Genomic DNA, 288,358 nt, shown 5'->3' on the forward strand with positions numbered 1-288,358 from the left:
GGCATGTTTATAATCCCGACACAGAAGACTGTAAAAATAAGGAGAGGATAGACTTTAGTTCTACTATGGCAGAAGGCAAGGGAGAGGGACTTTGGCATCAACCACTGAAATAGCCCCTTTTCTGCCTTGAAGGTTTCAAGCAATAAGTTCCAAGGCACTGCACAATGTCCACACACAGACTTGGCTGCGTGACCAGTTGTGGAAAGGAATTGCACACCGCAATGGCATGCAGTTAAGAAGAAATAGAGCAGTGTTGGGGCCAGCGGTGGGATACAGTCAGATTCTAAATCCCATCAGCCTTAGCCAGCAGGGCCAATGGCCAGGGCGCTGTGGTCATCAGCATCGTTTAGGACCTTAGGTTACCCACTCTCATCCTAGAGCACCTGCGTTGTGAAAACAGTCATAAGAGCACTTAAACAAATTACCTCCAACAATAAAAATCCGGTCTCCAATCACAACTGCTGGTGCACAGACGTTCTTCACCATTCTGGTCTCCATCCGGAACCACATGTTCCTGGACACATGATATACCTGAGGAACACCCAACACACAAATGAGATTTCTGGGATTAGATGTAAAAAGAGCATCTTTGATTGCACACCCCGATTGCATTTCTGGAAGGGAGGGTGACTGCTCACACCCTTACAGCAACCACAACCATTGAACATTGAACAGTCTTTGGAAGAACCATTCCATTGGGGATGTGGAGCAAATCACACTGTGTGGGGATCCCATTGCCTTCATCTCCCTCTGCTATCCCTCCTGCTATGGTGGCAATGGTGGCATTCCCTCTTGCTCCTCCTCCTCCCGGCTTACATTTTGTTGTTGGTAGAAGCATCCTTCTCCATACATGGAAAAACAGGAAGCTGCCTTTTACTGAGTCAGATGATTGGTTCATCTAACTCAGATTTGTTTATACACGCTCTCCAGGATTTCATACAGGGGGCGTTCCCAGACTTCCCTGGAGATGCCAGGAAGTGAACCTGAGACCTTCTACATGGTAAAGATGCATTAGAGCTTCCTCTAATGTCTGAGATTCAGGTTTGCCTTGCTAAAAGTGGCCAGAGGACTTCTGAGACACATGTGCAATTTGCATGGCCTGCCATGTCTAGCAATGTTTTGCGGACCGCACTGAAGTCTTTGGACTCGAGCCTTTGATTGGCAGTTGGCCTGGCCTGCCTGGGACATTCAAAATGTCAGGCTTATATTCACATCAACTAATATACACCCTAAACTACATGCTGCTAAATGATGCAAGCCTTCTTGGTGGGCCTCTTTAAGAACAAAGACTTTGCAAAGTGTCGTTGTGGAAGTTCATTAAACTCTTATTAATGAATTAATTGCATGTGTAAACATGCATGTGTAAACATGTAGTTTTCTAGAGAAGACGGTTTCTGCTTAGCAAGTGCATTTGAGTGTTTACAGCAGCAGTACCCTCCAAATTCTGTTGGACAACAGCTCCTAAAGCAAGCATGACCCAAAGTGGTCGGGGGATGATGGGAGTTGTATTCCTACAGTATCTGGAGGACACTGTGTTGGCCGCTCCTGAACTACAGCATGGAATTCATGATAAATCATCAAGGTAACAGATAGAATTTTATATTGACAGCTGAGTCTGGGCACAAGTCATTCATTACTTTGGACAACATAAGAGCAGCCACGTGTGGTCAGATCCAATGGACTCAAAAGCCTGAAATCATGTCTCTGTGTATGCTCAACATTGTCTCTAAAGAGGACAACTGGCATCTTGAAGGTGAGATGGTTGAAGATTGGGAGTTACCTGTATTAGCCGGACAGGGTTTTGCATCGTGTCTTCCCCTCCAAAGAGATAGATTCTTTGGTCTTTGGAAGACACAGCAGGATGAAGAACGGCAACAGGCATGTTTGCCATGTGCTCCCAAACATTGTAGATACTGTCATATCTTTCCATGGAATTTAGGATCTCCTGGTTTTCTCCAATGCCCCCAATGGCAAAGATATAGTTTTTATAGGCAATGCTTCTGTGGGAATAGCGCCGAACTAACATGGGCTCCACTAGCCTCCACTGGTTAAGTTTGAGTGAGAAGATATAAACATTGTCGCTGACTTGGTTCTTCCCATTGCCAATGGGAATGCCTCCAAGGAGATAAACATTACTGTGGACGCTCACTACGGAGGCCTTGTAGAGCCGTGTTGGGTATTTGGCAAGGCTCAACCATTGGTTTGTCTTCTCATCGTACAGCAAGACATCCCTCGTCGTCTGTTGGTTGTCTTTCCGGCCACCAACCAGGAGGAGGAATTCCCGGCATGAATATCGCCGAGGAACGTGCCACATAGGTTTGATATCTGGAGCACTGGTGCTATACAGAGAAAACATCTGCTTTTGGGCCAGTTCCAGGATATTTCTACATGCTGGGGACGACTGAATGAGAGAATCATTGGCAATGAAGTGGAAGAAAAATGTTGGATGGACGTACTGAAGCCTTACTTTCTTGAACAAGTCTTGGATATAGCTTTGCCGTGCCTGGGGATCATGCCTCACCCAAACCATGAGAGCCTCAAAAACTTGTTCCTCCTCTCCACAAAGCTCATCATCTCCAAGATAGTCTATCAGCTCCAAAACACAGAGTTCTTTCAGGTCTTCGGAGATGGCTACTTCAGGGAAACACTTCAGAGCCATTGCTTTGGCTTTCTTCTTGAGTTTATCGCAGTGCAAGATCTCTGAGAGCCGAATCAGACTGAGGCAGTTATCCGGAGCAAGTTGGTCCTGGAGGTAGGCTGAACAGGCCTCAAATAGCTTCATGTACTGGAGCATGGAAGCAGTTTCCATTAGATACAAAATATTCTCCACTGTCATTAGGATCTCTCCTGTGTAAACGTAGACAATGATGCAATGAAGAATGTTTGAGTCAATGTCTCTGAGGCTGACTTTTTCCTGGCCACTCTCTTTGAAGTTGTTGCAGAACATTGCCTTGAAGTAGGGGCTACTTGAGGCAAGTACATTCCTGTGGCAAGGGATTTCTGTGTCACCTGTACACAGGACAACGTCAGTTAGGATTCTGTTCTTCCGTAAAACGTTGAGCTGCTTTAGCAGCTCAGAGGAGAAATCCTGATCTTTGAAGAGCCGGTCTTGTGTGCAATTCTCTTCCATAGTGGAATCAGAGAGATATCAGTACTGGCCAAACAAGAATTCTCATTGGTGGTTCATCAGCCTCCTTGACTTGATAGATCACAATCAAATGGTCCGTTTAAACATTGTCCATCTAGAGTAGAAATGGAAAAGCTAGCTTCATTCACCAATATAAGGCCAAGTAGGTGAAGGAAACATCACAGAACATCTTGTTTTATAAAACCAAGCAGGCAGGTTGGAAGTCTGGGGTTACCTGGGGGTATTTCTGACAGAGTAGAATAATAATAATACAAAAAATAAACATGCATTACAAGACAATGGGGACAATTAGTGGCTCAAGCACAAAGCCTGAATCAAACAATTTCTTCATGATAAGTATCTCTTAACAAATGCATGTTTGCCTATCATTCCCATGAAGCAGTTACAGTTTAGTATCTTCCATCTCAAACCCCTCAGCCCCATGTCAATATTAGTCATTCCCAAAGAATGCAATTCTGGCAGCACGACATAACAAACTAAACTCCTCGAGTCTAGAAATCTGTGGGGGGAATGATATATTTATTTATTCCCCAGTTGCTTTTGCTTTCATATCCACCAAGAATAAGAGCAGTAGATTCTCCCTGCTTTACTTGGTGTATGCAAAAGTCTGCTGGAGCATTTCCCCCTGCTCCCACAGCATCACATACTGTATTTGTTCACAAGCAAGACATCACTGGAAAAAAATAGATGCAACGTTTTATCTCTTTTTAAGAAAGAGCCACCGTTTTAGCTTATACTGCTTGGGGAGGGGGAAAGCGGGGTAAATAATATAAGTTATCTGCTGTCCTAGGGAGAGAAGGATAACTGGCAGATAACTCTGCAAACCACCACTGCAGCCTCCTTCTAATAGCAACAGAGGAAGCTGTTTTATACGCAGTCAGACCATAGGTCAGTTCTATGATCCTAGTATTGCCTGGGCCAGTATTGCCTACATTGACTGCTGGTGGCTTTCCAGAGTTTCAGGTATATCTCTGTCCAAGTCGTACCTGGAGGTGCTTGAGGCTGAACTTAGAATCATAGAGTTGGAAGAGACCACAAGGGCCATCGAGTCCAACCCCCTGCCAAGCAGGAAACACCATCAGAGCACTCCTGACATATGGTTGTCAAGCCTCTGCTTAAAGACCTCCAAAGAAGGAGACTCCACCACACTCCTTGGCAGCAAATTCCACTGTCGAACAGCTCTACTGTCAGGAAGTTCTTCCTAATGTTTAGGTGGAATCTTCTTTCTTGTAGTTTGGATCCATTGCTCCGTGTCCGCTTCTCTGGAGCAGCAGAAAACAACCTTTCTCCCTCCTCTATGTGACATCCTTTTATATATTTGAACACGGCTATCATATCACCCCTTAACCTCCTCTTCTCCAGGCTAAACATGCCCAGAGTGCTTCTACAATGCAGAGCAGATGCTCTATGATTAAACTACGGCCGTTCCCCACAAATGCAACATTAATCCAACAGACATGCAACATACGAGCATCACAAACAAAGCAATTGGGGTCCTTCCCCACAAATGCAATATATATAAGCCATATACTTTGCATGGCTGGTCAAGGCCTAAATGCAGCAGTAAAAACACACAGCAGGCAAAACTATCTCCCAGATCTCTCACGTCTGTAGTGAAAATCATGGCAGAGCTGTTTACCTTGTCCTTCCCTGCTTTGGCTTGTTTATTCTCTGCTGAAACTTTCCATGGCTAGGCTCATGAATATGAAGACTTTTTAAAATTTGTTTTTGTTTTTTTTTAAAAAGGAGCTTGAGATTGTTCTTTTGCTGGTGAAAGATTCATAGGGGGAGGTTTCTGGGTTTGTTTAGTATCAAGGCACTGTCACGGCTCTCTGAAGGTTGGCTCATGTGGTACCGCAATGAGGCACTGTATACATTCCTCGACTAAGAATAGTTGCCCGTGTACTTTTTACTGTGTTGTGACATGTGACTTTCCAGTTGCCTGCTGCAACGGCGAGGTGAACGGAACACAGCGCTACTGAGCATGCCCAGAGGGTGTTTTTCTGGCAAGTGTTTACATACGAAAATAGACATGGATGAAGGATGGGGCATTTGCAGAAGCCCTGCTGGAAGCAGCAACAGGGACCTGAAGTAAACTAGTAACTCTAAAAACTTGTAAACAATCTGTAACTTCTACAAGCTTTCTCGCTTCTTTGTTCACCCCTGTTTAGCTATTAGATTATGTGGAGATGTAAAGTCAAGTCCTATGCTTCTGAATTTTTTTGATGCATCCACTGGAGGGAAGTTCTAATAGTATGGAAATGATATTGTAAAGAAATGGGAGGGATAAAGGGTAAAGGGTAAAGGGGACCCCTGACCATTAGGTCCAGTCATGGCCGACTCTGGGGTTGCGGCGCTCATCTCGCTTTATTGGCCGAGGGAGCCGGCGTACAGCTTCCGGGCCATGTGGCCAGCATGACTAAGCCGCTTCTGGCAAACCAGAGCAGCGCACAGAAACGCCATTTACCTTCCCGCCAGAGCGGTACCTATTTATCTATTTGCACTTTGACATACTTTCGAACTGCTAGGTTGGCAGGAGCAGGGACCAAGCAACAGGAGCTCACCCCGTCACGGGGATTCAAACCACCGACCTTCTGATCGGCAAGTCTTAGACTCTGTGGTTTAACCCACAGCGCCACCCGCATCCCAAATGGGAGGGGTGGATTGGGCTAAATGACTTGCGGGGTCTCTCCCCCAACTCTGAGATTCCAGTTGTGAAGAGAGACTGCTGAAGACGTTGAACCAGTTGGAGAAGCATAGCTTGGCAGATTTCCTTTTGCTGGTGGAGAGGAGCCTTGGCATAATTAAAGAGATGGCCAAGCACTGGCAATCAGTTGCCCTTAGAGCTAACAGTCGGAAATCCTTCTGGAAGAAGGCACAAGCAGTGACTACATTATTACATGAGTACTGTTCCACAGCATTTGATATTTTCATTTACATACATTCATTCAAAATAGATGGGTTTATGAAGCAATTCTACATCCTCCCACCATGCTGACGAAGAATTCTACGAAACAGTAGTCAATATCCGGAATCACTGTTCAGTGTTGGACATCATATTTGCTGAATACACAAAGCTTCACAGCTTATCTCTCATCATACAAAGTCTGGTACCTCGCTTCATTTAAAGATTTTAAGAGACTTTGAGACTAAAGATTTCATTTTGTACTTGTTATGGTTTGAAGGAATTCTATAAAGATTGTCTATTGCGTATGTCCATGGTCACCGTGTTGCCTAGACATTGCTGACTTTTATTCCTCCATTGGCTGGAGATGATGTCCTCAATGCGTCAACAGATTGGTCCTTGAAAAGCCAGAGGACTCTTCTCTTTTGTGAGAATCCAGTGTTATGACATTGGGGGTTCCTTAGAAATTTAACGGGGGAGCAGCATCAGCTAGACTGTTATTGCTGTGGATGGTCCACCTGATGCTAAGCTTGTACATTTGTGTGTATATAAGAAATACCTTAAACCTTCAGTGGCTTTCATTCCAGGAAAGGGATGTAATGTGTCAAATGAGTCCATTGAAAAAAATACTGTGTTTGAGTTGATGGGGTTGCTCTGTAGCCCATTGCAGTCACAATCAAATGATGAAAACACACCTTTTCTCTCTTCTTTTCTATCTGCTTTCACATGGACTAGGCGTGACACCAAAGACTTCTGTAAGACAGGTAATCTGGGCTCTGAGGTGACCCAGCTTAGCTATCTATCTGGGGCTTCATCCCACTGGCATGCTCACCTAAAGGACTTCACCCAGCAGAGACTTTGGTGAGCTAGGCTAGATGCAGTAGACAGGCTAGATGAACCCAGGGTCTGCCAGACATCCCTATAGGACCTTTATATTGCCAGTGTGGCTTCAGGAGAAACCATAAAGTGCATAGGTGCCTAACTGTTGGAAAAACCTCTCAATTCAGAACAGGCAGTTTGTAAGTTGTGTTCTTATGGTTCAAGTGATAGGCATCTCCTCCAGCCAATCCAACTTCAAGGTACAATCTATCCCTGTGTCACTTCCTTGCATTGTTAAACAAAGGTTTGTAACTTTATGAAGTCTTGTGGCATCTTTGCTTCTCTCTCCATAAGGTAAACAGACAAGAGTGTTTGTTTGTTTGTTTGTTTGTTTGTTTGTTTAGGGAATGAGAATGAAGTTTTCTTTTCTAAGGCTGTAGATATGCTAAGGTAAAGGTAAAGGGACCCCTGACCATTAGGTCCAGTCGTGGCCGACTCTGGGGTTGCAGCGCTCATCTTGCTTTACTGGCCGAGGGAGCCAGCGTACAGCTTCCGGGTCATGTGGCCAGCATGACTAAGCTGCTTCTGGCGAACCAGAGCAGCGCACAGAAACGCCGTTTACCTTCCCGCCAGAGCGGTACCTATTTATCTACTTGCACTTTGACGTGCTTTCGAACTGCTAGGTTGGCAGGAGCAGGGACCAAGCAACGAGAGCTCACCCTGTCATGGGGATTCGAACCGCTGACCTTCTGATCGGCTAGTCCTAGGCTCTGTGGTTTAACCCACAGTGCCACCTGCGTCGCTACAAGTGACTTATATGTGTTTGGGAAAGCTACCCAAAACGGGTTGAGAGGTGATAGCAAATATTGTGGTCTTACAAGGCTATATTAGACAGATACACTGTATGCCGGGGGGGGGGGGAATCACATAGAATATTTAACCTAAAACACCTTTGCAGTTAATTGTATCAGACCCATTTGTGGGATGCAACACACCTTGACAACATTTGCATCCTGGACTTTTGCATTTGTTTTGCACTGCAAGAACGCTTGAGGCTGAAATTTTGATTCAGATCCTGCTCTAGCAAACCCCACCTGAACTCTGACCCACATGTTCAAATTGCTTGTTATTGCTATTTGCGTTCGCTTGACACTTTAGGCCTCTCTGCTTCCCTGACAACCTCCAGTTTCCACAGAAGGTACTTTCTAATTACGGCTGTCTGCCTGTAACGGAATGAAGACCCTGCTGGTTTCTGAGGATCCTTGGCCTGTCCTAAGGGAGGTTATACTTGCACCTACTGATATTACATATTGCATGCAGATGGCGTGCTACAGGGCTCGTTTGAATTAAGAGTAACATGTGCATATGCTGATACATGATGCAAACATGGAAATAATTGCTACAGAAAAAACCCCAGTACCATAGTGAGGAAGTCTCTGACCATATGACACCAATCATATTTGCTGGATTGATTTTTGTCCTGGACCAAATAAGCCAACATCAGCAATTTTTGTTCCTGTTTCCATTTCTGTCTGAATTCTCTGACATCCCTACTTACGTCGCATGCAATTTGGACCCTTAGCAAAGCAAAATTCTGAAATGGAGCTCCTGGATTCATCAGACACCTATTGATTGGAGAGGGAAATGCGTTAAGTTAATCGTTGGTATCCACGACTACTCCAAAATGATTAATATGCTCTAAAAGAAAGGATGTCTGCTCATATTTTCTTTGCTCAGTTGCAAAGCTCCCTGGGTGGCCAAAGGGAATCTCAGCCCTCTCAGCTGAGGCCTCCTCACACACACACAAAAATGTTGATAAAAGGAGACAAAGCTGTGCTGCAGACCTTGGAGTTGGGATAGGACAGGAAATCTAAATAATGGACTGCAGTAAATAAATACACCTGGATGCATTCATTTCCCAATTGCACATTAGAATATTACCAGATGGCTTTAAAAAACTCATACCCTCCAACATAGCTGTCAACTTTCCCCTTTCATGTGCGGAATCCTATTCGGAAAAAGGGAATTTCTCTTAAAAAAAGGGAAACGTTGACATCTATGCCCTCCAATATCCCACAGAAGAAAATCAGGGTGTGTGTCTTTTGGGGACGTGCTCTTATGGGAGCCAGGTGACTGCAAAACAGCATGCGCCCCCCCCAAATGTGCATCTTTCAGGGTCAAACTATTGCAGGAGCCAGAACAGGACATCTCAGGATCTGGTTAGAAGCCAGGACGGCTTCTTCCAGGATATCCCAGTTGAGGGGCATGAAAACCATCAAACTTGGGGCAAAATTCAGGCAATGTTAGGAATGAAAACCCATTGATTTTGGTGGGCCTTTGAAGACTCATCAATGAATACTAGCCACAAGGACCATGTTTTAGTGTTAGTGATGGTATGCCTCTGGAACTCAGTGGGCAGGGTGATGTTGCTCTCAGGTCCTGCTTCTAGGCTTCCCATAGTCATCTAGAGAACAGGATGATGGTCCAGATGAGCCGTTGGCCTGGTCCAACAGAAGTCTTCTTATTTGTTGGATCCCCAGCTTCCAGCCAGCATCACTGTCTGTAGGCAAAACCATCCACAGTAATTGGATGACCAGCTTCTACCAATACCTTCTCTCTTGGGATACTGCATCCCCGCTTGGGGCATACGAATGTGCATCTGGTACAGATTTTGGGAATTGTGCCGTCTGCTGAACTTTCACAGTTCAGAGTTTCAGGCGCCACATAGCTACTGGTAATTTAACCTGGTTATTAATAGGGTCTATACAGTGCCTTCGTAGAGCTCTTAACTCAGGCCTGCGCAGGGTTCTTCCAAGGCCATGGGAAGGGAAGTAGGGTGCAATGCATAGTTAATTCACTGTGCCTGAAGAGCACAATGTAGGAATCTCTGTCTCATTGAATGGTAGCAGAGGCAGATTTAGGGGACCTAAAATTTGGGACCTGATGGTAGGCACTGTACATGGTGCTCTTGCAGTTTGGACAGATGGCCAGAAGGATTATCCAGGGCTGGCTCCAAGTTTAAGCCCCCCCCCTTGCTACACCTGTGCAGCCCTATCCACAGGCTTATATGGCAGCAGTGGGGGGGGGACATTTAAACCCATGATGGTGATTTTATTTACAAATTGCTTCCTTTGAAGCATAGCAAAGTTATTCCACAACACAGTAAAAACTTATGTAGAACATTCACCAGTATTAAAACAGTTGCACCTATGAAAACAATTACATATAAAACAGTTAAAACAATAACACATGGAAAAACAATTTCAAATGCAACACAGGTACCGACGGGGTAAAATAAAAATAAAAATCCACTTGGAAGGTTTGTTGAAAGAGGAAATTAGTATACAGTGGTACCTCGGGTTATATACGCTTCAGGTTACAGACGCCTCAGGTTACAGACTCCGCTAACCCAGAAATAGTACCTCAGGTTAAGAAGTTTGCTTCAGGATGAGAACAGAAATTGTGCTCTGGCGGCACGGCGGCAGCGGCAGTGGGAGGCCCCATTAGCTAAAGTGGTACCTCGGGTAAAGAACAGTTTCAGGTTAAGAACGAATTAAGTTCTTAACCCGAGGTACCACTGTATAACATCTCCACCCCAGGTATTGTGGGAAATCAAAATGGCCACCTGCTCACTGCCAGCCTGCGGTCAAGGAGTCATGGCAGGGGTCAATACTTGTGGGCTGTGGGTTCTTGCAGCTGACCAAGGCTGTCAGGTATTGGTGCCAGCCCTGGTATTGCCAATGGATTTATCAAAACCTGATTCTGAGCTCTTTCAAGCTTGCCAGTAGGCCGGTTCGAGTTATACCCTGCTCAGAGTTGCTGCAGAATTAGAAAAGGGTATGGAGTTTATCAGTGTCCCAAATGAGCTCGCAACCAGGGACTGGGGTTGTGTTCCTTTTTACAGTAAGCTTATGGAACACGTCTGAGAATTTGTGTAGCTACAAAACACCAGTCACAGCAGCAGTCTGATTCTTTCTCAAACACATGCCTGGATTCCACGTGCAGGCCGCAGATTTTATTTTATTTCTGTCCCAGACACCCTGCTATAAATACAATGCGAACTGGTGTCCTTTTACTCGAAAGTACAGGTGAGGTTGAACAGAAGGGGACGCTGAGGCAGATCTCAACTGCCTCAGCCAGCACAATCCCATTGCAAAATGAATATTTTGGGCACACATTATTCTACACTGGCATTGAGTGGGGTGAACTTTAGTTGACTTGCCATTATGCTATTCTACCATTTTCGGCAATACCTTGGGAGGGAAGACAATAGTGGCGTTCATATGATTATATGGAAAAGTTTCAGAAAAGGACCACCAGAATAATCAAAGGGGTGATATGAGGATAAGGTTACAGCACTTGGCGGGGTTTAGTTTGGAGAAAAAATGAGTAAGAGGCATGCTGTAGAGAAAGTGGAAAGGGACAAGTTTTGCTCCATGTCTCAGAGTTGTACAACTCAGGGATATACAGTGGTATCTCTGGTTAAGAACTTAATTTGTTCTGGAGGTCCATTCTTAACCTGAAACTGTTCTTAACCTGAGGTACCACTTTAGCTAATGGGGCCTCCTGCTGCCGCCGTGCTGCCGCCATGCGATTTCTGTTCTCATCCTGAAGCAAAGTTCATAACCCAAGGTACTATTTCTGGGTTAGTGGAGCCTGTAACCTGAAGCGTCTGTAACATGAAGCATCTGTAACCTGAGGTACCACTGTACAGTGGACAGTGGTCTGAACATGTGCGGGTCACGATTTGACACTTCTGCGCATGTGCAAAGTGTGATTTAGTGCTTCTGTGCATGCGCAACACCAAAACCCGGAAGCAACCCATTCCAGTACTTCCGGGTTTGGCGCGGTGCGCAACCTGAACCATCTATAATATAGCTGTCAACTTTTCCCTTTTCTTGCGAGGAATCCTATTCGGAATAAGGGAATTTCCCTTTTAAAAAAGGAAACATTGACAGCTATGGTCTGTAACCCGAGGTATGACTGTACAATGAAACTGAGTGTTGGGAGGATCAAGACAGACCAAAGAAAGAACAGTACTGCTTCACAAATTGCTTAGTTAAACTCTGGGAATCTGCTCCCACGAGAGGCAGTGATGGTACCAACTTGGATGGCATTAAAAGAGGATTGAACAGGCCCATCTGGTTTAGCATCTACAAAATGGCGGCGGCGACGAGGGGAATGTACAAGAGGGAGCCTCTTGAACTGGTCAAACCAGTCTCTTTGTAAGATGATGGCCCTAACTGAAGGAACCCCCATTTGCATGACCAAAGAGGTGGCCATGTTACCATGGAAACTACCAGGCCCTTTTTTTCCAAGGAGAACTCACAGGAACTCAGTTCTGGCACCTCTCAGATGAGTGCCATTGCCGTTCTAGGAGAACGGGGGAGGTGTTCGTGGTGAGTACTAGAAAAATAGCACTGGAAACAACTAAGGGATAATGTCGATGGGGGTGAGCATTTTCCCCACCACATCACCTGGATGAAGGCAACATGATCATGTAAGTAGGAGAACAATAGCCAGGGCTGGTCTGCATGTTGACTGGAAGCTGGAAAGGCAGAAAGACTTCTTACTCTTTCTACTGGTATCCAGTTCTATGGTTTGGGGGACTCTCCCTAGAAACCTAATGGGGAAGCATGGTCTGCTGGAGTGCTAATGCTGCGAGCCCTTCCACCCTATGCTCAGGCTGCATATATGTGTAAATAAAACCATATAGCCTAAAGACACTACAGTCTCCATTGACCTTCATTCCAAGGAAACCAAGCCCTGAGTAAGTGTTGGAATGGCTGGAGTCTCTCACCACTCTGAGATTGGGGTACGCCCACCAGTGTGTTTTTATTTAAATTACAGACACTGCTTCTAAATTTGGATATATATAAACGAACGAATTTTTAATTTGCATATGCAAATTCCATGCAAATCTGTACAATCCGTTGTTCTCTTTTTTTTGGCTTTTGCATTACTTTTATTTCTTTCCTTTCCTCTTTTTGATGCATGTAATTGGCCAACTGGAATAGCAGTCCATGGCCCAAGTACATTGCAACAATTGGTCCCTTAATAACCATAAATAACTGCAATTGTGTCAAGATTTGTGCTTGGGCTTAGCTCCAAGAACTTTGAGTAGAACTAAATTAATAACATTTAATATATTTCTGTTTGAATTGTGGCTCCCTCGCTAATACAACACAGAGAAATGGACCCTTAGCTTTCTTGCTTCTCATATTAATTCCCTGAGGCCCTGCTCCATTATTTTTAGATTTTCAGCTGTTGCGCCTAATTTTTGAACTTAGTTTCACTTCTGCTTATGTTGCAATCTGGTTGTACTTCCGTCACATGAGATCTTGACTTTGCTAGTATCTGTGATAGATGCCCCGCTCCCCATGAAAAACATGGCTGGGCTCAGAGCAACAGTCGATCCTGGTATGAACGTCTGGACACTTGAGTGGTTATTTATAGATCCGCTTCATTATGCTCCTATTACAGGACGATTTGTGCAACTGGAGGTTTAAGGGCTATGCATGTCTCATGCATTGGACTCCTCTTTTCCTGGAATCTAAGGAGACAACTACATCTTTTCCACCTAAAGCCAAGCCCAGTAATATATCTGCATTCTCAGGCTTCTCTTCAGGTCAGGAGACCAGCTTCTCTTATGTACACTCCTCAAATGTAAACATCAAACTAGATGTAAGCAATCCACGGTGTCAGACACTCCTGGGTTTAAGATGATGATGAAAAAAATAATAGCAGTTTTACGGGAGTCCAGTTTGGACCAGAACCAAACACGAGTTGGGTGGTAGGTTAATCTTCCCATAAGTCTGTGGCAGAACATGTGTGATGTAAATTTTAATGCACACATATACATTAAAGTCTAGGGACGCGGGTGGTGCTGTGGGTTAAACCACAGAGCCTAGGGCTTGCCAATCAGAAGGTCGGCGGTTCAAATCCCCGCGATGGGGTGAGCTCCCGTTGCTCAGTCCCTGCTCCTGCCAACCTAGCAGTTCGAAAGCACATCAAAGTGCAAGAAGATAAATAGGTACCGCTCCGGCGGGAAGGTAAACGGCATATCTGTGCACTGCTCTGGTTCGCCAGAAGCAGCTTAGTCCTGCTGGCCACGTGACCCGGAAGCTGTACACTGGCTCCCTCGGCCAATAAAGCGAGATGAGCACCGCAACCCCAGAGTCGGCCAGAGACTGGACCTAATGGTCAGGGGTCCCTTTACCTTTAAAGGTAAAGGTAAAGGTACCCCTGCCCGTACGGGCCAGTCTTGACAGACTCTAGGGTTGTGCGCCCATCTCACTTAAGAGGTCGGGGGCCAGCGCTGTCCGGAGACACTTCCGGGTCACGTGGCCAGCGTGACGAAGCTGCTCCGGCGAACCAGCACCAGAGCAGCACACGGAACGCCGTTTACCTTCCTGCTAGAAAGCGGTACCTATTTATCTACTTGCACTTATTTGTGCTTTCGAACTGCTAGGTGGGCAGGAGCTGGGACCGAACGACGGGAGCTCACCCCGCCGCGGGGATTCGAACCGCCGACCATGCGATTGGCAAGTCCTAGGCGCTGAGGTTTTACCCACAGCGCCACCCGCGTCCCTATACCTTTACCTTTACCTTTACATTAAAGCAGGCATGTCCAAAGTCCGTTTCGGGGGCCTGATCCGGCCCACCGATAGATTTAATCTGGGCCCCGTGTGAGTATATGTCCTGGGGTAAAATTGGCCCTCACGCATGTTCACTTCACCAAATCTAGCCCTCTTTGAAAAAAAGTTTGGACACCTCTGCATTAAAGTTTCAAGTATACCTCTGAAATACCGTATTTTTCGCTCTATAAGACGCACCAGACCACGAGATGCACCTAGTTTTTGGAGGAGGAAAACAAGAACAAAAATATTCTGAATCTCAGAGCCAGAACAGCAAGAGGGATCGCTGCGCAGTGAAAGCAGCAATCCCTCTTTCTGTTCTGGTTTCTGGGATAGCTGCGCAGCCTGCATTCGCTCCATTAGACGCACACACATTTCCCCTTACCTTTTAGGAGGGAAAAAGTGAGTCTTATAGAGCAAAAAATACGGTAAACAAACACACAATTTTGAAAATCATAAGGGATCCTTACCTGGCTTGACCCTTAACAGAGGTCGTGACTAAAACAACGTGAGGCAATTAATGTCAGGGTGTTGGGTTCAAGCTCCATGTTGGGCAAAATAATATCTTGCCAGGGACCTTGTGCCCTTAACTAAGTCATTATGCTATGTGCTTCAGCCACCACCGCCAGTGGATGTCAAAGATGTAGGGCAGGGAAATATGACATAGCGTCAGGAAGCCAAGAGGGCACACGGGTTAAGTTATCCAAGCTGGTTTGGAGGAGAAGTAAGAAACTTAAGACGCTGGTGGTTTTCTTTGTTTTGTTTTTCGTTTGGCAGCAACACTTGTTTTTCGTTTTGCTTCTTGCGATGTTCAGTTCTGCCCTGAAAGATGGTTCATCTTGCAACATTTTCTTGTGTCCAACATCACAGCTGCCCACGACACACTTTACAGTGCGAGAATAGAACGGAAAAATAGATGCTTCACCCCACTGTCCCCCTACGGCAACTTATTGCTTATGCAATTCCGTTACATGAATGTTTACTTGAAAGCAAGTTCCACTGGGGTCAGTATGGCTCCTTACCAGGTGAATGTGGGAAGGAGCTGCCGTGCTGATTTGCAAAGTGCCTTCTAATCTGCCTTTATCTCAGTGAAGACCTTACTTGGACAATCTGAATGAAAAGATAACAACAGGGCAACTGATTTTCGGGTTTGGTGGGTGTGCGTCAGTAAACGAGGGGAATTAAGACTAAGAGAGCTGAGTGGGGGTGCTTGTGTAATCTCACTGTATACAAGTTGTACAAGTGACAATAAAGTAAAGTATTTCAAAGTATTTTTGGTTTTGCATTAATGGGGGTCACTGTGCCTCGTATTTTACAAGGCCGAGGGTGAGAGGCGGTGAGTTGCAATAGGTTCTGGGCAGCCATAAGGGAATACAGTGGTACCTCGGGTTACATACGCTTCAGGTTACAGACTCCGCTAACCCAGAAATAGTACCTCGGGTTAAGACCTTTGCTTCAGGATGAGAACAGAAATCGTGCTCCGGCGGTGCGGCGGCAGCAGGAGGCCCCATTAGCTAAAGTGGTGCTTCAGGTTAAGAACAGTTTCAGGTTAAGAACGGACCTCCAGAATGAATTAAGTACTTAACCCGAGGTAACACTGCGAGGTATATTCTGCTCAATTAACTTGTGGGATTCACTAATACAAAGGGTACGTTCAGACATGGGGATCATTGAGTTAGCCTTCCTGTGCAAAAGGACTGATCGCTAAACCACTCTGGGAAAAGTAGCTACGGGGAGGGAATAAAGGTAAAGGTAAAGGGACCCCTGACCGTTAGGTCCAATTGTGGACAACTCTGGGGTTGCGGTGCTCATCTCGCTTTACTGGCCGAGGGAGCCGGCATACAGCTTCTGGGTCATGTGGCCAGCATGACTAAACCGCTTCTGGCTAACTAGAACAGCACACGGAAACGCCGTTTACCTTCCCGCCGGAGCGGTACCTATTAATCTACTTGCACTTTGACGTGCTTTCGAACTGCTAGGTAGGCAGGAGCAGGGACCGAGCAACGGGAGCTCACCCCGTCGCGGGGATTCGAACCGCCGACCTTCTGATTCTAGGCTCTGTAGTTTAACCCACAGCGCCACCCACTGTGGAATGAGGGAATAGGGGTCTCCTAACAACTCTCAGCATCCTTAATGAAAAATAGCTCCCATAATTCTTTGGGGGAAGCCATGATGGTTTAAAGTGGTATCATTGTGCTTTAAATGCATGGAGTGCTTGACATGTGGTAAAACAGTGAGCTACAACACAAGTAGGACTTGAACCTAAACGCTCCATCCCATGGGCTCCCAGAAGTGAGAGTCAACCCAAGAATAGGCCCTCTGGTTCCTGGCCAGATCTAGTCACCTCATGGGATAGGTTCAGAGGGAAAGTTGAGTCTATGCTGGCTACTGTCCCTCCAGCTCTGTGGGGAGGCCTAGCTCCTATTTCAAGAACTGCTAAGTGAGGTAAGCAGGGTCAATCCACAACATTGTGCTTCTTGAGAGAGAGGAGCAATTGCCGCTTTGCCTCCCCTCCAAGGAAAAGAGCAGATTTTTCTGGCAAAGCTGAGGCGGAAAATCCCACGTGCCTGTTCTTGGAAATAAAAAAACACAACAACAATATATTCAATTACTAACATTATGTTGCTGTTTAATGACACTCTGTATCAGCCGCCCGAGGCTGCCTCTTGACTTTACCCAATGGTAGGGCCAACATTGCAAAAAATTCTGCTCATTGTCTTCATTAAAAAACACACACACCTACAATTGAAGTAGTAATCTGCCAGAGCTATTTAAAAACTCCTTCTTCATATATCTATATCTATATCTGCGCCATTCATTTTGGCACCCCTCTTTTCAACAAGGTCTCAGTGCAGTAGGGAGAGCAGCAGTTTCCTGAAATCTCCCGAAGTCTCAGATCGGATGGCTTCGGCCAGAGACCTGCTGTACATCTGCTGAAACCTCTCCTTGATTGTCTGAAGGTCAATCTTGAAAGCAAATGAGAAGAGATTAGGAGCCGTGGGGTCAAAAGCTTGACATGCCAGAGCATACTCTTTGGGGCCATAGGTGAGAAATAGCAGGAGAAGATAAGTAAGCTCTCCCAGGACGCACTCAAGTTAGACTTTTCCGGCTGTTGCTTGTGGACCCCAAGCCCTGTCCATATATAGGCAAGGATTGGAACAAACTATAAAAAAACCCAACTGCCAATGATGCAGGAGCACGCCTCGCCCTGACAAAGGAAATGGGGTCCTTCCATAGAGTAAGGTATTCTGGGAGAGGCGGCTTGAGAGGACGCCCGCAAAACTGCCGTTTTTCCAAGTTGGTAGACCTTACCTTTGTAAATGACAGAAATTACTGTGCCAAAAGGAACGGGGAAAGAGGAGCAGTGGCCTATTCAAATCTGATAGGTGGCTTTAATCATATTTCTGCGTGGACTATCAGGAGACCTGCAAGGACGCCCACTTCCCAATATATTCAGTGAACATGTGAGAGGGTGAGCAGAATTGTGCCCATTAGCCATGCCCCCTGATGCCAATGTGCTCGCTTACTACATTCTGATTACTGCTTATGCCAGGTGCCCTATGGGCATGAATCTGTACTGATATAACCTCCTTATTATTCATTTATAAATTAATTTATATACTGCTTATGTGTCCAGTTTTTTTTAAAAAAGTGTGTTTAGAAAGTTGTAACCATTGTAGAATGTTTTTGCTTTTAAATTCTGGCTATGATTGAAGAAGAAGAAGGAGTTTGGATTTGATATCCCACTTTATAACTACCCGAAGGAGTCTCAAAGCGGCTAACAATCTCCTTTCCCTTCCTCCCCCACAACAAACACTCTGTGAGCTGAGTGGGGCTGAGAGACTTCAGAGAAGTGTGACTGGCCCAAGGTCACCCAGCAGCTGCATGTGGAGGAGTGGAGATGCGAACCCGGTTCCCCAGATTACGAGACTACCGCTCTAAACCACTACACCACACTGGCTCTCACCACACTGCTGCCTTGGGCACTTTTGGGAGGAAAGGCAGGATATTAAATAAATAAATAAATAAATAAATAAATAAATAAATAAAGGCTTCTAGGCGCTTTAAAATCACCATCAAAATCAATGAAAATACACAGCGAAACAAGCCTGCCTCCTTAGTGTATGTGTTAGGGGCTCCCCAATTCCAGCATCAACATAAAGTCAAAACAATGTTTTCATAGGTCTACTTACATAGGAGACTGTTGGCACAATTAAATCAGGAAGTTTAAGTTCAGCGGAATGGTTGCCTAAAGAGGTGTGCCTTTGTGAGCCGGCAGAATGCCAATGCTGTTGGGGGACTTTCATATTTCACTTGTGTCCATGAGTGAAAAAGCCCACCTTCAAGTGACCACAAGCTGAAAATCATCAGGCCACTGGTGCTAGCAGAGCTACTGCATATTATTAGGGTGACAAGCATGCTGCACAAGTGATGTCCGTGCTCCCCTCTTTCTATCCGGTCACTTTTAAAGGCGGTACTTACTGCAGTGATAACACATTCACACAAGAATTTAAGAATCCTCAAACGGCTCACCTCAGCCCTCGTCACCAGGATGCGAATCAAGGTCTCCTCGTCGGTTCCTGCGCCCTTCATGGACTCATACAGGCGAGTGGCGAAGTAGGCTTGGCAGTCCCTGGCACATCTTACTAAAGAAAAACATTCCATGAAGACCCGCAATGGTGCCATCGAGAATGAAAATATGCAGCCAATGAATCAGATGCAGAGGGGAAATGATGGTCTGAGTTTCCTCAGGCAGTAGTTGCTGGGCAGGGGCTACTGTTGGTGCAGCTGGCAGGTGAGTGTCAGCCTGAGTTTTGGGCCCAGGGTCACCTGGAATAGGTGTGGGTCCTCCTTGACCCTCCTGTCCCTGTGGAACACCCATTCTGGGGGAGTTAAGGTGGTTACAGAGTTACATTCCACTGGTTGAGCCCCGGCTCAGTCAAATTGAGCTACACGGGGACATAAGAAGCTACTTTATACTGAATCAGACCGTTGACCCAGTGTAGATCAATATTGTCTACACAGACAGGCAGCAGCTGTCTGGGGTTTTAGACTGGGCTCGGCATGCAGAGCAAATGCTTAGCTTAACTGCTGAGCCAGGACCCTTCCCCAAGATCTGCTGGGCTCATGTGAGACAAGCCGACCCACCTATTCCAAACTCCGCTCATCCCGGGAGATCTGAAGTTTGAATTGTGCTATAAAGGCAAATTATAATTTTAGAAGGGGCTGCGTCAGAAGGGCTTCGGGTTCCAGAATATGATCCCCTCCCCACTCATGATTTCCTCCAGTGTAGCAAATAGAGTCACTTCAAGTACGTTTCCGAGCACAATTCAAAGTGTTGGTGCTGACCTTTAAAGCCCTAAACGGCCTCGGTCCAGTATACCTGAAGGAGCGTCTCCACCCCCATCATTCTGCCCGGACGCTGAGGTCCAGCGCCGAGGGCCTTCTGGCGGTTCCCTCCTTGCGAGAAGCAAAGCTACAGGGAACCAGGCAGAGGGCCTTCTCGGTAGTGGCGCCCGCCCTGTGGAACGCCCTCCCATCAGATGTCAAGGCGATAAGCAACTACCTGACATTCAGAAGACATCTTAAGGCAGCCCTGTTCAGGGAAGTTTTTAACGTGTGATATTTTACTGTATTTTTGGTTTTTATGGAAGCCGCCCAGAGTGGCTGGGGAGGCCCAGCCAGATGGGCGGGGTATAAATAATAAATTATTATTATTATTATTATTATTATTATTATTATTATTATTATTATCAAGAGATGATGATCTTTTAAAAAAAATATTTAAAAGCCTTTGTTCTTACCAAGAGTTAGATAGGCCTTCTCAAGGTCTCCAGAAGTTTCGCTCTTAATGGAATCTTCAATATCTTTGCCAGTCAGCTACGGTGCAATAAACAAAGAAATCTCATAACTGCTCTTTGTAGCGCAGAGTTTAGTACAGAGATACCATGCGGCACTGCTTTTTTGTGGGGGGCGAGCAGGGGTTCCTGCTCTTTCCCCTTTAGCTTGGTACAAAAAAATGTATGCTGTCAGTAGGAAGGTGGGGAAAGGAAGAACTTGTCTGCTTAGTTTATGTGTAGGGACTCTGGAATTCAAGCACACACCTTGGTCCTGTATACCTGAAGGAGTGTCTCCATCCCCATCGTTCAGCCCGGACACTGAGATCCAGTGCCGAGGGCCTTCTGGCGGTTCCCTCATCGCGAGAAGTGAGGTTACAGGGAACAAGACAGAGGGCCTTCTCGGTAGTGGCGCCTGCCCTGTGGAACGCCCTCCCTTCAGATGTGAAGGAAATAAGCAGCTATCTTATCTTTAAAAGACATCTAAAGGCAGCCCTGTTTAGAGAAGTTTTTAATATTTAACGTTGTATTGTTTTTAACACAGCTGCCCAGAGTGGCTGGGGAAACTCAGCCAGATGGGGGGGGATAAAGAATAAATTATTATAATATTATTATTATAAAATCATAGAATCACAGAGTTGGAAGGGATCCTGAGAGTCATCTAGACCGACCCCTTGCAAAATGCAGGAATCACAGCTAATCTCTGCTTTAAAACTTCCAGTGGAGTCCACCACCTCCTGAGGCTGTCCATTCCACTGTTGAACAGTTCTTACCTTCAGAAAGCTCTTCCTAATGTTTAGTCAGAATCTCCTCCCTTTGCTACTGGCCTAAACCCTGTCACCGGTTTTGAAGCTCTGCTTAAATATAACCGAAATTCCACCTTAACTATTAAAAACAAAAACCTGGCAGCCGGCTCCGAATCCTAGCTTTTGCACAAAAGATATTTTGTGTAAAAGCCAGACCACCTTCGGCCAGTCAGTTGGCAACTTTAGCGAGTAGTCAGGGGTGAAGAACTTGTAAACTCCAGGCGAGCCTTATTTTTAGAGTCTAATGTATTTGCTTAAGCAAAACGAGGTGTTTAAATAACTTTAAACTTAATCTAAATAGGCTTAGGATTTAGTTAAAACAACACTTTTTGAAATTGCATTTTATCCCAGCCTTCCTCGAAGGAGGTGGGTAACTGAACTAACTGCCACAGAAATGACCCATATTATTCTCCTGTTTCCCTGCCTCCCTCTCTCTCCTCTTCCTCCCTTGCCTGTCCTGGGTTAAATTAAGGATTGATTCACCGCTGGATGGGTGGGACCTTATTGTCCACTGTTGGTGGTGGTGGTATATTAGTAGCATTCAACAAAGTGGAAATGGCCCTTCTTTGCACAGTGAAGGATTTAACTGTGGAATTCGCCACTACTGAGAAAGCAGCCTTGTATTGAGTCAGACCATTGCTCCATCTAGCTCAGACTCGTGGACACTGACTGACAGGGGCTCTCCAGGATTCCAGACAGGTCCAAAAAATATCTACATGGTGCCTAGGGAACAACTTGCACCTTAATATCAGCAAAACAAAGGAGATGGTGTTGGACTTTCGGAGGAAGAGAGGTGAACTAGCCCCGCTGTATGTCGGGGAGGGCTGTGTGGAGAGAGTCTCTTCCTTTAAATCCCTAGGAGTTTATCTCAGTGAAGACCTTACTTGGAAAATAAATACAACCCAGGTGGTTAAGAAAGCCCAACAGAGACTCCATCTCCTCAGAGTATTGCGAAAAAAACAATGTCAATCAACATTTGATTATCTCCTTCTACCGGTCAACAATAGAAAGTGTCCTTTCATACTGCATCACGGTGTGGTATGCTGGTTTGACATCAACGGATAGGAAGTGCCTACAGAGGGTGGTGAATACAGCGCAAGATATTATGGGCTGTCCCGTGAATCCGCTGGATGAAATAGGGGAAGAACATTGCCTCAGGAGAGTGAGGAAAATTCTCAGGGATGATTCACACCCTGACCGGCACTTTCTTGATCTCCTGCCCTCAGGCAGAAGATATAGAAGCATGATTAGTCGCACCAACAGGGTAAAGAACAGCTTCTATCCATGGGCTGTTAGGCTGCTGAATGAAAAGATAACAACAGGGCAACTGACTTTTGGGTTTGGTGGGTGTGCGTCAGTAAACGAGGGGAATTAAGACTAAGAGAGCTGAGTGGGGGGTGCTCGTGTAATCTCACTGTATACAAGTTGTGCAAGTAACAATAAAGTATTTCAATTCAATTTCAATATTTCAATTTTCCCAGCCCTACCTGGAGATGCGAGGGACCGAACCGAACCTGGGACTTTTCTTGCTGTAAAGCATTTGCTCTGCCACTGAGCTACGTATGGCACTTTTCAACAAGAGGTAGTGATGTCCACCAACTTGGGCAGCTGTAAAAGGTGTCATGGCGGATGCAGCAGTCCAAGGCTGCTAGTCATAATATGCCTCTCAAGACCAGTTGCTAGGAATCACAACTGGGGAAAGTGTTGCTGTACTGAGGTCCCGCTTGTGGGCTTACGGCAGATACCTAGTTGGCCACTGTGAGAACAAAACGCTGGGCTCTTCTTCTCTTCACACTGGTAGTGCTGTGTCTTCATCATGGAATTTGTGGCCCTCAAGACATCGTTGGGTTCCAACTTTCACGAGCCTGCATTGGTGTCCCAAACTTGGGTCTCCAGCGGTTGTTGGACCACAACTCTCATCACCCTTAGCTAGCAGGACCAGTGGTCAGGGATGAAGGGAGTTGGAGTCCAACAACCGATGGAGACCCAAGTTTGGGGAAACCCTGGCTTACATGGTCAATGCTCAAAGGAGATGAAGGTTGGAGTTCAGACCCAGGTTCTCATTGGTCATGGCCACCAGCCAACACAATAGTTTAACAGGCATGCCGAAAAGCAGCTCAGTGTGCTGATTCTTCATTGCAATTGCACTTTAAAGCTAGACGTTCGACCAATATTTTACCCACTGGTAGCGGGTGGCGCTGTGGGTTAAACCACTGAGCCTAGGACTTGCCGATCAAGAAGTCAGCAGTTAGAATCCCCATGATGGGGTGAGCTCCCGTTGTTCGGTCCCTGCTCCTGCCAACCTAGCAGTTCAAAAGCACGTCAAAGTGCAAGTAGATAAATAGGCTCTGGCGGGAAGGTAAACGGCATTTCCGTGTGCTGCTCTGGTTCGCCAGAAGCGGCTTAGTCATGCTGGCCACATGACCCGGAAGCTGTACACCGGCTCCCTCGGCCAATAAAGTGAGATGAGCACCGCAACCCCAGAGTCGGCCATGACTGGAACTAATGGTCAGTGGTCCCTTTACCTTTACCTAGCACTAGCATGGAGCTTCAGATGAAGTATCAGTTGGCACAACAGAACAGCAGTACTCACATGTTTGTAGGCTTCAAAGGTAGCTCTCAGCTGCATGTAGTTTCTCTTCGCCAAGACATCATTGAAAGCCAGCTCGTCAGTTCCCCAGCGGCCTTCTCCTGCCTCAGAGATGGAAGACCACTATAACTATAGGAGTTGTGACCTATCCACTGAGAATAGGCTAAGAATTTAAACTACACGAATGTAAATATGGGTCAAGCTTGGTTTGTGTTTCTTTGTGTAGAGAGATTAAGCAATGTTGAATCTGTCAATTTCGCTTTCCCCAAGTTTCCCAATAAGAAGTTTTCCACATTTTCATACGAGTTCGCAGATATTTTTTTAGGATCAAGCAAAAATTCCTCAGACTATTTTTCCAAATACACAAGTTTGCCTAATATACAGATTTTTGCAAAGCCGTTTTATCTAAGATTATGCATTTTTGGCGTATTTTCCCCCACTAATGTGCATTTTTAAAGCAGAGTCTATCCTCGTATATGTGTTTTTGGTACACATTACTCAGCTGGAGAGCTGCGCTGCAAAATTTCGAGGGGCGTGAATTTCAAAGGACGGCTGTTTTTCAGTCCGCATATTGTTTCAGGATGCGTGTATCACATAGGTTCACAGTTAAACCCGAACTGAATCGATTTCTGCCCCATGTCTGGTAGAGATAGAATGGCCACAGGCCCTCTTTCAACAGGAGAACAGCTAGCCCTCTGTTTAAAGCAGGCTTCCTCAACCTTGGCCTTCCAGATGTTTTTGGCCTACAACTCCCATGATCCCTAGCTAGCAGGACCAGTGGTCAGGGGTGATGGGAATTGTAGTCTCAAAACATCTGGAGGGCTGAGGTTGAGGAAGCCTGGTTTAAAGGATCAAAGTCCAGTTTAAAGATAAAGAACCATGAGAAGGAAAGACAGGAGCTTCAAAGTTGCGCATCGGCCATTAGCACCTGGGCAACAGACTGATGAAGCATGCAGACCACCTCCTTATAGGCTTCCCCGCTATGATGAGATAAATGTATTCTATTCCTCTGCTTAAATTTTAATTATTTCTAAATTTGCACCTGTACCAGTTAGCACAGCAGTTCTCAACCTGTGGGTCCCCAGATGTTGTTGGACTACAACTCCCATCATCCCTGAACTCTGGCCTTGCTAGTTAGGGATGATGGGAGTTGTAGAGAAAGGCTGAATTAGCACATATCAGGTGTTTCTGTTTGTTTGTCTGTTTTGCAGATCTCTGCTGACTCTTGGCCTCTTCTTTGAGTGATGCATATCTATTTTTTAGACAGTGGCCACCCCAAGGGAGGGAACTCCTTCCCTGTAAGGACAGTTTAGCAATGGGATAAATGCTCAAGGAAGCTTTTAGCTGATGGTGGATATTAAGAGTTTGCTTAATTGGAACTGGTGGGCGGTTGGCTGTACCAAAGCACCTGGAATGCAAATCACACCTAACCGCAGGTCAGAAGGAGAAACACTCTTGAGACCCTCCAAGTGTCCCTACTTTTCAGGGACAGTCCCAGATTTTCAGAAGCCATCCCGGTTTCTGATTTGATCCCAAAACGTCCCACTTTTCCTTAGGACCTCCCTATTTTCGTTGGAGGGCATGGATAGGATGCCCTTATTTTCATCGGAGAAATGTTGGAGGAGACGTTTTCATTGGAGAAATGTTGGAGGGCATGGATAGGATGTCCTTATTTTAATCGGAGAAATGTTGGGGGGTATGTACTCTCTGTTGCTTGTTCTATAGAGAATGCACCTGGACAGCTGGGAAAGCACCAGTTTGGGGATCCAGCTGGGAATATAGCATGGAATTTCAATGTGTTGAGGCTGATAGCAGGGTACCATGCTGTCTGCCTGTGTGGTTGCTTCAGAACCCTAATAATAATAAAAGCTGCTCCACCTGTTTATGTTATAGCATTATTGTGCTTACATCATGGAGATCCTTGGCATCTTTCTGGGCCAGGTTTTCGTTAGTCTCCATCCCTTGATCTCTGCTAGCCTGGGGGTAGAAATGGCACCCAGTTAAGAAAAAGCACAAACAAAGAACCGGTTGTTTTCCTTCTAGTATAGAAGCTTCCCACTGCCCAGGGCTACTGAAAATGGTTTTTAGCATTCCTCAGCTCTACCCTCTGATTTCAAAACCCTTCTTAATTTCAGGTTTGCAGCTACTACTTGCTGGTGAGGGAATTAACCCCATAACTAATTTGTTTGCTCCAGAATTGAGTCCTGTCATTGAAACCGAAGCAGGTGAACTCTTCCCAGAGTGGCTTAACAATCCCTCTTTCCTGGGGAACTCTGGGAATTGTAGCTCTATCAAGGGAACAGGGTCTCCTAACAAGTCTCAGCACCCTTAATGAACTACAGTTCCCAGGATTCCTTGGGGGAAGCCATGACTGTTTAAAGTGATGTGATACTGCTTTGAATGTATAGTGCAGATGGGTTGGGAATACACAACCAAACAGAACAATTTCCACACAATTTAGTGTTGCAGGCAGTGGTGTGCATTTGTGAAGATTCTCCAGAACGGAGGTGAACAAACAGAGATGGCTCTGGGAAAATGGTTGGTGTAGATTAAGCACCCTTTAATCTGAAAACTTTAAAAAACCATCTGACAAAGAGACCCATCAGTTTTTATGCTGCCCTCTAGTGAGTGTTGACAAGCAAAACTGGAAACAAGACGCACAAATCTCATTCTTTCCCTGTTGTTTCCTCACTTTTGTTTTGTCCCGTAAGATAAGCCTTCTGCACCCCTTGAGCTTTCCCCACTCAGCAGTAGCTTGAAGGAGCAAAGGAGATAAGAAAATCCATGTGCATTAAGTAGAATGAGATGGTAGCTGGGCACAGCAATTTGAACCCCCAATCTGCTGTGCAGTGCAGTTTGGGGGTGACCCTACTGCAAAAGAGGGACGCAGGTGGCGCTGTGGGTTAAACCACAGAGCCTAGGACTCGCCGATCAGAAGGTCGGCGGTTTGAATCCCTGCGACGGGGTGAGCTCCCGTTGCTCGGTCCCTGCTCCTGCCAACCTAGCAGTTCGAAAGCACGTCAAAGTGCAAGTAGATAAATAGGCACCGCTCCAGTGGGAAGGTAAATGGCATTTCCGTGTGCTGCTCTGGTTTGCCAGAAGCGGCTTAGTCATGCTGGCCACATGACCCGGAAGCTGTATGCCGGCTCCCTCAGCCAGTAAAGCGAGATGAGCGCCGCAAATCCCAGAGTCAGCCACGAATGGACCTAATGGTCAGAGGTCCCTTTACCTTTACCTTACTGCTGCAAAAGAGTACCCCAATGGCAGACAGGTGTCTCCAGGACTCAGGTTCTCCCCCTCTGTGATAAAGAAACAGTCCGACCCCTCCTCACCTTCAACACAGAGAGGAGTATCTTCCTCACTGACCCACTGGTATCGCTTTTGACGTCAGATTCCAGATCCCTGTCAAAGACTTTGAAGAAAAGGAAGAGAGTGACTGCTCGGGCCTTTTCACTCAAGCAGGAGTTCTTGAAATAAGACATGACTTACTCCTTTGGTAGGCAGCTTTTATGGCTAAAATTTGCTGGGAGAGAGAAAAGAAAAACAGGTGGTTTTACTGGAGGAGCTGTTTTTTCTATGTTGTTATCTGGTTAAAAGACATCTAAAAGTGATGCAGAAGGCCGGATGGTCCTACCTGGTTGACCCGTGTGCACAGGATCTCAATCAGGACCGACTCATCTGTCCCCACACCTTTCATTGCCTTCCGAAGCTGCCTGGCCTCGTAGTCGCACGGCTGGTCCAGTAGGGCCAGGGCAGTCTTTTCGAAATCCCCACTCAGCTCTCCTTTCAGCACTTCCCCCAGATCCTAAAAAAAAACAAGGGGAAAAAATAATCACAAGCCATCCTTTAAGTCACAGTGAAGAACACCTTGTGCAGGTCAAGAGGACAGGAGGAGAATCGGTGTGACTTGCTAAAATGTATAAGTCTGAATCAAATAAGTGCTGGAGATGTAATGAGGTAGAGGGTACATTTTATCATACGTGGGAGCCAGTGTGGTGTAGTGGTTAAGAGCGGTGGACTCGTAATCTGGTGAACCAGGTTCGATTCCCCGCTCCTCCACATGCAGCTGCTGGGTGACCCTGGGCTAGTCACACTTCTCTGAAGTCTCTCAGCCCAATCACCTCACAGAGTGTTTGTTGGGGGGGAGGAAGGGAAAGGAGAATGTTAGCCACTTTGAGACTCCTTCGGGTAGTGATAAAGCGGGATATTAAATCCAAACTCTTCTACTTCTTCTTCTTGTAAAAGGTGAAAAGAGTATTGGGAAATGATATATAATGAATTGAAAAAAATGTTTAAAAGTTCCTTTCCAAAAAAGCCAGTCCTTTTTGTTGGGGATAATTCAGAGGGAAATTCCCAGGTGTCAAAAAATATTGTTTACGTATGCTATTAATGCAGCCCATGTTTTGCTAGCCCCCAAATGGAAAATGTGTGAGGTCCCAACCAAAGAAGAATGGCAACCTAAACTGATGCAATACACACAGCTTGCAAATTTAACATATAGAATATGAGAACAAGAAGAACATATATTTAGAGAAGACTGGAAAATGTTTACTGATTATATGGGTGAAAATTGTGTACATTTAAAAACGCTGGTACCATTAAGATAAATTCAACAGTGTAAATAAGTTTTGATGGTGTAACTATGGACTACTGAATGGTTTAGTTCATGTAAAATATGCAGGGATGTATGGTATGCAAAATGAACTGTGGAAAGAGAAGAAGGGAAGTCATTCATTTAAGGTTGTTGGCCACCTCATGAGAAGAGAAGACTATCTGGAAAAGACCCTGGTTTTGGGAAAGATGGAGGGCACAAGGAGAAGGGGACGACAGAGGACGAGATGGTTGGACAGTGTTCTCGAAGCTACCAGCATGAGTTTGATCAAACTGCTGGAGGCAGTGGAAGACAGAAGTGCCTGGTGTGCTCTGGTCCAGGGGGTCACGAAGAGTCGGACATGACTAAATGACTAAACAACAACAAATGGATACTTTGAAATGTAAATTAGAAAAAATTAATAAAAACTATTACTGGTGGGAACAGTGGGTGGGTGCTGCGATGCACAGCTGACAGCAGGGGTGGAGAACCTTTTGCGCTCTCGAGGGCCACATTGTCTTCATTTCGAGGGCCATACACCCACAACAATACCTTGCCATATATGGCTTGGTACTTCTGCTTCATTTGCTGTCTCTGGTCTGATGAACGGTTGGACAAGATCTCAATAATGACCTTTTCATCCGTCCCTGGAAAATATGAAAAGGAGGACGTCAGCATGAAACCAATCTTTCTTGTAAAATGGACAGTTATCCCTTTCTTCCCAATCTAAGAGTTTAGGGCTAGCACTGAATGGATGTTGCACACATAGCCATAAATCAGATATAAGGTAGAGGTAAAGGACCCCTGAATGGTTAAGTCCAGTCAAAGGCAACTATGGGGTGCAGCGCTCATCTTCACTTTCAGGCTGAAGGAATTGGCGTTTGTCCACAGACAGCTTTCCGGGTCATGTGGGTAGTATGACCAAACTGCTTCCGGTGCAACCGGACACCGTGACGGAAACCAGAGCGCACGAAAACACTGTTTACCTTCCCGCCGCAGCAGTACCTATGTATCTACTTGCACTGGTGTGCTTTCGAACTGCTAGGTTGGCAGGAGCTGGGACAGGACAACGGGTATTCACCCCATCACACGGATTCGAACTGCCAAACTTATGATTGGCAAGCCCAAGAGGCTCAGGGGTTTAGACCACAGCGTCACCTGTGTCCCCTAAATCAGATATGGGGACTCTGTAGACCTCTAGATGTTGTTGAACTCCAACTGCCATCAACCCATGCCAGCATGGCCAGCGGTCAGGCATGATGGGAATTATGATCCAATAACATCTTGGGTTGCCTCCAACTATGTGCTACTCAGAGGAGGCCCACTGAAATTAATGGCCCTAAGTAAGTTGAGTTGATTAATTTCAATGGAACTACTCTGAGGGGATCTAACACTGGCAACAACCGTGTAGAGGGCCACACGTTTGTCACCTTTACCATAAACAGTTGTGATGAATTCAGTTGATGTCTCATCATCTACGCCACAAATTACTCAAAGCATCTTGGAATGCAAAGTTTTCCTGTGAATAACATGCCTGCTTCTCTTATTGATCAAATCTTACCAATATTTGCAGTTATTCAGGCAAGTGAGCCTGTGTAACTGCTGTGTATTTGTACATGAACACCATCTTAACAGAGTTCCAGACTGATATTAATAGTTTCATTGGGAAGTGCCAACTAGGTAGACTTCCACTAAAATGTGAGCTGAACTAACTGATTTTCCCTCCTTCCCCTAATGGCATTTTTTATATAGAAAAGGTGCATAAAATGTTGACTACCAATCTGGTGTCCTCCACAACCTCACAATGGTCGTATTCATGCCATGCATTTAAAATGCTGTGACACCACTTTAAACAGTCATGGCTTCACTCAAAGTATTATGGGAGCTGTAGTTTGTTAAGGGTGCTGAGAGTTGTTAAGGTAAAAAAGGTAATGGACCTCTGGACGGTCAAGTCCAGCCAAAGGCGACTATGGGGTTGTGGCACTCATCTCGCTTTTCAGGTTGAGGGAGCCGGCCTTTGTTTGCAGACAGCTTTCTGGGTTATGTGGCCAGCATGACTAAACTGCTTCTGGCACAACGGAAACCAGAGTGCATGGAAACACTGTTTACCTTCCCTCTGCAGCGGTACCTATTTATCTACTTGCACTGGTATGCTTTCGAACTGCTAGGTTGGCAGGAGCCCGTTGAGCAGATTTGAACCACCAACCTTCTGATTAGCAAGCCCAAGAGGCTCAGTGATTTAGATCACAGTGCCACTCACGTCCACTGTCCCCCCATCTAAACAAGAGTGCCTTGTTTTGTGGCAGGGTTTGGTCCTCTGCATGGGATTATTGGCATGCAAGGGAAGTAGCAGGATTCTTACCCATCCCTTTGCAAGCTTTATGGACCTTCTTGGCATCTCGCTCGGCATCAAAATTGTGGTGGCGCCGAATAGTTGGCTAAGAAACAGAGGACATCATTAAATGATGGGGGTGACCATATTGCTCTCCCCCTACAGTTGCCTTTCTCTCTCTATTTATATACCATTAAAAATATGAAGGTGCCTTTACAACAAGAATATTTATACAGAAAAATTTACAAAGACCACCAACTATTACGGAAAGCTGTTAATTCAGGGGTCAGCAACCTTTTTCAGCCGTGGGCCGGTCCACTGTCCCTCAGAGCATGTGGTGGGCCAGACTATATTTTTTTTGGGGGGGGAGGGTGAATGAATTCTTATGCCCCACAAATAACCCAGAGGTGCATTTTAAAGAAAAGCACACATTCTAGTCATGTAAAAACATGCTGATTCCTGGACTGTCCACAGGCCGGATTGAGAAGGTGATTGGGCTGCATCTGGCCCATGGGCCTTAGGTTGCCTACCCCTGTGTTAGTTGCCTATAGAAGCTTGGCAGCATAGAAAAATTTTCAGCAGGCATTTGAGGGTTAAACCAGAAGGCACCTGCAGTTGCCCTTTGCCCTGTCTTTACAGCTGCAAGCGACACATTCTGAGCCTGACCAGCCACACCTGACACCCAAACACTCACCTGTAGGGTTGTCTGTAAGTTAGCATCATCCCAGACCCTGAGATTTCATTTTGTGTGAATTTCTCCTAATACTGTATACACATTTTTTGCATGCGATTTTGCTTCATGTACACATTTTTGCAAATCTATTTTCTCTAATACGATATTTTATTTTCACTAATATATACAGGGCTTTTTCCCCCCCAGCCAGAGCTTAGCTCCGGAACCTACCAGGTAGGCACCATTGCCATTCTAAGAGAACAAAGGAGAAGTTCATTGTGAGCTCCAACACCACTTTTACTAGAAAATAGCATTCAATATATTTATGAAATTTTGTAAGCGCTACTTGGCTGCAAACTCATATGGCAAAACGGGGGAGAATCTTAAAGGATGGCTTTGCTGTGGTTCTTATGTGGTTTTGGAAAATGTGGAATTAGGTCGGCTCACCTTTAAATATGAACTGAATTTCTCCTCTGTACTGTGGAGTCCTTGTAACAGATGACTCACACATCCCATGCCTCCATACACACACATCATAATGAAAGGCATTGGGCTAGATAAATTATATTGACTGAAACTACATCAATAAGTCAACCAGGAAATCCTGAAGACATGAACAGCAAATGTCTCATTTACGTTTCAGCAAATAGAGTTTGATGGCAGAAGGTTAGCTTGGGCAAATCAAGGCTGACCAGATTAATTGTCCATTGACTTGGGTTTAATTATTAATTGTATTAGGAGCTTCTAGACTTCAGGGAGGTTTTTTTTGGCTATGCTGATGGGAATTGTAGTTCAAACATCTGAAGATGGCTAGCTTATTGAAGGCTGTCCTGGAGAGCAGAATTTATATGGGGCTACATGGGCCCTATGGGACGTGGGTGGCACTGTGGGTTAAATTACAGAGCCTAGGATTTGCTGATCAGAAGGTCGGCGGTTTGAATCCCCGCGATGGGGTGAGCTCCCGTTGCTCAGATCCTGCTCCTGCCAACCTAGCAGTTCAAAAGCATGTCAAAGTGCAAGTAGATAAATAGGTACCACTGCAGCGGGAAGGTAAATGGTGTTTCCGTGCACTGCTCTGGTTCGCCAGAAGTGGCTTAGTCATGCTGGCCACATGACCTGGAAGCTGTACACCAGCTCCCTTGGCCAATAGAGCGAGATGAGCGCCGCAACCCCAGAGTTGGCCACGACTGGACCTAACGGTCAGGGGTCCCTTTACCTTTAGCTTACATGGGCCCTATAGCAAAACTTTATCACAGTATAAAATGTGGGTGCTGGGTGACTGTTCTGGAGGAAAAAAGGGTTGTGTGGGTGAGAACACAACCTTACATCAGGACAGATTATTTGTCCATCCAGCTCAGTGCTTTCTGGCAGAAGCTGTCCAGGATTTTAGCTCTGCTTCGTTTTTCTATTAACTGGAGATACCAGGGATCAACCCTGGGACTTTATGAATGCAAAACGTGAGCTCCACAACTCAGCTATGAGCCCTCCCTGCCCATGGCTTACTTCCAGGTGGTTTTTCTTACCAGGATTTTCCTCCTCTTCTCAGTTAAAACTATATCAGAAGTGAGCTCCTCTGGGACAAAGGTCTTGGGCAGTGAGGGAATAAATGCAGGAGCATTTGGCTCTCCTCACATGCATGCCCCTTTTGCTATAATAATCAGACCCCCATCTCCTGTGTTATACATGATTGGGGCAGATTCAGGTTTAAATAAATAGATCTGCTGGCTTTAGGTAAAGGTAAAGGACCCCTGGAAGGATAAGTCCAATCAAAGGCGACTGTGGGGTTGTGTCACTCATCTCACTTTCAGGCCAAGGAAGCCGGCGTTTTTCCACAGACAGCCTTCTGGGTCATGTGGCCAGCATGACTCGACTGCTTCTGGTGCAATGGAACACCATGATAGAAGCCAGAGCGCACGGAAACACCGTTTACCTACCCGCCACAGCGGTACCTATTTATCTACTTGCACTGGTGTCCTTTCGAACTGCTAGGTTGGCTGGAGCTGGGACAGAGCAGTGGGAGTTCACTCCGTTGCGGAGATTCGAACCGCCGATCTTCTGATGGCAAGCCCAAGAGGCTCAGTGGTTTAGACCGCATGACCCATATCACCTGGCATTACTCCTAGTTTTGCTGTATGGTATGGTTTTATTCAATCAATCAATCAATTTCCTTTATTCGACCGATAGTCAGAAATAAAACATTACACAAAAATTATAAACTATAACATCATAGGGGTACATAAATAAGGTAGGGCCACAGTACTAGACCTCTCACAGATAACCCACATCAAAGCATTCTGTTATACGTTTCCGACACTTGAGTGCCAGGAAAAGGAATTTAGCCACTGACAAAGTTGTTTTCCCAGAAGACTTATTTAGCAGATATGCTGTCTGCTTTCCTCTTTGTCGGGAACTGAGCTGGGGTAAGTATGGCGTTATAAGGTACTGTCTTAAATCGTTGTAGAAGGGACAGCTCAGTAAAATGTGCTCTGTGGATTCTACCTCACCCAGTGCACAGTGGCATAATCTCTGGTCATATGGGACTCCTCCATATCTTCCCTTCAGAACCGCCGAGTCAAGAACATTCAGCCTAGCCGCAGTAAATAGTCTGCGGTATTCCACGTAGTGGATATCCGCCAGGTAGCGAGCTGGAGCAGCCTGATACAACTGCTCCCCCAGAAACATCCCAGGTTTCACACGGGCTATGTCCTCCTGTCTGGCAATATCCCTTAATCTTTGAGCGATCACCACCTTTGCGTGGCTATACGTCATGGACTCTATATAAAGGGAGGACAACCCGCACTTCTGCACTTCCTCCACTATCTCCCCTTCCCATGGAGATTTAAAGTTATCCCTCAGAATCAAGGGGGCCAAACCCACCGGTCTGAAACAGAGCTTAAGCCATAGCCATAACTTCGCTTTCAGGGCCACATACCTAAAGGCTTGACAACCGGTTTCCAATCTCATGATCGCGCCTGCCACAGAGGGGGGGATCCTGAGTATGGCCCTGAGGAATTGGGTTTGGATAGATTCCAATTTTTCAAAGTCCCTACGTGAGCCCAAGGCAATGCCCACCAGCAGAAGAGGGAGGACTTTCATTTTAAAGAGTCGCAAGGCAACTTTGACAGTTTGTGCCTGTTTCTTAGAGTATAGGGTTCTAATTGCCAAGGCTGCTTTGGATGCGTTCGAGGCTATGTATTCTCTGTGCGCCAAGAAGGACCTATTTGATCTTACAACCTGACCCAGGTATTTGAAGCAACTGACCTGCTCTAAAGGGATACCATTAATTGACCATAAATTAGGTTTCAGTCGAGCAGCAAAGACCATTATTTTGGTCTTGGCATAATTTAGTTGGAGCTCATGTTGGGTCTCATATTCATGAAGAGCTCGAAGCATCCTCCTTAATCCGATGGGGGAGGTAGCTAATAGGGCGGCATCGTCCGCATACAGTAGGACATTCAAGGCTCGTCCTGCCAGTTTTGGTGGATGGAAATCAGCATTTGCCATATGCACCACTAGCGAATTAATATAGAAATTAAACAAAGCAGGGGCAAGCAAACAGCCCTGTCTTACCCCCCTAGTGGTGGCAACCGGATTGGAGACTAGTTTTGCTGTAGTCCCATTCATCCATTCATTCCCTCTCTATGTGCACAGGAACTGTGTGTATTGGAGGCATAGGAAATGTGTGTATTGGGGGGGCCACTAGGGGGCGCATCGGAAGATGGCTGACAATAACATCTCTCCGACCCACATGAGGTAATTTGGAGGCTATGATGGGAGTAATTAGCCTCCCTACCCCCCCAGGATGGTGAGGGGGACTGCCTTGCCTGCTGTGCCCTATACCACCCCCGAATTTGTGGGGATGGGGGCACTAGGCACAAAGCCTTCCTGTGGGATTCCGGTGCTCCTGGACGCCGTCCCTGATCCGCGCCACTAGCTGCAAGAACTTCAAAAGAAACAATTTGGATGAAGGAATGCACATATTTCAAGGAAGGAGGGGGAGTAAAAGACTGCTAACAGAAGAGATCTCTGATAAAACAAGACAAGATTAAATCATGAGAAGATACGCCAAGACACGGTATGGCAAATGACTGATGGGGGAGGGGGAAAAAACTTTCCTTTCTTTCCTCTATGTGATTAAACAAGAATCCCCTCCCCTCATGAGTCAGAAATGTCGTTTTAAGGACTTAAGCTGTGGATTTAAGGCTGTGTGGAGATAAACTTTTGAACCAAAGCATGTTTTAAGAAGAGCGTGGAATGTATAAGAGCTTTGGAATGACGCAGTTAAAAATGCTGTCGCCATATTGGGAAGTTCTGTCGGAGGACTTGAGTCTGCGAGGAGAAATAGAGAAATAGAGCTGTTTTTATATTGTGGGTGAAACTCCTCAGAGGGACTTAAGAGCGACAGTTTTGCGAGATTAATGATGGAAAGAGCGATGTTATCTATGAAGGCGATGATATATGGAAACCATCTCGATTTGAGGACTGGAAGAACGGAAAAATTCACACAGGATTATTATTGGTGTTTATCGGCTTAAGGAGACTATCAGAAGAGATCATAAAGAAAAAAGATAAAATATATGAACAAGATGTGATGTGGAAACAGCAAGATAAGACTGGATAGAATTATGAACTCTGTTTGGAATGATTTGGATTGATTTGGACATTAACGCAGTAGCAAGAAGATGATCAGAATCCCCCTTCGGATCTTGAAATATGGGTCCCCCCAACAAAAATTTAAAATTTGGCTTTGTAATTCGGAATTTATGTGATGTGATTTAATTTGATTTGATTGGCCGGTTAATAAAAATTTATTTTTAAAAAAAAGAAAATGTGTGTATTGGAGGCCAAACTGTGTCCATTAATCCCACCCTTGATGCAACTTTGCCCACCAGCTGAGGTTCTGTTTGCAAGCTTCCCATTGCCATCTGGTTGGCCACTGTGAGAACAGGTTGCTGTTCTAGATAAAGCTTTTGCTCTGAATCCATAAGGCTTTTCTTCAGCTTTCAGCTAATCCCCATGAGTCACCTATATCCCCAGAAATGGTCCGGATAATCTGTGTGCCCATACCCCACCCTTAGTAAACTATTTACCAAACTCTGATAGACTTGACTTCTGCATAGTTTTAACGTGCAGAATTCATAAGTGCCTAGATTGTTTACAATGTAATGTTAAGAAGCAACCCTCTGGATTAATATAATTTTCTGGTTCCCCTTTTTTTATCCCCTCATGCGGTAACTCTAAGGAGCCAAGAGAGCTTCAAAAGAAGAACCAAAATTGCCTTTCGGGAAGCATGAGAAGGTGGCATAAGCAAACCGGTTTAAGTTAAGCCGGTGTAAAGTTACACCAGATCCAAACCCTGTTCAGCGACAGGGTTGCTGCTGCTCTGGCTAAGACTGGCAGAGGGAAAACAAGACTTTAAAATACAGTGGCACCTCAGGTTACAAACACCTTGGGTTGCAAACACTTCGGGTTACAGACTCTGCTAACCCGGAAGTAGTACCTCAGGTTAAGAACTTTGTCCCAGCATGAGAACAGAAATCGCGTTGCAGCAGCGGGATGCCCCATTAGCTAAAGTGGTACCTCAGGTTAAGAACGGTTTCAGGTTAAGATGTTGGATTTTTTGGAGCTGGCTGACCTGACTGGAAGAATCCGCGACCAGAAAGAAGAGGAGATACAAGAGGATTGGAAGAAATTTAAAGAATATTTACCTAAATATTGTAATATAAGGTAAATAGAAAATTATTGGAAGTAATAAATAGGCTTAGGGGTAGAATAAGAATATGTGGTAGTAAATATTAAGGATTAGAATATTAGTAAAACAGGATAGTAAATGAAAGGAGTTGATTTTATCAGAAATATGATTTTGGAGAACTGATACACAGGTGATACAATGAAATTCAGTTAGGCAGACGAAGGTGATAGACTATATGGGACTGGCTGAGATGACTGGCAGAATCCGTGACCAAGGGAAAGAGACGGTGGAAGAAGATTGGAAGAAATTTAAAGTTTATCTTAAGAACTGTTGTAAAATTAATGAGTGCTAAAATGTCATGGGTAATGTAAAACAGAATTGCAGTGATAAATAATTGGGTAAGAGGAAAAAGATTAGAAACTGAATTATAAGTATTGAAATTAGGGGTTGCTGGAAAAGTTTAAAACAGGGATGCAGAAAAGGGAGGTATGGGGAAGTCGTTGAAACAAGGTTCAAGAAAAAGAGGTTAAGAAATTATACGTGTTTATATGTTTGTTTGTTTATGTGTTGTTAGTTGTTAGTTGTATTGTGTTTTAATATATGTTGGAAAATCAATAAAAATTTATTAAAAAAAATACAATGAAATTCAGTTAGAGGGGATTTGAGGAAGTCGGTTATCAATGTAACAAGAATTAGATATTTGAAAAAACAAATTTTCTTTGTGTTTAGTTAATTGTTTAGTTTATTGTATTGTAGTGGTTTTTAAATTTTTGTCATAAATCTGGAAAATCAATAAAAAAAATTGAAAAAAGTAAAGAAAAAAGAATGGTTTCAGGTTAAGAACAGACCTCTGGAAGTTCATAACCAGAGGTACTACTGTAGTTTTCAGTGCCAGATGGGCAGGTCAAGTGACCAAGCAAAATAGGCTTAGGACCTAGGCTAAGCCCCCGCCACCCCTGAAGATTCCCCTTGGGAGGCTTATACTGGCCTGGCCCAGCCAGTTTGGGATGATGGCATATCTTTGGCTGAATCCAATGCTTTCCCCCCTCAGCCGGAACTCACAGGAACTCAGTTCTGTCACCTCTCAGGTGGGCACCATTGCCATTAGAAAAGAGCAGGGAGGCGTTCAGGCCAGATCTGACACCCCTTTTTCTAGAAAAATAGCACTGGCTGATTAAAACGGGTCCCTTTAGCATGTGTCTGTGGGCTGCAGACATGAAAAAACGGATCTTTGGACCCCCATAGTGAACAAGGCTAAATGGGCGAAAGGGAAGGGGAAGATTACTTACATGAAAGTTGCCCATCTCTCCTTAGAACTTAGGGACGTTGTTGTCTAATAGGGCAGGTGTCTCTTAATATCCAGGTTTTATGCTTTTACAGTTCCGGGATTAATAAATAACCCATGGCATCATTTTAGTCATTTAATCCATAAGTGATTGTTTGTACCATCTCTTTCTTAATACTTAGGGGCCATAAAACACACACACACACACACACACACACAGAGAAAAACTTGTGTTTTGAGTAGTTATCTAAAGGTGCAACATTTATTCGAACAGATTAGGGAGGAGATTTTCCCAGCTCCACACAGAGAAACACCTCCCTGGAAAAGCATATTTGGAAGACTAATAATAATAATAATTTATTTATACCCCACCCATCTGCCTGGGTTTCCCCAGCCACTCTGGGCAGCTTCCAACCGAATATTAAAAACAATACAGCATCAGACATTAAAAACTTCCCTAAACAGGGCCGCCTTCAATTGTCTTTCATGGATCAGGGAAGGAGCAGCTCTTGAGAGCTTTGCCATTGTGTGGCTTAGATAAAATTGGGCAGACTCTCTCATCATACTTCTAAAAGCTGGGACTATCGCAGTGAAGCTGAATGGACAGACAAAAGGAAGACACTCAGCACACAGTTAAACTGTGGAATTGGGTCTCACAAGATGCAGCAATGGCCACAAACCTGGATGGCTTTAGAAGGGAATTATGCAGAAATTCACAGACAAGGTTGTCAATGGCTACAAGCCATGATGCCTTTAAGTTTTACCTTCACTGTTGGAGGCAATATGCCTCTCAACAGGGGTGACCTGCCTGAGGTAAAACAGTAAGGTTTTGTCTGCCACCCCCCCCCCAAATGTTAATATTGGAATTTGTCACACAATCCTCAAGCAAATGTTTTCCAGCTTGTATTCATAGGTGAGGCTAATTAGTGTTATCGAAAAAGCAAACAGAGCGTACCTGTGGAAGCCTGTACTAGACCACAGGGAGCATTGCTGTCGGTTATTAATTGACCAAGTATATGGGGAGAGTTTGTGCTACGCTGAATTTTCAAGGCTAACGTGAAACACGAGTGAAGAAGCACTCACAGGGTAAGGGCTCTGGGATGGGGTATTTTGGAGTGCAAAGAAATCTTTAATTATCATTTTAAAAAATAAATTACACGCATATGCCCTTGGCTTTGCTAAGTTCTTACCAGAACGTTTCTTTGTCTTTATACTCTACACTGATGCACAAACACAATTACAGTACATATTGTTCAATTGTGTTTAGAATTGCCCTCCACTGTCTGTGTACAGCAAGGTTTAGGGAAATTATTTGCCCACAGCTAGGCAGCTCAGTTTGCATATTACCTGCATAATCTTGTCTTGACATGGCAGATAATGGTTTTTCAAAGAGAGGTGAATGGAAGGATAGGTGGCCTAAAATAAGGGCAACTTCTAGTAACAGGCCAATCTTGGCCCACCTGTCTTCCTCATTTGGCCGGTGAGGTCATTTTGAGCAAGCCATACTCACCTGCTCTGCACCTGATGTCATACAGGCAAGGGCGGGGCTTGGCTAAGTCCACTTTGTGGCGCTCCCAAAGCACCGCACAACCCACTGGTTGCCAGGAGCCTTTGAAGCACTGCAAAAAAGCGAGGACTCAGCACTAAGCAGGATTGCTGCTCCTTCACACTGACTGGCGCAAAGGGAGAATGATCCCTCTGAGCTTGGGCACAGGGAGCCTTCTGGTGTGCCTGAACTCAGCGGTCAGCAGAATTGCTTGCTCCCCCCATGGGAGAGGAACTGACTGACCCAGTTTCCTGCTGGGCTCAGGAGAGTGATCGGGGGGTGCCAGTTTCCTGCAGTTTCTCCCACCCTTTTAAAAGATTGCTGAAGCAAGCTGTAAGCAAGCATAAATCTGACCAATAGGTAAAGTAAAAATATCTAACAACTTCAGTCCAAGTAGCCTGAAGGCTGATGGCAATAAGACCTAGAATCACCTGCCCCCCCACCATCTCTCCATCTTTTATGACTCAGAACAAAAAGGTGAAAAGGTCTCCAGAATTCTTCTGGAAGCAGCAGTTTTAGGGTGGCGCTGTGGGTTAAATCACAGAGCCTAGAGCTTGCCAATCAGAAGGTCGGCGGTTCGAATCCCCGCGACGGGGTGAGCTCCCGTTGCTCGGTCCCTGCTCCTGCCAACCTAGCAGTTCGAAAGCACGTCAAAGTGCAAGTAGATAAATAGGTACCGCTCCGGCGGGAAGGTAAGCGGCGTTTCTGTGCGCTGCTCTGGTTTGCCAGAAGCGGCTTAGTCATGCTGGCCACATGACCCAGAAGCTGTACGCCGGCTCCCTCGGCCTATAGAGTGAGATGAGCGCCGCAACCCCAGAGTTGGCCACGACTGGACCTAATGGTCAGGGGTCCCTTTACCTGCCTCTACTTACCAGAAGTGAAGGTGGGATAAGTGTGTACACCGCAGGCAATGATACATCCCTCATGCCATCTTCAGTTCTTCAAAACCATTATGCGACTCATCATCATATTGTCCTATTCATCTTAACACCCATGCTGAACACCCTTGAAGGGTGCACTTCCTGGCTGCCATTGGTGAATATCCCAATGTACACAATTTTGTATGCATTTAATTCTGCCTAATATACGTATTTTAGCCAAGATGCTTTGTGCACATTTGACCCAGTATATGCATACAGCGCAGGTGGCACCGTGGTCTAAACCACTGAGCCTCCTGGGCTTGCCGATCAGGTCGGCAGTTCGAATCCCTGCAGCGGGGTGAGCTCCCGTTGCTCTGTCCCAGCTCCTGCCAACCTAGCAGTTCGAAAGCACGCCAAAAAAAGGTGCAAGTAGATAAATAGGTACCGCTCCAGCAGGAAGGTAAACAGCGTTTCTGTGTGCTGCTCTGGTTTGTGTTCCATTGTGCCAGAAGCGGCTTAGTCATGCTGGCCACATGACTCGGAAAAACTGCGGACAAATGCCAGCTCCCTTGGCCTATAAAGTGAGATGAGTGCCAGAACCCCAGAGTTGTTCACGACTGGACTTAAATGTCAGAGGTCCCTTTACCTTTACTGCATTTTTGAACACGCTACTTGGCTGTTGAACTGCACTGCAAAACTCAGGTACATGCGAATTTTGAAGGACGCTTGTGTTTTGGTTCCTTCATTGTTTAGAAAAGTTAAGGGTTTAAATGCAAATGGAATTGAAATCCTCCTAGATATTGCACACTTCAGCTGCTTACTCCCATTGGATGATGTCTTGGGTTGTTACATATCAGAGTGAGTAGCTGAGTGACAGGAGATCAAACAGGGCGTCCTTTGCTGTTCATACTGGTGGGATGGAGTCCAAGGGCCCTCTGCTCTCAGCTCAGAAGAAAGCAACGAACATGCACAAGAAACCAAGCACATGTGGACTCTGGCCAGCTAGTTGCCTGCCCCTAGGATAGCGGAAACACACCTGTGCCATTTATTTCAAATAGTCTACTCTAAGCACGACTAAGGATGCCTCCAGCCTGTCAGCATTTTGTGTGACGGGTTCGAGGTCTGTTAAATTCTGAGGTGGCAAAAGCCATTCTCCTTCCCTCACCTCAAGAGTCAAAGGAATTCATTCCCTTTTCCTGGATTTATTGTTTTGTACAGAAACAGAGACTTCCAATTCTGATGAAAAAAGCTACGTGTCAGAAGCTCCGATGCTGTGAAAAAGGATTAACTGACGTGGTGAGAACTTGCCAAAAATGGGGGGGGGGGGGACCCATGTGTTTTCCAGAAATGGCTGAAGCTCCAGCCAAGAAAATACTACAGCAGTAAACGTCTCTGATGTAAAGGCCAAGAGGCAGATTTACTGTGCTCTCAGGCCTAAATCACTAATCACCACTAATTCTGATGAGAGACTAACACATTTGTTTTGGAAATCCAGTTGGGGTTGCAGGCTTAGAAAGAAAGATGTGTTTCCCATGAAAAACACGACTAAAACACTTGCACATTAGAGCTAGTAAAATGAAAGGAGTATCTAATTTGTTTAGCCAAGAAATGGGAGACTCCGGCTATCTCTGTCATCAGATGCTCAGGCACACACACAAAAACAGGCAGCTAAAATTTCTTTCTGGATTTACTTGTGTGTTGGTAAATGGCTGTGAGCTCAGAACTGCAACACCTCAAGGGCCAACTCTCCTCGTATGAACCAACCCAGTTCCTGTGATCATAATCTGAGACCTTCATGTGCCTCCTCCATGAGAAGTCTGGAGGGTGGCAAGCTGAGAGCGGGCCTTTCCTGCAGTGGCTCCCCACTTGTGGAATGCTCTCCCCAAGGAGGCTCGCCTGGTGCCTTCATTAGAAAAATTTAGGCACCAGCCAAAAACATTCCTCTTCATCCAGGCTTTGGGCTGATTTGACACCCAATACCCTTTTAAATGGGACATGGGTGGTGCTGCGGGTTAAACCACAGAGCCTAGGACTTGCCAATCAGAAGGTCAGCGGTTCGAATCACCGCGGCGGGGTGAGCTCTGGTTGCTCAGTCCCTGCTCCTGCCAACCAAGCAGTTCGAAAGCATGTCAAAGTGCAAGTAGATAAATAGGTACCACTCCGGCGGGAAGGTAAACGGTGTTTCCATGCGCTGCTCTGGTTCGCCAGAAGCGGCTTAGTCATGCTGGCCACATGACCCGGAAGCTGTATGCCGGCTCCCTTGGCCAATAAAGCGAGATGAGCATCGCAACCCCAGAGTCAGCCACGACTGGACCTAATGGTCAGGGGTCCCTTTACCTTTACCTTTTACATGTGTTGTGGTAGCAGGGGTTTTTGGTTTGTTGTTGTTCTTAATTTTATGATGAATACTGTCGTTTTATGTTGTGAACTGGCCCAAGGTCTGCAGATGAAGGGGAGTATACAAATTTAATAAATATAATACCACAAACCAGCCTGTGGACCTGAAACCAGCCCAGAGGCAACTGCTGGCTTGCCCTCTGTATCATTCCAATAGTTAAGAGGACTCATTTATGATCAGCTGAATGCTTCAGAGCAGCCTTCTGTAAGACAAAAGGGTTACAGCAAACGCAAGAGATCCATGATCGGAATTCTTGAAGTTTTAATGTAATAGGTGTGTGGAAAGAGAGTTGAACTGCGGCAGTGCCAGTGAGAAACTGGAATGTTTCCATTGGGGCTCCTTTTCTGTTTACAACCCCTGCCCCAACCCTATTTGAACAGCTAGAGAAAGAGTGACAAATGCCTTTATAGTATTTTTGCCCCGCTTTGGAGATTGGCGAGAGAAGCCATTTAATTAAGAGTGGCTTAGGGCAAAGGGTTAACCCTCCTCTTGAGATTGAGAAGTTGAAACCGACAGATTCATCTTTCTTCCAGCCTTAAGATGGTCACATTCTTGCATCATTTTTGCAAATGTTTTGAGAAAAGGTTCTCACAAAAATGAACACTGACATTTTAGTGTTCATTTCTCCTAATGCACCATTTTTATATGTGCCCATTTCCCTCCTAACATGCACGTTCCCGAAAACAAGTTTTCCTAATATAACGCAGTTCTGTTTGCTATTTTCAGCAATATTTGCTACCTGGCGTCTTAACTGTGCCAAAAGTTATTCTACCCCCCTTTTATAGTGTGGTGTTTTAACGTTTTCCCTTTTCTTGTAATTTTACATTCTTGTAAGTCACTCTGGGGACCTTTGGAAGGGCACCGTATAGAATCAACTGCATACAGAACTGGCAAATCACACTGCTGAACTCCAAGGAATGGAGTCAGCTCACACATTCAAGTTTCTGCTACCAAGTTAACATAATCACACACATGAACTCACTCCCTCGATTTGTAGGATCAAGTAAGCCGTTCTGGAAAGGTCCTGACCAGCAACATAGTTTTATTTGTAAACATTTATGTTACATATTCCAATAATTTAATCAAATACCAGGTTTTTGTACAGTTCACTGTATACTATTGACTACGTCGGACTGGGAACAAAGCAACCGGGTTGCTTTTAGGGCTGCCGGACTCCCACGCTTTTAAAACCTTCAAAATAGTATCAGAAACACTGGAGGAAAAGAAGTACAATGAATTATAAGTGCACTGTGGAAATAAAGAATTCAAACTGCTGGGAAGTTGGGAGGGGACGGAATGGAAAAGATTAACATATATACATAGGGGAAAAAAGGGATAATCCCAGTGAAACTGCCTTGAAAAAGCCTCCCAAGGCAAGTCCAGTTAAAAATACTATTTATGGATGTCTCATTTATTCCCAGATTCAAGCAGCAAAATACATCTTAGTCATGAAGCACACATAGATGAATAATGAAATGTTAAGGCCTAAAACGTCGCAAACTTGATTTTTGACAAGGAAAAAGCTGGTGGGGGGAAAAAAATAAAGGATTAGGCTCGACAGATTAAAAAATATTTTTTTTGGTTGCATAAAGTTGTCGTCTTTGTTCACAGTACTTATAAGTAATTCAGATATGTCCTTACTGCCCCACCCCGCTCAAACCACCCATGGCACATAGCCATTACGGACACTTTTTAACAACTACCCGCATACCCAATTTAAGATTCACCTTTTGGGACTCTTATGCAGGCTGTGATGGCATCAGTAGCAAAGGCATTGCCACCGAGTTTTCCATCTTGGGCTTAAAGCCGTCTAGCCAGGCCAGCATCCAAGATGGCGGCACTCACGACACTAGCTTTAAGTGAGGTTTGAAGATTATGGTTGCATGGAAAAGAGGAGAGGGGTCAAATGATGCCTTGGTGCTGGGGAACAAAATAGGGAAGTTTATTCAAGTTGACCCTTAGGGGAATTTCAGCTCCTCTCTTATAACAGTAGAGATAAAGCTCCAGAATGCTTGGGATTTCCAGATGAGCCTTGACCCAGCATGCCATTCCACATTACAGTTTACACAAAGCAGAACACTATCAGCATTACAAAGCTATGCTAAGCATCGTTTTCATTAAGGCTTCCCTGCTCCACTAATTAGAACGTTCATTCCAAGTTTAAACACTATGTGATGTGGGGGATCCCTGGATCTCCTAGTGCTTTGCTCTTTTTAAAACTAGCAGCGGGGTTGGAAGTGTCCAAATTTTCATCACAACAGTGGCAGTGAGGGTAGGGGGTGTGTAATCTTCACACGCTCCAAACTACTGATCTAAAAATGGCCCTGAAGCTACTTTTTTTTTTTTTTTTTTTGCTTGCTGGGGGGCAACTGAGACTTGGAAAATGGCATAGGTGAGTTCACCACCCAACTACTGCTCTCTCACCATATTTGGAGGCCCCAGTGGCTGCCTTAAAGTAAAAACAAAAATAAAATAAAATAAAAAGGTGTTAGTAGATCCAACCAATGGATCTCTTGCATCATGTGCAGATTTAACAGCTGGGCAGGTGGTGTGCAAAACAGTTCCTCTTAGTATAGTTCCCAGGGGTGGGAAAGCAACTTATTTCTGTCCTCCTTGCATTCCCATGGGGGGCGGGGCGGGTTGGAATGTTGTAGTTGCAATACACATGTCGTTTCTTTAAAACAGATCAGCTTTGAAGATTGCCAACTGATTTACTGATTTCTGCTCTTGTGGCTTCCAACGGTAGCTTGATATGCTAGCATTAGCAGGCAAAGAGATGCTTCTGCTGAGAAAGTCTTCAGCCTGCTGATTCTGCATATCAAGCGGCTATCAGATGCAAGGCAGGAGAAAGTCAGGATCGTGTCGTTCTGTTTTGATTGGTCATTTGACAGCCCTAGAGATCACCCATCCCAAACCCACCTTTCCTTTTGTTAGAAGGCGAGAAAAACAGCCACTGCTCTATTTCCAGTATGATGGCTGAGCTGAAACTTTTTTTTTAAAAAAAATAAGTCAACGAGGTACTCATGTTCACGCTAAACTACATCATCAAGCGATGCTCTGCGTTGCATTGCATGCAGCCTCAGAGTCCCATTCCACCCCCCCCCCATTGTTGCAGGTGCAGGAAAGGCAGGAAAAAAGTGAGAGATGGCTAAAAACCTTACCGTCTGTGCAAATTCTTATTCATTCCCGCTTTTTAAATCAAAGGGAAACCTTCACTTCCAGAAATATTGTGTAAAAATAATAATAAGGCGAAATGACTGGGGGTGGGGGAGAGATTCAATTTCCAACCGTAAGAATGCAAGGTAATTTTTCTACATCCCCCCCCCATTTCAAAATAAGCCCAATAAATCCTTTGCCATTGCTCCGTTTTTTTTTTGAAGAAAAGGAAAAGAAGAAGAGAGGAGCCTGCTAAATACTGCAATCTGTTTATGAATGTGACTTAGCTGCTTTCTGGGTTCTTGGTCCCCAAAACTTCCCTGCTGATGTGCATTAAAAAAACAACAGTCCCAGAACTGCTATTCCAATAAAGCAAATAACTAACCACCTTTCCCCTGCAAAGCCCTGATATCAAACATTTTGGACCACAATGATTTTTATATCAAAGGTTCTTATTCTTAAGTTTTCACAGCTGTCCCCCCCCCTTCAACATTTTGCAGCTGTTGAGAAGACCCTGAACCTAGAAGAACCACAGGACAGTTTTTGTATAAACTACGCAAATCTAACTGTTACACAACACTGCATACATTTCTCTTGCCTTCCGAGGAAGGGAACCTTGATAAAATCTAGAAAGGATTGAAATGAAATCTCCAATTAACATTATTTTCATGATGAAACACCTGCCATCCCCCAGGTATGGCCACAATCCACTGAAAAGTTTTCCTGCAGAAGCCCAACTAAGCAAGTGAGAGTTGCAAAAGAGCGTTTCCTGTGCTGGGCCTGTTATGGGGCGTAGGAAACTTCCCAGTAGATCGTGCCCAATTTCTTCCAGTGAGAGACCAGGCTTGCTTACAGTTACAGCTCTGTTAGTTTTTGTCTATTCCTATGTGGAAAAGGAGAGGCTCAATGTGAGCCTGGCCTGATTCTGGGCGTTTAATTCCTTTCTCCAGTAACCACGTCAGTCATCAGAGGGAAGAGCCCACTGGTTATAAGAAACGCAGCTTCCGCAGCATGGATCAGATGCTACGCAGAGCAAATATTTCATGGATTTCAGCCAGTGTTCTCTATAGCAGACCAACCATTCTGTGTCGCTGCCTGCTTAGAACCTATTCACATAAACACATTCCCCTGTAAGGCGTGCTCGAAACTTTATGGGAAGTCACCGCCACGTGCAGATTCGGTCTTGGGGCAGAAGTGGCAAGTCAAGACACCAAATTCCAGACATGGCAGTGGATTCACACATCTGGCTTGTTATGGGATGAAAGCCACCACAGGTCGAGATTCTCTCAATTAGCTTTGGACGAAAGGAGACAAGAGCAAAAGGCTCTCAATTCCTGCCTTCACCCTTCCGGTTTACTGTGCCAACAAAGGAAGCTGGAGAAAATAAAGTGTATTATCAACAAGAACTTCTACGTACAGACAGCACCACATTTAACATTGGTGTAATCCCATCAAACTGCAAGGTTCCACCAAGGACGGAAAAATATATTAGTCCCATCTCTCTAAGTTTTCCTATGACGCTTCTGTAGGTGCCTTTAAGCTTCAGATTAAAATCATTTACAAAGCAGCAGCAGCAGACTGATGTGACTACCTCCTAACTATCCTTTTTAATCAGGTAGTTAATAGCTAATTATTAAGTACGTCAGCGGTAGAACCCTGCCGTCCCCCTCTCTCCCATCAGTCACTGATACTTTTGTTAAACTATTTTAATACAACTTGTGCCTTTCTAATGCCAAAAGCTATTAACTGTTGTGTGTTAATACGATTAAAAAAAAAAAAGAAGAAGCAAGTTTAAGGTCTGCACCACAAACGTATAAAATTACTATTATCTACTGTGACAGTATAGAAATTCAAACATCAGAAAGCCTACGAAGGGCGCTTTCAGTTATAAAAGAAAGATCGATTGTCTTGAGATAAAAAGAGAGGCAGGCTGACAACTAAGAAGCTTTTTGTTGCAGCATGACATGCAGTAATGAACAGGTAGGCGAGAGAGGATGCATCTCCCCCAGGTTAAAAGTGCAGCACTACACACTTTAATAACACTATTGTTGCAGAGGTCATGCTGTGGGTAGCAGTACACTTCTGGGGAGGTTGGCACTGTAAGTCGAATGCAGTTGGTTACCCGGAAGGAAAAGGCAAAATGTGAACCACGCCAGGGCGAACCCCTCGAGCTATTTCAGGTGTTCGGGTGGCACAGTCGCAATAAGGACAGAGGAAGGAGACCGCCCGTTCCACTCTGACAATGTACCGTCCTTGAACATCAGGTTCTTGGCTGGAAGGGGAACGCCTGCGTCGGCAGAGGATGGGTGGGAAAGTAAACTTGCAGCAGAAGAGGAGGAAGAGGAGAAGCTGGCTTCTGAAAGTAATTCCATAGTTGAAATGCTTTCCTGAGGAGGGAAAGAAGGAAATGTGCTTCAGTAGGATTACTGGTTGGTATTCGTTTTTGCCAAACAAGTGACTCACAGTCCCAAATTCTCGACTGGCTACTGCATATTATTATTCCTATTATTCCCCGCCCATGTGACTGGGTTGCCCTAGCCCAGGGATCAGCAAACGTTTTCAGCAGGGGGCCGGTCCACTGTCCCTCAGACCTTGTGGGGGGCCAGACTATCTATCTATCTATCTATCTATCTATCTATCTATCTATCTATCTATCTATCTATCTATATTGGGGAGAAATGAACGAATTCCTATGCCCCACAAATAACCCAGAGATGCAGTTTAATTAAAAGGACACATTCTACTCATGTAAAAATACCAGGCAGGCCCCACAAATAAGCCAGAGATGCATTTTAAATAAAAGGACACATTCTACTCATGTAAAAACACGCTGATTCCCGGACCGCCCGTGGGCCGGACTGAGAAGGCGATTGGGCCGAATCTGGCCCCCAGGCCTTAGTTTGCCTACCCATGCCCTAGCCACTCTGGGCAGCTTACAACATATATAAAAACATAATAAATCATTAAACATTTCCCTATACAGGGCTGCCTTCAGATGTCCTTGACAAAGGGAGGTGCCAGTGCCAGGGGTCCTTTAGCAATTTTGACTCTTGATGAGCAGAGACAGGGGTCTTGCTAGTGTTCACAAACGGAGTAAGCCTTGGTTGGCTTCTCTTTTATTAGCCCAACAGCTTCCTCTTTAATGGCCAAATGACCCAGGACAATTCCCATCCTTTCCTTTTTCCTTTCTCCATTCTCTTGCCAAATTTATAGGAGGTAGTGGAGCTGTGACACTTGGCACATGCCCAGAGGCTTTTGGTGTCAGAAAGGGCTTCTTAAAGTTTAGGATCCTGCAACTACTATGTCACCACTGCTATGCCAAGTAGAAATTAAGGCCCTTTAGAGAAACCAGGCTAGCAGGCAGGACAGACAGAGGTAGCAGAGGAGGCACTATGTGGATGCAAGTCTGTTGATAACACCAGTGGTCCTGGTGGCCTTCAGGTTGAGAAAACGTGCAACTACGTACAAAGTCATGAAACAAACCCACAACATTCTCCAGGGAGGTATGGAGAATAAAGCTACAGAACCAGACAGATGCTTTTCCCTGTCTCATTCAGCAAGCACTCTTTAGAAATGCAAGTTTGCAATGCGTTTACGTCAAAAAGGAACTTCTATGTAAATATTAATGCATATGCAATTTTTACACAATATATATTTACCTGGAATGAATGAACAAAGCTAAGGACCTGTAGAGAAAGTTTTCTACTGGAATGTAACAGTTTTTGAAGGCTGTTGAAAGATTAGAAAACATATATAACGTCAAACAAGTAGTCCATGGGATCCGTGTGCATGCTAAACACTAACTGCTTCATTTCTACCTCTGCTGAACGATCTGCAGGCAAACAGTTTCGGTCCCAGCAAGTCCTCACCTCTCTCTGCTACACAGTCCGTGGCTTGCAATTTTCCGGCAGACCTTCCGGTTTAACTCGGAGCTGAAGAGTGGAATTCCAAAGCACAATTCCAGGGGGACCCACTCCTGCTCTGTTGTGGGAACTGAACAGATACAGAGATGAGGCAATGTGGAATTTGGACTGCAGCTCATTCGCCCCACCCAGCACTATCTTCCCAGTAACAAATTAAACCCTTTATTTTATTTTTTAAAAAGGATTACCTTCGGGACTTTGCTTAGCTGCCGAATCCATGGGTGGCTCTTCAATGACCATTTCAAATGATTCCGTGCTCCCATTGACATCCGAGCCAAGTGCCAGCTCTGGCTCGCCTTAGAGCAAACGAAACAAGCCATTTAAGCTATATTCTTGAGCAACAGCTGTTATGATCCAGCAGCTCTGGATGGAACACAGCGCTGCACAAGCTCACACACCAGGAATTCACCTTCCTCTCCTCCTACTGTGTGCGCTCAAAATCTGCTCTTGAGGGTCCCTCAAGTCTGTTTTGCTTGCGCACAGACAGTATTGCTCTGGGTATGCCCTGTGCATTCACATCCCCAACGGCTTCTCTATTATGAACATTCTTGGCATCTGGTATCTGGCCATGCGCAGGATAGAATAGAATAGAATAGAATAGAATAGAATAGAATAGAATTCATTATTTATACCCCGCCCATCTGGCTGGGTTTCCCCAGCCACTCTGGGCGGCTTCCAACAATGTATTAAAATACAGTAGTCTGTTAAACATTAAAACCTTCCCTAAAGAGGGCTGTGGGACGCGGGTGGCACTGTGGGTTAACCACAAAGCCTAGGACTTGCTGATCAGAAGGTTGGTGGTTCGAATCCCCACAACGGGGTGAGCTCCCGTTGCTCAGTCCCTACTCCTGCCAACCTAGCAGTTCAAAAGCACGTCAAAGTGCAAGTAGATAAATAGCTACCGCTCCAGTGGGAAGGTAAACGGTGTTTCCGTATGCTGCTCTGGTTTGCCAGAAGCGGCTTAATCATGCTGGCCACATGACCCGGAAGCTTTACGCCGGCTCCCTCGGCCAATAAAGCGAGATGAGCGCCGCAACCCCAGAGTCAGCCACGACTGGACCTAATGGTCAGGGGTACCTTTACCTAAAGAGGGCTGCCTTCAGATGTCTTCTAAAAGTCTGGTAGTTGTTTTTCTCTTTGACATCTGGTGGGAGGGCATTCCACAGGGTGGGTGCCACTACCGAGAAGGCCCTCTGCCTGGTTCCCTGTAACCTCACTTCTCACAGGGAGGGAAATGCCAGAAGGCCCTCAGTGCTGGACCTCAGTGTCTGGGCAGAACGATGTGGGTGGAGATGCTCTTTCAGGTATACTGGACCGAGGCCGTTTAGGGCTTTAAAGGTCAGCACCAACACTTTGAATTGTGCTCGGATGCTTCCTTTTAGCAGAACCCTTGAAGGTGTGGGATTCAGGAATACACCCCCTTAGCTACATGTTTACTTGTGGATGCTCAGTATGGCTTGCTTCCCTTCCACCACCTTCCATTCGCTGCACACAAGGAATTCGGCACAGATCCAAATGCTAGAAGCCTCCACGTCTGACAACCAAGGTTTACTGCTGACCAACCTTTTCCATCAGAAGCATCACTCAGCTTTCTGTGCACGTGGTGGCTGAAAGGGTTCAACATGGTTACGTAGCCGCAGAAGTGCTGCAAATCCATCTTTTCCCTTAATATCCTCAACGCTTTGTGAACGCCCATGTTGAGACGAGAAAAATCTAAACACAAACGGGGGGGGGGGGACACGTCAAATGGCAATTTTACTAAGCAAAAAGAAAAGAAAAGAAGAAAAAAGGTTGCATCACCGCAGCCACATTTTTAAAAAGATTAGAGATTGCAGCGGCAAAGAAATCTAGCAAAATAGGAAGTCCCCCCTCCCTTTGTTGTTGTTTAGTCGTTTAGTCGTGTCCGACTCTTCGTGACCCCATGGACCAGAGCACCCCTCCCTTTACTTCCTCAAAAAGAAAGACAATGCAGAACAGTGCAAGGGAGTGGGAGCGGGGAAGCAAGCTTTTGGAATCATTGTTAATTGACAGCAATGATCAGTGGCTTTTATGTCTACATCATGTTTTATTTGGGGGGGGTGTGTGCTGGGAAAGTGTATTATCAGTTACATTATTCCTAACCAAAGTATCATTCAAAAGGTAGTGATTAAATTCTCACAGCAACATACAAGTCTGATACCCACTAAGCCAAAAGCAAAGAGGGGTACTATAGCTTAGTGGCAGAGAAACATGCTTTGCATGCATGTGTTTCGCAGGTTCAATCCCCAGCGTCTCCAGCCAGCAGGCGATGGGAAATGCCTGAAATCCTGGAGAGAAACTTGCTAATTTCCCCCTTTCCTTGTTATCCTTTAGTTTCACCTTGTTACTGTGAGCAGTAACTGTGAGCAGGATTCAATCACGCACAAATTGTCTCTGAGCGGAGAATGCCAGTACAAGAAAACATGAATTACCTCCTTGCAGTTCTGTTTCATCAAATGGAAATGGCATATGGACAGTTTCCCCCATACCACGCATACCATGTCCCTAAACACCAAAGTGAGAGTTAAGGCACAAAATCCATGTCAACGTGACAATCTCCAGCTTTTCAAAGGCGCCTAGCCCTCATTGATCATGGGGAATTACTGCCAGAGAATCAAGAACCTAAGGTGCCATGATTCTCTATTAATACTAAATTCTGCAGAATTAAAAGAATGGAAATTCTTTTGTTGCTTGATAAAGAGTTCAGTTAGTAAGATCAAGGTTCCTTTAATAGTAAGGACAAAATCCCAGTACGGTTTCAAGCTAGGATGCTTTTTCTTGAGAGATACGATCAAGAACTGGGAGTCAGGGGAAGGGGAGAAGACAGGTGATGGAATCCAACAACATCTGGTAGGTTACCAGGCTGGCTAAGTCTGGTCTAAAAAAACCATCTGAGCCACACGCCATCACAATATAGTCTGTTCTCATATTCCAAGAGTTAATTAAAGGCACCTCAAATAAGAAACTGCATTAAATGAACCATCTTCCAGCCACCATTGGACATCTGTATATTATGCAAACTAGCTTTAATTCCGCCACATCCTCTGCAAATTTCTGGTCCAGCAGAAATATCATCAGTTTCATATTTATACAAGTTGTTCCTTACCTGAATCAGAACAGCAGAATGGGTTAAAGCATCGTTCAGCATGGTGAGCACATTGGAAGTTGGGACGACTCCTGGGTCATGCCCCCAAGATGTTATTAGTAAGCGGTCATAGCCCTAGGGAGCAGAAGTGAAGACACAGTGGTCAGATTAAGACGGAAAGGTCTATAGAGTTGCAGCAAGAGCAAAGTCCTCCACTGTCTGCATCCATCTGGCTTTGCTTTTCAAGCTCTCTTTTCAGCCTCAATTAAAGGGGTTTAGTTTTTCTGCTGGTAGGAAAAAAAGAAATATCCCAAATCTTATTTGTGCAAGTTGAATTGTTTCAAAAATCTGAAAAGTAGCGCAATCATCCTATTTGTACTGAATTATTGGCACACATGCTTTTCAATTAATTTAGAGACAATTCGTTATCTACATGTCAACACCAGAACCTGTGGCCCCCTAGATTCTGTTAGGAGTCTCATGCTCTCCTGACTGAGCCAGCTCCCTAGAGCAGGCATAGGCAAACTCGGCCCTCCAGATGTTTTGGGACTACAACTCCCATCATCTCTGACTACTGGTCCTGTTAGCTAGGGATGATGGGAGTTGTAGTCCCAAAACATCTGGAGGGCCGAGTTTGCCTATGCCTGCTCTAGAGCTAATTATACAAAACACTGATTTGAACCCAAAGTTGAACATGACCAAAGGCCTGTACCCCAGAATTAAGATCGCCCACATTTCCAGTGCAACAGCTTACCTTGCTGAAACCAGAAATATCAAGAGCAACACTCTGGCCAGAAACAATTACAACGTGAAAAACTTTATAGGAATAATTCAAAACATCAAAACTAACAAACTGAAGTCTCTGAAAGTCCTTGAATGAATGACGGTGCCAGACTTTACCCGGCAGAGAACAAGCTGTGAAGCTTTGTATAATCAGCAAATGTCCAATTCTGATGTCCAACTCTGAACTCTGCTGAAGAGTGTTTCCGGATAACAACTACTGTTTTGTTGAATTCTTCATCAGCTAATTAGTTCAACACCCGTAAGTAGAAAGATACGTAATTTCTTCATTAACCAATCTTTTTTCGAATAGATATAATATACATGAGAATGAAAAATACTCTGGAACACTGCTCATGCGATTATTCACATTGTAATTGTTTCTGGCCATCGTGTTACTTTTGCTATTACTGACTCATATTTTGCAACACAGGGGTTTGTTTGTTTACCTTGCTGAAACCAGCAGCTTCAGGTGATACATGCAAAGGCCAAAGGAGCAACAACTCCAGAATCAATACTATTACAGAAGACTCTCATTCCCTCCAAATATGTAATGCCTACCTGAAATATATCTGGAAGTTTTCGGAGTCTCGTTCCTTTAGATAACAACAGAGATGGAGGCCCTTGTCCAGTGATATGATAAATGTAGAGCTTGAACCATACGGAGCTGACTTCTGGAATAGCCGGTCCAATATGCTAGGGAAAGATGAAAAAGGCACTCACTGAAGCAAGAATAAGACGAACGTTGCTGTTATAACCTTGATATGCAGTAACAGGGCTTCTTCTAACAGCAACTGCAGCTTCACACCTGACTAATATTAAGAAACAAAAAAGCATTTGGGAAGACATGTTGGTAACTCCTCACTGGTGGGGCTTCCCTGCCAGGAGAAACCAGCAGCGCTGGGCAGAACTGGACTGAGACCTCTGCTGCATCCAAATCACTTGCAGCATGGCAGAGCCACGGTTTGGGTGTAAAGCTCGCAGCATCTTTTCTTTTTCAGAAAAGCCTTTTAAGCACTTCCTACAGACTCATTGTCCAGGTGGCGCTGTGGGTTAAACCACAGAGCCTAGGACTTGCCAATCAGAAGGTCGGCAGTTCGAATCCCTGCGACGGGGTGAGCTCCCATTGTTCAGTCCCTGCTCCTGCCAACCTAGCAGTTCGAAAGCACAAAGTGCAAGTAGATAAATAGGTACCGCTCCAGCGGGAAGATAAACAGCATTTCCGTGTGCTGCTCTGGTTCGCCAGAAGCGCCTTAGTCATGCTGGCCACAGGACCTGGAAGCTGTACGCCGGCTCCCTCGGTCAATAAAGCGAGATGAGTGCCACAACCCCAGAGTCGGTCATGACTGGACCTAATGCTCAGGAGTCCCTTTACCTTTACCGACTCATTATGACTTTATGGTTTTTCATACCAGCTTGAACTATGTCACCTTCCTGTCGGTGGCTTTTTGGCTTGAAACTAATCCGTGAAGGAAAGCAGTGTAAAATGCTTTTTAAGAATAAAGATTTCTGCGTTTTCAGAAAAATTCTTGTGGGCAGGCTTGGGGACCTTGTTGAAAGACGGGGACAGAAAAAAGCATAGGCTTCGATCCTGCCTAAGATTCCACTGGTGGGAGTGTTCCAGGAGTGGGAGAGTTCCATCAGCAAGACACCCCCATCAGCGGAAAGGGAGGGGGGCATTTTTCTCTGACTGGGCCATAGAACACATGCTTTACATGTAAAATATTCCATCCCTGGTGCCTCTAGGTAGGGCTGGGGGCGGGTCTGAAACTCTGGAGAGCTGCTGTGAGTCAGTGTAGACCAGGCATAGGCAAACTCGGCCCACCAGACGTTTTAGGACTACAATTCCCATCATCCCTGACCACTGGTCCTGTTATCTAGGAATCATGGGAGTTGTAGTCCCTGAACATCTGGAGGGCCGAGTTTGCCTATGTCTGGTGTAGACTTTACTGAGCTAGATGGTAAAGGTAAAGGGACCCCTGACCATTAGGTCCTGTCGTGGCCGACTCTGGGGTTGCGGTGCTCATTTCGCTTTATTGGCTGAGGGAGCTGGTGTACAGTGGTACCTCGGGTTAAGTACTTAATTCGTTCCGGAGGTTCGTTCTTAACCTGAAACTGTTCTTAACCTGAAGCACTACTTTAGCTAATGGGGCCTCCTGCTGCCGCCGGAGCACAATTTCTGTTCTCATCCTGAAGCAAAGTTCTTAACCCGGGGTACTATTTCCGGGTTAGCGGAGTCTGTAACCTGAAGCGTATGTAACCTGAGGTACCACTGTACAGCTTCCGGGTCATGTGGCCAGCATGACTAAGCTGCTTCTGGCAAACCAGAGCAGCTCACGTAAACGCCGTTTACCTTCCCGCCTGGAGTGGTACCTATTTATCTACTTGCACTTTGACGCGCTTTTGAACTGCTAGGTTGGCAGGAGCCGGGACCGAGCAACGGGAGCTCACCCCGTCACGGGGATTCGAACCACCAACCTTCTGATCGGCAAGCCCTAGGCTCTGTGGTTTAACCCACAGCGCCACCCACGTCCCGAGATAGATGGACCAGTGGTCTGAATGGGTAGAAGGAAACTTCTGACGTTCTCTTCCCCTTGCACCACCTTTGCCCCTCCAAGATCTGGCTTGGGGACTCTCTGAAGCAGTAAGGAATGTTAGTGCATGGTGGTGCAATGGGAAGGGGAGTCAGGCAAAACTAAAATAAAATGCCCTGTGCTCTGGGGAGGGGGGGGGGGAGAGAGAGAGAGATTCTGCCAGACACCTCTGTAAACAGAAGGGGCAGTCTTCCAGCTGTGGAGGGCTAGTTGGATAAAGCCATGCAAAAGCAATAAAGTCAACTTCTGGGAAGAAAAGCAGAAACACAGATAAAGAGTGCATGTACAGTGCTGACCAAAAGCCTTCCGTAAATACTAAAAGCAAAGCGTCAACAGGAAGGAACCCTCCCATTTCTTTTCTGGGGAGATTTCCTCTCTTACCTGGGGTGTGCAGCTGCTGATGGGTCGGATTTCATTGGTGAGAGGCGCCATGGAGACCAGCAGGGTGTAGTTTTTATTCAAAACTCTGCTGCAGGTAGCAGGGTCCAAGCCAAGCAAGCTTTCGCAGCGCAGCAAATCCAGAGGGAAACCTACATCAACGATGTCAAAGACACTTGGAATACAGATAGAGAACGAACATGTACAACTGAAAGGGGTACAGGAAGGGGGGAGGAAAAATACAAATTTAGACGGGTCTCTTCTCTCTTCCTGGATAAAATCTCAACACAACGACTTAAAGATGTTATCAGCTAGGGAGGGGTAGGCAAGATGGTGCCCTCCAGATGTTGTCAGACTACAACTCCTATCACTCCTAGCCAGCATGGTCAGGAATGATGGAAACCGGAGTCCATAACCATACGGAAGGCACTGTGTATGCCACCTACCCCATGATAAATCAGCTTTGATGCATACCACTAGCCACAAGGAAAGTTACATGTCAAAAGGAAATAACCGTTGAACCAAAGACTTATTTCATGCAAGTTTTATTTATTTACTTTGCCTTCCTTTGAATAGCAGGATCTCCTTCCACAACTGCTTTTGAACTGCCCCTCTGCTCTGAAGGGGTTCTGACTACGGGGGACCAAGGAGACAGCTGTTCAATAAACATAAATACAGACTCTCCATGGGTATGTGTTCTCTGTATCTGAATTTCTTGAAACGCTGTTCACTCACTGGGCAGTTCTTTGGATTCCAACCATGGATACTTTTTCAGGAAAGGGCAACCAAGAATGATCAAGGGGCTGGAGCGGCTCCTCTATGCGTAAAGGTTATAATGCTTGGGGATTTTTATTTTTTAAAAAGAAAAAGAAAAGAAAAAGGTGGAAATGATAGAGGCACATAAAATTATTCACTGTGTGGAGAAACTGGGAGAAAATTCTCTCTCTCTCTCTCTCTCTCTCTCTCTCTCTCTCTCTCTCTCACACACACACACACACACACAGTTAGAACCTGGGGTCATAGAATCACAGAGCAATAGAGTTCGAAGGGATCCTGAGGATCGTGTAGCTAGTCCAACCCCCTGCAATGTAGAAAAATGAAGCTGTCCTATACAGGGATTGAACCTGCAACCTTGGTGTTATCAGCACCACACTGAGTGAAGCTGAACATAGAAGATGAAGAAGACTTTGGATTTGATACCCCACTTTATCACTACCCAAAGGACTCTCAAAGCAGCTAACATTCTCCTTTCCCTTCCTCCCCCACAACAAACACTCTGTGAGGTGAGTGAGGCTGAGACTTCAGAGAAGTGTGACTAGCCCAAGGTCACCCAGCAGCTGCATGTGGAGGAGCGGGGAAGCGAACCCAGTTCACCAGATTACGAGACTACCGCTCTTAACCACTACACCACACTGGCTCTATAGGGAGATTAAAGGCAGGCAAATGCATCTATACTTCTTCACCCAGTGCGCTGTTAAACCAAGGGATTTTCTGGCACAAGATGCAGGGATAGCCACCAGCTTGGGCAGATTTAAAACAGAATTAGCCAAATTAGGAACCAGGACATCAGGCTATTGGACCAGCATTGTCTACAATGCTGTGCACCTTCTGCATGCAAAGCAGATGGTCTACTGCTTAGCAATGGTTGTTCTCCAAACTCAAGAGGTTTTAGGCTTTCAGTGGCTACTAGCCACAATTGCTATTCAGGGTGCCTCTGAATACCAGCAGCTGAGAAAGGGCACTGTTTCACTCATGGCCTGGTTTTGGGCTTCCCACAGGCATCTGGCTGGCTGCGGAGAGAACAGGATGCTGGACTAAATTGGCCTTTGGTCTGTTCCAGCTCCTATATATTCGGTGAAGGAAATTTTATTCTATATTATTATTTTCTCAGGCCCAAACAAGCATACATGTGCTGGTCACCAGAAATCCCATTATGAATAGGACATATGGATCTACAGCACTACATTCCTTAGCCTTTGCCAATTTTAAACCATAGTACCCAGTTCAAGAACACTATCCAACATGATTTAGGAAATTTAAAGCATACTCAAGTCTAAAAAGATAAAGGTCTTTTAAGCTTCTCCAGGGGGCATAAACCAACTGTGCAAGGTCAACTTCAAAAGTAAACCAACCGCATAAGCAGCTGGAAGCTACATAAATAGTATCCACCCCCCACCCCGAGTTGCAGATATTATGACAAGTGAAGGCTTATTTAAGCAATTCATTATCTTAAGAGTATTAGTTCATGTCCTGTTCCCCCAACCCTCTCAAATGATCAAAAGACACTTTATCCACTGATAAGAGTGAATTGGTAGTGAAAAAGTCCTCCATAATAACTGGGGTTCATGCTCTGTATCTTTTTGGGAGGAAAGCAATGACAAACCTGGACAGCATCTTAAAAAGCAGAGACATCACATTGCCAACAAAGGTCCGTATAGTTAAAGCTATGGTTTTCCCAGTAGTGATGTATGGAAGTGAGAGATGGACCATAAAGAAGGCTGATCGCCGAAGAATTGATGCTTTTGAATTATTGTGTTGGATGAAGGAGACTCTTGAGAGTCCCATGGACTGCAAGAAGATCAAACCTATCCATTCTTAAGGAAATCAGCCTTGAGTGCTCACTGGAAGGACAGATCCTGAAGCTGAGGCTCCAATACTTTGGCCACCTCATGAGAAGAGAAGACTCCCTGGAAAAGACCCTGATGTTGGGAAAGATGGAGGGCACAAGGAGAAGGGGACGACAGAGGACAAGATGGTTGGACAGTGTTCTCGAAGCTACCAGCATGAGTTTGACCAAACTGCAGGAGGCAGTGGAAGACAGGAGTGCCTGGCGTGCTCTGGTCCATGGGGTCACGAAGAGTCGGATACAACTAAACAACAACAACAACACTTTTAAATGCTGTTGCCCGGGAATCTTGACAGTTTTTGATAGGACTCAACTGGATCTAGGTGACTGAACATGCTGCTGAATGTTTTAAAGGGGTAAAAAATCTGACAGAGCAAGATAAATTCTTTCCCCATTAAAACAAAATTACGGTAACTCAAGAGATTTAACAGACACGCACACTATGCTTGTTCAGCCTTGCAGGAAAATGATGGTCACCGGGATTTATTAAGTCCGGCGGGGGCTGAGTGCTTATAGCTAAAGGGAATTAGAAGCTGTTGCATTCTCCCAAAGTAACATGGCTCTGGCGAAAAAGATGGTGCAGGGCTGGTTCAAGCTATTGTATTGCCCATGCAGTTAAACGTGCATGAATTTTGCAATGTATACCCCCGAGAAGTGCACAATGACCTACAGTTTACATGGGATACATACGGTCTCAAGTGACTTTCTGAGTTACTGGTGCATCTGGACCAAGAAAGAGAGGGAAATAGGGAGAAGGGAGAAAGTTGGCAGTTGCAAGGTGGAAAGCAAAGGGTTCAAAAGATGCTAGTTGCGCTCGCTGAATGTAACAGGGTAGAGGAAGGTTGCTATCATCTGATGGTGGGAATGAAAAAGAAATAAAGCACTTTTTCTTTCTTCCTCATGTGACTGCTATAACCAACACTTGGGATCTACTCTTAAAAGTTTAATGCAAACACTATGTGCTTAGAACATTGATGCATAAATTAATGCACTCATTGGACAATGCTTTCCAATATGTTTACCTGCAAACACTAGAACTTGCGTAGGTTTATAAATAAGTCAGGTCGACTTAGTTTAATGAGATGACTTCTCAGTCGCCTAGATTCTTAACTGGCCTTATACAGAATACATTTCTGACTACAGGGGCTATTGCAACGATAACAGCATGCCAAGATTGATGTTTAACAGCCTAAAGCAGCTAATAATGGACAATGGGACCTCTGTTCCCAAAGGGGTTATACTTATAAGTACATGTTTGGAGCACGTTTTCAAAGCTGGTGAAAGTGTGTCATTAGAGTAAAAAGTACAGAACATGTAAAATAAAAGCATGTCTTCACTGTACCATTATTGGGTTGTTCAGGCTGTGTAACTTGAGCCACTAGGTCCTTATTGTGCCTCAGAAACAGTATAGTGTTTCGCAGGGTAAGTGCGTGATCAAAGTATCTTTGTGCTTCGCCCTCTCCTGTGCTCTGAACCTAAATAAGGGAACAAAAAAAAAAAAAAGTACTTTGCATGAGCTGTTTGTGCAAATACTATTGACATAGAAAATTGAATTAAGATATGACAAAACATTCCTAACTCAACATTTATGACCATGCAGCTGCTCTAATCCTCAAAAGAAAAGAAAAAAATATTAACATGTCAGATGAGTAAATGTGATTATATTTTCTAGTACTTGTGTGTTATCTTCACTATTAAAAAAAAGGAAACTATGAATATAGTATTTTCAATAGCTTTGGTAAACTATCTGCAGGTCAGTTTTCTGTACATAATTATGTGCATACATTTGATACCCTATACAGAGTTTAAACAAATGTTATGTGCAGGCCATAGCAGAAGGAAAACACCATTTCACAATGTAATCATACAAAGAGTAATGACTGAAGCTTCTTATCTATTTTTCTTCAATTTGAATGATGAGATGAGCCACAATGACTAAAAGCAAGAAGGTGGGAGGGAAGCAATGTCTTATGGGAGACTGCTTAGCAATAGGCTATGGGCTGCATCCAGCCCCTTAAGTGACTTATATGGCTCCAGGTGAATTGACAAAGTTCAAATTTACGCTCGTAAGAAAAATGCGCTTCCAACATATAAGTTATTTTGAAGGTTAACGTTAAATTTCTCTTTCAAATCTGAACGCTTTTGTGCTGTAACTGTGAAGCCTTTAATAAATAGAACGCCAGAAGCAGTTTAGTCATGCTGTCCACATGACCCGGAAAGCTGTCTGTGGACAAACGCTGGCTCCCTCGGCCTGAAAGCGAGAGGAGCGCCACACCCCATAGTCGCTTTGGACTGGACCCAACTGTCCAGGTGTCCTTTACCTTTTTACCAAAGCCTTTAATGCAAGATGGTACCAACTTAACTATATATAGCCTGACTGCTCATGCAAAGGTTGTGTTGACTACCACCCTCCTTTAACAATAACAAACCAACTATTATTTACCTTTTCAAGTTCTACAAGGAAACTGTCCAGAGACTCATCTGACAACTTCCCAACTTCAAACATGGTGACGGCATGACTTTTCAAATTCTGCAAAGGAAGGTAAAATTGCAAAACCTTGAGTTTCGAATTATTATGAATCTACCCAGTATTCAATAAGCGTTCACAACGAAGACGTAGGAATACAGACTACACACCCCTTGCGTTCCCTTCCTACAAGTCAGGACTCTTTGGTTTTTTTATAAAAAAATATGACTGTACCGTGGTACCTTGGGTTAAGTACTTAATTCGTTCCGGAGATCCGTTCTTAACCTGAAAATGTTCTTAACCTGAAGCACCACTTTAGCTAATGGGGCCTCCCACTGCCGATGCGCTGCCAGAGCACGATTTCTGTTCTCATCCTGAAGCCAAGTTCTTAACCCGAGGTACTATTTCTGGGTTAGCGGAGTCTGTAACCTGAAGCGTATGTAACCCGAGGTACCACTGTAGTTATCTTTTTGATAAAGAATTTATCTAAAAACTTGCTTTTAAAAAAGTTTTTATCAAAAAAAACTAAAAGAATATTTTAAAGAATTTTAACACTTAGATATTGAGAAGCTAAGAAACTTACCGGTGAGAGATTCCCCATCATTAAAAAGGCAGTGAGGGTTGAATCAAACAGGAAGGCTATGCGCTTCGTGTGCCCACCGGACAGACTCAAGCTGCTCACACTGGCAGTATCAGCTAAGGAAGCAAACACACACAGAGATTTGCCATCTTAAATAGTTTTGACAACAGTGCAACATGCTGGCCTGCTTTGTACATCATGCTAAGACTGTGGTTGCACCTCTCCTCTCCACTCCTTTAGCTGATGTGATGAGCTGAGGTAAGCCATGGTTTTGCTTAGCGTGTCCTCCAAACTCAGGCCTGTAAATCAGCTCTCCTGGGCAAACCATGAGTTGTAAACTGATAACCAAACTTGGTTAAAACCCACGGTTAGCCTGAAGAGTGCTGACCCACAAACCCAGGTTTGGATGAAACACTAAGCTTTGCTCAGCAGCAAAATGACCAAGGAAGAACAAAGCCGGCCCTGATCTTATCCTCACACTAAGCCAGGGGTCAGCAACCTAAGGCCCATGGGCCACAAGCGGCCCATGGGGGTCATTTAACCGGCCCAAGGACTTCCGCCTTCTCGGGGACACCTGCTGCCCACTCGGAAGGCTCCTGTGCACTGCGCTAAACCGGTGCGGAGCAGAGCGGGGACCACCTTCCGTGACTCTGGCCGGCTTCCCATTGGCTACGGGAAGATTCTGCAGCCAATGGGAAGCTGAACACGCCTCCTCCGTGCCCGCACTCCAGCCCACCGTGGCATCTGCGGGACCGTGAACCAGCCCAAGCCACAAAAACTTTGCCGACCCCAGCAATAAGCCATGGTTTGGCTTAGCAGGATGTGCAAATCAGGCCATTGTGTCTGTCATTGAGTCTGCCCTCCTCTTGAACCTTTGACACCTTGGCTTGCCCAGGGTCACTTGACGTCATCAGCTGACCTTCTCTTATTTAGCAGCGGGTTTGTGCTACATCTGCCAGTGTGCCACCTCCAGAGACATCAGAAGTATCTGAGAAAGGCCTGAAGTGATGTAATCCCCATGGGTGCTATTGGCTAAACTACTGTGATGTTACAGAGAGGCTTGCTAACCTAATGTCAGGCAACCGACTACTTATGAGTGGAAAAAACCTCACCATCTCAAAGATCCATGAACAACTCTGGCCACATTCAAACGGGACAGGGGTTTTATTTATGCCGTGGGCTTTGGATGACATCATGCTGGGGCAGGTCACCTTTGATACCCTAGAACGGTTCACCAAAAACATCTGAACAATGTTTGCAGCTTATGCACGTAGCTAGGATATTTCCCTTCTGCAAAGCTTCAATCTACCAATGCACATCTTTTAACAGTGGAATAAAGCCGTACACCTCAAAACGATAAAAATGAATGCTGAAAGGTATCTCTATAAAAATCATCTACACCCTTGTTGGTTCTTTTCCAACTCAGCTTAGTGGCTCTTCCTTTCTTGCATGTGGGACAGGGGGAATTCTTCCCACTTATACCCCTTCTAGATTTCCTTGCTTGCAGGGACAAGCCATTTGGAATAGGGGCCTTAAAGATTTTCCACATGCGGAGCAAGCTGCTTTTTCAAGCAAATGTTTTAATGTGTAGCCTAGCTCTAGTCCACATTATTCAGACCACAGAATGCCACAGTAGTGAATGACAGGCACTGACCTATACAGAACATAAAAAGGAATGCGCTGCAATGCACACAAAATTATTAGATCGGCAACCACTTGCTCAACGGCTCACCTGGATCATCTTGGCTGTTTGTGTCGGTATCTGTAGCAGATGATCCCGCCTCTTGTACAGGACTCCTGCTTTCTGAGCTCTCCCAGGACAGCAGCATCTTCTGTGGATCCAAAGTAGTTCTAAGAATGGGAACAAGGGTAATAAGAAGAGACCTGGTGGCTCAGACCAACAGCCTATCTAGTCCAGCTTCTTGTTTCCCTCAGCAGCCCGACCAGAAGCACCAGCAGAACTTGAGTCCGTAAGTAAGAACATCCCTCTCTCAAGCCCTGGCAACTCTGATGCTGTGACCCTGGGAAGAAGCACTATTTGAAAGCAGGTTATAGCCAGGGAAGTCCCCAGAATCTGGGCAAATACAAACTGGTTCGAGTCATGGATCTTAGGCTTTATATTCCAGCTTTAATCAGTGAGGCTGTAAATTAATGTCACATTATTATTTTATTAAGCTATTTTGACAAGGACCGGTGGCTTTTAGCTAATAATAAGCAAGGCTATTGAAAAGCTAGTAAAGGTAAAGGGACCCCTGACCGTTAGGTCCAGTCGCGGATGACTCTGGGGTTGTGGCACTCATCTCGCTTTATTGGCCAAGGGAACCGGCTTACAGCTTCCGGGTCATGTGGCCAGCATGACTAAGCCGCTTCTGGCGAACCAAAGCAGCGCACGGAAACGCCGTTTACCTTCCCGCCGGAGTGGTACCTATTTATCTACTTGCACTTTGACGTGCTTTCGAACTGCTAGGTTGGCAGGAGCTGGGACCGAGCAATGGGAATTCACCCTGTCACGGGGATTCGAACCACTGACCTTCTAATCAGCAAGCCCTAGGCTCTGTGGTTCAACCCACAGCGCCACGCGTGTCCCTACTGAAATGTTAAGAGCCACTAAATTCAATTGTATTTATTCCCAGTTGTTTATATGCACACGACTATCCTGACTTCCTTAAATAGTACAACTCACAAGACACACTGATATTGAGGTCCTAACAATATGCACATCTATTGGGCATCACAAAGTAGGGCACAGTCTCAAGCAACAATGTGCTCTCCTAAGCCCTCATTCCCAGCATGTTCACAACTCCCAGCAACATCTATGCTGGCTTGGTCACGTCTACAGAATGGAAGATGGCAGGATCCCCAAGGATGTGCTCTTTGGGAAGCTGGCTTCAGGCACCAGGTCTGTTGTTGGCAGAACACATACTTACTTCAGCCTGTTTATAGATGGGACATTCCGCCATGATGCATGAAGATTGTCCAGATTTATTACTTGGCCCTTTTTGTGGGCGAACCCTAACCGGCAATACATGGAGACAGCATTCTAAAGTGAAGACAACATTTGCAAATCAGCACTTTGCATTCTTGTTTCACAATTTCAAAAGAGATAAAAAAAATGTGTGCAACGAAGGGTTGCCCCCCCCCCGCCCACTCTTTAAGCAGCAATACAGGAGGCCTACCTTCACTAGTGACAGATCTATCTCCAGGACATTTGCAAGCTGAAACGATAGAAAGGAAAAGGTTACTGGTAATTCTCAAAAATCAAATACAATGCGTTCATCTGCACAAACTTCTGCCACCTGCGCAAGTCAGGCATAGTAGCGCTAAGCTTTAGGCACACGTCCCTAGGCATTAGCCAAGGGAGGATAGACAAACAGAATCCCAATCCCCCCCTTATGTGGAGAGTTCGCATGAAGTTAATTTAGCATGTCTTTTCCTGACAGATGCCTGGAAGCAGGGCACAGAGAAATGTTGAAACAATGACTTACCTCGGCCACGTTTGTGTGTTCATCTATTGAAACAAATATCTTGTACAACAAGGTTTCAAAATAGTCACCCTGCACTCTGTTCATAACGAAACCTTCAAGTGGGGGAACTGAAAAGAGAAGCCATGTTTAAGGTTGCGATTCAAGGATATAATTTTGATGTATAAATATATATATATGTATTGTATGTAAAATGTGTATATATATATATATATATATATATATATATATATACACACACACACACACACACATCAATGTATATTTAAGTATATATAATTTTTGCTTATTAATTATCAGCATTAAAATGTTTATTCCTGCATCTCTCTCTCTTGAAGGAATCTAACCTAGAGAACAGAGACTCACACCAAGCTAATGAGATACTTTGATCTTTTTCTGTGCGCTGCTCTGGTTCGCCAGAAGCGGCTTAGTCATGCTGGCCACATGACCCGGAAGCTGTCTGCAGACAAACACCGGCTCCCTCGGCCAATAAAGCGAGATGAGCACCGCAACCCTAGAGTCGCTCATGACTGGACTTAACGGCCGTCTCTTTACCGTTACATCTACCAGACATATCACACTTTAAATCCCTTTTAACACCAAGGTCTACATCTGAGGTACCTACAAAAGTGCTGCCATTCAATCTTATTTTGCATTTTTGTTGTGGCAAAACAAATGGAAATTTGTACTTTTAACCATCACAACCCTCATCTTACACACAGTCTCATTTTCATCCACACTCCAACTCCTCCTTTGTCACAACTTTGCTATTCAATCCGCTCCTGAACATGTAGCACCCTTTATGGATCTTTGTTCTGAAAGCAGCGAGTCCATACTTACCTGCTATACAACTGTCGTCTGATATTGGTACATCAAGGTAAATAAAGCCTTTATTATATAAGCCTACAGAAAGAAAAATAATGTCACTATACAAAAAACACAAAAACCCCATCAAACTTAACATTATACCATTACGCATAGAGAGCACTATAGAAGCTAAGCATGTGCCACAAAACTGCATGAGGAGCACTCACGATATGTGTTATACAGGTAACTCGCAATTTATGTACATTTAACTAACATGATTACAGCTTTGCATGGGTGGGAGGAAATAAAAAATGTTCAGGGCTCAAGAGAAGTTACACTGGTCAGGATTCAGGCAACTTATGAAACTACTCCCAATTCCACACGACAAAACTGCTTTTGAAATTTGGGATACAGCATAGCATAGCTCTAGTAACAAAAAGCAAAAATTTCACTGCTTTAGTGTGAATCCCTTGCAAAAGTTGCTTGGATTCTGGCCACCGTCTAAATTATAACCTCAGGCATATCTTATTACTCTTCTGTTTAACAAAACAAAGCAAAACTCACTGTGAACTATATTGTAATCCAGAGATCCAGCAAGCTGAGGACCTGAATCGATGATCTTATCAATAGCAGATTTTTCAGAGGTAGTGCAAATCTAGAGAGAAAAGTACATATTAAATCACACATTTGGAGTAACTGACAGGTCTTTATTATTCCATGCAGCTTTCAAACTTTGAAAAGTTTGACAATGCTGAAGTACAACAACTACACAGAGAGCTTGTTTGGTAGGTTAATCAAGCGGCAATTAAGTACCAGAATAAACTTTTTGATAGATGACCCACCCCTGAAAAATATCAGAGAGCTAGAATTCAGGGTTAGCCAATGTCTGGAAGCAGGAGGACGACTGACAAAAATGAAATACTTCTTCTGTAATACATAATTACGGTATTCACTCTCCTGTGATGTGGTTACAGCTTCTAACTTAGGTTGCTTTTAAAAATTCGTATAGTATAGATCTATAAATGGTCTTCAGCCATGAGAACTAAACAGAACCATCATATGAGTCACCAGACAAGCACTGTTTGCTTAACAGTGATGCAGGTTTGCACCTGCAGGCAGCTGTTAAAATGGAATTATGTGTCATTCCATGAACACTTAAGGAGTCCTACTTGCCCTTATGTTGGATGCTGTTTTGACTGCCACAGCTAGCATCACAGACTGAAAATATAAGGCAACTTGACCCATTTTCTGTAAATACTGTAAGTGCTGTAACTGCAAAGTAACTGTGTGATATACCTTTGACGCAAGAACTTTTTGTGATAGTGGCAGTAAGTATTCACACATTCCTGATTTAGAGGGTGAAGCGAAAGTATATAACCTGCAATGTGATCCTAAACAAATTTACTCAGAAGTAATTTCCGCTGCCCTGGAAAAGACCCTGATGTTGGGAAAGATGGAGGGCACAAGGAGAAGGGGACGAGAGAGGACGAGATGGTTGGACAGTGTTCTCGAAGCTACCAGCATGCGTTTGACCAAACTGCAGGAGGCAGTGGAAGACACGAGTGCTTGGCGTGCTCTGGTCCATGGGGTCACGAAGAGTCGGACATAACTAAGCGACAACAATTTCCGCTGTGTTCAAATGGATTTACTCCCAAGTAATTGCGTACAGGATTTCTGCCTGACATTTATGCAGACTGATTGATTTTTGGGTTTTTGTGTGAAGATACCTTTATGTCGTCCTCTGTGATGTAACCAGCTTGCACCACCCACCATGGCTCTATTGCAATCTCAACTGGCTTCGTGGGTAGCAGATCACGGGCAGTTTTCCTTCTGAAGAATTTCTGAAGGGGTACAGTTACATTCGTGAGAGACAACAAGGAAGTAACCAAATTACTATAAAGCAGAAGTAACTAACAAATGCTCATATTTCTGGATATGGCACACTCAGGTCTTTAACCCTCTCAAACAACGTACTATAACAAGGATGGGGAGGGGAACTGTGCCACTTTTCATCATTCATCCTGAGAAACAGGTTGTGCAATAAATTTACAGACTCTTTCAGTGCTTTTTTATAAAAAAAATATGCAGGATAAAATTAAGACTTAGATTCTAGAAAGATGTTTCAGTTCTGTTTTTTGCTTGTATTTCTCTCTCTCTCTCTCTCTCTCTTTCTCTCACACACACACACACACACACACACACACTCCAAGGGGAGGGGAAAGTTTTGGTTTTTTTAAAAAACAGTTATTTGCATTTCTGCAATATCAAGGTTAAGCTCACATAATGCACTCTAGGGTAAGAATGCCACGACTGATGACACAACTCTAGACATGTAATGGATGCCAGGCACTCAATGATTGCTGTTTATAATGCCAACTCTAAGCAGCTGCACATAAATCTCTGGACACAATTCATGGATCTGCTTTTGCTCTATGAAGACCTCAATGCCCTTAGATTAACATTTCTAGAGGGTTGCTTTCTTCCGCTACGTTTCATCACATCCTGCAAACTCAGGTGAGAACCGCTTGCTATACACTTTACATGTATCAAGCACACAGAACAGGGATACACTGAATGAGATGAGATGACAGCTTGGCATTGATAATTTACGAAAGCCTGCAGAGCATCCATTTAATGACGAAGACAAAGATGAAGAAGAGGAGGAGGAGGAGGAGTTTGGACTTGATATCCCACCTTTCACTCCCCTTAAGGAGTCTCAAAGCGGCTAACAATCTCTTTTCCTTTCCTCCCCCACAACAAACACTCTGTGAGGTGAGTGGAGCTGAGAGACTTCACAGAAGCGTGACTAGCCCAAGGTCACCCAGCAGCTGCATGTGGAGGAGCGGGGAAGCGAACCCGGGTCACCAGATTACGAGTCCACCGCTCTTAACCACTACACCACGCTGGCTCTCTGGTAACGTTCAGAACGAATTACTGCAATATGTTATACATGGGACACGACTGCCTTTTAAAACTGCTTGAAAACTACAGTTAACTCAGAATACAGCAGCTTTTGCCAGTCCCAATTCAACTGGTTCCTTTCAGAGCACAGCTCAAAAGTGCTAATGCTAAAGCCTTAAATCAGGGACGGTGAATCTGTGGCTCCATAGATGATGCTGGACACCAGCTCCCATCATCTCTGACCCTTTACAACATGAACTGGAGCTAATGGGAGTTTGAGTCCAATGACATCTGGAGGACCAAAGGCTGGCTTTTTCCCACCTGTATTTCCTGTGTACTCATCTCTTCAACAGAGGCTCTTCTTTGGGCTCTCCCAGCTTCTGAAGCAAGGTAACTGCATATTTATGATGCATAACCTCTGGCACCCGGAAATAACACCTTTTGCACACTGTGTACCATTTTCTATTACAGAGGATGTTAAACTTGAGACTAAGGCAATCCAGAAGGGTTTTTGGAGATCAGTGGCGCAAATGACCCATTATACCAGATTACGAAGTTTATGGAAGGTGCCACTGGGTTTTGCTCCCCTCAGTATACAACTAGTTAATTTTTCTGCTGCAACCCACACTTTGGAAAACCAAACTTTGTCCAAATATTAGATCACATAGAAGAGAGGAGGGAGGGGAACCGTGAACACCTACTTTGGATGATCTACATTGGTTCATTAGGTCAATGTACTGGTTTCTTCCTATGCCAAGAAGTCTCAGGCCTGAGGGGGAAAGGAAGTTTTTAAGTGCCTCAAAACAGAGCTATACTTATAAAACTATTCTGAGCCAAAGAAACATTATTGCATAGTACTGCTTTCGTATGTTGCTTTGCAGACAAACAGCAGAATTTTCAGAAAGGCTGGTAGATGCATCATCTATGAGAAGATGAATTTGAAGCCTGCCATTTGCTATTCAATTGGAAATACTCATCCGGGCAGGCACAAGTCTTGTGGTGGCCCCCAGATTATGGTCCTCCCCTTTAATATCCACACCACAGATTTTTTAAAAGGTTTTAAAACATGCGCCTTTTTCAAAGTATCTTTTCACAAACGGTTATTTTTTCTTCCAATTGGTTTTTAACTGGCCTTTTAAATAACTCATAATGCTGCTGCCTCTGTTATATTCAATTGTTTTTAGGATCTATTGCACTTCTATAATACTGTGAGTCACCTTGGATGTGTTATGCCCCCCCAATGGGGCATTTAAATGGGGCATTTTATAAAGAAAAATATACATCTAAATAATTTTCATGTATTCTCTACAAGCATGCATATTGTCCTGAGCTATCTTCTTCTTATCACACATTTACATCATACAGTTTTAGCCCTAAATATTTTCATCCTTGACTCGAAAGATGCCTTGAAATTCCATCCGAAGCACCCTCACAAATGGAAACATTATTAGATTAACTGGAAACATAAACTGCTTCCTCTTAAGCCCTGTGCAGCCCTGAGGATCCAGACAATGCATGCCCTTGTTACAGTTTTTATCAAAGGCAACCCATAATCTTAGGGCCCACACCTATGGGAAGATATGCCAGGATGAGCGTCTTAGGATGCAGGGGTCGCCAGGTCAGTCATGCTCAGCTGGCATGAAGTCCCCAGCCCCAGAAAAGTAGCATTAACTTGGTCTTCCTGGCTCAGCCTGAGTTGAGACTAGTGTAGGCCCTAAAAAAGGCAGGTGTTATGGGGGCATGGTGGAGGGAGGATGGGGTGCGGTGGGGGACTTAAGATGGACCCTGACTCTGTGCAAATCAGCCTTGTGTTCTGGCAAAAAGGGTAGTGTAAATCAAATATTATTTTAAAGTCCTGTTCTTCCTCTGACAGACTTGGGCCAACTCAGCCAGCAGCGGTCTTCCTCTTGAATGGCAGGTGGATCTGGCGTAACTTAACGTCAGCTTGTTTAATGTGTCTTGTGTATAGGATCGCTCTCTTAGCAGTTGTATTGGAACTGTGGGCATTTGGTGCAGCGAGAAGGGGTTATTTATGTCATCATTTGGTCTGCCTCTGTAATAACACCATCAAAAGTGACAACTGGAAGATGGGTAGCCTCAGAAGTGAGCAACTCATCTGAAGTTATCACTGTCTCCCTCTGGTAGCTGAAAGGCCAGCAATTCAGAAAACAAAGTTAATGGGAAGGATAAAGACATTGTAATTTACACACTGGTTCATTTACTCCCAAGAATTACTGTGCCAACAGCTATGTCTGTTAAAGCTAATGTGCTGCACTGCTAAATGGGTAAAGTGGAACGATTTTAAGTTATGTAAATGCAATTCTTATGGCCTATTGTTGAGGCAACAAGTAATTATTAGAAAAGCACATGCTTAACTTGTGGGTTACTGTTTTGTTTCCATAACTGGTTTGGGGTATTTTTTTTCATCAGTATCTTTTTTTGTTCTCTTTTCAAACATCAGGCATGTAATCCCCACAATTAAACAAACGTTACAACTGCAAAAAGGAATTGTCATGCAGCTGTGCTTTTAAAACTAGACTTCCTTAAAACACGTTTTCCAAATGGAAATTTGTTTAGCTTGTGGAAGCAGAATGAAATCTTATACTTACAGTCTGCAGCAGTAAAGTTGGGCAAACAATCATAGCTTTTTTCACTGTTCATTATATCCTTTACAAAGGAAAAGGAAAAGTTGCAGTGTCAGCTTGACTCACTGTACTTCTTCATTTCACAACTGTGCACTGATGCTACATCAGTAAATATTTGAAAACTACTTTGCACCCAAACCCCAGTTTATGGAGGCTTTGTGTTTCTCCATTTGCTTGTTTGGTTTGTTTGCTTGCTTGCTTGCTTGCTAGGGAGGGGAAAGGAGAGGAAATGGAAGTCCATTGCATGTAACCTAGTGAAAACAAAATTCTAACTCAAGGACCTAAAATAATATGCACAAAATGAAGTAGATTTTAGGAAAAACTACAACCAGATCTAGATATGCACAGAGTGTGTCCTATTCATTTCAACTGAGAAAAATGATGTGAACACAACAGTAATGCATTTCAGGGCTTCCCTCACTAAAATACATTTGGAGACGAGAGGGGGAGCAGAGAGAGTGAAAAATGGGGGTGGAATTGTAGTGATCCATCTCTACAATGGCACAGGTCCCATGCTCAGAACAGATTGCTGGATTGAGGCACAGGAGGCATGTGAACCTCACTATCCTCATGCCACTGATTCTGGAGCTGCCCTGCATAAATTTCTACGGATCTTTACCGGTGTTCCAAGGACATAGTGTACATAGGTTTTCCCCTTTCTATTTCACCTGTGCAAACACCTTGGGAGGGCTTGCCCAAAGTCACCCAGTAAACTAATGGATTATTCTCTTCCATGGTATCTTTAAAGGTCGTTAGTTCAACACAAAGGGGTAATTCTAGACCCAGTCACCTTGCAGCGTAGCAAAAGGTTGTAACGGAACGGAAATGCATTTGAAGAATGGCAGACCAAGAATAAATCACCCCCCTGAGCTCACTGAAGGAAGGACTGGAGAGAATAAATATAACAGAAGCTCCACTTGCTCCATACAAAATGCTGCTTTAGCAATACCAGTAACCAAGTGTGCTCTACTGCAGTCCAGGAACGGAAGCAAAAATAGCCTATTTTTGTGGAATTCAGTGGCAAAACTCTCACTAGAAGCAGCAGGGCACAAACTACACATTACCAGCAATTATCAATCAAATCTGCACAACGCTACACATTGTTTCTCCCATATGTTGAGAGGTGACTCAAGCGCTGTTTGCTGCTTTCTCTGAATAGAAGTTTGCAAGCTCCTTCATCAGAGTAATTTGGCTGCAAGCCCAAAATGCCACTGCAAATGGTGACTGCGTTTCCTGCCGCTGATTACCAACAGCAGCCTGGCAAAAAGCTAACAATAATGGGCATGTGACTCCAGCTGGCAGGCATCAGGTTACGCTGAAACGCCATAAACTCCTGGGACGCACAAAATGCCTTGTTTAAGCATTTATCTAAACTCACCTCCATTATTCCTGTGTAATACGAAAAGGGGGTTATCCTCAAGCCTTTCACCATGATGTCAGACAAGTGGTATGGGTACAGCATGAGGTGCTCTCTGCTGTATTTCAACAGCTCCTCGTAGTATCTGCGCTCATCTTTTTTGACATGCTTGACTGGGAGAGTAAAGAAGGGTCAGCAGGTTGTAGCAACAGTCTCCACAAATCAGTTAGAAATGCTAAGAATTTTACGGGGTGTGAACTTGGGACAGGATCCAGAGCAAAGCTGAAGCTCCATTTGCGCAGAGATTTGGAGCATGCTCTGTGGATCCACACAAGGGGGGGTGGGAGAACGCAAAGAGAGGAAGCTATTTAAGTATGCTGCACTTCATGGCACAAAAGAGAGGACATCCTATGCCACATACTATTCCTATTGCAAATGCAATATCATTATTTGACACCGAGTTAGTTCCCAACAATCCAGTCTGAAAAAGAAGGCAGCCAACTAGCAAAACTCTTGAAGTATGTCCATTTTGGAGTGAGCTTCTACGGGGCTGCTGGGCAGCCTGTGGCATGAGGAATGGCCCTATGCAATCTTCCGGACACTTCCTGAAGCTGCCCTGTTCATCCATCTCATTGGTGTCCCCCTTTCCCCTGATAATTTCCTTCTTATTTTTCTTGGCACTTTAAAGTGTTTATTAATACAATTAATACAAAAATGACCAGTACTGGTAGTACAATTTTACTGAATTCCAGCTGAGGACAGGTTTCTCTGATGTAGCTGTTACATACAACAATATCTGCTTTCAAAAGCCCTTTCCCCCACTCTGTTTCTCTACTCACCTAAGTTATTTCGGTACCGTAGCTGATTGCGAATACTATAGAGCACAACCTGCTTTTCATAGTCTCGCTGTGAGTTTCCAAGCCCCTACGAGACAAAGCATAGAAATTTAATGAAATGAGTAAGGGAGCACTCCTGTACACAAGAAGCTGGCGTAGAACAGACGGGTGTAATTTAACCTGGTGTAAAGTTACACCAGATCCACACTCTATTCAGCAGTGAGGCTACCGCTGGCTGAGTCAACCTAAGCCTGGAAGAGATAAAACAAGCCTTTAAACTAGTGTTTAGAGTTGTACCACCCTTTCTACCATCTTATCTTATGCCAAGTCACATGACAGAGCTGCTCAGGCTTAGGATCCAGTGTACATCTTCCCTTTCTGGTCCCAAACACAGAACACTCCTTTTCCAGGGCTTACACTGGATTAAGATCTGCTGGGCTTGGCTCAGGTAGTTGAGGACTGGCTGAGCCAGGATGAGCTCATATACCTCCATCTGAGCCAAGGATGAGGGAGTTAAGCCAGCTCAGCTGCAGATGTGCTGGGTCCTAACCTCCTCATGCTGGTCGATCTTGAGTGCTGGACCAGTTGTTGATCCTCAGCCCAATAGGTAAATTTATAGCTCAGGCTTGCTGAAAGTTGAACTATAAGACTGCCCTTCAAGAGTTTTATCAAGCAACTTGGCTTAGACCAACAACTAAGTGTTAAATGAATTGTCTGACATATACACATAAAAGTGGTGCTTTTGTAGTTCTACAAATCATTAACCAACAAAATCAATACAGAGTTCCTGCAAAAAACTATGAAATACATTAGCCTTGTAAAAAAGCCCACAAAAAGTGATCAGCCTGGAAAAATAATCTACTAGCCTGCCCGGGACTGGCAAATGAGACACAGAGAGGACCATCCCACCACCAGATTTGTGCAGGTACCTATGGCCTTAATACACCATCATTTCCCTAATGCAGGAATAGAGAACCTGTGGTCCTCCAGACACTACTGGACTACAACACCAATAATCCCTGACTAATGGCCACATTGGTTGTGACTGATGGGAGTTGGGGTTGAGCAACACCTGGAGAGCTACAGCTTCCTCATTCCTACCCTAATGTGAGATGGGAAGAGCTCTGCTTTGCCCTCACGTACCGTATTTTTCGTCCCATAGGACGCTCCGTCCCATAGGACGCACCTAGTTTTTTTGGGGGGAAATAAAGGAAAAATTTTTTTCCTTTATTTCCCCCCCAAAAAGCAGGTTGGAGAAACCGAACCAGGTTGAGGAACAGTGGGATGGCGGCGCTGCGCCTCCCTGCTGTCCCCCGAGCTTGTGGGGCTGGCCGATGTCTGCCCAGCGCGAGGGGCGCTCTGATTCAGGGCGCCCCGCCCGCTGGGTGGCAGGCTGCTATCCGCAGCGTGGGGAGCCCTACGGGGAACTCCTGCAGGGCTCCCCACACTGCAGACGTCTGTCCGGCGCGCGGTGCGCCCTGCTTCAGGGTGCCCTGCGCGCCGGGCGGCAGGCTGCTATCCGCAGCGTGGGGAGCCCTCCAGGGAACTCCTGCAGGGCTCCCCACGCTGCGGATGTGTTCCCGAAGCGCCGGGCGCTCTGCTTTCAGGGCGCCCGACGCTCCGGGAGGCAGGCTGCTATCCGCAGCCTAGACATCCCTGCGGGACCTCCCACAGGGCTGCCTAGGCTGTGGATGTGTTCCCGAAGTGCCGGGTGCCCTGAAAGCAGAGCGCCCGACGCTCCGGGAAGCAGGCTGCTATCCGCAGCCTGGACATCCCTGCAGGCCCTCCCGCAGGGCTGCCTAGGCTGCGGATGTGTTCCCGAAGCGCTGGGCGCTCTGCTTTCAGGGCGCCCGACACTCTGGGAAGCAGGCTGCTATCTGCAGCCTGGACATCCCTGTGGGAACTCCCGCAGGGCTGCCTAGGCTGTGGATGTGTTCCCGAAGCGCCGGACGCTGTGCTTTCAGCGTGCCCAGCGCTCTGCTTTCAGAGCGCCCGGCGCTCCGGGAAGCAGACTGCTATTCGCAGCCTAGACAGCCCTGCGGGAACTCCCGCAGAGCTGCCTAGGCTGCGGATGTCTTCCTGAAGCCTGGAGAGTGAGAGGGGTCGGTGCGCACCGACCCCTCTCACTCTCCAAGCTTCAGCAAAAGCCTGCATTCGCCCCATAGGACGCACCCAGATTTCCCCTTCATTTTTGGAGGGGAAAAAGTACATCCTATAGGGCGAAAAAATACGGTAATCAGTGCTTGAACTTTCCACACCACTGCTTTTTCCTTTTGTATTGTGCCTATAAGACTGTGAGTATCTGGGCAGATTGCCTCGTATTTTAATCTCAATACAGCATATCAAACATTTCAGGCAAATTGCAAGTGATAGATAACAATGTTTTCCTATGTGTGGCTTTTGAGGGAGGTCAGAGGCATCCTGTAGCTCAGTGGAAGATCCCATGTTTAGCAGAAATAAGCTCACATGTTCAGCCACTGGCATCACAAGTTAAAAACACCTCCAGCAAGAAGGCCAGGGAAAATTTGGGAAACGGCTGCCAGCCAATCAAAAGGAAAATACAGAGCTAGATGCGCTAAGGCTCTATATCACAAGACATCTTCATATGTTCATATGCGGCTTATTCTCGTAAAAACCAGTGTAAAGCAATTAGAGTGTTGCCCTAGACCACACGCACACGCATCTTCAATTCTTCATTTCCTATGGGTGTTCACTAGCCCAGTGTTTCCCAACCTTGGGTCTCCAGCTGTTTTTGGACTACAACTCCCATCATCCCTTGCTAGCAAGACCAATGGTCAGGGATGATGGGAATTGTAGTACAACAGCAGCTGGAGACCCAAGGTTGGGAAACACTGCACTAGCCTACATCACAGGACATTTCTGAAGAAAAAAATGTGCCCCCCTTATCTCTCTGGAGGAAAGCTTAGTTTAAAATAAACAGGTACAACAGAACAATAGCATTAGACTACAGCAGGGTGCACAGACTTCAGAACCGTGGTATTCAACTAAGTAACTCAGATCAGACCACCTGAAATTAATGGACCTAACTCAGTAATGCTCATTGATTTCAATGAGTTTACTTTGAATAAAACTTAAACAAATGCTTACAATCCTATGTCAACCAACTGGGGTCAGCTACAGGGGGGGACTGAACATGCACTAAAAAACAAGGAACAGGGTGTCCCTCAGCACGCACCAGAAATTTGCTTTTAGCATTTGAATGGAGTTCACTGCACTTTCACACAAAAATCCACTTCTACCTTTCCTCTCCAAGGTTTCTTCACTTCAGCAACCTAATTTAGAGCGTTGTTGTTGCAAATGCTTTAAAAAATGGAAAATTCCGTATTGGCATGGTTCCCATATATTACCTAGGTAAATAGAAGTAATATCAGACCTCCAGCCACACATGCTTACTTAGGGAGGGGCTATGTCACAGATAGTTGAAGCCTTGGCAATGCATCCACTGATTCAATTATTTGACAATGTCTCCACTCAGTTTTCCTTCTTATGTGATTGATGTATGCGTGTACTGTAATACACTACAGGTTTTGCTGAAGTTGATCAATGCCATTTTATTACAATACCAATGCAATGTTCTACAAAAAAGGATGAAAGGAAACACTTTCAGATCTACTGCAAAAGATCTACTAGTGCTGTAGATCCTCATCTACCTTCTGTTAACCCCCATGTTCAAATTAATCACAATATGCATACAACTGCCTGCAGGAAAAATGTGGTTGGCTGAAAAGTTGTAGAAGTTTGAGCAGGTGAGGGTGGGCCAAAGTTCAACAAGCTAGACAACAAACATTGACTTGGCACTACCTGTCCTAATACTGGGGGAGAGGAGAAAAGGGTGAAGAAAAGTTAGCATTTTAGTCTTATCAGGTTGTTTTATTTACTGCATTTTGTGGTACATCTAACATTGTATATTGGATACCGCTGTATGGGGGGCCAACTTGAATAAATACCGGGGGGAGGCCAGATAAGTCCTGCCACGCATAATCATTCACATGACACAGTGCACACACACCATTTAAATGGGAATGCCCAACAACTTGTTGGGGTCCGGCCCCCTCAAATATTTTATTGCGGGGGTCAAAGCCCCCACAGCCCTATTGCTCCTAAGTTGGCTCCTATTGCAATGTAGCATCCACATGAAAGATAGTAGTGCAGAGATGCTTTTAGCTAACAAATGAACAAACAAGTACCTAGGAGGAAAAAGTCTCTACACACCAGGTGTGAAAAGGGTAATTTGAAGTAGATCAGCCCGCTCCCCATTCCCCCACTACACTGCTGAAATGAATTAAACGTTGGGGTAACTAGCAATGGACTTAGAATCACAGAACTGTGGAGCTGGAAGGTTCCACGAGGGTCATCTAGTCCAACCCCCTGCAATGCAGGAACTCAACTAAATCATACATGACAGATGGCCATCCAATCTCTGCTTAACAAACCTCCAAGGAAGCAGAACCTACCACCTCACCTGGGAGTTTGTTCCACTGTCCAAAAGTCCCCACCCTGATGTTTAGTAGGAATTCCTTTGCTCGTACAGTGGTACCTCGGGTTACATATGCTTCAGGTTAAATACGCTTCAGGTTACAGACTCCGCTAACCCAGAAATAGTGCTTCAGGTTAAGAACTTTGCTTCAGGATAAGAACAGAAATCGCGCAGCAGCGGTACAGTGGTACCTTGGGTTAAGTACTTAATTCGTTCCGGAGGTCCGTACTTAACCTGAAACTGTTCTTAACCTGGAGTACCACTTCAGCTAATGGGGCCTCCTGCTGCCGCTGCTGCACGATTTCTGTTCTCATCCTGAAGCAAAGTTCTTAACCCGAGGTACTATTTCTGGGTTAGCAGAGTCTGTAACCTGAAGCGTCTGTAACCCGAGGTACCACTGTAACATGAAACCCACTAGCCTCGGGAGCAGAAGAGAGCTGGGTTCAAGTTCTGCTGCTCAAAACATTAAAAAACCCGAATGGGCTTAGCAGGGGGCTCAAGCCTTCGCCCCTGGCGGAACCTCGGACTTCTTAGCAAAGCTCGAAAGCGGAGCCCGAGGAGCCTGAATTCACCTATCCGACCCCGCTTTTACTGGAGAGCAGACCCACTGATATCAATGTCCCAAGTTGGGTCCATTGCCCGCCCCCGTCGCGCTCAGAGGCGAGATCCCACATAGTTCCTGCTACCCAGAAGGGGAAGCGAAAGTGGTGGCGGAGGTCTCTGCCGATGGCCACTGGCGGGGTACGGGAAGCCAGAGGGGTCAGTTCTAATAGGGAGCGCGCTAAGAGCCGCTTTTCTACAGGTGCCGGGAGGGGTCAGTCCGTACCTGCTTGACGCTGGCGGGGAGGCGGGCCCAGGGGTAGTTGTGGCGAATGTGGAACTCCACGTCCACATTCATGGCAGGCTCCCCCGGGTGGGGTGGGAAGGGTCGGGGGCGGCGGTTGGCGGCGCCCCCCGCCCCTCACACAGCCTCAGCCCCCGGTTCCTGAGGAGCGACGCGGCGGCGGCCCAAAGCTGGACCTTCGCTCAGCCCGCTCTCTCGCCTCTCCTCCTCCCTCTCGTCTCCTCACAGCGCGCTTCCGCGTTACGGGCGTCGGGAGCCCCGCCCCTCCGCGCGACGTCGCTTCCGGTCCCCGCGGGCGGGAGGAGCCTCGGAGAGCCAAGGGAGTAGAACGCTCCTAAGAACCAATGGGGATCGTCCTCTCCTCCTCCTCCACCCTCTCCCTCCTTTCTAAATCAGTACGCCAGAAATGTGAGGGCGGGGCTGGGGGCTTTTAAAGCCGCGGACGCTCAACGTCACGGCCGCGTCGCTTTTACGTCTCCGCCGCAGGCCGCTGTGAAACTACAAGCCCCATGGTGCTTTGCGGGAAACGGCCTTTTGTTTGTGACGTAACAATTGCAGCGTGGCTGAAGGGTTCGCCTGAGGGAACAAGGCCGCTTTATTTGTTTGTTTATCATTATTTATTGAATTTGTATACCGTCGTTCGTTTCAGTTGCATATCGCTTTATATTTTTAAGAGAGACCTCGAACCACATTAAAACATCAAATAAAACAAACCAGAATAAAGCATTACTGAAGAAAATAAAATATAAACTTTAATTAACTTTGTTACCGAAGCAGCATAGTTAACAGGAAACTAAAATATCTTCAAGATTTAAAGTTTTTTTTTTCTGCTCCCCCAGAACACACACATTGCTTTCCCTGGGGTTATTTCTGCTTTGTATCATAGAAGTGTATCATCTTGTCCAACTCCCCTGCAATGCAGGATTCCTATAGTGAATTCCTAGCTCAATAGCTGTCAACTTTCAGATTTGAAAATAAGGGATCAGCAGCCTCACTTGTCCCTGGGAGCCTCAAAAATAAGGGATCAGCAGCCTCACCTGTCCCTGGGAGCCTCAAAAATAAGGGATCAGCAGCCTCACCTGTCCCTGGGAGCCTCAAAAATAAGGGATCAGCAGCCTCACCTGTCCCTGGGAGCCTCAAAAATAAGGGATCAGCAGCCTCACCTGTTCTGGGGACAGTCTACGGGATATCTAACAATCCGGGATAGCAGCGGGAAATGGTGCTGGAATAAGGGAATTTCCCGCACAAAAAGGGAAGGTTGACAGCTATGCCTAGAAGAAGAAGAAGAAGAGGAGGAGTTTGGATTTGATATCCCGCTTTATCACTACCCAAAGGAGTCTCAAAGCGGCTAACATTCTTCTTTCCCTTCCTCCCCCACAACAAACACTCTGTGAGGTGAGTGGGGCTGAGAAACTTCAAAGAAGTGTGACTAGCCCAAGGTCACCCAGCAGCTGCATGTGGAGGAGCGGAGACGTGAACCCGGTTCACCAGATTACGAGACTACCGCTCTTAACCACTACACCACACTGGCCTAGATCTATGAATAGCCTTCAGCATGAGAACTAAAATCAATCATAGAGAATTGCAGGGTTGGAAGGGACCACAAGAGTCCTCTATTCCACCCCCCTGCAATGCAGGAATATTTTGCCCAACGTGGGGCTGGAATCCACAACCCTGAGATTAAGAGTCTCATGCTATACCAGCTGAGCTGTCCAGCCATGCTTCTAACCCTACCATCGCGCAATATTGATATCTTATAATAACAATATTACACCTCTTCCAGCTAGGGATGGTGTTCTGTCCATCTCCTGAGGTGGACTCTTGCCCAGAAAGTATATACAGTGGTACCTCAGGTTAAGAACTTAATTCGTTCCGGAGGTCCGTTCTTAACCTGAAACTGTTCTTAACCTGAAGCACCACTTTAGCTAATGGGGCCTCCTGCTGTTGCTGCGCTGCTGCTGCACGATTTCTTTTCTCGCCCTGAAGCAAAGTTCTTAACCCAAGGTACTATTTCTGGGTTAGCGGAGTGTGTAACCTGAAGCGTCTGTAACCCGGGGTACCACTGTATGCGCTAACATGTCTGCTGGGCTCAAATGCTGCACCTGCTTATCTGAGAATAAGGCTCCATTGAACCGAATGGGATTTATTTCTGAGCAGACATTGCGTGTCTTCTCTGAGCTAAGTGCTGCTGAATTCAGAGATGTTGCATTCATTAGTCACTTCTCCACAAAGGGGTCTCAAAGTGGTTTATGGTGCAAAATTAAAACCAAGCAGAAGAGAGAATAAAATAAGAAGTTGCAATGCTCGTCTGTACATGTGTGCAAAGGGGCAGGTCCAACGCACCAGAAAGATGAGCCGAAAAGAATTCATACCAATGGAAGACTTTGTTCCAATGCATATGGTGAGGGGTAATGCGGATTGGGACCACAACAGCATCAAAGAGCTTTGAAAAACAACCCTTTCTGGACTGCCTGCTATTTGCCTGCTGGTCTATCTCCCTCAGCCTCATTTACGCAGGCTGGCAGTGGCTCTCCAAGCTTTCAGTCAAGGGTCTCTTACAGCCCTACTTGGAGAGGATGGGGACTGAACCTGAGGCCTTCTGCATGAGCCATGACCCTTCTTCATGCAATTAGTGTCTTGTCTAGTTTGGGCTTTGGATGCCCATTGTTGACACTCTATTCATAACTCAAAAAAACATTGTGCAATGGCCAACCTATGGTAAAAAGTATGTTTCCTATGATCATCAAATAATACTTGGAATTTTCTTTTCAACCTGCAGGTGTCAGTCATTCGCTATTTTAATACTCACCAGTTGCAGGGAGAAGGCCCATCAAGAGATTGTTGATTCATTCCTGTGGAAAGTGGCGGTGCATTTGAAAGTGTGTATTTGCCATTGCAGACACTTGCCGAAGCTGCTCTCTTATATTTAGACTTGTAGCTCGCCCTATCCTGAAGCCTAGGCAACTGGCTTTAAAAGTTATGCATATCTATCGGAATGAAAATCTACAGACAAAATTCCCAAACTGAATGTGCCCTCTTATGTGCTCCATAAACCTTAGTGGTCTGCTTAGATGGGACCAATGGAGGGGTAATCTGGCCTTGCCCATTCTTGCATAGCTACTATATGGCCATCTGTGGCTCTCTATTTAGGAAGGCCTTTGAATAAGATATTGCCAGATCTCAGCTATTAGACTACACCAACGGGCCTCTCTACCTCTGGGAGGTCCACTTGACAACTTTGCTGACATCATTTCGGCGTCGCCAGTAAAGACTTACCTTTTTTTTGGCCTTTGATGGACGGAGGTGGTTTTGTTGAACTAAGCCAAAGCTTCCTGTGGCAGTTGTGTGTGTTGTATCCGTTCTATGTGTATTTCCACTGGTATAATATAAGTCACTTTGAGACCTTTTAAGTAATAGGTGCCTAATGTTTAAATAACAACTATGATGGTGATATGCACCTTTATATACACATGTACCCTATAAGTCTCAAAATTGTTCCTTCCTCCAAAATTCCTGTTTCAGTGTGTTGTGCCACACAGCAGGTGGAATCCATCACCCTGATTACACTAGTAGGACTGCAAGAAGTTTTGTAAAGTGGATTATCCGAAATATTACAATAAAGATTATGAAAAGAATTATTAGTTAAAGACAATTAAATGCAATATAGAAATTAAGAAATGCAGAATAAGTGATAAAGAACGGAAAATCATAGAGGTGTTGACGGAAGTCTAAAACATTGTATAAGATGAGAAGATATGTTGTATGATTGTTGGAACTGATATGTTAAAAAATCAATAAAAATGTATGTGTATATATATATATATATATATATATATATATATATATATGGAATCCATTGCCCTGAATGGAGGAAACTAGAGGGCAGGGCAGGGCAGGGCAAGCCTCTTCCTTAAATTTGTAAGGGAGGGTTAATTTGGGCTGCCCCAAATTAACCTCTTCAGTGCTAAATCACAGGCTACAAGCTCTAGGTTCAGGGATGTGGAACCTGTGGCCCACCAGATGACATTGGACTCCCAAGTACCATAAGCCCTGCTCCCCTGATCAGGGGATGATGGGAGTTGTAGTCCTGCAACATCAAAAGGGCCAGAGGTTCTCCATCCCTGCCCTGGTTCTTCTGTCATAATGTGGTTTAATTTTTTAAAACAATAACTACTACTCTTTCTTCATGCACATGATATGTTCCATTTAACTTCAGTAGCACAGGCAGGCTCCTCTAAGGAAATGAAGTTGGCCCACTGATGGGGTGGCCACTTAATGCATCTCCTCAAAAGAAGAATTGCATCACAGAAGGAGAAAAGAAGACAAAAGAGGACATGTACTGTACTTGAATAAAAAGTGCATATGGTCATTCATATGTATAGATGCAAATTCGGAAATAATAGTTGTCATTGAAACAGAAACACATCTCGCCATAGTATATTCTGATCTGAATCCATCTTTTGATTCTTCAGAGTACTTAAGCTTAATTTGCTTGAATGACACTGAGTACCATCAGAATGTAAATGATCCAGCAGAAATGTCAGTGTGGTTCTTTGGGGACTTGCTCATAACACGGAGCTAATAAAGTGAAGAGTCGCCAAAGCCCACAGACAGCACCATATATTAAATGTTACAGAACATTAACATTCCAGCGAACAAACCCATCAGTCTCTCTCTCTCATCTGTCTAACCTCCCACTCGGCTCGGAAGAAGACAGCAACTGAAGCTCACTTCTCTTTCATTTCCCTCCCACACATCAGAAAGCCTATCCTAAAGGAATCGAAAACCAACAGTTGAGGAAGTAGGATGTATCTTCCTTCACATACGAAGGAGTTCTCTTAATGAACTGTCTGAACCACATCCAGTTTAAAGATAAAAGATCATCAGAAAGGAGATCTTTCTTGAAGTTGCCCATCAACAGTTAGCACCCAAACTGTGGTGAAATATACTCCCATCTCTGTTTAAATGATGATATTTATTTCTGAATTTGCAGTGATGCACAACATTTATGCAAATCTGTGCCCTCTTTTTTGGCAATTCATAAGACATGGGTCGCCAATGCAGTTCCTGCTGTTGACAGTGTACCCCTGAGTATCTGCTATGGGGCATGAAGAAGGTCGTATCCATTTTGTGTTTTGCTACACCCCCACGGCATCCTTTTTGTGATATGCCACACCCCCAGGGTAGCCATTTTGTGACCGGTACCCATGGCACTTTCTCAGAATTCTAAATACCGTATTTTTTGCTCTATAAGACTCACTTTTTCCCTCTTAAAAAGTAAGGGGAAATGTGTGTGCGTCTTATGGAGCGAATGCAGGCTGTGCAGCTATCCCAGAAGCCAGAACAGCAAGAGGGATTGCTGCTTTCACTGCGCAGCAATCCCTCTTGCTGTTCTGGCTTCTGAGATTCAGAGTATTTTTTTTTCTTGTTTTCCTCCTCCAAAAACTACGTGTGTCTTGTGGTCTGGTGTGTCTTATAGAGCGAAAAATACGGTACTACCGTTGGCATGGTTGGAAACACCGAGATAAGTGGTCCCCCGATTGAGGAGAGTCACTAGGCTGGGAACAGACGACTGGCAGCTCAAGAGCATGTTACAGGGAGAATGCAGGAAGGAAGTAACAAAGCAGGACTTCTTTCCTGTTCTCCTGGTTCCTCCAGCCTCTGCTGCTGACTTGGAGGACCTTGACCTGGAGAATACACAGGCCAGGTCTGGTTTCTCCTCACTCCAGAGTCATGCTGCAGCCATACCCCGTGATTGATGTCTAAACAAGCAAGCATCTCTCTTCTTCAGCTGGCCACATTTTTTAATTGGCTTTTGCACACCTAGTGCTGGAAAACGCCTATAAGCCCAATTAACCAATTTTTCAGACTGTCTAGTTACATAGTCTACAAAAAGTCCCTTGGGGAAATTGGTTTTTTTGAGTGGGCTGATGGCATGATAGTGTTGAGAATGGGGGAATATTAAGCTATTAAGATTAATAGCCTCCTCAGTTCCACCAAAAGCGTTTGGAGCAGAGAACAATGAGTTACGTTCTAAAGTTACCATACAGAAAGAGCCCGCAACAGTTGTTTGTAGGCCAGCATTAAAACCTACGAAAGCAGTGCCTAAAATTCAATCAAATCCTGTATGATGGTGTCTCGTCAGTCCAGAGTTACTTGTTGTCTAAGGAGGCCTCTGCATGTTACCTTCTTCACCAACAGCATTCATAAACTTCAAAACAGATCAGGAAAGTTGGGGTGGAAGAGGCATTGCCAGATGCTGAACATGCTCCTGATTGCTCTGATCCACCCACCAACTCCCCAAGTCTGTTTACTCTCTGTACAATCTGGGGCATTTCATAGCATTTCCATATTTCAAACAGTAAAAACCAAGACACCCCCAAAGTTGTTGAGCACCCCTAACATTTCAAGAACACCACAGGCTTCTTACATTAGACAAATTCATATGGCTATCAATAGTTGTCTACTACCAGATGTCATGGGGGACGCGGGTGGCGCTGTGGGTTAAACCACTGAGCCTAGGGCTTGCTGATCAGAAGGTTGGTGGTTTGAATCCCCGCGACGGGGTGAACTCCCGTTGCTCAGGTCCCTGCTCCTGCCAACCTAGCAGTTCGAAAGCACGTCAAAGTGCAAGTAGATGAATAGGTACCACTCCGGCGGGAAGGTAAACAGTGTTTCCGTGCGCTGCTCTGGTTCACTAGATGTGGCTTAGTCATGCTGGCCACATGACCCGGAAGCTGTACGCCGGCTCCCTTGGCCAATAAAGCGAGATGAGCGCCGCAACCCCAGAGTCGGCCACGACTGGACCTAATGGTCAGGGGTCCCTTTACCTTTACCTTTACCTTACCAGATGCCATGGGCCAGAAGTCGGCTTCACCTGCTGAACAGCAGCCAGAAGGGAGAAAATGTGGAATGACTCCACTGGGCGCCACACTGCAGGGGGTGGCATTTATTGCAGGGTCATGCAACGTGCCCAAGCCATACATCTCTCCTGGAAGTGATGAGGTGGCTAGGCGCCTGCAGGCTCCATGCTGCCTGAAACGACAGCATGGGGCTTGCGTGTGCCCACTGCCTCCCCCCCAGCCACCCTATAGCTGAGGGGGAGGTGGCAGCGAGGCTCTGTGCAGTGTGCCCTGCCCTGGCTTACCAATAATAATAATAATAATAATAATAATAATAATAATAATAATAATAATAATAATTTATTTATTCCCCGCCCATCTGGATGGGTTTCCCCAGCCACTCTGGGCAGCTTCCAACAAAATATTAAAATACAATAATCTGTTAAACATTACAAGCTTCCCTAGACAGGGCTGCCTTCAAATGTCTTCTAAAAGTCTGGTAGTTGTTTTTCTCTTTAACATCTGGTGGGAGGGCGTTCCACAGGGCGGGTGCCACTACCGAGAAGGCCCTCTGCCTGGTTCCCTGTAACTTGGCTTCTCGCAGGGAGGGAACCGCCAGAAGGCCCTCAGAGCTGGAACTCAGTGTACGGGCAGAATGATGGGGGTGGAGACACTCCTTCAGGTATACCGGACTGAGGCTGTTTATGGTTGGCTCGCCTTGCCCCCAGGTGCAGGGCGTGCGCACTGCCCCGGGTGCCCAAGCAGCTAGCTACACCACTGCTTCAAGGACAGGAGTAGAAGGCACTGATGAGAACCAGCTGGCTTCATCCTCCATAAATAGTGCTCTCAGCAGCACTCAGATGCTAGCAATAGTGCCTGTGGTTCCTGGCCCTACTTGGCTGCTTCCTACCAACCATATGGGTCCTGGGCTCTGTGATCATCTGGATTCCCTGACCTCTGGACTAACTTTGTATATGGATTCTGCTCTCAGGCAAGTGTTCTTTGCAGACTCCTAGCCCCTGATTGCTCAGCTGGGGTTGCGACACCAGAGGCAGTATGCTGGGGGACATTAGTGGAAGTCCTACTCTTCTAACATCTTATTTTAGCTCCATATTAAAGGTAAAGGTAAAGGACCCCTGACAGTTAAGTCCAGTTGCGAACGACTCTGGTGTTGTGGCGCTCACCTCGCTTTACTGGCCGAGGGAGCCGACGTTTGTCTGCAGACAGTTTTTCCAGGTCATGTGGCCAGCATGACTAAGCCACTTCTGGCGAAACCAGAGCAGCGCACGGAAACGCCGTTAACCTCCCTGCCAGAGTGGTACCTATTTATCTACCTGCACTTTGACATGCTTTTGAACTGCTAGGTTGGCAGGAGCTGGGACCGAGCAACGGGAGCTCACCCCCTCGTGGGGATTCGAACCGCCAACCTTCCGATCAGCAAGCCCTAGGCTCAGTGGTTTAGACCAAAGCACCGCCCGTGTCCCTCTTAGCTCTATGTACCAGGGAGAAAAAGGTAACTGCTCTCATGCCTCATGACCAAGCGGGCAATGTGGGTGGAGTGAGGCAGCTCAGAAGCTTTCTGGGCACCTGGGGAAGATCTCAAGTGTGCCATTACTCCTATGGGTGCTATGTTGGCACTCCCTGCCATAATACAGGGGTACATAATACATCATAAATCTGTTAGCCTTTAAGGTAGAACAAACCCCTTTGTTGTTTTGGCGCAACAGAGCAATACAGTTCCTTTTGTTGACTGAAATACACACGCACACGCACCGAACCTCCCTAAACTCAGGTTAAATGATGAATCCATCTTTCAGAATGAGAAAAGTGCTCTCTAGGTACTCATTGGCAATGTGTTCATTTGTGCATATCCTTTAATTAAAAAGAGCTGAATGGACAGTTTGGGACTTTCTATTAATCGAATCCATCCAATTGCACAGAGACAGGCTCCCACATACTCAAATAACGCTAAGTAATTAATCCGAAATAAGTAGCAGCAGTTGTTGCTTTTGCCACAAGTAGGGAGCACAGTTTAATTGAAGTCTGAAAGTGTCTTAATCACAAGGGTCCTGTGAATGCCTGCAGCCAAACCCAGCTAGTATAAGCACTAGAGACGGGCTGCTCTTATGCAATCAGCAGGCAGAGGAAGAAAACAGAATGGTGGCGAATGCATATTTGCTGAAGTTTTAATTGCTTTCCTTCCCCCAGGTCTGTTTGGACTGAACATGGCAAATGTTAAACAAGGAGACATGCTCAGATGCATGCTAAATGGTGCAAAGCAAGTAGACCACAATTTCTGTTTCCAAATAATAAACAATCATTTCCTTCCTAAATATCAGACGCTAGAGGCCTTGAACCATCAACTTATAGGGCCGAGGTTAGAACTTCACCTTGTGTGCTGACATAAAATGGTTGTGTTTTCACAAAGCCATGGAAGGGAATAGCAGGGAGCAACACTGACCCCTCTGGATTGGAAAGTGGTATGAAGTCTCTGGCTTGGTCATGTCTGCCATATAAACTAGGAATTTGGACTTCTGCCCTTGGCTAATCGACAGAATGCTGTCTTCTGCTTGCTTAACATCTGCTGCCAGGGAAAGGGAGCTTTATCCATGCATAATGAATTTTGAACTGTCATGTTCACTTAAGATAGGTGTGAGGAACCTTTGGCTCTACGGATGTTGCTGAATGACAACTCCATCAACCCCAGCAAGCATGGCCAGGAAGATGGGAGTTGTAGTTCAGCAACAGCTGGAGGGCCATAGTTCCCCACTCCTGACATAAGTACAAACCAGGCTCTGAATTTCACCCACCCCTCCTTTCCTGTGCCAAGGAAGAGCCCTGCTGCAGGCTTGCACTAAGAGCACTACCAGGGAGTTGTATACAGTGGTACCTTGGGTTGCATACGCTTCAGGTTACATACGCTTCAGGTTACACACTCCGCTAACCCAGAAATAGTGCTTCAGGTTAAGAACAGTTTCAGGTTAAGTACGGACCTCCGGAACGAATTAAATACTTAACTACTGTAAACCTGTTAAGTTACCAATACAGTGGTACCTCCGTTTTCTAACATAATCTGTTCCAGAAGACCATTTGAGTTCTGGAACGTTTGAAAACTGAAAACTCAAAACGGAAGCCTCAAAGCGGAAAACTCAACAAGGAAGCTGCATTTTCTGTTCGACTTCCGAGGCGCGTTCAAAAACTGAAGCATTTACTTCTGGGTTTTCAGCGTTCGAGTTCCGAAACATTCATCAATGGAGACGTTCCAAAACTGAAGTGCCATGTACTTGTGTGAAACCTGAATCTGGCTGTCAAGGTTCAATAGATGACACAGAAAGGAAGGGAGAAGATTTAAGGAATAAACAGCTGTTCTCCCCCCCCCCCTCAGTTCCTCATGGTTCCTATATGAGGATACATAGTAGAGGGGCGAGGAAGAAGTATTTGACCAAAGCTGCAACAGTATTTGACCAAGATTGTAATATATAGGCCTAAGGCCAAAAGTGGGAGGATTTAGGCTGAAGGTCAGGAACTCATCCAGATCATTCCCCCACCCCCAATATTAGCAGTTTTCATGCTTGAAGGCTTCCCGCAGGCATCTGACTGGCCACCGTGAGAACAGCATACCCTCCAACATTTCTCCAATGAAAATAGGAACGTCCTAAGGAAAAGCAGGACATTCCGGGATCAAATCAGAAACCGGGATGGCTTCTGTAATTTTAGGACCATCTCTGGAAAATAGGGACACTTGGAGGGTTCTGGAACAGGAAGTTGGACGAGATGAGTTACTGGTCTGATCCAGCACGCTCTTCTTAATTTATTACATTCCCATGGGAATGTACGCACATTTTAAAGCTAGATGAAATGATGTAAAAAAAGGTAAAGGTAAAGGACCCCTGGATGGTTAAGTGCATTCAAAGGCGACTATGGGGTGCTGCGCTTATCTTGCTTTTCAGGTTGAGGGAATCGGTGTTTGTCCACAGACAGCTTTCCAAGTCATGTGGGCAGTGTGACTAAACAGCTTCTGATGCAATGGGACGGAAACCAGAGCACACGGAAATGCCGTTTACCTTCCCGCTGCAGTGGTACCTATTTATCTACTTGTACTGGTGTGCTTTCGAACTGTTAGGTTGGCAGGAGCTGGGACAGAGCAACGGGAGCTCACTCCGTCGTGTGGATTCAAACCGCCAATCTTCGGGATCAGCAAACTCAAGAGGTTCAGTGGTTTAGACCACAGCACCACCCGCTCCCTACCATGAAATGATGTACTCAAGAAGCAATCACGTAGGGAAGTATTGTTTTACTGTGCCTGGTGTCTTTGAGCAGATGGCACATGAGGTTATTTTGGCCATCTGGAATCAAGCTGGGGCTTCACAAGAGAGAACATTTCCTTACTTTCTCAGTTTGAACACTATAACCATGTCAAAAATACGTGCCGTTCTCCAGAGAAGACGTGGCATAAATCTCCCTTCTCAAGAACAGCGTCATGCTAATTGTATATTCCTACAGGGATTTCTTCTGAACTGAGAAATGTGTTATAAAGCCTCTCCATAGCACATGGTATTTATTTTCTATTGTACCTTGGAGATGCTAGGCTGCTAGGTTCTTATCGCTTTCAGCAGCTTTCTAACCTTTAAATAAGTATTTAGCCTTTTAAAAACACCACTCTGCATTGCTAATAGCTAGTTACTGCAGATAGGTTTCCAATTCCAGATAGGCACTTGCTTTGTGTAGTAGTTGTTTACTAATTTTTCTCCTGAAACTTAGCTCTCCCTGGATAATGACACAGAGAACGAGATGATGATGTTGTTGACAGAAGGAGGAGGAGAAGGAGAAATAATTTTCCAGCTTCTTTTAGAAAGAACCGGAGTAGAACTGGTGGGGAACCTCAGGACTCCATAGTTGTCTCTTGCCAGGTCAGTGGCGTGGCACAACCTCACCATCTCTGCTTCACACCCTCCCTGAGTGGTTTTGCGTGGCTCAGATGTGTCACTGAATTCTGATAATGACTCTTGTTTGCCTAGATAAAGGTTGAAAGGAGTGTGTAAGTGCGGGTAGCCTGCTGTACAAAGGTAGAACGCATATTCATTGCTCTGCGCACTTCCGCCTCTGGCCCCCGCCCACTGCTGGTACAGTGGTGCCTCGCAAGACGAAATTAATTCGTTCCGCGAGTCTTTTCGTCTTGCGATGTTTTTCGTCTTGCGAAGCATGGTCAGTCGCAACTGCACCTCTTCAAGCGGTTTTAAGAAAAAGGAAACAAACTCGCAAGACGTTTTCGTCTTGCGAAGCAAGCCCATAGGGAAAATCGTCTTGCGAAGCAACTCAAAAAACGAAAAACCCTTTCGTCTTGCGCTTTTTTCGTCTTGCGAGGCATTCGTCTTGCGAGGTACCACTGTATGTGGCCCCCAGAAGATTACCAGAAGATAATGCATCCCTTAGGCTGAAAATGTTCCCCTGGAAAAATAAATGTGACTACCCGGTAATTTGCTGAAGCAATTTACAGTGGTACCTCGGTTTACGAACTTAATCCATTCTGGAAATCTGTTCTTAAACCAAAACCGTTCTTAAACCGAGGCACACTTTCCCTAATGAGGCCTTCCGCCTCCGGTGCCCTTCCACTGTTCGGATTCTGTTCTTAGACCAAGGTAAAGTTCTCAAACCGAGACACTATTTCCGTTTTTGTGGGGTTTGTAAACCAAATAATTCTTAAACCGGACTGTTCTTAAACCAAGGTACCGCTGTATAGCTCAGGCATGGCCAAACTCCGGCCCTCCAGATGTTTTGGGACTACAATTCCCATCATCCCTGACCACTGGCCCTGCTAGCTAGGGATGATGGGAGTTGTAGTCCCAAAAATATTTGGAGAGCCAAGTTTGGCCATGCCTGGTATAGCTGAAACCAGTTCTAAGTACAACTGTTCTTTCTTGTATTCATCCTTTATTGCCTGTGCTTCCCTTCATCCACAGTCTTTGCAGTCAATGTTTAGATTGTAAGCTACTTGGGGCAGAGATTTGTCTTTTTCTGTTGCTCTGCAAAAAAGGGGGGCTTTCTGCTGATGTAATAAATAATACTGTTAATGTTTATGCAGAATTAAAACTCTCTGTGTTCAACAAGGCAAGGGCAAAATCATACAAACAGTGTGGGAAAGAAACAAGTAGATAAAATAGTTGTTTCGGATTACAAGGATCCATCAGTGCTGCTGCTATAGCAGGTGTGTTTGAGGAAGTCATGTACAGCATGACTTAGTCAAAATGATATCATGCATTTACCTTGGAAAGACCTGAAACATGCAAATGACTTCAGAAAAACCAGGCAATCAGGAAGAAATCTTGCCTCTCCAAACCAGCCAAGCTTAATGCAATCGTGATTAGATGATGAGGCCAGCATCCTATTATCACAGTAGCCAACCAGATGCATGGCAGAAATAATTATGAAATTTTATGCAATAAATTATAATTTTACTGAAATTGCATTAGGATAGGTGTTCATAAGCTATCCAACAGGTGAGGCTCGGTTCAAGTCAAATGCAGACTGCGCTCACTTTGTTATTTCTATTTTCCTTGCCCTTTCTGTTAAAATAATACACATTTTTGGAAATGCTATGGGGGCCTCTTAAACCTGAAACAGCTTAGTACCTTAATCTAGCCCTGCTTCTGATGGGATCACACCCTTCCCTGTGTCAAATAAGCAACTTCAGTTTTTTACTGATACCTTTACCCACAATTACTGTGCTATGATGGGGAAGTTCTTCCCATGATCCTGTCGGGCAGAGGCGTCAAAACTAATTGTCCACAAGGCCTATAATTTGGATAAAAAAATTGGCTTCCAGGTGGAAAAATCAAAATTGGAAACTGAACTGTTAGATCCCAAAACTAAGATACTTTCAAGAATGTATAACTTGCTGTTAAAATGGAATACGCAGGATGAAACGGTTAAATCTGCAATGATTAAATGGGCACAAGATATTGGTCATAACATTATGTTTGCTGACTGGGAACAGTTGTGGACCACCGGTATGAAATTTACGGCATGTAATGCCTTAAGAGAGAATATTATGAAAATGATATATAGGTGGTACATGACACCAGTCAAGCTTGCAAAAATCTATCATTTGCCCGATAATAAATGTTGGAAATGTAAAGAAAATGAAGGTACATTCTTTCACCTTTGGTGGACGTGCCCAAAGATTAAGGCTTTCTGGGAGATGATATATAATGAAATGAAAAAGGTATTTAAATATACCTTCCTGAAGAAACCAGAGGCCTTTCTCCTGGGCATAGTCGGCCAATTGGTGCCAAAGAAGGATAGAACTTTCTTTATGTACGCACCAACAGCAGCAAGAATACTTATTGCAAAGTATTGGAAGACACAAGAGCTACCCACCCTGGAAGAGTGGCAGATGAAGGTGATGGACTATATGGAATTGGCGGAAATGACTGGCAGAATCCAAGACCTGGGAGAAGAGTTGGTGGAGGAAGACTGGAAGAAATTTAAATACTATCTTCAGAAATATTGTAAAATTAATGAATGTTAAAATGATGTTTGGATTGGAAATAAGTGGCATTAGCAACAAAGTTAATAAGAATATGCAAAAATGAATTGATAACGGATGAAAATATAGAGTTATAATATGTTAAGATATAGAGTTAAGATAAACGAAAGAGGGTAAGGATTTGCTGATTTGATTATTTAAATGGGAATACAAAAAGGGGAGGTGTGAGGGAGCCAAGGAAACAAGCTAATGAGTTTAAAGTTACAAAAACGGATTTGTTTTTAATTCTTTTTTATCTATTTGTTTTTTGTATTTTGTACTTTTATTCTTCTTTTTTCTTTTTTTAATGTATTTTTGTATGTTCTCTTTTTTGTATCTCTTTTTTTATATGACTTTTTGTTTTATTTTTGTAAACTTATGTTTTTGTAAAACTTCAATAAATATCTTATTAAAAAAAAACACAAACAAAACTAATTGTCTTCATGGTGAAACTGAGCCACCGTATTGTGCAAAGAAAGGCCACAATATGTGCTTTGTTCTTTTTTTTATGCTCTACATTGGTGTTGATTATTTAATGCGCATTGATTGTAGGAAGGCGTTGTTCCTTTCGTGCACAAATAAGAACTAAAATAAAAAAATTAAGGTCATGTCATATATATATACCAACCAAGCACGTACATAGATATATAAACCACATGTCTGAAACCCCACAGAAAAAGTCCTTAAACCATTTTGGCCCTCCCAAATTGAAAAAGTTTCTCTGCGAGGTCGGAGGAAAATGGAAAAGCCTCCCCATTGTCTTTTCCTTCACAAATCCTGTCTTAAGGGTATGTCTGTGTTTGAACAGGGTGAGCCTGTGACCTGGCTCAGGAACTACGTATTTATCATTACAAAAGACTGGCCAGGCTCCCCAGGTAATCCAATCAAGTGACCATTAAGAGGTAACCTGCCAGACAGGAGATAAACAACGCACTCAGATTTCTGGTGTAGACCGCCTTTTCTGTGATGTAGGTATAATGTATCTTGGGGGGTGGTCTTGGACTCCAGGGTGGGCAATTTAAAATGTCTATATAAGGGCAGGCACACCTTGGTTCTGGGTCCTCCTCCTTTCCTGCGTGTGGGGGGATCACCCTGTTGCAACAGTCAATAAAGACCAGGTTACTAGCTGCTTTACTTCTCAATATTCTCTGGTTGGCCTCAATTTTCTCTGACCGATGGAGAACCCACAAAGGACTCTATAAGGGCTGTTGTGTCCTCCATAAGGGAATAAGGGCATTTTAACTCCTCTCTTCTCCAAGAGAACCATGGCTAACCAATCATCACTTTCAAGCATAGTTCAATATACCCAGTTAAATTATTTCAAGCATGCATGAAAGAGGAACTAAAGAAAGCAAATTACTGGTAAGGATTGTAACTTCTGAATGTGGCAGCACTTTAAAATAACATTTTTTTTAAGGTCACAGAATTAAAATATTTTTTTTAAAAAACCACGAAGGAGAAACAAACAAATTTGTAGCAATAGGCAAGTGTCAAAGTAAGATTCATTTTTCAGGAGAATAAATTGGTTCCAAAAAGCCAAAATATACTTGTTTATATAGAGGAATTTTAATATGTATGTAAAGGTAAAGGGACCCCTGACAATTAGGTCCAGTCGCGGACAACTCTGGGGTTGTAGCGCTCATCTCACTTTATTGGCCGAGGGAGCCGGCGTACAGCTTCTGGGTCATGTGGCCAGCATGACTAAGCCGCTTCTGGCGAACCACAGCAGCACACGGAAATGCCGTTTACCTTCCCGCCAGAGTGGTACCTATTTATCTACTTGCACTTTGACGATGGGTAAATCTGTCAGTTTTGGTTCCTCTCAGTTTTTGTTTCTCAGATCTTAGGTTTAGTTCTCAGTTCTCTACATAGGTGCCTATGCGGGGCCCTGGGTGCCCAGACACCCACAAATTTAAAATGAAAGGGCCAGGGGCCCCCAGGTTCCACTCAGCGGCACGCGAGTGATGTCAGCGCACCACGGGGTTGCCAACATTAAACACAAACATGTCCCAGTGACATCGGCACACCCTGGGAACCCATCGCGGAGTCGAAGGCTGGCTCTCTGCATTTCCACATCAGTCTGCAATCGAAAAATAAGTCCTCATGAAAATCCACCAGCATTTCAGCGTACGTTTTTCCTAATAAGCACACATCTGTATGTAATTTTCCCCAATATGCAAGTATTTGCAAAGCAATTTCCTGAGATATAGTGTGTTTTGTATGCTCTTTCCACTAATATATTCATTTTTATGGACACTTTGCCCCACTATATGATACAAAAACAAAAACAAAAACCCTTGCATTTTGTATTTACTTGGTTAGAGAAATGAGCTGCAAAATCTGAAGAAGCACAAACCTTGACGGACGGCTGCGTTTCATAGAATCATAGAATACCCTGTCTGTCCAGCTGTACATATGCAGAACCAACGGAGGAAATATGGACAAGGCTGGGTGATGGGGGTGATAATACATATTACAAGTACACAGATGCCCTATTTCCGCCTGTGATGTGTTGGGAGAGCTCTGAAATTCACTGCCCCCACTCCCATTCTATGGTGGGTTTTGTCTGCCCACGACCTAAGATCTACCACCAAATTGTTTCCTTTCTCAGATTTTGGCAGCAACCTTTAATGAACCTGCAACTTTCAAAAGCAGAGGTACAGAAGTGGGAGAGGAATGGGCTGTTCTAGTTGCAATATCAAAGTGAGAGGAAGTACGCAACTGTCTGGCAAAACAGTATTGTGCTTAGGACAAGAACGGTAGCTTTTTCACATTCTTCTATTTTAAAGGCAGTTATTAAATGGGTTGGGATCAGCTAGGAGGAAATATTAGGTCTTCTAGAAATGGCAATATAACATAGGAAGCAGACAAACGTGTGATCAACATTATTCAGTTTTCTTTTTGCATGGAAATAGAGAGGTGATGAATCACACATCAGAACCGTTTATCTGCAAGCGATACCAGAATAAATATTTTGTTTCCTTGGACCTGCTGAAATGCGAGCATGGTGTTCAAATAAAGTGGCTCTATTATATGTCAGTATAGCCATTATAGTTTAACTTAGGCTCACCAACAATTCATTTTATTCTAAGGAAATAAAATATTGTCCTGAAACGACATAGGAAGAGAAAATAGAGAAAAGGGGGGCACTTTAAGAAGCCAGGAAATATATGGAGGAAAACTAACACCGATACCATTGTTATATTTTGAATTTATTTCTTGCTGTTATACAGTAAGTAGAGGAGCTGACAAAAAAAGAAAAAAGGCACCTCCCCAATTGTGCGCAATCAGCACATGCACGACTGCTGACACATGCACCATTTTCAGGGCTGAAAGGGGGAGGAATGGGGATGGAAAGGGCCGAAACCTGCCCTACGATTTCACTGCCCGATGGGGAAATACTGTGGGCTGGTTCACACATGCAAACTCCTCACTTGAGGACCATAACATCAAGTGATGGCTTCTTCTAGTCATGAATGTGCAATCACAGATCAACCGATGCAGACATAACTTTCCATTTGTCCGAGGCAAAACTGTGATTATCGGGCTATTTCTCCCTCTTATTTACACCCACACAATATCTCCTCCTCTTCTTCCCCACCTGTTAAGCTGTTGGTGAACATATCAGACGACACAGCGATTCTTCAAGCAGCTCTTGTTTATTCACAGACACAGAACAGAACTGAACTGAAGGGTTCAGCCAGCCTGCTTATATAGAGCTCCACTACAACGCAACAGTAACAACTTTCTGTAACTATCCAATCACTGAATGTCACTTTCAGTTCCTTATTTGCATATGTGGACCTGAGTGAAAACTATCTACAGTATCCCCCTGCTGGCCCAGGGTGAGAACTTCAGTACATAACACCACCCTCCATATGTATCCCTATTCCCTCTGAAATGTTGGAGGGATGGCAGGCTCCAACCCAGGGGTAGGAAACCTGTGGCCTCCCATCTCCCACAGCTGTAGCCGGCATGGTCAATGAGCATCAACAGGAAGGCAGAGGTTCCCCCATGCCAGCTCTAACTCCTCTCTCATTCCAGGTGCCAACATTGACCTTCATAGAGCATGAGGCTCTTAATCTCAGGGCCGTGGGTCATGAGTTCAAGCCCCACATTGGGCAAAAGATCCTTGCATGGCAGGGGGTTAGACTAGATGACCCCCGGGTTCCCTTCTAGCTCTACAGTTCTATGGTTCTATGATTCTACTTCCAGTACTGTAACTCAAAAACCTGCTTTAGTGGTTTTTGGTTTTTAGTTGGGCCAAATAAAGGTACTGCCCAACTGCGGTGGATTTGGAAATAATTAGACTGCCTGTTGTTCCTTTGAGATATCAGCTATAATTTTACCTTCAATAAACATTTACTTTACCTGTGACGGCAGAGCCACTTAAAGAATGAATGCAGAAATTACATGTCCCACGTCTCTCGTAATCAAAGGAAAACAAACCTTCCTGAGCAGAACTGGGAGGAAATGTTTGTAGAGTAGTGCTATCAATGGCTACTGCCTTGGGGAGCCTTATTGATTAAGTTAGTTTCTTGACATGAATTTGTCAGGCACTGAACTTTGTAAAGAGAACCTACCTCTTAGAACTTAATGGTTATGTGACACACCTTCTCATACACTTAAAGCACATTTTTCCTCTACAAGATGCTGGGGTCTGTAATTTTTTAGGGGTACTGGGAATTTTTATTCTATGTGGAATAAAGTACAGTTCCCAGGAGTCTTTTTTTTGGGGGGGGGTCTTCAAGGGATAGTGTGTACATGGCTGGCACACATAAATTCACTAAGTGAAATTTTCCAAGCACAATTCAAAGTGTTGGTGCTGACCTTTAAAGCCCTAAATGGCCTCGGTCCAGTATATCTGAAGGAGCGTCTCCACCCCCATCATTCTGCCCAGACACTGAGGTCCAGCACCGAGGGCCTTCTGGCGGTTCCTTCGCTGCAAGAAGCCAAGTTACAGGGAACCAGGCAGAGGGCCTTTTTGGTAGTGGCATCCGCCCTGTGGAACGCCCTCCCACCAGATGTCAAAGAGAAAAACAACTACCAGACTTTTAGAAGACATCTGAAGGCAGCCCTGTTTAGGGAAGCTTTTAATGTTTGATGCATTACTGTATTTTGATATTCTGTTGGAAGCCGCCCAGAGTGGCTGGGGAAGCCCAGCCTTATTATTATTATTAGAATCATAGAATCATAGAGTTGAAAGACACCACAAGGGCCATCGAGTCCAACCCCCTGCCAAGCAGGAAACATTATTATTATTATTACTATTATTATTTCCTGAAATGAAGTTATAGGAAAAGCTAAGGGCACTTCCAGCTTCTTGCTATTTTGTAGAGAGAATTCAGTCACATACTGGTGAATTCAGATTGTGCAATTGAATTGAATTTAGTGCTCTTACACAACAAACTCATCTTTTTTAATAAAACAAAACAAAACACCAGACATTTTGTAGTAAGGAAAGTGACAGGAACACGCACTCGAAAGGGTGGGGTAACAATTACTGGTTGACACAACGCCATATGAACTTTCGGCAAACAGAACGGAATGAACGCTCCATAAACAGCCATATAACTTCCCCGCAAACTTTGTGCAAACAAATCTGAACGAAAGTTCGGTAAGCGGGTCCTCTGGAAGCAACCTTACTTAAGTTTGGCATGCTAGCAGTGGTGAACGGTGCTCAGGAATCTGGGGCAGCAATCCTGCATGCAAGCAACTATTGGGGGGGGGTCCAATAGCAGCTATACCTCAACTTTGCTGCAAGCCTTCCCACAAGACCCTGATGAAAGAACACTGACATATGACGACATAGGAAGATTATCAGTGCCGGATTTACGTATAAGCTAAACAAGCTATAGCTTAGGGCCCTACTCTCTTGGGGCCCCCAAAAAAATTAAAGGGAAAAAGCACTGTGTTATGTACTGAAGTTCTCACCCTGGGCCAGCAGGGGGATACTGTAGATAGTTATGCAAATGAAGGATCGAAAGTGACGTTCAGTGATTGGCTAGTTACAAAAAATGGTTACTGTTGCATTCTAGTGGAGCTCTATATAAGCAGGCTGACTGAGCTCCTCAGCTCAGTTCTGTTCCAGCTTACGAATAAAGAGCTGCTTTGGAAGAATCACTGTGTCGTCTGATATGTTCGCCCACAACTTAACACACTGGATGTACATTTCCAAAATATAAGATAAAAAACAAATACAGTGGTACCTCAGGTTACAGACACTTCAGGTTACAGAAATAGTACCTCGGGTTAAGAACTTTGCTTCAGGATGAGAACAGAAATCACACGGTGGCAGCGGGAGGCCCCATTAGCTAAAGTGGTATCTCAGGTTAAGAACAGTTTCAGGTTAAGAACGGACCTCCAGAACGAATTAAGTTCTTAACCCGAGGTACCACTGTAAAATAAAAGCTACATACAGTTAGAGGTTAATAATTATTTCACTACTAATATACTTCTTCTTAATTGTATTTCAGTTCCACAATTACTTTGATAAAATACATACCTTGTTATGTGCAAATGGCTTTAGATACCTATTAGGTAAATTACCATATAGCGTATATTCAACACAAAAAACGGCGACAATTTGTTGTTGACAAAGGACAGCTGGACATATAAAGGGCCCCATGACCTTCAGTAGCTTAGGGCCTCATCAAACCTAAATCCAGCCCTGAAGATTATATACAGAGTTACATGTTTTCTAGCTTTGCTTCAGGCTTTCTTTTCAAACCATATTCTCCAGGCTGCCTGTGGCACTTGGCGCTAAGTAGACCTTGTCAGCCCTGGAGATGCCTCTCTCTTTCCTTGTTTTTCTTTCTTTCTCCCACGCACCCATTGTTTGCCATGCATGCTGCTGGGTTTCTTCCAAAGAATTCTCCAAGGCAATAAAAGATGAGTGTGTCTGTTTTCGCTGAAGGAACAGGGGCTAATGGATGTGCATGACATCTGTCATCTTAATATCTCCTGTTGTGTTTGATCAGCAGGTGAAGTCAGCTGGCATGAGTTGAATAAATATGGCAAACCCTCTTTTCTCAAAAGAGATGTCTGCTTTAAGCTGGCAGACTTTTTTTAGGGGGGGGAATGAAAGATTAATTCAAAGCATGCTATCTCCTCTGCATTAACATGCATCACTCTTAACACCAGCTTTCTAAGACTTGTAGCAATATCCTTACCACTTCGCCAGGAGCTCAGGATAAGTCCCATGACAAACTGTTCCACATTTTGCTCATACGTAATGTAACCCATGGCGTTGCTATGTTAACAGCGCATTCTGATATATGTTTATTCAGAAGCAGGAAATAGGGAGAGATTCGTTTTTGCCGGCATTTTAATGATCTACCCAATTTGCACTTCTTGAAACGAAACTATCCTTCAAAATCGGCACTTCTCCAATGTTGTAATTCAGTTCTGCGAGGAGACACGGTGTACAAAAATGTATATAATTAGGGGCATAATTATGCATATGATCGTTAAAATAAAATCCAAGTATGAATTATGTTAGGGGAAATTGCTTAGCAAAAATGTGTGTATGTGTGTGGGGGAGAAATACTAAAATCCTGACAAATTTTCATTAGGCTTTTTATTAAAAAAAAGAAAAAAGAAATCATACATTGCTGTGGAAATGTGGAGAATAAAATTGGTTTAAAAATGGAAAGCTGAGAGAAAGTGAAATTGATAGAATTTGTCCACCCCTATTTAAAAGTAACTCTTGCTGATTTCAGTGGGGCTCAGGTCTCCTATAGCCTGTCGCTTCATTTGGGTCACATCCTGGCAAATTTAGGTTGTGCAATTAAACTGCTTGGGAGCTCTTGGGCAATGGGAATCCTCAGGATGGGATTTTTTTGTGGTAAGGATAACAATGGGGGAAAGTTTGTTGTTGTTTAGTCGGTTAGTCGTGTCCGACTCTTCGTGACCCCATGGACCAGAGCACGCCAGGCACTCCTGTCTTCCACTGCCTCCCGCAGTTTGGTCAACCTCATGTTAGTAGGTTCGAGAACACTGTCCAACCATCTCGTCCTCTGTAGTCCCCTTCTCCTTGTGCCCCCCATCTTTCCCAACATCAGTGTCTTTTCCAGAGAGTCTTCTCTTCTCATGAAGTGGCCAAAGTATTGGAGCCTCAGCTTCACGATCTGTCCTTCCAGTGAGCATTCAGGCCTGATTTCCTTAAGAATGGATAGGTTTGATCTTCTTGCAGTCCATGGGACTCTCCAGAGTCTCCTCCAGCACCAGAATTCAAAAGCATCAATTCTTCGGCGATCAGCCTTCTTTATGGTCCAGGTCTCACTTCCATACATCACTACTGGGAAAACCATGGCTTTAACTATATGGACCTTTGTTGGTAAAGTGATGTCTCTGCTTTTTAAGATGCTGTCTAGGTTTGCCATCGCCTTTCTCCCAAGGAGCAGGCGTCTTTTAATTTCGTGACTGCTGTCACCATCTGCAGTGATCTTGGAGACCAAGAAAGTAAAATCTCTCATGATAATGCTTTGCGGTGCCATTCACAGAGCCACCCACCCCCAGGAAGTGAGCACTAAGAGGTATGATAAAACAAACTCAGACAGACAACGGTCAGGATCAAAAATGGCCACAACTTTATTAAATAACAGGTGGAGGTGGAATTTTGACCAACTGTGCTGTGGAGGGCAGGAGCATCCAGCTTTTTAGCACTGCAACCAGTGCCCAGCCAGGCAGCAAGGCACTGCCCCTCCAGCAGAGCCTCTGGCCCATTTTATCTTAACTTTCTGGCGGGAATCCCTCTCAGAACTTCTGCTGACCAGGGAACCCCCTTATTGGCTGGCCAACATGTGGGCTTCTGCTGCTGGGGACGGCAGATGGGGTGAAGGCCCTCAACCGCCGCCCACCTGAAAAGTGTGAGCAGCCATTCTTTGCACAAGGTCATTTAACCTCCCCATAAACCAATCAGGCTGGAATGCTTGATAAAGAGCCAATATCCTGGTTATTCATCTTGTGCTTGATGGAGCTTGCTCCCAGATGAACAGACAAAGTGCACAGTCTTTAAGAAACAACAACCCCACAGCCCAATAAATTGTAGTTTTCTGGGGGTCTTTTAACAGAATGTTCAGCTCCCTTAAAATTATATTTATCAGGGTCTTTGGAGAAAAGCATGGCAGTTATGCTGTCATTAGTTATATTGGCATGAAACCAGTATTCTTGTAGAGCAGAGGTTCCCAGGCTTATTTAGCCTTACTGTGCCCATTTCAGAAAAAAGTTACTCAGCGCCCCACCTCTGAAAATCTACCTTCTTTAAGCGAACAAACAGATAACAACAACAAGAAGAACCAAAACAACAACAACAACAACAATTTATTATTTATACTCCACCCATCTGGCTGGGTTTCCCCAGCCACTCTGGGTTGCTTCCAACAGAATATCAAAATACAATAATCTATTAAACATTAAAAGCTTCCCTAAAGAGGGCTGCCTTCAGATGTCTTCTAAAAGTCTGGTAGTTGTTTTTCTCTTTGACATCTGGTGGGAGGGTGTTCCACAGGGCAGTTGCCACTACCGAGAAGGCCCTCTGCCCCGTTTCCTGTAACTTGGCTTCTCGCAGTGAGGGAACCGCCAGAAGGCCCTCGGCGCTGGACCTCAGTGTCCGGGCTGAACGATGGGGGTGGAGACGCTCCTTCAGGTATACTGGACCGAGGCCATTTAGGGCTTTAAAGGTCAGCACCAACACTTTGAACTGTTCTTGGAAACGTACTGGGAGTGTACAGAAAGAGTCAGGAACAAATTTGTGCTCTTTTATGTATCTCTATTTCTACTTACGTCCTACAACATAGTAAAGAAAGATGTTGTTGTTGTTCAAGACACCATGAAGCTTGAAATTATAAAATTATTTATTAAAACCCATGGGGACTGCCAGTTCAGTCCAATCCACCCCAGGGGCAGGGCTGGCGCCACAGCCTTCCTGCCATTGGCCAAATAGGAAGGCAAGCTGCGATCCACTTTCCGGTCCTGATTTTCATTTGAATTTACATACATTTATTGAATTTACACACCCCTATACCTAGCTGTCTCAGGGTGGTTAAATGGTTGAGCCTATTTTATATCAGTCAATAAGCTTCATATATCACAGTTGTGTACACTGTCATTTGCTTGCTCTTCCATCACCCCGGCAATAATTATAACATTCTCTATGACAGAAAGCTCTGGAGGTGTTTTAGTGGCTTTTTTTTTTTTGCAATAATTGGCTCATTTGCATATATACCTGTTGAGCAGATGGAAAGCAAGCACTTAGACAGCTATAGAATCCATAGAATTGTAGAGTCAGAAGGGACCCCAAGATTCATCTAGTCCAGTGTTTCTCAACCTGTGGGTCCCCAGATGTTGTTGGACTACAACGCCCATCATTCCTAGCCAGGCATGACTGGTGGTCAGGGATGATGGGAGTTGTAGTCCAACAACATCTGGGGACCCACAGGTTGAGTACCGCTGAATTCTAGTCCATTCCCCTGCAATTCAGGAATCTTGTGGTCAAACATGGGTCTCAAACCCACAACCCTGGGATTAAGAGGCTCATGCTCTACCAACTGAGCTATCCCAACCGAGTGAAGCCAGAAAGCCCAGGAAAACCCCTTGCCTCCAGCATGACCCCAAGATCCAGGGGAAGCATTGTTGCTGGGTAAGCATCATTGCACAACAGAGGAAACACATACAGTATGAACGGTTTTTCAAATTGTTCTTCTCTTCTTTATGCTTCCACTGCCCTCCTATTTTCATTTAATGCCCGCTCCCCAAATTGCACCCGAGGCTACTACTGCCCCCCTGGATCATCCCCCCACTTTAGGAAACCCTGTTGTAGAGCTATGCCCACAAATGTTCACAGTGAAACAGATTTGGAGCATGGCAAAGGTGCTTTTCCGCACACATCAAGTCAGAGGCTGCTGGAGGAGCTGATCTAAACGTCCCAAAACAATGAGCAATCTGATGCTTATCTCATAATCCCGCTGAAGGAAAATGCCAAATCTGCCTAGTTTTACAGCGCCTCATTTAATTTCATGGTCCTGGGCATTCTTGTACTGAATGAGAAAAGCGCAGTCATATGTTTAAACAGCCCCACCCTGCCGGAGTGGCTGATATCTTGGTAGGCTTAACTCCTGGCAAATCCTATAGTTGGTGGCAGCAGCGGCAGCGATGACATGCCTTCGGATTAGTTGCAGAACACACAGCCTTTAGCGGACCAAGGGTTGAGGAGAGCGAAACGATGGAGAAGCTGCAAAAGTAAGTCTCCTTTTCTGGGTTACATGGGGAGATTGTGAGATAGGGGACAGCGGATGAAAATAAACCAGTTCCAGGAATAGGGGCAGTACGCCAACAAATGCTGTGTTGTGATTAGTTTTTGTTCTCTTTCTCTGAAGGAAGTTTCATTTTGTTTTTAGCTTAATCTGATTGACAACTTCCAAGCATCTTTGGGCCTTCAATACTATGCCAATTTCCTGGGCGTAAAAGTCATTGAACTCATTTGTAAGATTCCACTGTTTAGCCCACAGTCTGGTACTATGCAGACCTGCATAAATTCGTGTCCTATGCAGAAATCAGAATGCGTTGAAACTGCGGGGTTCGGGTATGTTCAGTTCATAGCTGTCAATGTTTCCCTTTTATTAAAGGGAAATTCCCTTATTCCTAATAGGATTCCTTGCAAGAAAAGGGAAAAGTTGACAGCTATGGTCCAGCTTTGCAGGAGGCAAGGCATTACTCTTGAAGCCTTAATAGTTATTTGTAGGATTACATCTTTAAAGACCTGAATGGAGACCAGAAAACTACTTAAGCTGTTTCCCACATCCTATGCAAGGCTTTTCTTAAGAGGGAATGGCTATTAGATTAGATGCAGTTGCAATCCTGTGCAGACTTACCAGGGGTAGATACCTCCAACACAATGGGAACTTCGATGCATGGTTAAGATCATTTGTGCTCATGAAGGGATTAGGGCAGTTATTCACAATCCCTCTTTCAATACTGGCTGCGTCTGCAAGTATTTCAGGGCAGACATACCACATCATTGCCCATCAGTGTGTGCCTGTAACATCCTGCTGAAATCCCGCAACTCTTTGTACCACAAACAGTCTGATTAATTCTTGTCCCACTCCTGTTGTACTTTGGTCCAAGAGTGACCCTCTAGGCACCAATAACGCGACATCATTGCAGAAGCATCACAGAACAACTAATGGAATGGTGTGTGGATGGTCCTGTTTAAATCCACCACTAATACATTGGGAGCCAGTGTGGTGTAGTGGTTAAGAGCGGTAGACTCGTAATCTGGTGAACTGGGTTTGATTCCCTGCTCCTCCACATGCAGCTGCTGGGTGACCTTGGGCCAGTCACACTTCTCTGAAGTCTCTCAGCCCCACTCACCTCACAGAGTGCTTGTTGTGGGGGAGGAAGGGAAAAGGAGATTGTTCGCCGCTTTGAGACTCCTTTGGGTAGTGATAAAGTGGGATATCAAATCCAAACTCCTCCTCCTCCTCCTCCTCCTCTTCTTCTTCTTCTTCTTCTTCCTCTTCCTCTTCCTCTTCCTCTTCTTCTTCTATTATTGCATCAGTGACATGTTGCAGAATAAAGATATACATATTTTTTTAAAAGAATTGTTCAGTAGCACCTTGGAGACCAACTAAGTTTGTTCCTGGTATGAGCTTTTGTGTGCATGCACACTTCTTCAGATACGAAAGCTCATACCAAGAACAAACTTAGTTGGTCTCTAAGGGGCTACTGGAAAAAATTTTTTATTTTAAAAATATATTTCTGCTGTGTCAGACCAACACGGCTACCTACCTGAATGTTGCAGAATTCAGCCGCAAAAAACAACAACCTAGCAGTCTGGAGGGACTCCAAAACTTTAATGGTGTGGATGCATGGGAACCGCAGGAGGACTCGGGAAGAAGGAAGTCTCATTTGGCTTTTTGGAAAATATCAAGATTCAGGTTGAATCCTGACAAGACAGAAGTACTGTTTTGGGGGGACAGGAGGCGGGCAGGTGTAGAGGACTCCCTGGTTGTGAATGGGGTAACTGTGCCCCTGAAGGACCAGGTGCGCAGCCTGGGAGTCATTTTGGACTCGCAGCTGTCCATGGAGGTGCAGGTCAATTCTGTGTCCAGGGCAGCTGTTTATCAGCTCCATCTGGTACGCAGGCTGAGACCCTACCTCCCCGCAGACTGTCTCGCCAGAGTGGTGCATGCTCTGGTTATCTCTCGCTTGGACTACTGCAACACGCTCTTTGTGGGGCTACCTTTGAAGGTAACCCAGAAACTACAACTAATCCAGAATGCGGCAGCTAGACTGGTGACTGGGAGCGGCCGCCAAGACCATATAACACCAGTCTTGAAAGACCTACACTGGCTCCCAGTACGTTTCCGAGCACAATTCAAAGTGTTGGTGCTGACCTTTAAAGCCCTAAACAGCCTCGGTCCAGTATACCTGAAGGAGCGTCTCCACCCCCATCGTTCTACCCAGACACTGAGGTCCAGCGCTGAGGGCCTTCTGGCGGTTCCCTTGCTGTGAGAAGCCAAGTTACAGGGAACCAGGCAGAGGGCCTTCTCGGTAGTGGCACCCGCCCTGGGGAACGCCCTCCCACCAGATGTCAAAGAGGAAAACAACTACCTGATTTTTAGAAGACATCTGAAGGCAGCCCTGTTTAGGGAAGCTTTTAATGTTTGATGCATTACTGTATTTTAATATTCTGTTGGAAGCCGCCCAGAGTTGCTGGAGAAACCCAGCCAGATTGGCGGGAAATAAATAAATAAATAAATAAATAAATAAATAAATAAATAATAAAGGCTGTTGCTTAACGCGCTGCATGGGCAACTGTGTGGCTGTCAATCAGTTGTTGGACTGGACCCAAACATCTCCCCCCTCCCCAAGGAAGCACTTCTGTTTCAGAACATTTTGTTGCCTACCACCCCAGTCTCAAAGAGCTGTGAGATTCCAGGGATTTCAGGTGCTTAGCCAGAGTTCGTGTTTCCTTTTGGAAATGAGGCACAGTGAAGACTGTGATGCCTTTATGATGGATGGTTTATTTACACATATATTCAACCCGAGCCTACAATGGAGGGGACCACAGCATCAGCACCCCCACAATTCTCTTCTTTTTAAGCTAGTTTGCAGCCTTGGATTCAAACAGAAATCAAACATTGCTTTCAAACATTGCTCTGACTCTCTCTCCAGCTCGCTGCTTTGCTTCTAGGTCACATAACTCACTAAACTCTCAACTCTGGCTTCATCTGTTGAGGGATAAGCAGAAAGCCACCCATGCATATTTAAGCCAAGGCTGGATAGATTCTGCAGGTGCAGTCTGCATTGCAGATTCTGGATTAAACCGGGGGGGATGGGCTTGTTGATCTCCAGGGTGCCCCAAAACACTAACATTCTGTGCCAGAGATGGACAAATGTGTCCATTTCAGATTCCGGTCTAACGTTCAGTTTTCCACTTCCCCACATCAGTGTGCAATTCCCTTTTAAAAAAAGTCATCTTGAAAATTCATAAGCATTTTGCTGTGAATGCCTCCTATTAAATACATTTTTGTATGCCGTTTTCCCTAGCAGAGACATTGGCAGACACGCTTTGCAAAGCAATTTCCCCTGCTTTAAGGCACCAATATATGAATTTATATGCACATTTCACCCACTGTATGGGTTTTTGTACATGTTAAGTGACTTGAGTGCTGCATTGCAAACTTTGGGGAACTGTGGGTTTGAAGGATGGGCTGTGCTTCCGTTTTAGATGTTGATTCAGAAAATGTGGATTAGATAGGTTTGCCTTTAAGTGAAAAATTCCCCCCTGTTCCCTGTTCTCCACAGTCCATGATAAACTCTGTAAGTCATATGGACTAGTAGGGAAGCCAGCATATTTACCACCCAAATGCTTGATGACGAAAAAACCCCTTAATGCCTTGCTGGACCACATGGAAATTGAATTATGATGTGCTTGTTGCAAAGTCTCAAAGTCGCAAGCTCAAAGGTTTACCTCTAAAAGGAGAGGTTCCCTTTGAACTCCACCAGAGCATGTGACCGTCCTGTAGCCAGTTGGTGAGAGAGTGTGTCGCTCTGTGCATGCTCAGGAGTTCAGTTAATTTATTTCCTTCACCAAATATCTCTCTTCACGTACAAGTGCTTCCCTTTTCCGGAACAAAGATCTTTCTGAAAGTTACATTAAGGTTACTGGAGGAAGCTTTTTGGTTCCAAAAACACATATAATAAAATAAAACGAGCAGGTCAAGCCTGTTGGCGGTGTTGACTGACACCGATCGTAACCAACCCTGCCATTGGGCAATGAGGATAGATTTCCTGCTTGCTCAACAGGTCCGCCGCTTCATCTTCTCCCTCTTGCAGCTTCCTAGGTCACAAGGCCAATAACTAAGCACATCTGCTGCCTTAACAGCAGACAAGTCCCCAATGCTGAGGTGAGCAGATGCCTAGGCATGGAGCAGACAGAGAGAGATGGAGCAGGTGAGACAGAAACCGAATACCCTGTGACTGGAGAATCCATTTTAGAGCCAATATGTACATAAAGAGATGCAAATTACGGCTATCAAGAAACTCGACAAACGAGTCTGCTGAGTGCTTCCTGCTGCCTGAGAAATTTCACTTTATTGATATGAGCTTTATTATTATTATTATTATTATTATTATTATTATTATTATTATTCCCTCTTCCCTTTCTTGAAACAAAACTTCCCTTAGGGCTAAACTAGGCATTTTTTAAATAGGTGTTTTAATCATTAGCATCTTCATAAAGCTGCTTCGAAGGACCAGGGAAGTGGCACTAATCAAGGGGATATTTAACTGTTTCCCTCCACTCTGTTCCCAATTTAAATAGCACACCTCCTGACAATCACCCCCCAAAAGTGCTATCGGCTCCACAGAGCCAATGACAATCACCCCCCCAAAAGTGCTATCGGCTCCACAAAAAGACATCCCAGGATTGTATCTGTATGCTTTCCCCTATGGAGCTAATGACATCTTTGGTGGGATCAGGAAAAGTATTTAGGACTCTTCTCCATAGTGTGAAACAGGGCCGGCTCATCCGTGAGGCAAGGCGAGGCAGCTGCCTCAGGCGGCAGGATCCATAGGGGAAGCATAGCTGGCCTCCAAGGAATGCATTTCCCGCTACCATGGCAGCAGCCACAGCTATGGCATGCTCCTTGGAGACTAGATCTGTTGCCACCTCAGCAGCCACCCACCAGTGCCACCTCTATAATGGCCTTTCAACTAATAGGAGGTACTGGTAGTCTCCCCCAACCCTGACATTGTAGCAAACCTAGATCTTCCTGTGAGTATTTTGGTTGCTGATCCTCAGGGCTCCGATTTAGCTGGGAACAAGCTGCTATCGCTGTGCTTTTATTTTATTTACTACATTTACATCCTTGTTGTTTAGTTGTTTAGTGGTGTCTGACTCTTTGTGATCCCATGGACCAGAGCACGCCAGGCACTCCTGTCTTCCACTGCCTCCTGCAGTTTGGTCATACTCATGCTGGTAGCTTTGAGAACACTATCCAACCATCTCATCCTCTGTCGTCCCCTTCTCCTTGTGCCCGCCATCTTTCCCAATATCAGGGTCTTTTCCAGAGAGTCTTTTCTTCTCATGAGGTGGCCAAGGTCTTGGAGCCTCAGCTTCAGGATCTGTCCTTCCAGTGAGCACTCAGGGCTGATTTCCTTCAGAATGGAGAGGTTTGATCTTCTTGTAGTCCATGGGACTCTCAAGAGTCTCTTCCAGCACCATAATACAAAAGCATCAATTCTTTGGCGATCAGCCTTCTTTATGGTCCAGCTCTCACTTCCATACATCACTACTGGGAAAACCATAGCTTTAACTATACAGGCCTTTGTTGGCAAGGTGATGTCTCTGCTTTTTAGGATGCTGTCTAGGTTTGTCATTGCTTTTCTCCCAAGAAGCAGGCGTCTCTTAATTTCGTGACTGCTGTCACCATCTGCAGTGATGATGGAGCCCAAGAAAGTAAAATCTCTCACTGCCTCCACTTACATCCTGCGTGTCTTCTATTATGGAGCTCAAGGCAACCATAGAATCATCACCATCTTTTCTAACCCCCTGCAATGCAGGAATCTTCTGGCCAATGTGGGGCTCAAACCCACGGCCCTGAGATTAAGAGTCTCATGCTCTACCAACTGATGGTCTCCCATCCAGCCACTGACCAGCTTCAGCAAGAAGGCTGCATCTCCTGCCTTTAGAATAACAATACAGTGGTACCTCAGGTTACAGACGCTTCAGGTTACAGACTCCGCTAACCTGAAGCGTATGTAACCTGAGGTACCACTGTACAGCATTAAATATTTAAAACTTCCCTAAACAGCCTTCAGATGTCTTTTAAAAATAAGATAGCTGCTTATTTCCTTGACATCTGATGGGAGGGCGTTCCACAGGGCTGGCGCCACTACCGAGAAGGCCCTCTGCCTGGTTCTGCTCCTTTCTATGGCTGCATACTTAGAAGATTTATACAAATAAAGCCACTCCTGCTATTAACACAGCTCACAGTTTCTCTGATGGAGCAAAGTGAAGGTTTTTTTTTTTTTTTTAAAGTATTAGAAAATCTCCTGCTGATTTTGTATGGTCTCCAGAACCACTAGGTGATGCTGCAGAGTCACTTAGCAATGAAATTGTGAAGATGCAGTCTGTAGCAATAATCACCTTTTCTATGCAATACTTGGAGTTGGTAGTTACAGTTAGTAACCTATAAAATGCACTCTTTTGTTTCCTAAATAAGGGTAGGGGACCTGTTTCGGCCCAAAGGTTTGCAAATAATATAAAATGCACATTAAAAATTGTCAAGAAAGTTAAAAACAAGGTTTTAAAAAATATGAATACGAATAGAAACAACAGCTGAAAATATGTACTATAAGATAATATTACAGATTAAAATGCAGACAGGTTGGTCCAAACAGTTTTTGGTTTTTGTTTTGTTTGTTTTTGCTGATGCTGAAAAAGGATACAAAGAATGTAAGGTAAAGGTAAAGGGACCCCTGACCATTAGGTCCAGTCGTGGCCGACTCTGGGGTTGCGGCGCTCATCTCGCTTTATTGGCCCAGGGAGACGGCATACAGCTTCCGGGTCATGCGGCCTAAGCCGCTTCTGGCAAACCAGAGCAGCGCACGGAAACGCCATTTACCTTCCTGCCAGAGTGGTACCTATTTTTCTACTTACGTGCTTTCGAACTGCTAGGTTGGCAGGAGCAGGGACCGAGCAATGGGAGCTCACCCCGTCGTGGGGATTCAAACCGCCGACCTTCTGAAATGTCAATAGGCAGGGAGTTCCAGAGCTGCCACACTAAAATATGAATGCCTTTCAATTGTATGAGCAGATGTGAGACAGGCTGACAGGATCTCACTCCTGCCAGCAACCATATTGCAGCATCCTGCATTAATTAAAGTCTCCAGACCAAGAACAAGGGAGGCCCCACATAGAGCACACTGAAGGAATCAATTTTTCAGACGGAACCATTGTTGGCTAGTTGACTCTAACACTTAACAGAATTAACAATTAAAGATACAGACCAAATGATCTCTGCTATTGCACTTCCAACTCTCCATCAGATACTCCCTCATCCCTTCAACCCTCCACCTCAAGAAAATTATGATAGGGGAGAGGGGTTATTTTTGCACTGGACAGCAGCATTCATGTAAACCAACCTGGGTTTTAGCTCAGAGCTAGTCTGATCGGCACACATACGCAGCTGCTTATTTGGAAACGAAGAGCTGTACACATTCTCTTGGCAAGATGCAAACCAAGTTCCCCAAACACTTGCAAATAGAGCCTTTTATTTACACAGTTATGTTTTTGTGAGGTTTCCTTTGGGCTCTTGTCTTTTGATATACCCCTACAGCACTACTGGGGACACCTTTTTCCCAGATTCAGAAACGATGACAAATGCCAGAGAAGCAAATAGGTTTATTTGGTCCGGCCTTTATTTGCTCTAGGGATGGGCCAAGATTGCTTAGTAATTTGCTTTCCACCTGCAAACCTCAGTTCCCTCCAAAAACCTCACAAGTCTCTGCTTCACAGCTGAAATCCCTCAGGAGACCTACACAGGGGGTCTTGCCCCCTTTGCAGGGCACAGTGTCAGTGCTGGCCGTATCACACGCATGCAGAAAACCAAAGATTTAACACATAGGGCGATTGCTGACAGGAGAGAGGTTGAGAGATTGGCACTGCTTGCTGATTTGCAGATCCAGTGTGTTACTTTTACTATACAAAGCCCTGAACAACTTGGGACCCAGGTACCTATGAGATTGCTTTGCCCCGCATATGCCCATTCAACCCCTTCGATCAGCAGAATTGGCACAGTTACAGGTGCCACATAATATCTGTTCCACATCTGTAAGGTACTGGCTGGGTGAAGGGAAGCAGTGGCGTCTCCAGCTGAAGAACTCCCCAGGGAAGCAGCAGAGGAGGAAAGCTCACAGCCAGCATCATGGGGGCGGACTCTGAAGACGGGTCAGAGGAGGAGGGAGGCTGGGAGGCAGGAGAAGAAGAAGAAGAGTGTGGATTTGATATCCCGCTTTATCACTACCCTAAGGAGTCTCAAAGCGGCTAACAATCTCCTTTCCCTTCCTCCCCCACAACAAACACTCTGTGAGGTGAGTGAGACTGAGAGACTTCAGAGAAGTGTGACTAGCCCAAGGTCACCCAGCAGCTGCATGTGGAGGAGCGGAGAAGCGAACCCGGTTCACCAGATTACGAGTCCACTGCTCTTAACCACTACACCACACTGGCTCTCAGGTTCGAGGGAAAGAGAAGAGCCAGAGGCAGAAAGCCCGTCAGGGGCAGGAGAGGGTGCAGAGCTGAAAGAGAGGAGGAGGAAGGGGCAGAAACTGAAGCAGCTTTGCAGCAGCTGCCTAATAATAATAATAATAATAATAATAATAATTTATTTGTATTCCGCCCTCCCTGGCCAAAGCCAGGCTCAGAGCAGCTAACAAGTAAAAATAGCACAGTGTACATAAAATCACACAGTCAATTAATTAAAATACATTCTAAATCAATTCAGAATCAAATTAATGGCAACCATTGGGTTACAGTTTTATGTGGATTACAGAAGGAAAGAGGGGGTCAGACTGCGCCTTGGCCAAAGGCCTGGTGGAACAGCCCCGTCTTGCAGGCCCTGCAGAAAGATGTCAAGTCCCGCAGGGCCCTAGTCTCTTGTGACAGAGCGTTCCACCAGATCGGAGCCACGGCTGAAAAAGCCCTGGCTTTGATCCCGCTGTAGTAATCTCCCTTCCCCCTTTGACTCCAAGGTTATGCAGGGCTTTGCGTGCAGCCCAACAGAAAACTCAGAAAGCCTAAATCTGCCAAGGATGCCTCTAAAACTCCTCTTTCTCTGCTCCACTTAAATCAATTATTTGAGCTCAGGTATGGCGGCACATTGGCTGTGAGCATGCCGCAAAACCAGGCAAAGAGAGAAAACAGCAGGCTGTAGCAAAACAGCCAGACAAATTCATTGTTACTGGGGCTGTTCCATAGCTCCTCCAAGCAACGGCAAAAATAAAGTAGAATCCCATGAGCACTGGAATGATAAAAATGTGCCGGCATATTGAGTCAAGAGAGTCTGATCTGAATATTTACCAGAGTAAAGCTGGAACACATTATTCATGTAGAGAAACACCCAGTAAACTTTCTGAATGATGTTTGAACAGTGCACCAACTTCAGAGAAAATCTCAAGGTATATTAAACAGTATACTGTATTAAATGGAGAGAGACATGATGGGCAGTGCCAGTTTCTGCGCTGAGGCAGAGAGTTTGTTTTTGCTCTACAACTCTCCTTAATGATTAGTTCCACAATAATCTCCCTCTGCTGGTGCATGTCTTCTGCAATGGATGGGTTAATAAAATTCAAGCATCATTGTTAATGTCTAGGGTAGTTTTCAGCTTTGTTGTTTTATTTTAAATCATGCCTGCAGTTGTTATTTTTAGGAAGGAAGAATTGGCGGCTGATCTTGCCACTGCTTCAGCCAACAATGGAAAGACAGTGCCTTCGAATGGAGAGCAGAAGAAAGGGAGGAGGCTTCACGTGGATTCTAGATAAGAAAGTCTATTTGTCTGAGAGAGGAAAGAGAGGAATCAAAGGCAGTCCCGCATGTTTCAATAAAACCTTCATGAGTTCCCTCTGTTTCCTGACAGAGCAATATCTTTGCAGAGCCGAACTTAATTTGCTTCCCACCATCCTCTACTTTATTCTCCACTGTTTTTCCACTTCACTTACTGCTGTCCTCATTTTTAAAATTCATTTTTATCGTTTCTGTGAGCATAACAAAATGTTATGCCCATTGAAAAAGGCAAAAGAAAAAGCCAAACCCAAGAGAAAAGTGTGTCTGGTTCGAAACTGTGCATCAGTTTAGTCCAAATTTTTATTAAAAACTTATACAGTGGTACCTCGGGTTACATACACTTCAGGTTACAGACTTCGCTAACCCAGAAATAGTACCTCGGGTTAAGAACTTTGCTTCAGGATGAGAACAGAAATCGTGCTCCGGCGGCGCGGCAGCAGCAGGAGGCCCCATTAGCTAAAGTGGTGCTTCAGGTTAAGAACAGTTTAAGGTTAAGAACGGACCTCCAGAACGAATTAAGTACTTAACCCGAGGTACCACTGTAAGGTTCTCTCTCTCTTTGTCTCTCTGCCTACCTCTATCCTTCCCTCTCTCCCTGATGCTGAACCTGTGGCTTTATAAATGCTGTTGGACTCCCACTTCCTCAGCCCTGACCAATGGCCAGGCTGCCTGGTGCTGTTGGGAGTAGGAGTCAAAGGACACCTGAAGGGCCAGAGATTCCTTTTTCCTGCTCTTGCACCCCTGATCATGACTTACTTCTCTTGCCACCTCACCAACAAGCTCTGAGAGCAGTGCACGTGTTTCCCCGCCTTATCCACGCAACAACTATGTGAGGTAAGTTAGACAGAGAGATTATGACCAGCCCAAGTCTGGTCCATAACAGGCTGGGAACCAGCAGTGCGTCTCAGGTCTGGACCAGCTGAAGACCACTGTTGTAGAGCAGCTACCCCAAGTTGGTGCCCTCCAGATGTTGTTGAAGTGCAATGCCAATTAACCCTTGTTGTTGTTTAATTGTTTAGTCGTGTCCGACTCTTTGTGACCCCATGGACCAGAGCACGCCAGGCACTCCTGTCTTCCACTGCCTCCCGCAGTTTAGTCAAACTCATGCTGGTAGCTTCGAGAACACTGTCCAACCATCTCGTCCTCTGTCATCCCCTTCTCCTTGTGCCCTCCATCTTTCCCAACATCAGGGTCTTTTCCAGGGAGTCTTCTCTTCTCATGAGGTGGCCAAAGTACTGGAGTCTCAGCTTCAGGATCTGTCCTTTCAGTGAGCACTCAGGGCTGATTTCCTTAAGGATGGATAGGTTTGATCTTCTTGCAATCCATGGGACTCTCATGAGTCTCCTCCATCACCATAATTCAAAAATTACCCCTTACTTTGGGCCATACTGACTAGGGCTGAGGGCACCAGTTTGGGAAATGTTTATCTTCAGCATTTCGATTTTCTAGGGACCAGTAAAAAAGAACAAGGAAATGCGAATTGCTCATTGGTTGAAGGTAGGGGTGGGCAAATAAATGTGCTTTGGTTTTGCTCAGTTTCTCACTTTTCCGCTCTGAAGCTCAGCTCTCCAGATTTCTACACTAGTTTGCAATTAAAAAAAAAGTTTTCATGAAAATTATAGTCTTAATTTCTCCAAACAGGTGCATTTTTGCAAAGTACATTCTGCTAACATACTGCATTTCTGTATGTTATTTTCACTAATGTTTGCATTTATCTGCACACTTGACCCTAGTGTGTACAATTTTTTGTACATTACATAGCTGGAGAGCTACAAAATTCATAGGAGTGCACATCATTTTGAAAATTGCAAATTATTTAAATTTACCTTTAAATGCAAACTGAATTAGGTTTCTCTCTCATCCCTATATGGAGGTCCATGCCTTGCCATAAGAAGGCTGAACTGGAGTCATTTTTCAGTTCAGTGGAAATGCCTCTTCTTGCTTAAGCCTGATAAAAATGGCTTGTGGCTAGATTCAGTTCCCACCTAAATTTATCACAATGTCCAAATAAACACCTCCTTTGTCAACAGAGCAGAGTTTCTGTTTAACAGAGGCGGGGGGAACAGAAGGATAAATTAATAACAGCGTACTTTCTAGTTAATGACAATTGATGAGTAATTTGATACCACTTTCCATTCTTCAAAATGAGTGCAAGTTTCCTAGGAATATTATGAATATGAATCTAAGTAATTCAAGTTTCAGGCCCTGTTCCACTAGAGCTTGGGAACAGGGGCAAAGGTATTTTTTCCTGCCATAATATACTTATTTGCCTGGGAGTAAGTCCCACTGAACCCAAATAAATTTTAAAATATATTTTCAGGTTGCACAAGTCTTTTCTATTCACCAATCAAAGGATCATAGCAATCTTAATTGTTGCAACCCAACGTCACCATCCTGAACCAATCAAAACAATTTGGCTCTTCAGAATAGCTGTCATTATAATACTGGGATGCGGGTGGCGCTGTGGGTAAAACCTCAGTGCCTAGGACTTGCCGATTGCATGGTCGGCGGTTCGAATCCCCGCGGCGGGGTGCGCTCCCGTAATTCGGTCCCAGCACCTGCCAACCTAGCAGTTCGAAAGCACCCTTAAGTGCAAGTAGATAAAGAGGTACCGCTTACCAGCGGGAAGGTAAACGGCGTTCTGTGTGTTGCGCTGGCTCGCCAGATGCAGCTTGTCACGCTGGCCACGTGACCCGGAAGTGTCTGTGGACAGCGCTGGCTCCCAGCCTCTAGAGTGAGATGAGCGCACAACCCTAGAGTCTGTCAAGACTGGCCCGTACGGGCAGGGGTACCTTTACCTATAATACCATGTGATTACATACAACAATTTTTCAGTGTCTTTCTTTATGAAGACTTTGACTGATTTTCCTGTTCTTTAAAAGTCTTCCAATGTCCTCTTTCATCTGTCTACGAAACAATTCAAGATTAATCACAGTTGCCATGCCCAGTCGATTCTCTTTCCATGCATACAGTGGCCACCATTGATTCTAACAGTTTATTCTTTTCAGTGCTCTGGAACGGATATTCACTATGTACAGTACCTAAAAGCAGGTAGTTCTCAGTGGCTTGCGGTGAAATTTTTCATAGGGGAGCAGTAATGCGTGTGACATTGTGATGCCCTGATGTTGTGCACATGAACATTGTGCCTACCTCCCTAAGCTGGTCAGAAGCTTCCCAGGCTTTGGGAAGGAGGCACTGGGGAACATTTAGGGGACTAGCCTAGTCCCCTTAGAGTCCAGTGACCACACGCCACTGTTCTGTACTGTAAAAGACAGGTGTAGGCCCTTTTAGTTTAGCTAGGCCATAGCCTAAAAAGAAAACAGAATCATCAAAATCAGGCATAGGGAAACTACAGCCCTCCAGATGTTTGGGATTACAATTCCCATCATCCCTGGCCACGGGTCCTGTTAGCTAGGGATGATGGGAATTGTAGTCCCAAACATCTGGAGGGCCGGAGTTTGCCTATGCCTGATCGAAATGATACAATTTTATGAAATTGTTAATTTCTCCAACATTCCCCTCTTCGTTTTTGAAAGGAATGTGTGTCCTGATTCATTTCAACATGGCACCTTTTTTTGACAGAATTTTTTTTCTCACATGAAAGTACCTACCCTGCATAGTAAATGCCATACAATATGAGTACAATGCTTAGAGTTGCTCTCCACATATCCATTAGTGACATGTCAACATTGTCCAGCTTGTGCCAACCATATTAGGGCTGGACAATAGGAAATGACTGTTTTGTTTGTACCATCCTGAAGAGGATTTAACAACAACTATGCTTGATTTCTGAGTGGAATTTGCAGTGATTTTATTAAATTCAAAACTAAGCATTTGGGTTTAACTCAGGGGTGTCACTGGCACACGGCTCACTGGTGGGTTACATGATATCTACTCACAAAACCAGTAGTTGCTTTTATTTAAAGCTGAAGTAATGGCTAAAAGCGTATGACTTTATAAGCTTTTAGGGAGTGCTGTATCTTTAATTAAAAGCTTCTTCCTTCAGCTTCTACCATTGTTATCACTTTCTGTTCAGTGTAGCTGTAGGATTGATGATGAAATGCCCTTTAAATAAACCCTTTTCATCGAAGAGGATTTGTGTGAAGTTGTGCTATTAGCCCAGGGGTCAGCAAACTTTTTCAGCAGGGGGCTGGTCCAATGTCTCTCAGACCTTGTGGGGGGCCGGACTATATTTTGAAAAAAATAAATAAAATGAATGAATTCCTATGCCCCACAAATAACCCAGAGATGCATTTTAAATAAAAGGACACATTCTACCCATGTAAAAACATGCTGATTCCTGGACCATCCGCAGGCCAGATTTAGAAGGCGATTGAGCTGGATCCGGCCCCTGGGCCTTAGTTTGCCTACCCAAGTATTAGCCTCTCTCCTGGTATTGCGCTCAGATGTCTGCACAGGAATCAGGAACAGCTACTCATATGCAACGGGTTCTCTTCATATTCTTCTAGTTAACTTTCTGATGTTGGTGATGCTGGCCTGTATTGGCTTCACAATACGTGGGCTTGGCCAGTCAGGCAGACTCCTTTCCTATTATATGGACCCCCTTCATGTGTTTTATACATGAATAGGACCTTTGGTACGGTGTTAATTAGTACCCCCCCCATTATTTCCCTCTTTTATAGTGAAAAAGTGGTGTTTCGCTGTAAAAGAAAGAAATGTATTTGAACTAGTCATTAAATCAAGGAGGAAGCTACTAACTAATGTTGCTGGGGACCTTTGTAGAACATTCGAGAAAGGTCATGGCCATAGGGAAGGGCACTAATAGATAATACAACACTATATTCACTGCGGTGTAGAAGTATGGAAGTGAGAGCTGGACCGTAAAGAAGGCTGATCGCCGAAGAATTGATGCTTTTGAATTATGGTGCTGGAGGAGACTCTTGAGAGTCCCATGGACTGCAAGAAGAACAAACCTCTCCATTCTTAAGGAAATCAGCCCTGAGTGCTCACTGGAAGGACAGATCCTGAAGCTGAGGCTCCAGTACTTTGGCCACCTCATGAGAAGAGAAGACTCCCTGGAAAAGACCCTGGTGTTGGGAAAGATGGAGGGCACAAGGAGAAGGGGATGACAGAGGACGAGATGGTTGGACAGTGTTCTCGAAGCTACCAGCATGAGTTTGACCAAACTGTGGGAGGCAGTGGAAGACAGGAGTGCCTGGCATACTCTGGTCCATGGGGTCACGAAGAGTTAGACACGGCTAAACGACAAAACAACAAGAAGAAGAAGCACAGTTCTATTTCTGCTTCCACCTGATTTCGGAACAGCAATGTGTGACTGCGGTTCTCAAGAATTCTTCTGTGGAAGCAACCTACCAGTTTTGTGGCCGGTGAAGCATTCCCCCCCCCCATCCCTTATTTCATGCCCGGCAATTGAAAAGCAAAAGTTACCAGCTGAGCCAAGGAAATCTAATGTTTGCACAAGCAGCAGGTTCTGCATTCCAGGACTGTGTTTGCAGATCTGACTAACCCATCATTTAGGAGTAAATAAATCTCAAAGACAGCTATAAGGCGGGGGGAACAGGCGCAAGATGTAAAAGGCAAGCACTGGGAGGGACGCATTAGTCATGGAGTCGGAGTCCTCAGGGAACACTCCACCATCACACAGGTAAAGTGAAAGGATACTTTGGGATTAGCTGCTGTGTGTTTTTAAGAATACTGTGCAGCTGGTTAAGTTTGTCTGTTTATCTGGGAGCAAGCTCCATCAAATGCAACAGGACTTACTTCCAAGTAAGCATGCATTGGGTCGGGCTGCATCCTAACTACATTTTTTCATTTTCTGGGTTTGGTCACCTGTTTTGTCGCTGTGGTTCCAGTCCAAAGTTCTACAGATGTTGTCAGTGCCCCTAACTCTGATCTGCTTGCTTGTGCTGTCCCTGTCAGCTAGGAACACATATAATATAAATTGGGGGTGGGCTGGTTTGGATGTCCTGCAGTGACATGTAATACGTGCCTTTCCCTGACAACTCTGCCATGATGGCCAAGTTACTGCAGATTTGGTTCTCAGAATGTTGCTAGCATGTACTGAATACTGAGATTCTGCAAATGTTGATATTTGATAAATGGTATGTTGGAATCAAAAGAATGCACTTGCAACATCTAAATGTGAAAATGCAAGTTCTTAGTTGTGGGGGGGGGACTTTTTTAAAGGCAATGCTTCATTAATTTCAGAAAATTTATTGTCAGTCAACTCTTGTTTTGCTTTGTTTTTATGTACTTAATCTTAGAATTTATTTTTTGGTAGTACAGTGGTACCTCGGATTAAGAACTCAGATTAAGAACTAAATTGCACTTTGCTCATGCACAGAAGCACTGAATCGCAACCTGCAGGTGTGCAGATGCGCCGCTGCAGGTTGCGAACGCTGCGGGTTGCGAACGTGCATCCCGCATGGATCACGTTCGCAACCCGAGCGTCCACTGTATGTAAGATTTAGGTAGGTAGCCATGTTGGTCTGACGCAGTCGAAATAAGTAAAAAAATACCCAGAACAAACTTAGATGGTCTCTAAGGCACTACTGGACATTTTTTTTAATTTTTACATTTATTTAGACTATGTAAAATCTTTGCTGTGGGGCTCCCCAGTGTTAGAAATCCCAAATAATTCAGTATACTGTGGTACCTCGGGTTAAGAACTTAATTTGTTCTGGAGGTCCGTTCTGGAGGTCCATTCTTAACCTGAAACTGTTCTTAACCTGAGGTACCACTTTAGCTAATGGGGCCTCCTGCTGCTGCCGCTGTGCCACTGCTGCGCAATTTCTGTTCTCATTCTGAAGCAACGTTCTTAACCCGAGGTACTATTTCTGGGTTAGCAGAGTTTGTAACCTGAAGTGTCTGTAACCTGAAGCGTCTGTAACCCGAGGTACCACTGTACTGAATTTATACTGTGTTTGTTAAATGGTTGATTTTTGTCGTATTTGAATCTACCAACGTGCTCCGTATTTCATATATTTGTATTTTGATGTTTTGAATGTATGCTGTAAGCCGCTTTGGACACAGCTCATTGTAGAAAAGCGCCATATAAGTAAACTTAATCAACCAACCAACCAACCAACCAACCAACCAGATTATTGGACCTTGAATGTATTCAGGCTCCACAGAGAGTAATGCAACAGGGTACTTACACTCTGCAGGACTCTGAAACGCAGGGCTGAAAGCAAGTTTTCTCCTAGTTCAAGCGAAGAGAGGGAGAGTCGAGTCAGTGTAGTGCACTGTTAATTCACTATGCTTGAATGGACATCATTGTTAGGGCATGCTGCTGTGAATTGGGTGGAAGTTATTCCCTTGATTTGGCTCATTTTCTATTGTGTCACAAGCCTTTTGCTTATCTAAAGATGAAGCTTATCGTTTTTCCTCTGTGCAGTGCTTGAGAAGCTTCAGTCCAAGCCAGACAATCACACCTAGTGGAATTAAGTGTGTAACTGTGTGGTCTGAAGCCTCACTGTTTTCATGGCAATTTAAGTAGAATTTGTAACCCACGTTCTGCGCAAGAAAAACCTAAATTCTGTGATACCTATAAATTTCAAGTCTATTTCAGGTATAGAAATATTTGGTGCATATTATGCAGGTTATGCAACAGTGGTGCTGGCAGGGGAAATAGGGACATTCCGGGGTCAAATCAGAAGTCAGGATGGCTTTTGTAATTCCGGGACTGTCCCTGGAAAATAGGGACACTTGTTTCACAGAAGCATGCAAGCAGGGTTACTCTATCCCGCTGCATAAATCATTCTGCTTAAATTCCTTCATATTTTACATCATTAGCGGCGTGTCTTTTCATACAATTACAAACATGGAAATAGCAGTTTAGCCAAAGATTGTTGCGATCCCTGTCAAAGGCTGGCAGTGGCTGCCATGCCTGTCTTTGCATAAATGTGCTGTTAAAGCTTCGCAAATGTGCTTTCAGTTCCTTAAAGATGAAGGCATTTAGGATGGGCTATTTCATTCACAATCCTGGGAATCAGCACCTTCAGTTTCTAGCTTGTCTATTTATTTCCCACGGTCTCCGCTACGCTGGGTTAGATATTAATGGTGTGCATTATGCAAAACAGCCCCATTCTGATAGTGGAAACCCATAAAGCTGTCTTATGGCCATGTGTTTTGAAAAGCACCTAAGTATCAGCTAGAAGGGAGATTCCTTGAGCCCATGTCAGGGATGAGAAAAACCTTATGCAGGAATCGTTTGAGCAATGGTAAAAAAAATAAGAAGAGCCCTACAGCATCCAATCCAAGGCCCATTTAGTCCAGAATCCTGTTACCCATAGTAGCCAATCAGATGCTTCTGGAAAAGCCACAGGCAAGACATGAAGGGAATATCCTTGTCCCATTCTTGCTCCCCAGCAGATAGGACTATCCAGTAGCTTCTGAAATGGGAGGCTGCATGCATTACTGTGTTTTTAATATTTTGTTGTAAGCTGCCCAGAGTGGCTGGAGCAACCCAGTCAGATGGGCATAATATAAATACTATATTATTATTATTATTATTATTATTATTATTATTATTATTAACATCAACCCTCCTTGGTTAGAATTTTCCAGTCTCAGACTGAAGTTTCTCATTCTGGTCAGATGCTAGAAGAGTAGTTGATTGGAATTGATTGAACTTAACATGCAGAATAAGAGAACAAGAAGAACATACATTTAAAGAAGACTGAAAAATGTTTATTGAATATATGGGGGTGGGGAATTGTGTACACTTGAAAACGCTGGCAGCATTAAGATAAATTCATAATAATAATAATTTAATAATTTATTATTTATACCCCGCCCATCTGGCTGGGTTTTCCCAGCAGTGTAAATAAGTGTAAATAAGATTTGATGGATGTAATGGAATTTCTGAACGGTTTAGTATATGTAAAATATGCAGGGATTTATGGTATGCTAAATGAACCATGGAAAGAGAAGAAGGGAAGCCGTTGATATTTTAAAGATGTTTAAATGAGTATTCAAAATTGTAAAACAGAAAATTTTATAAAAATTGTATGAAAAAAGAGGCTCATAGAAGTATATAGTTGGAAGAGATCTTGGATGTCATCTAGTCTAATGCAGGAATATGTGGCTACAATCTCCTCCAAGCATCTTCCAGTGATGGAGAGCCCAACACCTCCCAACGAAGCTTGCTTGACCTGGAAAGGAGCAGGGCAAGGGGGGAAACCACTTAGAGAGCCATGTTTTCTAGGCACAACACAAGTGGAAGTGTGAAGAAGCTCTGAGAGTGTGGGATGCGATGCTCTTTTGCCCTTCTTTGCCCTTCCTCACTGAGGAAGCTGGCAGGGCGCTGAGGCAGCTGTAGCTGTTGCAGGCAAAGGACCCCTGGACGGTTAAGTCCAGCCAAAGGCAACTAGGGGTTGCGGCGCTCATTTCGTTTTCAGGCTGAGGGAGCTGCCGTTTGTCCACAGACAGCTTTTTAGATCATGTGGCCAGCATGACTAAACCACTTCTGGCACAACAGAACACCGTGACGGAAACCAGAGCGCACAGAAATGCTGTTTACCTTCCCGCCACAGCGGTACCTATTTATCTACTTGCACTGGTGTGCTTTCGAACTGCTAGGTTGGCAGGAGCTGGGACAGAGCAATGGGAGCTCACCCCGTCATGGGGATTTGAACCGCCGACCTTCTGATCGGCAAGCCCAAGAGGCTCAGTGGTTTAGACCACAGCGCCATCCACATTCCTGCTGTAGCTGTTAATGTGAGCCAGTGCAGCGAGGTGTCATGGCTACTCACATCTCTGTGGCTTCTTTGTTACCTCCCATTGACCACCGTTCCTCTCCACCCCTAGGAACAATGATGAGTCCTGAGGAGCAACATATTGAGGAGGCTTCTGTTTTTTAGCCAGAAGTCTCTTCAGATGGATGCTATACCGAAAGCTGAGCAAAACTGGGGTCCCCACCCCCGCACCCCCCAAAAAGGACTCCAATTCCAGGGCAGAAGTGGGTTTTGCTGTGCAAGAGTAATTCACCTTTAATTTGTGCAAATTTGGCCAGTATGTGATTGAATCCCACCTGAAAATAGCAACAGCCTGGAAGGACCCCTTCTAGAAAAAAATTTACTGAGAAATTTGCTGGATGTGTTACCAAAGTCCCCTGCAGCAGAAACAAGTTGGTAACTCATCTCACTCTTTCAGATTCAGATGCCTTCGCCTGAGCTTTCCCCCCTGTAATTAATTCATGTACTTTGGCTGTTCTGGAAATAAGATATAACTGATCAGGTAACAAAAACTCCTGCCTGTTGAGGTCTCTGTAACCTAAATACATTTAGTTTAGTTGCAAACTAAGGTACGAGCTGCAAATATTACTAGCTTGCTATTACTAGCTTGACTAGTGGGGTGCCACAGGGTTGTGTCTTGGGCCCGGTCTTATTCAACATCTTTATCAACGACTTGGATGATGGACTCAAGGGCATCCTGATCAAATTTGCAGATGACACCAAACTGGGAGGCGTGGCTAACACCCCAGAGGACAGGATCACACTTCAAAACGACCTTGACAGATTAGAGAACTGGGCCAAAACAAACAAGATGAATTTTAACAGGGAGAAATGTAAAGTATTGCACTTGGGCAAAAAAAATGAGAGGCACAAATACAAGATGGGTGACACCTGGCTTGAGAGCAGTACATGTGAAAAGGATCTAGGAGTCTTGGTTGACCACAAACTTGACATGAGCCAACGGTGTGACGCGGCAGCTAAAAAAGCCAATGCAATTCTGGGCTGCATCAATAGGAGTATAGCATCTACATCAAGGGTTGGGCTCAATGGCCCTTGTGGTCTCTTCCAACTCTATGATTCTATGATTCTATGATTCTATTACTCAGGTAAGAAACCTGATCTGCTGTGTGGACCGATGGTGTCAAATAGCATGGGAAACAGCCTTATTACAAAAACTAACCAATAAACTGAAACTGACATGGGGACAAATAGAAGAAGATGCCTTCACCCCGGTATGGCTCCCCTTTTTTTACATACACAGCCCAACAAGACAACGAATCCAGCATACGAATCAATATGGCTTACCTGATCCAAAACACCCACCCACCCCACTCACACATGAAAACAAAGTTCACAGCCAATCACAAACAAACAACCACACTCTAGGCCAACCCCAACCTCTCTCACCACAAGTGAATAGTAAAGAGAACCAAGCAACGCTGACACAAAACCCCACACATACACTAAGTAGAACAGAAGCATTGACACCTGACCTCACCACCACTCACCATGCCCCCTCCACTTCTTCCCCCTTTTCTTCCTAATGTAACACTAATGTCTCAACAAATGAAACTGATCTGTAGAAAATGTAACTTGAAAAAAGAGACATTGCACATACTTTTGTAAACCAAGAAATCTTTAATAAAAAAAAAACACAGAAACACGATCTCCTGTTTCACCAGCATGTCCCCAATTGATGCCAACCGCCTAATTCATAATTCTGTACCAAGAAAAACCGTTTCCTGCAAACTGTACAGCTTATACAAGTTTAGACCAATTTGCCTAATTACTTTCCGTTTGTATAAGTTGTTCTGCTTCTGCTGCTCATGAGAAGAGGCAAGAAGTTAATATTCTGGCTTCAGGCATTACCCATTTACTGTTAAACGTACAGTTAAGGGTGGAAACATTTTTTTTATTTAAACAAAGCAGGAAAGTCACTTCCACACTACACATCTGAAGAACTTTTTTTTTCTTCAAAGAATCCTGGGCACCATAGTTTAGCCTTCATGGTGCTATAGTTCCCAGCACCCTCTCAAGATTCTTTCAGGGAAGACAAGTGCATTCAATATGCATAAAATGTGTGACATGGATGTGGCCAAAGAAATTCAGCTGTGTGTCTTTGCAAGCCAGATCCTGTGCCCAGTATGGAATTTGGGACTTTTCCTGTCCTTGTGCGCTGTTATGACATACAGACTGCCCTGCTCAAGTGCAATACCACTGAAACAAGTTCGTTACCAGAAGATTGGGAAAAGTTTACCCAATATATGCAAAAACTAAGTGATAATCAAATTACGTTTGTAAGTTTTAAGGAAGCTCTGTGATGGGAAACGGTTAAAACGGTAGAAATGTGTAAAAAGTAATTAAGTGAAGGAATTTCAGATAAATTGAGGGAAGTCAAAAAAGAGAAGTAAGATGTAATTAAGATGTATGGAATGTACAAATTTGTTTTTATATTTGAAAACCAATAAAATATATAATAAAAAAAGAAACAAGTTCGTTACTGCACACAGAGGAAGCCAGATTTGTTGGTAGCAACATCATATCTACTAGCAGCAAACTCATTTTCAAAGTGTGGGTTGTTATGTAGCCAAAACAGCACTATCTATGCAAGGAGGTATCAGCAGCCTGGGTGCATCTCAAGCTCTGGGGTGGGTGGGTGGACTCTAAGAGAGGCTGCACTTCCTGCTTTGTGTTATGGTCCTCTTTGGCTGGAGATGGGTCTTGCTCACCACCAGGGAGTGGTCCATGTTGAAGTCAGCACTATGGTAGCTCCGTGTGACACCAACACTGTTCAGTGGCGATTGCCTGGTGACACTGAAGTCCAGCTGGTGCCAATGACCTGACCTTGTATGCCTCCAAAACACTCAGTGTTTTGCCTTGGTAGAAAACAACTTGTTCATAATGTTGTGATATGAGGACAGTCCAAGCATCCTTTGTTCATTCTCGTTCATATTCCAATACCAAAGTGGCCTATGCAGTTGTCTCATGTGTGATGGTCATCTCCACCTCTGGCATTGATATCTCCCACCAGGAATAGGTGTTCACAGTCTGAGACCTTCCTGATGGCCTGGTCTAGTTACTCATGTCAGAGCACATAGTGGGAATGTAAACACTCAAGATGTTAACTGGACCAAAGGTGGTTGAGGGAAAGCAAACATTCTGAGACCTCGGTTGGTGGTTCTGTCACAGACAATGGGGAGTTCCTCACTGCAAAGGTCATGAGCTGGGATATGAAAAACAATGGAGTATCTTGAAAGAGGCTGGCTGGCTGGGACCACTCCACACTCCAACGTTTTGTTGCAGGCCACAACTGTTTCTGTGACTGTTCTTTTTAAAATTCTATTTTTTTGTTTTGTTTTGCAGGAAAGGGTTGTTTGCTGGAATAAAGCTGAAGAAGAAGAAGAAAGGAGAGAAGGGATTAACGATAACAAACAAAGGAGCAGTGGGTAAGACCTACTAGGTCAATAATAGAGCTGGTTGGAATGGAGGACAAGTGTGAGATGATGTCACAGGGCAGTTATTTCAGCTGAGCCTCAGGGACAAGTGATAAAGTGAGTGATAAAATGTGATGTTTGCTTTAGTGAAACATGAACCCTGCCTACTTAGGGTGCTTCCAGCTGGAAGTGTCAGGAGGATCCTTGCAGGGCACAAGGGGACGGTGTTGTTCCCCATGCTGAAATGCCACGAGAGCTGATGCAGGGTAGTTGCTAAGGGACTGGGCTGCATATCAAGAAGTCTCTGGTTTCACCCCGATTGTGAACTCACTAGGCAAGCCGTGCCCTCTCAGCCTCTGTTTCTCCACATCTGCAACCTGGGGGAACATGGTGTGAGCTCAAGACTACGCAATTACACCAGTTGTTGTTGTTGTTGTTTAGTCATGTCCGACTCTTCATGACCCCATGGACCAGAGCATGCCAGGCACTCCTGTCTTCCACTGCCTCCTGCAGTTTGGTCAAACTCATGCTGGTAGCTTCCAGAACACTGTCCAACCATCTCATCCTCTGTCATCCCCTTCTCCTTGTGCCCTCCATCTTTCCCAACATCAGGGTCTTTTCCAAGGAGTCTTCTTTTCTCATGAGGTGGCCAAAGTATTGGAGCCTCAGCTTCAGGATCTGTCCTTCCAGCGAGCACTCAGGGCTGATTTCCTTCAGAATGGATAGGTTTGATCTTCTTGCAGTCCATGGGACTCTCAGGAGTCTCCTCCAGCACCATAATTCAAAAGCATCAATTCTTCAGCGATCAGCCTTCTTTATGGTCCAGCTCTCACTTCCATACACCACTACTGGGAAAACCATAACTTTAACTATACGGACCTTTGTTGGCAAGGTGGCAGAAACATCACCTTGCCAACAAATACACCAGTACAAAGTGTACTGGCTCTACTGGTGTCCCTGTGGAGCGCCAACCTTGCCACCATTCTCCCCATCCTGGTAAGCAGCCGTGACACCTGTTACAGGATGCCACCTGTTTCACCACATTGGCCGCTACTGTCTGTATGGATCTGAAGTTCATAAAACATCTAGCACCTGTTGGATGTTCCGAGTTTCAGGTCATAGGGCTGTTATTGATGGCATACCCTCCAACACAGTGAGGCCGAAATCCAGGACACCATATTCCGGGTCTGAAATCCCATGCAAGACAGACACATGACCTGTGCGAGATCGCAGTCCTGGAAAAGGCACTTTTTCGGGCATGGCAGCCAAAAATATGTGTTTTAGTGTGCCACACAAGATTGTCGACCCCCTCAAAAAATGTTTTTTGGGGGCAAGATCTTGACCTGAAATCGCACAAGAGCAAGGCCATCCAAAATGGCCACCATGTTCTTGTGGGGGAAAATGTATGGGTTTTTCCAGGGCAGTTGACAGATATGCGATGGTGCATAAGGACTGGCTGAGGAATGTGGGATCTGAACAGCAACAAGCAGGGGCTGTGTATCCCTACTGGCAAGTGACTAAATTGAAATGCCTTTGGTCCTGTATACCTGAAGGAGCGTCTCCACCCCCATCGTTCAGCCTGGACACTGAGGTCTAGCGCCAAGGGCCTTCTGGCGGTTCCCTCATTGCGAGAAGTCAAGTTACAGGGAACCAGACAGAGGGCCTTCTTGGTAGTGGTGCCCGCCCTGTGGAACGCCCTCCCATCAGATGTCAAGGAAATAAGCAACTATCTTATCTTTAAAAGACATCTAAAGGCAGCCCTGTTTAGGGAAGTTTTTAATATTTAATGCTGTATTGATTTTAACACTCGATTGGAAGCCGCCCAGGGTGGCTGGGGAAACTCAGCCAGATGGGCGGGGTATAAATAATAAATTATTATTATTATAATCTCTAAGTCTGTGTCCAATGAAACAGTTGTACTAGTGCAAGAAGGTTTAGCTGCTCACCCTCTTCTTTCTACGCACATCCCACACACCCTCTAAATCTGTTCCTGGGTTTTCCCCAACCCATTTACAGATTTATGGGGTATGCAGTGGGAAAGTCCATAGCAGCACAGCTAAAACTCCTTGGACTAGCAGAACTGTTTTGTTGGGTACCGCCCCAGAGTCTATATGTACAGGTGAATCACTCTTTCTTTCTTTCTTTCTTTCTTTCTTTCTTTCTTTCTTTCTTTCTTTCTTTCTCAGGTGAGCCTGATGACACCGATAGCCTACATCAGGAGTTCCTTACAGGTCAAGATGGGGAAGAGGGTGAAAATATGTATGATGACTCAGCCTCCACCAGTAGCTTTGGTGCCTCAGGGCCTCCCCAGAAGAGGTATTGTGCTGCAGGGTCACAAAATGGCCGCCCAGTCCCTCTGCCCTTGAGGAAGGCACTGCTGCTGTTGACACGGTCAATGACAGAACGCCAGTGTGCTCAAATAGCCTATCTCTTGGTCATTGTGCTTATACACAGTCTAATGGGATGTCCTTGTCAGCAAAATGTTGTCGCCACGAGACAGAACTGTCACTAGATGGAAGTCTGGGGTAGGAGAGAATGATGGGAGGAGAACCAGGAATACGCCCTGTCAACAAACATGGCGTGGAGAATGGACAGTAATTGTCACAGCCTTTCACAGAAACAAAGAGATCAATGGTCTTGGATGTAGACTTCGTTGTTGTCAGAATAAGGGCAGCTGCTGACTCCAGTGGAAATTGGACCAACCTTCAAAATCTGTTTTATAGCTAAAGCTGCAAAGTAAATGGAGCGATGTTTCTCTGACAGTGATATAAAGTGAAGAAATAAAACCATCTGCGTAGCAAGCAAACAGGCCCCTGTACATGCCTAATATTTCCTTTTTTCGTTGAGCTAACCCCAAAATCCCAAAGAGTGCTGGTTGAATCTGTCCATTTCTTTCTCTGTTCCTCATTTTTTTCCAGTCTCAAGTTCAGCTCTCCACATTTCCATATCAGTTTGTGATTTATTTGTTTTTCAAAAGTCCTTGTGAAAACTCACCAGAATCTTACTGCAAATTTCTCCTAACACACACTTTTTTTATGCAATGTCCCCTATTGTGCACATTGTTGCAAAGCAATTCTTCCTAATATCATGTGTTTCTATGCACATTTTACCCAAGTATATGCATTTTTGTACACATGACTTGGCAGGAGAACTGCATTGCAAAATTCAGATTTCAAAGAATGGCTGTGTTTTGTTTTGCAGCATGTTTTTAGAAAACTGGATAGATTTGTCTTTAAATGCAAACTCAATCAAATCTCTCTCCATCCCTATCATGTAGGTGTTATTCCACATATGGTAATAATCCCTGTCAGCACACCACCAACCATAGAGTTTTACAGCAACTGTAGGGAGATCAGCTGGACCAGCAAGGAAGCTTCTTAAGAAAGATAGGGTAGACCAGGCCAGCTGACAATCCTTGGTTTCTGTCCAAAATTCTGGGTTGTCTGTCAAGCTTGCTGACTGGTCTTAGCTAGTAGTTGAGCTGAGGCCCGCCATGTCTTCACACAGTAGCTGGTTCTGAGGGTCACTTATGAAATGCTGCATTTCTGTTCTTCGGCCGTCATGACCTCAATTTTCACACTAGTTTGTAGGAGCCACCAATGATCTATCTAGGCCAGGGTTTGGGTCTCCAGTTGTTTTTGGACTACAATTCACATAATTCTTGGCTGCTGGCCCTGCTAGCTATAGATGATGAGAGTTTTAGTCCAACAAGAGTTGGAGACCCAAGACTGGGAAACCCCAATCTAGGCATTTTGGTGCATTTCTTTTAGTTGAGCTCTGTACCATGTAATTCATATAAATGCAAAATCTAATTGAGAATGCTGTCCCAATCTGTATATTAATCTGGGAGATGCAATTTAGCTTAAAAATGCAAACCAGATGAAATCCTTCTTTATTCCCGCCTTTAACTATAACTCAGGGTTCTCCAAGCTTTCCTTCCCTTGGGCTGGTGTTTCGAGCAACGATTGCGTAGCGGGCTGGAGGGCAGGGGAGCATGCGCCCATACACGAGCACATGCGCTATTTCCGGCGCACTTCCGGGTTGGAGGAACACCGGAAATAGCTTGTGTGCATGCGCATGGGCCTCCTCTGACCCAGATGTGCACTGGAAAATGCTATTTCCGTGCACATCCGGGTTGGAAGAGGCTTGTGCGCACGCACACAAGCTATTTCCAGTGCTCCTCTGACCCAGAAGTGCGTCCCTGTGCTGTGCCATGCTGCGCCGCTATGAGCAGGTGGAGGTGGGCGGCAGCGGGGGTCGCTGTGGGCTGGATAAACAAGTCCCTCAGGCCTTATCCAGCCCCTGGGCCGTAGGTTGGTGACCCCTGCTATAACTCGTAACAGTATAGGTGCTAAGCTGAATCACATTCTAGTTGTTAAAAGATGGAAAAGGCACAACATCTTAAAGGCTGACCCATGTCCTTGTGTTCTGAAATGGAAACAGAGCGAAGGTGGAGTCAAAGGTCCATGAAGGCGAGGTGAAATCACAGAATTATCAGGTAAATTGGGGCAGGGAGGTTGTCCATTCCTATAACAAACGATTGAAGCCTCCCTCAGTAGGAAGCTACAAGCATATCCTTCATTTCATCCTCACAGATTGCCATAACCATCATTGAAGCCCGCCAACTCGTTGGTGAGAACATAGATCCCGTGGTGATTATTGAAATTGGCGATGAAAAGAAGCAGACAACCGTCAAAGAAGGAACCAATTCACCGTTTTACAATGAAGTATGCACTTTTCTCTATCACACAGTACTCTGGGGGTAGTCATTGCAGTGTCTTCTGGATGCGGTTGAACTCCCAGTTGCCATCACCCCTGAGCACCGGCCATGTTGGATGGGGCTGATGGAAGCTGAAGTTCAAAAACATGCAGAGGGCACCACGTTGGCCACCCCAATGTGCCAAGAACTGGCTTGGTTTTGTGTCCGTAAATGAATAAATAAAGTCAAAGCCAACTCTGCCCCCTGCTTTATGGTCTTCCATAAAGAATCCTGAGGACCGTAGTTTGAGAGTGGCTGAGACTTCTGTGAGAGAGAGATGTAATATATATTAACTTGAAATTCTGTGGTTTTTTCTTCCCACAGTATTTTGTGTTTGACTTCATTGGACCCCAAGTACATCTCTTTGACAAAATTATCAAGATCTCTGTGAGTATATGCATCTTTAGTTGGCCAGAAACGATTTGTTTTTCTGAACCAGGAAGCGTGGAGAATGATGACCAAAGAAGTGATGAGATCAGATTTCTCAATTATATAAAAGAGAGGGGAGACTTGTAGCTGGACAAACAGAAAACTGTTTTGACCATTTTTATACGGATAGTTTTGCTCATGCATTTTTAACATTGCCTTTTCGTCTTGGAGGTAAACAGTAATTGCAATCATCTATTAAATTACCAAGTCTTTTTTCTGCTTCTTGGTTCTTGCATTTTGCATGGCTCCCTTAACACAGCACTTAAGGCCAGGCTGTAAAACTCAACAGAACTCAGACTATAAGGAAGTATGTCAGATTCTCAGCTAATGTAAAAACCATGTCTCCTTTGTTGAGACTCGGGGATTTGTCTTGGTTGAGGATCATTCTTGATTGCTGAGAGGACACATTAACTTGCTGCCTGGATAATAAAGCTTACTGTGGTGATAATCAAATATTCATTTTAGTTACCGTGCTGTATTGCTTTGCAAATCAAATGTGTCAATGGAATAAAATGGAAAAAATGAGACAAATAGGCACTCCGTGGGAACAAATTGCAGAATGCTTGGCAGAAATCTTTATTCATCTTCAAATCAAATTTGTGATTGTTTTATTTTAAAAAAAAATCTATTTGCCTTGGTCAGGGTTAGCAATGCTTCTGACTACCAGTTGCTGGAAGTCACAAGAACAGAGAGTACTCTTCTGCTCAGGTCCTTCTTGTGGGTTTCCCACTATAAGAAAATGACTCTGGTCTAGATGGGCCATTAGCGTGATTAACAGGCTCTTCTGATCACAGAAATGTAGAGTTGGAAGGGACCCTGAGGGTCATCTAGCCCACCCCCTGCAAAGCAGGAATTCTGCCCACAGCTGTCCCTGGTTAACAGCCAGATGCACTGACCCATTGTGCCATTCTTACGTTCATTGTGGGAAGAGGGACAGGGTGAGGTGGGTTGAATTGCACCCTTTCTTGGTCATGCGAGAGCAGGGTTTCCCAAACCTGGCTCTCCAGCTGTTGTTGGACTACAACTCCCATCATCCCTAGCTAGCAGGACCAGTGGTCAGGGATGATGGGAATTGTAGTCCCAAAACAGCTGAGACCCAAGTTTGAGAAACTCTGTGCTAGAGTATGATAAAGAACCAGAGCCAGGAATTAGTTACAACATACAAGGTTTTCACTGCCTAGTATTAAAAATGCTAGGCTCCTTCTATTATCAACATGAATAGTATTTGATCTCTGTTCTGTAAATGCTTCATGTACCAAGCATATAATCCTTCATGCATCTTCCTCCAACAGGTTATGCATAACAAGCTGATAGGGAGTATATTGATCGGCTCCTTTAAAGTAGATCTGGGGACCGTTTACAATGAGCCAGGTAAGATACGCAGTTTCAACTTGGCCCTTCTTTTGTTAATTAGTGATCTTGTTTACAGTTGTATCTCAAGGCTGATTCACAGAATCTCTGAGCGTATGGTTTGCCATTGGGGCGGGCGGGAAACAAAAATTAGACTACAGGGTGCTCATGGCAAACAGACTACAGTCATACCTTGGGTTACAGATGCTTCAGGTTGTGTTTTTTCGGTTAAGGACCCACCAAAACCTGGAAGTACCGGAACAGGTTACTTCCAGGTTTCGGCGGCCGCGCATGCGCAGAAGCACTAAATTGCACTTTGCACATGCGCAGAAGCACCGAATCGCAACCCGCGCGAGTGCAGACGCGCCGCTGCAGGTTGCGAACGCTGCAGGTTGCGAACATGCATCCCGCACGGATCACGTTCGCAACCTGAGCGTCCACTGTATGTAAGATTCAGGTAGGTAGTCATGTTGGTCTGACGCAGTTGAAATGAATAAAAAAAATACCCAGAACAAACTTAGTTGAAAGTGGGCAGCTGCGCAGCGCCGATAAGAGCGGGCAGAACCAGCGGGCAGTGGGGGTCGCCGCAGGCTGGACAAATGAGTCCCTTGGGCCTTATCTGGCCTGTGGGCCTTAGTTTGGGGACCACTGATCCAAGTCATTGTCTTCTGTGCCCTTCCTGGGGGGGTGGGCTCTTGGGCAGGCGGTTCTTCCTCGTCCAGCCAATCCCTGACACTCCACTATGGAGGGCGCCACAGCTTCTAACTGAAGAAGATGGCGTTTGAACCCTCTGCATGCAAAACAGATTCTCTACCACTAAGCTATGGCCTTTCCAGTACCTGATGGGTCTTGATAAGGGTTTATTCTTCATTTGCTCATTTGATGTGCTGCTAAGAAGCCACAATGGGAGGGTTTTGTTTGCAAAAGCAAAACAGAACCTTGACAGGCAGGTTAAGAACATTTTGAATAAATGAAATACATTTACTTTCCAGAGTGTTTCCAATTTTGTTCACGGAGCAGAAAGAATAGTTATTGCTGGTGATTTGCTGGCTGCTAATGCACATCTCTCCCCCTACCCCTTCCCCAAGAGGCAATGATTTCAGAAGCTCTCCTGTGGACCATTCATGCTTGTATGTTTCATTTCCAGGTCATCAGTTTTGTGACAAGTGGGCTGTCCTCACAGACCCTGCGGACATCAGGACAGGAACCAAAGGATATCTGAAGTGCGACATCAGTGTCGCAGGGAAAGGAGACACGCTGCAAGCCACTCAGAAAGCAAGTGATGCAGAAGAGCAGATAGAGAAGTACGGCCACAACTTAATTACCATCTTGCCGGCGTTCTGACTCTGACATATATAGATGGCAGTTGCAATGCAAAAGCCTGTGAAATGGCTTCTCTCGACTGGTATCTTACTTAGCCCTGGGCAAAAGAGGCAAACCCTCCCTGCCGCAGGGGAGTTATTTATATGCCAAACATGAACTGGCTACGGTCATTCTTTCTCCCTGGGGGACCCTGGCAACTGTGGTTTTTAAATGTAAACCACCTTGGGTGCTTTTGCAGAATGGAAGTGTATGAATGAAATTGAAATGAAATTAGCAATTGCATGAATGACCTTTAAAAGGTAAATAGCAGGCATGCCCCCCCCCGCCCATTAGGATCAAGACTACAATGGGGATGGGTACGGCAAAGCTTTCCTTCTCCACTCCCAGAGTCCTGATCTGGATCAGCCCCTTCTATACTTGCTTTTTTAAATTAATAAATCTACATAATTACTTATTGCATGAACAGTATCTTGTCTAGTTTGTTCCTAAGTCTGAGCAAACATATATTATTATTTTTTTGAAATCACTTAGCTTTCTTCAGAGAACTGGTCTTTTTTCATTTTCTGCAGGAACCTCTTGATACCCAAAGGATTTCCATCAGAAAGGCCTTGGGCCAGATTTTACGTGAGAATCTACAAAGCTGAAGGGCTTCCCAAAATGAACTCAAGCATCATGGCCAACGTAACAAAAGCCTTCATGGGCGACAGCAAGGACCTTGTGGATCCATTTGTGGTGGTCACATTTGCAGGTCTAATGGTAAGTGGGTCAACGTGATCACACATGCAACCTTTTCGTGTTGGTTGGTTGATTAGCTGCCTTGTCACCAGGCAACAGCTGTCGGGATTCTTTGGCAGATACTGTAACCATTAAAGTGGTATAAATAATAATAATAATAATAATAATAATAATAATAATAATAATAATATACTTATAACCCACCCATCTGACTAGGTTGCCCTAGCCACTCTGGGCAGCTTCCAACATAATAAAAACACGGAAAACATCAAACACCAAGAACCTCCCAATACAGGATTGCTTTCAGATGTCTTCTAAAAGTTATGTCGTTGTTTATCTGTTTGACATTTGATGGGTGGGGAGAGGGGAGTGTTCCCTGTAGCTTCCCTGCCTGGTTCCCTGTATCTTCACTTCTCACAGTGAGGGAACCACCAGAAGTCCCTCATAACTCAGTGTCCAAGCTGAACAATGGGCATGGAGATGTTCCTTAAAGCCGTTTAGGACTTTAAAGGTCAACATTTGTTCAATGTGCCACGGGCAAATTTGTTGGGATCAATCATACAGAAACTAGAGGGTACCCCACCAAAATTCCACCTTGCCCAAATCTTGCAGGACAAGGATACCCACACGACCCTGAAGGTGGCTAGGTTCCTAGTTGCTGTCCTTTCCCAAAAGCGACGCCAAGGAGCACTACAAGCAAATTAAGGCGTAGTATGCCTTTCCATTTTATAGTATTTTATTGTTATAGTGGTGTTTTAGCGATTGCTCCCCCCCCCCCTACGGCACAAGCTGTTATTTATGTGTTGTTTTTACCTGTATGGGCCTATGGCCGTAATAAATGAAATGAGAATGAAAAAGGTCAACACCAACACCAACCAATCAGAGTTTGTAACAAAGAGGGCTGGAACATAATCCAGATCGGATTGGGATTCCTTGCAATATTTAATCCCTTTTTTTATTGTGTTTGCATGGTACAGTATATGACATTGGTATGACATCAGTACACTTAGCGGGCAATCAGTTTTATGGCACCAAAATGTATTTTGCTAGCAGTGTGCGCTGAAGTCCAAAGGTGGATTTGCTGTGCTAGGGTGTCAGAGCACTTTGATCCCCTTACATAGGCAAACCTTAGGATTCAGTATGACCTTGAATCCATCATGCAGAATACTGACAATCTGGAGGCATCCCAGGCCAGGAGTTATGCACCCATCAAGTAATTTAATAATGGGAACATGGAATGTCAGAGTTGGAAGGGATCTTGAAGGTCATCTCGTCCAGGAATCTTGCAACTACAGCAACCCTGACAGATGGCTGCCCATCCTCTGCTTAAAACACCTCCAGCGAAGGAGAGCTCATCATTCCTCTTGACAATCTGTTCCACTGTCAAACTGCTCTGAAGGTTCCTTTGAAAAATGCTTGGCCAGCCTCTGCTTCTGTGCCATTTCCACCCAACTGGTTCTTCACCCACATTCCCTTTTGCAACAGGATCTTCACCCATGGCAAAAAAAAAAACCCTCCACCACTGGCTGCCCTCCTGTTCTTCACAGCTTGCACAAGAAACGTGCATTCTGTCAAGACAAATGCTTGCTTGTCCCCTCTAGATTGCTTCAAGCAGGCAGCCCATGCTTTTCGTGGGTGCTGAATAGAGTAGCAACAAAAGTGCTTGCCTAATGTCAACAGAGGGATGCTGGTGGCGCTGTGGTCTAAACCACAGAGCCTTGGGCTTGCTGATCAGAAGGTTGGAGGTTCGAATCCCCGTGATGGGGTGAGCTCCCATTGTTCGGGCCCAGCTCCTGCCCACCTAGCAGTTCGAAAGCACTCATAGTGCAAGTAGATAAATAGGTACCGCTCCGGCGGGAAGGTAAACGGCGGTTCTGTGCACTGCTCTGATTGCACCAGAAGCGGCTTAGTGATGCTGGCCACATGACCCGGAAGCTGTCTGCAGACAAATGCCAGCTCCCTCGGCTTATAGAGTGAGATGAGCGCCGCAACCCCAGAGTCGTCCGTGACTGGACCTAATGGTCAGGGGTACCTTTAATGTCAACAGGCAGGCCGTTGCAGAGTACTGTACAGGCACTGCCACATCACAAGACAGCTCTCACAAATGTGAAATGGGTGTCATGTGTCACTTGTAGCAGTGCCTGTTCCACTGACTGAAGTGGTCGAGGGGGCGCATTTGGGGGTAAGGTGATTGCGTGATAATATCCATGCAAGCAGACACTACTAGCATGTGAGAATCGCTCCAATTCTGCAATCCTTAGCACTAACATGCACAGGATCAGAATAATAATAATAATAATAATAATAATAATAATAATAATAATAATTTATTACTTATACCCCGCCCATCTGGCTGAGTTTCCCTAGCAACTCTGGGCAGCTTCCAGTCGAGTGTTAAAAACAATGCAGCATTAAATATTAGAAACTTCCCTAAACAGGGCTGCCTTCAGATGTCTTTTAAAGATAAGATAGCTGCTTATTTCCTTCACATCTGAAGGGAGGGTGTTCCACAGGGCGGGCGCCACTACCGAGAAGGCCCTCTGTCTGGTTCCCTGTAATTTCACTTCTCGCAATGAGGGAACCGCCAGAAGGCCCTCGGTGCTGGACCTCAGTGTCCGGGCTGAACGATGGGGTTGGAGACGCTCCTTCAGGTATACAGGACCGAGGCCATTTAGGGCTTTAAAGGTCAGCACCAACACTTTGAATTGTGCTCGGAAACGTACTGGGAGCCAATGCAGATCTCTCAGAAGAATAGTGCTCCCTCCCCCACCGGTAACGTCTGAAGGTGATTTTGTGTGCATTAGCCCTGTCGATCCCTCAGCTAACCTACAACTTTTCATTTTAGGGTCGAACTACGGTGCAGAAGAACTGTGCTGATCCCGTGTGGCATGAGCAGGTCGTCTTTAAGGAGATGTTCCCCCCTCTCTGCCGAAGGGTCAAAATCCAGGTGTGGGACGAAGGGAGCATGAATGACGTGGCCTTAGCCACCCACTTCATAGACCTGAAGAAGATCTCAAATGAACAGGATGGAGATAAAGGTGAAGAGCTATGCATGAATTGGTTTTAAAAAGGCAACTCTGGACTGTTTAAAATGTCTGTGTCATAGAGGCATTTCTGGTCCTCTCTCTCTCTCTTGCCCTTTAGGCTGAGCAGAACCCAAGTCTGAGCATCTTTGGAAGGGCAGTAAAGCCTTTCAGAAAGAGCCAGCTTCTGAAGGCCAACTCTTCTTTATATCATTTCATTGTTTCGGGAGGTGGTTTGCAGAATAAACACATCCTGTTTTCACCAAAGTTAGGATGGAGGGCTTGTAACAGCACGTGGCAATACAAATCACATTTTGTGAAATAATGACATTTGGATTTGAGGGTTGAAGATAAATCGTTTATAGAAAGTGGCTTTATTGGGTGTTACACTGGTGTGGATGAAGTGAATAATGTTTACGTACAGCTTCTTAACTTTCTCTCTCTGTTTCTTTCTTTTAATTACTTTTCTATTTCTTTTTCTTTATCTCTTCCTCCCTCTCTCCCCTCTTCTCTTTCTCTTTTTTGCCTCTGGATTAATGTTTTAGTTTGAACCAAATAAAAAAAGTTTTTCATTTCTCTTTATAAACTCTAATAAATAATAATAATAATAATACCAAATCACATTTTGTTTGAGGAATCTCTGGAATATTGAGTTGTAAAAAACAAAACAAAAAACCTTGCATAAATGTTTTATTATTCTTTTTGACACTATTGGGGCGCATTTGACACCAACTATTGAAGAAGAGTTAAATCTCCATGTGTAATTTTAATAGTGAGTAAGTGCAGGAATTTGCCTCTTTGAGCAGCTGGTATACAGATCCCTGCCTTTGACGTTCCTTTAACATTCCTTTGACGTTTGTTGCATATATGTCTTCTTCAGGGTTCTTGCCTACCTTTGGGCCGGCTTGGATCAATCTTTATGGTTCCCCCAGGAACCACACCCTGATGGACGACCACCAAGAGCTCAATGAAGGTTACGGCGAAGGTGTCTCTTTCAGGGGACGGCTCTTGATCGAGCTGGCAGTGGAGATCCTCTCCGGGGGAGCCCACGAATCAAAGTTTTCAAAGATGATCAAGGAAATAAAGCTACCTTCCAAGGACAAAGACTCCAAAGGCTCAAAAGGATCGGGAAAAGACAAAGACAAAGGAGCTGAAGATGGAAAACCTTCCCCTTCGGATAAAACAAACTCAACAGATGTGGAGGTGGAGCCTTTTGATGTACTGCCTGAGGTAAATTTTCTTAAAAGATGCTCAATTTGAAAAGTGGATCTCATTTACAAGGTTGGCCCATAGGCTGTGGTCCTCCATATGTTATGGGACGCTAACTCCCATCGGTCCCAGCCAGCATGGCCAAGGGCTTGGGATTATGGTAGTCCACAACATCTGTAGAGCTATGGGTTCCCCACCTTGCTTATGGCCTGTCTGGTTTAGAAACCACAGCGTCTCCCTCACCCCACAGATCCCTGGCCTGTGTAGCTCTATAAAGCATGGGGAGGCAAACTAAGGCCTGTGGGCCAGATCAGGCCCAATTGCCTTCTGGATCCGGCCCATGGATGGTCTGGGAATCGCCGTGTGGATCACCAGTGTGCATGCGTTCTTTCCCTCTCCCTCACACGGTGCCGGTGCCTCCTCCCTCCCTCCTCCTGGCTTCTCCCCGCCCTGCCTAGAGGAGGAAGGGGGCTGGGCTTTGTTGGGGCCAGCAGCAGCAGCGCTTGAGTGGCCGCCATTTTAAGCAGCCCATCTCCAGAGTCCTTTCATGTGCCGCTCATTGTCCGGCCACCGTTGCCAGCCCTTGCCGCTTGCAAGACACAGGTAAGCAGCCACTGGGGCTCATGGTGCTCTTGCATCATATATTTTTTTCCAAAATATAGTCCAGCCCCCCACAAGGTCTGAGGGACAGTGAACTGGCCCCTGCTGAAAAAGTTTGCTGACCCTATAAAGAGTCAGAGGATCTTTCACAGTTCGCAGCATTCACATGAAACACAAATTCCCAGAGTGCATTATTTCTTAAAAGGCCAGAGGCCTCTGGTCAAGGAAATGTTGTGCAAGGCAGTGAATGGCAAAAGCTGACAGCCACAATCTGAATCGGCCAGAAGTTACCATTGATAGGCGTTTTCTTACAGTTAACAAATTCAGCCATCAGAGTGGGCAGTCGATTCAAGACAGCATCAGATTAAACCTGCTCAGAAATTTGACATGACGCAAGACTAAAATGGATACAGCTCTTCTAAGTTCCTCTTTATTTGAGCCAATGCTTGCCCTTACAGAGAGCTGTATGTGCAAATAAATCAAATTTGTTCTTTTTTCTCCCCACTGTTCGCTCTTTCTTTCTTTCTTTCTTTCTTTCTTTCTTTCTTTCTTTCTTTCTTTCTTTCTCCCTCTCTCTCTCTTTCTCTCTCTCTTTCTCTCTCTTTCTCTCTTTCTTTCTACCTGCTACCAGACCCATGAGGAGCAGTTTGAGGAGTTCCTTCTCTTTGGGGCCTTTTTTGAAGCTACGATGATCGATAGGAAGGTTGGAGATAAACCAATAAGCTTTGAGGTGTCTGTTGGTAAGTGTGTGTGTGGGGGGGGATATACCTTGTGTGTTTCTCCACTGTTACCCTTATCTTTAATTTTGAGAAAGGGCTATAAAGTCACCGCAAAGCCAAGGGTCCTCCCCCCCAAAAAAAACTTGGTTTATGACCTCGAGGCTGGATGAATGTGTGCTGATTTGAGGGAGAATGTAGGAGGAAAGCTACGATCTTCTGTGTGGAATGAGAGCCCATGATAATAGTGGCCATAAGGTCCTTCTGGATGAAAGCCAGAGTGGAGAGTGTCCACACTGTTTGGACGGCTGAGTCTTAGATCCAAACGATTGGAAATAGATGCATTATCTGGTGTGTGTGGATGTTGTTATTTCTACTCCTTTATTTCTGTGTCAGGTATTATTCTCTCTCCAGTTTAGTTTTAAGCTGCTAAGTTTTAGATTGCTTTATTTATTTGTAGTGTTTAACACAAAACTTGTATGGGTTGATTTTCTGGGTATGTATTTATTGATATTATTATTTATAATTGTTTATTATATACATGGGGACGCGGGTGGCACTGTGGTCTAAACCACTGAGCCTAGGGCTTGCTGGTCAGAAGGTCGGTGGTTCGAATCCCCACTGCGGGGTAAGCTCCCGTTGCTCGGTCCTTGCTCCTGCCCACCTAGCAGTTCGAAAGCACGTCAAAGTGCAAGTACATAAATAGGTACCGCCCCGGCGGGAAGGTAAACAGCGTTTCCGTGTGCTGCTCTGGTTTTGCCAGAAGCGGTTTAGTCATGCTGACCACATGACCCGGAAAAAACTATCTGCGGACAAATGTCGGCTCCCTCGGCCAGTAAAGCGAGATGAGTGCTGAAACCCCAGAGTCGTCTGCGACTGGACTTAACTGTCAGGGGTCCTTTACCTTTTTATTATACAGTGGTTTCTCTAGATGCGAACGGGATCCGTTCCGGAGCCCCATTCGCATCTAGAAGCAAACGTAACCCGTGTCCGCGCGTCTGCGCATGCGTGGGTCACGTTTTGGCGCTTCTGCGCATGCATGTGACGTCATTTTGAGCGTCTGTGCATGCGCAAGCGGTGAAACCCAGAAGTAACATGCTCTGTTACTTCCAGTTTGCCGCGGAGCGCAACTCGAATGCGCTCATCCCGAAGCACATTCAACCCGAGGTATGACTGTATACATATATACATATACATGCATACATACATACATACATACATACATACATATATTTGAATTGTTATGCTTAAATTGTTCACTTGATATGTTGTAAACCACTTTGGCCACAGTTTTGTGGGAAAGTGGCATACAAAAAAACAGGAGGTGGTGGTGATATGGTTGAGAATCTACAAGCTGATGTTGCTATCAAACTGATTTATCTGACTGCTCTTGCGGGCCGGGGGGGGGGGGGAATTTAGAGGATCTGGTGTAAACCTGGCACCACATTTTTGCCACGAAGCAGAATAAGGATGTTGGATCTTCAGTGGTGGGGAATACAGATGGGTGTACTAAATTCTGTGAGCAAGAGGGTCATTGAAGTGTAGGTGGGTTCCCACAAGGCACGACACAGCGATAACAGCAAGAACCTTTATTGAACTCCATAACTGGGAAACAGGGGCAAAGCAACTGCTTATATACATTCCTGAAAGCCTGGGCCACTCCCACTCCCAACGTGATTGGCTGTCTAAACTTCCAAGCTGCAAATCACAACTCAGAGTTCAAGGGCCAATGGCAGAGGCCCAAATCCTGAAATGTTCTGTGATTGGACATCATGTATCGAATCAGAGCACAGGAGCTCAGAATCCTTAGTCCAGACTCAAGCTCAGGCAAACACAGACCACTGAATACATAACAGTCATATAACTCAGCAACTTTCCCCTTGCTGATTTTTGTATCCCAGACATAATAGACTGATAATAGCTCTCCTACAGACATTAGTTTAAATTCATGTTCTACAACATCAAAGGTAAACTTGCCACTATATTATTCCAGTAGCAAAATTCAAAGTGAACTTGGAGGACCCTGTTCAAGTGAAACCTCTGTGGGAAATTTGAGGAAACCAAAAAATGATTTCATTAATAGGGGCATTTCAAAGGGTTCCTCCCAGATGACCTATTTATTGAGCTTTCCTCCTGATTTGCTTGCACAAAGCTTACATGGAGCTTAGATTGTATCCAGTCTTTACTGAGCAGTTATTCCCATTTGTTTGCAGGCAGATTATACGACACTGAGTACTTGCCCTAAGTTGCTTTCATCGTGTTTATGCACCTTTCTGTTAAACATCCATTTGTTCCACACTTTTCAATGCATTTCCTTGTCACTTTCCTAACTGCAAAGAGTCTGATTCTTTTATAAAGCGGAGTTGTTGTGCAGGGATAACAGAGTACTTTGATCCACTGTAAATACGCATACCTAAATTTTGTGGCACGCTCTTGAATCCCTCCTGCAAAATAATGACAGTCTGGAGGCATCCTCAATATTTGGCACATGTTAGGAATCATAGAATTGTAGAGTTGGAAGGTATCCTAAGGGTCATCTAGTCTGACCCTCTGCAATGCAGGGACTCGAACCCATGACCTTCAAATTAAGAGTCTTATGCTTATGCTCTGTTGACTGAGCTATTCCAGGAAACTAGGTTGCTAATATACTCTGCTGAGGTGAATTTGGAAGTGCCTTCTCTGGTGAGGGATATTTGGAAATTCTGAGGAAGGTTAAAAAAAAATTAAACAGCATAAGTGACATTTCTCAGGAAATTATTTCATTTTGCTCTTTTTTTAGAAATAGTATATGATGACTGTGAGCATGCAATGTGTTGCAAAGCATATTGCCTTTGTCTCACTCTCTTTTGCAAGTCAGAGCTCTGAAGAGAAATCAAATACACTTCCTACTCAGAAAAAGTTTTGCATTTTTTTTATTGCAGATGACATTTGTCAGTCATAAGTAGGAAAGCAGGAACATCAAACACGCTCTGATATCCTGGTTTTCCTCCTAGGTCAGGTTGTTCTCAAACTGTAGTACAATAGGCAAACAAAATAATCAGCACAACTTTCAGCAAGTAACCTTATTCAATCAATCCATCCTTTTTGCAATCAAAGACCAGACAGCAAAATTAGCAACAGAAACATACACTTCATCAGTATCAAGAGGTGGACGTAATTAGAAATTTCCTATAAACTTATTTACATTAAAAATAACACTCCTTCAAGTAAAATCTGTGTTCCAAAGTTTAAAATCAGTGCTCATTCGTCGGCCATCACTGTCACCGCAGTCTGTCTTGTCCCCATTGCCGTAAAACTGAATTTCTCGACAGGCCTGGTGATACTCAGATTGTTGTTGGCAAGGAGATACTTAACATAGGTTTCCTGAGTGGCCAGATAATTTCCTTAGTAGTGGTTGAATTAGCTCTCTTTGGGTACTGCAATACAACACGCAGTATAGAAGAACATGCCCAATGGTTTTAATCTCATCAGAGTTCCATGGGCATCATCTCTGTTCAACTGGGATGCCATGATATCTGCCCTCTAATAGTGATTTTATTAGTTTTTGCACCACTGTAGGCTATGGTTTTCCCAGTAGTGATGTATGGATGTGAGAGCTGGACCATAAAGAAGGCTGATCGCTGAAGAATTGATGCTTTTGAATTATGGTGCTGGAGGAGACTCTTGAGAGTCCCATGGACTGCAAGAAGATCAAACCTATCCATTCTTAAGGAAATCAGCCTTGAGTGCTCCCTGGAAGGACAGATCCTGAAGCTGAGGCTCCAATACTTTAGCCACTTCATGAGAAGATTCTCATGAATGAGAAGATGAGAAGACTCCCTGGAAAAGACCCTAATGTTGGGAAAGATTGAGGGCACAAGGAGAAGGGGACGACAGAGGACGAGATGGTTGGACAGTGTTCTTGAAGCTATTAACATGAGTTTGACCAAACTGCAGGAGGCAGTGGAAGACAGGAGTGCCTGGCGTGCTCTGGTCCATGGGGTCACGAAGAGTCGGACACGACTAAATGACTAAACAACAACAAATAAGGCAGGCATTACAGATGAACATCCTAACTTCTATTTAAGACCAGAAAGCAGACTTAAGGAAGACTCCAACAGGTCATTAAACCACAGGGAAGTTCTTACATGTCTCTACTTTGACCCTGCCTTGCTTGACCTGGGCTATCCCTCCCTGTTTGTATGCAGTAGCTGCGGTAACACCTTTATCATTCTCCATGTTCAAGAACAGAGTGTTTTTTTTCTGATAAGGAAAGGCCTCCTTAGTAAACAAGGTGGTGTCTAATATTTACTCAAGCATGGACTTGGGAGAGGCTGGACAAGAAAGGACTTCCTTTGTGTATTTGCACAGCAAAGAGTAATAAAATCTTTGAGCATGAGAAGAGTCCTGCTGGATCAGGCCAAAGGCTCACCTAATCCACAAGCTTGTTCTCCCTGTGGCCAACCAGAATCCTATAGGAAGCCAGAACAAAGACCTGGTTTCCTATAGCATCCTCCTCACCTGTGATTCCCGGAAATTGGCTGCCTCTTACAGCGAAGGTAGACCATAGCCACTGTGGCTGGTAGCCACTGATGAACTTGTCTAATTCTCTTTTAAGACCATCAAGGATGTTGTATAGCAGGAGTCTTCAGAAACAGGGTCAACAAGAGGACAACTTTTAAGAATTCAAAACTCAAACATTATCCATAGTATCTTGTGTGTGGAAAAGATCTACCGTAGTTATAATCTGGTTGTGTTTATTATTATTTTCCCCAATTGATTTTTTAATTAATTTTCCAAATTTAAAATTAAGACCAACTTAACTATTGACTATTGAGATGTTTCCTTTTGCTGCTCACAGTAAAATACTTTTTCTTAATTTCTAATTTCTTAATTTCTAAGACTTTCCCATCCATTCCTATTTCCATCGACCGTGCATGTTCAATTCCTGTTTAGACATTTACCCAATTAATTTTCCCAATTAATCAAATAGAATTAAGCTTCCTTTCTTGATCCATATACTGTAAATCATTAATCCTATTTTCAAATGGTATTTCCTCCAAAACAACCTAACCTTTCTATCTTTATGTGCTCGCAACATTTTGGCTGTCCGGTTGTGTTTAAACGCTTTCGTCCTGGATGTAGCCTAATTCTGTTACCCCTCTCCCATATTTGGTTTGTACCTCTAGGGAATTTTGGCAATGTTATTGATGGAGTGTCACCTGGAGCTGGGAGCAAGAAGAAAGGTCATGAGGGAGAGGAGGAGGAAGGTACCCCTCTTCTGCATGAGGGAACGGGAGAAGCTTCACATGACTTTGCAGTGCCGCTGGTATCTACCACACACCCAGAGAAGCCGCTCATCACTGAGGGAAACAGGTATAGCCCAAAACACTTATAGGCTTCATTAAATCTCTCTCCTTGACCTGAGTCTCTAGAGATACGGGTCTTTCCTAAGTAGATATGGACAAATCTACCAATTTTGGTCCGCCCAATTTCTCATTTCCCCCAATCTTTAAAGTCAGTTTTGCACATTTCTGTTGCAATTCAGAATTTATTTATTTTTTCCCTATTAAAAAAAGTTGTCTTGAAAACAATCAGCATTTCCGTGCAAATTCCTTTGAATAAACACATTTTGGTGTGCTGTTTTGACATTACAAATCTATATGTGCAATTTCCATAAAATAATGCATTTTTGTACATCAATTTTTGCTAATCAATGCATTTTAAAGCACACTCCCCACCTCTCTCTCTCTCTCTCTCTCTCTCTCTCTCTCTCTCTCTCTCATTGGATAAATGCACTGTGACATTCAGAGGATTTCTAAGGACATTGGGTTTTGCTTCACATGTTGGCTTGAGAAGTGCTAATCAAGTAGTTGTTAAGGGGGACAGCAATCTCTTCTACACGGGTTTTTTGGCCCAAATTTTGAGGGGACAAGAAAGTAGCATGCTGACCTGATAGCACAAATGGCAATGCAGTCATACTGCTGTATTTTGCAAATAGGACCACTTCCTGAGCAATGAAGTATTCCATTCATTTATATAGCAAGGTTTATGATATACATATAAAATCTCAATATTCGTTTTAAAATGATAAGAACCATAATTCTTAGGGAAACCAGAAAGCCAGTATGTTATAATGATAGTAGCATAACTGCAAGCCTTTGTATTACAGGGGTACTCAAATTCCCTCATAATCTTGCTTTGATCTGTACAGGATTTGCAAGCGTTGGTCATAAGGTGATTCTGGTCAGCGCTAACCATGGCCATAGTGGTAACAATACACCATGGTTAAAGGAAACCATGGGGCAGAAGGGGGACTCCTCCCAAGGGAGGATATCAGGGAGAACATGTGTCTGACTTAAAACACTCCAGAGGAGATCGAGAATGGGACATTTGCATTTGCTCCTCATCTCTATGCCTGATGTTATATCCCGAAACTTCAGAAAAAGGCAGAGAGATGTGCTCTGAGAAAACAAAACAATCAGATGAGATCATTGCCAGTAATACTAGGCTGGAAGAGAATGGTCTTTTAGGACAGTCTCCTGGTGAGAGAGATGAAAAGCAGAGGCTGTCAAGGATGTAGCTGCCGTCTCTCATGACAGTACTAGAGAATGTAGATGATCAGCTATTATCTTGGAGAGGCAGCTGGTGGGTTTTTATGTGTTCGCCTGATAGACATTCTGATCTAAAACGGCTGCAATAAAAGAACAGAAATCTGCAATTGCTTTATATTAGCTGCTATGGTATTTGTCTGGTTCCACCACTCCTTAAAGACCGACATCTCTCTTTCATGTAGGTGCAAAGCTATTTCAGATTTTGCATTTCCCCTTCCTTTATCGGATTCTTGTGGACAAATGAATTTATAGCATAAAGTATGATAGAACTGGGATATGGCGGGTGGCGCTGTGGGTTAAACCACAGAGCCTAGAGCTTGCTGATCAGAAGGTCGGTGGTTCGAATCCCTGCGACGGGGTGAGCTCCCATTGCTTGGTCCCTGCTCCTGCCATCCTAGCAGTTCGAAAGCACGTCAAAGTGCAAGTAGATAAATAGGTACTGCTCTGGCGGGAAGGTAAACGGTGTTTCCGTGTGCTGCTCTGGTTCACCAGAAGCAGCTTAGTCATGCTGGCCGCATGACCTGGAAGCTGTACGCCGGCTTCCTCGGCCAGTAAAGCGAGATGAGCGCCGCAACCCCAGAGTCATCCGCGACTGGACCTAATGGTCAGGGGTCCTTTTACCTTTATAATAGAACTATGCTGCATATCAGGTATAGGCGACTGGCAATCCATGGTCCAGATTGAGCCCCTAGTGGCCCCTAGCAAATTCTTATATAGGTGTGGTAAAAATATTGCCAACAGACTCAATGTTAAATTGAATAAATGCTATTAATTTCCAAAAATTGTGGGAGAGACAGAGATTGCATTCTTGCATTTCATTGCTCTGGATGATAGCTACAGTAAAACACAGCTGAGCATATAGCAGGGTAATCAAGTGACCAATATGAAGCCTGTCCTTTCTTGGATTCCATCTCCTGTTCATTCAAACAGTGAGACTACAATTGATTGAATGGGGGACACCCCAAAAAATTACATGGCAATCAAGTTTCCCAAAATTATTAAACCTTGGAGAAAGAGTTGCCCCCTCTGCTTGATGTCAGAATTGGACTCAGGCAATGGAGGACTCATCCCAAAATCAGAAAATAGTGTGGTTAATTCCAAGCTCAATTTGGACCCTGTTGGAAGGGACGCGGGTGGCGCTGTGGTCTAAACCATTGAGCCTCTTGGACTTGCATAAGAAGGTCGTTAGTTCGAATCACCGCAACGGGGTGAGCTCCTGTTGCTCCGTCCCAGCTCCTGCCAACCTAGCAGTTTGAAAGCATGCCAGTGCAAGTAGATTATCATCATCAAACCTTTTATTGGCATCACATACAAACATCCAAAACAAATCAATACAGAATTACCACTTCCCCAGTGGCACAACATTTGCTAAAAGAAAGGAGGCAGAGCAGTCTATCATCACATCTCTAGGTCTTCAGGGAGATCAGATGTCTGCAGTGTATTTCGATGACAAAAAACCAAATAGAGAGATAACCAGGTACCGTGGGAAGGAATGGCGTTTCCATGCACTCTGGTTTCCGTCATGGTGTTCAGTTGTGCCAGAAGTGGTTTAGTCATGCTGGCCACATGATGCCGAAAGCTGTCTGTGGACAAACGCCAGCTCCCTCAGCCTGAAAGCAAGATGAGCGCCACAACCCCATAGTCACCTTTGACTAGACTTAACCATCCAGGGGTCCTTTACCTTTTACCATTTTTCGCTCTCCTACTGATGCAATCAGGGGTGTCTTCTTTCCAGCAGGAGGTCTTTCCTCTCTCTTCAGCCTGCTGTTTCTCTTCCTTTCTCTCTCTCCTTGCATTCTGAGCACCAGGGGCAAAGAGGAATAGAGAAAAGCCCCCCCTCCACTGCAGGTGGCGCTGTGGGTTAAACCACAGAGCCTAGGACTTGACGATCAGAAGGTCAGCGGTTCGAATCCCTGCAATGGGGTGAGTTTTTCGGTCCCGGCTCCTGCCAACCTAGCAATTCGAAAGCACGCCAGTGCAAGTAGATAAATAGGTACCACTCCAACAGGAAGGTAAACAGCCAGAAGCGGCTTAGTCATGCTGGCCACATGACCCAGAAGCTGTACTCCAGCTCCCTTGGCCAATAAAGCGAGATGAGTGCTGCAACCCCAGGGTCAGCCATGACTGGACCTAATGGTCAGGGGTCCCTTTACCTTGAAGTGAGTGGCAAGGAAGAAGAGAGTGGACCATTTTTATGAGTGTGCCACATTCCTATTCTGTTAATGAACAATTTCACTAGATGATCCTTTCATGACACTGTAAAGTGCTAATGTTTACATCAGGCTTCCTCAACCTCGGCCCTCCAGATGTTTTTGGCCTACAACTCCCATGATCCCTAGCTAGCAGGACCAGTGGTCAGGGATGATGGGAACTGTAGTCTCAAAACATCTTGAGGGCCAAGGTTGAGGAAGCCTGGTTTACATTCATTGGTGGAGGAACAGCCTCCCTTTTGTCTCAAAGCTATTAAGTGTATGAACACTTTTTCTGTCTGGACGAGGACATGAGAATCGTATGGAGCGCTATTATGTACGCATAATGCAACTGGCCTCTCGCATAAAATCACAGATGCACCTGCTGAAATTCAGCCCTGAAGGCACCATAGGAATATAGGAAACGGCCCTATGCTGAATTAGACACAATCAACATTAAGACCCACAAAAATATGCTTGCAATGTACTTCAAAAACAAGCACATAAAAATTGGGCAATGAACAACAATGTTATGAAACAACCAGCTATAGATCTGTTTTGTTGCAACGAAATCTAAGTCCTTGGGGAAAGTTGTGTGGGATATCAGACAGTGTTATCTCCAAGCCTGACCTGGAGATGCCAGGATTTGAACCTGGGACTTTCTGCATGAAGATGCTCTGCTACTGAGCTGTGGGCCTAGTCAGGTGTGACAACCAGATTCCATGTTTTTCTCCCTTGCCGCCAGTTCTATAAACTCTCTCTCTCTCACCAGCATATTGGATAAAGCTATGCAGTGATGTGGCTGATGCGTTTTAATTAGTCAAGTAAGGATTAACAGCACACAAGTTGCATATCCAAAGGGAAATCACCTAGAAGAAAAGCAATTTAGCAGGTGGAGAAGATTTTAAGTGCAAACAAAGCTGCCTTCAAAACGGCCTTCTGAAAAAAGCACAGCTATGGGCAAAGACTTGGGATGAGCACATTGGGCTTCATGCCTGACAGCTGGCACATCTCACTGTCTCCAGCCAAGCTGGTCGCTGGCACACTTGCTTTTTGTAGAAAATTTGATTTTGCAAGCAGTGAAGGAAGGAAGGAAGGAAGGAAGGAAGGAAGGAAGGAAGAAAGAAAGAAAGAAAGAAAGAAAGAAAGAAAGAAAGAAAGAAAGGCGCACAGCCAGGACTTTCTGAGTTCAGATTCAAGTGAAAAATAATGTAAGGTGTCAGGGAACTGCCATCGGAGCTAGAGGCGGAGGTAAGGCTCCAGAGGGATGCCGGAGAGGGTCCCAGTAGGGAGAGAGGCAGCCCATCTGCTGGGGAAGGAAATCAGCGTAACACCAGTGGAGAAGGGGGGCAGATGGGGGAATCGGAGAGGGGGCTCCAAGACTCCTCGCCGGAGACCAGCGGAGAGAGTATGGGTACTCCGCTGCCCACACCCTCCCTGCGCAGAAGACTTCCGCGCAGGGAGAGTAGGAGGAGACTTGGCGTCAAAGAACTTCTTTGCTGGAAGAAGTTCAAGAAACGCCCACTGACGGATTCTGCCAGTGACTGAGACAGCCACGAAGCTAGAGGCTGTCCAGACAGAAAGGGTTCAACCAGGTAACCTAGCCAGGAGTGGTGGCAACTTACGCACGAGCAACCCCTAGAACCATTACATAAGGGGAAAGCGTTTTATCAGCCATTTGCAAGTGAGGTGCTGCGGTAATCTTTCCGAGTATGTCCAATTTATAAGAAGAGATGCAGTTGAGTTCTGTGGATTCATACAAATCTGAAGAAAATGGCCTATGTGTACAATCAGATTGCCTTGTGAATATATGGGAAGCAAATTGGCTGTATACTTGCACATCACTATACTTCAGTAGCAGATCCCAAAAAACTATCGATGATGCTATCTCATCTCTTTCCACAGAAACTACCTTTATTTGCCCTATGACGATAAGAAGCCCTGTGTCTACATAAAGAGTTTTTGGGGTGACCAAACTTTCAGGCTGTATTATTCTAACGTCCTCGAGAAAATGGCACATCTCCTGGTAAGCCTGCGGGAATATCAATAATAATGATAATGATGATAATAATAATAATAATAATAATAATAATAATAATAATAATAATATATTTATACCCCACCCATCTGGCTGGGTTTCCCCAGCCACTCTGGGCAGCTTCCAACAAAGTATTAAAATACAGTAGTCTGTTAAACATTAAAAGCTTCCCTAAAGAGGGCTGCCTTCAGATGTCTTCTAAAAGTTTGGTAGTTATTTTTCTCTTTGACATCTGGTGGGAGGGCGTTCCACAGGGCAGGTGCCACTACTGAGAAGGCCCACTGCCTGGTTCCCTGTAACTTGGCTTCTCGTAGCGAGGGAACCACCAGAAGGCCCTCGGCTCTGGACCTCAGTGTTCAGGAAGAAAGATGGAGATGGAGATGCTCCTTCAGGTATACTGGACCATGCTTCTCCAAACCACTTGCTAAATTCGGGGTGGGGGCATTTTCGCACACTGGAATTATCAAGAGAATTCTCTTGCTTGAGTTGGCTTTGTAAATGGCTGGAATATTCATAGAAGTGCTTCTGCGGTGGTGTGAGAGAAGCTGGACAGCACTTTAAGCTTTTCGTGCCCCAAAAAAGTGGGTGGGGGAAAGGTTACTTACTCTGCAAGTGATTCCTGTGTATCATTTCTAAGTTTTCCTCAATTTGGTTTCCAGTGTAAAACATTAATTAAAATAGCAATAGAGACTTTAAAAACCAGTAGGCATACTAAGATTATCAAAATGCAGATGGAGGGTTGTCTCCAACTGAGCTTTACGGAGAGTAGACACACTGAAATCAATGGACCTAAGTTCGTCATCTTCATTAATTTCAACGGGCCTTCTCTGAGTAGGACTAGCATTGTCTGCAACCCATAACCATCAATTTCATTTTAAAAACAAATGGATGTAATAAAGCTACTGAGGTCCAGCTCCGAGGGTCTTCTGGCAGTTCTCTTGTTGAGAGAAGTCAAGTTACAGGGAACCAGGCAGAGGGCCTTCTCCGTAGTGGTGCAAGAAATAATGGTGAAATATACTCGGAGACCTGTAGTGATTTCATGCTCTTTATTGCAGCTTGTAAAACAGTGATTAAATTGCCCCCCAAACCTCAGGCTTTTATATACATTATTTACACACTGATTGGCTGATTCTGCTTCCCTCCTGGAGCCTGATTGGTCTTTTCCTGCAGGCCAATCAGTTGTTGCATTCTATGATCCTACCAGCCTAACAGGCTGATTAACTTCCTCCTGGAGCCTGATTGGTCTTCTCCTGCAAGCCAATCAGTTGTTGCATTCTAGGATCCTACATGCCTATTGTTCTAGGATCCAAGCTTAGTACATAACAAATGGGGAACTATGCAGGATAAAGAGTTGCTTCAGGTTGCTGGCTAGGCTCTCTTATAGGTGACTCTGCTGTCCTTCCCTCCCCCCCCCCAAAAAAAATCCTGGCCTCTCACCAGAGCCCTGATCCAAAACATGTGTGGAGCCTGACTTTCTCCTCATCAGCAGGACTCAAAGATGGGTGGCCCCATGCGGTCAGATGGGCTCTGCACCTCCAGATCTGGGCTCCTGCTCAGAATTGCTGTTTTGCTGCTATTTCTTTTTCTCCACTCAATATATTGATAACTGATCACCTGTAGCCAGTGGCGTAGCGTGGGTTGTCAGCACCCGGGGCAAGGCAAGTAATTTGTGCCCCCTAACCCGTGGATTTGCGCCCCCTAACCCGTGGATTTGTGCCCCCTAACCCTAACCCCCAGATGTTGCGCCCGGTGCGGCCGGCCCCCCCTGCACCCCCCACGCTACGCCACTGCCTGTAGCAGAGGCGAGGAACCTGTGTCTCTCTGGAAGTTATTGGGCCACATCATCCCTCGCCATTGGCCATGCTGGTTGGGGCAGATGGATTGGAGTCTAACAACATCTCAAAGATCTCAGTTCCCCCACCCTTGTCCTATAGCATCACTTTTCAGGCTACAGCATCTTTATGTTAATAAAGGGAGCACTTTGCCAACGCTTCTGTTGATGTTTGCATTGGAGAGGAAGGGGTCAAAGAGGCTTTGCATATTTTTGAGACTGCATGGGAGTGGGTCATGAGTCAGAGCCAAGATTCGGCCCTTGTTAAACTCAAAGTATGGCACATGTCAAAAATCGCCTGCCATCAGAAGACAGAAGATTGTTTATAACATGACATCTCAGCGGAGAATGTCCCCTTTCTGGAGACCTCTGACTTAATTAACATAAACTATGTTGAGTCTACAATGCATCGAGGAACTAATAAATTCACTTCTCAGTAAAAAATGTGTCATACATGCCAATTAGCTGGAACCAATTATCGTTTATCACTTAAGCTAATTAGCCAGTGAAGGCTTTCCCGCCTAATAATTGCATTAATTGAAAGCAACTCTTGCCATTTCTGGTGACATTTATATGCTCTTCATGCAACTTTTTCTCCCCATGCCCCATCCCTTAGGAAGAAGGTTTAGAACAAGTGAGAGATCTGATCAAAGTTTCTGAGATTGCCTCAGAGGAGAAAATGAGGTCCACTTTAACGGATTTTATCAACCAAAGTAGGTAAGACTATCCACTGGAGAAGCTGACAGTACATATACTTTATACCTGATTGTATCTACCAAAGTAGGTAAGAAAAAGTGTACCTTATTGTTTCCAGGAGGTGGGTAAGGAATGAACAAGTAATACAAAGGAGGCTATATCAGGGATGGGGAATTTGTGGCCTCCCAGATCTTGCCGGACTACAGCTCCCATGATCCTGCACCATTGGTCATGTTGGCTGGGGCTGATGGGAGTTGGAGTCCCACATCTCCTGGAAGACCATAGGCTCTGTGTCCCTGGGCTATACTGTAGTTGCTTTTTTTGACAGAATAATCCTGTGCATGTCCGCAGCAGTAGATTTGGGGCATAGTGTGGGAACGCCACGAGGGCTGTAGCCCTGGGTGCACAATTTTTAAGGGTGTGTGAAGTAAGCACCCCCCAGCCTGGTGTTCTCCGCCTGCCAAGGGCTGTGTCTGCCAGAGGGGCTCACCCCTGTGTGGCTCAGCATGAACCTTCTTTGCCCTGGTGGGGTCACTCTGGTGGGGTTGGCAACAAAGGCTGGGCTGGTGTCCCTCACCTGGTACCTCTCACCCCCCCCAGCGCACGCCCCCTGCCCCTCTGGTTCATGTCCACCTGCCCCAGGTGCCAGCAACCAACGCTATGCCACTGCTGAGCTAGGCCAAAACTTGGTGCCCCCCGCAGCCCTCATGCCATGCTGGGCTTTGAGAAGGAGGTGCAAGGGCTCTGGCAGGGCCTCTTTCCTCCTTCCTAAAGCTGGGCAAGCACTAACTAGGCTTTTGGAAGCAGGCAGGAGGACTCTAGGGCTGGATCTAGACACATCAAAAAACCGATTCTAACGGATCGCGTTGTAAACTTCATACAGAGAAATCCCTTTGGCAAAAGCTGGGACTCCACAGCACCAACAGGTGTCACAGTGTTATAGCGCATATAAAGCGCTTTATCTTTACCAATGTAGCTGAGTCGTAGGATATATCCTGTTTGGCTTTGCTGAACTCAGAGAGTTGCAAGCAAAGAACCAAATACTTGCAGATTAAGTTACATCGTGCAAGAGAGTGTATTCAGAAAGGACTCATTCAGGTGTCCTACATGTCAGGAAATGAAATTCCTGCTGATCTGTTGTCTAAGGTTGTTAGCAGAGAACAACTTAAGGTTTATTGTGATGGGATGTTGAGCTGCTTGTGCATAAAGTTCCTAGTCCCTCAGTGTTTGGCTAAGTCCACAAACCACTGTCTGTAACGGAGCTCCATAAGCATGGCTCCGTCAGTCGCTGGCAGAATCCGACAGTGGGCGTTTACGGAATTTCTTCCAGCATAAAAGCTCCTTAACGGAAACACGTCTTCTGGACTCTCTGCGTGACAGTTTCCGGCGAGGAGTGGGTGTCCCTACAGGAGGTCCTGAAACCTCCCCGCTGTTCTCGCTGGAATTGTCTCTGAGCCATTCTTCCGACTCACTTTCCCTTGGAGCTCTTTCTCTCCCCCTGCTGGTTCCCTCCTCCGCTGATAAGTCTCTCTCAACCTCTGGGAGCCCTTGCACCACCGGTTCTTCCGATGACAGTTCCCTGACATCCATGTACAGAGGTTGCAATTGGGTTGAACCACAGGTACTACAGGTTACACAGAAAGGGAGAGGATGTTAGGATATTTCCGTTCCACCTTAAATGGTCAGGCATGATTGTTGTGTATCACATGCCTGTTGACTTCCAGCTGCTCGCTGGGAACTTCCATTTTGTATATAGCTTTTGTTCCGGCTGTTTTCCTGGACACGGTGGCAAGCAGTCATGTTTTTCCTTTGTTCTGATCTACGTTGAATAAAGCTGTAAATAGGCTCTTCTGTCTGCATCTTCCGTTGTGGAGACTCTGCTGAAAAGGGTGTGCACGGGTCTTGGAATGTCTCTGAGGCTCGTGTCGCTAATTGACTGGTGCTGTTCCACGGGAGACCGGTGATTGTCCGGAGACGACTGGGGCCTGCCTGATGCCTCCGTCTCCCTGGCAGTATCCCAACACTTGCCAGAGCTGTCATGTCTCCTCCTCATAGCCTCAGGTGCTTGCTGTGTCATCTCCATTCATTGTCCAGTTTCCAGGTGGAACTGGTCATGCTGCCCTAAAACTGCCTCTGATGTCAACTCTGACACAAGTCCCACTGAGTTCAAAGGGACTTATTCCCATGTAAGTGGGCAAAGGATTCCCTTACCTTTCCCGCCCTGACCTGGCCACAGTGATCTATGCGATGGTCACCTCTGGGCTTGACTACTGTAATTCACTCTACGCGGGGCTGCCCTTGAAGCTGTCCCAGAAACTCCAGCGGGTGCAGAATGCTGCAGCGAGGCTCCTCACAGGGTCTCTGCCATGGGAGCATATTCACCCAGTGCTTTTCCAGCTGCATTGGCTCCCGGTGGAGTACAGGGTCAGATTTAAGGTGCTGGTTTTGACCTTTAAAGCCCTTCACGGCCTAGGACCCTCGTACCTACGGGACCGCCTCTCCCGGTATGCCCCACGGAGGACCTTAAGGTCCATAAATAGCAACACCCTAGAGGTCCCGGGCCCTAAGGAAGTTAGATTAGCCCCAACCAGAGCCAGGGCCTTCTCAACACTGGCTCCGGCCTGGTGGAATGCTCTGTCTCTTGAGACCAGGGCCCTACGGGATCTGATCTCTTTCCGCAGGGCCTGTAAGATGGAGTTGTTCTACCTGGCCTTTGGCTTAGAATCAGTTTGATTCCCTCCCCCTCTTTCCTTTTCCTTTCTCCTTCTATGAAGAGATTGCACCCTAATGTTTTAATGTTGTGTCTTAATCTTTTAAATTGTATTTTAATCAACTTGTTTTTATTATTGGTTGTTAGCTGCCCTGAGCCCGGTCTTGGCTGGGGGTGGGTGGGGTATAAATAAAATTTATTATTATTATTATTATTATTATTATTATTACCTAACTTGCTCGCTTAACTTGGTGTCCTGTTGCAGAAAGCTGTTGCTGACTTAGGCTCCAACTTCATGTACAGATCCATTTATTTATTTTTTTCAATTCTGTTCCCATTCCTCATATTCCAGCAGATTCATTACCAGATTGCCCACTAGGTTTTTGGAACTGTCAGTAGAACATCGCACACATTGGAAATAATCAGCAACATCCACTGCAAATAGATTCTGCAAAAATCTGCAAGGTCAACATGCATACAAAGGACTTTGCTTGCTCAAACCTCGTTTGAGCACAATGGATGGGATGCAAAATAGCCACATATCCCCCAAACTAATTAATTTCATATTGAAATATTACCATACAAATTGCATTTCCACTTCTTTATACTTCTCCCAGCAATAAACGATGCCTCCGTTTTAATATTACATTATGAATCTGAGCGCTTAGTATCTTCTGGCTCATCTGGCGGGCTACACAGAGGAACTTGCTGCCGGAGAATTACGATCCATCGTTATGAAGATACCATCTCTGACTGTGTCTTCATTTCAGGGCCTTCATTGCGAATGCTGAAAAGAAGCCCAAACTGATGAATCGGACGCCTTTGGACAAAAAGAGGCTGACGTTGTATAAGCAAGAATTGGTACGCGAGATATTTTCTTGAATGCTAGATGCAATGTGCTATAAAGCTACTCCATCTACCAAGCCTCTTGAGTTCATGCGCCACAATTTGCACAATCTGGCTCACAAATAAATTTGAACAATCTGGCTCACAAATAAAACCACTGTGAAGATTTAGGACAACCAAGCGGTATATAAATGTTGTGAAATGAATGGTGGTGACTTTATGACAAAGAGGCCACACCTGAAGCTTTCATTTAAACAGTTGTGGTTTCTCCCAAAGAATCCTGGGAAGGATAGTATGTTAAGAGTTGTTAGGAGACAAGCATTCCCCTCACAAAGCGACAATTCTCAGAGTGGATTAACAATCAACCTCTCTTCCCATGGAAGAAACCATAGCTCTCTGAGAGGAATAGGTGTCTCCTGACAACTCTCATCTCCTTGAGCAAACTACACTTCCCATAATTCTTTGGTGGGGGGGGACGCGGGTGGCACTGTGGGTTAAACCACAGAGCCTAGGACTTGCCAATCAGAAGGTCGGCGGTTCGAATCCCCATGATGGGGTGAGCTCCCATTGCTCAGTCCCAGCTCCTGCCCACCTAGCAGTTCGAAAGCACGTCAAAGTGCAAGTAGATAAATAGGTACCGCTCTGGCGGGAAGGTAAACGGCGTTTCCGTGCGCTGCTCTGGTTTGCCAGAAGCGGCTTAGGCATGCTGGCCACATGACCCAGAAGCTGTACACCAGCTCCCTCAGCCAATAAAGCAAGATGAGTGCCACAACCCAAGAGTCGGCCATGACTGGACCTAATGGTCAGGGGTCCCTTTACCTTTAACAACTCTCATCTCCTTGAGCAAACTACACTTCCCATAATTCTTTGGTGGGGGTGGGAACCATGACTATTTAAAGTGGCATAACAGTGCTTTAAATGTGTGGTGTTCCTGTGGCATTTATTTACTTAGTTCTGCAATTGCATGCCAACTAATAATCAATCTCTCGGTGACTTACAATAAATATGCAAAAAACCCTACAAAATAAGACATAGAATCAAAAGCTATGAAGACATAGAAATCAGCTCTAAAACTGCATATTCACACCCCCCCTCAGCCTGTGTAGCTAGTGTGCAGAGCTCCTTGGCGCCACACACTTTCATTGCACATAGAGTGAGTTCTCCTGGGAGCGATGGAACCTGGTGATGCTCTGGGAGAGAATTGTATGGGGGGGGGACACAGCTGCCCCCTGTGTAAATAAGTCAGACTAAGCGGGTGCCTAGGGAGGCATGACTGAAAAGTCAACTGCCACATCAGAAATCTCAGTTCAAGAGATTTTTTCCCTCCTGGCATGGTTGTCTCCCCAGATAAATCAAAAGTGTATCCATAATCTGCTGCAACACCATTATGTGCCTCTTTGCCCCAGGTGTCAAAAAAATCTTAAACGGGCCCCGTTCGTATCAATCTAAATGCAATATTTTCAGCAGAAGCAGCTCTTGCGTTCAGATGAGCACCATCAATTGGTGAGGCATTAAATGATGACGGAACTAATGTTGCATGTATGTGTGTGAACTGGCCCAGTTCTGTAGGTTTGCCCAGAACTGAAAGATGAATAAGGGAAGGCAAAAAAAGGGGGAGAATAGGGCTCTTGCAAATGACAGATTGCTTCCCCGTCTGAGTAATTCACCTGCTGAAAATGCAGGTAGGAATATGCATCTTTTGCGAAGATAAGATCCTCTTCTGACATCAAATCTATCCCATTGTGACAATTGAGGAAGGCAACCTTTAACTCTATCGCCTGCTTGCTGGAGGATGTTAGCAGAAAGATAAGGTTACCTTTCCTTGCATGTCCCAGTGGATAGCAAGGAATTTGCATTTGGGGATGTGGGAGAAATCCAATTCAGCCCACATTTAAAGGTGAACCTACCTAATTCTCACTTTTCGAAACAATACATGAACAGAAACATAGCCATCCTTTGAAATGCCCACTTCTTCATATTTTGCAATGCATTTCTTTGGTCAAGTAATGTGTTTCAAAATGCATATACTGTGACAAAGTGTGCAGATATATTAGCGAAAAAAATGCATTTGGGGAAATTGCTGTGCAAAAATGTGGTTATCGGGGCGGGAAATCACACTAAAATGCTGATGAATTTTCATGAGGAATTTTGAAAAAGAAAAAAGGAAATGTGGGAATGTGGAATATTGTACTTAAGAATGGAAAAAATGAAAAGTGGAGCGATTGACTCTTGCTGATTGGTCTGCAGTGAATCTGACAGGGTAGGTGACTTTAGTAACGCCCTGCCTCTTTGTTGTCATAGGAAGCGATGTCCAAAGATGCCAAAACAATCATCCAGCAGCAAAAGAAGAAGATTCCACTCGAAGAAATGATGCGTGAGACTCAGAACTACATTGGGAAGATCCGTTTCTTAGTCGATGAGGTATAATAATAATAATAATAATTTATTATTTATACCCCGCCCATCTGGGTGGGTTTCCCCAGCCACTCTGGGCGGCTTCCAACTGAATATTAAAAACAATACAGCATCAGACATTAAAAACTTCCCTAAACAGGGCCGCCTTCAGTTGTCTTTTAAAAGTAAAATAGTTGTTTATTGCCTTGACATCGGCTGGGAGGGCGTTCTACAAGGTAGGCGCCACTACCGAGAAGGCCCTCTGCCTGGTTCCCTGTAACCTCACTTCTCGCAATGAGGGAACCATCAGAAGGCCCTTGACGCTGGACCTCAGTGTCCGGGGTAGATGGTGGGGGTGGAGACACTCCTTCAGATATACAGGACCAGTATACAGATACAGGTATACAGGTAACTACTCCAGTTTGTTTTCTATTAGTATGAAAGCTCCTACGTGCATTGGGTGTGTGTGTGTGGAAGGGTGCAGTGTCCAGGCTCCCCCTGTTGTGCTGTTGGATTTAACCGTGGAATGGACTCCCTTCTTGGAGGTTTTTAAGCAGAGGTTGGATGGCCACCTGTCATGGATTCTTTAGCTGAGATTCCTGCATTGCAGGGGGTTGGGGTGAGAGACACTTGGGGTCCCTTCCAGCTCTAGAATTACATGATTCTATGAGTGTGGAGGGGGAATCAGATCAGTCCTGAGCTTCTCCTCGCTGTTATTTCAAACGCATACAAGAGGAAATCCTGCTACACTGAGATACAGTGGTACCTCGGGTTAAGAACTTAATTTGTTCTGGGGGTCCATTCTTAACCTGAAACCGTTCTTAACCTGAGGTACCACTTTAGCTAATGGGGTCTCCCGCTGCTGTCACGCCACCGCCGCAAGATTTCTGTTCTCACCCTGAAGCAAAGTTCTTAACCCAAGGTCCTATTTCTGGGTTAGCGGAGTCTGTAACCTGAAGTGTCTGTAACCCGAGGTACCACTGTATCAGAGAGGCTACAGGCATTTCCACACAGCAACAACCTCTCTTGCCACATTCCCAGGTTTTTTCAAACCTCTCTAATCCTGCAGAAGATTTTTGGAGTGGTGGTGGTGGGTTTAAGGAAACAGAAAGAAGGGCACTTGTTGGAGATGGACTCTTGTTTCTTGATTGACACACAATCAAAGATGGCTGACCTCCCAGCAAAAGCACGCTCTTCACAAGCCTAATGGTGTTCGTGATGGTCAAATCACATGCCTGTCATTTTTTTCAAGCCTCAGCACACGGTCCCCGACGTCTTCATCTGGATGCTGAGCAACAACAAAAGAGTTGCCTACGCGAGAATCCCAGCCAAAGACTTGCTCTATTCCCCGGTGGCCGACCAGAGAGGGAAGCACTGTGGGAAAATTAAAACTCACTTCTTGAAAGTAAGTCTGAGAACCTCCCAACCGTATGAGGAGACAGCCATTGTTGTTGGTGTAGCATCTACACTGCCAGACAAATTTATGCAACAACCCACTCCTTTTTTAAAAGAAGAAGAATAAATTCAGCCATGAATCAGCAAGGGATCCTCCCACCCTGAACAGCCGGTTTTTGAGATCAGTGACAAAGGCTGAATACACACCGTACATTTAAAGTACCGTATTTTTTGCTCTATAAGACTCACTTTTTCCCTCCTAAAAAGTAAGGGGAAATGTGTGTGCGTCTTATGGAGCGAATGCAGGCTGCGCGGCTATCCCAGAAGCCAGAACAGCAAGAGGGATTGCTGCTTTCACTGCGCAGCGATCCCTCTTGCTGTTCTGGCTTCTGAGATTCAGAATATTTTTTTTCTTGTTTTCCTCCTCCAAAAACTAGGTGCGTCTCGTGGTCTGGTGCATCTTATAGAGCGAAAAATATGGTACTTCCCACTTCCCCAACTCCTTGAAACTGTAGATTGTTAAGGGTGCTGGGAAATGTAGCTCTGTGAGGGGTAAACTACAGTTCTTGGGACTCTTCACAGCGGTGTGTGTTTCAGATATACTTTAAATGTTTGGTGTCCATGCAACCTAGATGAGGAAACGGGCAATTTTATCTACGTTTTAATTCCATAGCACTGAGGGCTTACCCAGGTTTCAAATATTTCATCCTTGGAGCATGTAGCCCACCCTGCAATTATTTAAGAGTTTGGCAGCTCCTCTGCTGTTTCAGCTGTCCCTCTCCTCATTCTACTGGTTTAAATAGGATTGTACGTAATTTGTGTTATATAATTATATATTGCACCCTAGTCTGTGATTTTTGGAAGAATGGCTCTTGATAAAACAAACAAACAAACTTGACCTTCTGGACACTTCTTCTTTACTTTAAGTTGCCAGGAAAACGGCCTCCTGGCTGGAACGTTCACGGAAAAGTCGACACGTACCTGTGGCTTGGCTCCGCCAAATATGCGCACACAATTTTGGACAACTTGCCTATTGGATATGAAACAGAAACACCTTCGGGAGCAAGCTCAGGACATCACGGCAGCCCTCCGCCTGTTAGCCTGGTTTACAGAAGTAAGATCACAGAATTTACACAGAAATAGACCTGCAACACAGTCCTTCTCGGATATTGCCCCCCTGCCCAGACGCAGTAGTATACAATGTCCCTAAATTGCAGCCATTTATGATTTTTGTTCTGTAAATGAAAAAGACCTGGGGCAAAAAAAGAGGAATTTATTGATTTATTTTTATTTTGCCACTGGGGTACTTTTTGTCCATGCCACTGATTAAAAAAATAAATAAATCGCAAGTGGGTTCTCAAGCAAAAAGTGACCCAGGGAAGCTGGTCAGTGATTTCGAGCTGACACGACGAACTTGGCTTTGTTAGGAAATATTGGAACACGGGAAACTATCTTATACTGAAGCAGATGACTGGGTGCATATTTCTCAGGATTGTCTACACTGACTGGCAGCTGCTGTCCTGGGTTTCAGGCAGGAGTCTCTCCCAGTCCTACCTGAAGATGAACTTGCACGATGGACCACTTTGATCCCTCCCCACAGTGATAACTTTCCTTCTTTCTGTTGTGTTTACACAGCCAAGAATGTTTTCCAGCTGAGAGTTCACATGTATCAGGCCAGGGGTCTTATCGCAGCCGACAGCAGTGGGCTTTCTGATCCCTTTGCCAAAGTCACGTTTGTTTCGCACTGCCAGACCACGAAGGTAAGAGCGAGAAGAAGAGAGGGCGGTGGTACAAGAAACTGAAGTATTTATAAGCACAAATAGCATTTTTTCCCCAGCACAGAGGTCATCTCCCAGTGTCTGCTGAGTAGGTAAAGGAAGATTTAGTTCGTAAAACATTGTTTGCCTGGTTCCCTGTGGCGAGTAAAACACCACAAAGCTACCATCCACTAAGTCATAGGCCAATTACCCCTTCTGGCTTAGTGTTGTCTTCTCGGACTGGTTGGAATTGGCTTCCTAAGTTCTTAACTAGGGTTTTCCCTTGTCTGGTTACTTCTTTTAATTGGAGATATGTCAAAATGAGCATGTGAGCACCCCGAGTCTGTTAGTTAGTTAATTAATTAATTAATTAATTAAATTTATTAAATTTCTATACTGCTTTGGATAGCCCAGGCAGCAGAGCAAGAGTCACTCTTCATCTCAGGGTTGTGGTTTCCAGTCCTACATTGGGGGGAAAAGATTCCTGCATTGTGGGGGGTTGGACTGGACGAGCCTCACGGTCCCTTCTAACTCTGCAGTTCTGTGATTCTAAGATTCTATCCCACCCTTCACAGGGCACAGGATCACAGGGCAGCCATAGTGGTGAAGCTGATGGAATTTGGAAGCTAACTACCCCTGGAAGGCAGTGTGTTGCCTATCCCAGGGTTATTGCTGGTTTCAGCTCAGGGTTGTTGTTGTTTTAATTAATTAATTAAATAAATAAATAAATAAATAAATAAATAAATAAATAAATAATTTATTTATTTATTTATTTATACCCCACCCATCTGGCTGAATTTCCCCAGCCACTCTGGGCGGCTCCCAATCGAGTGTTAAAAACAATACAGCATTAAATATTAAAAACTTCCCTAAACAATTAATTAATTAATTCCCTAATTTTAAAAAAACAACCCACACAAAACCACTAGATTTTACATTTACTATATTGATCATGTTCTGGTCTGATGCTGGAGCCCACCAGGAAATCAGCAAGGCTGGAGGCAAGGCTGCAGCACCATGGATAGCTCCAAGCGAGCCACTTCCGCAAAGGTTTGGAGCAGACTGAGACCCGCTTCTACCGCCTTCAGAGCCATAAAGGGGAAAGCCTCTGGGCTGAATGCAGGCACTCCTCCTTCATCCCATAGTTTCCCTCCTGATGCACTCCCAGTGCTGCCGGACTATGATGTGTGGCAGGAAGCGTCTGATTCGTCAGGCTCAAGGGAAGGGTGTCCATGACGGACCAGGCTCTGACTCTATATGGGCCCTGGTGGTCTAAGGCAGGCTTGTCCAGCTTCCAAGAGACTGCGATCTACCCCCGCTATAAAAAAGCTGGTGGTGATGATCTACCCACTGGATTGACCAAAGTTGTTGGGCTTTTTGGGGGAGCTCAAAATTGTTTTTTTGGGGGGGTGGAAGGGGTCCTGTGATCTACCGTGATCTATCACAGGCACCAACGATCTACCAGTAGATTGTGATCTACCTGTTGGCCATCGCTGGTCTAGGGAGTTCTTCTGAGAGTTCTTATCTAACCATCTCAGGTGCGTGGGCTCCCTGTCTTCCACCATCAGCTCTGAGCCCTGACCCAGACCCAGACCCTGCAGCCTCCGATTCTGTGCCTAGATCACTGGTGGATGGGGAGTAGGGTCATGACAATTTCATTTTCAATTTGTTTGGCCTCTTTTATCGCTCAATCCATCCGATTGCCTTAGATTGTGAGCCCCTAGGGCGCGAGGCTATTAACATTTAGAAAAACGGCTGCAAGCTGGTCTGAGCTTATGGGACACAGTGCGATATAGACTCAAATAAATTTGACAAAGCTGCTTTGAACCCATGGGATAGACTGGGATATAGACTCAAATAAAATTGTCTAATCCTCCTTTCAAGCCATCTGAGGCAGTAGCCATCACTGCATTCTTATGGCAGGGAACCTGATAAATTGTGTGCATGCAAAAAGTGTTTTGTTTTGTCTGTCCTGAATCTATTGCCAGTTGATTTCATTAGGTGACCAGACTACAGGTTTTTAGCATTTTGTGAGCATGTCTCCCTATCCATTCACACCGTCCATAACAATATAAACGTATACCATGTCCCCTCCTTATTTTTCTCTTCTACAGTATTGTAAGGCTGCAACCCTGTACATGATTACCTGGCTGTAAATCACATGGAAATAAATTGGACCTACCTCTGAGTAGGCATATAAACATTTGCTCTGTAAATCTTGGAGAATGTCAGACTTTATATGTGCCAGTAATGCTTTCTGTAGGCAATAGATTCTAGGCTGTACCTGAAATTGTTTTTATGATGGTACATGAGCTCCAATAAAGAATAAGTAATTGCTGGAGAATCCTCATTTCTATATAAGGGCATGCCAGAAATTTTTATTGAAGTGATTCCCACCCCCGGTTTCAGTACATTTTTATCCTCAAAATATATCTTCAGTGTTTGCTATCATACCAGTTTAAGGGATTCTTAAAAGGAGGAACATCAGAGGAAACACAGCTCATTTGTAGAGCACATGTGCTGCACTGCACCAGAAGGACTCCTGTTTGTTGTTCACTCATTTACAGTGCCAAGCTTCTGATCCATGTTCACAGATCACTAACCAAAATACTTACGTATCACGTACATTGTTATGAAATACTACTGTTTGATGCGTTGTTTCTCAAACCAGTTTCACACTGATTGGAGTCCTTAATCCATCCAAATTCATCTCTAGCCAGGGTGTGCGTAGGGTAACGACATCCCTGTCCTGTCGACGCCCCCTGGTGTGCGCACACAAAGAGAAATGGATCGGACACTAATGAAGCTGTGCTGATGTGAACAGCTGCAGGGGGAGAAAGAGCTGTGAAACACACCGGTGTGTATGTGTGTGTGTGTGTGTGTGGACATCTCCATAGCACTCTGTGGTGGTGACATCTGCTCCCAACCACTGTCAGAGCAAGTTGCTTGCTTGGAGCTGTCCCTGGTCCTGAAGCCATGCCTCCTGTAATTGGCATCTGCTTTTATTGTTGAATCATTTCGGAGAGTTCATGGCAAGTGATTCATAAATGAAATTAAATCAGTTGTTTAAAATATAGCCAAATGAATACACACACACACACACACACACACACATATAAAATCTGTGTGTAAATATGCATATTATTCCATAGCACAGATAGAATGTCCCAAGGGAGCTCATCTAAAGGGCAGGAGTCTTGTCTATTCTAATGCACTACTTTCCCCCCACCATTAGATCATACAACAAACTTTGTCTCCAACTTGGAATCAAATGCTGCTGTTTAATAATATTGTGCTTCATGGGGATGGAAAAGAAATTGCTGAATTCCCCCCAGTGATCGTCGTAGAGCTCTACGATGATGATGCAGTGGTAAATATGATTTTCTCCACCTTGTTTGTTTGTTTGTTCCAACCTTAATATGGGGGGAATTCAGAGTAGTGCTAAGGAGATGCTGAATCAGTCCAAGCATTTGCGTTTCAAGGCCCCCAAGCCACCCCCAGGAGAATAAAGAGACAAGGACACAGAATTTTAGGCCACAACTTTATTGGTTACAGAATGTGAGCAGCATTGGCTTAGGCATTGGCATCAACAGACCATATTTGACTTCTGCCCGCCTTGCAGGAAGTCTGGTAAGGGTAAACCACCAATAGGGGCAGCCCTGCCGATGCAAATCGACTCAAGCATCCCCCGGGTTCCCGCTGGGTTCATGGCATGGCCCTAACCCTTCCCCGGGCTTTGGACAAGATCCACACCTCCAGAATCCTTTAACAGAAAACCCTTAAGCCGCACCTCCCCCCCCATCGCTATTCCAATGCCTAACTGCCAAACCTTACAAAGTTGTGGTGATTGCTACGAGGTAGGTGAAAACCAAGTGGTTGGTGCCAATTTGCCAAGTGGAAAAAGGCCTACCAGGCCCCTGAATGGCAACCAACCAAAGTCCATAGCAAGGCCAATGACACAACCTGAAGAAAGGGTGGGAAGGCAGCAGATCCGTGGCGTGCGGCTGAAAGAGGAAGCCTCAGAATCGCACCATGGCTTAAATTGTCCCTGGCCATGCCCCCAAGCAACCTGATTGGCCGCCTGGCAACCTGACATGGCCAGGGTCTCCCCCAGCGTGATGCGGGACCCCGCCCCACCCTGATGCTGAAGGGAGTGGCTAGGTGGTCAGACCGCAACCCAGCCCCACCAGGAAGTGGACCCGATTTCTGCTTGCCTGGTGGAATGATCTCTCTTCTCATCTCTCCACATGGTGTTAGGAGGTGGTGGTCTCTTGATTACCCCCAAAGCTGATTGGGGAGTTGGGGGCAGAGAAGAGGGGCAATCCCTGTTGCACCAGTGGGATCCATTGAGCTGGCTCCTACAAGCGCAAGTATTTAATTAAATCCAGCCCTGAGCCCCTGTGTTACATTTGCTTACATAGCAAATGACGTTGATTGTTCAAAGGTTTGAACGAACTGTCCTTTTTTAATAGAGTGCAGTGATGCATTGGATGCCTGGACAAATTACAATTTATCATTTATTCAGTTTACATCTTGCCCTTCCTCCCAACGGAAATTATGCATAGCCCTGTGTTTGTGTTACGTAATTTATCCCACTTCTGCCCAACATGTAGAAAGGACTAAGAAAAGAAACAGTGCCCTCTTCCATTACAAAGGTTGCCAAGTTTTGATTTCAAAAACGCTGGTCTCCTTTTCTGGGGTAACAGGAGCAAATCTGGAAGGGCTGCAGAGGGCGAGGAAGGTATCAAATGTTGCCCAGGGCCACCTAAAAAGTCACTGAGGACTGCATGCTGCCCCTAGGCCATGTGTTAGGTCACTCAAGACTAGCAGGCTTCCTCAACCTTAGCCCTCCAGATGTTTGGAGACTACAGTTCCCATCATCCCTGACCACTGGTCCTGCTAGCTAGGGAGCATGGGAGTTGTAGGCCAAAAACATCTGGAGGGCCGAGGTTGAGGAAGTCTGCTCTAGAGCAGAGGTGAGGAGCCTTCCGCAACCCTCAGTTGACATTTCTGAGTGACAGAGTGACCTGTCTTTACCATGTCAGCCTTCTGAAAGGGGAGTGGGAGGGAGAAGAACATGTCAGAGCAAAAAGGAGTTCCCTCATCATCTTTCGGCTCTGGTATATGGGCCCTTGTGGATTGCCCCCAGGGTATGGTACCCCATGACAGGTTTTTGGTTTTTTTAAGGTCCCCATTCCTACTTTCTTCGTGGTCAGCTCTCCAAGGCTGAGGCCCAGCATCACAAAACAGAGCACAGCTTGTAGCATGTAGTCACTAATAATAATAATAATAATAATAATAATAATAATAATAATTTTTATTTATACCCCGCCCTCCCCAGCCAAGGCCGGGCTCAGGGCGGCTAACAAGCAATAATAAAAACAAGTTGAATGAATACAACGTAAAAACAAGATTAAAATACAACATTAAAATATTAAAATGCAGCCTCATCACAGGAGGAGAAAGGAAAAGAAAGAGGGGGAGGGAATCAAATTGGCTCCAAGCCAAAGGCCAGGCGGAACAACTGTGTCTTACAGGCCCTGAGGAAAGAAATCAGATCCTGCAGGGCCCTGGTCTCATGAGACAGAGCATTCCACCAGGCCGGAGCCAGTGCTGAAAAGGCCCTGGCTCTGGTTGAGGCTAATCTGACTTCCTTAGGGCCCGGGACCTCTAGGGTGTTGCTATTTATGGACCTTACGGTCCTCCATGGGGCATACCGGGAGTGGCGGTCCCATAGGTACGAGGGTCCTAGGCTGTGAAGGGCCTAAAGACACACCAAGCATTTAAAGCATTTTTACAGAACATGGCTACATCCCAATGAATCCTGGAAGCTGTAGTTTGTGAAGGGTGATGGAAACTGCGAGGGGTAAACTACAGTTTCCATGATTCTTTGGGTGACATCATGCACATTGAATGTGCTTTGCATACATGGTGTGGACGTGATCTTCTGCATATCCCAAACTCTGGTTGTAGGGGTGGTTTTGTATGAACAGCGCAATGTGAAGATAAATGACGTTCTGCTAAGTCTCTCTCTTTTTAAAAAACGTCTAGGGTAAATCAGAATATATTGGTTCTACCGTTGCTGCTCCTGTGACAACATTGGCTGGTCAGAAATATGAGCCGCCTAAACTTAGTTACCACCCTGTGTACTTTGGAAATATTTCTGGAGGGGATCTCCTTGCTGCATTTGAATTGCTGCAGGTGAGCTTCAACGAATATTCTTATCCATGTTTTTTTTATTGGTGAATGTCTGAAAACAACCAGGGCAGGATGATACACAGTATGGTGCATTTGCAACACAGGATTGCTGTTGTTTGTGTGTGTGTATGTGATTTTTCTTTTTGCTGGGACAAGGAGATGAAAGCTATCCCTTCCTGTTTCTCCTCACCCTTTCAAACTCACTGCTGCTGCTTTGTGTATGTATGCATGGTTCACACATAATGCTAAACCATGGTTTGTTAGCCATGGTTCAATAAACCATGGTTTAGTGTTGAGTGTGAACCCAGCTCAGCAGCCTAACTATGATTTACTAACTGTGGTTAAAATGTGCACGTGAACCAAGGTTTGTGGTTGGTTTCTCCTATTTAGTGACTCTGAACCAAAGCTTAGCATTGCACGCGAACTAAGGAGCCACCCAAAAGCTACAGAAGAACAGCGAAATATTCAAGCCACTCTCAAGGCTCACTGGCGCTCACTGGCGCTTTTAACTATTCTGTTGCGCAATAGGCCAGGGTTTAAGATTCTTTCGCTTTACCTATGGTTTCTTAACTATTGTTAATGTGAATGATGACCAAGGGTTAGCAAATTGTGTGAACCAGGCTAATAAGTGCAAAAACTCAGCTACCACCTGAAGTAATAGAGAGGATTGCTTGCTCATGAGAAAACTGACTGGTGGGGAGGACTCCTTCAGGAACTGGAATCCTTCCCAACCACGAGATCTTCTGTTTTCGTAAAACCAGGCTATATAATGTGTTGCAATCCAGAGACTGGGGACTACAATTCCCATCTTCCCTGATTATTGGTCATAAAGGCTGGGGCTGATGCTAGGCTGGCCCAAGACATTTTGCTACCTCAGCAGAAGAAAATATGGTGTCTCATATTTTTGTGATTATTTTGTTTCAATCACACTTTAATTGTACACACTTTCACCTAAAACATGTATTATCCATGCATTCTTCTAAAATATGTGATTTTTAATGTTTTTGATGCATTTGTAGACACAATTTTAGAAGTATTGCAAAATTTGAAGACGTGCATAATCTGATTGGCACCAGCCTTCCAATCCATATATAAATCTGGGACCAGCAAGTTAGGTCATTTCACTTTAAAATGCAGACTGAATAAACTCTCTTCCAACCCTAGTTCTGATGTAGTTCTCAACTTAAAAAAAAAAGTATCAAATTACATTTAAAAATGCATTGCCAGGGTGACAATACGTAGATGCATATTTAAATATGCATTTAAAAGCATTTTTTGCACAAATGAAGATTAATGTGAAAATGGGATTGAACAGATTTATGGATTAATGCATATTAAAGTGTCAGGGACTGGAGACAGACTGATTTACCTGTCCCTGCTGAGTTATTTGTATCAGCTTTATCAGTTTGCAAAAGTCAGGAAGGCCTTTTCCTCTGTTTTACCTACAACTACTTTAGAATTCTGCTCAGAGCAGACTGTTCTATATTTAGAGGACAGTAAATCATCTTATAACTCTCACTGCTCTCCATATTTCCACAGCTCACCAGTATATTTAGACAAGGCTTTTCTGTGCTTCGGCAAGGCATTAAACGCAACTTCTCTTCTTCAGCATAAACACTCCCCTTTGGTTGATCTGAGTCCATAAAAAGCAGGTGGCACTCATTTGATAGAAACAAAAGCTGCAAACTTTATATGTCCCCTAAGATTGCTCCTCCATGCCTTGACCTTTCCAAGAGAAATAATTTAGCTTCATCGCTGCGAAGAACTTTGAATAACCTTTCATTTGTGAGCGGCAGTAATTATATTATGACTCTGCCAATGGATGGATGTGATTATCCTGTAGCTACCTTGTGAAAAACTCTATCGCCTCATAATGGACCTGTATTGGTAAAAACTGTCTGAACCAGGCCGCGCCCTCAGAAAACTAAAATTTAATGTGAGACAATCACAGTGGACCAGTACGCATGTATGGGGTGTTTGGAGAGGGGTAGGACCTCGGGAGGGGGACACGCCGTGCTCTTCCTGGGGTAGTTTGTCCACTTTTGGTCCTCACTCCTGCACTCAGCTTTCACCTGTGGCTCCTAGATGCTGTCAGCATGTGACAGCAGCCAGACTCCAGGAACGACTTTGATTGGCCAGCTAAACCAGGTGAGGGTAGCTGATGGGTCTCAAAACCCCAGTGCAAAGACAAGTTCTTGCAGATTGAGCAGACAAGACCAATAGTGAATCCAATGGTCAAGAAAGTGGTTTCTGCTGTAGAGGGAAGTGAGGGGCAGATGGAGCTGTCAACCTGGGAAGGTAGCCCATCAAGGAGAAGGAGAACTCTCTTGCCTTGCAGGGTATCTTCAGGAGAAGAACAGGCTAAGGAGTAAACCCTACACAAATCCAGAGTGGGGTCCCTAAAGCGGTTGGATGGCGTCTTGTACGCCTCCTTTCAGCAACTCTGCAGCCAACCTGGTGCCCTAAACGGCCTTGGCCCAGTATACCTGAAGGAGCGTCTCCACCCCCATTGTTCAGCCCGGACACTGAGGTCCAGCGCCGAAGGCCTTCTGGTGGTTCCCTCACTGCAAGAAGCCAAGTTACAGGGAACCAGGCAGAGGGCCTTCTAGGTAGTGGCACCCGCCCTGTGGAACACCCTCCCACCAGATGTCAAAGAGAACAACAACTACCAGACTTTTAGAAGACATCTGAAGGCAGCCCTGTTTAGGGAAGATTTTTATATTTAATGTTTCATTTTATTTTTAATATTTTGTTGGAAGCTGCCTAGAGTGACTGGGGAAACCCAGCCAGATGGGCGGGGTATAAATAATAAGAAATTATTATTATTATTACTACTACTACTACTACTACTACTACTACTACTACTACTCTGCTTTCCTTTGAACCACACCTGCGAAGCTGAGAGGGGGGTCTTGTCGGGCCACCCAGGGCCTCATTCAGTGTGCTGATAACCCAGTGGTTTGGCTTCACCCCCTGAGGCACACTCCATTGTGTCTCAAGAAAGATGGATGCTAACAATAAGTACCCGGTTGGGCTGGTCCATTAGAATGAATGGGGTGTTCCCAATCATCCTTCATGTTCCCTTATTCAGTCCCCAGCTGCCTGCCATATTACTTACATTTTGTCCAGGGAGTTGGTGCTGGCCATAGCTGTCAACTTTTTTTAAGGGAAATTCCCTTATTCCGAATATGATTCCTCGCAAGAAAAGGGAAAAATTGACAGCTATGGTACTGGCTGTCAGCCTCCTTCTCCTTAGTCTCAGTGTCACTATCAAAGGACTCAGTATGGAGGAGGATGGGGTCAAATGAGAATTAGCTGGCTCTTAGGTGGTTACATCCGAAATTCTGTAGAGAAATTTGGATTTGGTGCTGGTGGGCTGAGCAATGCAAACTACTTTGAAACCATTGTGTCAGCCAATGAATTAATTTCCCTTTCTCAGTTATTGGCTCCAACCACTTGATTTAGGTAATTCAATAACACAGAAGAGCTTTCCGGGGATCTTCTTATATGCAGTGAATGGCTTTGTGTACAGCAAAACGGCTCTCTAAAGCCTTTCCGTTTTGTCGCACTTCCAAAGCGTGTTTCTAATTTTAGCTACCATAAATGCAAGTGGAAAGCCCAAAAGAACCAGGAATCTTTACTGTTCAGCAGATGGGAGGAGATGTTTGGAATAAGCCAGACACAGCAAACAACTCCAAATTAGCCTTAAGAACCGTTGGTGTGAATTTCAGCAACATTGTTGTGACTGCTGTGAAGAATATGACTATGTCAAACAATGTATGTTGCTGAGAATTAGGAACATAGGAACAACTCAGAATGTTGTTTCATGTAGCTCAGTATTGTCTCCACTGAACGACAACCGCTCTCCAGGGTTTCAGACATAATACTAGTAATAATCTTTTAGCTGGCACATCTTCTCTACTGCATATTCTAGGAGCATCCAACACCTGCTCCTATTAGTATAACCGGAAAAATGGCCACAGATTCTTATAAACCATCTGTGGCCACTGTGCAATGGGGTGGCACTTGTGCAATGGGGTGGTACTGTGGTCTACACCCACTGGGCCTCTTGGACTTGCTGATTGGAAGGTCGGCGGTTCAAATACCCGTGACGGAGTGAGCTCCCATTGCTCTGTCCCAGCTTCTGCCAACCTAGCAGTTCAAAAGCATGCCAGTGCAAGTAGATAAATAGGTACTGCTGTGGTAGGAGGGTAAACAGCATTTCCGTGTGCCAGTAGCGGTTTAGTCCTACTGGCCACATGACTCGGAAAGCTGTCTGTGAACAAACGCTGGCTCCCTTGGCCTGAAAGCAAGATGATCGCTACAACCCCATAGTCACCTTTGACTGGGCTTAACCGTCCAGGGGTCCTTGACCTTTACCTCTCTCTTTTTGGCTTGCAGTGAAAATTGCTGGGGAATCTTTGTAGGTTCTTACTTTTCCTTAAAAGCAGCATATCTAAATAGTAAAACATTGAGGTGGCTTCATTTTGCAGATCTCCGATTCCGGCCCTGAAAACCTCCCACCTGTGGATCCTGCAGATGCCAGTATGATCTACCCAGTCCCAGCCAACATCAGACCTGTCTTGAGTAAATACAGAGTAGAGGTGAGTTAACACAAAATGATGTGTCGGAGTCTCATTTCTTATCAGCCTCAGGCCACACCTTCACATTTCTATAGCTTCCTGATCTATGACTGTCATCTCTGCTCCAATGCTTCAGTCGAACTTTCTACTTTGTTGTCAGGCATTCGCCTGCATGTTTCACTGCTTCAATGCTGGCGGGGGGCGGGTTTAAAAACTGTTCCAAGAAGGGAATAAGGAGCAGAAATGCAGCTTCGCAAATGTCACAAAGGCCACCAATCAGCACTCTGCACAGCCTTGCTTCAAGGAGGGTACAACATATGGCTTCTTGAGTGACGTAAGAGTCCGCCAATTACTACCCTGCAAACTAGAAACATTTCCCTTTAAGCTCTACCAAGGAGAGAAAGTCACTCAAAATGCAGCATGGTGAGTATGCCATTGCAGCAGGCACACTGCTAAAATTATTCCAGATCATTTTGGAGAGACCTGGTCTGAATAGATATATTGGATTCTTGTCTCATTACACATGCTAAGACTATTTTTGGTCACCTGCATACTATCCCTTGTTTTTTCCTGTTGGACTAAATGCAGTTGTTAACAGTCGTCCACAGGTTTACCATACCGATTGAGCCAATCACCCATCTCCTACTACCCTCCTGAGAAAAACCCCACCCTACCCTCCCACTGTATATAAGGGTCTGGTGACTTCTGTTTCAGTGTATCTGAAGAAGTGTGCATGCACACGAAAGCTCATATGAAGAACAAACTTAGTTGGTCTCTAAGGTGCTACTGGACTATTTTTTAATTTTAATTTTTTAATTTAAATTAAAAAATAATTTTTAATTTTTTAATTTTAATTTTTTTAAATTTGCCAGCGTTGTGTAGTGGTTAAGAGCGGTGGACTCGTATTCTGGTGAACTGGGTTCGCTTCCCCGCTCCTCCACATGCAGCTGCTAATCTTGGGCTAGTCACACTTCTCTGAGGTCTCTCAGCCCCACTCACCTCACAGAGTGTTTGTTGTGGGGGAGGAAGGGAAAGGAGATTGTTAGCCGCTTTGAGACTCCTTAGGGTAGTGATAAAGCGGGATATCAAATCCAAACTCTTCTTCTTCTTCTTCTTCTTCTTCTTCTTCTTCTTCTTCTTCTTCTTCTTCTTCTTTTTAATTTTGACTGCTAAAATGATGTGCATCTGCTGTATCCACTTTTGGTAAAGGAGCTTAAGACACCCCAATGATATTCACTGTATATCCTGTTTGTAAATCACACTTCTTTCTTCAGGTTGCTAGAACATGGATATACCTGCAGTTGGTCCTCAAAATACTCCCAAGAATTAGGCACAGTTGAGACTAGATAGTGGCTTCCCCTAACCCCCATACCCAATCCTGCAAATGAGCTTCATGGCTACATAAGGCTTTGAACCCAGGTCTTTCCAAATCAAGGCCAACTTGGGTCACTTCCAGACATTATTGGAGGATGGTTGGAGGATGGGTGGTGACTAACAGATTGAGGTTGAATCCTGGCAAGACAGAAGTGCTGTTTTGGGGGGAGAGGAGGCGGGCAGGTGTGGAGGACTCCCTGGTCCTGAATGGGGTAACTGTGCCCCTGAAGGACCAGGTGCGCAGCCTGGGAGTCATTTTGGACTCACAGCTGTCCATGAAGGCGCAGGTCAATTCTGTGTCCAGGGCGGCTGTCTACCAGCTCCATCTGGTACGCAGGATGAGACCCTATCTGCCCGCAGACTGTCTCGCCAGAGTGGTGCATGCTCTAGTTATCTCCCGCTTGAACTACTGCAATGTGCTCTACGTGGGGCTACCTTTAAAGGTGACCTGGAAACTACAGCTAATCCAGAACGCGGCAGCTAGACTGGTGACTGGGAGCGGCCGCCGAGACCACATAACACCAGTCTTGAAAGACCTACATTGGCTTCCAGTACGTTTCTGAGCACAATTCAAAGTGTTGGTGCTGACCTTTAAAGCCCTAAACAGCCTCGGTCCAGTATACCTGAAGGAGCGTCTCCACCCCCATCATTCTGCCTGCACACTGAGGGAGGCAGAACGAGGGCCTTCTGGCGGTTCCCTCACTGTTACAGGGAATCAGGCAGAGGGCCTTCTCGGTAGTGGCACCCATCCTGTGGAACGCCCTTCCACCAGATGTCAAAGAGAACAACAACTAGTAGACTTTTAGAAGACATCTGAAGGCAGCCCTCTTTAGGGAAGCTTTTAATGTTTAACAGACCACTGTATTTTAATACTCAGTTGGAAGCCGCCCAGAGTGGCTGGGGAAACCCAGCCAGATAGGCAGGGTATAAATAATAAATTCTATTCTATTCTATTCTATTCTATTCTATTCTATTCTATTCTATTCTATTCTGTTCTGTTCTGTTCTGTTCTGTTCTGTTCTGTTCTGTTCTACCAGGTCAAACCATTTGTCCATTCAGCCCAGTATCGCTGACACTAACTGACAGGAGCTCTCCAAGATTTCACACTGGGGATGTTCCCAGCCCTACCTAGAGACACAGGGCTTTGCACCCGGGACCTTTTGCAAAGCAGGTGCTCTTCCACTGAGCTATGGCTCCTCTCTCTATATTTCCGTGTATGGCAACAGGGGTTAAATACTTTCTTCTAGACACATAACACGCAGCCTTAGAGATTCCAATTATTTGCAGTTGCCAAGCAAGATTCTTATCCAGAAGAGATGGAAACTTGCTGGGCATAAATCTTTGAAAACAACTCATTATTCTCTTTCTCCCTTTTCCCTCGCCCCCAGTTTGTAAATCAGTTTTTAAAGAATCGACTCGAGGTGCTATTTGTCACCATTTAAGGGGCAGGGAAGGGACGTGGGTGGCGCTGTAGGTTAAACCACAGAGCTTGCCGATCAGAAGGTCGGCGGTTCGAATCCCAGCGATGGGGTGAGCTCCCACTGCTCGGTCCCTGCTTCTGCCAACCTAGCAGTTCAAAAGTACGTCAAAGTGCAAGTAGATAAATAGGTACCGCTCTGGCGGGAAGGTAAACAGCGTTTCCGTGCACTGCTCTGGTTCGCCAGAAGTGGCTTAGTCATGCTGGCCACATGACCCGGAAGCTGTACGCTGGCTCCCTCGGCCAATAAAGTGAGATGAGCACCGCAACCCCAGAGTCGGCCATGACCGGACCTAATGGTCAGGGGAAGAGCACTTTTCAGGCATTTAGCCAGAACAGTCAAGGGCAAAAAGTGTGGGGGCCTGAGGCATATACTCCAAGCCCATACCTGCTGGGACTTATTGGATGCAGAAGAATGGTGAACCAACTGGGGAACCTCCAAAGGAAGGAGGCTCAGAGCCCAGCAATTGGTGGTGGGATGACAATGAGTGGTCAGAAGACTAGGAGGAGGAGGAGGAGGAGGAGGTGGAGGTGTCAGAAGCTGAAGAGGTAACAGGGCTTAGTGTGCGGGGAGAGTCTGTGGCAGAGAGAAGTCCAGAATCAGAGGCAGAAGCTGAAGCTGAAGCAGGGGAGAAAGGAGGCCAAGAGGCAGAGATGGGTCAGGCTGGTGAAGAGACAGAGATGTCTCCCCCTCCTGTTGCAATAAGCTCTTCCCCCCGTCTCCCAGAAGAGGAACGCAGCGGGAGGAGCAAAGGCAGGCATGCCGGCGCTGTCTCAGATTGCTTGGGGAGAACCCTGAAGCACTTAAGCAGCTGTGGGGAGGTGGGGACCTCCAGCTTCTGCAACTTCTTCACAGGGACAAGACCGACTGAAGAAGAGCTGCTGTGCTCATTAGGCCTGACACTCCTTTGCTGATCCTGGTTTCTTTGCTTTCCAATAAAGAGTTAATTCCACTTAGTTCGTGTGATTTACTGCTGGCTCTCTCCTGACACTGGGCATGACCGCTCCACCCCACGTTACCTTTTTGCACTGTGGGAAGGCATGAATGTAATCAGAAATTTCCCTGTGATTAGGATAGGGTTACCAGATGTCCCCGTTTCCCGGGGACAGTCCCTAGATTTGCGCATAAGTCCCTGGACAAATTCCGTCCCCGGATTTCATCTAGTGTCCCTGGGAAACACAGCAGCGGCAGTCTTAGCAGCCCGGAGCAGTTGGCTCTGGCTGGCTTCAGGAGCTGCTCAGAAGTCCCCATATGACGGTGGTGCAGGGGCTCTAAGATGCAGCTTCCAGGCTGCCTCCACCTTCCCTGACCCCAGCAACTAAGCTGTGAAGGGAGGCTTCATGCTGCCTATCAGAGTAAGGTTACCATACATCCCCGTTTCCTGGATTTACAAATCAGTCCCCATACAAAATCCATTGAAGTTGAAAAGTGTCCCCAGATTCATTGAAAAAAAATCTGGTAACCTTAGATTAGGACAGCTTGGTGGTGCAGCTGAATGCACTTAAACCCTGCCTGCCTGATCCAGGCCTTTGCAATAAATATGTGAAGGTCAGGAGTGGAGGATGAAGACTGCTGCATGAGGAAATGCTGGGAGCACACGTCTTGCTCCTGTGTGTTCAGGGTGAATGTCTGAAGAGAACAATGCAGAACAGGCGAAGTTAGAACACAGAAAGCTTCCTTAGGCTGAATCGGACCAGTATAAGGCCGGTCACCATTTTGTGAGCCTCGTCCCTTCTATCCCCACATCTGAAATACAGAGGGCGATAACCTGGTCTACCTTGCAGGACTGTTGCAATTGCAAGTACTCAGATAATGTACGGAAATGAATTGCGCACACGCTAAGTGTTTTTCTTATCCCCGTTGAAGGTTCTCTTCTGGGGTCTCCGTGAACTGAAGAAGGTTCAGCTCCTTTCTGTGGATCGCCCACAAGTTCTCATTGAATGTGCCAGCAAAGGGGTGAAATCGTGTGTCATCCAGAGCTACAAAAACAACCCAAATTTTAATGTCCAGGCAGACTGGTTTGAAGTGGTAAGTAGGTATAACTTGCTGCTGGCCAGACTCCCTCTTACCTCCCCCCCCCCCTGAAAAACAAGAAGCAGAGTAAAGTTTGGGAATAACCCATGGGATAATTAAGAGCCAGCCAGGATGCAGTAAAAGAAGATGCCAATTTCTTTTCTTTTCTTCAGAAGTGGGGCTGGGGAGATGGTGGCTCCAATTTTAGCGCAGCTCACATGGTGACTTTAGACCAGCTATCATCCCTAAACTTAAAGCTGCCTCAGAGGGTTCTTATGAGGATAAACTGTGGGGGTCTCATATATTCAACCTAGGTGTTATGTACGGAGTTGAATAGGATCCAGAAGGCAGCAGTCTGATTGGTCCTAGAACAATAGGATTCAGAATGCAGCAGTCTGATTGGTCCTAGAACAATGCAGCAGTATGACTGGTCTGCAGGAGCCACCCAATCCAGCTCCAGATAGAAGTGAATCCACAACCTGGTTGGCTTACGGGAGAATCCCGGAATTAGCCAATCACGTGCAGCCCATTGTGTAAATAATGCATATAAAGCAGGTATTTGGGGGGGACTTCCATTCCTCCTCACCACTATGAGCTGAATAAAGAACAGGAAATCCACTCTCGACTCCGAGTAGATTTCACTGGCGACGAAGGTGGGATCCCGCTGAGCTGACTGCCACACACAGCACCGCAGCACCGCCCCCTGCCGCACCGCTAGTTGAGAGTGGATTTCACTAGGGATGGATGAGAAATGTAAGTTTACATTTCAATAAGAAACTGCCTAATTCGCATTTCTTAAACCTATAGAAGAACCAAAACACAGCTGTCCTTTTAAGTTTGCACATCTCCAAGATTCACGATAGAGTTCTCGAACTGAACAATATGCACAAAAATGTGTGTATTAGGGGAAGTGTGCAGAAAAGCTGTGCATACATTAGTGAAAGCAACATCCAAAATACATTATACTAGGGCAGATTGCTTGCAAAAAGGGGCATTTTTGTCAAAATGGCATCCAAAAATGTGTTTATTATGAGCAACCTTCACTAAAATGCTGGTGATTTTTTATAAGGATTTGTTTTTATTGTAAATTGCTTGCAGACATTTGGGAGTTACCAAGAGGCGACGGGCCCATTGTTCAATGGGGCTTGTGAATTAATAGATCAAATTAGAGTTATCCTGTTAGATTTTGCAAAGAGCAAAATATGGCGGTTCTTGGGTGCAACAGGGACAAGAATACTCTAGAAACATTTAATATTACAGCTTTGCTCAAGCTAAACAGGTGAGGATGAGAGATCATTGGGAGTCCTGTGTGAAGAATATATAAAAAGAAACATGTACAGGTAGGTGAAATTTCTCGAGTCACGGACAAAGTTTCATCAGTTTGGAAGATCTGAAGAGGCCAAATTTCTATGGAAACCAAAACAACAACAGTTAGTGAAGCCAAAGGGGATTATATTGTATTTCTCTGCATTAGATAGCTGCTACATCTAGGATTATAACAAAATTATCAATGGGCCAGCGAGTAAATTCTGGTAACCACCACACCAGAAGACAAAGAACTGATTATTATCGGATCTTGTCCTTTCTCCTCTGCTAGGAACTTCCTGAAAACGAACTGCTGCACCCACCTCTAAGCATCTGTGTAGTTGACTGGAGAGCCTTTGGACGCAGCACTTTGGTTGGAACCCACACCATCAATTGCCTGAAGCAGTTTCTGTATAAGCCTAAAGAACTGCCTGCCTCACCAGCAAAAGAGCCCGACATTGTGGAAATCGACAAAGGTAAGAAGTGCTGAGCGTTTGTGTCCAAGGGGCTTATATTCATATGAGTAAATGAGCTTCTATTTATATGAGTCTTAAATAGGATATGAGCAAGCTCACATAGAAAATACCTGCATGGTTTTTATAGCTTAGTTTATTGCTGGGGGATGGGGGGAAATCACGTTATAGACCAAAGGTGATCAATATAGCCTGGCAATAATGAGTAATTGGCTGTGGTCCACCATAGGATGTTGATTTTATTTATTCATTTATTCAATTTGTATACTACCCTTCATCTGAAGATCTCAAGGCAGTTCACAGAATAAAAATACAAAAAGGAAACACAAAATACATGGTAAGAATAAGCACAAAACAAAACTCCCACAAACTCCCTCCTCCCACAAACACATTTAAAAGGGCCTTAGAATGTTAATCAGCCAAAGGCCTGGATGAAGAGAAATGTTTTCGCCTGGCGCCTGAAGGTGTATTATTATTATTATTATTATTATTATTATTATTATTATTATTCCACAAACAGAATTTTGTGGAGCATTCCACAAACAGAGAGCCATTGCAGAGCCCCTCACTATCACTGTGTGTGAGCCAAGAGATTTATTTCATTGATATCTCCCATAATTCTTCAGCAGCCATTCACACTCATTATCAATGACATTTATTGAAACCTGCAAAGCATTAAAACAACCCTTGCTATGCAGGTATAAAGTCCCAGGTTTGATCCTTGGGATTATTATTATTATTATTATTATTATTATTATTATTATTATTATTATTTTATTTATATCCCGCCCATCTGGCTGGGTTTCCCCAGCCACTCTGGGCAGCTTACAGAATATATAAAACATAATAAAACATCAAACAGCCCTGTCAGGCAGGGCTGAAAGATCTTGACAGAAGAGCGTGGCTGGATCAGGCCAAAGACCCATCTCATCCAGTTTCTCACAGTGGCCAACCAATAGCCTCTGGGAAGACCACGAGCAGGGCCTGGGCATTCAGAGGCATACTGCCTCTGTGACAAGGAGATAGAACACATCCATTATAACTGGTAGCCATTGATAGAGTGATCCTCCATTTTTCTCTAGTAGATGTGGCAGCGTCTGATTCTCAATACAATGCAGCTTTGAGAAGGCCCACAGTTTGCTGAGAGAGCCCACTATATAACAAGTGTTTCTGGTTTCCAGCTTCACCCGCTCCAGCGCAACTTCAGTCGCCTCAGCCTGAAGAGTCTTCAGGAGATCATGTCTATATTGACGTGGAACATGGTGAGCCTGTGTTGGCCATGCCAGAGCCAGAGCCATTGGCTCCATCACCTCTGCCAGCACCTTCCCTGAAACCTGCTTCCTCTCCTACCTCAGCACCTGCAAAAGACGAGAAGCAAAAAGTAGGTAGCATTGCAGTAGCTGGCTGGCTTCATCCTGGATCTCTGGGATAGTACATTTTCTTCTGTATTGACTGAAGTAATATTCTGTTAATTTTCCGTTGTGTATTAATGAATGTGTCATGAGCTCAGCCTACACTCAAGTAGGACCCTGGCAGAGACACATGCCTGACTGGCATGTTCTCTTCCTCCTGCTCGATCGTTTGGGAGCTTCAAAAGCTTTCTTCTGCCCGAACATCACAGCGACCGATGCCAACAGACATTGGCACACTTGGGGATCCGCAGAGTTTGCACATCATGCATAACAGACCTCAGTAGCTCAGCATTTTGGCTAATCTACTTTATTTACATATAAACACACATGGAGCACTGCAACATGGCTCCCTCTCTCTCTAGCATCAGACAGCAAAGAGAAAAAGAACGAAGGACAATAGTCCCACTTCACGGAGCCCAGTAACACAAACATCCTGTCTCTGTCACTTCCCACTTTGTGGGGTCAAAACATATACCGTCATGTGATAGACAACAATCCCATGACTGAAATCACGGAGCAGGAATTCTAACAGAATGATCATGACTAGGACTCAAAGGCAGTACCAACAGCAACTCTCGTTCTCAACATTAAGAAGTGACCAGAGGCTGTAACTAGGGAAAGGAATTGGGACCACAAAAGAGAAAATACACTATTTCATTTTCATTCAAGAAGGCAACATCTCCCACAAGGTCTTAGTATCATAAATCCGCTCACAGGGGCCCAGTTACAGCAGGAGATAATTCACAAAACCGCAGAGCTGTTTCTCAGAGGTCATCTATGACATTACTATGACTTTATTGAATTGTATTAATCATTTTGATGAATTTGTTGTTGTTTGAACTTATATGCAATGCTGTTTAATAGTCTAGTGATTGTAATGGTGTTTTTTTAAATAAAAAACGCTTTTGTGAGTCGAGGACCTGCCACCCGCGTAGAGATAAATAAGACACAAGGATTTTAGGTTAATGGGTTAAATAAGGCCACAACTTTATTGGTTACAGCATGTGAGTGGTATTGGCTTAGGCATTGGATCAAGCAATCTATACATGACTCCACCCCGCTCAGTGGGGAGTCATTTGAGGGTTAACAACCAGGGGGAGGAGATTGCTGATGCAAATACAACTGGAAGCTTCCCCTGATGTCACTGGGGGTTGTGCCATGGCCCCAGCAGGGCATCGGACAGGATCCATGACCCCCGGATCCCTTTAATGGAATACCCAAATAAGAGGAGGGGTAGGTGATGACCACAACCTGCCCTCCAACACACAACACATATTCCAATGCCTAACCGCCAATACCAGAAAGTTGTGACGATTTGCTACGAGGTAGGCGAAAAACCAAGAGGCTGGTGCCAATTTGCCAATTGGATAAAAATTCCTACCAGGCCCCCTGGCCAACCAAGGCAACCGACCAAAGTCCATAGCAAGGTCAAAAGCAAAGAAATGACCTAGAGGGAGGGAGGGTGATCCGTCGAAAAACAGGAAAAGAATGGGGGCCCAGCGCTGCCGTGGCCGCTTAAATGCGGCTAAACCCCGCCCACACGACAGTCCTATTGGCTAGCTGAAAGAGCTTGGCGTGGCAGCTGGGGAGAGCTGACGTAGGGGGCCAAATACACCCCCCCCCCCACCGATGCAGGAACCGGTTCCCGCTCACAACTCCTCCCCTCTGGAAAGAGGAGAGGCTTTGTGATTATTGTGAACTGCTTTGAGATCATCATTTGTTGTTGGAAAAGCAGAATGGAAAGATTAAGTCAAATCAAATCTAGTTCATCTCCCTGCTCATGCAGAAACTCTAGTATTAGAGCACTCCCTTCATACCTGTAACAAGGGAGAATTCACCACTGTCTAAGCCACCCTGTTCCAGCTCTGGAAAAGCCTGCAGCATTTAACCTAAATACTTTGAACTGAATAACAACAGCTTACTGTCACCTTTGGGCTGCGGGTGGCGCTGTGCGTTAAACCACAGAGCCTAGGGCTTGCCAATCAGAAGGTCAGTGGTTCGAATCCATGTGCTGGGGTGAGCTCCAGTTGCTCTGTCCCAGCTTCTGCCAACTTAGCAGTTTGAAAGCACGCCAGTGCAAGTAGATAAATAGGTACCCCTCTGGCGGGAAGGTAAACAGTGTTTCTGTACGCTGCTCTGTACGCTTCTGCACCAGAAGCGGCTTAGTCATGCTGGCCACATGATCTGGAAGCTGTACGCCAGCTCCCTCGGCCAATAAAGCGAGATGAGCGCCGCAACCCCAGAGTCGTCCAGAGTTTACTGTTGCCTTTGGGCCCCCTTTGTAAACCAGAGATGGCTGGTCTCTGATCTTCAGGTGGCAGTAGGACCTAATCCTTCCCCCCACCCCAGTTGTCCCAGAACAACATTGCGAAGTGAGCACCTCCTCAACAAGGTTTTCATTACTGAAGTGTTCAATCCATGTGGACCCAAAGCATTGTGCGTGGAAACATCTGCGCCTGATCTTTTGATGCAGATATGGTCACGTAGCTGTCTCTTCAACGCCACCATTTATCCTCAGGCTGAAATGGATCTGCAGGTCCATTCTCTCCTCCTGCCATCTTTGTAACTACAACTTATTTTTCCCTTTCCAGGGCTCAAGGAAATCAACTCGGCGCTCCACCAAGAGGAAAAAGAGGACAATAGCTGATGAATCAGCTGAAAATGTTATTGATTGGTGGTCAAAGTATTACGCCTCTGTACAAAAAGGACAAAAGGTAGGGACTCTGGGACTCCTGTGCATGCAAGGAGTACAGTTTGTGACTCATCTGTGTAGAAGTATGGTGTTGAATGCATTTCCCCCCCACAGAAATGTCACAGAATGTATGTCTTGCAACTCATGATGCTTTGGCCTGTGTGCTAAGCATTCATGTATGTACATGTGTGCGCACAGGCACACATAAATGTATCTGACCACTGAGGACAGCACTTTATGGGCTGGATGAAACTGTCTGTGGCCAACAAAATGGGCCACACTAAACCTGATAATAGCCATTGATGTGCCATGGGATTCTTTTACTTTTTGCATTGAGAGTATTTCAGTATCACTAACTATGAATCTCCAGGGGGAAATCTAAAAAACAAAAATCTGGAATATGGAAATGAGGGGTGCAATCTTTCTCTTCTACAAAGGAGGGAAGCAAATTGATTTCTACTTTAACAAGAGTAGAGATATTAAAGCAGAGCTGTAACTAAAGTGGCTTGCTCTTTATTGTTCCAGTTATGCAAGTTTCTGTCTACCTGTTGTTGTTTTTAAAAACCCTCTTATTTTATTTTGAAAGGCAAAAGTGCTCGATTTCAGTGATGGAAAGCCAGGAAACGGTGAGTATCTACATTTGCATTTTTCTTTCTCTTTCTTGGTTCATGATGAAAGCTGCACAGTTTGATTTCATCTTACTGTTTGCGAATGGCCCAGATACTCAGCATCCCTTGTGGGAACAATAGGGCTCTTTCTGTGTGCAGAAAAGCTTTCGGTCCAGCAGAGACTCCAGCTAGGAAGGGGGAAAGGCAATTTTGCTCATATCCTCCTAACTCCTGCAGTTTTCTGTACCGCCTCCCCACTGTGCGAGTGGATCCGGCAACTGCTCAGAGCACATTTTCATCCAGCACTGGCAGCTGATGGGTGAGGGAAGAATAATGAAAAATCACCTCCTTTCCTTCACTTAGTGGGAGCGGAGTTCAGAGTTCTGCTTGTGGCAACAGCTGATCTGAGCCATAGATAGATAGAGATCTATCTATCATCTATCATCTATCTATCTATCTATATCTATCTATCTATCATCTATCTATCTCTGAGCCATTATGTGCACTTTAAGGATCAGTTTGGTGTTTTGTGCAATGCAGCCCAGACAAACACCTGAAGTCTTGCGCACGTTTTCACCTTGTGTGTAAGGTAAAAGGTAAAGGACCCTGGACGGTTAAGTCCAGTCAAAGGTGACTATGGGGTTGCGGCGCTCATCTCGCTTTCAGGCTGAGGGAGCCGGTGTTTGTCCACAGACCAGGGGTGGAGGAAGGGAGTGCGGTGGGGGCAGGTTGCCCTGGGTGTCACCACTGAGGGGGGTGACAAAATGCCAGGCGGCACTCACTGTGGGGCCTGCAGCGCGCCCAAGCCACATCTCTCTCGTGCCCAAATGGTCCATCCGCTGCCTCCTCCCCAGCTGTAGTGCGGCTGAGTGGGAGAAGGCAGGCAGACTCCAGAGGCCCTGTGGTGTGCCCAGCCCCTATGGGCGGCTCGCACCACCCCTGGGCGCACCGCTCCAGGCACCTGAGCGGCTTCCTCCGCCGCTGCCACAGATAGCTTTTCAGGTCATGCGGCCAGCATGACTAAACCGCTTCTGGTGCAACGGAACACTGTGATGGAAACCAGAGTGCACGGAAATGCCACTTACCTTCCCATCGCAGTGGTACCTATTTATCTACTTGTACTGGTGTGCTTTCAAACTGCTAGGTTGGCAGGAGCTGGGACAGAGCAACAGGATCACACCTCATCACAGGGATTCGAACCGCCAACCTTCTGATTGGCAAGCCCAAGAGGCTCAGTGGTTTAGACCACAGCACCACCTGCATCCTTTTAACTTTTACCATGTGTATACCATCCCGCCCGCTGTGGGGATCCTTCCTTGGAGGTTTCTAAGCAGAGGTTGGATGGCCATCTGTCATGGATGCTTTTGCTGACATCCTTGAATTGTAGGGGGTTGGACTAGATGACCCTTGGATCCCTTTCAGCTCTATGATTCTAGCTTGTTCACCTGCTGTGGTTCCAGTTCTGCTGAGCCCCTCCTTGGCTGCTGTTTATATAACAATTCACGCTGTTGCTAAGACATCTAGCTTAGCCCTAAGCACAGATACACCAAGAGTCAAATAAAGCCAAAATATTTCAGGGGAGGCTTTGCTGGAGATCTGGCAGCTAATATCTTGGCTCTTGGCATACCCTGTATTTTATAAATGCGTCTGACCCTTAATTATTTGTTTGCCTGTTTGCCTGTTTTTAAACTTAACTCCACGAGTGCGGCGTAGATTTGACCTAATTTATTGCTGGCCCGAGAACTGCAGGTGAATGGAATTTCAATCATTAACTCACTGGTGTAGCAGAGCTTGCCAGAAATCTAATTATGTAGGCAATTTGCATCTCCGCATGATTGAAACATCTTGATAGGCCGGCAAGGAGTCCTTTTTTTTCTGATTGCTGTATCCATGTCCAAAATAACTTTGCCTGTCACCTTAAAGAGAATTCTTCCATTCAGCTGCTAGTGGGCTGCAGTTTTTTCCCCTTCCGTTCTGATGAACCTGGTGGGTGGGAATCAGGATAAAGGATCCCACCTGCATTTTCTTTAAAAATAAAATAAAATAAGAAAGTACAGTTGAGGCACATAGGCATTTTACACTGGTGTGGACCCTAGACCTCTGAAATGCTGCTTTAGTCTTATGCAGGGCCAGTGCCAACTAATTTGATGTTGCATCATAAAAATCTCGATGCTGATGCCAAGGGATGGGAAATAATTTGCTAAGCCTGAAGTTAGGAACAGTGGATAACAAAACATATTGATATTATTAATAGTGACACCACCAGCAATATGGAACTCCCTGTTCCTTGATAACTGGCAGACCCCATTGGTATACTGTTTTTGGTTCTCGCTAAAAACCTTTCATTTTTAAGCAAGTCTGCAAATTTGACATGTATTTTAATATGCAATTTTATTTTAGAATTTATATTTTCAAACTTCTGGGCTTTATTTTAAGCTTTCTTCTTTTTTTACACTTGATTCTGTCTGTGATGTTAATGTATATTTTGTGTAAACAACTTATTCAATCTTGTTAAATAAAAATAGCTTTTTAAATAAATAAATAAAAAGTAGGAAAACAAATAGGGAGAATATAAAGGATGTGATCATCATTGCTCCAGTGAGAACCTGATCTGCTGAAGCTGAAGAAAAATGGGGGGACCTGACTAGTAGCTTGAATGGGAGTTAACGGGGAAACCTGTGTAAGAGATGGGATAGAATACATGCCATTGATTTAAAGCACGTCCATCATCATCCCCAAAGAATCCTGGGAGCTGTACTGTCAGGGACTGTGCTGAGGTGGGCTGCACTGAGGAGGAATGGTGGGAGCTTCCCCCTCTCCCTGCTCCTGATTCAGATCCTGAATCTTCCCAGGAGCAGGAGGACAGTATAGATTTGGAGCAGTGGTTTGCAGAGGGACATAGTTCAGAAGGCAGAAGCTGGGAAGTACTGGATGGGGAACAGCTAGGAGAAGAAACACTGGAAGAGAGAGGGTTAACAGATTCACAGTCTCTGGACAGCATTCATCCCCCTTCTCCAAAGTCACAGGAAGCTCAGAAAGTGGCAGAACAGAAAGCACAGAGGGTACAAGCTCAGGTGACAAGACATAGGAGTGACGTAGATTAATGGGAACAAGAAGGGGGTGTTACCCTTAATTGGGAGCACCGCCATTTCTAGGAGACATGTTCTTTGTTCTCTCACTGTAATTATTAAAGATTCTAACTGGTAAGACATTCCTTTCGTTTGACCTTTTGTTTACTGCCACGGGGGAGTAAGCCGATTTCTCGAAGCCTGACATGTACTTTGTTAAAGGCGCTGGGAACTGTAGCTGTGTGAGGGGCAAACTATGGTTCCCAGGCTTCTTTGGGGTGGGGAAAATGTGATTTTTAAATGTAAGGCATGCATGCAGCCGACAATAATGTTCTTTTTTTTTAAAAAAAAAGGGGAATTCAGTTGTTACAGTTCCCAGGAGAGACATCCTCTTCCAACCTTAGTTCTATCATCATAGCGTTGCTGCTGTTATTTATTTATTTGCTACAATAAACAAACAATAGGCTTGTGCTTGAGCTGCAAATGCACTTGAAGCTCCAAAGTGGTGGCAGTCTTGAGGTTCATCTTTTGATGCAGTCATTTGCGATGGTAAACAAGACAAAACAAAACCTCTTCCATTTAATCTCTGTAGCGAAACAGACCTCTGGCCACGTAGCACTGAGCATTGAAGACGAGCCAGACAGAAAGAAGAAAGACAAGTTGCTCAAGAAGAAAGTGAAGGAGGCCCCTCCTAATCTAGCAACGCTGGAGGTAAAGTTCATTCATTTTTGGAAATTCGGGTTATTCGGGACGCGGGTGGCGCTGTGGGTTAAACCACAGAGCCTAGGACTTGCCGATCGGAAGGTCGGCAGTTCAAATCCCCGCGATGGGGTGAGCTCCCGTTGCTCGGTCCCTGCTCCTGCCAACCTTGCAGTTCGAAAGCATGTCAAAGTGCAAGTAGATAAATAGGTACCGCTCCAGCGGGAAGGTAAACGACGTTTCCGGGCGCTGCTTTGGTTCACCAGAAGCAGCTTAGTCATGCTGGCCACAAGACCTGGAAGCTGTACCCCGGCTCCCCCGGCCAATAAAGCGAGATGAGCGCCGCAACCCCAGAGTTGTCCGCGACTGGACCTAATGGTCAGGAGTCCCTTTACCTTTACCTTACTGCTAATTTGGGAGAATTAGCACAAATCCTAGGTGCTCAACTCGCATATTTTCCCAGTTTCCTGCTCCCGCTCATTTTACTTAAATTTTTGTTCTGAAACTGCTCCCATTGTTTTTTCAATTGTGAAATGTTGGTTGATCTCTTCCAAAGATCTACGATGGAGATTTGGAGAGCGAATTTAACAACTTTGAAGACTGGGTGAAAACGTTTGAACTCTTCCGAGGCAAGTCCACTGATGAAGATCACAGCGACTATGAGGACAGGATCGTAGGGAAGTTTAAGGTATTGTGAAAAGTACTGCGTGGAAATAAAGAAATCCATCTTGCACAGAAATTCATTTTTATTTGGTAATACTGTATTTAAGTTTGCTAGCATTTGTGGGGCAGTGCACAGAGTATGCCATACATGGTAGATTAACCAAACTAAACACACTTTTTTATTTTTGGCAGAACCTGTGATTCTTCATTGATTGAAAAACCACGGGGATTCCCTGTCCTAAATCTAAAAAGAGGACAAGCTCTATCATAAATTCAATTAACTCATGAAAATAGAGTTATTCTCAATTTCCCAATTCCCTCGGGCTGTTGTCTTCAGATCACTTAATTGAAATGTTAAAAATTAAGATTCTTATTACACCTTAATCTGTCAATGCCAAAAGAACCAAGCTGTGGGAATGTATTCAGGCCACATTCACACAATACATTTAAAACACCATTATGCCACTTTAAATAGTCATAGCTTACCACCCAAAGAATCCTGGGAGCTTTAGTTTGTTAAGGGTGCTCAGATATGTTAAGCAACCCCTATTTCCCTCACAGAGCCACAACTACCAGAGGTGTTTAACCACCCATCCCTCCTCTCAGGGAAGTCTGGAAATGGTAGTTCTGGGAGAGGAATAGGGGTCTCCCCAAAACTCTTGGGAGTACAGTGGTACCTTGGTTCTCAAACTTAATCCGTTCCAGAAGTCCGTTCCAAAACCAAAGTGTTCCAAAACCAAGGCGCGCTTTCCCATAGAAAGTAATGCAAAATGGATTAATCCGTTCCATACTTCTAAAAACAACACCTAAAACAGCAATTTAACATGAATTTTACTATCTAATGAGACCACTGATCCATAAAATGAAAGCAATAAACAGTGTACTGCAGTCACACAATCAATCAGTAGCTGAACTGGGACTTCCGGGTTGGCGCCTCCGGCAATGGCGGAACTCCTCCGATCGGGAGGGACTTGCTCCATGAAAAGCAGGGTCTAACCGCCACGGCGAAGGCGGAGACCCATAGAAATCACAGGTGGGAGAAGCCTGTGAACTTGGGATTCGGCTGGCACCTTTTGCGCCTCCCCTACTCGCGGGGAAACCCTGTTTTGGGGATCCGGAGCGACGTGGGGTGAGTGGCGCGGTGCTTTGAATCGACTGCTTCTTTCACGGAGTGAAGCCACATTGCTGCTGCCGGAGAGCGCTGACTTTTTCCTGTGGACAATTGGACCTTAAACAACTACCCGGGAGTAGAGTGGAAAATTTGGATCTTCAAATATTTTAATTTGGCAATGAAGCGGGAAGGCTCTAAACAGGAAGTCCGCCTTCCGCTTTTGTAAACAGACTGAAGCAAAGACGTTACAAACTAAAGTCTCTGAAAGTTTTTGATAAAGGATTAAAATTCCATCGGTTAAAAATACAAAACCCCCTTGGAAGCAGGAGAAGAGGGGGGAAGTCGTGAACCTAGTGAGAACCTGCAGGAGAGAGTGAAAAGCAAACTACCACTGCTCTGAACCTGGGAACGGTCTGCCTGATGACGTTTGGGGAAGGTTCATTGACAGAACGGATTTGACAGTTACTTAAAATTGGAAAGATACTGTTTCCATTGATCTCTTCTGAGTTTATCAAAGGGAAGAAAAAAATAACTGAAAATTGAAACTGTTTCTGTGCTTGAAAGAATTGATACAAGTTGAGACTGTTTCCCTCTAGAGGGAGCATGTGAAACTGTTACAGGAGTGTAACAGGGTAAGCTCCAGCTGCAAGATAAAGTTTCTGAGAATCAGAGATTGACCTTGGACTATTCAAAATGCTGATAGGAGACGGTATTGTGACTGTATTATATAAGATAAACCATTCACTTGAACAGCTGCATAAAAAGGCAGATGACATGATTTCAAAAATTGACAGCCGGGAACAGAAAGTGACCAATTTGAATCAAAAAGCAAGCAACAATACAGAAATAATTCAGGACTTGGAACAGGAATATACCTTGGTAGGACAAATGGTGGAGGAAAAGGAGAAAGATGCCGTTGCGAAACCTAAGGTAGTTCAAGCAGGATCCTCAGTTCTACAGAAGCAAATTGAGGATTATAAATTGAGGCCTTGCATGATTGATTCTAGCAAAAGCCAGATTTTGAGGATTGGACCCTGGCTTGGATTGAAGAACGAAAGTTGGAAAGATCCCTTTATTCAGGGACCAACTGACTTTTGGGACATGGGTTTGGGCCTGGAGGAGCTTGAAGCTTTGGGGGCCTATGGATTTGGAGGAATCCTGAAATACGTCCTGAAATACCCTATGGACCTTAGTTTCAATTATGGAAACTTGGCTGAGCTGTTCAGAAGGAAGAAAAGTTTTGTTTGGTTGGAGTTTTCCCGAGATTTGCTCCTGAGCATTAAAGAATATGAAGAAGATCCGCAGAAGGGACTTGGAAAAGAATTAAGAGCCTCGGATATAAGATCTCCAGGTTGATGGACTATATGGATCTGACGGAAAGGACTGGCAGAATCCGAAACCAGGGAGAAGAGAGGGTGGAAGAAGATTGGGAAGTTAAAGTTCATATTTAGAAATTTTGTAAAATTAATGACTGTTAGAAAAACCGTGGAATGATATTATATGGATTTAGTAGAAATGTTAGAAGAAGTTAAGTATAGATAAGTAATTTAGTCTTAAAGGGAAATATGGTTAAAATATGTTATTTACAAGATGATAAAAAACAGAGAAAGATGGAAAGGATTTGCTGAAACAATTAGAAGAACTGGAATACAAAAAGGGAGGTGTGAGGAAGTCGAGGAAACAAGGAAATGAAGGATAGAATATGGAAAAGGAGAGATGTATTTTAAACTGTTTTTGTTTTAATTTATGTGTTTAATCTAATGGGTTTGGGTTGGGTTTTATAATATTTGTATACTGTATTGTATTGTGGTGTTTTTTCACTTTTTTGTTTTTTTTCCCTCTCTTTCTTTCTTGTCTTTATTTTTCTTTTTTCTTCTTTCTGTAACCTTCAAAAGTAATAAATATTATTTAAAAAAAAATCAGTAGCTGAACTGGGTTCCACACAGTCACAAAAACAAACAAACAAAGAGCCGCAAAAACCAAAACACAAAATAAATAGCAAAAACAGACGGACCTCAGCGTAACACTCAAAGCAGAACTGTGGCACTCAAAATGGAAGCGTAACACTCAAAATGGAGCACGTTCGGCTTCTGAAAAAAGTTCGCAAACAGGAACACTTACTTCCAGGTTTGCAGTGTTTGGGTTCCAAGTTGTTTGAGTACCAAGGTATCACTGTGATAGCCTGTATGGTAATCTTTTTTTTTTTAAGATAAGTGTTGAATGCATTTGTAAAATAAACAACAACAACAAAACCACTGCAAGCATGGCATTATGTCTGCATCTGCTGATTTCGGTTTGGCACTAGGAACGATCTATACCCATGCTGTGTATTAACAGGGCTGTTTCTGCATCTACAAAAGTCCAGAAGATGGCTGCTCAGGAGACGGAGGCCAGCCGAGAATCTTGCAGGGCATCCCTCCCAACCACTCGGTGAAAGTTCTCATCAGAGTATACGTTGTCGCAGTAAGTATAACCAATGGTTCTGTTAGGTGCGGAGTCTGGGGCCCAAGCCTTGGACCCTGAAGCCCAGCAGGGCTTGAACAACAGGCAGCACCTGGCAGGGGCGAGGTCGAGACATGACACACTCAATGAAGCCAAATTGGCCAAACTCTAGCTGCCTGCCAAAATGGCAGGTAGGCTGGAGCCTTGGTCAGTGCAGTGCATCGTCTGGGATTACAGTGGTACCTCTGGTTGCGAACGGGATCCGTTCCGGAGCCCCGTTTGCAACCTGAAAGGAACGCAACCTGTGTCTGCGCACAGTTTTTGTGTTTAATATGCGCACAAAAACTGCGCACAGTTTTTGTGTTTAATATGTGCCGTGTGGTAATTTATGGACTTAATAGGTATCTAAACCCATTTGCCACTGTTGCTGTATGTAGGTTTTATTTTATTTGTTTTTTATCTTATATTTTGGAAATGTACATCCAGTGTTTTTTTTCCCTTTAAATGTTTTGGGAGCCCCCGAGAGAGTGGGGCCCTAAGCTATAGCTTGTTTAGCTTATGTGTAAATCTGGCACTGGTTGGGCTAGAAAATGACCCTTGTGGTCCCTTCTAATTCTACAAGTCTATTATTCTAAGTATAAATACAAATTGGCACCACGACCCCTGCCCTGGAACAGTATTTCAGGATTCACATAACAATTCTTCAAAACACAGTATAGTCTACAAACAGAATTAAGAATCTTCCATTTAACATGATATTCTGTCTACCATCATTATTTATTTATTTTAATAATCTATAATCAGCATAGAATGGTTTGGTCTTCTTAGGGGAAAATAGGATCAATGGAGAAAGATTTAACTAAATTAATTCAGAAAAATGAAATAATTAATGGAGTCACTTGGTTTTTTTTTTGGTTTTTTTACTCTAGATTGGTTATATACTTTGGGATGTATTAATATTTTTTTCTCATATTGTAGGCATTTAATCTTAGTCCAGCTGATCCAGATGGCAAATCAGATCCTTATATTGTGCTTAGGTTGGGAAAAACAGAAATTAAAGACAGAGACAATTATATTCCGAAGCAGCTGAACCCAATTTTTGGAAGGTGAGTTTATTTTAAATTGCGTGATGTTCCGGATGTCATGAATTAGCTGCAGACAATTTCTCCCCCCATTATTTAGGTCAAAGTGCATTTGTTAAACACTGATGCATGTCTCTTTAGACGCTTTGTAAATTACTGATTAAATTCTTGACAATGTGTCACATTGTCTAATTGCAAATTATTCGGCTTTCAAGTTCATCTGGCGTTTCCCCAAATTAGTTTTTTTGTTGCTTCATCTCTTCTCATGCAATAGCACCGATGACCTTGACCACCATCGTCACCAAGGATGTAAGCCAAGCCTGCCACGACTATCGTATAACTAAAATGTTTAGGCCAGGTTTGCATTAGAATTGCATCGCATTTCAATCAGGATACAATTTTTAATCCAATCTAGGGGTTGCTTTGGCCATGTAATAGGAAATAGGAAACCAAAGATATTTGTACACAGGAGAAATGTTGGTTATTTCAGCATATCCATGTATTCAGTCTGCATGCTAATGGCTAATGCAGGAAACTGTCGGTCTGTTAGCTGATATTAATAAGCTGCGGTATTATTCCTTGCATTACTCAGGGGGTCAGCAACACGGTGTCAGAGATCCTTCCTTTTTTTGTATATAATTTTTTATTTAAAAAGGTAAAGGTACCCCTGCCCGTATGGGCCAGTCTTGACAGACTCTAGGGTTGTGCGCCCATCTCACTTAAGAGGCCGGGGGCCAGCGCTGTCCGAAGACACTTCCGGGTCACGTGGCCAGCGTGACAAAGCTGCATCTGGCGAGCCAGCGCAGCACACGGAAACGCCGTTTACCTTCCCGCCAGTAAGCGGTCCCTATTTATCTACTTGCACCCGAGGGTGCTTTCGAACTGCTAGGTTGGCAGGCGCTGGGACCGAGCAACGGGAGCGCACCCCGCCGCGGGGATTCGAACCGCCGACCTTTCGATCGGCAAGCCCTAGGCGCTGAGGCTTTTACCCACAGCGCCACCCGCGTCCCTTTTTTATTAGTTTTCCATTTAATAATATGAAATCATATCATTGTTACACACTTTACCTCTCTGGCTCTTTAGAGCCCATCGACTTCTTTCACTCCTGCCTCATGGCTTTCAAAATCAACTTTTATATCATTGCATTTCATACGTTTTCCAATTCTAGTTTTACTCATTACAAAAAGACATTAAAATGTAGGTTGAAATAAAAAGGGAGAAAGTTTCTCATTGTGAGTCTTCAGACAACCCTGCTTCTAGCTGTTGTTGTTGTTTAGTCGTTATGTCGTGTCCAACTCTTCGTGACCCCATGGACCAGAGCACGCCAGGCACTCCTGTCTTCCACTGCCTCCCGCAGTTTGGTCAAACTCATGCTAGTAGCTTCGAGAACACTGTCCAACCATCTCATCCTCGGTCATCCCCTTCTCCTTGTGCCCTCCATCTTTCCCAACATCAGGGTCTTTTCCAGGGAGTCTTCTCTTCTCATGAGGTGGCCAAAGTATTGGAGCCTCAGCTTCAGGATCTGTCCTTCCAGTGAGCACTCAGGGCTGATTTCCTTCAGAATGGAGAGGTTTGATCTTCTTGCAGTCCATGGGACTCTCAAGAGTCTCCTCCAGCACCATAACTCAAAAGCATCAATTCTTCGGCGATCAGCCTTCTTTATGGTCCAGCTCTCACTTCCATACATCACTACTGGGAAAACCATAGCTTTAACTATACAGACCTTTGTTGGCAAGGTGATGTTTCTGCTTTTTAAGATGCTTTTTAAGACAACCCTGCTAGTGATGTTAATTGCTTACAGTAATCTTTCAAATATCGTATAAATTTACTGCAGTCCTTTTGGAATACTTGATCATTCTGGTTTTGGATTTTTCCTGTCAGCTTCGTCAGTTCTGCAAAGTCCATCATTTTCATCTGCCACTTTTCTTTCGTTGGTACTTCTTGTTTCCATTTTGGGGCCAAAAGAATTCTTGCCACTGTTGTTGCATACATAAACAGTCTTTGAACTTCCCTTGATATCTCTTCACCCACTATACACAATAAAAAGGCTTCTTGTTTCTTAACAAAAGTATTTTTAAACATTTTCTTTAGCTCAGGTGTCAGAGAACCTTCCAGTACCTCTTACGGGACCTGTGAAAGTTCTTGTAAATATCTGCTCAAAAATCCACAATCTACGAGAGACAGTTTGATCATCCTGCTCTAAGTTCCTGCTTGCCTTGGCTCAGTGTCTCTTACGTTGCACATGCCCAATTATTTCAGTGGATATCAGGACTGGGCCACCCACCCTCCCCTCTTCTTTCTCTTTCTTTTCAGAACACAGGAGAGGTGCAAATAATTTCTGTCCAGTGCCATATTACCACATAGGAACTGGCCTATAGGCACCACAACTTTTAGGGGCCCTGCGACAACAGATCAAAATAATACTGATTAGATCTTGAAAGAAAATCACCATCTCAAGCTTCCGTAGCTTCTTGTTTAATAATATATGTTAGTTTTTTAAATAATTGTTAATGTTTGTTTCATGTAATAAAATTGGTTTATTAAAATTGTTGGCTGGTATAATAAAAAATAGGTGGGACGCAGGTGGCGCTGTAGTCTAAACCACTGAGCCTCTTGGGCTTGCCGATCAGAAGGTCGGTGGTTCGAATCCCTGCGACAGGGTGAGCTCCCGTTGCTCAGTCCCTGCTCCTGCCAACCTAACAGTTCGAAAGCACGTCAAAGTGCAAGTAGATAAATAGGTACCGCTCCGGCAGGAAGGTAAACAGCGTTTCCGTGCGCTGCTCTGGTTCGCCAGAAGCGGCTTAGTCATGCTGGCCACATGACCCGGAAAAACTGTCTGCAGACAAATGCCAGCTCCCTTGGCCTGTAAAGCGAGATGAGCGCCGCAACCCCAGAGTCGCCTGTGACTGGCCTTAACCACCAGGGGTCCTTTACCTTTAAAATAAAAAATGCATTTAGGAGATAATTTGTGATGGGGCCCCCAAGATTTCAATTGCCATGGGGCCTCCAGAGGGTTTAATTTGACACTGTTTCTGTTGGCAACCAAGGGGGTAGCTAATATTTAGGGAAGCTTTTAATGTTTAATAGACTATTGTATTTTAATATTCTGTTGGAAGCCACCTAGAGTGGCTGGGGAAACCCGGCCAGATGGGCAGGATATAAATAATAAATTACTATTATTATTATTATTATTATTATTATTATTATTATTATTATTATTGAAGTTTCTTTTTTCCACTGATGGGGGGACGGACATGCCTCTACCATTTTGCGATCCCATTCCATTTCCTTCTCTATTTGATGTGTCAGCCATGTTGCATCATTCCATACACATAGCACCAAAACAGCCATTTGGGATTTGTTTGATTTATTTTTTTTAGCTGTGGGTAGCCTGCTTCGACCCAAGATGATCATTATAAGAACTTGATAACATCTGGAAATTGGTGCCTGTTTGCTTGCTTTTCTCTTTCTTCCCTGTCTCATTCTACATGTGTATTTTAAGATTGTAAGATTGAGGGCAAGAACTTTTGCAGGTGGGTGGAGAGGATATTGATCTGTAAGCTGTTCTGGCAGCATTTCCAGTTTTTGAGAGGGATATAAATGCTTTGAATTAAAAACAAAATCCATAGAACTTGCTGGAGTAGATAGAGATGTCTCTATGTATGAAGAGAAAGAAAATTCAAGAAGGTGAATTTCGTAACTGATGTCCAGATTAAACCAGACAGATGGGGAAGCCTAGTTTAGTCACATTTTCAGCTATAATAGAAAATGAGTGTTGGTCTCACATTTCAATACAGTGGTACCTCGGGTTAAGTACTTAATTCGTTCCGGAGGTCCGTTCTTAACCTGAAACTGTTCTTAACCTGAAGCACCACTTTAGCTAATGGGGCCTCCCACTGCTGCCGCACTGCCGGAGCACGATGTCTGTTCTCATCCTGAAGCAAAGTTCTTAACCCGAGGTAATATTTCTGGGTTAGCAGAGTCTGCAACCTGAAGCGTATATAACCTGATGTGTATGTAACCCGAGGTACCACTGTACTGGGAAAATTTAACTAATAGCTGGCTGTAACACAGACATGCACCCTGCAGAAGAAGACTATTGGTTCAGGGGTTGTTGTTTTTCTGGGGTGGCCAGAAAAATAATCATTCCAAGGATAATTTTTCAAAAGCTTTCCATCTCTAATTTTTTGTGATGGCCTTTTTGGGTTAAACTCTGAAACCTGTGCTATGTTCCTATAACTTTAACACCCCACTCCTAAGCCAGTTTATTCCAAATTAAGTCCCATTGATTTCAGCGAGACTTCCCTGAAAGCAAACATGACACAATTTTACCAATATTTCTGCCGCAGGTCGTTTGAAATCCAGGCAACTTTCCCTAAGGAATCTCTGCTTTCAGTCCTGATCTACGACCATGACATGATTGGTTCTGATGACCTTATTGGAGAAACAAAAATCGATTTGGAAAACCGTTTTTACAGCAGACATCGAGCTACCTGTGGTTTGCAAAGCCAATATGAAATGTAAGCTTCTTTCCAGACACAAGGTCTCTGTAATTGATCAACAGCCTGTGAAGTTTCAGAAAACTCCTAATGTAGGGATGGTGAACCTCCAGGCCTTGGGCTGGATTCTACTTGCAGTTGAATTTCATTCAGCAGTCTGCATCCCTTCCTGCCCATTAGCTGTTCAAAAGGGAGCAGCTGAGAAGGAAAATAGCTTTGGTGTTGTACAAAGTGTGCACAAAGATAAGCTGCAGAAGATCGAGGTGTGGGGGGGATGTCTTAGCAGAAAGACGAATCTGTGTTCCTTGCAAACATGCAAAAACTTGCCCATTCAAATTGCATACAACATTTCAGATGCAGTTGCAGTTTTTGCAGTTTAGATGCGCATTTGCATTATTTGCAGTTACAGAGCTGACCCACTGAAACCAATGGACCCAAGTTAACCGTGTCCATTATTTTCAATGGTTGCAAGGTTTTTAGCTGGGGCAATCAGAATAAGGTCCACTATTTGACTGCTGATTCAGGACCCTAAACTGTGTTTTAAATTATTGACTTTTTATTTTGTTCTGTGTATATCACAATGTTTGTTTATTGCTATGGCCGATGGCTGATGAAAATAAAGTTTCTTTCATTCATTCAATGGATCTGCTTTGAGTAGAACTTAGCTGGATGCAGCCTTAAAGTTCTTTATGCCATTCGCACAGTCAAGCCAGATAAAGGGCATTGGACAGCTTTTATTACAAATGTTGTGTTAAAAAGAAAAGTCAATTGAGAAAACGAAAGGTGAAACTTGAGTGGCGTTTCTAAGAATTGAATATATGCACTGCTTTCTATGCTTTGTGTGTGCCTTTGTGCGTGAGTCCGGGTATATTTTAACCGTGTATTATAGTCTGCTGTCACAACGGGAAGACATCCCTCCCCGCAAACAGCTGACCACCAGACTAATGTAGTCCACAGCCTGGAAAAAGGTTCTCTGTCTCTGTTCTAATAGGAACTAGACGTTCTTATGGCCAGGTAGTATTCTAGAGCTCATCCAAATTGAATAGTGCCTTGGCAGGAAATGTTCTCATGAGCTCTGTTCTGAAAGGAATGTTGGCTTTTAGAAACTGCTCCATCCGTCCAAAACCATCTTCTCTCATTCGCAGTGAAGGGTATAATGCCTGGCGAGATGCCACCAAGCCAACCGAGATCCTGACCAAGCTCTGCAGAGATAACAAGCTGAGTGGGCCCTACATGCAACCTGGGAAGATACAAGTAGGCGACAAGGTCTTTACAGGGCAGACGGTCTTCCAGGCAGACGAGAACGGTAACTGTGCTGAATAGTAGTCTTTACAGTCTGATCTGCTGAACCACAAATGTTTTTTCGTAAAGCACTAACAAAGCTGGCTCTGCATTAACATACCCTCCAAGTGTCCCAATTTTCCAGGGATGCTCCTGGAATTACAAAAGCTACAGTGGCGTAGCAACGGGGGGGTTGGGAGGCAGTGCGCCCTGGGTTCCACATCTGGAAGGGTGGCAAGGAAGCACCCTGCAGGGTGCTTGCCCTGCCACCCTGGCCCGGACACAGTGGCATGAGCTGCCATTGCGCCGCTGCAGTTGCATGTGGAGGATCCTCCGTTCGCGGCTTCAGCCATGAGCAGAGGATCCCGGTGCCGGTGGCAAACCGCTATGTACAGCACATGTGCAGGGTCGCATACATGCACTGTATGTAACGACGCCGCACATGCGCTGTACATAGCAGTTTGCCACAGGCGCCGCTCAAGCACCGTACGGATGGCAATGGGATCCCTCCGTCGCTGCTACAGGTGTGAACGTAGGATCCTCCGTTCGCGGCCGCAGCCGCAAGCAGAGGATCCTGGCACCGTCCGTACGGTGCTGGAGCGGTGCCGCCGGCAAACTGCTATGTACAGCGTATGTGCAGCGTCGCTACGTACAGTGCATGCGTCATACATAGTGACGCCGCACATGCACCCTATGTAGCGATACCCCAGGTGTCACGACGCCTTCGTTCGCCCCTGAAAAGCTATCCCAGCTTCTGATTTGATGATGATGATGATGATGATGATGATGATGATGATAAATTTATACCCTGCCCATCTGGCTGAGTTTCCCCAGCCACTCTGGGTGGCTCCCAATTGAGTGTTAAAAACAATACAGCATTAAATATTAAAAACTTCCCTAAACAGGGCTGCCTTCAGACGTCTTTTAAAGATAAGATAGCTGCTTATTTCCTTCACAATTGAAGGGAGGGCTTTCCACAGGGCAGGTGCCACTACCGAGAAGGCCCTCTGCCTGATTCCCTGTAACCTCACTTCTCACAACGAGGGAACCGCCAGAAGGCCCTTGGCGCTAGATCTCAGTGTCCAGGCTGAACGATGGGGGTGGAGACGCTACTTCAGGTATACAGGACTGAGGCCATTTAGGGCTTTAAAGGTCAGCACCAACACTTTGAATTGTGCTTGGAAACGTACTGGGAGCCAATGCAGATCTCTCAGGACCCACCGGTCCTGTTATGTGGTCCCGGCGGCTGCTCCCAGTCACCAGTCTAGCTGCCGCATTCTGGATTAATTGCAGTTTCCAGGTCACCTTCAAAGGTAGCCCCATGTAGAGCGCATTGCAGTAGTCCAAGCGGGAGATAACTAGAGCATGCACCACTCTGGCGAGACAGTCTGCGGCCAGGTAGGGTCCTGGAATGTCCCTGTTTAAGCAGTCAGTGTTGCCGCTGCCGAGCTCAGGGAAGAGGATGGGCCAATGCATGTCCCAAGCAGTGGCGGCTGCAAGGGAGCATTGCCTCTCCATGGCTGCTGCTGCTGCCGACCTCCTCTCTTGGGCAGCTCTTAGCGGCTGCTGGAAGGAGGAGAAGGAGATGCCGTCGCCGCTGCTGCCAATGCCCAGCCTTGCTTGATGTGACAGCTCGTTTTGTGCTCTCCTGTCTTTTGCAGAGGAGCCAGTGGAATCCTATGAACACCTTGCTCTGAAGGTTTTGCGTTCCTGGAACGACATCCCTGGGGTTGGATGCAAGCTGGTGCCCGAACACATTGAAACACGGCCCATATACCACAAGGATAAGCCTGGCATGGAGCAGGTAAATGCTTTAGCCTAGATAAATTGGAAAAAAGGAAATCATGGAAAGCTGGGTGGTTCCAGGCTGTTGCTATCTTCAGCTGGGATTCAGTCACATACAGGCCCATTCGGGTTGGGCAATTATACTTAATTTGGAGTTATCGGTATGTCTCTGAATCCCAGTTGCTGAGAGTCATAAGTGTCCCCACTTGTTGTGCTCAAGTCCTGCTTCTGAGCTTCCCATATAGATATCAAGTTGCCCTAGGGAACGCGGGTGGCACTGTGGTCTAAACCACTGAGCCTCTTGGGCTTGCCGATCAGAAGGTCGGCAGTTTGAATCCCCACAACAGGGTGAGCTCCCATTGCTGTGTCCCAGCTCCTACCAACCTAGCAGTTCGAAAGCACACCAGTGCAAGTAGATAAATAGGTACCGCTGTGGCGGGAAGGTAAATGGCGTTTCCGTGCGTTCTGGTTTCCGTCACGGTATCACATTGCACCAGAAGCAGTTTAGCCATGCTGGCCACATGACCCGGAAAGTTGTCTGTGGACAAATGCCAGCTCCCTTGGCCTGAAAGTGAGATGAGTGCCGCAACCCCATAGTCGCTTTTGACTGGACTTAACCGTCCAGGGGTCCTTTACCTTTACCTTTCTTTATCAAGTTGCCCATTGTGAGAAAAGGATGCTGAACTAGAAGGGTTCGATCCAGCAGAGCTCTTCTTGTGTTCTTATGCAGCAGTAGCTCAAGCATTAGTACAGGCATAGGCAAACTCGGCCCTCCAGATGTTTTTCAGACTACAATTCCCATCATACCTGAACACTGGTCCTGTTAGCTAGGGATGATGGGAGTTGTAGTTCCAAAACATCTGGAGGGTCGAGTTTCCCTATGCCTGCATTAGTAGATGCAGGGTTGTCTGGAATTAGCTATGCAGATGAAGGGTAGTATACACATTTTAATAATAATAATGTCTTGCTATTCTATAACTGAATTTGCACCTCATTCGCCTGCATTTTCTTGTTTTCTTTCCTGAAGGGCCGTGTGCAGATGTGGGTGGACATGTTTCCAAAGGATATGCCTCTCCCAGGGCCGCCGGTTGACATTTCACCCAGAAAACCCAAAGGGTAATTCATTACACGCTCCCTTCTGCCTGCAAATATACATTCCCTAGCTTCTTGTTAATACTATTGCATCTTCCTAGGGATGTGTAAACTGGTTGCCATGCAGCTTAAAACCTTGAGGAACTGGAACATCCTTTTCATTTGCAATAATCTCCCTTCCGCTTTCTATCCCTTATCAGCAATCTTTAAAAACCCTTTTTTTATATATAAAGCCTTGTAGGAAAAATGAAATTTGCAAAACACTTATTTATTAACAAAGGCAACTGCACAAGAAGTAGCTGTGGGAGCTTATAAAATCTGGGCTGGAGGCAAGACAGCCAGAATGGTTTGAGAATGGTTTCTTTTTTAAAAAAAATAATTTTTCTTAACAGGCCAATCACATCACATTATCCAAATCACATTAGTTCCAAATTATACAGCCAAATTTTAAATTTTGTTGGGGGTACCCATACATCAAGCTCCGCACGAGTCCAAAACTCCGAATGAGTCCAAACATCACTTATATTACTGCTTTAATTAGACCGTTCTATCCAGTTCAATCCAGATAGTCCTTTATTACTTTCTTTCTCTTCTTGTTGTTATCGTATATTCCTTTCTTTGCGATCTCTGATAATTTTCACAAGCAGATTGAAAACAGGCATCCTCTGTGTGGGTTTTGTACTCTTCAAAGATCATATCGCTCAGGGACAGCCTCTGTTCAACACTTCCATAAAAAAAAATTAATCTTCGGTCTGTCCTTTACTTTTCTCAGGCTTGCCAAATAAATCAAATGAATCAGGAAGCTCTGTTGCGTTCCAACATTCCTTCTCTTTCGAACGATCCTGATTCTCCTCCCCCTGTCCTTCTTTCTCCGGCAAGCCTGTCTTGGCGAGACGCCATTTTTTAACTGCGTCATAAAAATTTTCCTCTTTCTCACCGTTCACCAATCCTCTCTCCTGTTATAATCCATCCCACGCAGTTCTTGAATTCCTGCTTGTGATTAATAAAAACGCAACGATCTTATTTCTATCTGGGGTGAAGGGTTATTAATATCACATCGTGCAAAGAAAAAAAAGTTTTTTCCTCCACCCCCCCTTCATTCCAAACATACAGTCTCCTAGTGGTGATTCATCAGAAGATTTACTTATCCATCCGTCACTCCCGGTCACAGAGATCCATTAATCAGCAGTCTTATCTCTCAAACATTACTTGATGCATGTGCTTCAGCTTCATTCCAATCATATGTTTCCAATTATAATTCCGAGCTGAAGCAACCAGCACGCGCTAATTGGAATCGGCGTCAGGAAGATCTGACTTCACCGAGGGCTCGTGCCAAGTGTTCGGCACCCCCATCTCTCGGATCAGGGGGTGCATTGTGAACACCGCTGGCAAGGCAGTGCCCCCCGTCTCCTGGGGGGTAGGAAGACTGCATACTTCCCATAGCAGCCCCTTAATTACCTCGTATGGGTCAGAGAGATGTTATTGTCGGCAATCTTCCAACGCGCCACGATTGAGAACCCAAACTTTTTTGTTTCTGGGGTCCAATGGCAGGGAGTTTGGCAGTTCTCCCCAGCTCAGACCATTAAGGCAGGAGTGGGGAAGTGGGTCCGGCTGGTGGGTCAAATCCTTATCTCCCCTACCCCTGTGAGCCAACTTTTGCAGGTGGAAGTGGAGCAATCTATTAATCCCCTGATGCCTCAATGATATGAGGGCACTTCTTTTTGCCTGCACGCATGGTCAGCTGATCGTTGGGGCTTGCAAAGTGCCGTGCATGGAGCTTTCAGTGCCTGCATAGCACTGTTCGTGGAACTATGCAACTCTGATAATTAGATGATCATCTGCATGGGAAAAGAAGGATCGCCTGATATAGTTTTGACTTCAGGTGATGGAGAGGTGGGTGGGTTGTTAGTTAAAGGTGTGACAATTCCAGGCTCTGCATCAACAGTGAATGTGCATCAACAGAAACAGCGTCTCAGTGTTCCCCGCGGTGGTACAAAGGAATCTAGGACGGTTCCTCAATTAACTTTCCTCACTTATTTCCACTCTTCAGCAGCTGTGCTTCAGCTGCCTCCCACCTCTAGATACTTAAGGGGCCATGTTGCTTGGGCCCCCTGAAAAGCTGGAGATGCCCATGTTTGTCCCATTGTTCTCACTGGTCAAAGAGGTTCTGCAGGTTTTCAAAACCGTATAAAAACCTGCAAGATCCGTTTACCAGAGGCAAAAGTGGGATGTGATAGTGGCAGCAATCTCTATTTCAAATTACATTTCACTCTCTGAAAATGTGTATAGTCATTCTCCAGCCTTATTCCTTTCCACTGCACTGTCTCCATAATTATTTTATTTTAATATTTGTTGCTCATTAACTGCACTATTACCCAAATGGTAAAGCTGGAATCTATTGCAACAAAGTTTGCAGATTTGCCAATTGCCCCTTATTTGTCAGAAGTCATGTGAAGATTTCTGTTTGGGCCCTATAGTTTGAGGTTACTTGATCTACATAATTTGAGATAACAAAACATATAACTTCATTGAATACGCTGCTCAGCTAGAGAGGGTGTGTTGAACGCCAAACAGATAGAAAAGCCAAGGAAAATTCAAGGTTCATAAAACTGTTTCAACAATGGCTTTTTGGCAGCAATTTTTTTTTTAGTCTGGAGTAATTTCAGAGAAACGATTAGTACATCAATTATGTTCAGTCTGAAGCTGACTCTATTAAGCTTTCGCCTCTCTCCATGAAGAATTAATGAAGGGCTAAAGAAGTAGCCTTCACAGCAGCTAAGAAGTTTTTAATGCTATCAATAAAGCATTTTTTCTTGCAAGAAAGTTCAAAATACCAGTAATGTACCTATCAGTGCAAAACATTAGATCACAGTGTCAGAAGAAGCCATGTTACATTGAATTCAAACTCTCAGCGGTGGCCAATGGTACAGTCCTATCATGTAACCGAAACTAGGACTGTGCTAAATGTTTGCCCATTTCAAGTATCAAGCAGAAAGTTGTGCTTGGAGATGGGACGCAATTAACTTCTGGAAAAGCCCATAAACATGTTACCTTCTTTGATAACTGTTACTTTTCATTTTCTCTCTTTGCTAGGGCTGCCATACTGTTTGCTGCTGCTTGTTCCTGGTTTAATTCCTCCCCGCTCCTTCCTAGAATATCCCAGTTAGTTAGGAATCACATTGTGAATGTATGAAAGCATGACATTTGTGCTATTTTAGGTTCTCCTCAGAAAAGCAAAAGAGGAAGGGCCCCATTCCCCCCCCAACCACTTTCTTTTTCTCATATTTAGGCAGCTTAAAATTAGAATCTGTCCCCCCAAAATGTGACCAAAATGATTGACTGCAAATTACATTATGCGGTGTTTTGCTAATCTAACTTCACATTCTGTGCTGGCTCTCTCCCCTTCTTCTTCTTTCCCCATCCTTCTTCCTCTCCCAAGTTATGAACTGAGAGTGATAATCTGGAATACAGAAGATGTCATTTTAGAGGATGAGAATATCTTCACTGGACAAAAATCAAGCGACATCTACGTAAAAGGGTAAGTTTGCTCAGGCACGGCCTGCGGATCTCCTCATTTATCCATTGACAGGGTGAATTAATTTATGACCCGAGCCATCCATCAAAAAATAAAATAACATGAGTCACAGCTGTATTAGCAAGTTCTGTGCACACGCGTGGATGTGACAGCTCTGTGGCCTTCGCATTTTGCCGCAATGGCTCATTGAGAATTCAACCCCTGACTAGAATTAAGCAGGCACAGAACTGACATGCATAGAAAATGAAGTCCTACATTTCCACGAGGAAAACTCAAAACTCGCAGTAATAGGTAACCAACCAGCAGGGCCGTCTTACCCATAGGCACTAGGGGTGTGGGGCACCCGGGCGTCGGGCTCTCAGGGGCACCAGGCCAAGTGTCTGGGGCCCGAGAGTTGAGTCCAGGGAAGAGCCCGCCTGTCGGTTGGAGCGCCACGGTGGGCTCTTCTTCTGCGGTGGGCTCTGCGCCATGAGTTCGGGGGCAACCGAGCCAGCAAGATGCTGAGGCAGCTGGCCGGCTCCACCCTCCTGCGCGCCTGGGACTTGGAAACCGGGGGGGGGGGACCACCAGGCGGATCTTTGCACCCCGGCGCCGAATATGCCAACCAGGATGTCTTTGAAAAGAGGATTTGACAAATATATGGGAAATAAGGCTATCAGTGGCTTCTAACCCTGATGTCTATGTTCTTCCTCCAATGTCAGAGGTATTGTTGTTGTTGTTTAGTCATTTAGTCGTGTCCAACTCTTTGTGACCTCTTGGACCAGAACACGCCAGGCACTCCTGTCTTCTACTGCCTCCTGCAGTTTGGTCAAACTCATGCTGGTAGCTTCGAGAACACTGTCCAACCATCTCATCCTCTGTCCCCTTCTCCTAGAGCCCTTAATCTTTCCCAATAGAGGTCAGAGGTATTATACACCTGAATTCCACTTTCTGGAAACAGCAGGAGGGGAGCGTTCTCTTTTTGCTTGGGCCTGCTTGTGAGCTTCCCATAGGTATCTAGCTGGCCCAGCAGATGCTGGGCTAAGATGGGTCTGTGGCCTAATTCAGCAGATAGCCCTGGTATCTCATACCTCTTTTAGATTGGGATGATGCACAACCATATACCGTAAGTATGAACTGTTGGGGCCAAATGTTAGAAAGATCACAAGAATTGCAAGCACAGTTCAACAGGATGCCTAGCTAAATAGTGAAATAGTCTTGGAAAAGTTAAGAGAAACAAATTGGACACGATGCTTTATGCATGAGATGTGATGTCTTGATACAAAAAGTTGGACTTGTTCCTTCTGGCTCCACTTGATTCTTCTTTTGTGCACTCCATGTTACCTGCAACAGGTGGGTGAAAGGCCTGGAAGATGACAGGCAGGAGACGGACGTGCATTACAACTCTTTGACCGGAGAAGGGAACTTCAACTGGCGCTTTGTGTTCCCGTTCCATTATCTCCCGGCCGAGAAGCAAGTGGTGGTCAGCAAGAGGGAGAACATATTTTCCTTGGAGAAGACAGAACGCAAAATCCCTGCAGAACTGGTGCTCCAAGTGTGGGATTTCGAAAGGCTTTCCTCCGACGACTTCCTTGGTAAGCCCTGAACGGAGCGGCGTGATCTGGATTTTGAACAGCGGTGGGAGTTTTGAACAAAAGGCCAACAGATTATGGTCCCTTCTTGGGTGGAATTTTGTGGGTGGTGGTGGGATACGTAAGTGGGACATCATATCTGTGGGAATGTTCAGGGTCGCAGGAGAGGATATATTGTTTATTAATATCCTTCCTAATTTGCGCTAGCAAGTTCCTTTACTTAGCAGAGTGCATTCACCTTTACACAGCAGAAAACTACAGTCATACCTCGAGTTAAATGCGCTTCGGGTTGAGCGCGTTTGAGTTGCACTCTGCAGCAACCCTGAAGTAACGGAGCACGTTACTTCCGGGTTTTGCCGCTCGTGCATGCGCAGATGCTCAAAATGACGTCACGTGCATGCGCAGAAGCGGCAAAACGCGACCCGCGCACACACAGACGTGCCGTTGCATCTTGCGTTCCGTTCAGGATGCGAACAGGGCTTCGGAATGGATCCTGTTCGCATCTCAAGGTACCACCGTAGTTGCAAACTCGTGTGAGTTTCTTAAGACAATAAGCAATTCTTTTTTTTTTTAATTTCTTTTTATTGAGTTTCTTTTAAGACAAGAAAACAACATAACCAAGAACATGCAAAATAAACAAAAACAAAAGCTTATAAACGGGAAAAAAAGACATTACATAAAAGAAAACCAACACAGAACAAACCACATATCAAATTACAACATAACATTAATTGACTTCCCTCCATTTCAGTTTTGAGCCATATCCTCACAATATCTTTTTACAACCTCTATCTATACATCGCCGGTTTTATATTACACCTACTGTGATTTTATTGTTTCCTAAATTTGTTTCTATGTATGTTATGAATTTATTCCAATCATTAATAAATTTTACGTTTTTTTGCTGCCTGATTTTTTGTGTCATCCTTGCTAATTCTATAAATTCAAATAACTTGATTTGCCATTCTCTAACAGTTGGGATATTAGGTGTTTTCCAATTTTGCGCTAGCAATATCCTGGCGGCTACCGTTGCGTATTGGAACATTGTTTGGTCTTCTTTCCTAATCTCCTCTCCAACCATTCCCAGGAGAAAGGCTTCGGGCTTTTTGGGAAAAGTATATTTCAAATTTTTTTTTAATTCATCGTAGATAAGTCCCCAAAACCTCTTCACTTCTTCACAGGCCCACCACATGTGATAAAAGTCCCCCTCTTTTGTTTTGCATTTCCAACAGGATTTGTCCCGGGTCTTATACATTTTTCCCAATTTCACGGGGGTGATGTACCACCTGTACATCATTTTTTCCATATTTTCTCGGAGTCCCACACATGCTGTGAATTTCATATCCTTATTCCAAAGTTTCACCCACCTGTCGTAATCTAGATTATATCCAAGGTCTATGGCCCATTTGACCATAACCTCCTTTATCTCTTCATCTTTGGTATCCCAATCTAATAATTGATTATACATTTTGGATAAAAGTTTAGTATTTCCTTCTAATATTTCCACCTGATATCTGGACTTTTTCTCATTCATCCCTGTTTTTTTATGTTCATTCCATAAAGCATTAATCTGATGAAATTGTAGCCAACCCGTTAATCTATCCTTTAAATCTTCGTATGTTCTAATTTTCCATCCTTTATCTGATCTTACCAGGAGGTCTTCATAAGTCCATCTTTGGCTTTCCATGTTTAGTTTCTTAATTGTTAGAATATCTAAGACAATAATTCTAAGACAATAAGCAATTCAATTTGGCTTGTCCAGATTGAAATTTGTTGTGATATTTTCCTGGTAAGACCCCTTGAATCCCTCCTAACAGAATAAAGACACCACAGTCTTATTCATAAGTAACAAAAAGAAAGTTTACTCACGATCAGGCAGAGCACAGTGTGATCCCTGAAGGCAGGCTTTAGGCTTAAAGTTTCAAACATATACAAACAGGTTTACCCCATAAGGGAGATTTACCTAGTGACTGCAGGCTAGCAGTCCAGCAGTTGACAAGATGAAAGGAAGATGGAAAAGAGAGAGAGTGGCAACATGCCTTGTCCTTTTACCAGGTCTGGAAAGGTTACACCCACCCACAAGTCACATGCAAGGAATGATGCTCCAGCCCAGGAGGAACAGGAAGTTTCGACTGGCTGGACCTAACATCCTATTGCATGTCCACTCTAGGAAAACAAGGAATGTTGTATTTGACTGCTCCCAGTGGATTACATCCCACAGTATCGCATCTATAGCACTGGGGAGGTGCTGTAGCTTAGCTAGGAAAGCACCTACCTTGCCTGCAAGTATCTCCAGGTAGAGCTGAGAATCTCCCCTGTCTGAAACCCTGGGTAACTGCTGCCAGTCATTGCAGACAACAATGAGCTAGATGGGTGAATGGACTGACTCTGTATCTTCCTGTGTCCCAGATACAGCCTCACTTAATCATTAACTGTTAGGCTCTTGTATTAGCTTTAATGGAAGTTTCCATGCCATACATACAGACACATAAGGAGTTTCTTTTCCATTTCCTGCATCCTCCTCTAATCACCACAGCTACAATTACGGGAATTTATTGGCAGGTTATTCACTTCTTAAGCATGTGGGGGCATGAATTTATCAGATTTGGAAGCTGTTCTTGGAAAGTCCAGTTGGTCTTGGAGTAATGTAGAATTTGACCTCTCTCGCCCTCTCCCAGGCTCCCTTGAAATGAACCTGAATGGCTTTCCTCGAGCCGCCAAAACCGCCAAGAGCTGCGACCTAAACATGGTCGTGGCAACAAGTGAGGAGAACAAGATTTCCATATTTCAGCAGAAGAGGGTCAGAGGCTGGTGGCCTTTTGTCAAAGCTGGGGAACTCACAGTAAGTAATCCAATATTACCTATTTTAAAAAAAACCTTTGGATAGGTCACACTGATATCACTGACAGATGCTTCTTAAAAATATGAAGGACGTGTAGACTCAAATATCGCACGGATCAGCAGCATAGTAATTTGACCTGTCATAATTCCAAATTCTGGCTTTTATCATAACTGGATTCCCCCCGTCCCCTGTCCCCACATTCTTCTGATTTCCTTCTGGTTTGTGATTTGTTTGTTTACTTGATTGTTTATAAGATTTCTTAGCTCCCCTTCGGCATAAGGTCCCAGGGCAGGTTATAGAAATATAATCATGTACAGTGGTACCTCGGGTTACATACGCTTCAGGTTACATATGCTTCAGGTTACACACTCCAGAAATAGTGCTTCAGGTTAAGAACTTTGCTTCAGGATAAGAACAGAAATCAGGCTCCAGCGGCGTAGCGGCAGCAGGAGGCCCCATTAGCTAAAGTTGGTGCTTCAGGTTAAGAACAGTTTCAGGTTAAGAACAGACCTCCGGAACAAATTAAGTACTTAACCTGAGGTACCACTGTAGTTATAAAAGCAAGTGAAACCATTCTAGGCAAAACAGAACCTGGGGATCAGGTTCCAGGTGCATCTAGTTGGCCACTGTGAAAGCAAGATGGCGGACTGGATGGCCCATTGGCCTGATCCACCACGCTCTTCTTGTGTTCTTAGAGTCTAACTTCCTGTGTTACTTAGATTTCAGCGATTCGTTTCATACTATTTTCGCATCTGTGTAGCGCTGAGTAAGTGCAGTTTACAGGGAGAGGATTTATGGCAGATGAAACAGCCATAATTACTCCAGAAGGATCTTTTCAGGTTGGGGGAAAAGATGTGTTTATTCCCTGAGGAATCTTTCTAATACTTAAAACATGCAATTCCCCAATCGCTTCCCCCCAAACCAACCCCCACCACAGATTTTGTACAGTCTCATTGCATTTAACTTCCTCATCATTATTTCAGAGGACGTGTGTGTCGAAGACATCTTATCTTAATTAAATTGCAAGTGCAGGTTGTAAGATAGTCGTGAACATGCAGACTCTGTGCATCTGCGTCACAAAAAATCCAGCTTTTTCTCTGCAGTTATAATCATTGACCGTGTACTTTTAATATAGTTGCAACAAGATAATATCAGCACTTTGAGAGACAACTTGTATTTGAGATATACTCCAAAATTTTAACTCCTGGCTTAGAAACACAAATTTGACAGGCTCATAATACTCTCTTTATATTCAAGGCAAGCATTAGAAATCCAAACATTCCTTTCTGGCTCAGATTTTAATGGAAAGAGGGAGCCGCAAGGAGCATTGCGTGGACAGGCGGAGTCCCCAGATCCCGCGCGGTCCCCCCGTCATGTGGAATAACGACTCAAGACAACGTCCTATGGGATTAAATTGGCCACAACTTTATTAAATTTCAAATGTGGGTAGACCTTGGCTCAGGCATTGGGCGTTCTCCCTCCCCAGTCCCCAGCCGGGGACCTAGGGAGCATCAGGGTTATCCAGTGTGTGGGGGGGGGATGGGCCGGCTCTGGAGAACATATGTTCAAGCAGAGATAGCCGCCCCCGTAACGCCGCCGCCGCAGGGGAGAGCAATGACGACCTTTCGGCGTACGGTCAAAGCCTCCCTTCAGAAAACCCCTTTAACAGGGAACCCTGGTATCGCCGCCGCAAAGAGGAAGATGGACAAAAGGATTCCGCCCAAGGCCTGATACCGCCAAAGTTGTGACGTTTTTGCTACGGGAAAGGCGAAACCTGCCAATGCAGGGAAATTCCTTTCCGGCCCTTTAACAGCGACCTTAACGTAGCAGCGCCCGCATACCTGTGGAGAAAAGTTAACCTGCAAAACCTGTGAAGAAAAATTAACCTGTAAAATAAGACATTAACTGAGGGTGGGTAGGGTGGGAGAAGCTCTGGAGCCAAGTGAGGATTCCCAGGTAAGATCCTCCCTCTATTGTGTGGGCAGGTAATCCCTCCCCTACCTGGCCTGGTCTCCTTGGCAACGCTTCCCCCAGGTGGGATTGGACGACTGACTGAGGTAGGCGGAGACCTCCAGGCATCCCACCTGAGGGAAGGCAAAGCCAAGCCTATGTTGTTGGAGCCGCTCCAGATCTAGGGGCTGCACGCGTCCACGCAAAGGGCGCCCCCAGTTTTAAGCGGGGAGCGGTCACTGGGAGATGTTATTTCCCCAGCACAATTGCCATCAGTAGCCATGGGGAAATTGCATTTCCCAGTGCTCTTTGTGCTTTGCATGCTACGATAGCAGCATGACAGGCATTAGAGAGGGGAGGAAGGAGAAATACCTCCCTCTATCTCAACCCCCCTGCCATGGGAATGGCAACAAAGATAAATGGGGTAGGAGTTTGAAAAGAAGGGAGCAAATCAGAGGGAGGCCCAGTGGATAGGTTGGGGAGAAATTGGACCTTATTGTGTTCCCTCTGTCACAACCCAGTGTGCAAAAAGGTCTGAATTGGGCTTGGAATAAGCTGAGCTCTTCTCTGAATTTCGGGAAAATAATTTGGTTTTCCCTTAAGCCCATCCTCATCATTAACAAATGCAAATTTAATGTAAGGATAAACGTTATAAGTGAAGTAACACAGGGAATGGCCTCATGGTCAGATTTCCAACCAAAAATTAATTTAATTGTTTAATTGTTTAAGAATTAGTTGCTAGTCATTCGTAAGTAACTTGTAATTATTGGTGGTTATTGTGGTTAATTGTTTTAGCCCTCTCAACTTACGACTTCATAGCACCCGTTTTCTAAAGAAGAGCTCTCAAATGCTAGTGAACGAAGAACTCATTATGTGTTATTTACGTACTGTGAATCGAAACAGGCTCTCTTTCTCAATCTAGGGCAAAGTGGAAGCCGAATTCCATTTAGTCACGGCAGAGGAAGCCGAGAAGAATCCCGTAGGCAAAGCTCGGAAGGAGCCGGAACCTTTGGAAAAACCCAAGTAAGTGAGGTCGCCATGTGTATGCATGTGTTTGGAGACCTGTGAGCAATCTCTGAGCTGGATGCTCAAAATGAAATGTCTGGAAATATGAATTATTATTATTATTAAGAATGTAAGAAGAGCCTGCTGGAGCAAAGCCCAGGATTCTGTTCTCACACTGGCCAACCTTTTGTTTCTGAGAAGCCCACAAGGTGGGCATGAGGGCAACAGACGTCTCCCACTCATGATACTGCCTCCAAGGTCGTACAAAGCCATCATGCCTAGTAGACACTGACAGCTTCATCCCCCACTAATTTGTCCAGTCTCCTTTCAAAACTGTCCAGCTTGGTAGCCATCACTATATCTTGTGGCAGTGAGTTCCATAGTTTTGGAACACGCTGCGTGAAGAGAAACCTCCTTTTGCCTGCCCTGAACCTTCCAACATTCAGCTTCATGGGCGGCCCTGAGTTCTAGCTATTGCGAGAAGGGAGAAACATCTCTCTCTATCTCCACTTTCTTTGCACCATGAATAAGTTTGGACGCTTCCTCTCATGTGTCCCCACCCCCTTTATTAACCTGATATTAAAAGCCCCAATCCATTCCTCGTGGTGGGCGTTGCTCCAGTCCCTTGATCATCCTAGTTGCCATTTTGTTCATATTGTTGACGGTTTGGAACAAGGGTTCGTTCCCATCTGCCTTGTCCCTTCTGCTGATAGTTGACTCACTCCATGATGAGCGAGGACTGTGGCTCAGTAGCAGAACATCCATTTTGCATGCAGACAGCATCTGGTGCATTCTCCAATATCCCAGCATCCCTGGAAGAGATTCCTTTCTGAAGAAAGAGCTGCTGCCAGTGTAGACAGTATTGTGCTAGATGGGCTAACAGTCTGAGTTGGCGTAAGGCAATTTCCTATGTCCCTACATATAATCACAGAAGAGAGTATGCAGAGAGGTCTGTATCAGTATCAAACTTTATTTTGGTCATAGACCAGCGTAAGGAACACATAAGACTTAAAACAGGTAAGGTATAAAAAGCAATGATTAAAAGGTGATTACAGTGGAACCTCGGTTCTCGAACGTCTCCGTTGATGAACGTTTCGGAACCCAAACACCAAAAACCCAGAAATAAATGCTTCCATTGTCAAACGCGCCTCGAAAGTCAAATGGCTTCCGCTGCATGTTTTTCAGTTTTCTCAGTTGAATTTGCTGACAGCCCTTTGTGCCTCGGTTTTCAAACATTTCGGAAGTCAAACTGTGTTCTGGAATGGATTACGTTCAAAATCCAAGGTTGCACTGTATACCATACATAACTTAAAAAGACAAAAACAAGGGCAAACGATTAAAACGGCCTCGGCCCAGTATACCTGAAGGAGCATCTCCACCCCCATCGTTCTGCCCGGATGCTGAGGTCCAGCGCTGAGGGTCTTCTGATGGTTCCCTCACTGCGAGAAGCTAAGCTACAGGGAACCAGGCAGAGGGCCTTCTCGGTAGTGGCCCCCACCCTGTGGAACGCCCTCCCATCAAAGAGATAAACAACTACCTGACATTTAGAAGACATCTGAAGTTCAGGGAAGTTTTCAATGTGTGACATTTTAACGTATTTTTAATCTTTGTTGGAAGCCGCCCAGAGTGGCTGGGGAAACCCAGCCAGATGGGCGGGGTACAAATAATAAATTACTATTACTATTACTAAAAGTGACTATAAGAGAGGGAACGTAAAGGAGCACAGGTCTTGCATTTTAAGGCTTCAGTTTAGGCCTAGTTTGTGGTGTAAACCATCCTTCGACGAATATCCATCATGGCAGTGCAAAATCTAGCAATTGAGTATGTAACATCTGGGTTTTCATCTTGAAGTAGTAGAGAGGTATAAATTTGTTCTGTACAGAGGTCAGATTTAGCTCCTCCCCAAAGCCTTGTTCTGAACCGCTGGCCCAAAGAAGTGTTCGTAGTAGTAGTTGGGACACCAAAGAAGGATGTCAAAAACACCAGAGTGATCAGTTATAGTGCTTTATTAAAGAAAGGTGCAGATGTGCAGCAAATCAGCTTGACTGGTCTCCCTGCCTCTATAGATGCGACACGGACACCACAGCAAGGAAATGGAAACACTAAGCAAGGAAATGGAAACATGAAGCAAACACTTGTGTGTTCTTTATACACAAAGCAGCACACATCTCTTTGGCCAGAACTTCCCATCACTTCACCTGCCCAGATGAGGGCATAGGAGGCAACTGTCCAAAGCTTACAGTTATAGTTAGTTCCCCTTTCTGGGCGCAGAGCCCAGCACCCCAAACCCACAGATAAGGATGACACCAGATTGGGGGTTATCTTGACTACCAAGACGGCGTTTGCAGAGCTTCCAGAAAAGTTCACCTTTGCTTCAGCGCACTGCTGGTTACCCAAATTAATATTGTGTCCTCACCAATACAGCATTCTTTAATAGCAGCCCTGTTGTCAGAACTTCCAATAATCTCATTTTATGACTGTTTCCCCACCCCGAGGCTATGCAGAAAGCGGAGGTTGTGCTTCGTGACCTCAACACAGTGGCGTTCTCTGTTATTTAATTATAAGATGCACGATGCTGGACCAGCTTAAAGGGGTGGACGACGGCATTAATCGCCATGACATAGTATTTTAATTTTTGCGCTCTTATTCTGGCCTCCGCAAAAGCCTGGAAGGGAGATTGGAATAGCTGAGGCTCTCCAAGGGTGCTGCATAGCTGACCCCCACCCCCCACCCTGCTGAAGAAATTACATGCTACAAGGCAAATGGGCCGAATCTAAAGTTCAATATGGAGAGGCATAAGCAAGGAAGATTTGGCAGGTGCTTGTGGGATGGCTTGGCCCATATTCACTGATTCTCCCCTGCAGGTATCCTATTCCCAGCTGTTTTATAGCTCCCCTACCCGGAACCCCAGCCAGATTCTGAGACCAAAAATAAACACAGCAGTATGGAAAGTTACTGGAGTGTGCATTTTGGTCAGGGGTGGGGGAATTTGGGGCACGCCAGATGTTGTTGGACTGCAGCTCCTGTTAAGTTGTGGTGGACATATCAGACGACACAGCGATTCTTCAAACAGCTCTTGTTTATTCACAGGCCAGAACAGAACTGAACTGAAGGGTTCAGTCAGCCTGCTTATATAGAGCTCCAGTACAACGTTACTGTAACAACTTTCTCAAACTATCCAATCACTGAACGTCACTTTCGATCCCTTATTTGCATAACTATCTACAGTATCCCCCTGCTGGCCCAGGGAGAGAACTTCAGTACATAACAGCTCCCATAATCCTTGACCTTTGGCCATGCTGGCTGGGGCTGATTGAAACTGGAATCCTAACATATAGAGAAGGCACCAGGTTTCTCGTGCCTGATTTTACTAATAGAGCCTGCTATATGCTTCTGCATACCAGGTGCAGGGAAGAAACAGGGACAGGCAGTTGCCTTCCTGCCATCTGTGGCTGAGGTGGGGCCACCCAGGAGCATCTAAGTAGTTGTCCCAGTTTATGGGTGCCCAGCAGCGTGCACCATGACATCATGATGTGACATTGCACCTGGACGCCATGACGTCATGTGCCCTGCAGTGGTGCCTGGGGACCCCGGATGTTGTGTCCAACATGCCACGTGGTCTCAGATGCCACCTCTGAGGCCCTGTGAAGTTTCAGACATGACTTTGGTGCTTCGCGAGGCACCGGAACTTGTGTTGGAAGCTTTGAATCCTGACAAGACAGAAGTACTGTTTTGGGGGGACAGGAGGCGGGCAGGTGTGGAGGACTCCCTGGTCCTGAATGGGGTAACTGTGCCCCTGAAGGACCAGGTGCGCAGCCTGGGAGTCATTCTGGACTCACAGCTCTCCATGGAGGTGCAGGTCAATTCTGTGTCCAGGGCAGCTGTTGACCAGCTCCATCTGATATGCAGGCTGAGACCCTATCTGCCCATGGACTGTCTCGTCAGAGTGGTGCATGCTCTAGTTATCTCCCGCTTGGACTACTGCAATGCGCTCTACGTGGGGCTACCTTTAAAGGCGACCCAGAAACTACAGCTAATCCAGAATGCGGCAGCTAGACTGGTGACTGGGAGCGGCTGCCGAGATAACAGAACACCAGTCTTGAAAGACCTACATTGTCTTCCAGTACGTTTCTGAGCACAATTCAAAGTGTTGGTGCTGACCTTTAAAGCCCTAAACAACCTCTGTCCAGTATATCTGAAGAAGCGTCTCCATCCCCATCGTTATCGTTCTGCCCAGACACTGAGGCCTAGCACCGAGGGCCTTCTGACGGTTCCCTCACTGTGAGAAGCCAAGTTACAGAGAACCAGGCAGAGGGCCTTCTCAGTAGTGGCACCTGCCCTGGGGAATGCCCTCCCACCAGATGTCAAAGAGAAGAACAACTACTAGACTTTTAGAAGACATCTGAAAGCAGCCCTCTTTAGGGAAGCTTTTAATGTTTAACAGACTACTGTATTTTAATACTTTGTTGGAAGCCGCCCAGTGTGGCTGGGGAAACCCAGCCAGATGGGTGGGGTATAAATAATAAATTATTATTATTATTATTATTATTATTATTATTATTATTATTATATCTCCAAGACCTTGTGAGGCTTTGAACACTACCCCCGAGTCCCTGGACATGACTTCTGGTGCATCGCAAGGCACCGGAAGTTGTGTTGGAGGCCCTCCAGTGTGGGTACTGAGCACCCCTAACAAAAATTTTGTGGGTGCTCGGGCTCCCAGGGCACCAGTGAGCAGCACTTTCCAATTCACTCTTGCCTGCAGTAGTGACATGGCTTCTGCACCAACCCCAGAGGAACATGAAGTTGCACTGTGTTGCACAGCCAGTTCGAATAAGTTTTTGGGGGGTCCTCGCATGGGAATTGCCTCCATATTTCCATGTAGGGGTTTGGAATGTTCCCTGAGCCTTTGCTGCAGATAATGATTGTTATGTACTGAAGTTCTCACCCTGGGCCAGCAGGGGGATACTGTAGATAGTTTTCACTCAGGTCCACATATGCAAATAGGGGATTGAAAGTGACGTTCAGTGATTGGATAGTTACAGAAAGTGGTTACAGTTGCGTTATAGTGGAGCTCTATATAAGCAGGCTGGCTGAACCCTTCAGTTCAGTTCTGTTCTGGCCTGTGAATAAACAAGAGCTGTTTGAAGAATCGCTGTGTCGTCTGATATGTTCACCCACAACTTAACAATGATGATGATGATGATTTATTATTTATACCCCGCCCATCTGGCTGGGTTTCCCCAGCCACTCTGGGTGGCTTCCAACAGAATATTAAAATACAATAGTCTATTAAACATTAAGAGCTTCCCTAAACAGGGCTGCCTTCTGATGTCTTCTAAAAGTCTGGTAGTTGTTTTTCTCTTAATAATACGGAGAATAAAGGATTTGTTGTTGCCTTTCTCCCACTGTGCAAGATAAGGCTGACTGTTCCATTCAGCCTTATTTTCCTTCCTATCTTAACTGACTGCTCAAACTTGTGCGACTCCGAAAAGCATCTAAGAGAGAGAGATGCATTATAACAGCCCGTTTTGGTTTTGGTTTTTTACAAAAACGTACAGGAAATGGGGAATCCGTACCTTGCTCCAGTTCTCATAGTGACGAAGTTTTTGCCCAGTCTCAGTTCCAATGCCTTCCCAAGATTAAAATGATAATGCAATTACTTTGGATAAATATGAATCTGACAAAATTAATATGTTCTCTCTTTCTCCCCTCCTCCCCTTTTCTGATTTAGCCGGCCAGACACTTCCTTCTCCTGGTTTGTGAATCCTTTCAAGTGCTTTTTCTATCTCATCTGGAGAAATTACAAGAAATACATCATCATCGCGCTATTCCTACTTATCCTGGTTGTATTCTTAGTACTTTTCATCTACACTCTGCCTGGCGCCATCAGCCGTAGGATTGTTGTAGGGAGTTCCTAGAAGAGCTTTCTCTCTCCATTATGACATGACCATGTAGAAAATAATAATCAATACATAAACTCGGCTTATTTTAACGATGCTCAGAATAACACATCACCCTGTATTGTAGGATATTCAAGTGTAGTCCTAATAAGGGTGGGCAGATCTGTCAATTTTGGTTTCTCTTCGGTTCTCGCTTCTTCCAATCTTAAACATGACATTTCCTTATCAGTTGTGCAGAACTATGCCACTGACAGTAACATTTGGAAGTGAAATTCTGGGTTGAAAATTCAATGTAAATATTAGGAATGTCCGAATTTTTGGATACAGTCCAGGACAACTGGTTTATTTTGCTGGAAGCCAATGAAATATCTGCAAATCTGATAGGTCTGCTGTGTTCCAGACCAGGGGTCCTTTGTGCTACTCCTGAGCTAAGCTCTGGCAGGTTGATGGTGACATTGGCAGCCCATGTCAAGCTTCAGTCAGATACCTTGTTGCTACAAATACATAGATGGCACTTTTCTGGCTTAATCCAGAGGATTCAGGAGTCCGTAAAAATTCAGAATGTCTGTGACTCTGATGTCAAAATCTGTATCTGAGTTGCTGAGTGTTACATATTTGCATGGTTGCTTATGTTGTTGTGATTTCAGGGGGACTTAAGCACAATAACTTTCTCAAGCTTGTAACTATTCCTTGCAGTCCAGAGAATGCAGTCTGCATGATGCAAAGAAGAGGGCTATAAAATCTGGATTGCTTGTACTATGTATGCAAAAATCTGCACATGTTGTAATATTAATGGGGGGAATCCAAAAACATGGTTCCATTTCTGCAAATTCATGCACATCTACTTGCTCAACAACATGCACATAACTCTTGTATTGCACTTGTAGTGTGTTTTGTATCATGGGTGCTTTGGTATAAATAATTAACTACCGTGTACATTAAATATGAAATAGCATTCAATGTATAAAAGATTATTTGCAATTACACTGTATTTGTGTTGTCTCTCAGTGTGCCTCCCTGCCCCCCAAATGTTGCTGCCACTACTGCCGTGTTTTATTTCCAACGTGATTTTTTTTTTTACAAAAACCAAAAGAAGCCAGCAGACCTTAAAAAGTGACGGCTCAAATCATTTCAGGAGAAATAACTGTATTGTGCCTGGAGGAACCCAAAATAACACATGCTCACCAGTGACAAATGAAGGGAAATGAAAGCGCAGACAGAGCTAGTTTTTATTGGGAGCTGGAAGACAGATGGAGAATTAATGGGGAGAGAAGAAAATTCATAAGTGCTTGCAGGGAACATCCACTGCAGCTGCACTGCAAAAACGTTTCCACAATGCGTGGGCCTTCGGTGCAAAAGATCGCAGCAAAGGTAGCGGCAATGAAGTGGTAAAGCAAATGGGCAGAGTGCAGGTGCATGACAGGATGAGGCAGAATAACTTCCATAAGCAAAGTTATTTAGCTGGTTCTTACTGGCAAGCTAGAAAAAGGGACACGGGTGGCACTGTGGGTTAAACCACAGAGCCTAGGACTTGCCAATCGTATGGTCGGCGGTTCGAATCCCCGCGACGGGGTGAGCTCCCGTTGCTCGGTCCCTGCTCCTGCCAACCTAGCAGTTCGAAAGCACGTCAAAGTGCAAGTAGATAAATAGGTACCGCTCTGGCGGGAAGGTAAACGCCGTTTCCGTGCGCTGCTCTGGTTCACCAGAAGCGGCTTAGTCATGCTGGCCACATGACCCGGAAGCTGTACGCCAGCTCCCTCGGCCAATAAAGCGAGATGAGCGCCACAACCTCAGAGTCAGCCACAACTGGACCTAATGGTCAGGGGTCCCTTTACCTTTACATGTAGGATATAAATGTCTCAATCTGGCACAGCTAACTCAGGTGCAAAGAGGGATGTTTTACTCTTGCCCGTGAGAAAAGTCTATATGATTGTGATTCTTTCCTTCTATAGCTGGCAGCAGCAGCTCACTATGTGAATACAGTCGTACCTTGGTTTTTGAACAGCTTAGTTCTCAAAAGTTTTGGCTCCTGAACGCCGCAAACCTGGAAGTGACTGTTCTGGTTTGCAAACTATTTTTGGAAGCTGAACATCTGATGGGGCTTCTGCGGCTTCTGATTGGCCGCAGGAGCTTCCTGCAGCCAATCAGAAGCCACACCTTGGTTTCTGAACGTTTTGGAAGTCAAACGGACTTCCAGAATGGATTGCATTTGATTTTGAAGGCACGACTGTATTTGTGTATGCATACAGGAGATCACCAACCTTTTCCAGCCCTTGGGCGTATTTGCAAAGTCGGGAAACTGTTGAGGGCACAACACACACACACCACAACCTATTGGCGACAATTGAATGATTCTTCCAAGATTAATTTCACCAATAGAAGGGATTTTAGGGGAGTCCTTTCTGTGGGGTGCACTGCAGTCAACACAAGGGTGTGCAAACTTCATTCAAGTCTCTACAGCATTGTGTAGAGGGGTGGGACACAAAGCCACAAGTACTCAGACAACGGTCTCTACTATATGTCTTGAGATCATCTGTTTTTTGCACATATCTTAGAGGAGGAGAAGAAACTCCAGGAAATGGATCTACAGGTCTTGAACCTTCCCATGTCTTTAGGTTCTTTTAATTACATTGTTAATTTATTTATAAATGTATTGATTTTCCACTGACGCGCTTGCCACCCTGGGCTCCTTTGGGAGGAAATGCAGGATAGAAATTTAATAGCATCACATTTTCTCTTATTTATTTTATCTCAAACATGTTTATGCTTCGGTTCATAAGCAAACACTTAATGAGCCCAGCAGACCTTCAGGCAGCCTACAAGATTAAACAATAAAGCAATTAAAATGAAAAGCCTGCCCTCTCTGCTTGCGGCCCAAGACATTGCCCCGCTTCTGTTCCACTTGGGGTTTGATAGCCATGCGAAGAGATGCTGTCACTTTGCCATATTGCCACTGCACTGAGAGTCCTCTTGGATTCTCATACATTTGCGTACAAAAGTGCAAAAGGCTTTGATATCTCATACTGACACCCTTGATTCTGATACATGTACTAGACTTCTTGCACTGCTAGCAATACCGATGGCCGCATGGGGAGAAGTGGTTGCTGGGAATCAAATTTAATAAATTTGATTAATAATAATAATAGGATTAGGAAATATAATCTCTTGTGGGTCAACAAAGGTGAATGGATCCTTTGGGCAAAGAACAGCTCAGTTTTTTGTTGAAATTGGGTGTTTTCATCTCCCACAGTGTTGCTTAATGGTTTCTTTTGTTTTCATATGAGCATTTCCACTGGGGATTTTTCTTAAATGGTTATTTCCATCAAAATGGAGAATTCCAGCATTCAGATTGCTGCTATAGAACACCAGGGAATAAGTCATCACCATTGATCATTGCCTCTGCTGAGAGACTATCCCGCAGTAGGGAAGATTTGCTGGCAGGGCTAAAAGGCAATGTGTGATGGTGGATTTTTATCAGTTGTATATAGTTAGGGCTAAACCACACTTCTGAAGCTGAGGCTCCAATACTTCGGCCACTTCATGAGAAGAGAAGACTCCCTGGAAAAGACCCTGACTTTGGGAAAGATGGAGGGCACAAGGAGAAGGGGACGACAGAGGACGAGATGATGGGACAGTGTTCTCGAAGCTACCAGCATGAGTTTGACCAAACTGAGGGAGGCAGTGGAAGACAGGAGTGCCTGGCGTGCTCTGGTCCATGGGGTCATGAAGAGTCGGACACGACTAAATGACTAAACAACAACAACAACAAAACCACACTTACCTTTTCCCCCAGTCTATCCAGGTACAGGACCGCACTTAAAAGCGCCTCATCCAAACATGTTTTTTTTCATTTTAGCTCAGAACTTCCCCCTCAAAACCCTGCTCTTTAGTGCTTAATCAGAGCAAATTTGGGTTCCCCATGGATTGTCATTTTCTCCAAACGAGCTTTAAAAAGCAGAGTGGAAAAGAGGGTGCTCAGACATGGCGAAAGACTTCCTTAGGGGTATTCAAGGAACCCAGATCTTGATTTAGTAAAAGCAGGAAGTGGCGCCATATTGAATGGTCGGAGAGGGGGCATAGAACTGCAATGTGCTCTACGTGGGGCTACCTTTGAAGGTGACCTGGAAACTACAACTAATCCAGAATGCGGCAGCTAGACTGGTGACTGGGAGCGGCCGCCGAGACCATATAACACCGGTCTTGAAAGACCTACATTGGCTCCCAGTACGTTTCCGAGCACAATTCAAAGTGTTGGTGCTGACCTTTAAAGCCCTAAACGGCCTAGGTCCAGTATATCTGAAGGAGCGTCTCCTCCCCCATTGTTCTGCCCGGACACTGAGGTCCAGCTCCGAGGGCCTTCTGGCGGTTCCCTCACTGCAAGAGGCCAAGTTACAGGGAACCAGGCAGAGGGCCTTCTCGGTAGTGGCGCCCGCCCTGTGGAACGCCCTCCCATCAGATGTCAAAGCGATAAACATCTACCTGACATTCAGAAGACATCTGAAGGCAGCCCTGTTCAGGGAAGTTTTTAATATGTGACATTTTAGTGTATCTTTCATCTTTGTTGTAAGCTGCCCAGAGTGGCTGGGGAAACCCAGCCAGATGGGCGGGGTACAAATAATAAATTATTATTATTATTATTATTATTATTATTATTATTATTATTATAGATCTAAGAAATGGGTTAGAGGGATGCACAGCTCTGAACTTCCAGCAACACTCTGAAACACTGTACCGAAGGGAAGGTCCCATGGGAATTCGGGACTCTGCATGAAAAAATGAAAAGTCGCGGTTGCTTAAGGGTTTTCATGACAGTCCTGGCATTTCCTGGGCAATTGGAGACTATGGATTTGGAACTTCCATAACTAGCATGCTCTGTCCTGTATATATTTGGCTAATCCTTGTTAAAGTTGTATGAACTACCAAATACGGTAGATTGTTGTAGGTCCTGGGCCACCGTTTCCTCTCCTAGCCTCATCCATATGCCAAACAAATTACACTAGCTGATTCAGCCCTGCAAGAATGTATCAGTGACTCTAAAATCTTTCACAATACCAATAATCACCGGTGAACGTAGAGAGGACATCTTGTCAGGCCTGTTGATGGGGGACTCAGCTCTTTCACCTTGTGGAGGGGCAAACATGATCGATCAAAGAAATCAGATGTGCACAGCAACAACTTATTCCATTTGCAATCACACTAAAAAAATTTGCTAACTATCATAAAGTCAGATCTAGTGCTTTTTTCTGGGTGGGGGGGACACAGGGGTACGCATACCCCTAAACACTTTGTGAATCTTTGTACTTTTGTCCGTTTACTGTATTTATTTTTCCCGATTTGAACTATAAAATGGTGGTTTTCTTGAGTCAAAATGAGAGTGCCACTAAACATTTTTTTAAGAAAAAAAGCAGTGGTCAGATCCAATGAAAAGAAGCAAGGGAAATGGACTTGAGTGGAACGCTTTGATTCTTTGGCAAGTTGTGCCAAGTAATACCATCAAGCTGAGCATATAGTTTCATCAGCTATCTTGGCTGTGTGGAGCCAGATCATCGAGCCTGACTTCCACTGCCGCTGCTCACCATGAATCAGCATTGACAGGGTTGGCAGCAACAGCAGCAGATATCTCCTGTGCTTGTGATAATATTTTAGCCTCTTCCTTTAGCAAAGTTTTCTTTTGAAATGCTAAAGTTTTATTTATTTTTGTTAACTTTGCTTGCATTAAATGTGCATTCTGTAGCCGACCCTCTTTGTAAAATGTTTTATTTTGAAATCTTTAAGATAATATTTTAGTTTCCTGTTACTTGTGTTGCTTTGAGTATATACTTTCTTCAGGAATGTTTTACTCTGAATAGTTTTATTCGACGTTTCAATGTGTTCTAAACCACTTCAATTTTTATTTTGCTTAAAAATATGAAGCAGTATAGAAATGAAATTAACAACAACAATGGCAGGAAAGTGAAGCAGTTCTTGATGTCTTTTCAGTCTCAATTGTTGTCAAAACAAAATGTAGAATCCTGCCTCACAAGTTCAATTTGGTCTTCCTTCCTTCCTTCCTTCCTTCCTTCCTTCCTTCCTTCCTTCCTTCCCTCCCTTCCTTTTCATTTCTTGCAGATTGTGCTGCTTGCTAGCACCGTCAACACCTTGAACAATTTTGTCCCCCGCTGTGCGAAATTTGTCACACTCCATATTTCCCTGTCATGGATTCTCTCCCTTGGGCAGGCAGCCTTCTCAAGCCATTTGCCCAACTCTTCCCCCTTCCTCCTCCTTTCCTATGGAGCACATTTCCTGAGTGCAGCCAGAGAAGCTTTCCATCTTCTCCGAGCTCCTGTCAACAGACCCTATGACTGTTTGACGATAAGTGGAAAGAGTTCTTTTAAAAATAGACAAAGCTAGACAGATGGCTGGTATCAAGCCAGAACCTGTGTAAAAAGGTCTTGTTCAGTTACTGTTTATAATGTAGTTACAACTGCATAGGTTGATAGCAGCAGGGAAGGTGGTCGGGGAAAATGCCTTGTTGATGAAAGACTTGAAAATTGGCCATTTTTCCCCCAATTTTTTTATTAATTTTCCACAATTATCACAAATGACATAACAAAGAAACACAAAACACACAACAAAGAAAAACACATTACAATACAATCCAAAATCCTCTTTCTAATAAAATTAACTCCTTCAATTTACTATCTTCTTCTCTTTTCTTATTAGTCTAAATCCATATTACTTTACAACTCAATCTTATTCTAATCCTAAGACTAATTGATACTTTCAAGTGACTTCTAATTATCTTATAATTTAGTTAGATAATCTTTAAATTTCTTCCAATCTTCATGGTGTTCCTCTTCTTTCTGATTGCGGATTCTTCCAGTCAGGTCGGCCAGCTCCAAAAAGTCCAACATCTTCATCTGCCATTCTTCTACAGTTGGTATTTCTTGAGATTTCCAGTTTTTAGCTAATTGCAGTCTTGCCACTGTAATGGCATACAAAAATAATCTAACATCTTTTGGGGCCAATTCCAATCCTATTATTCCAAGTAAAAAGGCTTCTGGTTTCTTAACAAATGTGTTTTTCAACATTTTTTTCCAATTCATTATAAATCTTTTCCCAGAAGTCCTTAACCTTGGGCCACGTCCACCACATATGATAAAAGGTGCCTTCTTTTTCTTTACACTTCCAACATAAATTATCATTCATGTGGTAAATCTTTGCTAATTTTACCGGGGTGGAAGTTGGCCATTTTTTTTATAGAGAAGAGTCATTGGTTCACAGGGTTGTTGTGACGATAAATCTGAATGCTGCAGTGCAGTTCTTCAACCAACTCACAGTGAGACCCGTTTGACAGGGTAATGGACTCCCTTGGAAGGTGGTGGACTCTCCTTCATTTGAGGTTTTTAAACAAGGTTGGGTGGCCATCTCTCAGGGATTCTTTAGCTATGTTTCCTGCATTGCACAGCAGGTTGGACTAGATGACCGGCAGGGTCCCTTCCAACTCTACAGTTCTATGATTCCGTGAAATAGCTTACAAAAAAAATTATACAGGTAACTTGCAACCTGTGCACATTTAACCTGTGCACATTCAACTTCATGTGCTTGAAGAACTGTGAGGGGGGAGACTCCATCAGGCAAGGCCTCCTTCTACCTGCCTTGCCGCACCCTCCGGCCCTGGGTCTCCTCATATTTTTTTTTTAAAGAAGATATTTATTAAGATTTTCCATTTTATACAAACCAAGAAAAAAAAAGAAAAAAATTAAAAAGAAAAAATATTAAAAACACATAAATTTCATATCTTATTTTTCAATAACCTATTTCCCTGACCTCCTCATACCTCCCCTTCTTGTATTCCAGTTCAAATTGTTCATCCAGCAAATCCTTATCTCATAGCATTACAGCTAAAAGCCTTATTTTCTATCCATCTTCTTAAATTATTGTAACTTATACTTTTACTTATATACAAAAAAAAGAACTATTTTTTCATATTCTTTTGTGCCATTACAGCTAATAACCCCTTAATTTCAATCCAACATCACTCAATATTCCTTAATATTACAGTATTTTTGCAAATAGTCTTTGAATTTCTTCCATTCTTCTTCTGCCGATTCTTCTCCCTGGTCACGGATTCTGCCAGTCAATTCTGCCAGCCCTGGGTCTCCTCATAAGGAAGCTGTGCCTGCAGGAAGAACTGTGAGGGTAGAGACTCCATCAGGCAAGACCTCCTTCCACCTGCCTTGCTCTACCCTCTGCTTCTCAGTGTGTATTGTATTGTTTTATGTACTGTGGCTTGCTGCTGTTTTATTGATTATAGTTTAGATATTACTGTAACTGTTGAGTGGATTTCTGTTTAACTTTTATATGTTGATATTATTATTTTATACTATTCTAATGATTGTTGAATGTTACTTTTTTGATGGAGGTTGCCTATGTCAAAGTTATGTTTTATTATCCCATTTTTGTATTGCATTAGATTGTTATAAGATGTTCATTTTTTGTTTCTTTAGCTTGTAAACCGCCCTGAGTATTGTAAGATAGAAAGGCGGTATACAATTTTTTAAAAAAAGTGAATGATGATGTGCTTGGCAAACAATAATAATAATTTTAAGGGGGGGGAGGGTAGCATCCAGGAAAAAAGACTTTGGCAATCCTACCCTCCATTGAACTCAATGCATTTGGATTATATGCTAATTTTGTTTTGTTTTTTAAGAAATATTTATTAAGATTTTACAAAAACAAATATGCAAAAACACATAATAATAAAAATAAAAAACGAAAAAAATAAGTAAAACATACAGGAAAAAAACAAGAATAATTAAAAACAATTATTTTTCATAACATAAAACTCATTTGCTTGTTTCTTTGACTTCCTCACACCTCCCCTTCTTGTATTCCCATTTAAGTAATCAAATCAGCAAATCCTTACCCTCTTTCATTTATCTTATCTCTATAACTTAACATTTTATAACTCAGTATTTTCATCCATTATCAATTCGTTTTTGCATATTCTTATTAACTTTGTTGCCAATACCACTTATTTCCAATCCAACACCATTTTAGTTATTTTTTTTTTAACTAATTATACCCTTCTTCCATATTCTTAAAGCATTACAGCTGGAAACCACTTAATTTCTATCCAACATCATTCTAACATTAATTAATTTTGCAATATTTCTGTAAATAGTCTTTAAATTTCTTCCAATCTTCTTCCACCGCCTCTTCTCCCTGGTCCCGGATTCTGCCAGTCATTTCTGCCAGTCCCATATAGTCCATCATCTTCATCTGCCATTCTTCCAAAGTGGGTAAATCTTGTGTCTTCCAGGATTATATGCTAATTTTGGCTTCAGGCACTATCCTGCGTAAGTTGAGAGTCGCCCGCATATGCATATATTAGGCAAAAGTGTGCAAATGCATATCACCATGAAAATTGTGTGCAGAGTACATTACATTACGGGAAATTGCTTGCAATTTTTCCTTCATTTTATTGAAAAACATTTACGAATAGCTTAAGGTCACGTTTAGTTTGGTGCTTGGTGTCTGGGAGGAAAGCAAGCAAGCAGGCAGGTGGTCAGAGTTTAGGGAAGTGAACATCCTGTTGGAACAGGGCATGCCATGTTAAGGGGTGAAAAAAATGCAAATTTCTTCACTGAGGGGTCTAAAATATGTTTTTGGGTGTGAGGAATTCAAATCTTCTATTGTGACTGGATCACTTTTAGCGTGGTAAGCCTATGTTTGATCAAGAAGCACATAAACTGCTTCTGGAAAACCGATTAAATTTAATTTTCCCTTCTGAAAAGTCGGGTAATGCTAAATATTACTACTACAACAACAACTTCAAATACTTGGCCATCATTTTTAATGCTGCCTATGCAATTTTACAAACACATTTTTCTTACCAAGCAAAACTAAATCATATTAATTTTGCCAAAATACCTTTTGAATTCCCAGCTTTTTGGAATTCGAAAGTTGAAAAATTCAGCACGTCCACGGAGTGCATAGGTCCTGCTATGGGTTAGGGTAGGGGGAGCAATACAGGAAGACAGGATGGCATGCCATTTGGGTTTTCAAAAAGAAAAAGATTCTCCAGATGGCTGCAACTTCGCATAAATCCATCTTTCTCTTTCTCTGCATCAATCATGCCATGGATTTATGGCTGCCGGTCTTGCCTACTGGGGTTTATTATTAATTGTCTCCACAGAAGCAGCTGCATGTCACGGGGGCACAAGGGGGGGGACTTTTGCTTAATGCCTCCTGTGGAACCCGCAGCGAGGTTCTGCAATTTCAGTTTTTAAAAACAGTTCTCTTCCAAGATGTCAGCCAGACTTGTGTGACAAAGCCACTTCCGCCCTGCAAAAGGAGGTAGGATTGCAGGCTTCACGCCCCCACCACGTGCACAGTGGCTGGCTCTCAGCCTCCGCGTGATTGAGGGAATCCCCAGCCGCGTCACTCCCTGGACAGCCAATCAGCTGGCTCAGGGGGTGTGGCCTGCCCTATTTATCACTGGCTCGGCCGGGGATCTCCTTCTTTTGCTGCCTCCACCTGCTTCGGTTTCCCACCCTCCCACCCTTTAAGGTTTTCATCTTTGACCCTGCTATGGACTTCGGTTGGTCGCCATTGAGGGGCCTGGTAGTAATTTTTTCCACTTGGCAAATTGGCACCAGCCACTTGGTTTTTCACCTACCTCGTAGCAAATCGTCACAACTTCCTTGGTATTGGCGGTTAGGCATTGGTATTGTTCTGTAGATGGAAGAGGGGAGGAAGCGCCATCACCTGCCCCGCATTTTGAAGGGTCGTCCGATAAAGGATTCCGGGGGGCATGACCCTGTCCGAAGCCTAGGGAGGTGAGGGCCTAAGGCACGCTCCCAAGTGGTGACCCCGGGGGAGTTCCTAGTTGATGTGCATCAGCAGGACTCCCCCTACTGGTGGTTAACCCTTCCCAGTCTTCAAGCCGTTGAGCTGAAGCCGGATATAGTTGGTTAGGACCAATGCCTAAGCCAATACCGCTCATCACCTGTAACCAATAAAGTTGTGGCCTTTTTTAGCTCATTAACCTTAATAATTGTGTCATGTGTCTTTATTTCTACTGGGGGGAGGTGGGAACTCACCACACAAATCCCAGGGAGGGGAAGGCATCTGAAAGGTTTGTTTGTTTCACACATGTGTTTTACCTGAGCACCTGCAGAACAATTTCTACAGGAAGAAGAAGGAACCAGCATTTCCCTTGGGGCCAGAGAAAACAGGGCAGGCAGATGAACAACAGTGGTATCATCACTCAACCAAGGGCCCCAACTCAGGGCCTCTTATCTAGGGGGGGGTCCCCTCAAAACCTGCAGAGGCCACAAGTTCTTCTTGATCTTCCGGTTGTAACAAATGCTGTAGACAGCACCTCTCCCAGCAGGTGGCAATGTCTCTTTACCATATTGCAATTTTCTGAAGCACGTCAATAAAAATTATCATTACAAAAAAAAATGGGGGGGATCAGCAGCCATTGTTTCACAGCTACCTCACATGGCGCTATAGCACTGTCTCTGGAGCCGAAAGCGATTGCAACTTTGCATGCGAACAGGGGTCACTTCAAAATGGCCCCTTGAGAGCTTGATGGAAAGAGTCTAAGAGACCCTTTGCCTGCCTACATTAGAAATGGTGCCCAAATATCAATAAATGTATCTTACCGCTTACTAATCCTATGGTACTGAGGAAGTTTCTCAGGTAGCACCAACTGCCACACATAACCTCCGTTTGGTAAATCTGTTCAGTTTCCCTCAGTTTCTCATTTTTCTGATCTCAAGAGTTCAATTCTTTACATTTCCTCATCATTTATTGGGTGTGGTTTTTTAAGTCCTTGTGAAAATTCATCAGCATTTTAGTCCAAATTTCTCCTAACATACATGTGTTTGTATGCAATTTTGCCTAATATACACAGTTTTGCGGAACAATTTTCCCTTATAACATGCACATTCTTGTATGCTGTTTTCATGAATATACTGTATGCACTTTTCTACACATTACTTGGCTGGTGATCTGCATCACAAAATTTCATAGGATGGCTGTGCTTCGGTTCCGAAAGTGTGAATTAACCAGCTTGTCCTATAAATACAAACTGAACCAAATATATCCACATCAGGGGAGCCAACCTGAATAAAATATTGGGGGGAGGCCAGGTAAGCCCTGCCTCGCATAATCAATCGCATGACGTGGTGCACACACACCATTTGAATGGCAATGCCCATCAATTTTGGGGGAGCTCAGCCCCCTCAAATATTTTATGGGGGGGCCAAAGCCCCCTCAGTCTGTAGGAGTTGGCTCCTGTGCTCCTCACTCCTCATTCAACCTTCTCAGAGTCAATCTAGTCTATGAGATGGCTAGGAATTCACACTCCATTGCCCAGGAAGTGTTTCATTTTCATTGAGAGTCTGCTTTTTAATGCAAAATTGAACGGGTTCACAGAGGGGCTGATACCATCAAGCCAAGCAAGCAGAAGTGATACCTTGTTCCTGTCAGTTTGCATTTCTTAGTATAGAAAGTATTGATCTGGTGTGTAGAGATCTTTCCTATTCCAATAAATTCAAGAGGGTTCTGGAAGCTCTTATGTGTGAAAGAAGAAGCAGAAGGTTTGTGATATTTGGGTTATTCCTTCAGAGAAGCTGAGTACAGCTGGCTTAAACTGGTTCACTTATCTCTTTCTATCAAGGTCATGCTGACTATAATAGTAAGGCCAGGAGGAGCCTGGGTTTCACACTCTCTCTTTCTCTCTCTCTTCCGTCTGGTGTGGTGTTCTGTATATAGTGTTAAGGTTTATACTTATTATAAGTAACTGTAAGTTTAGCTTAAGTCTGCTGCAACTGGATTTCTTATGAACTGTGCCAATCCTGAATGTATCAGATTTGTGACCATTATGCTCATTTGTCTTCAGTAGCAGTAAAGCTCTGTTGGATGAAATACAGTGGTACCTCGGGTTACAGACACATCAGGTTACAGACCCTTCAGGTTACAGACTCCGCTAACCCAGAAATAGCACCTCAGGTTAAGAATTTTGCTTCAGGATGAGAACAGAAATTGTGCAGCGGCGGCAGCAGGAGGCCCCATTAGCTAAAGTGGTGCTTCAGGTTAAGAACGGACCTCCAGAACGAATTAAGTTCTTAACCCGAGGTACCACTGTATAAATCACCTCTGGTCTATTTTTTTTTTTAATCCTGCAACATGTTTAAGTTTTTACTCTACTAATTATACATTGGTATCTACTCTGGATCAGTATTGAGCTGAATTACATAGCAGTTCCATAAATATGAGCCAAAGGAAAGCCAGGGGAGCCAGTGTGGTGTAGTGATTAAGAGCGGTGGACTCGTAATCTGGTGAACCGGGTTCGATTCCCCTCTCCTCCACATGCAGCTGCTGGGTGACCTTGGGCCAGTCACACTTTTCTGAAGTCTCTCAGCCTCACTCACCTCACAGAGTGTTTGTTGTGGGGGAGGAAGGGAAAGGAGAATGTTAGCCGCTTTGAGACTCCTTCGGGTAGTGATAAAGCCGGATATCAAATCCAAACTCTTCTTCTTCTTCTTCTCTTCTCACATACTGAAGACCTTCTTCCTCTTTCAACAAGACTTTTAAGCAGCTCTTTCCCAGTCTGCATCTTTTGCTGTTGTTTAGTCATTTAGTCGTGTCCGACTCTTCGTGACCCCATGGACCAGAGCACGCCAGGCACTCCTGTCTTCCACTGCCTCCCGCAGTTTGGTCAAACTCATGCTGGTAGCTTCGAGAACACTGTCCAACCATCTCATCCTCTGTTGTCCCCTTCTCCTCGTGCCCTCAATCTTTCCCAACATCAGGGTCTTTTCCAGGGAGTCTTCTCTTCTCATGAGGTGGCCAAAGTACTGGAGCCTCAGCTTCACGGTCTGCTCTCTCCCCTCCTGCAGTTTCAAGCAACTGGCATTGAGAAGCATTGCTGCCTCCAACGGTGGAGGTAGGGAAGAGCCATCATTGAACCCAAGGAATTTTGAAGGCAGTAAAAAGGATTTCCATTAGACCCATACGATTTCTAAGAGGTCTCGCAGGTCCCCAATGTGCAGAGGCAAATCATTTCCCAGTGGCGCAGGGAATTTTGATGTCACGTTTATTTTATTTTTTAAAAATATTTTTTATTAACTGGCCAATCACATCAAATTAAATCACATCACATAAATTCCAAATTACAAAGCCAAATTTTTAAATTTTGTTGGGGGAACCCATACTTCAAGATCCAAAGGGGGATTCAAATCATCTTCTTATTACTGCGTTAATGTCCAAATCAGTCCCAATCAGTCCAAACAAAATTCATAATTCTATCCAGTCTTATCTTGGTGTTTCCACATCATATCCTGTTCATATAATTTCTATTTTTCCTTTACAATCTCTTCTGTTAGTCGTTTTGATGTCACGTTTAGTAACAAGCGCTCAAAAGCGAAAGGCACATTTCTGTAATCTCTTGACACGGCGTGAATATACATTATTGAAGGCTTTCCGAAGGCTTCTGTGTTCCTTCCTTGTAACTGCTCTAGACAGCTCCTGCATAGTTTTAATCTGCGGTGTTGCTTTCCTTAATTTATGAAGTGCACGTGTCGTACTCCCGGCTACAGCGGAATCGCATTTGCTTGCTTAATTGAGCAAGTCATCACCATCGCTCCTGCCAGAAGTAGCAAGGCGCTCTGTCCAAGCCCTAGGAATAGGCGGAAGAGGAAGCGTTTAACTGAGGTGGTTTTAGGGCAGTGCCACTGGTTCACCCACACTGGGCGCGCAGCCGATGAGGGCACCTTCTCAATGCCCCATAAGCATTTGCCCAGTTTGGGAAGGAGGTGTGAGGGCTCTGACAGGGTCCTAGAGCCCTCACATCTCCTTCCCGAAGCCAGGCGCCTCTTACCTGGCTTTGGGGAGGCGGGTCAAGGGCTGGAGAGGGCATCAGATTTCAGGCTCACAGAGAGCACCACATCACCAAGGTCCTCCCCTGTGCTTACCTTTAAAACAAATTATATACCTGACAGTACAATAAAGGAAAAGGGAAGGAGATTGAATTGGACAGGACATTTGCCATGGCTGGCTCATTATCAATTATCTCTGTGACATGGTGGAAGGTATCAAACAGGTCAGAATAAACTGGGATTGTCAGAGGGGAAGGAAAGGGGCCATACATGAGTAATAGAGCACCCACTTTGCATGCAGAAAGTTCCAGGTTTAATCCCCAGTTTCTCTGGTTGGAGCTGGGAGAGATCGCTGTCTGAGAGCCAGTGTGGTGTAGTGGTTAAGAGCAGTAGTCTCGTAATCTGGTGAACCGGGTTCTCATCTCCGCTCCTCCACATGCAGCTTCTGGGTGACCTTGGGCTAGTCACACTTCTTTGAAGTCTCTCAGCGCCACTCACCTCACAGAGTGTTTGTTGTGGGGGAGGAAGGGAAAGGAGAATGTTAGCCGCTTTGAGACTCCTTAAAGGGCGTGAAAGGCGGGATATCAAATCCAAACTCTTCTTCTTCTTCTTCTGAAACCCTAGCAAGATGTAGACCATAATGAGATCAATGGAACAATGGGCTGACTTTGCATAAGGCAATTTCCTATGTGCATACAGAGGCATGGCTCTTAATGAATACAGATCACCAATATTCTACTGGCATTTAACTGTAAAGAATCTACTTGCTAACTCTTTGAGTGAATATCACCTAGTTTTCCAACTTAAAGAGCTCCTTCTCAGCAATAGAATCAGTTGGAAGAGATCCTGATTATCTAGTTCAACCCTCTGCAACACAGGAATATGCAGGGGTCAAACTTGCAACCTTGTCATTTCTAACCAATTGAGCTACCCAGGCTGGCTTGAATTTCTATGGTTTTGAATGGGGTAGGGATATTTTGTTTGTTTTTTGCCTTTGAACAGCGAGGTTAGCAACCAAGGATAGAGCGTGTTTGTTTGTGTGTGTGTTGGCCTACCTAGTTGTTATTCTCTTGGGGTCTCAGTATTTAACCATTTACTTGTGTTAGGCACACAAGCACACACACACACAAAATTAGGTGTCAACAGGTCCAGAGAGCCAGTGTGGTGTAGTGGTTAAGAGCGGTAGTCTCGTAATCTGGGGAACCGGGTTCGCTTCCCCGCTCCTCCACATGCAGCTGCTGGGTGACCTTGGGCTAGTCACACTTCTCTGAAGACTCTCAGCCCCACTCACCTCACAGAGTGTTTGTTGTGGGGGAGGAAGGGAAAGGAGAATGTTAGCTGCTTTGAGACTCCTTAAAGGGAGTGAAAGGCGGGATATCAAATCCAAACTCTTCTTCTTCTTCTTCCAGAATGCCTTGAGTTTTTTGTGATATGATTGTTTGGTTTACCTTTTGGCCTGGGTGGTTCTTAATAGCAACAGTTTGTCCCCAAGCTAGGTTGGGAGTGCAAGAGGTTACCTTCTCCTTGACTTTCAATTCCATCCCTTGTTGACTTTTCAGGCCGGACGCCAAGTTTGCAATATCAAAGCAAAGACTTCCCAAAATAGCTCCACCAAAAGCTCACTGAAATAACCTGAGCTGCTATATCATAGCAGAAGCCCTCGCTGGTATTAAGGGTCAACTGACACGGCTGATTTGCATGGCCAGGGCATGGAAGAGAATCGTGAATGTATCTGTATATATGGGAGCTTCTTTGGGTAATCCTTTCCATGACTTTATAAATGGCCACCAGGGCCAGCCCAAGACATGTTGCTAGCTGAGGGGAAAGGACAAGATGGAGCCCCAAGCTTCTACACAAAGAATCCAACCATATCGGCAGTTAAATCTTTCAGTGCTAGCAATGGGACAACATCTTCCACTGCACTCAGGGGCAGAGCAGGCTAGGTGATTCGGAAGGGGGGACATAGCTGAGAGACTGCTGCCTCCCCAGCATCTGTCACCTGAGGCCACTGCTTCAGTCTACCTAATGGTAGGGCCAGTCCTGTATGTATGTGTGTGTGTGTGTGTGTGTGTTCTTTTATTATAACAAATTGCAAATTTGCAAATAACAATTATCCAATTCTACATTTTCCTATCCCCTCCTCCCCGGTGACTCATCTTTTCTTTCTGGTTTGTTACATTGATTGTTGTCTTCTGCATGTTAAAAAGGTAAAGGTAAAGGGACCCCTGACCATTAGGTCCAGTCATGACCAACTCTGGGGTTGTGGCGCTCATCTCGCTTTATTGGCCGAGGGAGCCGGCGTACAACTTCCGGGTCATGTGGCCAGCATGACTAAGCTGCTTCTGGCGAACCAGAGCAGCGTACGGAATGCCGTTTACCTTCACGCTAGAGTGGTACCTATTTATCTACTTGCACTTTGATATACTTTAAATGTTACTACATTGTCTTCCTTCATATTTGACTTGAATAAAGTTGTGAATGTCTATTCAAAACCTGCCAATGAGTCCATTTCTTTTTTGTTGTTTCTGTAAGTAAGTTGTAAAAGGTTCCCATTCTTTTTTAAAGTCTCATTTGTCCTTTTCATGTAGTTTATCTGTTAGCTTTGCTAATTCTGCATAATTCATCAGTTTTTCTTGCCATTGTTCTTTTGTTGGTACTTCTTCAGTCTTTCACAACTTGAGCTGGTAGAATTCATAGAATCATAGAATCATAGAGTTGGAAGAGACCACAAGGGCCATCGAGTCCAACCCCCTGCCAAGCAGGAAACACCATCAGAGCACTCCTGACATATGGTTGTCAAGCCTCTGCTTAAAGACCTCCAAAGAAGGAGACTCCACCACACTCCTTGGCAGCAAATTCCACTGTCGAACAGCTCTTACTGTCAGGAAGTTCTTCCTAATGTTTAGGTGGAATCTTCTTTCTTGTAGTTTGGATCCATTGCTCCGTGTCCGCTTCTCTGGAGCAGCAGAAAACAACCTTTCTCCCTCCTCTATGTGACATCCTTTTATATATTTGAACATGGCTATCATATCACCCCTTAACCTCCTCTTCTCCAGGCTAAACATGCCCAGCTCCCTTAGCCGTTCCTCATACGGCATCGTTTCCAGGCCTTTGACCATTTTGGTTGCCCTCCTCTGGACACGTTCCAGTTTGTCAGTGTCCTTCTTGAACTGTGGTGCCCAGAACTGGACACAGTACTCCAGGTGAGGTCTGACCAGAGCAGAATACAGTGGCACTATTACTTCCCTTGATCTAGATGCTATACTCCTATTGATGCAGCCCAGAATTGCATTGGCTTTTTTAGCTGCTGCGTTCTTGCCGCTGTTCTTGCCACTCTTGTAGCATACATAAATATTTTCTGTTTTTCTTCCAGCAATTCTTGCCCTGAAAGTCAGGCCATGGTAGGGCCAGTCCTGATGACCGTTAATTCAAACTTACAATTCTCCTTGCCGTCCTAGGGAGAAATTCAGCAATTTGAACCGGCCAGCTCCCTCTCCTCTCTCTGTGTCAAAAAGATCCCCGTCTGACAATACTGCTGTCTTTAAAGAGCAACATAAATACTGGTAGAAAGTGATTACTGTTATTTTCTCCTTCCCTCCAGGGCGAAGGACACAAATATACCAGAGTCAATGGGCTGCTGCCTCAGTATGAAGGATTAGGCCTCAGGTGGCATATCAACTATTTGGAGCCCGTGTCTCTGGCTTCTGGCTTCCAAACTTTGCAAGGCCCACAGAGTTTTAAAGTTCAGCAGCATTTAATTGAGGGGAAACCCCTCTTGATCCATCTTGATCCGTCCTTTGATTAAACAGCCACTGAGGCAAGGCCAGAATCTATCATTTAATTAGCAGACCAATTTAAGGGTTCTTTTTCAGTCTGACCTGTCTGTGCCCATACAGTATTCCCCCCCCCCCATCTGTGCTTTTTCCCTAATTGCCAAGAAACCAACACTAACCTTGTGACACAGCTTCTGTTTGACGGCATTAATGTGAAAAATATACTCTTTGCCCCTGGCTGTAGCAATATACTTGTGATTTTCTCTACAGGAGATCATTCTGCCAAGCCTTTATGCTGGCATGATATTCAAAATTTAAAGTATTATTACGCCTAATATAACTAGTTCAGCTGCTAAAATAAAGTGGGAGAATTAATGGGTGTACAGTTTTCCAGAAGAGGTTTCAGTGGTGCTATAGATATATTGCTGCACGCTATACAATCTAATTTTTATGGACTTTCCTGTTACCGATCAGACGAGGAGCTGTCTCAGGGATGGGGAACCTCTGGCGCTCCAAATGTTGCAGGACTGTTCAAATGGGATACAAAGAGGCACTGCAATAAACAGACGCTAGCCATTTTGGCCATATTTCCAAACAGCTTTGATTCAGAAGCCAATGTTTCTATTCCCCCTTCCCTTTAATCTAACACAATGTCTGCCTCTCTGGCTGGCTACCTACTTGTCATATCTAACTATATAATAAAATAGTAAGAATGTCGTCACACTGCAGTTTGTGTGGCTGCCAATATATACATACATAGCCTAGGAATTCACACTTTAGTAGGCATGGTTTTTCATTCAGTTTGCCGAGGACTTCTAAGGCAGCTTATTCTCATCTTGATGAAGAGAAGAATTATCTAGGGAATCCCTTTAGCAATAACAGCAGCGACACAGATAAGCTGATTATACAGCATGAGCGGAGAACAGAGCCTAATAAAAAAGAAACCCTTTATTAGCCGCAGTAGCTTGCAGTATGTTTCCAGCACCAATTTAAAGTGTTGTTTATAAATTATGAAGCCCTTAACACTGGGATGCAAAACTTCTGGTTTCCAGAGTTCAATTTCCTGAGTGCCCTGGGAAGAAGGAATGACCATTAAAACATTCTGAGAATTGTAGCTCTGTGAAGGGAATAGAAGTCTCCCAGTAACACTCAGAACCCTGGAAAAAAATGTTCCCAGGATTCATTGGGGGTTCCTAGAACTGTTTTATGCGGTATGATACTATGCAAATAGGGCCTCGGTTTGATTTCTTCTCTGCTGGAAAGGAAAGGATTTTATGCTACATTTTGGTTAATGTTGTTAAGTTTTAACGAAGTATTTTCATTTCATTTCTGTGAGCTCCCCAGAAAAATGTACAGTGGTACCTCAGGTTACATATGCTTCAGGTTACAGACTCTGCTAACCCAGAAATAGTACCTCGGGTTAAGAACTTTGCTTCAGGATGAGAACAGAAATCGTGCTCCGGTGGCGCAGCAGCAGGAGGAGGCCCCATTAGCTAAAGTGGTGCTTCAGGTTAAGAACAGTTTCAGGTTAAGAACGGACCTCCGGAACGAATTAAGTATTTAACCTGAGGTACCACTGTATGTTGTTGAGTGGCCTATGTGAATCTTGCAAATAAATGAGAAATGGACATTAATTGAGATGGCACTGATTCAGCCTGAGGGGCGGGAGGAAGGGGGCAGGTTTCTGGCTACTCCCTCCTGACCCTCCTGAACCGCCCTGAGACCTCCAGATATAGGGTGGTAGATAAACTCAATAAATTAAAATGAAATAAAATCCCCCTCTAAAGTTATAAACGCCACATCCTCCTTGATCTTATCTGACATTCCCATTTTACAGAGCTTAACAGAGGGCGGGCGGGCACGATTAAATGAGCAGAGATTTCTGGAATGTTCACTTTAATAACGTTCACTTTGGACAGAAGATAGGCTCGTAATCGGAAATCCGTTTTACGTCTAATGTGAACAGTTTTGCACTGGAGAAAAGAATATGAAATGATTTTGCACTGTGGCTGGAGAATTTGACTCAGATCTTGTTGAGGGCTAATCTCAGGGGCTTAAGAGTTTTCGTGATGGTCCCAGCATTTTCAGGGCAGTTGGAAACCATGCATATAGCCTCTGGCCATGGAGGCAAAACATAGCCATCAGAGCTAGTTACCATTGCTGGCCTTGTCCTCTGTGAAGTTGTCCAACCTTCTCTTTTTTTTCTTCCAAGATCTTTATTGAAACTTAACATGGGACGCGGGTGGCGCTGTGGGTTAAACCACAGAGCCTAGGGTTTGCCGATCAGAAGGTCGGCAGTTCAAATTAGCTCCCGTTGCTCGGTTCCTGCTCCTGCCAACCTAGCAGTTCAAAAGCACACCAGTGCTAGTAGATAAATAGCTACTGCTCTGGCGGGAAGGTAAACGGCGTTTCCGTGCGCTACTCTGGATCGCCAGAAGCGGCTTAGTCATGCTGGCCACATGACCCGGAAGCTGTACGCCAGCTCCCTTGGCCAATAAAGCGAGATGAGCGCCGCAACCCCAGAGTCAGTCACAACTGGACCTAATGGTCAGGGGTCCCTTTACCTTTACCTTAGCATATATTCATAATAACCAAAATTCCCAATGATTCCCTCACATAAAATATAATATCTAAATTACAACAGCTGCATAATTATACACTTAATTATAAAACCCACCGCTCACCCTCCACAGCAGTTCGACTTGTTTATATTTCTTTCTACCTTTTCCCCCTTGCATTCTATAGTAAATTATTTTTGTTAAATTCTGATTTTTCCTTCTTTCTTTGTTGGTTTTGTTATTGCTTACATTTTTTTATTCTAAGCCTATTAGCATGTCATTTTTAGAACAATATTTTGACATACAATCTTCGAAATACTTCCACTCCATTCTTAACTTTTGATTTGATTGATATATTATAATTGAAGTTAATTTTGCCAATTCTATATACTCTATTTGCCAGCACAGCTTTCCCTGACTCCATTCCAATCTTCCAATCCGGGCTGCTGTCCAAGTCTATCATCTGAAGTTTAATGACGCAACGACTCCCAAGTTGTCAGATCATTCCAATCCAGGCTGTTGTCTAAGCTTTTTGTTTGCGATTTGATAACATAGTAGCTTCCACATTGTTAGGTTCTTACTGTAAATTATTGAGCATACTGTTTGCAATATTATAATGTAAATGAACTGTATTCCACAGATATAAATCATTTGGCAATCAATCAGCCTCTCAGAGACCACACAATCCTCCCCCCCCCCCCCCATTCTCATGCCCAAAAGGTTTCTATCCTGTAGAAGATAATAAAAGGAGGGGGCATCTTTTCTTAGAAGAAAATACGAGGCTTTCAGATGCATATTAGTGATTGTGTTCTGATTTTGCAAACTGCTAGATGTGCGGAGGAGCCCAGGCCATCACTCCAGCTTTAGTTTCAAGCTGGTCTTATGGCTGTCTGCTGGAACCAGGAGAAAAAAGACAAAAGGCAAAGCAGCCTTTCAACGGATGCGGAGTTTTAACGATGTCTCCTGCTGATGCTCGAAGGGAACACAGCATTCTCAAATCATAGTGGCATCCTTTGAGGCAGGGAAAGGGCAGAGGGGAAAACCCCCCAAAAAGCCATTTCTGCAGCCTATTATTTCTTCCTTCATGCAGTTCTGAAAGTGCTCACTCTAGCACCATTGGACACCAGGAAATAAAGAAACATTTTGAAAAGAACAACCTGTCTCAGGGCATTTACAGACAACTGGTTTATTGAGCTTTTGTCCTGATAGGTTTGCAGGAAGATTGAATAGCACATTGGCTATTTAATGAACAGCCGTTCTCATTTGTTTGTGGGGATGTTAGGTGAAAGCTGCATTTCCATCAAAGCAAAAGTTATTCCAGTGAATTTTACTGTCACTTTCCTCAGCGTAAAATACAGCAAGTTTGTTGTGCACAACCTCCCAAACAACTGTAAGGTGGAATCTACATATAAAAAATGCTGTGAAAATGCTTTTTTAAAAAAAACGTTTTAAAAAATATATTGAAATTGACATGAGCTCACCAGCACCATCTAGTGTCCCATTTGTATAATGCACTTAAAACACACTTTAGACGTTATATTTGCAGCTGCATAGCTGAGCCCTAAATGCACAACCTGAATTAGCTGGTATGTGATGGAATTTCATCCCCAAATAGCAACCACCTGGAAAGCACCTGGTCAGCTATTAAGACAGTCCCTGCAATAAAGTTATCGTTGGCGATTCATAGATCAGGATGGGCCTCTTCCTCCATCAGTAGCATTTTCGTGGAGCTTTCCATCTTACAAAAGAGTGGAGGAGATCATTTTCAGAGACTTCCTCTGGGGTGGAGAGAAATTTCTTATATTTCGGAGGATCTGTGGCAGGATCTGCCAGGATGAACAGCTGAAGTGGATCTCTATCTCAGCTGGATGATTCCCAGCTCAGCTGGGCTCAACTGGCATTAAGTTACCCACCAAAAATGCACCAGCCTAACTTGTTCATCCTGGCTCTGCTGTGGCTCAGCTAGCTGAACTGAAGCTGCCTGAGTCAAGGCTGGTGCTAAGTCCAAGGTTATTTGGATGCAAGCTATGGTTTGCATGGAGAAAGCCTGGGAACCTGCAGCCTTCCAGATGCTGTTGGACTCCCAATTCCTATCAGCCTCGCCAAGTGAGGTCCTGATGCAGAACTCTGGTATCTCCAGCTAAAGGTTCCATATGAACCTACCTGGACCCAGAAATCATCTTCTGAGGAGGCCCTTCTTCCTGTGCCTCCTCCTTGAGAGGTCCAGAGGATGACAACGTAAGAACAGGGCCTTCTCTGCAGTGGCTCCCCATCTGTGGAATGCTCTCCCCAAGGAAGTTTGCCTGGTACCTTCATTATACACCTTTAGACGCCAGGCAAAAATGTTCCTTTTTCACCAGGCCTTTGGTTGATCTGATTTACATCCTATGCCCTTTTAAAATGGGGAGGGGGTGTTTACTGGGTTGTAGTTTATATTTTGATTATATATTTTGTGGTTTTTATATTTTGATTTTGTTCTGTGAACTGCCCTGAGACCTCCAGGTATAGGGCGGTATATAAATTTGATAGATAGATAGATAGATAGATAGATAGATAGATAGATAGATAGAGGGACCCCTGATCATTAGGTCCAGTCGTGACCGACTCTGGGGTTGCGGTGTTCATCTTGCTTTATTGGCCAAGGGAGCCAGCGTACAGCTTCCGGGTCATGTGGCCAGCATGACTAAGCCGCTTCTGGCGAACCAGAGCAGCGCACTGAAACGCCGTTTACCTTCCCGCCGGAGCAGTACCTATTTATCTACGTGCACTTTGACATGCTTTCAAACTGCTAGGTTGGCAATGGGAGCTCACCCCATCACGGGGATTCGAACCATTGACCTTCTGATCGGCAAGTCCTAGGCTCTGTGGTTTAACACACAGCGCCACCCACGTCGATAGATAGATGATAGATAGATAGATAGATAGATAGATAGATAGATAGATAGATAGATGTCAAATGGACCCCTGTCTGTGATCCTGAAGGGATTGGTGGATTTTGATCAGAATTGCAACTGGGAATGGGGTACAGATTCCCCATGTGCACCGGTCCAGGATGAAGTTGCCCAATTTAAAAAAAGTAACTTACAACTTGGTCCTATGGACCATTCTTGGGTTTGTTGAGAAATGGCAAGGAATGAAAAATAAAGAAAATTGTGAAGAGTGAGGTCTGAAGTGTTCCTAAAAGAAAGACATTACTGAGTAAAAAAACAAATCAATGCTCTCTCTCTCTCTCTCTCTCTCTCTCTCTCTCTCTCACACACACACACACACACACACAAACTTTATCTTCCTCTCCCAAAGCTACAAATGATGAAGGCATTATTTTACTTTATTTTTGCACCAGCGCCAAAGAGGCAGCCAGAATGTGAATCAGGATAATGAATGCTCATGTCTGAATTTTGTGAGAGATGATGACAGGCAGGTTGGGAGTCAGCTGGCAACATGCAAGGGAGTTAGCAGCTGAACTGGGGATTTGAGCAGTGACATTTGCATTGGGAGGGAATAGCATGCCCTATTTTAAGAATCTTTTTTTAAATAATAATAAAAAAAATCTTCAGAGCTGCGCCATTTATCAGCTTTGCAAGAAACATTTATGAGAAGATTCCCACCCCCCATTCAGATGCTGTTTAAAAAGCTGTGAAATCAGACTGCTGTGCATGCGCTACACGAGGGAGCGAACAAACTGTGTTTTGAAATGGGAAAAGGCAAGAGTCCAAGTAATTTAATTCTCTATTCTGTGCAGCAGGTCAGCTCCCTATAGAAACAAGTTGCACATGATGAATTTGCCTGCAGCGCTCGTAACTCCAATGTCTGCCACTGACTTATGGCATTTTTCATTTGTAGCTGTGGAAGGAATAGTTTCTCGTACCAATTATCTACAAGATGAAGACAGCCAGCAAACCATGGCTGTTTTCCACCTTGCGTGTTTTCTAGTCAACTGAAATGAAAGCCGTGACATTTTAAAGCGCACACACACACGCACACACACACACACATATATATATATGCATGCTAAAGGAATTGAAGGAAAAGAGAATTCAAGAGGTGCCCAGCCTGATCCAGCAACTGGAGACTGCGCCTGCATGCAGCCTGTCTCTGCTCTGCCCTTTTCAGCCCTCTCCTGGTTCTGGGAGTCAGGGGAGGAAGAGAGCTTGTTGTAGCAGGCGGGGGAAACACCCATGACTGTTCATCAGCCACACATCTCTGCCTCTTGGCTGCCCTCACTCCACTCTCCTGATTCAGCTTCTGCTTTTGATTCTGGACTTCTCTCTGCCACAGACTCTCCCAGCTCACTGAGCCCTGTTACCTCTTCAGCTTCCGACATTTCCTCTTCCCAGTCTTCTCCCTCTCCCCCTGCCCCCGTCACCACTCATTGTTGTCCCACCACCGCTCCCCAGGCTCTGAGTCTTCTTCCCTTGGGGGTTCCTCAGCCAGTTCATCCCACCATTCCTTTGTATCCAACCAGTCTGGGACACCTCTGGGTGGCATGTGTCCCGTAAATTCATAAAGACTTGCTGTTGGAAGGGCAGAAAGGAAAGGACCGGTGTGCTCTGTAATTATTTGTTTGTTTGTTTGTTTGTTTGTTTATACATACATACCCCACTCATCTGCTGCATTTCCCCAGTCACTCTGGGTGGCTCCCAACAGTATATTAAAACCAGGAAAACTTCCCTAAACAGGGCTGCCTTCAGATGTCTTCTAAAAGTCAGGCAGTTGTTTATTTCCTCGACATCTGATGGGAGGGCGTGCCACAGGGCAGGCGCCACCACTGAGAAGGCCCTCTGCCTGGTTCCCTGTAACCTCACTTCCCGCAGTGAGGGAACCGCCAGAAGGCCCTCTGCACTGCACCTCAGTGTCCGGGCTGAACGATGGGGGTGGAGGTGCTCCTTCAGGTATACTGAGCTGAAACAGTTTAGAAGAAGAAGAAGAGTTTGGATTTGATATCCCACCTTTCACTCCCTTTAAGGAGTCTCAAAGCGGCTAACATTCTCCTTTCCCTTCCTCCCCCACAACAAACACTCTGTGAGGTGAGTGGAGCTGAGAGACTTCAGAGAAGCGTGACTGGCCCAAGGTCACCCAGCAGCTGCATGTGGAGGAGCGGAGACGCGAACCCGGTTCCCCAGATTACGAGACTCTTAACCACTACACCACACTGGCTTTAAAGGTCAGCACCAACACTTTGAATTGTGCTCGGAAATGTGCTGGGAGCCAATGCAGGTCTTTCAGGACCAGTGTTATATAGACTCAGCTGCCACTCCCAGTCACCTGTCTAGCTGCCGCATTCTGGATAAGTTGTAGTTTCTGGGTCACCTTCATCCACAAGATGTTTAGAGTGTTGAAAACAGAGAAAGTTGTCTCAAGATACTAAGTCAGACCATGGGTCCATTTAGCCCAGTACTGTCTACACTGACCAGCAGTGGGTCTCCAATGTTTCAGACAGGGGACATTTTCCCAGCCCTACCTGGAGAAACTGTGTGTGCTGGTCCCGGGGGGTTCCTGTGCGGTGTGTTCCGAGTCCAGTCCGAGGTTGATGGTGCGCTATGGAGGCTGTCCATCAAGGCTGAAGTGGAGTCCAAGGCAAGGAGTCAGGTGGGGTCAGGAACTCTGGCAAAAGAGCAGGACAGGGTGCCAGCAGGAACAGGTTACCAACAATGTTGCTCCCGCAACCTGGGACTGGGCTGGCTGGCTTTTATCTGCCCCGAGGCAGAGGGCGGCCCCAGTCTACAGGTGACTCGCCTCTCCTGGCCTGGAGGCGGGCACTTCTCCTGAGAGAACTTAGTTCCCTCTGCCTCTCTGCCCTGAGCCTCTGCAGCTCAGGAGAGGCTGGAGGGTTACCGGACCCAGAGGTAACCTCACCTTCCCTAGATGGGGCTGAGAGTGGAGCACCTGCAGGCAATGGGTCCTCCATCACCTCAGGGGCCAGAGCAGACTCAGCTGATGTCTGCTCCTGAGGATCCGGCACAGGTGAGGGCCCTTCAGGTTCAGGTCCCAGCCCCAGCTCAGCTGGTCCTGGAGGCGGGGACTCCCGTGCAGGCTGGGATTCCTCAGGTTCAGCCTCTGAATCAGATTCCCAGGCCATCACACTGTGGTTTGGCCCAAGTATCTTCCGCATGGAAAGCAATGTGGTCTTCCGCTGAGCACTGGACTCCTGCTTGCTTTTCACGCTTCTGATATTATGTATGCGTACATGACTTGTGACTCTTCCTTGGGGTGAGTTGCACAAGCTCCAGCTATGAGGCTTCCCACAGATGCACGCATGGACTATTCAGTATGTGCAAGTGGAGGCGCATGTACTCTTTGTGATGGCTGATGGCATTGTAAAGTGCTCTTTAACTGCAACGGCTGAAGTCGACCAGAGGAAATAGCTTGCTTTGTTCATTTATTAATATGTTTAAATGGCTGTGCTGGCTGAAGCCGATGGAAACTGCATTCCAGTGCACTCAACCAGGGAACATGCGCGTGGCCACGATTTGTGTTGGGGGAGCAAGACATCTGTCTGTTATCCTCTCTTCAGCTCTGTCTAGCAGATTCGGAATGGAATGTCTCAACAAAAGTTGTTTAAAATTGCTTTCTTTTCACCCCAAGTGCTCAGAAATATCTCTCAAGATCTTTCGACCATTTCTACTTTTAGTTCAACATTTTTATTGATTTACAGTGGTACCTCAGGTTAAGTACTTACTTCGTTCTGGAGGTCTGTTCTTAACCTGAAACTGTTCTTAACCTGAAGCACCACTTTAGCTATTGGGGCCTCCTGCTACCGCCACGCCGCCGGAGCACAATTTCTGTTCTCATCCTGAAGCAAAGTTCTTAACCTGAAGCACTATTTCTAGGTTAGCGGAGTCTGTAACCTGAAGCGTATGTAACCTGAGGTACCACTATACTTGATTTGGGGAGGGGGCAGCTGGCCCCTCTGTCCCCCCCCCAAGCTATGTCCACGTTGGAAAAAGGCCAAGTATGTCAGCATTCACAATTTCTGAGGTGCAGGAAGCAAAACTGCACACGAAAAGATGGTTTGTGTAATGCATGATAGGGTAGGTTAAGTATTCAGCAGCAGAAAATCTGAATGGTCATTAGCTCTGATTGAGCGCTAACGAGCAATTTGCTGGGGGGGGGCGTTTAGCAGGGAAGCAGTGGTTCAGGAGGATGTGTGGCTAAGCCCTTAATATCATCTGAGCCAGGAATCAGCTGACTGAGCCATATACCGTATTGGCCTGAATATAAGCCTCACTTTCACCTGCAAATTCCAACTGTGAAAAGTTGAAGTGCGGATTAAATTCGCGATCTTACAAAAATCGGCTTTTATGATATTGCTGCTGAAACAAACATACAGTGGAACCTTGGGTTACGTACCATCCTCCTTACGAACGCTTTGGGTAATGAGCCAGTGTGGTGTAGTGGTTAAGAGCGGTGGACTCGTAATCTGGTGAACCAGGTTCGCGTCTCCGCTCCTCCACATGCAGCTGCTGGGTGACCTGGGGCTAGTCACACTTCTCTGAAGTCTCTCAGCCCCACTCACCTCACAGAGTGTTTGTTGTGGGGGAGGAAGGGAAAGGAGAATGTTAGCCGCTTTGAGACTCCTTCGGGTAGTGATAAGGTGGGATATCAAATCCAAACTACTACTACTCCTCCTCTTCTTCTTCTTCTTCTTCTTCTTCTTCTCCGCTAAACCGGAAGTGTATGCCCCTAGTTGCAAACTTGGCCCTGGGACACAAGCGGAATTCGCGTGCCGGCGGAGTGGCAGCAGCCAGAGGCCCCATTAGTGAAAGCACACCTCATGTTAAGAACGGTTTCGGCTTAAGAAAGGACCTCTGGAACGAGTTAAACTTGTAACCAGAAGTACCACTGTATGGTAAAATGGAACGGGTGTGAGTCCTGCAGAATTTTAAGCGAGCAGTTTATATTCGGATATTTTTTCTTTTCCCCCCATGAAATTTAAAGGTGTGGCTCATATCTGGGTGCGGCTTATATTTGGGCCAATACGGTAGCTGCTGGATCCTAGGCTGCTCATCCGGGGCAGATCTTGCTGTAGGATTGCCCCCCCCCCCAACCTGGGTCAAATCCTACTCTTTAGGTACCTTTAGGAGGCCTTTCACAGAATTTTAGAGTAATCACACTTACGTCCAAAGCCGCCATTTAACATTTACCAAGGTCCTCTATGTTTGAATATCTGCCTAAAGCAGGGGTCAGCAAACTTTTTCAGCCGGGGGCCAGTCCACTGTCCCTCAGACCTTGTGGGGGGCTGGACTATATTTTGGGGAAAAAAATATATGAATGAATTCCTATGCCCCACAAATAACCCAGAGATGCATTTTAAATAAAAGCACACATTCTACTCATGTAAAAACACGCTGATTCCCGGGCCGTCCGCGGGCTGGATTTAGAAGCCGATTGGGCCAGATCCGGCCCCCAGGCCTTAGTTTGCCTACCCATGGTCTAAAGCCATATTCAGAGAAAGAGATATTTTATACATTGACTTGATGTAGGGGGCATAAAAAGGAGAAGCAGAATCCATGCGATGAGCTTCATCCCCTCACCCATTTTCAGGAGCCAAAAGTCCCTAGTCAAATACGTAAAACCAGTTTGGGAAATATAGGTGGCCAAGTAAAGCTTTCTCTCTTTAACTTGACTGCTGGTGTTCTTCGGATAATGTGGGTGTCCATCTGATCCCATTAATTCCACTAACTAGCAGAGAGACTTATCGCCTCACTATTTTGAAAATACACAATTAGAGTTAATAATAACTTGCGCTAAGTGTCTGAAGATTAGCATTTAAATAGCAAAGCACCCCAGTGTAACTTCAGCACAGCTGCAAAACCTCATAGATATCTCCGAAGACTATTGTGTTTTTTTTTTGGGGGGGGGTTCTCTCTTTCTTTCTCTCCTGACAATGTGACCTTTTGGAGGTAAGAAAGTAATTAAGCACTGTACTGCCATATGCTCACTGTATAATTTTGCTGTAAAATATTTGCCAGAGCTTGCTTTCCAGTGACTCGGAAACTACAACTCATCCAGAATGCGGCAGCTAAACTGGTGACCGGGAGTCGCTGCCTCCTTTTTTGGTTATTGAAATGCTACAATAAGGTCTCCACCATAAAGCCAGAACTCTGATTGAAGGTTATATTTGAAAGGTGCTTTTTTTATCAGCACAATTATAAAAGATTTGAAATGTCAGTGGCAATGGGGGGGGGGAGAAGATCCTATATATTTCAGATACCTTCTGAGAATGTCTCTGTGGAAGGCTTTGTTCTTATCAAACAAGGCAGATGATACCAATGTCCATTTCGGCAGATCAAGACGGCTCTGTTCTGCACGGGAATGGCGATAACACCTGGTTTCTTGCTCTTTATTCGTCTTGCATCAGATAAGATCTTCAAATTGCAGCAGTTCTCATGTTCCTGCGGCTACAGGCTGAGCAAACCGTGCGCAGAGGAAAAAGGAGAAGCGGAATGATGATAGCTGGAATAACTGTGGCACTTCCTTTGGAAATAATTCAGTTGCATTGAGCCAGATGCAAACGTAGGAAGAGTTTAGCCACTGAAATCAGTGACTTAAGTTCATCATGTAGTATGCTGATTGCAGTGGGTTAGCTCTGAGTATCTTAGATGGATCGAACTCATTACATACAGGGCTGTCTTAAGCATATGTGGCACTGGGGTGCAAATATCAGCCCAGCGCCCAGCGCCCAGCGCCCCGCCCCCCGGTTGCCCAGTCCCAGGCGTACAGGAGGGCGGAGCCAACCGGCCACCTCAGCGTTTCGCTGGCTCGGTTGCCCCCAAACTCGTGGCACAGAGCTGCCTGCAGCTGAAGAGCCCACCACAGCACTCTGACCAACGGGCGGACTCTGTCATGGCTAAAAATTGGCCGCTGTTTCTTTAATGCTTAAAAAAGCTGGGTCAGCATGAGTCAGCGTCCTGCACCGGGTTGTATATATAGAGTGAGAAATGTTAGTTTGTTGTTGGGTTGGTTGGTTGGTTAGTGAAAGCTGGTAGTGTTGATGTGTGTACAGTTGGTCAGTCGCTTTTGCAGAAAGACTTTTAAGAATAAAAGCAGAAAGTACTCTGCAAGGATACTTTTCTCGTGGACTCTTTTATGCTGACAAGGGTCCGAGGACCAGGCTGAGGCGACAAAGGGAGGTCAGAACCTTTTTTTTTGTTTGTTTTTACTAACACTGACAGACTCTTCCCCGAACTCAACTCTCAGGCCCCGGACTCTCAGCCTGGTGCCCCTGAGAGCTTGGCGCCCGGGTGCCCCACACCCCCAGCGCCTATGGGTAAGACGGCTCTGTATATGTATGTGAATAATAATTATATCCTGCCCTTTGGGTGCCTGCATACAACTCAGGGTGGCTGTTAACAATTGAAACCAACTATAAATCACACTGCATTTTACACCCCCATCATTCAGCTTGGACACTGAGGTCCAGCGCCGAGGGCCTTCTGGCGATTCCCTCCCTGTGAGAAGTTACAGGAAACCAGGCAGAGGGCCTTCTCAGTAGTGGCACCTACCTTGTAGAATGCCCTCCCATCAGATGTCAAGGAAATAAACAACTACCTGACTTTTAGAAGACATCTGAAGGCAGCCCTGTTTAGGGAAGTTTTTAATGTTTGATGTTTTGTTGCTTTTTTATTACAGTGGTACCTCAGGTTAAGTACTTAATTCGTTCCGGAGGTCCGTACTTAACCTGAAACTGTTCTTAACCTGAAGCACCACTTTAGCTAATGGAGCCTCCTGCTGCTGCCGCACCGCCAGAGCACAATTTCTGTTCTCATCCTGAAGCAAAGTTCTTAACCTGAAGCACTATTTCTGGGTTAGCGGAGTCTGAAACCTGGAGCGTATGTAACCCGAGGTACCACTGTATTAGTATTAATATTCTGTTGGGAGCCACCCAGAGTGGCTGGAGAAACCCAGCCAGATGGGTGGAGTATAAATTTTTTATTATTATTATTATTATTATTATTATTATTATTATTACTACTACTACTACTACTACTACTATTACTATTATTACAGGACTGCATGCATGATGAAGGTCACCAACCTGAGAAGCTGTCACATGGAAGCAAATTTTGGTCAAAAGCCTCTGGCTCATCATGGAAACAGGGCTGAATGCCTACTTTGAGGTCAGTCTGGTTTTAGTCTACAGAGAAGCAGAAATGATGACAAGGTCTCAGCTCAGTTAAGACAAAGCACTAGTGCAAAGGCGGTACAAGATTTGTTGCTCCTTCTTTGCACCCAGCTTTCAAAAGTTAAATGAGAATTGTTCCTCTGGCTGCCACCACTTACTATTCTTCTCAATTCCCCAAAGCTGTGAAATTTCTACATCCTGAGATGTTTTGACCTTCTGTTCTTTCATATGGAGGGAGCGGGGGGGGAAGAATCCTCAGCCGTCTTTAGAAGAGTGTTACATGGAAATGTCCATTTCTCACCTTTCCGGCACTCGAGTCAGTGCTGCTAGGCAGAAGAAATTAATGGAACGGCACACAGCACCAAAAGGCAGCAGGAGAAAGTGTCAGGGTGCTTTGGAAGAAAAGGAGGAAGGCATGGGGACTGAGGCAGCAGCAAAGTTCAACTGCTAACCATTTACATCCCTAATAAGAATCCCATCTTCCGTCCCTGGTCTAATGCAAGTAGCGGGTGAGGGTGTTAGGATTCTTGCTCCGTGGGATTCTTGCAGTCATGGGATTGTTTTATATCATATGACGGTGTATGTTTTCATTCCACAGTGTGGGAAGTGACGGAGACAGGATGTTTGGTATTACTGTGTTCCGTGATGCGGGACTATTGTCCTTTGTCCTTTCTCTTTGCTGTCTGATGAGAAAGAGGAAGCAGCTGATGCAGAATGCTCCAAGTGTATTATATGGAAATAAAGTAGATTAGCTAAAATGCTGTGCTGCTGAGTTTGTTATGCAAACTGCTAACACTCTGCTGTTCCTAAGCCAATGCCTTTTGGAATCAGTCGCCGTGATGTTCGGGCTGGAGAAAGCTTTTGAAGCTCCGGGAGAGAACATGCCAGTTGGGCATGTGTGTCTACCAGGGTCCTACACACGAGTAGGACGACCCTAACAGAGGGAAGGGGATCTGAATTGGGAGAATAGCAGGAGGGTAAAGGGTTAAACCTCCCTATCCCCACCCCCAGCAAGGCCCAGATCCTGATTATGGGGCCAGCACCTATTTTTCTTAAAAAGTCATTCATGCAAGTGCTAATTCCATATATCTTTATGAATGTTTATGCTTCTTTGTATTATAGCAGGAGCTGCCAATGGAGAGCTTGTGAGCATAGTGACACCCTCATACCCTCCAAGTGGCCCTGTTTTCTAGGGACATCCCTGATTTAGAGAACCCGTCCCAGTTTCTGATTTGATCCCGGAATGTCCCACTTTTCCTTAGGATGTCCCTATTTTCATTAGAGAAATGTTGGAAGCTATGGAGTTATCCGACCCCCCGAGCTGTCTGAAGGCAATTCTGTATAGGGAAGGGCTGTTTTTTAAAAAATGTTTAATGTTTTTTTTTATTGATTGATTTTAATTCGTTTTGCTACATCAAACATTAAAACATACGAAAAAAAACATACATAACACATACATACAAAAAAGGAATACATAAAAAAAAGAAATAATAATAAAGAAAACAAAAGAAAAAACATCTCCTAACATAAGACACCAACAAATTAACTTCCATTAACTAAATAACTAAATAACACACAACATTAATTGACTTCCCTTCATCTCGGTTTCAGAATATATTATATGATTTTTTATCTGCAGTTTCTTTTCCTCAAAAAACTCTTTACATCACAAGTGTTACGTCACACCTACTGTGATTTTTAGATTTTTTACCTCTGTTTCCATGTATGTCATAAATTTATTCCATTCTTTATTAAACTTTATGTCTTTTTGATTTCTTATTTTCTGTGTCATTTTTGCCAGTTCTAAATAATCAAATAGTTTGGTTTGCCATTCGTTTATAGTTGGGATTTTTGATGTCTTCCAATTCTGCGCTATTAGAGTTCTGGCAGCCACTGTCGCGTACTGAAAGAGTGTTTGGTCTTCCTTTTTGATTTCCTCCCCAATTATCCCCAGCAAAAAGGCTTCGGTTTTTTTTATAAAGGTATATTTGAGGATTTTTTTTAGTTCATTGTAAATAGATTCCCAGAATTTTTTGATAGGCTCACACAACCACCACATATGATAGAAATCTCCCTCCTTGATCTTACACTTCCAACATAATTTATCACCAGTTTTATATATTTTTTCCAATTTTACGGGCGTTACATACCACCTGTATGTAAAAAAAAAAAAAAAAAAAAAAGTTTAATGTTTTATTGTGTTTTTATATATGCTGGAAGCTGCCCAGATTGGCTGGGGAAACCCAGTAAGATGTGTGGGGTCTAAATAGTAAAATTATCATTATGGAATGGGACGCCCCTATTTTCATCGGAGAAATGTTGGAGGGTATGCACTCTTCAGGCACTCTCTAGTGCCCACAAAACTTCTGAGTCCCCCTACTGCCTCCTTGGTTGTGTCAGGCTGCATTCGGTTACCTTTATCTCCTTTGAAAAGTGCGTAGAGCTAAGGAGGATATTAGAGGAGTGGCACTCTTTCCTGCTTCCTGTCTCAACTCTATGTGCTTTTCAAGGCTCAGATTAATTTTACTGGATCTTTATCCAGGTCTCTTAGAAAAGTAAAGCATGTGTGCACACACACTTTCTCCATTTCTGTCTCTTTTGGGGTGGTTCTGATCCAGGGAAGAGGGGAGGGAAGTTACCAGAAAGGGTGGCTTCCAGATGAAACTCAAAAATCCAGATGTGCCCACAAACCTAAAAAGATTTGTCACCGCTCTGTTACTGGATCACCACTAAGGAGGTTGCAGTGAGTCAAAATACAGTGGTACCTCGGGTTACAGACGCTTCAGGTTACAGACTCTGCTAACCCAGAAATAGTGCTTCAGGTTAAGAACTTTGCTTCAGGATGAGAACAGAAATCGTGTGGCGGCGACGCAATGGCAGTGGGAGACCCCATTAGCTAAGATGGTACCTCAGGTTAAGAACAGGTTCAGGTTAAGAACAGACCTCCAGAATGAATTAAGTTCTTAACCTGAGGTACCACTGTACATGCAATACAACAAAGTATGAAGCCACCATAGAGCTCAATGAGATACTTCCCTTTGTATCAAAGTAGATGCCAGTTGGGTACAATGCAAGCCTAATACAAAAGAAAGATGGAGAAGAAGATTATCCAAACTTTCCTGTGTCAAGCCATGACTCCTAAGTGCAGCAACCCAGAAGGGTTGTTGGAAGTTTAAGGTAATGGGCAGTAGCTAACAGGAACAATTAAAAAGGAGCCGCCGCCGCCCCCCAAAGTAATAACGATGCTGAGACATAAAACCTAATCTTGCTTTGAAAATATGAGAGAGGAAAATTAACTTTGCATCCCACTGCTTCTCCTAACAACCCGAAAGCTATTTGCACTGGAGAAAAGCCGTCCAACTTCCATTAGCAAATGTTACATGACGGGAGATGTGCTCATCAGTGATGGCGAACTGGTGCCATAAACCCACTGAGATAAACAATAACATGTGAAAGCAGATCCGTCAATGTGCAAGCAAGGAAATAAGTATGTCTTACTGGTGGCTGTAAAGAGGTTCTCAGAATGGCTTTTTCTACCTCCAGAATCAATGGCTCCAAACGGCACATCAGAGAATTCTGGCAAAAACAAAAACGAGAATGCAAATGATCAGTGCTCACTTATTCACACCATGTCCGGTACAGAAGTCAATCCAGCAGTTACAATTGGTATTCACTGCTGTTGTTCCTGTTGGTTGGCAAGCAATACGTATTTGATTATGCTCCTCAGCCCCAGATTGTGTTCTGTTTCCTTTGTATTGAAATGAATGAGATGAAATAATGTAATGACCACGTAACTTTGCAGTCAAGGGGAGCAGGAGAGCAGTCTGGGGAAAATGGGTTGACCAGAAAAGAAGAAGAAGAAGAAGAAGAAGAAGAAGAAGAAGAAGAAGAAGAAGAAGAAGAAGAAGAAGAAGAAGAAGAATAGTAGTAGTAGTAGTAGTAGTAGTTTGGATTTGATATCCCGCTTTATCACTACCTTTAAGGAGTCTCAAAGCGGCTAACATTCTCCTTTCCCTTCCTCCCCCACAACAAACACTCTGTGAGGTGAGTGGGGCTGAGAGAATTCAGAGAAGTGTAACTAGCCCAAGGTCACCCAGTAGCTGCATGTGGAGGAGCGGAGATGCGAACCCGGTTCCCCAGATTACGAGACTACCGCTCTTAACCACTACACCACACTGGCTCTCAGAAAACAGATGGATGAGCACCTGACCAGGCAATGGCCCACCCAGGCCAAGTCCAAGTTGTGGGATAAAATCAGCCTCATATAACCAACATGCTTAACTCTATTAAAAAATTGTCCAGTAGCACCTTAGAGACCAACTAAGTTTGTTCTTGGTATAAGCTTTCGTGTGCATGCACACTTCTTCATATCTGGAGAAGTATGCATGCACACGAAATATTATACCAAGAACAAACTTAGTTGGTCTCTAAGGTGCTACTGGACAATTTTTTATATATATTTCGACTGCATCAGTCCAACACAGCTACCTACCTGAATGCTTAACTCTAATTAATGCATGAAGGCGTTAAGACCATAGAGTAAGCTGTCCTGCCAGTCTTAGCTAGGTCACACACCCTCAACTTGGAAGGAAGGGCTACCAAACTCTTTGTTCTCACCATTCCACCATGTGAATCCTACCACCAAGGAGATTTAGGCTGGATGCGCCAAGCTTAGGCCATGTGACTTAAGCAAGCCATCTTTGTGTCCCTATACAAATGATTTAGAAACATTTGCCATTTTTAAAAGTATGTTACGCTGTCTGTATTTGCATGGGAAAGCACATGAATCTGACCTTTGAAGAGTTTGTAAGTAAACCATTTTTAACTTACCCAACATGTGGTCTGTTTCTATGCTAAGGAAAGTAAATTACTTCAGAAGCAACTTAGAAAGGGTCGTTTTAAAGGTCTAACAGCCTGTATTTCCACACTTTGCTGCATGTTTTGTGGTTTTAAATCTCTGGTGGGGCTCTCTCACTGAAGTGTACTTGCCCCCAGCCTGCATCTAGGCATGCAGGGAATTCTACTTTTTATTATTTTTCTATATCTACATTTTTGTTTTAACCAAATTAACCAATGCAAGTCTCACCCAGCCAAGTCTCATGGGACTTTGCAAACACTTGCGATACTTCGCCAACTCTCTTGAGACTTCACTAGCTGCTCAGTTCGGTGAGATTTTTTCCAAGTCCTGTAAAAGTTGGCAAACTTCTCTGCAGCACTGAAGGAGCATAGCAGCAACCAGTGATCTGAGGGGTGGGAGATGGACTTGGGCCTCCCTTGCTTGTGGAGCAAAGTCTTGGAAGAAAAGCTTCCAGTGCATGGAGAACAAAACAACATGCCACTCCACGGGATCAAGTTGTTAGCCTTGATCACCCAGCAGGACTCACACAGCAAAAGAATCTTCTGCACACACAAGCCCTATTAACAACCCTTTGACTTTCATTCCCTTCTGTTTCCTGCTCACAGAGGCTCATTAAAATGTAATCTTTCAACAAAGCAGATCAAACCTCCTTCCTTACTACGCCTTCCCAGCATCCCATAAATCTTTCAGACACATGGCTCCTGGAAGGCCAAAACAACACTGTATAATTGCACTTCACACACACACACACACACACACACACACACACACACACACACACAAATTCATTAGAGGTTTAACAAGCCAAGCCTCTGGTTTGGGTTCTCTATTTTGTTCTTTAATTCCCTGGCTGACATTCCTGCCTCCATTTGAAACACCACGAGAATCTATAGGTTGGGCAGAATTCTATCCATGGAGCCTGCAGTGAAAGTGTGCAAGAAATGGTACTATTTATTGAGTTACCATTTCAGCACCTGAGCAGGAGGTCTTCACAGCGAATCTTCCCTTCCCAAATCGATGCGGACCTGTCTATTTCTCCGTGCCTGTGATCGATACAGAGCAGGGGACAGTCCAAAGGGAAGGGAAGAAAAAGATATCACTCATAATAATGCTTCAGTGAATTTTGGGGGTCATCCAGCAGTCCACTGTTTCAGAGTGCCAGTATGACTATTAGAGAGAGTTACATAGCCTAATAGAAGATTCAGGACAGATAAAATTCTTCATGCAGCACATAGTTAAACCTTGGAACTTGATAGCCACCAATTTGGATGGCTTTCAAAGAAAACTGCAGAAAAGCAAAAAGAGTTAAAGGCTTTCAATGGCTGCTAGCCATAATGGCAAGGCTCTGCCTGGTGATATCTATTGCATTTCTGTTTAATCCAGATCCAGACTACAACAACAGACCAAAAGCAGGCAGGAAGAAGGCCCAATGGAATGATTTTGAAAGTGTGGGGAGGTCAGGAAGTCATTCATCACTGTTTCCACAAATTCAGAACTCCTGAATTACCTGCTGGTAGGTAGTACAAAACCTTAGCTACCTGAATTGTTCTGACATCTTCTTCCTCCGTCCCTTTCTGAACACTGTTAAAGTTGGGTGCTTCGTTCCTGTCACAATCTATTTAAAGAGTTGTACAGGACGGATATTTAAAGCTGTTCATCATCTCGTCTCCTCACCCTCCTTATCTCTAATTTGCCTAATTTTAGCATATATGTATGTTGTCCCTGAGTTCTAGGGAGCTCAGGTGCTCTCCTGGCTCACGTTACGTAGAGACTTACTATCCAAGGGCAAGGAGGTGACTGCATCTTTGGATGCAGATCCGTGGCTCCCAAACTCCCTCCCTGCCAAAGAACCACGTGAATATTTCTGAGGGTCTTGGCAGACCACTTAATGAATCAGGAAGGAAGCTGGGGGGTGTAAGTGCATTCAGCTGCACTATCAAGCTGTCCTAATCACAGGGAAATTTCTGATTACATTCAATTCAAAAAGGTAACGTGGGTGAAGAGGTCATGCCCAGTGTCAGGAGAAAGCCAGCAATAAATCACACAAACTAAGTGGAGCTAACTCTTTATTGGAAAGCAAAGAAACCAGGATCAGCACAGGAGTGTCAGGCCTAATGAGCACAGCAACTCTTCTGCGGTCAGTCTTGTCCCTATAAAGCAGTTGCAGAAACCGGAGGTCCCCGCCACCCCACAGCTGCTTAAGTGTCCTCCTCTTCAGGGTTCTCCCCAAGCAATCTGAGACTGTGCCGGCCTGCCGGCCTTTGCTCCTCCCACTGCGTTCCTCTTCTGGGAGACCGGGGTGAGGGGAGCTTGTTGCAGCAGGAGGGGGAGACATCTCTGTCTCTTCACTAGCCTGACCCATCTCTGCCTCTTGGCCTCCTTTCTTCCCTGCTTCAGCTTCGGCTTCTGCCTCTGATTCTGGACTTCTCTCTGCCACAAACTCTCCCAGCTCACTAAGCCCTGTTACCGCTTCAGCTTCTGACACCTCCTCCTCCCAGTCTTCTCCCTCTTCATCGTCCGACCACCAAACCCCATGCTCTGAGCCCTCTTCTCTTGGGTGCTCTCCACTTGGTTCCTCCCACCATTCCTCTGCATCCAATCAGTCTCAGCAGGAATGGGGTTCAGGTTGGGGTAGGGGTATGTGCCCCAGGCCCCCCCATGCCTTTTTGCCCTTGACTGTTCTGGCTAAATGCCTGAAAAGTGCTCTTCCCTGGCCCCTAAATGCTGTCTTGCCCATGAGGCAGGGTGAAACGTCTGCCTCAGACGTCGGAAGTGCATGTAATATAAGGTAAAGGGACCCCTGACCATTAGGTCCAGTTGTAGACGACTCTGGGGTTGCGGCGCTCATCTCGCTTTATTGGCCAAGGGAGCCGGCGTACAGCTTCCGGGTCATGTGGCCAGCATGACTAAGCCACTTCTGGCGAACCAGAGCAGCACAAGGAAATGCCGTTTACCTTCCCGCCGGAGTGGTACCTATTTATCTACTTGCACTTTGACATGCTTTCGAACTGCTAGGTTGGCAGGAGCAGGGACTGAGCAACAGGAGCTCACCCTGAAGCGGGGATTTGAATGTAATATACTGGGTTGGATATTGTGTGATTTTGTATTGCTGCATACAAACACTCCCACGCCGCCACCCCCTTTATATTACAATTTGAATTCCACAGAATTCAAGCTATAATCCAATAGAATACAATGTATGAGAAATAAATTATAAAAATGTAATAAGAAATAAATTAAAATACAATGCAACATCAATATGAATATTCAGTGCAATGGATGTGGCGTCTCCCAACTTCAACCACAAATCCACAGACATGCCACAAGCCACCTGAATGAAATTCATGGGCATTAGTGGACCACAATTTGAGAACTCCTACTGTAGGGGAAATATGTGTTGTTTCTTGGCAATTAACCAACACAGAGCAGAAATCAGTCAGACTAAGGCCCAGTTTTCACAAGCTGGTGGCAATTATTCTATTCACATAATTTATTTAGGGAATTTTTATCCTGCTCCTCATTAAAAAATAATGCCAGAGCATTGCACAATATGAGACGTAAGCCCATAATCCACAATAAAACCCCAAAGGGCATCAAACCATTAAAAAAGTCGGCTCATCAACACATGCAACAATTCATCAAGACAGCAAGCTCTCCTGCTGCACATCCATATTGGGAACACCATCTCACATAAGAACATAAAGAGAGACTTCCAGATCAGGCCAGTGGCCCACCTAGTCTAGCATCCTGATCTCACAGTGGCCAACCAGATGCCTCTGGGAAACCTTCAAGCAGGACCTGAGCACAAAAACACTCTCCCTCCTGCGATTTCCAGTAATTGTTATTCAGAAGCATTAATACCTCCAACTGTGGAGCAGAGCAGGAAACATCATGGCTAATCGCCATTGATGGCCTTGCTAAACATCATGAATTTGTCCTCCATGAATTGCCACATAATGCACACTTGGCAAATGCAGGACTGTTAAGAGTGTGTCCCCAACTGATCATAAATCCCGGGCAGCTGTACATTGGAACAGGCAATCGATCCACTTGTGGGTGTTCTGGTAAAGAGGAGAGATTGGTCCAAGGCATTGAGAAGAATTCAGCTTCACCATCTGCGCTCCAGACAAGCTGAGCAAGGCTTCTGCAGGAGTGGAATCCCCTACTCTGACAAAAAAAGAGGGGGCATATTCAGTTCCACTCTCTTCAGTGATCCTCAGAGGCCTGCACAGATTCCGGACACGGTATAGCCACCCTCTGTCACCACCTTCCTTCTCACTTAACAGCTCCTTGAATCAAGTATGGTGTGATGGCCTGGGAATCCAATTCAGAGGTTGAACCAGAGGAATCACAGCCTGCACAGGAGTCCCCGCCTCCAGGGCCGGCTGAACTGGGGCAGGGCCTTGATTCTGAAGCGCCTGCACCTGTGCCGGATCCTCAGGAGCAGGCACCAGGTGAATCCACTCTGGCTCCGGAGGTGGTTGAGGACACAGTGCCTTACAGGTGCGCCTCTCCCAGCCCTGTCAGGGGAAGGTGAGTCTCCCCCTGGGTCCAGTAACCCTCCAGCCTCTCCTGAGCTGCAGAGGCTCAGGGCAGAGAGGCGGAGGGAACTGGTTTCTCCCAGGAGGAGTGCTCGCCTTAAGGCCAGAAGAGGCGGGTCTCCTGGGGGCCAGGATCGCCCCCCGCCTCAGAGAAGATAAAGGCCAGTCAGCCTGGTCCCAGGTTGCGGGAGCAACGTCGTTGAAGAGCTGTTTCGGCCACCACCCAGTCCTGTTCCTCCAGAGTTCCTGTCCTTGCCCGGCTCCTCGCTGTGGACCCCGCTTCGCCCGTAGAGGACTGTCTGCCGACCCTCGACTCAGGTCCTGGACCTCGCCCCACGGTAACCTCCCCCCGGGACCAGCACATATGGCCACCTTAAGGTCGGTTACAGGGTGTCTTCAGAGCCGGCTTGACTCTGAGGCGGGGTGAAGCGTCTGCCTCAGACGTCAGAAGTGCAACAGGCTTCCGCTGTTGGAGTGTTGTGGGTGTCAAGGAGTTAACACTCTGTGCTAAGTGAAAATGCTGACTCAGTCCCATGTGATGAGTCAGCATCACGAGACATGGGGCGTTGCCTAATTGGTCTACAGCCAGCTAGTATTCAGAGCCCTACTTAATAATAAAGCCCTACTTAAAATGCAACTTGACTCCTGAGTGCTTCATGTGGGGGTTCTGTACATCACAACACCTGCCACCACCAGCATTGCCACTCATCTTCCCTGTCACTGAGTGGAGAAGCCAAGTGGCAACTCTTTATAGCATGCCTTGGCTTCCACTGTATTCAGCAAGGAGCAAGGCGTTCCTGTTCGCCACATTGGTGCTCGTATCTCTCCTCTCTGGGATGGAGTGGCTGTGTAGCAATGCTTTGAGGAGCATCTCTGCTCTCGCTGAATCTGGAGAGGGCCAGGACATTTTGGCAGAGGAACTGGGGTGGGGTAGGGCGTGATGGCAGGGCAAGCAGGAGGTGGCGATTCCTGTTTTGCCTCAGGTGGCAAAACCAGACAGGCCTCCCCTGTCAGGGGGTCTCTTGGTAGGGTGAAATATCGTTCCCCACCCCCCACAGAAGTTTTCGAATGTTGCCATTTTTAATGTCAGATTCATGCCTGTTGTGAGACTGACCTCTTTCTCCAATGCAGAACACAGGAAGAAGGGCATTGCTGGCAGATGATGTGGTTACAGTCGGCGATTGGAAGCTCTGCCCCCACCCTCCTTTTTTTTTAAAAAAACCCTTTGCAAATTCTTGAACTAAACCATTTTCCAGCTCAATGAATTATGTAAATGAAATCCATTAACGCACAGTTTGAATATAGAAACTGGGGGATGTGATCAAATCATTAGAGGGATATTGTGCTTTTTTTTAAGGGCTTAGAAACTGCTGAGCATCAATCTCTTTGTTTGAGTAGTCCTTGTGTTTGTCAGTATTTCCATCAATAAGCAGTATGATCACTGTAAAGTTATGACTGGGGAGGCAGAGGCGTGAATGGAAGAGTCTTTCTGCCATAGAAACAATATTGTACAGACTTCAGCTCTCTCTGTCTCTGTGTTTGTGTGCAGCGTCCTTCACGCTCAGTATCACAAAATGTTGTAAGGAGAGTATCAGTTATAAGCTAAAGAGTCGAGGAAGGTTTTCAGCTGGGAACTAAAGAGCAGAAATGACCCTGGTCTTGGTGGAAGAAGAAAAAATAAAATAGAAATGTTCCAACTTAATTCGAAAGGAAGAGCATATTGATCAAATCTGACACTGAAACCAGAATAACAGACACACATAAGGACAGGGTCTAGAGAGACTTTGGTTTTTCCAGTGAAGTGGATGTTAATGAGAAAATTAAATCCTACAACAAGGACCTGGGTTGCCTCCAGATTGTTATTCCAGACACACACACACCATTCATTTAAATTCACATTCTGTCCCACCCCCACTGAATCCGGGTAACTGTTTGTTAAGGGTTCTGGAAATTGTAGCTCTGTGGTAAGTAAACTACAGTTCCCATGATTCTTTGTGGCGGCAGGGCTGGAGAAATGTACTTTGAATGTTGGTCCATCCCCAGCCACTGTGGCTGCTCTGCTTCAGGAAGCAACATGACATAGGCTGGCCTTCATTTTGAGAGGTCTTGCACAGAATAACATTCATTTAGGGATTGTTACCTAAATCTCCTGGTCTTGTGTTTACAGTGGCACCTCGGGTTAAGTACTTAATTCGTTCCGGAGGTCTGTTCTTAACCTGAAACTGTTCTTAACCTGAAGCACCACTTTAGCTAATGGGGCCTCCTGCTGCTGCTGCGCCACCGGAGCACGATTTCTGTTCTCATCCTGAAGCAAAGTTCTTAACCCAAGGTACTATTTCTGGGTTAGCGGAGTCTGTAACCTGAAGCGTATGTAACCTGAAGCATATGTAACCCGAGGTACCACTGTATTTCATTTAGTTATGAAATTTAGTGGACACCTCTTCTAAACAGCAACGCAAAAACAAAACACTAGTTAGAGGTGCCATACAATAAAATAAAAACAATGAACTACAAAACCCACTGTTTTTTCAAAATGAATAAGTGTGCTTGCAACACCTTCCCAGTCTTCTCCTTCTTCTCCCTCTGACCACTCGTCGTTGTCCCACCACCAATCCCCTGGCTCCAAACCTTCTTCCCTTGGGAGTTCCCCAGCTGTTTCCTCCCACCATGCCTCTGCGTCCAACCAGTCCGTGACAGCAAATTCGTCAAAAGCTTTCATTGTGGTTTTATCCCCTCGTTTTCACGTCTTAATTTCTCACTCAACAGTGTCCAGAAAAGAAGGCAGAACTACAGGTGAGCAAGAAAGATGGGTGGAAAGTTCATTTGGTGCTCACATCCTGATTGATTGCTTCTGTCCTCTTGCAGCCCTCAGGGAAAGGGGATAAAATGTTGAAGGGCTTGTTTTTGACCTTGGCAGGTGAGGGAGATGGCATGGAGGAAACTTGGAAAGATAAATAGCCAAGCCGACATGAATTATGACTCTTTTATTGAAAATGTGTCCTCGAATTGAGGCTCGCACGCCATTGATCATAACAAATGCCATCTCACAGAGAGGATAAGACAAGTAACCATTCCCTGGTACTGGCAAGTCACCACCTATCAGCAGCAACAGATCCGAGTTCCAATCCCCAGCTGTGTTTCTTCTTCAATCCATAAGTTTAGTTGACATGGAAATATATCTTGCTCCCTGACCCAAAGACTGAGGGCTGATTGAGGTGGTAATTATACAGCAGCCATCTTATCCATCTCACTGCTAGCCTCTCACTGACAGACAGCAGCACCTTCATGGAGAAGAAACAACTTCGTATTATTCTACAGGGTCATAAGTTTCAATACATAATAAATACCAGTTGCTGGACACCATAGGAGGGGAGAGTCACTGCCAGCCAGGGCAAATGATTCTGCGCTATATGGACCAATGGGCTCAGCTTCCTGAGATCCATCTTAGATGCAGAAGCGCAGGATATAAATTATAAAGTGAGGCGAAACTAAACTAAAGAGCTTCCTGCTTTTTAGTGCACTCGTGTAAAGCCACTTGGGACCTAAAAATCTAAGACATTGTTTTCCCTGGCTGGTCTGGCAGCTGTTTTGCAGGACCACTCACCCACTCAATTGCTTTTTTTGTTTGAGCTCACCATGTACCTGAGTTATATTTGGTGCCAGTCTTTTACAGGATGCCTTGTGAGATAGGAGCATCAGAGACTTGTGAAAACTTCTGTAATTAACGGATTATCAAGAAATAGACTCAACGATCCTGTGGGGAAGCAAGCCCAGACAGGCACTCCAGGCTATAAATTATTATTGCTTCCTCCAAAGCAAGAGCACATCCTTGAATCCCCCCCACACACACACCCCTGTCCATTTGCTTTTCCTCCATTGGCTTCATTCCAGATGGCCAAACTCTTTCCTTCAACCTCTCACCCATATATTGCAGCAGGTGGTGACAGCAGCAAGAATATTGATGGCCCAGAAATGGAAACAAGAGGAGCTACCTACGATAGAAGAATGGAGAATGAAAATGATGGACTATGCAGAACTCGATAGACTGACAGGAAGGATCCGAAATCGACAAGATCAGAGATTTACAGAAGACTGGAAGAAATTTACAGAGTATATGCAAAAATTAAGTGATAATCAGATAACGTTTGTAAGCTTTAATGAAGCTCTGTGAGAAGAAACGTTAGATATTATTAAAAATAAGGTTTAATATATAACAATAATATAATGTTAGAAATGTGGAAGAAGTAAAGTTATGAAGGAGTTTCAGACAGGCTGAGGGAAGTCAAAAAAGAGAAATGGGATGTAATTAAGATGTATGAATTGTATAATTTTATATTGGAAAATGAATAAAAATATCATATATTGCAGCAGGTGGTGTGGCTAGCAACCACCAGCCATCACAGGCCATTTCTTCAATGAGCAAAAACCTCTCGGCCAAAATGCTTTTATGAGTAGGCAATTTTCCATGCCCAACCAAGATGCTTGCAACAGTATGTTTTCATAACTTCCATGTCCCATAGCACCAGAAGTGTTACATACTCCATCAAGCCTACACAAGTGTCCCATTTCAAATCACATACAGCGGTACCTCGGGTTAAGTACTTAATTCGTTAAGGAGGTCCGTTCTTAACCTGAAACTGTTCTTAACCTCAAGCACCACTTTAGCTAATGGGGCCTCCTGCTGCCACTGCGCCGCTGCTGCACGATTTCTGTTCTCATCCTGAAGCAAAGTTCTTAACCCGAGGTAATATTTCTGGGTTAGCGGAGTCTGTAACCTGAAGCGTCTGTAACCCAAGGTACCACTGTATTCACTTGAGTTACTGCCATGGAACCTCAGAGCCTCTTGTGTGCCCAGATGGAGGGCCACATTGTTGTCTGGTGAGAACCAGTATTGAAATACATGGACTGTTAGAAGCTGCATCCCTGCACACTCCACTCACCAACACCCAACCCACATAAACCCCCTAGAGCTTCATCTTCCTACCCCATGCAGCTCCTAAGCTCATGTTTCACCTTCCCAACCCCATTTCTGAAGCCACATCTCTCATTCATACCCCCCCCACACACACACACACATATGTAAAGGTAAAGGGACCCCTGACCATTAGGTCCAGTCTTGACTGACTTCCGGGTTGGTGCCATTGTTTAATGGCGGATTCCCTCCGAGCTCCGGAGGGAATCGGCTCCGTAGCGTCTGGGTCTGGCCGCTGCGGCGAAGCGGGGACCCTTAAAATCACAGGCGCGGATGCCTGTGAACACAGAGACTCGGCGGGCACCATTTGCGCCCCCCCAATCCGCGACGGAGCCTTTTTAAAGGCTTCGGAATGGAGGCAGGGTAAGGCGTGGTGCTGAGAGTACTCCCTCGTCTACGGAGTGAAGCCGCAAGCCATTGACAGAGAGCGCCAACTTCTTCTAAGATTGATTGGATTCTAAAACATCAACCCGTGAGTAATACGGAGATTGGAACTTTAAAAAATTTCTTATCTTGGATTTGGAACGAGCGGGAAGGGGCTAAAAAGGAAGTCCACCCCCCCTCTTTGTAAACAACTTAAAGCAAAGGACTGGGCAGCTAAGGTCGAGAGAATCTGTTTCTTGCTTTTTTTTAACAAAAGATCCTGACCTCACGGTCTGGACATTATAAGAAGATATTCTGGAGGATAAAAAGAATTTTGGGAGCTGAAACTACACCCCCCCCTAGACCCGGGAACGTCCGATGAGAAAGCCTGTTGCATGGAAGATTTTGACAGCTGTCAAGTGAGCTGCTAGTCAGCTAGTTGTCAGCTGGAAAAAGAGAACATTGTTTCTGCTGTTTTTGCTGGTTTATTCGGGATAACTTGTTGAAAATAAGGTTGATACAAAATAACTGGACTTTTGGTTTTTGAGCTGAAAGGAAGATCAAGGAATTAAATCCCCCTAGAGGGGTAATAAGGATACTACATTACAAAATGGCTGGAGTGTCTAAATTCCAAGCAGAATTGGACAGAGCACTTGTTCTCTTGGGAAACTTACAAGATGAGTACGATGCTTTGTCTACAGAGGTATCGCTATTACACTGGACAGTAAACAACAGCTTGGAGTCTGATAAGGATTTGAAACAGGAAGCCTATTCAACTGAACAAATAAATGAAACCGAAAGCGTAGACACGATGGAGCAATATGTTCTTTTTGAAGAAAACGAAGGAGGAGATGGAAGTTTGCAGGAGTCAAAGGAGAGCTACAATATGAGGCCTGACATGATGATAAAAAAGGACAATAAAAACTGGATGCGGAAAGCCTGGTTTGATTGGGAGTTTGGAAAATGGAGAGATCCTCTTTTGAGGAGATCTGAAGACCTGAGGATTATAAATTTGTTGAAGGTGGAAGCTGGAGCTGTGGGGACATTTGGATTTGAAAGAAATTTGAAACAAGAGTTGGAATACCCCATAGGCTTTGCTTTTGCTTTTAAGTATGGAGGACTGGCTAGAAGCAACACCGATTCTGTTGGGCCGGAGCCCCTCCGAGACCTGGGGCTTAACATCAAGGTCTATCAAAGAGACCGGCAGAAAGGAACTGAGAGAGACATAAGGGCCTCGGACCTGAGATCTCCAGGCTAAATAAATAATATAAAGACTGATGGATATTGGTTGGGGACTGGAACCGGGAGAAGGGTGGGTGGAGGTTGGGAATCCAAAGGGTACATAAGGATAATTTGCATTGCTTTGTTTGTTTTATATTTTGTTAGTGGTAAGGAAATTGGGTAAACCGTGGAAGGGAAATTTTGGTCGACCTTAGGAAAAAGGTTTAAGAATAAATTAATGAGGTATAAGTATTGATGTGTAATTTTAATAAGGTGAAATTGATTTTTTTTCTTTTTTTTTAAATTAAGTGAAAATAAGGCTGTTAAAAATAAATGGAGGAAATGGAAAAAAGAAGTAAAGTAAAATAACAGTATGTTAGAATAAATGTTTAAGTTAAGGTGAAGAAATAAGTTAAGGACTTGCTGAATTGACAATTTAAATTGGAATACAAGAAGGGGAGGTGTGAGGAGGTCTGAGAAACAAGGTTGAGGAAAATAAGTATCAGAAACTGTATGTGTTTTTTCTATTTTTCTGTTTAGTTTCGAATATGCTTTTTTGTGTTGTCTTTATTTTGTTTATTTTTTGTTTTTGTTTGTTGTGTGTTTTTCGAAAATACCAATAAATATTTAATAAAAAAAAAAAAAGGTCCAGTCTTGACTGACTCTAGGGCTGCGGCGCTCATCTCGCTTTATTGGCCGAGGCAGCCGGCATACAGCTTCCAGGTCATGTGGCCAGCATGACTAAGCCGCTTCTGGCGAACCAGAGCAGCACACGGAAACGCCGTTTACCTTCCCGCCGTAGCAGTACCTATTTATCTACTTGCACTTTGATGTGCTTTCGAACTGCTAGGTTGGCAGGAATATATATATATATATATATATATATATATATATATATATATATATATATAATTATTATTAAGTTTTCTGTTTTACAATTTCAAAAAAAACATTTTGCAATTTTTTAAAAAAATCCAATGACTTCTGTTCTTCTCTTTCCATGGTTCATTTTACATATCTTAAAGGTAAAGGTACCCCTGACCATTAGGTCCAGGCGCGGACGACTCTGGGGTTGCGGCGCTCATCTCGCTCTATAGGCTGAGGGAGCCGGCGTTTGTCCACAGACAGCTTCTGGGTCATGTGGCCAGCATGACTAAGCCGCTTCTGATGAACCAGAGCAGCTCACGGAAATGCCATTTACCTTCCCACCAGAGCGGTACCTATTTATCTGCTTGCACTTTGACGTGCTTTCGAACTGCTAGGTTGGCAGGAGCAGAGACCAAGCAATGGGAGCTCACCCCGTGGCGGTGATATGAACCGTCGACCTTCTGATCGGCAAACCCTAGGCTCTGTGGTTTAGACCATAGCACCACCCACGTCCCTTACATATCTTACATCCCTGCAAATTTTGCTATAGCTATTCAAATCAATTTCCCACTATTACTGTACACTCATCGATAATTATTTACTCAGTTGAATTTATCTTAATGCTACCAGCGTTTTCAGCTGTATGCAGTTATTTTCCATATACTCAATAAACATTTTCCAATCTTTTTTAAACGTATGCTCTTCTTGCTCTCTTATTCTATATGTTAAATCTGCAAGTTGTGAATATTCTGTCAACTTGAGTTGCCAATCCTCTTTAGTTGGGACCTCGTTCACTTTCCATTTTTGGGCTTAGCATACAGAATAAGAGAACAAGAAGAACATACGTTTAAAGAAGATTGGAAAACGTTTATTGAATATGTGAGAAATAATTGTGTACAGCTGAAAAGGCTGGCAGCATTAAGATAAATTCAACAGAGTAAATGAGTTTTGATGGATGCAATAATGGAATACGGAATGGTATAGTTTTTGTAAAATATGCAGGGATTTATGATATGTAAAATGAACCATGGAAAGAGAAGAACGGAAGTCATTGATATTTTAAGGATATAAAATAAGCATTTTAAATTGTAAAACAGAAAATTTAATAACAATTATATACAAAAAATAATTTAAAAAATAGGAAACTTAGGTAAGTTTCCCCTCTGCCAAGCTTCTAGATACCAGCTTACTGTGGGTAGGTTTGCTCCCTTATTGAAAGGGTATCTGGGTTTTGGTTTTGTCATTGCCTGACATGATTCCAGCATAGTATTGGTAAATATATAAATATTGCACATATTTTGATTTCTTCTAGAGTTTCCAGTTTAAAAACCAGGGGGAATGGTGTGTATATGTGTGTTTATGCCTCTGGCATTTCCTGTTACTTTGTCAGCACCTACTCTTGTCTCTACTCCTAGAGAGTGAACACAGCATTTTTTAAAATATCAAATCAAGTTATTATAGTATTGCAGGCTTCTGCCATACCTTGATGCTTTACGCTCACAGTTCTTCATGGCTGAATGATGACACAATTAGCCCCTCTATAAATTGATCTTGGCATGCTGTGAATGGAGAAATGACTTGCTTGTTCTCTCCCCCCCCCCCCGCCACCTTTTTTATTATTATATAGAATCACAGTTCTAAATCAGCATGGCAAGTCACCAAAGTATAACAGGCACTAAGGGATCGATTTATTGACATAAAACTCAGCAATGAAATAATGGAAAACATGGCAGAATGGCATCAAGCCAAAGGAGAACATTCATCTCAGGCAGGAAGATTAATACTGAGAAATAAGTGATTTTACAAACGAATACAATCCTATTCAGGTGCTCTAAATCCCTATCACCCTCTACAAGTTGAAGAGAATCCTTCTATGCTAGGATACCTTTTTTAATTGAACTGCTTGGTGGGTTTCTGGATGAAACATCGGCTCTGGATCCATTCCAATCCGGCTTCCACTCTGGTCATGGAACCCGAGACGGCTTTGGTCGCCCTAACAGATGATCTCTATAGGCAGCTGGATCGGGGCGGGTCAGGGCTGCTGATTCTTTTAGACCTGTCAGCAGCATTCGACATGGTCAATCACGAACTCCTGGACCACCGCCTTGCCAACATGGGGATCCAGGGCACAGTCCTTCAATGGCTTCGCTCGTTTCTCTTTGGTCGGGGACAGAGGGTGGCGCTTGGGGGGGGAACTGTCGTCGCACCACTCCTTGGTGTGTGGAGTGCCGCAGGGTGCGATACTCTCCCCGATGCTTTTCAACATCTTTATGCGCCCCCTCACCCAGCTTGTCCGAAGTTTTGGGTTGGGCTGCCATCAGTATGCTGATGACACCCAACTCTATCTGTTGATGGATGGCCATCCTGACTCGGCCCCAGACACACTGATCAGATGTTTGGAAGCTGTGGCTGAATGGTTACATGGGAGCCGGTTGAAGTTAAATCCTTCGAAGATAGAGGTCCTTTGGCTGGGGCGGGATGATGTGGGATTGGGGGGGCAACTCCCATTTCTTGCAGGGGCGCAATTAGTGCCAGCACTGTCTGTTAAGAGTTTGGGTGTAATCTTCGACACCTCCCTTTCCATGGAGGTGCAGATTGCAGCTATAACAAAGGTGGCATTTTTTCATCTCCGCCAAGCTAAGCAGTTGGCTCCTTACCTCTCTTGCCCTGACCTAGCCACTGTGATCCATGCAACGGTCACCTCCAGCCTGGATTATTGTAACTTGCTCTACGTGGGGCTGCCCTTGAGACTGACCCAGAAACTCCAGTGGGTGCAGAATGTCGTAGCGAGACTCCTTACAGGGTCCTTGCTGTGGGATCACATTCACCCAGTGCTATACCAGCTGCACTGGCTCCTGGTGGAGTACAGGATCAGGTTAAGGTGCTGGTTTTAACCTTTAAAGCCCTATACGACCTAGGACCCTCGTACCTACGGGACCGCGTCTCTTGATACGTCCCATGGAGGAGGTCTTCAAACAAAAACATCTTGGAGGTCCCAGGCCACAGAGAGGTTAGGCTGGCCTCAACCAGAGCCAGGGCTTTTTCGGCTGTGGCTCCGATCTGGTGGAACGCTCTGTCACAAGAGACTAGGGCCCTGCGGGACTTGACATCTTTCCACAGGGCCTGCAAGACAGAGCTGTTCCACCAGGCCTTTGGCCCAGGCACAGCCTGACCCCCTCCTTTGGGAATTCAATTTAATTAAACTGGCCCCCCCGCATGTTAGAGTTTATAAGTTCGTTCTTCTACATTTTTTCTGCGTTCCAAACTTTTAATAATTCCCATTTCATTCCATTCAGATATAATAATCCTTTATATATATATATTTTAAAAGATATTTATTAAAGTTTTACAAAAAGAAAAAAGTTACAGAGTAAAAAAAAGAAAAAGAAAAAGTACAAGAAGTACAAAAATACATGGGGGAAAAAAGGGGGGCAAAAGCAAAATACAGAAAAAATAAACAGAAGATAGTTAAAAACAAATCAATCTTTTCATATCTTAGATTTCATTTACTTATTTCCCCGACCTCCTCACACCTCCCTTTTTTGTATTCCCGTTCACATGTTTAATTCAGAAAATCCTTACCCTCTTTATTTTTATCTTAATTCTATATCTCAACATATTATAACTTTATATTTTCATCCGTTATCAATCCATTTTTACATATTCTTATTAACCTTGTTGCTAAGGCCGCTTCATTTCAATCCGACATTATTTTAACATTCATTAATTTTACAATGTTTCTGCAAATAGTCTTTAAATTTCTTCCAATCTTCTTCCACCGACTCTTCTCCCTGGTCTTGGATTCTGCCAGTCATTTCCGCCAGTTCCATATAGTCTATCACTTTCATCTGCCATTCTTCCAGGGTGGGTAAATCTTGTGTCTTCCAATACTTTGCGATGAGTATTCTTGCTGCTGTTGTAGTGTACATAAAGAAAGTTCTATCCTTCTTTGGCACCAATTGGCTGACCATGCCCAGGAGAAAGGCCTCTGGTTTCTTCAGGAAGGTATATTTAAATACCTTTTTCATTTCATTATAGATCATCTCCCAGAAAGCCTTAATCCTTCGGCACGTCCACCAAATGTGAAAGAATGTACCTTCATTCTCTTTACAATTCTAACATTTATTATCAGACAAATGATAAATTTTTGCAAGCTTGACTGGTGTCATGTACCACCTGTATATCATTTTCATAATATTCTCTCTTAAGGCATTACATGCCGTGAATTTCATACCTGTGGTCCACAACTGTTCCCAGTCAGCAAACATTATGTCATGTCCAACATCTTGTGCCCATTTAATCATATAATCCTTTATATAAAAGCTACAATCTTGTGATTTCTATTTGTGTTGGTATATTAGATAATTTATAAAGTTTCAAGTGAGGAACTTTAGCCGTAATCCTTATTCTTTCCTGCGTGTCACAATTTTTTCCATGATGTTTCCCCATCCATATATATTGTTGTATCCTTCATTCCTGCAAGTGTTGATGGTTCCTGTCCTGTCCTGGGAGAAGCTGTTACCTCACAGTTTCCAAAGGTCCCTGCATCGCTTGGTCCCGTGATTCGGCTTCCAGTAAACAAGTTGTCTTCGTCATTTTTTCAGTCTGAATCTAGACTGCAGATAGATAATCCACAATCTTCTATTCCCACAACTGGTAGACTCCTTTCCTCCCTGCCACTGATTTATGGCCATTTATCCATTTATCCTTATCTTAAACAAATTCCTTTGAGAATAATGGAAGTTAGGGCAGATTTTGCTCTATATTTTCAAAGCATAGAGTTCCTCCCCTCCCCGCTTCCCTCTCAGTTCCTTTGTCTCACACACAGAGTTCCAATTTTGTTAAATTCCATATTATATTGTATTCCAATTTTTTCCATCCTCACTTGTGCAGATATATTTTTTATAAAATTTCCATTCCGGGAAGGGTTGCCGTATCATAAATGTAGAGGAAAAATAAGCAAACCATGGGCTCCCCGCCCACCATCTCTTTCACCTCTTTTCTGCTCTCAGTCCAAACCTTTTGCATCCTTGTAGCTGGGTTGCTTTCACAGTCTTTTATCTCATCGTCTCTAGCAAAAACAAAATAATTACAACAAAAACACAAATAAAACAGCTGTATAAAAATGCACATAAAAGTAAGTTGAACAAAAATTCAGGATATTCAATGTGTTTTCCTCACAACAACCCTGTGAGGTAGAGTAGGCTGAGAGATGATGACTAGCCCCAGGTCATGCAGTGAGCTTCGTGGCTGAGTGCGGACCTGTACCCTGGTCTCCTGGGTCCAACACTCTAGCCACTATAACAGGGAGTAAGACTGGGATGCAGGATTTGTGGCCCTCCACATATTGTGGGATTTCAACTTCCATCAGCCCCAGCCAGCATGGCCAATGATAGAGGATGATGCGAGTTGGAAGTCCAGCAAAATCTGAAGGGCCCTAAGTTTTCTATTCCCAGAGTAAAGTGAGGGTTCTGTGTGGAAATTCCTAGAAGTCGAGAACCCAGCTCTGCAGAATTAAAAAAAACACTGCACAGAAGTGATATTGTAGCTGTGGGAACTATTGATCAAACAGAAACAACCCGCTACCTCCTTCCAGCTAATCCCTTCGCTTTGTCAGCCTTGTCAGCAAATGGCATACTAATGGAATTTACGATAAGAACTACTCTGACTAAAGTCCGTAGCCAAAAAGAAACACAATTAATTTTGCTTGTTCTGCCTCTGGAATTCAATAAAGTGGCAAGCGCTAAAATTTAGTTCTTCACAATTCACAAAGCTTTTTTGTTTGGGGGTTATAGATTTCTTCAAAAAGCAAATGAAGACAAACATCATATTTTAATAATTAAAGGGAAGTGGAACTGGAAACAGTGGAAACACATGCTGCTCTTGTTCGGCTTAAGCCTTTTAACAAACGAAAAACTAGGGCACTTGTTTTCTGGGGGTTAAAGTAGGGTGGAGAACTGTATCTCATACTGACTGTTCTAAGACTCTAGGTGGGGCATTGCACTACATTCTTGTGATCCCAGAATACAGTTGTTACCACTGCTCCAAGCTGGATACAACAGTGTCGCCAGTAAATGAGCCAGACTGAGTTCCTGGCTCTAGGACTGATGCTGATAATCAGAGGACCATCAAACTCAAGACTGTCAGGATGCTGAACTAGATCCCACTGCACCAGGGCCTGTAGAATTTGAGTCAAGACCCCCATGGAGAGTGCCTTCCTCTGAGCCCAAGAGCATGCTTCTCGCACTACCTGATGAGTCCAATGGCACAGGGATAACACTAGATGGGAAGCTGTGGAGCACTGGAGAGGTTCCCATATTCAGAGGTGGCACTTTATGAGACTCTCCAGTTCTTCAGAAGGGTGTGGAGCATAGTAGAGGTGAACTGGAAGAAGAGGCTCAAAAGGCCTCCGTTGGAGCATGTTGCTTACTAGGAGCTCTCCTTGGTGCTGAAATGAGCAAACCTGCTTTGCCTCCTCGCCCAGTGGGATCCTCTACAGGACCAGAACATGGACAGCCTCATTCTTTACATTTGTTTAGGCAGAAGGTCTTGTTGTGCCAGGAGGCGGTTACTGAAGCACAGAGATGTTAATCCTGCAGCTCCTATCTTTTTTAATGGAGAGAAAGCACTGGTTCTGTGTTATTTATTATTGTTTATCAGATTTGTTGTTGTTGTTTAGTTGTTTAGTCGTTTAGTCGTGTCTGACTCTTCGTGACCCCATGGACCAGAGCACGCCAGGCACTTCTGTCTTCCACTGCCTCCCACAGTTTGGTCAGACTCATGCTGGTAGCTTCGAGAACACTGTCCAACCATCTCATCCTCTGTCGTCCCCTTCTCCTTGTGCCCTCAATCTTTCCCAACATCAGGGTCTTTTCCAGGGAGTCTTCTCTTCTCATGAGGTGGCCAAAGTATTGGAGTCTCAGCTTCAGGATCTGTCCTTCCAGTGAGCACTCAGGGCTGATTTCCTTAAGAATGGATAGGTTTGTTCTTCTTGCAGTCCATGGGACTCTCAATAGTCTCTTCCAGCACCATAATTCAAAAGCATCAATTCTCCGGCAATCAGCCTTCAGAAGGCTGATCGCCGAAGGCTGATCAGATTTGTAGGTAACCCCTAATCCAAAAGCATATATAATAAGAAGGGAGATGAATGATAAGGCAATTTGAGTTTTTGCAATCAAAATTAGTTAGGATATATGCTTATGCATCCCCCGCCCCTCTTTTTCAAGGCATGGAGATTATTGCCTCCTAAAAACTGCAGGTAAAGCTATTCTTAAAAGCACAAGAGCCAATGATAATAATAATAATAATAATAATAATAATAATAATAATAATAATAATAATAATAAAAATTGGCAGCCCTGTTAAGCATGCAGCTAGAGAAATTCACTTACAATCTTGCTACTATATTTGTCATGGCTTTGTGGAAAGGAGCTTCGAAACCTCTTCTAGGGCTTAAATATAGAAGGTGATAATAAGTTCCCACCAGGCTGCTGCAAATAGATGGAATTTGGCTCATGCTAAAAATAGAACAGAGGGAAGGAGAAGGATAGAATACAGCCACGGTACAAAGCTAACCGGGATCCAGTCTTTCGAATGTGACTTGCATCGAAATCCTTGCTCAGAGGCAAGTCCATCTAAGTTCGGTAGGACTTACTCTCAGCTAAGTGTGTATACGATTGACGTACAGAGCACTTGCTGACGTAAATAAGGCTTGAGTGCAGTGATGAGGCAAAACTACAAAGCCCTGTCATCAGAAAAGCAGCCTCGACATCGCAGCATCCTAATAGACCAGGCTGCTGCGCTCAATTATGCAGTAATAAGAACCAGCTGCTTTTGTACCTAACTCAACTTGGCGCTAATACCGCTGGTGCTTACAGAAGCACTCCATTGCAGAGACCGATTACTGCTTTCGAAAGCCTTTTACAGATTACTGCGTGATGCTGGCGAAATGTGCAAAGTCCGTGCAGTTTTCCTAATGTGACCGGGCGGTCAATAGCAATTGTCACAGCGAGTAACTATAACCAGAGACTCAGCTATACAGTTGCAAATACAACACTTTAAGTGCATTATTCAAATGTGACACCAGATGGCGATGGTGAGCTTATGGCAAATTCAATATATTTTTCAAAACTTTTTTTAGAAAGCATTTTTATATGGGTCTTGATTCCACCCAGATTTGATGCTGAGCACTGGCTGAGGGGTTAGTGCTACTGCAGGGGTATCAGCCTATGCCCTAAGTGATAAGATTTTGGCATTAAAAAACAACAACAACAGCAACCCCAAAATCCTACACTTACACACTCTGGGCCAGATTCAACTACCCCTTTCTGCTAGCAGAAGCCAGTGCAAAGACTCCTGCTAGCAGAAGGGGGCTTTCCCCCCTCTCCTTCCCTCCCCCATGTGCCCCCCCACCTTTCCCAAATCCATTCTGGAGGATGGAGAGAACCCCCAGAACAGCATGTGAGAGGAAGACAGAAGAGATTGTTCCGACGGTCAAGCAGAAATGGAACAATCTCCATAGCATTAAGTTGAATTTCACCCTTTGCCTTTCACTCATACTGTCAGGCAGTGCTTTTTTTCTGGGGGTACGCAGGGGTACGCATACCCCCTAAACATTTTGTGAATCTAAGTTTGGCCTCATTGAGGGGCAGTATTTCAATATGAGTAGAAAAATGAGAGTACCCCCTAAACATTTTTTATTTTATTTTTAGGGGGGAAAGGTACTGCTGTCAGTGACTGGCTGGACGAAAAGGAGTGGTGGGAGGCACCAGTTTGGGAACCCCAAAGGGGACCCCCAGAGGAGGAAGGCTCAGAGCCAAGGAACTGGTGGTGGGACACAGAGGAGAGGTCAGAGGGAGAAGGTTGGGAGGAGGTGCCGGGTGTTGAAGGGGCGACAGGCTTTAGTGAGCAGGAAGAGCTTGTGATAGGGAGCAGTTCAGAGTCCGAGGCTGAAACAGAGGATCAAGAACAAGGGTCAGCAACCTTTTTCAGCCGTGGGCAGGTCCACCATCCCTCAGACCATGTGAGGGGCCGGACTATATGAGGGGGGATGAACGAATTCCTATGCCCCACAAATAACCCAGAGATGCATTTTAAATAAAAGGGCACGTTCTACTCATGTAAAAACATGCTGATTCCCGGACTGTCCGTGGGCTGGATTTAGAAGGCGATTGGGCCGCATCCAGCCTCCAGGCCTTAGGTTGCCTACCCCGATCAAGAGGCTGCTGAAGAATCCAATGTGCTCTCTGGATCATAGCTGTCAACCGTCCCTTATTTGGCGGGAAAGTCCCTTATCCCAGCGCCGTGTCCCGCTGCTGTCCCTTATCGATGATGTCCCTTAAATTTCCCGGGTTTCAAAGGAAGCAGCTCCTCTCCCTCCCTCCCTCCCTGCTGGCCAAGGAGGAGGGAGGCTCCAACTGTATTGCTTGGCTGTGTTGCTCACCCAATAAGGAGTCTAAGAACGACTGGGGGTGGAGCTTGCATGCCTTGTGCTGATCAAATCGGCTGCGTTGCCTGGGGACTTGCCTTTGCTCAGCGCTTCCCAGAGGAGAGGTGACGGTGGTTTTCCTTGCTGCATCCCCTTTGCCGGGTTGCTGCGCTGTGGGAACCACCGCTTGAGGCTTCGTTTGGCTGCTGGTTGACTAAAAACCCTTATTTTGGCTGCTGATCCCTTGTTTTCGAGGCTGCTGGTCCCTTATTTTCAAATCTGTAAGTTGACAGCTATGCTCTGGATGCAACAAGCTCCCCTCCTCCCTGGTCCTCAGAATGGCAGAACAGAGACCAGAGGTGTGCACATGCAGTTTGAGACTGCTTGGGAAACATCCAGAAGAGGAGGAGCCTTAGATAGAGTAGCAGGCAGGGACCTTCCATCCTGGCAACTTTTTCATTGGGGCAAGACCTACTGAAGAGTGTTGCTGAGACCACTAAGTCTTATGATTGTTTTATAATTTATGATAATTTAGAATCCAAATGTATTTTCATGTAATATTTGATACTTCCAGCTGATGAAGGTGAATACATCGAAACAGGGCCCTGTCCTGGTTTCTAATCCATAATTGATTTCTGACTCCTGCTCTGTGATTGAAACTGAGTCTCCATCTGCAAGCTGATAAATGATAAGGAGCAACATTACTGTCGAGTGAAAAAGAGAAAATCTTTGTAACGAATTATTGTGTTATACATATCTTTTTAAGAATATTTTTTATTAACCGACCAATCAAATCAAACCAAATTACATAAATTCCAAATAACACAGCCGAATTTTAAATTTTTGTTGGGGGTACCCATATTTCAAGTTCCGAAGGGATCCACTCAACTTCTTACTTCTTACTGCTGTTTTAATGTCCACAAATCCAACCTTATGATATTCACAGTACTATCCAGTCCTTTCTTATTGTTTTTCCACATCTCTTGTTGTTATTTTCATATATTTTTCCTTTCTCTTTGTGACCTCTGATAGTCTCCGCAAGCTGGTTAGAACAGTTTGTAATCCTGCGTGGATATTTTTTTTTTATCCAATAGCCATATCCAGACGTTTTCCATATAACATCACTTCCATACATCAAAACAGTCTTAGCGTCATTAATCTTCACCAATCTGCCTCCTTTCTCAAAACCTCTGAGGAGATTCACTAGGAATGCAGTCTGAAAACAAATCCGTTCTTCTTCCCGGCTATAAATCCTTTGGCAAGATGGCGACTCCAAATTAATTGCTGCGCCATTCCCAAAAGCTCTTATTGCTTCTCGGTCTCCATAAAGCATACTTTTGGTTAAAGTTTATCTCCACACAGACCTTAATCATCCTGCTTGGGTCAGTTCAACCGACGGTTCTAATGAGGAGGGGTTCTTGTAAATCACATATAAGGAAAGTAAAAAAGGTTCCCCCCCCCATTCAGTCCCGTTGTCAACATACCCCGCCTTTGGTGTATCTTCATCGTAAAATATTCCTGTTTCTCCAACCCGTCGTCTTCTTTCGCAGAGGTCACTTAAATTAGCAGACTTCACTCCCCTTCTTCACTTGAAATATGTGCATTTGCTTCTTTTGTAATTAATTATTCCAAATTGCTGCAACAGGTGCGCGATCAGAGACAGCGTCCAGGAGAGCCGAGGTCCACACGGGGGCATTCTGCCTAGGGCCCTCACCCCCTTCTTTCGAATTAAGGGGTGATTTATGGGCACAGCAGGCAAGGGCAGTGTTCCCCATTTCCTTGGGGCAACAAGGGAGGCTGCCTACTCCCGTAACAGCCTCTTAATTACCCCGTGTGGGTCGGAGAGATGGTATTGTCGGCCATCTTCCAATGCGCCCCCTAGTGGCCCCCCGTGTTATACATATCTTTATGAGTTTGAGTTTGTAATCTCTGTTAGAGTTTTGTAATCTCTGTTAGAGTTTGTAATTCTTGTCAGAATACATACTTTTGAATGGATTAGTTTTTGTTACTATTGACTTGTGAGTAGGGACCACTCCCCCTATTGAAACTTACATTGGCCTGAGTTCTTGGTGTGTTTTTTTCTTGAGACCACAAAGTCAACTTACATGTTCGTTTCCTTAAATAAATGGTTAACTTCACTGACAATGGAGATCTGATTCCTTTATTGCTGGCCTGGGTCTGACTCCAGCCCTGGCACATACAATATTTTGTGTATTAAGAAACATGAAAACCAGAACATGAAAGGTTAAAAAAAATAAACAAAACAAAATTATAATTATGGCAAAAATAACATAAGGTTGAACCTTTATCCTGGAAAGTATTCTTCCTGAAAGTAATTTTAAAAGTCCATTTTTCCAATAAACATGTTGGTCTGTTTTCGGAAATAACTTTTGGAATAAATATGCAATGTTGCAGATCCTTAAACAAACAGAATTTTTTAGATGCTGCAGGTTCTTTCCATAATGCGGCATTGCAGATTTTTGCTGCCGTTCAAAAAATTAACTTTTCATTCTAAGCCAGTAAGCCCGATAGCTCTTCTAAAAAGCATTATAAGCATATCTTAAGGATTTGTTGGCATTCAAAAATCCATCATTTCATAAATTAGATTCTAGATATCGATCCAAATATGCTGGGCATGACCAAAATACAGTTACATTTACTGCAGAAATCTCCAGCGTACACCTGCAAAGTAAAAGCAATACATTTTTATTTTTATTTTAAAGAAGAAGAGAAGAGTTTGGATTTGGTATCCCGCTTTATCACTACCCTAAGGAGTCTCAAAGCAGCTAACATTCTCCTTTCCCTTCTTCCCCCACAACAAACACTCTGTGAGGTGAGTGGGGCTGAGAGACTTCAGAGAAGTGTGACTGGCCCAAGGTCACCCAGCAGCTGCATGTGGAGGATCGGGGAAGCAAACCCGGTCCACCAGATTACGAGTCCACCGCTCTTAACCACCACACCACACTGGTTCTCTTTCCAATCTGATGAAATCAAACTTGGTGGGACTCGAACCAAGGAATTCAAGGAGATTCTGACTAAACATCAGGAAGAACTTTCTGAGAGTGAGAGCTGTTTGACAGTGGAACAGACTGCCACAAGAGTTGGTGGACTCTGCTTCCTTAGAGGGTAAAAGCAGAGGCTGGATGACCGTCTGTCCTGTATCATCTAGCTGAGATTCCTGCATTGCAGGGGGTTGGACTAGTTGACCCTGGGGTCCCTTCTAACTCTACAATTCTATGATTCTGTGGAGGAACCTGTGGCTCAGGAGCTGCCTTACTTCACCCTGGTAGCGAGGAAAGCGGGGAAGAGAGTGGCAGAGGGCATTAGAACATAAGAAGAGGTTGCTGGATCAGACCAATGGACCGTCCAGTGTGGTGTAGTGGTTAAGAGCGGTAGTCTCGTAATCTGGGGAACCGGGTTCGCGTCTCCGCTCCTCCACATGCAGCTGCTGGGTGACCTTGGGCTAGTCACACTTCTCTGAAGTCTCTCAGCCCCACTCACCTCACAGAGTGTTTGTTGTGGGGGAGGAAGGGAAAGGAGAATGTTAGCCGCTTTGAGGCTCCTTTGGGTAGTGATAAAGCGGGATATCAAATCCAAAACTCTTCTTCTTCTCGGTGCCCAGACAGATGCTTTTGGGAGAAAGGCAGAAAAATGGACAAGGGAGAGAAGGGATGGCAGAACAAGAGAGAGAAAAGGGATATCCCATGCACAGAAAAAGAGGCCCAGTAAATAAAAACAACTTTTCACAATGGTGGCAAGGAGCAGGGGAAGGGGGGTGGCATGGTTTTGGTTAGTTATTTACACTGCAACATTTTATTGAAGTGAGAATTGAGTGGATGGAATGACGCAGAGGGTTTAAAGGAGATTTTTGTAATAGGTACAACATTTCAATGATATATTGTATTTCTTAAAAAAATAAATTTTGATTGGAAATTTTATTTACAACATAACATAAACCCCCCAACCCCCCCGGTACAGAAATCCACCCTCATTAAACGTGAACATAACATACAATGAGCATAACATACAGCAATACAAACAACCAAATAAAAGACTTCCTTTATCCTGTATCTGGCCTCCTTATTTACTTCTTATAAACTTATAAGCTCAATGATATATTGTAGTTATGTTGCATTTTGATGCATCTTGCATATGTCTGGATGGCTTGTGTACTGGTTTGTTTCTGTGATTTTGGGCAGTTTTGATGCCCGTTGTTTCAATACATTTATTTAATTATGTTACTTCGAATGTGGAGTTATTATTAGGATTACTATCGGTGGGAGTAGTATTGTTTGGCCTGAACTTGTAGTGCGTTTCTTATACTGGTTTCCTTTCATTAGGATTTGTAAACTTCTGAGAAATTTCCCTTGAAATATGAAAGAGTATATTATACTGGATGATATATCTCTGCGCTTGTGACGTCTTGACTTGGGTCACAACTCTGACTTGGACCCAGATGCTTCTGACTTGCCAAAAGGAGCAGGAACTTGGGGCATCAACAAGGTCTAATTTGTCAGTTTGATCAAAGTCCACTAATTTAGCCCCTGCTCTTCAGCAATTGTCCTCAGTCTTTATCCCGGCAGTGTATATTTTCCCAGCTAGTTCTTTCTCTGAAGCCTCAGAGTGGCTGCTCATGTTTCATGCGTTGACCCGTACGACTCAAGAGTCTCCCAGAATATCCAGCTTTATGTGACCAGCTTCCTTGTTCCTGTATTTGTGACCTTGGCATTTGGCTGTATTATTTAAAACACATGTTGTTGCAAAGGCTGCAGCTAAGTAAGTAAAACATATCATTGCTCTCTCCTCTTCCCAGGCTATGTGCCCAGTACAGTCAGCAGTGTGATTTTCTTTTTTTCCTAGCAGGAATACTGAATATAGATATATATAGATGCACAAACTCATACCAGACCCTCCAAGTGTCCCTATTTTCCAGGGACAGTCCCGGATTTACAGAAGCCATCCCAGTTTCTGATTTGATCCTGGAATGTCCCGCTTTTCCGTAGGATGTCCCTATTTTCATTGGAGAAATGAGTTACATGACCTATGAGCCAAGGAGATAAGTAACTGTACAGCCTTTAGAAGACATCTGAAGGCAGCCCTGTATAGGGAAGTTTTTTTTAAATGTTTTGTTATGTTTTTATATATGTTGGGGTAAGCCAGTCAGATGGGTGGGGTATAAATAATAAAATTATTATCGTTGTTGCTGCTGCTGCTGTTGTTGTTGAATAGGACGTCCCTATTTTCATTGGAGAAACGTTGAAGGGTATGTCATACACATACATTTGGCTTTTTATTGCTGTCTCATAATTTCCAAAATGCAGAAAATACAAGCACAATAAATGCAGAGGAGATGCATACTTCACAATAATCTTCTCTTCGTATGTCTGTGTGTGTGTGTACAATTTCGGTCAACGAGCATAGTATATAATGCATTGTATTAAGTTGGTACATCTAACGGGATTCGTTGTTGAATATTCAGCTTCCATTCTTACTTTTCCTTGTACTGTACATCAGAGATCTAAAGTCTTCAGCTACAAAGAACAGGAGACCTATGACTGACAAGAACTGGGGGTTCTGAGCCTTTAAGAGCTGAAAATCATCAGGTGAAGAGTTCACTGGAAAACCATGAGCATGCTGGGAAATGCTTCGCCCCTAAAAGTTCTGTCTGATAAATGTTCACAGATATCAAAGTCTTTCAAGCACAGTCGAGGAGGGAAAAATGATGGCTGTTAGTTAAGCTAGCAGGTGAGACCCCTCTTATGGCTCAAGATCTCAACCTGAATGGCTTTTAGTGGCATATAAATATTTTTAGACATAAAGAAATAGAAAACGTTCGGTTCACACTTCATTTCAGCAGGTGTGCTTGTCTCCATACGACCAGCACATTTACCAAATGCAGTCTATTCCTTGCTAGACTTAGAGGCAGGAATAAAAACTCACTAGAATGCAGTTTTGACAGCTTCTGCTATGGACTTTGATTTAAAAGACAGTGGCAGCCCGTTTTTTTGAGAGATCGGCAATGAAAGTCCTTGAGAACTGCCACTCTGGAAGCAACGTAGCATGAGAGCTCGATAAACAAGCTTGCATGTAAATCACAATTTCTTTCAAAAAGAGAAACTTTCTCCTCCACAGTTGATTACAGGAGTACGTGTTATCTAATTCCATCCCACTCCACTTCTGTCTAACCTTTTTCCACTCACTCTTGTGTTACACATATAAAGGCATAGGGCAAATCTGTCAAATTTCTCTCAGTATCTTATTATTCCAATCTTAAAGTTCCGTTCTCCACAGACCCACCAGTTTCCATTAAAACAAACCAGGAGAATCTTCATGAAAACTCATCACCGTTTCAGTGCAAATTTCTCACGCTGCATGCTTTTCAATATGCCTTTTTCGCTTAATCTTCTTATTTTTGCAATGCAGTTTTCTCCAATATAGTGCATTTCAATGTTATTTTCACTAAAATTATGCATTTTTAGACACACTTTGCCCTAGTCTGTGCATTTCTGTACTCATGCAGGTTTCAAAGATGCGCGCGTTTCAAAGAATGACTGAGTTTCAGTTCACTTACTGTTTTAGAAGTGTGCATCTTGTAGCTCCACTGGCGGAGCCAGTGTGGTGTAGTGGTTAATAATAATAATAATAATAATAATAATAATAATAATAATAATAATAAATTTTATTTGTATCCCGCCCTCCCCAGCCGAAGCCGGGCTCAGGGCGGCTAACAACACTAAAATAGTGCAACAATATAAAAACATTATAAAAATTAATTAAAATCAGAGCGGTTAAGAGCGGTAGTCTCGTAATCTGGGGAACCGGGTTTGATTCCCTGCTCCTCCACATGCAGCTGCTGGGTGACCTTGGGCCAGTCACACTTCTCTGAAGTCTCTCAGCCCCACTCACCTCACAGAGTGTTTGTTGTGGGGGAGGAAGGGAAAGGAGAATGTTAGCCGCTCTGAGACTCCTTAAAGGGAGTGAAAGGCGGGATATCAAATCCAAACGCCTCTTCTTCTTCTTCTTCTTCTTCTTCTTCTTCTTCTTCTTCTTCTTCTAAATGTCAACTGAATCAAATCTCTTCTCCATCTCTACATACATATTACTTTTTGCAGCCCAGAGCCAAGAACCTAAAGGCTATGCAGAAAGCATTTTTGGCTATAGTTTGAAGAGCTTTCTGAAGCTGCGGCAAATGTAGCTACTTTAGCTCTTGGAGGTGGGGGATGACTCAGATACTTAAGCTGCAGTGTTTATTTATTTATTTGTTGTTTGCTACACTTTTTACCATGCCCTGCAACCAAATGTGGAGTCAATTAAGCTGTTAGCTTAATTGCTGAGAAACATTTTGAACATTGAGGCTGCAATCCTAAACACAACAGGGAGTGAACCCAGTGGGATTTACTTCTGAGCAAGCATCGTCATCGACAGCACTGATTTATTAATTGCCTTCTAAACCACTCTCCTACGGCAATTTACATATAAGGCAATTAAAAACAGTTATGCAAAAAAAAAAAGCACGCGTTAGGATTGCACAGTTAGAGGGTCTTGCAAATAAGCAAGGACCGTCACCCAGCTTTTAAGGATCCCTCCTGTACACGCATTTTCTGTAGCTCTATCTCTTTGTCTCCCTGCAAGTCGTAAGATTGCTTCTACAGTAAAGCTGTATCAGCTCTTGACACACTTCTGCTTGTCCAAGCACCATTACGCACATTTAGCAAGAGGGGAAATATTACACAGTTAAAGAAGGTGAATGCTGAGGGCCTTGTTAACCAACATCCTTTCCCAGATGGCATGTTACGCCAACAGATGCCAGTTCTTTGCTAAGGGCATGTGCCGCCAT

General features: G+C 44.6%; 4 protein-coding genes across 10 annotated transcripts in view; 1 reads left to right on the forward strand and 3 right to left on the reverse strand.

Moving 5' to 3' along the window:
* Positions 1-5,025, reverse strand: part of KLHL38 (kelch like family member 38) — an 8,644-nt gene extending 3,619 nt beyond the window's left edge. Inside the window, exons 1-4 of one of the 3 annotated variants that reach the window (XM_083622090.1) lie at positions 4,522-4,758; positions 3,363-4,155; positions 1,781-3,317; positions 426-531 (exon numbers count right to left, since the gene is read on the reverse strand). In XM_083622090.1, coding sequence (XP_083478216.1) covers positions 426-531; positions 1,781-3,130 — 1,456 coding nt within the window. In that variant the 5' untranslated portion in view covers positions 3,131-3,317; positions 3,363-4,155; positions 4,522-4,758. The other 2 variants (XM_083622091.1, XM_083622092.1) reach the window with 2 other exon arrangements.
* Positions 5,026-17,114: 12,089 nt separating this feature from the next.
* ANXA13 (annexin A13) lies at positions 17,115-38,400 on the reverse strand. Of its 4 annotated transcripts, none has more exons than XR_014549958.1 (11): positions 38,320-38,400; positions 30,696-30,771; positions 28,886-28,980; positions 27,377-27,547; positions 27,232-27,265; positions 27,075-27,154; positions 25,651-25,719; positions 23,746-23,847; positions 20,314-20,389; positions 19,043-19,151; positions 17,115-17,475 (listed from the first exon to the last, which is right to left on the reverse strand). XR_014549958.1 is itself a non-coding variant. In XM_083622279.1 (11 exons), the coding sequence occupies exons 1-11, from the start codon at positions 38,332-38,334 to the stop codon at positions 17,356-17,358; spliced, it is 951 nt and encodes a 316-aa protein (XP_083478405.1). In that variant the 5' UTR covers positions 38,335-38,397; the 3' UTR covers positions 17,115-17,355. The 4 variants fall into 4 exon arrangements, 3 of the variants coding, with proteins under 3 accessions (XP_083478405.1, XP_083478406.1, XP_083478407.1); XM_083622279.1 differs by having other exon boundaries at positions 19,043-19,155; positions 38,320-38,397; XM_083622280.1 differs by lacking the exon at positions 23,746-23,847 and having other exon boundaries at positions 19,043-19,155; positions 38,320-38,398.
* Positions 38,401-44,144: 5,744 nt separating this feature from the next.
* FAM91A1 (family with sequence similarity 91 member A1) lies at positions 44,145-80,591 on the reverse strand. The gene is made up of 24 exons (XM_083621968.1): positions 80,079-80,591; positions 74,758-74,842; positions 73,940-74,091; positions 72,526-72,583; positions 70,618-70,685; positions 68,743-68,856; positions 67,580-67,670; positions 67,049-67,111; positions 66,212-66,318; positions 65,903-65,941; positions 65,654-65,766; positions 64,459-64,577; positions 62,730-62,842; positions 62,123-62,209; positions 61,022-61,154; positions 57,057-57,205; positions 54,643-54,777; positions 53,323-53,436; positions 52,649-52,721; positions 51,762-51,911; positions 50,387-50,494; positions 50,145-50,268; positions 49,935-50,004; positions 44,145-48,662 (listed from the first exon to the last, which is right to left on the reverse strand). The coding sequence occupies exons 1-24, from the start codon at positions 80,148-80,150 to the stop codon at positions 48,447-48,449; spliced, it is 2,553 nt and encodes an 850-aa protein (XP_083478094.1). The 5' UTR covers positions 80,151-80,591; the 3' UTR covers positions 44,145-48,446.
* Positions 80,592-105,581: 24,990 nt separating this feature from the next.
* FER1L6 (fer-1 like family member 6) lies at positions 105,582-222,929 on the forward strand. Of its 2 annotated transcripts, none has more exons than XM_083621804.1 (41): positions 105,582-105,704; positions 128,616-128,698; positions 130,873-131,002; positions 133,130-133,184; positions 133,282-133,413; positions 133,770-133,832; positions 135,167-135,245; positions 136,372-136,528; positions 137,117-137,303; positions 140,128-140,320; positions 141,186-141,535; positions 142,746-142,854; positions 147,999-148,185; positions 153,518-153,638; positions 156,098-156,198; positions 159,658-159,748; positions 162,035-162,154; positions 163,380-163,532; positions 164,450-164,636; positions 165,158-165,282; positions 168,515-168,649; positions 171,331-171,480; positions 175,971-176,081; positions 180,779-180,940; positions 182,523-182,706; positions 183,885-184,084; positions 186,707-186,829; positions 187,394-187,433; positions 191,076-191,194; positions 191,739-191,870; positions 195,294-195,419; positions 196,377-196,504; positions 200,830-201,000; positions 202,125-202,285; positions 203,922-204,064; positions 205,073-205,161; positions 208,577-208,675; positions 210,005-210,246; positions 212,922-213,085; positions 215,958-216,058; positions 221,775-222,929. In XM_083621804.1, exons 1-41 carry the CDS (start codon positions 105,688-105,690, stop codon positions 221,959-221,961), a joined length of 5,607 nt encoding a protein of 1,868 aa, XP_083477930.1. In that variant the 5' UTR covers positions 105,582-105,687; the 3' UTR covers positions 221,962-222,929. The 2 variants fall into 2 exon arrangements, with proteins under 2 accessions (XP_083477930.1, XP_083477929.1); XM_083621803.1 differs by lacking the exon at positions 105,582-105,704 and adding an exon at positions 121,080-121,159.
* Positions 222,930-288,358: the final 65,429 nt, after the last annotated feature.

Source organism: Podarcis filfolensis (genome assembly GCF_964270895.1).
Source record: "Podarcis filfolensis genome assembly, chromosome: 7".
NCBI lineage: Eukaryota > Metazoa > Chordata > Lepidosauria > Squamata > Lacertidae > Podarcis > Podarcis filfolensis.

Coding starts and splice junctions, on each gene's coding strand:
- ANXA13 (XM_083622279.1), bottom strand. Junction 27,548..28,885: donor ACCAAGCCATATATGGCAAG/GTATTGTTGTGG, acceptor GTTTTTTTTTAG/GATCTGGGGGAAGTGCTGAA. Junction 27,155..27,231: donor AAAAGCTGCCTACCAAAGGA/GTAAGTCATGTC, acceptor TTTTCTTCAAAG/TCTTTGACAGGGATCTGGAA.
- FER1L6 (XM_083621803.1), top strand. CDS start 121,119: ATGGAGTCGGAGTCCTCAGGGAACACTCCACCATCACACAG. Junction 191,871..195,293: donor GGATCGTAGGGAAGTTTAAG/GTATTGTGAAAA, acceptor GTGTATTAACAG/GGCTGTTTCTGCATCTACAA. Junction 196,505..200,829: donor CTGAACCCAATTTTTGGAAG/GTGAGTTTATTT, acceptor TTTCTGCCGCAG/GTCGTTTGAAATCCAGGCAA.
- FAM91A1 (XM_083621968.1), bottom strand. CDS start 80,150: ATGAATGTGGACGTGGAGTTCCACATTCGCCACAACTACCCCTGGGCC. Junction 51,912..52,648: donor TGAAACAGAACTGCAAGGAG/GTAATTCATGTT, acceptor GTTTGTGTTTAG/ATTTTTCTCGTCTCAACATG. Junction 50,269..50,386: donor AGCTAAGCAAAGTCCCGAAG/GTAATCCTTTTT, acceptor GTATCTGTTCAG/TTCCCACAACAGAGCAGGAG.